Raw genomic sequence first — 243,793 nt, 5'->3', positions numbered from 1 at the left:
CGGAAGGTGTATAGAAATTTCTATTGCTCTCTTTTTATAGATGGTGAAGCTGAGGCTAAGGGAGTTTACGTAACTTGTCCCAAGTCCCCCAGCTGGGATTGGAGCCCCCCCAAGCTTTGGGTCCAAAGCCGAGGCTCCCCTCAGCCACCCATCCAGACCATCCCCTCCCTCCAGGAGCCTGGGGTACTTTGCTTCAAGGCAGGTGCCCTTGTTGGCCACACTGGTGTGCGTGCAGGGAGTGCCCTGGGGACACTGGGGTGACTGCTGGTGGGAGGCAGTGCTGTACTCATGTCCTTCCTTCTAGTTGTTGACATCCTCACTTTGCTTTGGGTTGAGTTGGGGGCTTCCAACCCCTGTGAATTTTGCTGTTCCGGGGGATCTCCTGGACTCCTGACCTGTGAATATCAAGTCTGGGCTCAAAGCAGGGCAAAGCAACCCGTGTGATAAAGAGGCAGGCTGCAGGGCCCTGCGCCGGGCCCGTGACCTCGGCAGCCCTTCCTGCCCCAGCCTCAGCTTCTGCTCCCCGAACTGGTAAATGGAGATGGGGAGGGGGTGGGGCAGCAGGCTCAGAGTCATCTGGCCCTTCTGTCCCGCTCATGCGCCGATGTTGCCTGGGATCAGATGTGTGCAGCTAGGCCTTGGCTCTGGGAGACGATGCGAGGGAAGCAGCAGGAGGAGGGATACTGGAGAGTGGCTTGGCTTTCAGGGAAGCTTCCAGGACTTGGAAGAGGAGAAAAGAATGGGTGGGGCCTGTAGCAGAACCAGGGACTGGGTGGCCCAGACGGGTTTATTCTCGGGCCCTGAGGCCAGTTCCAGAGCCATTTCCCGGAACATGGCCCTTCTCCTCTCGGCCAGGAGGCACAGCACACGGCACTCTCTGAGCACAAGCCGCCCAACTATACAACAGATTTTCTCCTTTTCAGCTTCTAAAGAGAGGCTGCAGTGAACGGGCTGCCAGCAGGCCTTCTCTCTGCACTGTATCCACCACTCCCAGGGCGCAAGGGAGCTAAGAAGTGAGCTCTCTGGCCTCCCTGCTGCGCTGCCTTTGAGATCACGGGAACGCACAGGATGGGTAGTGGGTCCTGAGGCAGGTGAGACTCCCCTTGGTTCCCCAGGCCGGGCCAGCAAGAGGAAAGCTGGTGCCGCTGGCAGGCGGGCAGCCAGCCAGGAGCCGGGGCGCTGTAGGCCTGGGAGGGGCTGATAAGGGGCCTCTCAGGGACCAGCTGGCTCCGGGGACAATGGGCTTAGTGTGGGTGGCCTGGGCAGTTGCTTTTCCTCTCTCCTCCCAATAGAGGTTTCTATGGCACCCAGACACTGACTTGGCCACAAGTGTCAGTGGAGACAGTACATGGGAGTCCTTGAGTCCCAGCTTCTCCCCTGGGCTGCAAATACCCTGCAAATACCCCTAGTGCTGTGCTATGGGACTCCCAAGTCCACTCAGCCCCCTCCTCCACTCCAGGAAAGGGTGGAGACTTGGGGTTTTTCTGGGTGGACATTGTATGAGGTCCCCACCTAGGCCTGCATTCTTCAGTTGTTCATCTGGGGGCAGGGGACAAACAGGTGACACAAATCCCTTTTGTACATTTTCCCAAACCTAAGCCAAGAAACTAACTCCCCTCCACTGACACATCTGTAGGAATGATACATTCTGGGGCTAAGTTTGGAAAAATAGGAGAGGCACTTGATAAGATACCAAGTCATGAGGACATGTAATTCTTTAACTAAAGAAGCATTGAAACTAGTTAACCGAGTTAACCCTTAACAAGAGACGGCTAATGGCAAATGTTATCATCAGTGTACAAGCAAATGCTTTTGACCTGGGGGTTCTCCGAAGGCTTTGTAGAAGAGCTGTTCTAGGAGCCGGGCCTCAGCAGCCACAGTCAGTACGGCAGAGGCGCAGAGGGAGAAGGTCTAGGGAGCCGTGGGGCGCGGGTGCCTGGTACCATGTGATGGGGGTGAGGGTCTGAAAGATCACAGACCCTGGATTAGGCTTACAGATCTAGACTGTGTTTGGCGGTGGAGACCTCTGGAGTTTTGTTTTGCGTGGGGGTGGGGAAAGGGGGGGAGGGCACTATTTAATTAAAATGGGGCTTCAGAAAGCCCACCCTCTAAAGTGCTCTAAACAACAGCAACGATCTCACACAATTTTCAATGCCCACCCCGTATGAACCCACGCCTGCTGTCTCACCCCCACAGCACTGGCGAATGCTCTGGGTGAAGTGTGGAGGGGGCATTGGAAAGACCAGCTAAGGGATGGTGGAAGTGGGGGCTATGGAGGAAGATGGAGGAGGGTGGGAAAGATACAGGAGGTGGAGTGACCTTGGCAAAGACCCATTTTACAGATGAAGAAATTAAGGCTCAGCTAGGTAATACTAGATCTGGCCTTCCCTCTCTGCAAAACTTATCTTTTTTCCTTTGGAGACGCTGAGTGCCAAGTAAGCAATTCTCCAGGAGGACAGAAGTCCAGGAATGTGGGATGTGAAGATAACAGGGCTCGGACCAGGAGGAAGGACCTGTGCCGGTCCCGCCTGATTCCATGCGTCATCTTTTCTTCCTACCCTGTGGCAGGTTGGTGCCCCCAGAAGCAGACTCTGAGGTGGAGATTAGTGAGCAGAAAGTTCATCGTGGTGGGCCCTGGGGCTAATGTCCACGGGGCTCTTTCCTTCCTTCCTTCCTCTCTTTCTTTCTTTCTTTCTTTCTTTCTTTCTTTCTTTCTTTCTTTCTTTCTCTCTCTCTCCTTCTTCCTCCTCCTCCATCTCCCCTCTGCCTCCCCTCCACCTCCCCTCCTTCTCCTTCTCCTCCTTCTTCTCCTTCTTCTTCTTCCTCTTCTATAAGCATGTGTAACTTTTGTACCCGGGGAAAAAAAAATCACATTTAAATTGTAAAAAATTATGACATTTACTTGTCCGTTGATACAGCTGTGTATTGTGAGGGAAAAGGTGAGAGATGATGATTGCATGATGCGGAAGAGGACTATGGGACCAGCAATAATAGACATGTCTGGCCATATGCAAATCCATCATTGCTACCACCCGAAAGAGCTATCCTCACTCTCAGCAACAGGGATAAATCTCACGGATGCGATATTGAGAAAGACAATAGACACAAGAGAGTACATCCTGTATGATTCCATCTATATGAGGTTCAAAAACAGGCAAGACTAATCTACGGTGACTGAAATAAGAATGGTGGTTACCTTGGAGGAGGAATTTACCTGGGAGGAGGCAAAGGGAACCTTCCGGGGTGATGGAAATCTTTCATGCACTGATCCGAGTGGTGCTAACCCGGGGGTTATTTATGTAAAAGATCATTAGGCCATACTCTTAAGATGTGTGCTCTTTGTTATACAGGCTTCACTTCTGTTATTTTTTTTTAAGGAAGAGAAAACAAGCACTTTATTCCTGAAGTTACTTGCATTTCAGTGGGGATCTAGGCTAATAAAGACATTGGCTCTAATGATAGAATTTTATGTCTTTCTAGAGGGCCAAGGGAGCCTTGAAAACACCTTGTAGGCCATGGGTTTCCATTTTTTCAGCTCTCTAAATTCTGCCTCTGATTCTCCTAGTTCCCAGACCACTAATATCCTGCCCTCATGCTAGGGACTATTTTTAGAAATTGTTCAAGAAGAACTTCCTTTTGACTCAGCCCAACTCCTATCACAGGCTTGCAGAAGGGGATCCTGGCTGAGCACAAGGTTTCTTGGGGTCCTGTGCAGCCCTGGGCCTTCTTACTTCTAAAGACTCTGGCCCCGCAGTACTTCAAAATGTTAAGCACAGCCCTCACTATACATATTTATATATACACACACATACACATACTCATGTATATGTGTGTATATATATTTTTATTGCAAAATATATTTTTTTAAGATTTTATTTTTTAAGTAAACTACACCCAGCGTGGGGCTCGAACATACAACCCCAAGATCAAGCGTTGCATGCTCTACTGACTGAGCCATCCAGGAGCCCCATTGCAAAATACTTTTCAATTGTTTTAATAATTTTGCTTTTAATCATAAATAAATTTATTTATTTAATTAATTAAATAAAAAATAAATAAATTAATTAAAAAAATAAAATTTATTATTTAAAAAAAATAATCTGTACACCCAATATGGAGCTTAAACTTACAACCCCAAGATCCTGAGTTGCATGCTTAACCAACTGAGCCAGCCAGGTGCCCCTTTAATAATTTTTTTAAAAAAGATTTTATTTATTTATTTGACAGGGAGAGAGACAGCCAGCGAGAGAGGGAACACAAGCAGGGGGAGTGGGAGAGGAAGAAGCAGGCTCATAGCAGAAGAGCCTGATGTGGGGCTCAATCCCATAACGCCGGGATCATGCCCTGAGCCGAAGGCAGACGCCCAACTGCTGTGCCACCCAGGCAACCCTACCCCTTTAATAATTTTGCTTTTAAAAATAAGGATATGAGGAATGCACGTTATTTGTCGGCAGTCTTCACACATTCCTCAAGAATTCTTGCAGATGGGCAAACATTACTTTCAATTCATTCTTCAAATGTCGGGAAATGATTATAAATAGTACATTTACCAATTAACGAAGTTGACATAATGGTTTGCTTTGCAGGCATTTAATTAAACATATAGTCATTTTGATTATGTAGTTCCTCTTCGCATATTTTTCAGTAAGTGAATTTCTTCCCTAGAACTCAGACTTTTCCTCTGAGGGTACTGTCCAGTTGATAGACTAGGTCTGCCTGGGAAATCACCCTTTGGGCCAAGTGGGTGGGCTTGGCCAGCACGGTGGGGCTCCCCAACTGCCCTGCTGTGCGGGACAGGCTGTGGGTTGTGGGTTGTGGGCGATGAGCACGGGACGGTCTCCGAGAAGAGTCAGCCATTTCCCAAGTGTGGGTGAATGTCATCCCTTCTGGCATGTGGTGGTGGGGAGAAAGTTGAGTTCAGCAGATCCTTGTAATCATGATGCCGTATTGAGTCTGACCACAAATATGTGTTTGATGAGTCCTGCGTGAGTTCTCTCACATGGTAGATCCCGGCCAACTGACATGACAAGATGTCCAAGGCAGAGTCAAGGCAAAGGAAATTTTATGCAGCATAAAAAGTAACAGCCTCTTGCTGTGTGTGTGTGTGTGTGTGTGTGTGTACACGAGCATGGACAAAATCTGGAAGCATGTACCACTGCTTATTTTTGGAAAGTGTAATTACAGGGGAACTCTCACTTTCTAAGTCCCCCATCTGTGTCATGTTTGAATTTTTACAACGAGCACGTACACCCATCCTCGATATATGTGCTGGATAAGTCCTGAAACGTGTCAGCTCGTTCAAAATGCTTACCTCGAAACTACAAAATTAAGCTTCTCATAAATAAAGAAAGAAAACACTGGTGATATGTTCTAGTAGATTGAAAGCATCATGCCAGGAAGTCCTTTTTTTGGTCATTCATGAAATAGCGACAGTAAATAACATGTATAAATGTAAGTTAATGATTATTCAAGAAACAAAAGGCCACCTGACAAACATCGGTGAAGCCGGAGGTGGTGGTTTTGGCCTATAACCCTCAAATCCGTGTTTTCCCAAAACAGAGAATCATAGGGGAAGAGAAGAAAAAATAAAACAAGATGAAACCAGAGAGGGAAACAAACTATGAGAGACTCTTTTTTTTTTTTAAGATTTTATTTATTTATGTGACAGAGAGACAGTCAGTGAGAGAGAGAACACAAGCAGGAGGAGTGGGAGAGGAAGAAGCAGGCTCATAGCGGAGGAGCCTGATGCGGGGCTCGATCCCATAACGCCGGGATCACGCCCTGAGCCGAAGGCAGATGCTTAACGATTGAGCCACCCAGGCGAACTATGAGAGTCTCTTAAGCATAGGAAACAAACTGAGGGTTGCTGGAGGGTGGGTGAGGAGATGGGGTCACTGGGTGCTAGGCATTAAGGAGGGCACGTGATGTCATGAGCACTGGGTGTTATATAAGACTGACGAATCACTGACCTCTACCTCTGAAACTAATAATACATTCTATGTTAATTAATTGAATTTAAATTTTTAAAAAATCTGTGATTCTCCTTTTCCTCCATTTTAGTGAAACTTGCTTCCAAAATGTGTGTTGTGGGTAACATGTCAATCTTTGTCCTTTTTAAAATTTTGTGGCTCTGTCATTTAAGAAGGTGAAATTTGATGGAAAGGTGACCCTGGAGACCATTTCTCTAAGGGCTGGCAACTTTTTGATGAAAAACTGGCCTCTGGTTCATCCAGGACCTCCCAAGCATATCAACTAGTCTCTCCTCGTCATGCTATCCCTACCAGGTAAGGCCTTGGGGAACTCCCTGTCACAGAGTGTCCTCTCAGACCACCGGCAGGACCCAGCCTCCAGGCTAACGGAGCCAAGGCGGGAGGAGAGGGCGCTCTACCTCCTGCTGAGTGTCGGTGGTGAGATTCTGAACGCGGGGGGGGGGGGGCAGGGAGAGGCAGGCAGTGCATTACAGAACAAGCTCTATGTATCTTAAAAGAATTGATTTCTTTAGCAGTTTTTTCTCAAATGTGTAGAAATGAATCCCAAGTAAGTTGATGAATCAGAAAAAAGTCCTACACACGGAGTTTTCAAAAGAGAGGCTCAGGCTGCCGGTGCCCAAGCTGTCGTCGGTTGATTGGCTGATCCATTCGTTCAGCATTGGCTGCCCCTAAAGGGGGGGTTCGGGGAGGCTGAGGACCAGTGGAGGGATATCTATGACTGTCTGACGTATGTGACAAGCTATTTGTGACTGAAGAACTCACCATCTAGTGTGGTGTTTCTCAAACTCTGAGGACCGTCTTCTCATTTTTGGCCATATCTGAATATCACGTATACTATCGTTTATTTAGTATTTTTCTTTAGAGCCACTGATTTTTTCCCTTCAGTAAATTTATTTCTGAGAGAGTTTATGTATCTATTATGGACTGAGTGTTTGCGTCCCTCCAAAATTCTTCTGTTGCTGTAGGAGGAGGTGGGGCCTTTGGGAGCTGATTAGGTCACGAGGGTGGACCCCTCGTGAACGGGACCAGTGCTCCCATAAAAGGGACCGCAGAGAGCTCTCTTTGTCTCTTTTCACCCCAGGGGCTATGAGGAGAAGTGGGCAGTCGGCAGCCAGGAAGAGGTCTCTCACCAAAGCCCGACCCTGCCGGCACCCTGGTCTCAGACTTCCAGGCTCCAGGACCGTGAGGAGTAAATGTCCGAGGTTGATAAGCCACCCAGTTGACGATGTCTTTTTACAGCAGCTCAAACTGACACAGCATCGCTGTGAAATTACGGATTGCGATGGTCTTGGTGTTTTCTGATACACATTACGTAAGTATAAACTATGAAACTATTAAAATGCTTGAAATGCCCGTCCACCTGTTGTCTCGAGGCAGCCTGTGTAGCAGCCCGTGGTGTGAGGAGCGCTTGGGGAAACATCCGCTTTGTAGAGGAGACTCGACGTGCATAATGTGCATGAATAACTAGCCTGAAGCGGGGCCGGACCTGTGGGTGTGAGACCAGTGCTGTCCCACAGGCCCCGTGGTCAGAGAGCTCCTGTGTTTGGGACTTCATGCGCTGTGTGCCTTGGCTTGAAGTTTTTAATTACTTTTAAAATCGAGGTATAATTGACATATAACAAGATATTAGTTTCGGGGGTACAACATAATGATTCAATCTTTGTGTAAATTTTTGTTTTTTTCTAAAGATTTTATTTATTTATTTATTTTTAAAGATTTTATTTATTTATTTGACAGAGATAGAGACAGCCAGCGAGAGAGGGAACACAAGCAGGGGGAGTGGGAGAGGAAGAAGCAGGCTCCTAGCAGAGGAGCCTGATGTGGGGCTCGATCCCATAACGCCGGGATCACGCCCTGAGCCGAAGGCAGACGCTTATCCGCTGTGCCACCCAGGCGCCCCTATTTATTTATTTATTTATTTGAGAAGAGCGGGGGCAGAGGGAGAGGGAGAAGCAGCCTCCCCACGGAGCAGGGAGCTGGCCCCGGGGCTTGGGGCTCGATCCCAGGACCTGAGCCGAAGGCAGACGCTTCACCAACTTGAGCACGCAGGCGCCCTGGTATTTGTGTATATTGAGACATGATCAGGACAGTAAGTCCAGTTAACATCTATCACCATACAGAGTTACAAAATGAAGATTACTCTCGTAGCCGCTTTCAAATACGCAGTGCAGCATCGTGAATCATCACCACCCTTTACGTTACGTCTCCATGACCTGTTTATTTTATAACTGGAAGTTTCTACCTTTGACCTCTTCTCCCCCACTTCTGGCAAGCGCCAGTCTGTTCTCTGTATCTATGAACTCAGTTTTGTGGTGGTGGTGTTTTCAGAGTCCACATGTAAGTCAGATGATAGGGTATTTGTCTTTCTCTGTCTTATTTCAGTTAGCATAGTGCCCTCCAGGCCCATCCATGTTCTCACAAATGGCAGGAATTCCTTCTTTTTTTTCTTTTTTTAATAGCTGGATAGTATTCCATTGTGTATCTGTATACCACATTTTCTTTATCCATTCATCCATTGATTGAAACTTAGCGTCTTTCCATATTTTGGCTCTTGTAAATAATGCAGCAACGGACGTGGGGGTGCATGGGGTTTTTAAGAAATGGATCTCTGAGTTGGTATCGCGCAAGTGAAGTCCAACAGGACAGTGACACCTGGGCTGGTAGCTGGTGGCCTCGGCCCAGGCACCATCCTCTCTTCCGCCACCTCCTCCAGAAGTGGTCTTCGGTGCCCATCCTCCTCACTCCTAATGCCCTCGTCTCTCCCAGTTTCCCCGCCCTGCCCTTGGCCAGCAGCCTCTGCCACCCCTGCCCTGGCTGGAGGGGCCTGGGAACGGGGAGGGGGGGGCATGCTGTGTCTCAGGACACAGCCTGGGGGCAGCTGTCTCTGCATGGGGCTGGCGGCATGGCCCGGTCAGCAGAGGCAGACCTCTTGCCCTCCCCTGATGCAAGTCCCTAGAGCAGCCGAGGGCACAGGCTGCAATCCGCTGGGGGGTCGCCCGCCCATGGGCAGGGGGATGCCTGGCTCGACATGCCAATCCAGCAGCTTCCAGTGGGAGGGGAGCCCCACAGCCGATGATGCGTGAGAACCGAGCTGTGGAGGGCAAGGGTGGCCTGGTGCTGGCGAGGGTCTGCCATCGCATCCCCTTGCCTGAGGGAATGCAACACTAAATAGGAAACGAAAAAACACCATGACAGGACAAGAGATTTGGGAAGAAAGGAAAAAGCTTTATATTTTAGTGCCTTTAATGGCAGCTTTTCTTCTTTTTTGACAAGGGGCCTTGTATTTTCATTTTGTTAAGCCCACAAATTTTGAAGCTGACCCTGACCCAAAGCTGCCGCTGGGAAGTGTCACTGGGGCCAGGCAGGTACAGTTTCTAGAAGGCACCGGAAGATGTCACCCGGTGGCCCGGTGCTCCATGTGGCCACTGCGTTGGGCCTGGGAGTCTGATGGGATTTAGATCTGCAGGCCTGGGGACAAGTGCACCTTGGGGAAAGGAGCAGAGTTGGGAACTCAGGGTCTGCCCCAGGGACTGCAAAGGCATGGAGCCCAGGTGGGGGACCAGGAACCATGGGAGATGGCCCAGGAAGTGGGCAAGTTCAGGGCAACTGACGCAGGAAACTGGACTTGGTCTGTGGCCCGCAGGGAGACCCTGATGGCTTCTGCCTCGAGGAAGCAACAGGTGTCGGGAGACGGTGGTGGTGCTGTGGGGTGAGGCCCAGGAAGGGGCAAGATCGGGCCTCTTGCGGTGATCATAGGTAAGAAGTAACACCTTCCTTTACGAACCTTGAGAGCCCAGGCACTGAACGGCTGCAAGATGTTAATTCTAGGAGGAAAGAGTGAGACTACAGGCAGGGCGGGCTGTGGGAAGAGGCCTGAGCAGGAAGGAGGCCAGACGTGTGTTATCCGGGCCAAGAAAGAAGGATCCATGGCGGTTGTCTCCAAACTGTTTGGGTCATATACCCATGAGATATTTTTGAGCACACACCCTAATATGTGTACCTTTATTTATGCATAAATCACGCACTTGCACAAGCAAAACAAAACTTTGAAAAGGACAACTAAAAATGAGGATAAAAGAAAGTTCTAACAACTTCTGCCTGCCCCTCAGTGGACTGCTGTCTTGTGCACGCCAGATGTTATGCCTAGACAGGGGCCGAGCTTCTGGGCAGGAAGCCGCTCGGAGGCAGCTGGGTGGCAAGCCGTGTAGATGAGTTGGGGGGCGAGTGTCAGGGAAGTATCTGGAAGGGGAGCCTCAGAGGATCCTCACAACAGCCCACAGGCAGGAGCTGTTACTTCTCTGTTATTATGAGGGTGCTGGGAAGTCCTGTAACTCACCGGAAGTCACGGCCTGTGCCAGGATGTGGACCCAGGTTCAGCTGACTCCAGAGCCTGTGTCTATCCCACTGGGCCACGTGGCCTCCCCTAGTTAACTCTGGGTCTGGCCTGTTTCTTCCGGAGGAGCACATTGCTGGGGTTGAGCTCCGTTGTCAGGGCAGGGCCGGTCACCATAGATGGGGTGCCGGAGCGGACTCTGACAGCAGCCTCTCCACAAGTGCCAAGGGCGTCCCCCTGCAGGCTGTGCCCTCCACCTGGGGCCTTCATCCGTGGGTGCACTGGAAGCTGAGGGGCTTTGGAGAACTGATTCTACCCCCTTGGCCTCAGGTGGTGCAACTCTGAGGTGTGTTCCCAACCCTCCCCCAGAGGTGCCCCACCTGAGCCGTGGGTGCTCTTAGAGGTGACCTACTTATTAAGATACTCTGTTTGGGCTTTCTTCCCTTCCCTTCTGTCCTTTCTCTGTCTTACTCCCCGCTCCTGGGATGGCTTCTTGACTAAGCTACCTTCCCGTGGATCCCCGTCTCTGGGGAACCTGGTCCAAGCAGGCCTACCGGGGAGAGGAGCCATGTAACTCTGTGGCTTGCGCGTCCCACTCCCTCTGCCTAGGCCTTGGCAAACATTGCCAAACAATCCTGGCATTCTTTTCTATAAACCAACAGTTCTCCCCAGGACACCTCAGGCAATTGTTAACAATCAGCTAGTGTTGACAAGTGAGTTGAAATCGATTTGACTTGAGTTCCAGAAAGTTTACTCAGGTTGCTTTATGGGGAACGGATGGCAAGGATGAGGGCAGAGGCAGAGAGACCAGTTAGGAGGCTACTGGAATAATCCAGATGAGAGATGACAGTGGCTTGGACCATATTAGCAGCAGTGGTAAGAAGCACAGGGTTCTGGATGTATCTTGAATGTAAGCCGACAGGATCTACCAACTGATTGCATGTAGGACATGAGAGGAAGAAGGAAATCAAGGGTGACCGCCAAGTCGCTGGGCCCAAGCAACTGAAGTTGTCCTTTTCTGAGGTGACAATTAGGAGGAACACAGTGGAAGGATAGGAGGTGTTACGCTTAGGACGCCCATTAGACATCCAAGTAGAGAAGTCGAGTTGTAAATTAGAGATAGAAATTTGGAGTTTAGGGTCAAGATCTAGGCTGAAGAGCTAACTTTGGAAGTCCCTCAGTCCTTGAGACTGGGTGAGGTCGGTAAAGAGTGACAGGGGAAAGGTCCAAAGCCCGAACCTTGGGGGTGTCCCAGTGATCAGGGTCAGAGGAATGTGAGAAGGAGAGGCTAGTGAGGTGAGAGGAGATCCGAAGAGAGTGCATGTCCAAACCGGAGTGCGTCAGAAGATGGCGTGATCTACTCCACCAGGGATGCTGCTGATGGTTTTTTTTTTTTTTTAAGATTTTATTTATTTATTTGACAGAGAGACAGCGAGAGAGGGAACACAAGCAGGGGGAGTGGGAGAGGAAGAAGCAGGCTCCCAGCAGAGCAGGGAGCCCGATGCGGGCCTCGATCCCAGCACCCTGGGATCACGCCCTGAGCTGAAGGCAGACGCTTAACGACTGAGCCACCCAGGCGCCCTGATGATGGGTATAATAAGATGGGTAAGGATGGAAATGAGGCAGTGAAGGGGCTAAATATTAGTGAAAACATGATTGTATCAGCAATTGCATATCTCAATTGGAAGAAGAATTATTGGAGTCTGTGTAAGAGAAGGAGTGAGCTGGAGAAACAGGGTATAGTGGCTGGAGCGTGGGGCACGGTGGAAGGCTCTCGAGTCAGTGGAAGTGATGGGTTCCAGGGTATGTCTGTGGAAGTGAGTGGTTGAGGTGGAAGTGACAAGGTCACTGGTCTCCACGCATAGGTCATAGAATTGGAGGCTGGGAGCTATAGACTAAATGTTTGTGTCCCACCCCCAATCATACCCTGATGTGATGGTGTTTGGAAGACGGGCCTTTGGGAGGTGATTCGATGAGGATGGGGCCCCCATGAATGGGATTAGTGCCCTTATAAAAGAGACTCCAGAGAGACCCTTGCCCCTCGTGCTATATGAGGACCCAGGGAGAAGGCACTGTCTGAACCAGAAAGTAGATCTTTACTAGACACCCAGTCTGCCTTGATCTTGGACTTCCCAGCCTTAAGAACTGTGAGAAATACATTTCTATTGTTTATAAGCTGCCAGTCTCTGGCAATCTGTTATAGCAGCCTGAGGGGACGAAGACACTGGGGCTTGGGGAGGATCTGTGTGGATATTGAAATCACCAAGAAATAAAGCTGGAGATAGAACAATGCTGGAGAGCATGAGAGTGACTCAAAGTCCTTAAGGAATGGAAGGAAGTGCCCTGGGGTCAGCAGGTGCCTGCAACAACGAGAGCACTAGTGGGATGGCTTGATGAGATTCCAAGGGAGAGTCAGCCAGCCCACTGGTTTTTTAAGAGGGAAGGGGGGAGAATGGTTTGGAAGTGGCAGTGAAGGGCAAATGTGATCCTGGCCCTCCCCAGGGCCTGAGTCTGAGCTAGAAAGGGGGCAGCCCCACTTCAGAGGCTGCCGGGGAAATAACCCCTCTCGTTCAGTTTCCCACATCATTTCTACTTCGCCGAAGAGGTTCGAGATACAGTACTTTCTGAACCCACATGGGATGCTGACCTTGGAAATTGTACCCCAAACCACAATTATCCATCCCCAATAATACTGGGACAATTTTTCTCCTCCGTTTGCCCAGTAGGTATATATTTGTCATCTCCAGATCTTGTATTTTAAAATGACCTTTAAAGTCCTTGTTTACAAAACCACGCGATTCTTTTCTTTGTGAGGTCATATCCCTAGGGAGACTTACTAAATCTGTGTTTAAATTTCTTTGCTTATTTTTTTCCACCAGTGTCATCGGGTGACCTTTATAAACATACAAGTTAGCACTGATTGAGGTCAATTAGGGCTAAGGCATCTTCCCCAGACAGTTGTCATTACTTGAAAAGAGGAAGGAAGGAAGGAAGGAAGGAAGGAAGGAAGGAAGGAAGGAAGGAAGGAAGGAAGGAGGAAAGGAAGGGAGAGAGGGAGGGTGGGAGGGAGGAAGAAAGAAAGAAGAGAAAGAAAGGAGGGGAACAAAGGAAGGAGCGGGGATGAAGGACGGACACAAGCAAGCATGCGAACAAGAAGGCTAGGAACTCCAATGTAAGAATACTTTGAATTAATCTTCTATGAGGGATAATTTTCAGGAACACCCCCCCCCTCCTTGCCTTATATTCCAGCATCTCTGACTCTCATCTTTATAGCCCCCGTGTCTGGAGCAGTGCCAATAAACATTGTGGGATGAATGGCCATTGTTGCCAAGCCCTAGCAAAGATTCCTCCAGGGCTCTTAGGACCCTGGGCCTCCGGTCCTAAGAGACACATCGGCCCCCACAGCCAGCCCAGGCCCTGCCTCTGCCCCCCCTCCCCCAGAGCTCCAACTTGCTTTTTTCCTCCTGCAACATGTGTGTTCAGAAGCTCTTTGGCTTTTATTAAATGCGACTCTACTGCTAATATGTTACATAACTTAATCTCATGCCAGGCACACCCTGGCACTGGACCCTGCTGGGCAGGGGGCCAGATTTGGAGCAAGGTTCTCCCTGCCAGGGATCAAGTTTGGTTAAGAGGTGAGATTTTCCCTGCCAGAGGCTCAAACTCCAGAACGGTTTTCCAGCTGCCTGTTGGACTCGGGGTAGCTTCTGCCTCTGGTGGTGGAGGTGGGAGGTCATCTGAACTGGGAATGATAAGGAGCAGGACCCGGGAAAGTGTCAATGAAACAGAGATGAGGGCGGTGAGGGGAGCTGGGTCTGGCCAGGAGGATGAGCGAATTTCCCGTGTTGTCCCTCTTTTACTCCCCTAACCCCGTCTGCCTCCAGCAATATTGTGTGGACTAGACTTGGCTTCGAGAGCTCTCCCTGCGTACATTTGATAATATGTGATGAGTTCTTAGACGACAGCATGGCGAGTTGGTGGTTGAGGAAACGCAGGGTTCATTGTGCAGCTTCCTGTGTGGCCAGGCAGTCTTACTTGGTTCCTCCAAGCACTGTCCCTGCCAGGGCGGCCCACGGCCGTGATTGAGGACCAGCCCTCACAAACCAGCCCCCTGGCTGTTGAGTCTGTGCTAGAATCCTCATTAAACGATTCAGTGCTTGTGCGCTCCAGTGAGATGAAAAGGAAAAACTCCCAGAGCGAGCTCTGCACGCACCTTGGAGGACGTGTCGGGGGAGACATCAGTCGATAGTGTGGAGGGCGAGCGTCAGCATCAAACATGTTAGCATGAGTGTTAGCATAAAAGAGATACAGCAGGAATGCCAGCATCCGATGCGGCAGACGCTCCGCCCCGAACCTGATCACTGCGAGGTCTAAGCAGATCCAAAGGGACTCCCCACCAACCCTCTCTTATCAGTTCCTCAGCACAGCACGTCTGGGCTTTGTAGATCCTTGGCCCCACCCCCAGAGATTCTGTTTTGTAGCTCGGGGTGGGGGGTGGGGGCAAAATCACCACTTAGGACAAGCCCCCAGATGATGCCTGTGATGGGGTTCAGGATGGCCCCTTGGCATAACTGAACATCTGAAGCGGAAGGAGTTTGAGAACACAACAGGTGGATGGCTGAGTGGTCATTTTGCTGAGAACTGCCAAGAGGATTATCAGAAAACAGGCTTTGTGTTTGATCCAGATCTGAAGACTTGTGGTTGGACAGGCGTATCCGTTTCCTTATTTGTAAAATGTGGAAAAAACTCCTCCCTTGGGGATTGTTGTGAGGATTACAGTCACAGCTAGCAAGGGTAGCACTAGAGCCAAGATCTGGCTTCCCAGACTCTCAGAACAGTGCTAGTAACGTGCTAGTAACGTGCTAGTAACGCCCGTGACACTGCTTCCAGGGAGTGAGCGCTTCCTGGGTCCAGGCGTTGTGCTAACTGCTCCACAGACAACGGTCCATTGAAACCACACAACACCCCAGGAGGGAGATGGTATTATTACCCCTGAGGAAAGCCGAACTAAGAGATGAAGTAACTTGCCCAAGGTTGCAGAGCTGGGAGTGGTACCCACGTCCTCTCACAGTAAGGCTGCTACTACCTCATAAATTGCAGGACTCCTCCCATCAGTGCCTCTCAGGGAACCATCAGATTGGCTGCAGCCCAAATAGGGCTGGAAGCAAGGAGACTTGGGGCGGAGTACCGGCCCTGCTATCACAGCACTGTGTGGGCGTAGGCAGCCACTGACCCTGTCTAGACCAGTTTCCTTATCTGTGAAGTGGTGTCTAAGGCCCTTCTAGTGCTAACATACCAGGACTCTACTGCTTTTCCATTTTCCAAGTGGGGTTCCAGAAGTTTCTCACACTGCCAGGGTTGCAGCCATAAACCACGTCCCAGGAGACTACTTAGACTCCTTCAATTCTCTCAGGCTTAGTAAGAAAGGGACTCTATGGAATATCAACAGGGACAGCAGGGCCTCAAAAGTAGGAAGGACCAGGTGAGCTGCTGGCTCAAACTAGGCGAGTACACTGGTCCCGCCCTGTCTTCTCCCTGGCTTTTATTTCTTTATACATGAGATAATTTAAGGCTGGGGCCAGATGTGTCTCACATGCAGCTACCCTGTATGAACACAAATGTCTTCAAGGCAGAACAGGGATTTAAATTTTAACGAGAACAGGGGCGCCTGGGTGGCACAGCGGTTAAGCGCCTGCCTTCGGCTCAGGGCGTGATCCCGGCGTTATGGGATCGAGTCCCACATCAGGCTCCTCTGCTATGAGCCTGCTTCTTCCTCTCCCACTCCCCCTGCTTGTGTTCCCTCTCTCGCTGGCTGTCTCTGTCTCTGTCAAATAAATAAATAAAATCTTAAAAAAAAAAAAAATAAATAAATAAATAAATAAATAAATTTTAACGAGAACAGTCACTACCTAGATTCTACCATTAATACTTAATTCTACTTGCTTTATCACATACTCTCCACTGAGTCATTCATTTATCCGTCTTATTTTTTATATATTTCAAAGTAGATTACAGACATCTGTATACTTCCTCCTAAATATTCAAGCATGCGTATCATTAACTAAAGTTCAATATTTGGTGCATTTTCTTTGATGTAAAATTTACATCCAATGAAAGGCGCAAGTTTCGAGCATACAAGAGCTGATTTTTGACAAATGTGTTAAATTGTGTAATATAACCCCCCATCAAAATATAGAACATTCCCCTCTCCTCAGAGAGTTCTCTCGTGCTCCTTCTCATCATAGATTTTTTTTTCCCCACCAAAGGGTAGTTTTGCCCAGAAAAGGCTTTTAAATCAGCTTTATTGAGGTAAAATGTGTACACAATAAAACAGCAATTTAACGTATACAATTGGTTGAATTCTGACACATGTATACAGTTGTATAACCACTACCACAATCATGATATAACATATTTTCATCACTCCAAAAGTTCCTTCATGCTTCTTTAGAGCCAATCACCATTCCTTTACCTTTGGCCCCTGGAAAGCCCAGATCTGCTTTCTATCACTGTAGTTTTGTCTTCTCTAGAATGTCACATATTATCATACGGTATGTAGCCTTTTGCATTTGGTTTCTTTCACTTAGCATCATGCTTTCAGATGTGTGTGTTTCAACAGTTCAGTGTTTTCTTATCACTGGGTAGCATTCCATTGTATCGATGTACCACAACTGGCTTATCTGCTCACCTACTGATGGACATTTGGGTTGTTTCTGGTTTCTAGAACCAAAATCCCAAGTGTAACATAGGGGTGGCATGGAGTAAGATTTGGAGATTCAAAGGAAGCACTAATCTCAGTATTAATCTTTACCTCGTTTGGGCGGGGGGGGGGGGAGATATCTAGACCAGAAATCAGCAAATTTATTCAGTAAAGGGCCAATTGCAGATATTTTGGGCTTTACCATTATAGGTCTAGGTGATTTGTAGGCAAAAAAAAATGTGGCTATGTTCCAATAAAACTTCACTTGTGGATGCTGAAATTTGAATTATGGAAGTTTCATGTGTCACAAAATATTCTTCCTTTGAGTTTTTTCAGCTACTTAAAAGCATAAAAATTATTCTTACCTGCAGGATGTACAAAGGTAGACGATGGATTGGATTTGGCACACAGGCCATAGTTTGCTAACTTTTGATCTAGACGAATTTAAAATGCTTTAGAAAATTATGTTTAAGTATGTCTTAAAAAGTTAATGGTAACTACCAAAAGAATAGAAATAGAATATATAATTTCCAACCCACAATAAGAAAAGCAATGGAAGAAAGAAAAATTGATCAGCTGAAGAAAAGATAGAAAAAAAAGGGAAGAAAATATGATAAAGAACATACAAACAATATAAGAATAAATCTAGTTGTATAAGTAATCAGAGTACCCACGAATAGGCTAAATTAGCCAATTGCAAGACCTAGATTGCCAGTTTAGGTTAAAAAAAAAGAAAAAAAGAAAGTTATATCCTATTTCCAAAAGGTATATCTAAAAGGAAATTATGCAGAAAGCTTGAAAATAAAGGTAGAAAGAAACAAAACAAATGAACATAGGGGGGAAAAAGAGAGAGAGAGAAGCAAACCATAAAACAGACTCTTATCTCTAGAGAACAAAATGAACGTTGGGAGGGTGAGGTGGGTGGGAGGAGGGGTGAAATGGGTGATGGGCACCGGCTGTTACATGTAAGTGATGAGTCACTAAATTCTACTCTTGAAACCAGTATTACACCATATGTTAACTAACTGGAATTTAAATAAAAACTTGAAGAAAAAAAATAAAGGCAGAAGGAAATAGATATCACCCAGACAGGTATCATATGTCACTTAACAACTATGAAACCAGAAACAATAATTTAAACATCACACCCATTAGAATAGTTACCATAAATAAAACGCAAAAAGTAGAAAACAAGTGTTGGCAAGGATGTGAAGAAACTGGACCCCTCGCGCATTGTTAGTGGGAACGTAAAACGGTGCAGCCACTATGGAGAAAAATTAAAAATAGGATTACCACATGATGCAGCCATTCCACGTCTAGGTATATGCCCCCAAAGAACTGGGAACAGGGACTCAAAGCGATGTTTGTACACCCATGTTCATAGCAGCGTTATTCACGGCAGCTAACGGGAAGGTGGCTGAAGTGTCCCTCAGCAGACGATTAGATCAACAACAAAAGGTAGTCTGTACACACCGCGGAATATGACAGCCTGGAAAGGGAAGGAAATTCTGTCACAGGCAACAACATAGATGAAACTTGAGGACATGATGTAAGCGAAACAAACCAGTCCCAAAGGCATGAATACCGTGTGATTCCACTCACAGGGGGGTCCTAGAGTAGACACGGTAGGATGGTGGCAGCTGGGACTGGGAGGAGAGAGGAGTGGGGAGCTCTTACTTACTGTGTACAGAGTTTCAGTTCTGCAAGATGAAAAGAATTCTGTGGGTGGATGGTGGTGACGGTTGCACAACAAATGTGATGGTGTACTTAATGCCACGGCCCTGTACACTTAAAAATGGTGAAAGTGGCAAATTTTATGTTATGTGTCTTTTACTACAATTTAAAAAAATAAATATTGCATGGTGCACTGGGTGTTATACGCAGATAATGAATCATGGAACACTACATCAAAAACTAAGGATGTACTGTATGGTGACTAACATAACATAATAAAAAATTATTATTAAAAAAAAATAAAATAGGGGCGCCTGGGTGGCTCAGTCGGTTAAGCATCTGCCTTTGGCTCAGGTCAGGTCATGATCCCAGAGTCCTGAGATCGAGCCCCACGTCAGGCTCCTTGCTCAACAGGGAATCTGCTTCTCCCTCTCCCTCTGCCCCTCCCCCTGCTCGTGAGGTCTCTCTCTCTCTCTCAAATACACAAATAAAATTAAAAAATAAAATAAAATAAAATAAAAATCATCCCAGCAAACATGGGTTAGTTCCTATTGATAAAAGCTACAGTCCACTAAAAAGACAGATAGTTATAGGCTTCAATGCAGGATACCACAGAGTTCTGAAATGTATCTAACACATATAAATAAAACATGGTACCCAACAAAGAGAGTACTCATTTTTTCCAGACCCCCATGGCCCTTTTACAAACTAGCCATGTATTTGACCACAAAGAGAATCCCAATAAATTCCAGAAAGCACACAAATCTCATTATTTGGTTACTACACAATAAAATTAGAAATTAAAAAGCAAAACAAAACACAAAAAGTAGCAAAATAAAAATCTTTTCACTGGAAATTTTAAAGCCTCTTTTAAAGTAACTCTTATGTTGAAAAGGAAAGTATAAACTAGAAATAAGCCAAAATGAGACTTTGTTTTCAGGGACTTATGGGACTTGATCCAAGTGGACTCAGGGGAAATTTATTAGAAACAAGAAGAATTCAGAATAAATGAAGGAAGACTTAAGATCAAAAAGCTGGAATGAAAGGTCAGCAAAAATAAACCCATAGAAATTAGGTGGATGGAAAATAAAAATTAGCAGAATTTAATGAGGTGGAATAGTCACATGGAAAATAAACTTGATTAATAAACTAAATCTTGATCTTTGAAAAGACCATATTGCTATAAACAAATCTAACTAAATCTCATAAGATATATGAATAAAAATTTAAAGAATAATTAACATTTGAAATGAAAAAGGAAACAACTATTGAGATTTTAAAGCATTCTAAAAATTACTAAAAAGAAATTAATGTTAATGAAAATTTTTTAAATCTAGGTAGAAATGCTGAGTTTTCTAGGAAGATGCAAATTATCAAAATTTGAGAGGAGACAGAAACCCTGAAAAGGCCAATAAACACAGAAGAAATTAGAACTGTTGTCAAAGTTCTTTCCCTTTAACAAAAAACCAAAACCAGGCTCAGATGGTTTCATTGGTGAATTACACCTGATTTTCAAGGACCTGACTGTCTCTATGGTACATGAATCCTTCCAGAGTGTAGGAAACGCAAGTCTACAAGTCTAGATGCCAAGCTGGAAAGATGGCGTATGTGTCTAATGGGGGTTCTGGGAAGCCAGCTAGAGTTAGGAGAGCAGTTTTTTGGGCAAAAACACTTGTGCAAGAAAAAGGGTGGCATCTGGGTTAGGCAGGGGAAGCTGTCAGACCAGGATGCAGATCTGACCAAGTCTTTGCCCACCCAATGAGAAGCTCTGGAGCAGAGACTGTCCATTAGAAGAGTCACACACTGAGCAGAAATAGCTAGGCGTGTACTTCCTCAGTCTTGCTTACTCGGTACTTGGAAACAACCAAGAAAAGTGTGACCTTGGCTCACCACAGCACATTTAAAAAAAAAAAAAAAAGGAAAGAAACCAACAAAGAAGGAAGGGAAACTATGGACTAATTGCACTAAAAAGTTAAAGGCCCAACATTCTAAATAAACTATCAGCAAATTGAATCCAATGGTGTTTTCAAAGGGTTATACGTAGAGACTACAAAGATGATTTTAAGCAGAGACTCTCTTAATTTGCTACGTTAATAGATTAAAAGGCAGAAAAGATTATTCCCACCACAATAAATGCCTTGATAAATATATTTGATAAAGTGTGTGCCTATTTCTAAATAAGAACATAAAATTCTTGGCAAGCTACAGGTAGAAGGAAACTTTCTTATCTTGATAAAGTCCAGCTACCAAAACCCGTTAGCAAACATCCTATTCAATGGTGAAAAAGCAGACATCAGGAATGAGACAAAGTTGCCCATCATCACGATTACTACTACTAACAAGTCTACTGGTGATCCTAACCAATTCAATTAGGAAGAAAAAAAAGAATTTAAAAATTGCCATTTATTGTTTTAAAATTAATTGTGATGACGGTTGAACACCTGTGAATATGCTAAAAAAAAAACCACCCAATTTTACCCTTTAAATGGGTAAGTTGTATAGTATGTGAATTGTATCTCCAAACACTGTTAAAATACCATCATTACCTTGTTCATTACAAGACTTACTACTTAAAAGATATTGTCTCCTTAGAAAATCAAAGAGAATACACTGAAAAACTCATAAAAGTGAGAGGGTTTAGAAAAGTGGCCAAATACAAAATCAACCTACAAAAATCATGTTCTAATAAACAAACAATAGTCAATGTCACAACATCAAAAAAAGGAGGGGGGATCCCATTTACTCCACGCCGAAAGATTAACCAGCCAAGGCTAGACCTAATAAGAAACGTGGAAGGCTTAAATTTTAAAGACAGAACTTGACTGATGAACAAAAGTTGAGGTATAAATTATGGCAGCCAAGCTATTCCTGCCCCTCACCTTCCCTCTGGGAATGGCCGGAGTGCAAATTCCCTTTAAAAGAGCCTGTGGACATCACAGGGACCGTGAAGAATGTGACTAATGAAGTATTTTAAATGCCTAGCACACAGTCTGGCAAAGAGTGAGCACTCAGCAAATGCTAATTATTTTTCTGGATTCCACGTACAGTCAGAACTCAGGGGCACAGAAATGGAAAATTGAACTTGATGCTGCAATGTCTGTGGATTGATTGGGATGGTAGAAATGCTCTGAAAGGAGTATGACCCTTCCTAGAACTCAATGTGCCACTTAGAGATGAAGGGATCTGACTGGACTTAAGAGCTCACGGGGAAATAAGTCATCATGATTCAGAGAAGGAATGAGTGTGTGTGTGTTTGAAGGCGGATTCCTGAAACCTGATGTTCTTGGGCATTTATCTCTCTATTCAGGGTAGCACAGACCCAACAACATGGCACCACTCGGAACTGTACAGGAAATAGGTGGATCATAGAAGGGTGTTCATTCATTTATCTTTTATTCATTCATTCAAAAAATAATTATTGGGGTCCAAACTGTTCTTAGCACCTGCAAGGAGCTAGGGGGCAAAGGACGGTGTATAAGGTAAAGACTCTTTTTCCAGTCTAGTGGAGTGAGAACAGGATACAAGGAGACCAATAAAGTTGGATGAAGGACCAGGCAAGAGATTTAGAAGCAAAGCCGGGGTAGGTAACTATAGGGACAGGCATGTGGGAACATGACCCAAAAAGAGGCTCAGGATTGGGAACAGATTTCAACAGCTGTCCTCACTTCTCAGACGGGTAAATAGTTAAAGATTGACAACACCAGCTGTGGCTGGGGTGTGCAGAACCAGCTCTCCCATCTTGCTGGGATGGTGTAACTTTGGGCCAACTTTTCTGGAGGGCAACCTCACGAAACATACCAACATTTAAAACATACATACATGTGACTCAGCAATTTCAAACCAGGCATTTATCCCATGGGAATAACTGGACAAATGAAAGCAGATGTTGGTACCCGTACAGAATATTCATTGCACCATTGCTTAAAGAGGAAAAAATTGTAATCCTTGGATCAGTCACAGGCTCATCCTTGAACCCATCGTGATGGTCCCAGGGATCGGGTCCCCTGAATAGCCAAATCTCAGTCACACATCTCTCCTCTGTTGCCAGGGGATAGAGGAGAACCATGCTGGACAGCTGAGGATTAGACTAAGGGAGGAAGTTCCCCAAAGCTGGGGGGTGGGGTGGGGGGGGAAGAACACTGTTAATCAGAAAACCGGGGATGAGAAAACCTGTTGCATAAACAAAATCTATAGCTACTTCCATCCACTAGAGTGGGAATAGCTGGTGCAGAGGGAGGCACGTTTCAGGCAGAGGGAATAGGCCCTTCTTCACAGAGCCTCAGAGAGCCTTTGTAGTCTGTGATGAAATTCCTTGTCCTGAGAGGATGAGGAGGGACGCTGGGGAAGGTCAGCCCTTAAAAGGGAGGCCCAGACTAGTGAATCCAGCCATATGAGTAGCTGAATAACTTGACAGGTGTGACTGAGGCTGTGGGGTGGCTGTGAGAGAAACGTAAACAAGACAACGGAACGCTTTGAGAGGGTTAGGAGAGTTTCTAACCCCGGATGGGTTTCGACATGTCCACACACGTCAGAGAGTAGCTGGACCTGCGGGCTCCACCTGCTGCCTGGTGACGTGGGACGAACAACTTAACCACTTGAAAACTCAATTTCCTCATCTCTGACTTTGAGAGAGGAAACCGAACTTATGGGCTGGCTGGGAGAATTTCATGAGATCGTGGAGGTGAAAACCCCCAGCACCGCGCCAGGGAGCGGGAGTTGAATTTAAGCAAGGAGAAGGGCATCCCAGAAGTGGCCCCCAAATTTAGTCAGAAGGGGAAAAAATGCAACCAGAAGAGCTTCATTACGGTGGCTTCAGGAAGTCTGAAAGCCCGAGCTTTGTTCTAGGGCAAAAGCAGCCATGGAATTTAACCTGGGGGCAGTAATGAGAGTTCTAATTGTAGTTGACCTGAAACTATGTTGAGAAACCTGAACTTGCGCCCTCGCAAGTTCTTAACCGTACAAATGGAACAGCTGTTTGCTTTCAGGTTTTTAGTCTTCATGCACACTTTCGCCGGCACCCTTCAGAACAGGAGCTAATTAAACTCCCCAAGGCAAGGGTAGCCCCCGCCCCGCTTCCCTTGCCCCCTGCCCCGTACTCCACTTTGCCCTGTGCCAACAGCACCACAGGCTCTGGTACCCGTCCTCGAGACGGAGGATGCACAACGCTTGTAATGGCTGCCTCGAAGCTCCTCGCCTCTAGCGCAAGCCCAGGGAGCCCCATGCCAGCAGGGCAGCAAACCCGTGCTGCTCTGTCCAGGAAGGAAGGAGAGAGGGACCGCGCGGGGAAGGCGCGTGCGTCCAGAGAGCATGAGACAGCCCCGCCCCTCCTGACGCCCGCGTGGTGCAGTCTGTGTGGAAAGAGCATGGAACCCGCAGCACAGAGGCTCCTCTGTGTGGCATGGGGCAAGCCCTCGGCCTCTCCAGGCCCCTCTTCTCACCCTCGAAAGGGAGGCGGTAATACCTCGGAGGGCAGTGGGGAGTGAGAGAAACCGCGCACTGACCCAGTCTCCCGAGCAGCCAGGCCTGTGCGGGCACGTGCTGTTACTACCCTCCTGCGTCCCAGGGCGCTCGGCAGAGTGTCAGGGCCGCGCTCCGTGACCCGGGCAGCAAGCGGATGGTCCGCCTGGCTCCGCACACCAGGCACAAAAGTGAAGCCAAGAGGCAGCAATCATTTCTTAGAGCTCCTCTTGGCATTTTCCGTCTGGGCTCCAGAGTGCTGCTGCTGCTGCCACCAGGATTCCCCTGCCCGTGTCCAGACGGAGAACCCGTATGTCGGCCAGGAAACCTCCCGGGTGTCTGCGGCCCAGGCCGGAAGCACTTCAGAAGCGTGTGCCCGCGGGAGTGGAGAAGGGAGGAGAACAAGGAAACAAGGAAGCAGAAGGAGCTTGCCTTCCGTTCCTTGGCTCCTCATCCCACGCCCCGGGGCTCACCCCTCACAGCGGAGCCCAGCCAGCGCCACGAGCCCCCCGCTGCCCAGCAAGGGCTCCCCCTAGAATGAAGCAGAGACACGACTGAAAAAGATGCAGGTATCCTGTGGCCCACATTTCCATCTGAATGGCATTGGTGAGACAATTCCTCTGTGCTTGGCGTTTTGGAAAGAAAAGACGTGAGAGGAAGGACCCACAGCCACAAGCCACTCCTGATAAACAGCTTGTATTTGCACAGCCAGCCTTGGAGAGGGACTTCCCTAGGTCTACCCAGTAACATAGGTGCCACCAGGCTCGCCTTCGCTGATGCCCAGTGTCCAGAGGGACGACCTGAGGGACAAGGAGGTGGGCTTCATTGGGGTGTGGACAGACGCTGGCCAAAGTGGAAGGGGCGCCCTGGAGGTGGGTTCAGGTTATCTGGCCGGAGAGAAGACACCTGATCGGGGCAGGGCAGATCCAGCGGCAGGAAGGCTGTGGCAGGAACACAGGCTAGCCAGCAAAGGGTGGCAAAGGCTCCTTCAGGGACGAGAAGGTCAGGCCCAGTGGACAGGGAGGCTCCAAGGCCGGGCGCCGGGCTGGGGGTGTGCTTAGCAGGAGGGACTGGTGCTGGCTGCTTACTTCCGGCCCCTGAGGATGAAGCTTCCTTCTTTCCCTCCTTCTTTTCCTTCCTTTCTTTGATTTGGCCACTTTTTACTAGGTTATTTCCCAAACAGCAGGCTTTCTTGGAGATGTTACTACTGTAACGTGTATGGTGAGTCTGCAAACTACCCCGACCGTTCTCGCTCTTCAGTAGAGCTCGGGTGTCAGAGCATTCCTGCCGAGGGAAAGGAGCAGGTGCGCGCCCAGGCTCCTGCTGGTCTCGTGATAGTTCATCTGCCCGAGGGGCCCGTGAAACTTGCAGAGGGCATGCACTGGCGCAATGTAGGAAACTCCCTGCTTTTATCAGCAACACGGCAGCCGTGCCTCAGCTGGACTGTTTGCGTGAGAAGTTCCGTGTTTCATTCAGCTCCCTTGAGCTGGGCTCCAAAGCTCAGGGCCAGACGATCTGATCCTTCTCTCATTTACAGCAGCCTCAGGCCTCACAAAGCTTCGAGGGTCTTGCTGGAGTATTACATCCCTCACAGGGTAAACTGAGGCAGAGGGAAGAAGCCTGAGAGCTCATGCCCAGCCGCCCAGGATGGAACCTTCCTGCTCCTCAGCACAGTCTGGCACACTCAGCCTATGAGTTCCTGAAGAACTCGTGCCCAGGCATGTTGGGATCTGCATGCAATTTTTCTCGACAGTAGATGCCTAGCCGGCCACCCATTCTTATCCTACTGACACCCTCCCACCCATGCTGGCCAGAACTATTTAAAACACCAGTCTGAGCCATCCCTGTAGTGGAAAAGCATCTCTGATCTCGGCCGTTACGCCCCCAGCCCCAAACATCCTTTCTTCCAATAAACTGCTCAGAAAGGCTCTGCCTCCCCTACCACCACGGACCCCCAGCTCCTGATGATGATGTCTCTCCTGCAAAATCATTACTCATTCTCCTAGATCCGGAGCAGACATGGTTACTCTGTGCACCTTTTCCTCCCCCGCGCAGATGGCTGTTCTCTGAAGCCCGCTGCCCCAGCTGCTATAACAGTTCTCACCACCCACAATGGGGTTACAGTATCCCAGCTGTTGACTCCGCTAGCCCCCTGCCACCCACTAAGGCAGCCTGAAAGCAGGGGCTGAGCTGAGCCTCAAAGCAGGTGCTCATTACGTATCCATTGCTGAAGGTAAGACAGAGGTTAGAGACAGCTCTAACTGGTGAAGAATGATAATAGTGCATTGATTCCCAGCTACACGGCAGACAGTGTTCAAAGCTCAGTTAATATCACAGCAACCCTATGAGACAAATATTACGACAGACTTCACTTTACAGTTAAGGAAACGAAAGCACAGAATGGTTAAGTAATTAACACAAAATCTACTAAGTAATAGAACCAGGATTTGAAGCCCATCTCTGCTCTTAGCCACAATATATATGCTTTTCCAAACTAAGTAGGAATGAGATCAAGAACTAAATTTTAGAAGCTTTGAGGCTTCAACATCAAATAGATCAGGGTATAAACTTTGGCTCTGACCTTGACCTTACTGAACCAAGCTGATTATCAATTTCCCCAGGTGTAAAATGGGCATCATAATGGTATGTTGCCTTATCAACAGTTTGGTTGATTTTTAAAATTATATGGATCTGCTATAACCTACAACAGTAATGCTGGCGTGCTGTGGCCTTGTGAGGTTTTCAGAACTGCTGCTGCCAGCCCTAGTCTTAACCCTTGAGAAATAATGTTCACAGAGGATTACCTGGAGAATATGCAGGATATCTCCTCCTTTAGATTTGACTGAGCCAGACTAACAAGGGTTATGCTCCTGGACTCCTCCTTTTGACCACTGACTTTCCCTCAAAGTAACCCACTTGCTTTCATTATCACTGCCCTTGGGTGCTGGGCCCTTGGCCGTGTATTTGAGATGATTGGGCTTATTGTGGGTGTGTGTAGTGGATGACCTGAGCCTGACTCAGTTCCCCTGATGTGAGGATCATAGGGACCCTTGTCTAACACAGGGATTGTCTTCATCATAAGCACAGTGCTAAAACGAGGGGACATATTTTGGTCTTAATTGTTGGTAGCAGAATTCTTCTTAGGTAGCGAACAGTCCTCGTTTGGGAAAATATTTTGATAAGCTGGAGGCATGGGGGTAAGAAGCCCAAGAACTGGGTGCTTTTATAGGCCAAGCGACTCAGGGCAAGGCACAGATTGAGATACAGAGGGGAATTTGACCCCTGAGAAGGAGGAGAGGAGCCAGGGGAAGAGTAGGAAGAGGTGTCTGTGAGGTGGCCAGCGAGGCGAAGGCCAGGGACGGAGGGGCTTGCTGCTTGCTGGGGCAGCCATAACAGAGCACCGCAGACCGGGGGGGGGGGGGGCTCACATACCATAAATGGATTTTCCTTCGGTTCTGGAGGCTAGAAGTCCAAAATCAAGGTGTGGGCAGGATTGGTTTCTTCTAAAGCCTCTCTTGTTGGCTTGCAGGTGGCTGCCTTCTTGCTGTGTCTTTCCACGGTCTTCCTTCGATGCCTGTGTCCTAATCCCCTCTTCGCATAAAGACATCAGTCGTGCTGGATTAGGCCACCCTAATCACCTTACTCGAACTTCACCTTTAAAGACCCTATTTGTAAATACAGTCACATTCGGAGGTACTGGGGCACTAGGACTTCAACACAGAAGTTTTGGGGGAAGCACAGTTCAGCCCATCAGAGGAGCCACAGGACATTTGAAGACCACCCTCCGTCCAAACCTGGTTTCCTGTATAAATCTTCACTAAGTACTTTGCGTGAGTGCAATCTTTTGTAGACGTCAAAGAAAAGGTAAGCCTCACATCTGGAAGCCATATGGTGTGGAACAGGTCCCCCTTGTGGGATCAAGAACCCTGAGAAAGTAAGCCTCCAGGGAAACGGAAGAAACTCGGGTCATGCTTGGGACCTCCCCTGGGTCTGGAGAGCTCGGCTGGCGTCTGGTTTGCATCACTGATCATGTTTCCCTCTTGGGTTTGATTGTAAGGAAACTCGAGGCGGATTGGAGGTCCCTTATTATATTCGTGCAGAGTTACTTTCCATGCTCTATCCCACTATTTGGCCCTCATTTTCTCTTGCCCCTCTATTGTGGACCTTCCTTGTCTTTGTCGTCCGTTCCTTTGAAGCACTTCACCCCACTCCATAGAGTCCCTACAGAACTGCCAATCATAGTACCCAGCCCCATCTTTTACCCCCATTGCAGTGATCCTGGCGCCTGGCTCAAGCTGGCCAAAATGCCCCACCCACATGATTCCAGGCCTGGTTATATAACTCAGGATCGGCCAGAAGATTGCCTCGGATTGATATGGGGAGGGAGAGCCTCTTAGTTGTTTGATAAGTTGAAAGGGTATGAATCTGAGGCTTCCAGAGGCTATCTTTCCCATCATATGGACACAACCTCATTTAGCATGAGGCCACGCAGAGGCAAGCAGAGCTGAAAAGGGAGAAGAGACAGAGGCTTGAGAGTATATTTGAGCCTCAAAATGCAGCTATACCTATAGCTGGATCCACCCCTAGACTGACCTATAATTGGAGTTAAATTCTCTTTTCCTACCAGGCACTGGGATGCAGACTGGAGGTAGGTATCAGATGAGCTCTGTTTCCCACTTCAAGTCTAGAAGGGAGCCCTCAATTTGAACACAAGACCAAAGGCAGAAACTTGGGTCATACTTGGGACCTCCCCTGGTCATGATCATGGCCTTTGACCCATGGCATGATTATCTCTGAGTCAGAAACCTCAAGGGCAAGTCCAGTTCAAGGACCATGACCAGAAATAGACTTGTAGAGTTAGTTACTAGTTAACAGAGTTTGTAAACCCAAATAGAACAGCTTCTCACTAGGATTGTGGGGATATTATATATCCAGAAAAATCTCAAGCTTGATGAACAGTGGTGTGTGACTGCTCAAACCCTAGGGCAGTCCAAGGCCCAACAATTATTCTGAAAGGAAGTGGCCATTAAAGTAGCCCCTCAATGGAAAGTCTTCCCTTCACCTTACTCAGAAGTGGCCATGGAAATCTCGAAACAAGGGTTGTCTTTTCGATTTGTAGGAAGGGGGCAGTTGGGTCATCTGACTCAGAAGACTGCCTGGGGCTGTCCTTCTTCCTACCCTGCAGAACTTGGAGTGTACTAGAACTGCTTTGCATGCTTTTTCCTTGTCCTCATCGCTGAATGGGAAACTTATGGCAGTATTTCTGCTGTCCCTTTGTCATTGGGTCTTGGGTATGCTGGGGGAGGTAGTGATGGTGGTTAAACGCATCACCAGAAATCCTGAACTTTGGACTCAGTATGGCAACTAGACATGATTTTGGTTTTTAGTTTTTGTTTATAGAGTCATTGTATTTTGCTACTCAGGAGTCTTTATAGAATTGTATTTATGGGAAGAAGGGTGATTTTGTTTGTCAAGCTTCCTTCCCAGGAGGGACCTCTTTTGTGGCCCCATGTCATCTCAGAGGATCTAAGGGTCAAAATGCTCCCACCCCTATTTCCATCTTCACAGAGCTGAAACCTAGCCCAGGATGGCCAATCACAAGATTCCATCTCTCTATCCATAGTGATGGGTTCAGTTATGGACCTGCGATAAGCAAGGCCAATCATGATTGACATATGATCATTAGCTGAGAGAGGTCCTGTTAACACAGACAATGCTGAAGAAGTAAAAACAGTTTCAATTTGCATTGGACCCTCTTTTCTTAAAGGTTCTTCAGTTATTTTACCATCAGAGATTTTTTATTAGCTGTTTCACCTCGTGGAAGTTTGGAGTCTCAGACCATTAGTTTTCCTTTGACCCATGGCATGAGTTGTTTAGATTATATGTTTTAATTTCCAAATGTATATATTTTTTGTTGTTGCCCATTACTTCATTGTTTGAGAATGTGATCTCTATGAATCTGTATGTCATCTGTATGTCCAATTCTTTGAACCTTGTGTAGATTTGCTTTTCATACCAGTATGTGGCCAATTTTTGTAAAACATATCATGGATTCTTGAAAAGAATCTTTTCCTAAATTGAGTAGTGCAGAGTTCTGTGGAAGTCAAGCATTATTTGTGTTGATCAAATCATCAGTAGTCTTACTGATTTTTATTTTTACTTTTTATCTACTTGGTTTGTAAATTACAGAAAGATGCATTAAAATGTCCTATTGTGATGGTGGATAAGTCAATTCCTCCTTGTCATTCTGATTTTTGCTCTCTATTTGTTAAAAACACCAGTTTCTTGAGAGCAGTTTTAAGTTTGCAGTTAAATTTTATTCTTTCAGATTTTCTACATAGACAATCAAGTTATTTGTGAACAAAGACAGTTTTAGCTCTTCCTTCTCCCCAGTATACCTTTTATTTCCTTTTCTTGTCTTATTGTACCAATTAGGATTTCCAGTACAATGTTGAAAAAGAGTAGTGAAAAGGGACATACTTCCTTGTTCCTGATTCTATTGGGAAACCTTCTAGTTTCTCACCATTAAGTAGGACATTAGCTGGAGGTTCCTTGGAGGATTTTTTTTTTTTAATCAAGTTGTGGATTTTTGCCTCTATTCCTAGTTTACCAAGAGTTTTTATCATGAGAGGATGTTGGATTTGTCAAATACTTTTTTACATGATTGATATGCTCATATAATTTTTCTGTTTAGCTTGTTGATGTGATGGTTTACTTTAACTGATTTTCAAATGTTGAACCAGCCTTTCATACCTGAGATAAATCCCACTTGCTTGTTATATAATTCTTTTTCTACATTGTTTAATTCAATTTGTTAATATTTTGTTGAGGATTTTTACATCTGTGTTTATGAGAGATACTGGTCTGTGGCCTTCATTTCTTATAAGGTCTTTGTCTGGTTTTGGTATTGGGGTGATGCTGGCCTCATAGAATAAGTTAAGAAAGTATTCCCTCTGCTTCTAGAATCTCTAAGAGATTTATAGAATTGATATTTCTTCCTTAAATGTCTGGTAGAATTCACCAGTGAACCCATCTGGGCCTAGTACTTTCTGTTAATTATTCTATTAATTATTGATTTAATTTATTTACTGGGTATAGACCTATTCAGATTGTCTGTTTTTATACCACACTATCCTACAACACCTGTATGGGTGTTGACAGATTGTGTCTTTCAAGGAAAGATATTTTATCTAGGTTACCAAATTTGTGGGCATAAAGTTGTTCACAGTATTCCTTTATTATCCTTTTAATGTCTGAAGGATCTGTAATGATGTCAACTCTTTCATTTCTAATGTTAGTAACTTGCATCTTTTCTCTTTTTATCCTTTGTTAGCCTGGTTAAAGGCTTATCAATTTTATTGATCTTTTCAAAAAACCAGCTTTTGGTTTCATTGATTTTCTCTATTGATCTCTTGTTTTCAATTTTATTGATTCTTTTCTCTTTTCTTCTGCTTATTTGGATGTAATTTGCTCTTTTTCTTTTTTTCTGGTTTCCTAAGGTGGAAACTTGAGCATTGATTTTAGATCTTTCTTCTTTTCTAATACATGCATTCAGTGCTATAAATTTCCCTCAGCTCCTGCTGCATCCCACAAATTTTGATAAACTATGTCTTCATTTTCATTTAGTTCAAACTAATTTTACATTTCTCTTGAGATTTCTTTTTCGACCCATGTGTTATTTAGAAGTGTGCTTAGTCTCCATGTCTTTGAGGGATTTTCCAGTTATCTTTCTGTTAATTTCTACTTTAATTCCATTATGGTCTGAGAGCAGACTTTATATAATTTCTATTATTTTTAATTTCTTGTTTGTTTGTTTATTTATTTGTTTATTTATTTAAAAGAGTGAGCAAGCCAGTGAGAGAGAGCATGAGCAGAGGGTAGGAGCAGAGGCAGAAGGAGAAACAGACTCCCCACTGAACAGGGAGCCTGATGTGGGGCTCAATTCCAGGATCCCAGGATCATGACCTGAGTCAAAGGCAGACGCTTAACTGACTGAGCCACCCAGGAGCCTCTATTCTTTTAATTTCTTCAGTTGTGTTTTATGGCCCAGAATGGTCTCTCTTAGTGAATGTTCCATATGAACTTTAAAAGAGTGTGTGTTGGGTGAAGTAGTCCATAGATGTCAGTTATATCCAGTTGATTGATGGTGTCATTGAATGCAACTATGTCCTTATTGATTTTCTGCCCACTGGTCCATTTCTGACAGATGGGTGTTGAAGTCTCCAGCTATGATAGTGGATTCATCTACCTCTCCTTGCAGTTCTATCACTCTTTGCCTCACATATTTTGACACTCTATTGTTAGGTGTATGACCATTAAGGACTGTTATGTCTTCTTGGGGATTTGACTACTTTGTCATTAGGTAATGTCCATATATCACTGGTAACTCTCTGCTCTGAAATGCACACTGAAATTAATATAGCTACTCCTGCTTGCTTTTGGTTAGTGTTAGCATGGTATATTTTTCTTTATCCATTCACTTGTAATTTATGTGTCTTTATAGTTAAAGTGGGTTTCTTGTAGATAACATTTGTTGGGTCTTTTTTTTGATACACTCTGATGTTCTCTGTCTTTTATTTGGTGCATTTTGACCATTGACATCCAAAGTGACTATTGATATAGTCAGATCAATATTTACCATATTTGGGGCACCTGGGTGGCTCAGTCGTTAAGTGTCTGCCTTTGGCTTGGGGGGTGATCCCAGAGTCCTGGGATCGAGCCCCATGTCGGGCTCCCTGCTCCTCTGGGAGCCTGCTTCTTCCTCTCCCACTCCCCTGCTTGGGTTCCCTCTCTTGCTGGCTGTCTCTCTCTCTCTCTGTCAAATAAATAAATAAAATCTTTTAAAAAATATTTACCATATTTGCTACTGTTTTCTATTTGTTGCCCTTGTTCTTTGTTTCTGTTTTTGGCTTCCACTCTTTTCCTGCCTTTTGTGACTTTCATTACACATTTTGTATGATTCCATTTTCTCTTCTCTCTTAAAATATCAGTTATACTTTTTTTTGAACTTTTGTTTTTAGTGGCTGCAATATACATTTACAACTAATCCAAGCCCACTTTCAAATAACACTATACTTCACACAAAAGGTAAGTACCTTCTAGTAAAAAAATAATACTAATTCTTCCTCACATTCTTTGTATCATTGCTGCCATTCATTTCATATATATACATACATAATCAAATACATGGTTGCTATTATTATTTTAAACAGTTATTTGTTAGATCAATTAAGAATAAAAAATGAAAGTTTTTATTATACCTTCACTTATTCCTTTTTCAATATTCTTTTTGTAGATCCAAGTTTCTGACTTATATTATTTTTCTTCTCTCTAAAGAAACTCTTTTAACGTTTCTTGCAAGATAAATCTAATGGCAAAAAAAATCCCTCAAGAAGTCTATTTTTCCTTCATTTTTGAAGGATAATTTTTCAGGGTACAGAATTCTAGATTGGTGGTTTTCTTGTCTCTCAACACTTTAAATATTGTTGACTTTTGAACAGCATGGATTTGAACCACAAAAGGCAAGGAATGGATTACCCCCTTCCTTAGATCCTCAAGAAGGAGGATGACCTCACCAATACGTTAATTTCAGACTTCTAGCCTCCAGAACTGTAAGAAGATAAATTTTGCTGTTTTAAGCCATGGAGGTTGTGGGAATTTGTTGTAGCAGTCCCAGGGAACAAATATAAGAAAATTTTCATTTATTGGCCATTTGGATATTCTCTTTTATGAAGTGCCTATACAAGTATATTGCCTGTTGTTCTATTGTGTTGTCTGCCATTTTGTTTATTAATTTTTAGTGGTTCTTTTTACATATTCCAGATATAAGATGAACGGTTCTCTGGGAAGTTCTCTGGGAAGTAGAGACTGAGGTAGAGTTAGAGGTGTGAAAGGCTTAATGTGGAGTAACACCTAAGAAAGAAAAGAAAGAAAAGGAAAGGAAGCAGGATTGGGTAGGGAAGCCATTAGACCACAGTGCAGACCTGAAGGTATCTGACAGCCCAGCAGGGAGGTCTGGAGCAAAGGCTACCCATTAGAGGAGTCTCACGGGGAGGGGGAAATATCTAGGCTCTTGTACCACTACCTTGTTTATCATTGGCTGGGGAACACTCCACAAGAAACATGCTTGGACATTATTGCCTTTCTTAATCATTGGTCAAGGACCACTGGCATGGTCCTTGGCTTGAAAGTTGGTGTGGGCCTAAAGGAGCTAACAGCAGGATGTTGTGAGTTAACCACACTCTAGACAGCTCAGCAGTGGGTACTTTCTTGAAGGAGGCTCTGAAATGTGTATCTGCTCTGTGAGTCCTATATTGTAAATATCTTCTTCCAGTTCATGCTTGCCTTTCACAATTTTAATGGTGCCTTTTCATGAACAGAAGTTTTTGATCTTAATCTAGCCCAGTTTATCATTTTCCCCTTTATGATTATTTTTGTGTCATGGTAAGAAATATTTGCCTACCCAAAGTTCTATTCTAAAAGATTTTTAGGGCACCTGGTTGGCTCAGTCAGTTAAAAGTCTGACTATTAATGTCAGCTCAGGTCATGATCTTAGGGTTATGAGATCAAGCCCACATTGGGCCCTGCCTGGGTGTGGAACCTGCTTAAGATTCTCTCTCTTCCTGTCTCTTTGTCCCTCCCCCCAAAATAATAATTAAATGATTTTTAAAAATTGTTTCCATTTAGACCTACAGTCCACCTAGAATTGATTTGTGAATGATGTGAGGTAGGGGTCAAGATTTCTTTTGTCCCTTTGGCTATTCACTTGCCCTAGAAAAGAATATCTTTCCCTTTCCCCACTGTTTGCAGGTCTCACCTTAGTCATCAATTAGGTGAACATACATGTATCGTTTTACATGTCATTGACGGCTAATGACGTGTAGTATCTTTTCATGTGCTTATTGGGCATTGTATGTATTCTTTGAAGAAATGTATATTCAGATTTGCTCATTTAAAAAAATTCGGTCACTTGTATTATTATTGAATTGTAGGAGCTCTTTATATATCCTAGATACAATCTTTTATCAAATATATTAATTGCAAAAATTTCCTCTCATTCTATCGTTGTCTTTTTACTCTCTTGATTATGTTCTTTGAGGCACAAAAATTTGAAATTTTGATGAAATATAATTTGTATATTTTTTTGTTTTGTTTTGTCACTTGTGTTTTTAATGTCATGTCTAATTCAAGGTCACAAAGATTTACACCTATGTTTTCTTCTAAGAGCCTTATAGTTTTAGCTCTGATATTTAGGTCTTCGATACATTTTGACCTATCTTTTGTATATGGTGTGCATGGTTCAACTTGATTCTTTTCCATGTGGATATCCAGTTGTCCCAACACAATTATCTGAAAAGATTATTGTTTCCCCATTAAATTACTTTGGCACCCTTGTTGAAAATCAATTGACACTAAATGTGAGAATTTATTTCTGGACTCTTAATTCTATTCCATTAATCTATGTGCCTGTCCTTGTGCCAATACCACACTGTCTTGACTACTGTATCTTTGTAGTAAGTTTTAAAATTAAGAAGTGTGAAATCTTCAACATTGTTCTTCTTTTTCAAGATGATTTTGGCTATTCTGGGTACAGTTGATTTTGGTATATTACCTTTGTATCTCTTATCCTTCATTTAATTCTGATAGTTTGTTTAAAGATTCTTTTGGATTTTCTACATACATAAGTATGTTATCTACAAATAATAACACTTTTATTGTTTCCTTTCTGCTTGGTCAATTTTGATAGATTCTAACTTCTCTGTAACACTTCCTAGTTTCTCTTTTTACTTTTTTAAACATAGTAAACATATTGGTTTTATATTATGCATCTAATCATTCTGTATCTGTTGTCTTGGGGGGTCTAATTCTGCAATTTGTTGTTTCTTCTGACTCTAACTGATGGTGACTTTTCTCTAAAATATGCTATGACTTGTGTATTTTGTCTCATATTTCTTGAAGCTTTGTCTTTGGGGATGCTTTGAGGTGTGGGGTTAATTTTTGTTCTCAGGTGGCTTTGCATTTCTTTTGTCAGGTGCCTACGGTATACTACCAAACTGGTACAAAATTTACGTTGAATTTTTAGCTTTGAGTTTGGAGTTACATAAGAAGTATAAATTTCAGCCCCTAAAATAAGTGTAAGCAGGCTTATGATTGAGAATTAGCAAAGGAGGAGTTCCTGGGTGGCACAGTTGGTTAAGCGTCCAACTCTTGGTTTTGGCTCAGGTTACGATCTCAGTGTTGTGAGATCAAGCCCCCTGTCAGGTTCCCCACTCAGCATGGAGTCTGCTTGAGATTCTGTCTCCCACTGTGCCTCCAGCTCTTGCTCGCGCATTCTCTCTCTCTCTCTCTCTCTCTCTCTCGTGTTCATAAATAAATAAATAAATAAATAAATATTTTAAAAAAGAATTAGCAAAGGAGATCTTTTTTTCTATTCCATTTAAAGCCAAGTCTTAGACAAAATGTTGAGGGTTGAACATTTTTTTCTAGTTCACCTACTGAGAATGTTACTTTTTGGAGTAAAATAGAGAGTTGCTTTTCAGAGCTTGAGAAGGGTGTTTCTAATCCTACCTCCCATCCCACATAAGACCCAGAGTCTGGCTCATGTTCCCAGTGCACAAGCCCTGTCAAACCCAGCTCCCGGCCCCCAGGGACTGACAGATATCTTTAGGGTAAATCGTGACTTCAGCATTTGCTTCTCTGTGTTCAGGTTTTCTCATCTTGGACCTCTGAAGATTTCTTCTACTTTCCACTACTTCAACCCTACATTTAAAAAGATGTTTTTTAAAAATATTATATCCGGGATTTCTGAGTATTCTGCTTTGGCAGGGTTTCTCTGGCATCTCTGCTGTGAATAATCACTTCTGGATGGCTGCCTGCTGACAAATTCAGCTCCACGCTGACCTGAAATATCCAAACCTATCAGGTGACCAGAGTTGAACAAACAGGCTTATTTCATAACAGATTTCCTCCTTTATAAGATAGTTGTGGTTGACCATAAAATGTGTTCCCCTCTGTTACAATTCATACAGAGGATTTGATACTGATTAGTTGCTCTCAATGGTAGGCGATTTTGCACCTTCCTGCCCCCCAGGGGACATCTGGCAATATCTGAAGATATTTTTAGTTGCCCTAATTGAGAAGGGGGTGCAAATGGCATGTGGTGGGTGGAGGCCAAGGATGCCGCTAAATGTCCTACAAAGGACAGCCTCCCACAACAAAGAATTATCCAGCCCAAAATGTCAAAAGTGCCAAGGTGGAGAAACTCTGGACAATAATTACTATTTCTTTCTTTAAAAAAAAGAAAAAAAGATTTATTGGGGGGAGGGGCACAGGGAGAGGGAGGGAGAGAATCTCCAGCAGACTCCCCACTGAGGGTGGATCCCACTGGAAGGCTCCATCTCACACCCCTGAGATCACGACCTGAGCCAAAACCAAGAGTTGGCCACTTAACTGACTGAGCCACCCAGGCGCCCCTGTAATTATTACTTCTTTTTAAAATCTTTCTATAGGAGTCTCGAGTGTGTTGCAGGTGTGACTGCTACGTCTAACGTTTTTGGTTTAGGTACAATAGTTGAAAATGTTTATTTGTCAAAAATTAATGAAAGAGAATGAACATTGCTACCATCTACTGAACACCTTTTCCATGTCAGGCCCAGTGCTAAATGGGTTAATGGAGACAGTGACATTCCTTTCCTCATTTTCTCCAGAACTCTAGCGCTTCCAATCAAAGGTGGACATGAAGCTTTCAGAGCAAGTGATAGGTATGTTGATAAAGTGTGCCATACACAGCAGAAACAATTTAGATAGAGAGTCTAGGCATGACAATAGGTAACATTTGAAAGCTGGGTTTTAGTCAGATCAGCATGTCCCAGTGTGATGGATAATGGCCACAGTAACATTTCCTCTGACTTTCAGAAAAGCTGGACGTGCAAACGCAAGCCTGTCCTTCACCCTCCAGCATTGTGACTCGGGCTGCTGATAAGAAGCACTCCATTACCTGTCTCAGCCCTGAGATGCCTTCCCTGCAGGGCTCCCCTTTCAGGGAAGAGGGAATAGAATAAAACAACCTGCAGATTTGCTCAGCAGCAGCAAGCCCACCTGACTAGTTTGAAAGAAAAAAAAAAAGATAATAAAAATCCTCACAAATACAGGGTCATGTGGCTTGAGTGGCCCAGTACTGTTCAGGGATCGGGGCGGGAGAAAGGAATGGGACAAACAGCTGTAAAGCAGGAATGGAATTGGGATTTTATCTGAATTAGTAAGTACAGAGTGGAATGCTGACAATGTTTCTGACGCAGTGTCCTAAGCCAATGGGAAAGAGTACAGTTATCAGTCAGTGGTAATTGCTACTTGCCATGTTTGCTATGTCTGCTCTCATGTCTTGCTTTCATTCGAGAAAGGCACGATTAATCAGGAAAAGTTCTCGGCTGTCTCAATAATGTCATTTAGATGGGGCTAGGAGAGGGGTCATCCTACCACGGAGCAGTATGGACTGTAGGAAGGGTACAAATCCAGCTGAGTGTTGGCCCATGTCATCCAGACTTCCCTGTTGTCCCAGAACCATTTGCTACTTTCTCATCTTTCCTGGTTCTCCCATCCGGTCAGTGTGGTAGGTCAGCTCCTGATTCTCTCTCTTCAAGTGCCCTCTACAGTTTTTCCAAACTCTTTGATGTGCATGCCTCAGCGCCCTGGACGTTGCCGTTTGGAAGTCACTCTGGCAGTGAGCTCCCAGTCCTGTGCTTGGGACTAATCCCACCTCGGGGCAAATCAAATGCTGGCACTTCCTGTCATCTTTTAGCAGCTGGAGAAGCTTATGTTGTATATTTTCAAGATTTCAGGCAAAAAAAATCTAGATAAGAGATGACATGATAGGCGATTTAGGAAAGGACACTCTGGGGGGCACAGTCTCCCCTGACCTTGCTGTGGCTTGAGACAGTCCTTAGGCCAGTTTCCTCCTTCAGGCTATCAGATAAAATACAAGATACCTAGTTAAGGTTTAATTTCAGATAAACTAGGAATAGTTTTTTAAAAGTACAATCCTGTCCCCTCTAAGTATATCCTATTTCTGAGTGCAGCCAACATTGGGTGCCCAAGCCAGCTCTGTGAGCAAGCCGCAGGCAGGCAGGGCTCAGCAGGTGTCAGCTTGAACCTCTCCTCTGCAACCCCCACTCCCCCCAGACCAGTTCCCCACCGCCGGGATGTGCATGCAAGCCAGCCACCTGGTCCTGGGCCGCAGCTCCACTGCAGGGGCTGCTGGGAGGAGGGGCGCTGCCTCCTATGCCGGAAGCTTCTTCAAGGCTCCTGGGCCAGAATTTCCTCAAGTCTGAACTGGTCTGCAAGTGCTGCCTGGCAGCTAGAGAGTGGCCAGTAGCCACCATGTATGCAGGCCTGGACATTACCCCAAAGGTGTGGCCAAATAAGATCTGACCCAGGACATCAGAAGCCCCCAGGTCCTGCCAGGCCCTGAACAGGACCACCCACAGTGGTCCTGGAGTCTAGAGGGAAGGAGAGGGATGCTCCCTCCTCCCCTAGCCCACTGGCCACTCAGGGCAGGGCCAGGCTGACTGTTCTTATTCTGCGAGTCTCCTTTGTTGACTGAGCCCCAGTGGGCCCTTCTCCCAGGGACAGTCCCTAACCCTGCCCACCCTTCTCTCAGGGACCCTCATTCTGCCACTGGGCTTCCTTGTCTGCCACCATGGCTGCTGACTTGACTGCACTTTACTATGTGTGCCCTTTACCTGTGCACCTAGTGCATAGACTCCTGGTTTCTAATACCAACTACCAGTGAGAGGAAGCGGGGTTCCTTGGAGGAGAGATTGATTCAAGGATTGGAGCAGGGAAGACGCAAGATGAAGCCGGAGCACCCGTGGTGCCAGAAAGTCACGAAGTGCTTTAAAAAGAAACCCACCTGTGCATAATACAGACCCACCTTGATGGGAGTATGTCGAAGGGGCTCTGGAGCCAATGCTAAGAGCTCCCAGTGGCCCAAGCCGGAGCAAAGTATTTTGAGCAACAAAAGAATTAAAGTAATATGAGATTATAACTCAAAGGACGCAATGCGTATCTAGGAGTCCATATGGATAAAACTAAACGAGTGAATAAATAAATAAATAAATGGAGGACAAGAGACAACTCCCCCGGGCAGAAGAGCGCTATAGCTATGCAGACAGTTTATCCTCAAGGAAGTGGAGCATTCGGTAAAAACTAAAGGAATCTGCATAAAGCATGGATTTTGGTTCATATAACGTATCAGGATCGGTTCATGAATCGTGACAAATGTGCCATGTGAATGTCAAATGTTAATGCTGGGGGGAAACTGGCGGCGGGATGTATGGGAACACTGTACCATCTTTTCCAGTTTCTGTAAAACTATTCTAAAATTAAGTTTATTTTTAAAAAAGACAAAACCCCTAGCTTTATCAAATTTCTGATTATGAAAACAGGTAATAATGTAGATTCAGGCACTGCAGAAAATATAGGCAAAAGCAGCAATCCCTTGAACTCTCAGCTTTCCCTGAACGTATTGGTAATTCCTTCCAGGCTGTGCCTCGTGTCCATCTATTGAATGTGAACAATTTTATATAAATCAGTTCTGACGTGAATGGCTATTTTTACCATGTGCTTCTCCCCACCCCCCAGGCCACAACACTACATCTAGGATATCTTTCCATGCCAAAACACAGCTGTGTCATTCTCTGAATTGTTTTATGATATTCTGTTATGCTATAATTTATCTAAAGAAGCCTGCGTACCATTTAACCTTTGGTTTTTCCTCCTTTTTCTCTTGTGAACCACACCACATTCACATGCAAACATTCTTGAACTCTTGTTGAATTATTTACATAAGATACATTCCTGAAGCTAGAATTGGTGGTTGTAAGAGAGAACACATTTACTCTCTTGGCAGGGATTACCCTACAGCAGGACTGGTCTACTTCTTCGCTACCATCAGCGGTAGATGTTGGTGCCTGATTCCTCGTCTCCTGCGCCAACATTGGGTGTTGTCATTCTTTTTAATATTTGTCAATCTGATAGTTGAAGATAGTGTCTGATTTTGATCCTCTCTTGTTGGCCCATCGTTTGAGCTTGTGTTCCTACGTTTCTGCCCCTAAAATTATTGTACCTACTCCATATCCTAACTTGTACTTAGCCCTTGGGCCCAATGGTTAAGCCCCTACCCCTAGAAACAGATCCTGGAGGTCAGAATTCTTATATTTCAAATTTTCTTTCCTCTTTCCAGAGCCTAACATATTCTGAAAAGGTGCAGGACAGCCCAAAAAATGCATGTTGAAATCAATGGCCCTCGGTGAATGTCTGTGTGAAAGGAGTGAGTGGATTGATGGTGCCTGTGTAGTGGGGAATGGAGTGCGTTTGGCAGCTTTGGAAGGTACAGCAGAGACCCTTCACTTGGCAAGTGCTCGGCATCCTTCCAGAAAAAGGGGCAGCCTGAGTGGCCATGTTTCTGGGGGGAACCCACCCCTTGGACACGACTGATTGGAACAGAAGGAAGAACTGATCCAAGTCGAGCCAATTCAACGCCCTCAGGCATTTAAAGTAAGAGACACAGAAACTACTGCAGAAGGACGAGCCACTGGACTTGCAAGACCCTGGAGAGCGGAAGCTGGTTTTGGTAGCATGGTAACCCAAAGCAGTGGGTTATTTCGAAGCAGGAGATATCAAAAGCCAGCAGGAAAAGCTAAGAGAAGCGAATATGAAGAAAGATGGGAGGGAGGGATTGGAAGAAGGGGGTGGAGGACGGTCTGCCTTCCTCCATCAGGTCCTGGGAGCCCTGGCTTTCACAGGTGTGTTCCCAGAGGTTACCTTATATCCTTAGGATAAGTTCTCCTTTTACTAACTCATCCTTGACCAAGACTGTGAAATAATGGCTTTTTGCTTATTTTTCACTGTTCCCAAGCAAACTTCTGATGACTAGCCAAATTCCCTTGACTCCACAATACAGGGACACATACCCATAAGTGTGTATTTACTGATTACAAATGTGTGATTAGCAAGTAGTTATTGAGTAACAACTACGTGCCTGGGACCAGGCGGGGAGCCTTGTATACACCCGAAAAATGGAAGACATAATTCACCACCCCCAAGGAGCTTAATGTGCGAGATAAAATTAACATATGAAAGAATCCCACACCCATGTATCAGTCCAGCATGTTAAGAGCTGGGCCAACACTATTGTTCCTCGAGAAGACTGCTGAGATCAGAGAGTGACATGTCCCAGACATAGGCGGGTGAGTGCTGGAAAGCTGCTGTGTCTGGGACACCCTCAAAGAGAAGATGTTGGTTGTAGTTGTCACAGCCCCACACAGCCATTTCTTGGCAACTTGGGGACTTCCCAGGTGGCTGATGAGCCCTAAGCGCCTGTGTGTGTGTGTGTGTGTGTGTGTGTGTGTGTGTGTGTGTGTGGTGGTGGTGGTGGTGAGTGCATGCCTGGGAAGCAGGGAGTGCTGTCCTACTGGGCTTGGCACAGGGGTGTGGGTGCAGGGGAAGGTGTCAGGCTTACCAGGCCATGTAGGATGGAGGAGTCAGAAGAGCTGGTCCACTCCAGGCCCCAGACTTCCCAGGCAAAAAGCCTCCCATTTCATTTTCTGTAAGAAGGTGGACGTTCTGCTTCTTTCACGGGAGAAGTATTAAGACGTCAACAAAGCAAATGTGTGGACATGACATAGCAATTTTCATTAATTTTTTAGTTTTTAAAGATTTAAAAAAAATTTTTTTTAAGTAATCTCTACACCCAACATGGGGCTTGAACTCACAGTCCCGAGATCAAGAGTCACATGCTCCGCCGACAGAGCCAGCCAGGTGCCCCATACATTGCAGTTTTTAAAATGCTATTCAAGAGAGAGCTGTGGTTATCCTGGTGATTATAATGCCAGTTTTTATTTGATATTGAGCATTTCTTTTAAGGGTAGCAGCTGGCTGACCCACTGGAAGTACAGCCGCTCCCTATTCTGGAACGGCTCCTGACTTGCTAGAGGGGTTTAGGAGCTCGGTAACGGCTGATGTGAATGAACCCATCACACGGCAGGTAGTTCTCGGCTAGTGCAATATCTGTCTCCATCCTCCTGCAGAGGTAAGTGCTACGACGACTCTACTGAGGTAGAGAAGGCCATATGTCTTTCCCAAGGTCGCACCCCTAGGAGTGGGAGAGCCAAGATTCATCCCAGGCAGCCTTCTCCCAGAGCCCGTGCTCTTGACTTACTCACTCTGCTGCCTTTAGAAACCTGCCAGCTGAGCTGCTTCCCTCACCTTCCCCCTTCTGCTCTAAGCATCCAGATATGAGACATTCCTTTTCGTGCTTTGAATGAACGAATTTCTCTCTTGCCTCTGGGTCTTGGCACATGCTGTTCCTTTTTCTAAGATACCTTCCTCTCCATCCTTCTTTACTTGAACACCTTATTGTTAGAGTCTCAGCTTAGAACACAGGCCCCTTGGGAAAGCACTTCCCTAATCCTCTGAGTCTGAATCGTTGCCCCCACTCTACACTCTCACAGCACTTTCTCTGTGGTGGGATGGATCACTCTATTGAAATTGCCCTCTGACTTCTGCGTCTGCCCGTGAGGACGGTGTTAGCAGTGAGCCCTGCGCGCTAGGTGTTAACCTTGCTCACTGCCGTACCCTGATGGTCAGCACAGTGGCTGGCACCTAGACGCTCCTTACATCCTTGTTGGAGAACGATTTAATGAACGGCTGCTCAGTACCACGTGGTTGTGTGTGTGTGGCTTTCTGAGTGCCTGGGGTATGACGGTGCTGCGCCAAGCATTCTGCACGAGACCCAGAACACAGTAACCGGGAGAAAAGAATGAAGGTGGCCCTCCCCAGCCAATCCCTTGAAGTGCATTGTGCATCACTGTCCTGGGGGCTGAGTGAACAGGGGACTGGCTGGGACCACCCAGCAACTGACAGCCCCCAGCGGTACCCCCGCTGGAGAGGGCTCCCTGCCTCTGAAGAGCGGGAAGGCAAGCACGTTCCAAAGACAGTTTGACAAAAAGGGAGAAGAGGCTCTCAGCTTTCCTTGCATTGTGTGTGTGTGTGTGTGTGTGTGTGTGTGTGTGTGTGTGTGTGTGTTTCCAGTATAGCTCTGTGTTTAAAAAGCTTGTCTAATTGAACAAGCAGGGAAAACGCATGGCCTGGTTCAGTCCCAGGCCACATCAAAGCCAGACCTTCAGCGCAAGGGAGATTTTTGCCTTTCCTGGCAGGGCCAGCAGCGTGGGGATTATAAAGGGTTATAAAGGATTTTGTTCCTATATATTTTGTTCATTATGACAAATGCTCATAAGGAACTCCTGTTCTAGGAGTCCTGAGGCCCTGGGGAGATTAGAGGAGAAGCCACAGATGCCTTGTCCAAGGTCACAGCACTGTTTCTCTCTGGTCGAAGGTTCCTGCATGCATATGCTGGCCAGGGCAGGTTATTGAAGGGCAAAGTCTCACGCCAGGCATGCTGACCCCCAGGCCAGAGCTCCTTCTACCACCCCAGCTGACAGGATTCTCCAATTCTGAGGCGTCTTCAGAAAATCATGTTTCCCCTTGGGCCGGAGAGGGGCTCTGTCTGACCCACGTGTCACAGGCTCTTCAGACCTGACGTCTGAGGGCTTGGACAAGCCCCGTTCCTCAGCAAGGGAGCATCATGGGACCTTGACATAAAAGCCACCCATCATGATGTTTGGAGTTTACTGAGTGGAATCTGAGATCCACTTGCAAAATTATTTTAAGAACCTAATTGGATGGGCTTCATACTCCATTTTCAGAAATTGTTTTTTTTTAATGAATGATTAAATGATGATACAAAGCGAAAATGTGGCCAATTGGCTGTTGACCCCATGTTACCAACCACCTTTTCAGCTCTAAAGTCACCAATATCCCCATTAATGTCTAAGACATGGATCTCCTAAGTTTTCTCTTAGAACACTTGAGGAAAAAAATATTTTTAAAAAATATTTTTTATTGAGGTATAATTTATGTATAACAAAATGCTTAGGTCTAACAATGGAGTTTGATGACTTTTAACAAATAGATATATACACAGTAGAACTACCACACCAATGAAGATATAAAACATTTCTCTCACCCACAAAGTTCCTTCTTGCCCTGTTCCAATCAATTCCACCTGTTCTGACTTCTATCATCATTGGTTGGTTTTCTCTTTTCCAGAGTGTCTATGAGGACTCAATGTTTGTGTCCCTCCAAAATTCATATGTTAAAACTTTAACCCCTGATATCAGAGTATTAGGAGGTGGGGACTTCAGGAAGTGAAGCCCTCATGAGTGAGATTAGTGCTTTTATAAAATGAATCCCAGAGAGATCCACACCCCTGTGTCCTGTGAGGACACAGCGAGAAGATGGCTGTCTCTGAATCAGGATGAAGGCTCTCACCAGACATGGAATCTGCTGGTGCTTTGATCTTGGGCTCCCCAACCTCCAGAACTGTGAGAAATAAACTCTTGCTGTTGTAAGTCACCCAGCGTATAGAATTCTGCTAGAGCAGCCCAGACGGACTGAAACAGTGTTATGACACTGGAATCATGCAGTAGACAGTCTCGCGTGTCTGGTTTCCTTCACGCGGCATAATATCTGTGAGATTCATCTGCGTTGTCACGTATTTTGGCTGTCCTTCCTTTTTATTGCAGAAGAGTTTTCCATTGTATGTATATTCCACAGTCTGTTTATCCGTTCAGCTGTTGATGCACATTCGGGTTCTCCCAGTTTTTGGTTATTAAGAATAAAGCTGCTGGGGCCTCTGGGTGGCTCAGTTGGGTAAGCATCTGACTCTTGGTTTCTGCTCAGGTCATGATCTCAGGGTCATGGGATCGAGCCTTGCATCGGGCTCAGTGCTCAGCTGGGAGTCTGCTTGAAATTCTATCTCTCCCTCTGCCCTCCCACTCTCTCTATCTCTCTCAAATAAATAAATAAGTACATCTTAAAAAAAAGAGAGAGAGAGAGACACTAAGGCTGCTATGAACATTGATGTACCAATCTTTGTGGGGGGCCGGTAGAAGTTTCATTTGTCTGGAGTAAAAATGCCCAGGAGTGGAATCACTGAGTTATTAGATAGGTGAAAGTTTAACTTGTGGCTTGTCTTCTGTGTCACCTTCTTGAAAGGATGGATGTTTAGAAATCAGCCTGCAAAGACCACAATAAAACCCCCTCCATAGGGAGAAGGTGGTGACAGAGAGGCAACAGCTCTTAGGGAAGAAAGCTGTTTAAACCAGCTCCTCAATTAACCAGCTTCTGCCTAGTTTTCATAGCTGGCACTAACTCTGGGCTCTACCCAAGGAAATGCTTATTCACATCACTAACGGAAGCAAGCTAAGCAGACTGGCAAGGTTGGAGTGTCCAGGAGGTTCTTCATGCCAAAATGTTGACCAAACCTTTCAGGATTTTGCTTTAAGCTCAATCAATTGCAATTTAGCAGGGACATTTATTGAGAATGTCAACTATGGAAAGGTCACCCTTTGAAAAGCTAATCTGAGTTCTGAATTTTCATTGCTGGAGTCTCCGTCTTACCCCAGGAAAGATAAACAGACTTTTCTGTGAATTGAGGGCCTGGCTGTGTGGGTCTTTGCTCTCTGCCAGATGTATGATCAGGCCCTATTGTACAGGAAAGCAGCATGAGAAAGTTGTCGTTGGGAGACTGAGCAGGAGAAGGGGGTCTGAAGTTGGCTGGACCCCTGGGAACAGTTTCCTGTTGCACATGGAGAAGACCTGAGCCCCTTGGAAGGCCCACTGCTCTTGGCAGAACCTCAGAGCAAGTGGCTGCAGGATAGCTGGTGAGCCAGGAACTAGGAACTGTGGTCTAGAAAACTTATGTGAGGGGTTGGACTAGCACAGTCCCCCACCTGGGAAGTGCGGCCTTCGGAGCAGGAAGCTAGAGCAGAAGCTGGTCGTCGTAAGAAAAGGAACACCGGTGGGCTCCTGGGAGGTCCTGGGGGACCAAAACTCACGCGACCTGCATTTCCAGGCATTTCTTGTCCTCCGTCATAGGATGCATCATCGTTCACCAGTCTTCAGATCCTTTCTGCAGTACACTTTTACACTCACACCCTTTGCCATGTGACTTTGCAGCCCTGCGCATTAGCTCGAGCAGCCTACCTCTCGCCACTGACGTCAGCACAGCCGTGTGACTTGCTTTGTGGTCAGCGGAGTGTGCAGGAGTGTCTCAAGAGGCCCCAAGAGGCATCATGTGTCCCTGCTCAGCTTCCTCAGCTCCTGCCATTTGACATGAAAAGAACATGCCCTTGTCGTGCTGGTCCAAGGAAAAGAGGGAGCCAGGAGGATGTGAACTATATCTCAGTAAACTGTTAAAATCAACCGCCTGTTCATTGTTTATACCATAGTGAGGCAAGTACTAGCACTGCCCGCTTCACCACCGTACGGGGAGCGAAGGCTCAGAGAGCTCGGGTGGCCCTCCCAGTTCATTCACCTCATCCGTGTTCGAGACAAGCCGGGGACTCAGGTCCTGACACCAGCACCCATGGGGTCCACACCATCCTTCCAGTGTGTTTGCCACCCTCTGCCCCTCAAGGCCCCGGGGGAACTGGATTCGAGGACTATTTAGACAACACTTAGTTATGGGTAATGGCTGCTTTCAGCTCTTCTTTCTAGCACCTTCTCTTCCGACACCCTCGTCCCTCCACTCGCCGAGGATTCAGGTTGTTCGGACTCCCTCCCTGCTCTATTTTATAAGCATTCTTGCCAAGAATATAGAAAGATATTTGACTCATGTAAACCAACATTTAACACGATTGGAAGTGGTTTTTCCCATGTTGCCAGGTACCCTGACTCTGGAATGCTCCTGCCTCCCCCCCCACTTAGGGTGACTGGAGATGTGGGGCATCTTCCTTTAGGGCTCCATCACGGTGGGGTGGGGGGGCTTTCAATTGACAGAAACAATCTATGGGATGACTACCATGAACCGGCAATTTTGATGAGTGCTTAAATGCACTCCTGCTTAGACTTCCCAGCAACCCTTAGAATACGTGTGTGCATGGGCACATTTTGCCGATACTAGACTGAAGCTCAGAGATGTCAGGGAACCAGTCCAAGTTCTGGGAGATAGTGAGCGACCACACCAGTGTTCCGTCCCAGGTCTCCTGATGCCAAGCCCTATATTCTTTTTCTTATTTACGTGTGTTTTTTTCCTCGGGATCCCTCATGGAACCTGCCACATGCCTGGCACAAAGGAGGAATTCAAGAAGGGGGTGAAAAAGAAATCAACGAAAGCCAACCCATGCCAGCTTGCCCAAAGGCCTTTTTTCCTTAAGGAAAATGTATGAGGCAGCCCTCGACCCCAGCACACTTGTGTGTGACAGAAAGACTCAGCCTGGGGTTTTCATGTGCAAGAGGAGAGGAGTACCAACTGCCCTGAATTGGCATAGTTTGAGCATAAAATGGGCAGAAGGAGGCTGGGTGGGGGTGGGGGCCGGGGGGTAGGTAGAAAAGCTAGAGAGGTGTTGCTTCGTCTTCTTAGAGGCAACCAGAGCTACCTGGACACCTGCTGAGGGGATGGAGGGCAGGCATTTTGAGAGAGGAGTCCCTTGGGAGTGATGGAAGTGGATTGTTATGATAAGGAAACTCACAATCCGCAGAAGAAAAGGGAATGTTGGAAAGGCCAGCAAAATGTAGAAACTTTCTCGCGAAACTAACGTCATATAATGTCATTTACAATACTTCTCCCCTCTTTCAAAGTGAATTGCGGGTAGCTGGGCCCTGGGCCCTCTGCTGGCGCCGTGGTCACTGCTGGCCCCGGTTCCACAGATGCCACACGCCACTGGGTGCCCCAGGGGTCAGCCCCACCAGCAGGGATTCCGATTACATTGTTCAGTCTGGATTTAAGTCTCAGGTGAGGATCCGATTGGCTATCTTTAGTTCATATGTCCATGCTCCTGCTGCCAGAGATCAAGGGGAGCTTTCCACCTTCCCCGCATCCAGGGGGGACCCTCTCCCAAGAGCAGATGCCCCACAATCAGGAAGCAGCCTCAGATGCTGCGCAATGATGACAATAACATGTCTCCTTTAACTGAGACAATGATACCAACTTTGTAGGGCTGCTGGGAGCATTGAATAAGATCATTCAATTATCCTACCATCATATATCAAGTTATCGATAGTATTCCCAGCACTGTGCTGGGTGTTGGGTAGTGTCTCTAAGTTCTGGCACATACTAAGAATTTGATAAGTGATAACTGGAGGGGGAGAGAATGGTGCTTAGGAGGGTTCTCAACTAAACACTTGATTGAGCTCTGACCTCTGAGCTTCCTGGAAGCCAAGAGAAACAGTTCTGATGACAATAACCATAAATAGCTGATTCCTTGGATACTTTCTATGTACCAAGCACCGTGCTAAACATCACACGGGTATTATCTCACACCTAATCTTCATGACGACTCTAGAAAGTAGATATTATTACTCTGATATTACAGATTATGAGAAAAGGTTCAGCATGGTTAAGTAACTTGGTCAAGATCAATCAGTTAGTTAATGGTAGCACTGGAATTTGACCCATATCCTTTTGACCCCAGAACCCAAGCTATTAATCACTATTCTATAATTCTTTCCAGCACCAAATGTCTGGGATAAACTACTGAGGGGCTGCCAGCATCCACCGCTGTGGACCAAGGCTTTGCAGAGCTCCCAAGGTCAACTCGTTAAAGCTCACATCTTTTTTCACAGTTTTGTTCCCTGGGTTGGTTTGCATTTTATGCAACTGATTTAAAATTTCCCTTTCTTTGTCCCCGCCCGGGAATAGTGGCAGAAGTAAATGAGAAGTAAGTGAGAAGGTGCTGAGGATGGATGGGGAGGGAGCGAAACCATTTACCCAGTCATGGTAGATTTGCCGTGGCAGAGAGCCTGGCAGGAGATGGGCCTTTCATCATTAGTTTCCCATTAAATCTTGGAACCAGACCCTCCCTGGCACAATGCTGAGGAAGACAAGGGTGATTTTATGTTCAAAAATGTTGAGACTGGAAGGGACCTTAGAATCTTCTAATCCAGCTGTTTTCAAACAGTTTTAAAGCAGTGGAATCATACTTTAAAGGAAATCTTCACAAAAGCTCAGATTCTAAAAATAGATCAAACAAGAGCTATTCTGGCCAAAGGGAAGCTGGGGACCCAGAGCAGTTTGAGAATCACCGAGTCCAATGCCTGTGATACAGGAGAGGAAACTGACCTGAAAGTGAGAGTGACTTGTCCAAGGTCACACAGCTGTTTAGCGCTCGACTGGCTCCTGGCTCTGGGCTCCAGCCCCCAGCCCCAGTGCTGTGCCTGCCTGTAAGAGCAGGCTCCTGGCCCCTTCCAGCTCAGCAGCTCCCACTCTCCCGACTCCTCCTTCAGCCTCACGCATCAGACGGAAGGAGCTGTTCCCCTCAAAATTCTAGAAACCACTGGGGGCACAAGAAGTACATCTCTGAGACCGTGTGGCAGAGGGACACAGAGCAGGAGAGGTGTTCCCTCCAGCTTCGCCAAAGGCAGCTGTGCAGCGCTGGCACGTGGAGGGGGGGGGGCGGCTCTGCTTTTTAATAGGACGCAGTAGGATCACTGGTGATGTCCCCGGGGGATGTGCGGGGGAGGGGGGGCGGCGGGGTGCTGAGGCTCTGTATCCAGTGGAAACAGCAGTGAGGTCTGTGTGGTCAGGGTCTCCACAGAAAGCAAGTGGCCTCTCAACGTGGCCATCTAAGGAGAGCTTGAAGAAGGACCATTTACAACGCCGCGGGCAGTGTTAAGGGAAACCCACAAGGGGTGGTGAAACCTTTACCCACCCCCACCAGGGGACTAGTGAGGGAGCCGTTAGCATATGGGCCACCTGATAAGAGCTGTAGCCTTTTTTTTTTTTTCAGATTTTATTTATTTATTTGAGAGAGAGAGAGGATGAGCACACACACCCAAGCAGAGGGGAGGGGCAGGCAGAAGGAGAAGCAGACTCCCCACTGAGCAGGGAGCCCCACGTGGGGCTTAATCCCAGGACGCTGAGATCATGACCTGAGCCAGGCAGGCTTAACCCACTGAGCCACCCAGGTGCCCCAACAGCGCCAGCTCTAGCCTTTCTTAGAAGAATCAGACAACTCCTTGCAGGGAGGGAGCAGGGAATAAATACCCTGACCTCACCCTCCTCCAGCCCCTGCCTCCAGTGCCTTCTGTGGGCTGAACCTGACCTGAAGCCAGCACCAAATAGCTTGGATGATACAATTCATCTGGACAGGCAAGCAGAATATATCCAAAATGGTGTTAGCCCGTGGAAGCAGCAGCATCCAGCAGACCTCAGGAAGAGCGGACCGTACTTGTTCATGAGCAAACCTGAGCCACCCGGGCACCCCCAGAAATTCCCATGGGCACAGGCACTTTGCAGGGCTGGATGTGGGAAGAAGTTGAGAAGTAAGGTCATGAACACAACCTCCTTTGTACCTATGAGGCCTGGGAAACTCACATGCTCCATTATCCTGAGGTTGGCCGTGGAGGGAGAAGGCCCTGGTTGCAAGGGCAGATGAAGTTCAGAAAGCTTCACTTGGCCCTCTGTGACCTCTTCAGAGTCTCTAGCACTCTGGCGGCCACGGCAGCCTGGGGGGATAGGGGGCTTCCCGCTCGCCTGCGGGGTCTGCAGTTCCGCCCTGCAGCGCTGGTGCTCACTGCCCTGAGTTAGGGCACACTGCTCTGCTGAAGGACCGGCTCCAGCCTGACTGCCCTGGCTTCACATGCCAGCCGCAAGTTCAGGGGTCCCCAGGCCACCCATGCTTTGACCAACTGGTTACAGATTTGGGGGTTCCCGCTTTCCCCCTTGAGCACGTTTACTAGCATAATGCACGGAACTCAGAAAAGTGCTAGACTTACAACTTTGGTTTTGTTTTAAGGGTTATAGACCAGGGCCAGCCAAATTAAGAGGCCCATTGGGAAAAGCCTGGGAGGGTCTCGAACTCAGGGTGCCGAGCTGGCTGTGGCAGGTCAGGTGGGTGACTAGTGGACTATTCTCTCCAGATGCGTCAACTTCTGTTAGCCCACGAATGTACATGCAGTGATGTTTCCTAGGAAAGGATTTTATGAGGACACAGCAGCACTCACATTTTGGAAGCAGGAAAGCAAACAGATGAGGAATAACGGACCAGGCAGACTTTTGAGCCCAATCCCAAGCCTGACTTGGAGAAAGCTAGCATGAACATTTCATACCACAAGCTCCTCAAAAGGAGGAAGCAGGAAGCCCAGGAGCTTAGGACCAGTCAGGCGGCAGTCAGGCTGTCAGGCGGTCAGGCGTCAGGCGGATGGGGTTAAGTGCAGAGAGCTGGGAGAAATGTGGTTTGAGGGGGAAACGTAAATATGTAAATATATGCTTATATATGTAAATTACTTTGCACACACAGCAAGCAGTTTGCAGGTGGGAGGCAGTCTACCAGTGTTTGCAGGTACTGCACTTTCTAGGTCCCTTGAGGCTGCTCCATCCTGCTGGGTGCCTGCCCCTGTTTCACCCCAGCAGAAGTCTGCAGTTTTACTCCCATGAGAGGGCAACAGAGTGGGTCTCGGGATGGGGGGCTCAGTAACAGTGGAGTGTGGGGTGCAGAATGGAAAACAGAAGGATCAAGGACTGATGTCATTGATTTTTAAACTTAAGGACTCCTGGCCCTTCATGCCACTTGGGGCTTAAACACACATAGCCTGACCCTACCCTCCAGGCAAGAGCCTGGAAGATTCCTCTCTGGGGAGTCTGAGCAGCCCAAGAGGAAAAATCTAAAGACACAGCCAGCAGATTGGGTCCCTTGGTAAACAGCCAGCCCAGATCCCCCACCATATGAGCGTGCTCCGCCCATGCGCACTTGGCTGAGGAGGAAGTGCCATTCAGACGGGCTAGGGGGCTGGGGGTGGGGGACTGTGAGGGTGGAAGGAGTGGTATCACTAGTGTACAGAGACAGGCTATGGAGAGGTTTTAAGAGAGGCGTGAGTAGGGCACTGGGCCAGGGAGCAGGGCAGGCAGGGGGAAGGGAAAAGTAGATGAGGTCCAAAAGGCTGGCTTGGCCCAGCAGGTGCCTGAGAAAGGAAGGCACCGAGGCCGGCGGGAACGACAGGCCAATATCTGGGGTCAGATGCCTCTTTCTGAGCTCTGTACCCTGAACAGGCTGTGCCAACCCGGGGAAACGGTGCGGCCGGCCCAGGTCTGTGCCAGCAGCTTCCCTGGGGACTAGGTGGAGGACAGCCTCCAAGGCCAGTCTTAGAGGATGGCAGTTAATTCAGTAGATAATAAGGAGCCTGAGGAGAGTTGGGAAACAGGAGGGTGACGTCTAGAATTGAGTTAGACTGAAGGAAGAATGAATTTATGAGCCAGACACTGGGAGAGGCAATGGGGGGCTGCACCAAAGTCAACGGGGAAAGTCTCAGATGGACCTGTGTTCGTATTCACGGGAGGAGGAGGGGACCGGGGCCCAGAGAACAGAAATTGCTGGAAAAGGAGTGGAGGCCTTTGGATGGGAAACAAGAATGCCAATGGAATGCAAGAGGAAGTGTTGAGCAAGAGAGAAAGCAGCCACCGGTCTATCCGAATGCAGACAAACACCTGCACCAGGACAGGGGCCTTCGAGTGTTACAGAACTGTTTGGCAGTCTTCTCTCCCTTCACCAGCGTCACACAGGAATTCAGGGAAGGAATTCTTTCCCTTTCCCGATGCTGTGGTGTGTTTGGCTGAGAACAGTCTCATGGACACATCAACTGGGTACCCAGCAAGTGACCCATGAAGGATGGTTGTGGAGTGGGTTCCCCAGCAAGTGTGCGTCCTTGGACATTCTTCTCCTCTCGGCCTTCTGCACAAAGACTTCCCTGACGTAGATAGCAACGTCCATCCTTTCATGAGGAGAGACGGGGGTGCCGGCAGTGTCCAGGGAAGGAAGCAGGACCTCCTGGTCGGAGGGTGCTCTTCCCCAGCAGGCCTGCGAACCTCGACTTTATCCCTACTCTTTTCTCTGCATGCAGGCATGGAACATCTCGGTTACAAGTGCAAACAGTTGTCTGGAAGGAGAAACTAAAAGTTTTACTATAAGTAAAAATTACCAACCATTCACACTTTGGTTCATTTAGCAGGGCCCCAAGGAAGGAAGAGGTTCCAGGATAAATCATAATAAATGCTAATCACACTTCAGAGTAAATGAAAGACATTCACGCTCATTATTTTGATCCTCAGAGTAACACTGAGGGCCTTATAGGATTATTATCGCCCTCTTACAGCTGAGGGAATCAAGACCCAGAGAAGTTAAGGGACTTGCCCAAGAATATACAATGGTTGTTGTTGGCAGAAGTGAGACTTGCACCCAGGGCTCCCGATGTCCGGTTTGGGGCCCTTTCCTCCATGCACATAGCTGGGAGGGGGCCGTAATGGCCCAGGTGTGGGGCAATATCCCGGAGTAAGCTACAGTGGGAAGGGTGTCCAGAGGACCTGAGAGAGAACAAGAGCCAGGGAGCTCCTTTGGGTACACCACCACTGGCTCGAGTTGCAGCCATGACCAGGCTCCCCTAAATTCTACCCATTGTCAAGGCCTCTTCCCTCAGCCCTGGGTGAGACAGAATAAAGAGAAGAGAATCGTGGGCAATAAGCCCCAGGCCACCCCTCAATCCCAAACCCAGTGCTCCTTCCTAATTCTTTGCTCCCCTGGTGGACCTCCCTGGAGAGCCAACCTCCAGATTTCCCAAGAGGTAAGATCGCCGTGTAAGAGCTTGGCCCTTTTGGAGAACCTTGTCCTGACAGCATGCGACCACCCTAGCTCACAGTCCAAGATCCCTGAGGTGCTCAGAGCTGGAAATTGACTTACCTGTGGGTGAGCCCATGGTCAGTGGAAAACATGGAGGCCCTTCTTGGTATAGTGGCTGGATGCTCTCCACAACAGACTTGCCTCCCAAGCTCAGGCCCTGGACAGATGCTCACAGGAACTATGTCTGAAAGAAAAAGGATGTGGTCATAACTCTGCACTCAAACGCCTAGATCCCAGAGAAGCTGCCTTTTGACGCCAAAGCTACCCTTCCCCAAGGAAGATCCATGCACAGAGGAAAAACCCAGGAGAAGGGACAATTTACCATTCACAGGGGCTTTAACTCGACCTCAGATGCTGGAGATCAGGAAGACCTCCTTTATGTTCAAGGTCAAAGTGCTCTTTGGAGCTGGATGCCTTCAGGAATTCCAAGAGCACTCTGAGCTCCACCCCCCTTCTGTTCCCTCTCATGCACATAGTGCATGCAAACTCACCCCGCAGTGTATGGGTCCAATGCCACTCATCTAAGGACCTCAGCTGGAGGACCATGACCCATAATGAAACTGGATGACCATTTCCTCACCCCTTTCCAGCGAGGGAAGTGTAAGAATGGGAAAGAGGCACCCCTGCCTAACTCCACCTTCAGCTCAGACCACATCTCCAACATACCATTTTAAAATAAATAATCATTAAAAACTAGCAGGATAGGAATTCATCTGTGCGCCATTAGAACATCTTTCATGCTATAATGTTCTTGATGGCCTAACAAATGCAATTTAATTCAAGATGGCACTGTGAAGAGTTTGAGTCGGGCTCGGGGGTGGGCGCTGATCATTCAGAGAAGGGATGGCAGTGTAGTCAAGGAAGCACACACACGACTCCTTACCAGTGGGCCAGTGCTGAGGTAGAGCTATGGGAGACGGGAGGCAATGATTATTTCTGGACGAGGGAAAAAGCTTACACAGCAGGCTCACAGAGGAAGAGATGTTGGGTCAGGTCTTTGGGACTTTCCTGGGAAGGATTCATGATGAAAGGAGAGAAGTGAAATACAGGTGTGTCTGAACAAAGGTATGGACTCCGGGAGGGCTGGTGCATGCCGTATGTCAGTATTAGGTCAGGGGAGGGAAGAAATAATCGAGCTGAGATCCAGTTGAATCCGGGGTGTAGTTAAAAAAAAGATGAGGACAGGGAAGAAGGTGGAAGAGAGAGAGGATTAGAAAGAGGACTTGCAAGATTGAACACTTGGACGCTGTTAGCAGAACTGACCAGTTTCTCCCTCGAAAAGCAGCATCCACCGTGAGAAACCATTGAACCAGGGAGACCATTCCCAGCTCCAGACTCACGGCGGCGGGGGGACCTTGGATTTGTGAGCTCCCCTCCAGGGTCTCAGCTAGCACCCGTACAGAGCAAGGGCTGCATGCCTACCATTGGTGGTGCTTGATATCACATCCCTCCTGGCAGGAAACACGCCCCGTGGAAGGGGAAGTTGAAGAAGGCTGAGTAAGGGATTGTTTATAAAGGGATGGGCACAAAAGAGAGCCAAGAAATGGTAAAATGCCAGGGACTTGCAACATCTGGAGAGGCAAGGAGGTAACATTATTCACTGTGAGACACAGCAGCTGGACCAGACCCGCAGCCTTTGATAGAGAATGGAACCAACCGCCAGCTGGGGTAGGGAGACATGGCGTGACCTCTAGTCCCCTTTCAGTGCCTCTCAACTGAACACACGCAAAGGCAGAGGGCAAGGGAGCTGGTGGAGGCAGTCCGTGGAGGCCAGGTCCCAGACAGAGCAGGGGAAGGAATGGACCAGAAGGAGGCAACAGAGGATATCTCACACATGTGATGAATGTATTTGAATAGTTACATGTTTGTTTTAACATGTAAGAAAAGCAATGTAGCCACCTATCAAAGCTATGAGTTCATAGCTGTTATTTCTTAGGATAAGGCAAGAGCGGATCTTTATTTTTTATTTTTTATGTTATGTATTTACTTATTTATTTGAGAGAGACAGAGAGAGAGCGTGCATGCACACAAGCAGAGGGAGGGGCAGAGGCAGAGGGAGTGGGACAAGCAGACTCTCCGATGAACTGGGGACCCTGAGATCATGACCTGAGCGGAAGTCAGATGCTTAAGCGACTGAGCCACCCCGGCACCCCAAGAATGGGTCTTTAAATGTTAAAAGTTAGACAGTTAAAAGAAAAATATGAAATGATTGTCCGGGTGGTACAAGAATACGGCAAAAATTACAAAGACGGCCTTCGTAAACCTGAAGTTTGGGAAACTCTGGGCTGGGTGATAGGATTGCTTCCCTTTCTGACTCTTTTTGAGTTTTTAAGTGTCTACATGTAGCTATACTGAGTACAAGGAAAGTGCTGGGAACTGTCACAGGGTATTTTCAGATCATTTTAGTTCAGTAAAATATTATAATCATGAGTAATTATGGTGAGATGACCCCAGGACTTCCCATCACTCCACTACTCTCTCAAGATTGCTCTTCCCCTTCTTGAAGGTTAAAAAAAACCCAAAGCCACCAACAGACATGAACAAGAACATTCACAGCAGCACTATTTGTTATAGTCTTCAACTTGAAAGAATCCAAATGTTCATCAAGGGGATTTTATAAATTGGGGTATTTCCATACTGTGCAATAATGGCAATGAACAAATCGAAGCTGCAGGCAGCAACTAGATGGAACGCCCAAGCGCAATGTGTAAAGTTTGAAAACAGGCCGAACGAATCTAAGGGCTGGCAGTCAGAAGAGTGGCTACCATCTCAGGAAGAAGGTGAGGGTGGTGACCGGAAGGAGCCATAAGGCAGGCTTTGGGAAGGTAGGCAATATTCTGTTTCTTGACCTGTTTTTCACATGGTCTGTTCATTAAGAGAGAATTCATTGAGCTTTGCATTGATGATTTTGGAACTTTCTGGTAGTCTCTTATACTTAACTAAAACAATATTATTTTAATTGTATATAAGGTGGAAAAGCAATGATTTTTTCTTGTTGACTCTAGGAAAATGATCACAAAGGATGAGTGCCCCTCTGGGATAAGCAGAGGTGGTGACATGTTTCTGGGGATCCAAGGCTTGGTCACTTCTCCCATTCCTACCAACTCCCCTCTCCCACCTTCCTCAACTTCCATTCTTGGTAGAGCTCCTGCCATCTACAAACACTTCACAGGTGCCCACAGCTTTGGCACAATAGTGCCAATTGTTTTCTAAGTTTGGTTGTGTCTGGTTGACCAGATGACTGACATTAGCCACTGTTGGGAGTTTCCCTCCTCCTCCCAGGTGATGGTAGAACTCTAGATGTTGTATGGTACCCGGAAAATAGGTCAGGGGCCTCCTCCTTCATTGTTACCATTTACTTCTATGTCTGGCTCTGGACATCTGCTGTTCCAGGGCCCACAGAGATGCCCTTACCACACACAGGCCAGCCATGGTCTCGACCACAGGACCTCCAGCTTCTTGCTCAGTTGTGGCATTTAGTGGCCAGTACTTGCCATCTTCAGGCATTCCTGTAGAAGGTTCTTTACCTCCTAGGGCATTTTAGGGGAACTGGGCACAGGTCTCAGCTTCTTTAGGAGGCCATCCACTAGAGGTTGGGCAAGGGAAACCCAAATCCCTAGGGTACAGCAACCCTGAGGGGCTGAAGGGGGGAAACAACACCTCCAATTCTTTGAGAATGAGACTTGGGGGAGGGAGAAGAAGGGATCTAATTTCTCACCAGGTTGTCTGCCTTACCCCCTGAAAGCTAGGCAATGTGCTTTATCTATGGCGTGTTCAGAGAAGATAAGGTCCCCACCCATAAGGACTTAACAGCCTATTTAGTAATATGAGAGCATCCCTGAGTAAAGAAACAAAACCAAACCCGACCAGACAAGATAATTTTTGAAGAGGCAGCAGCGGGGACCAGCCTCTTCAGCCTACGTTGCACACTCCACCAAATTAGTGTTTCCACATCATCGCTTTCATCAGTCCAGATGTCACAACCCTTCGGGCCCTCCATGTGAAAGTTTTGTTTTACCATACATGTTCATTTGTGATGCAATTTTCTCAAAAAATTGAATTTGTGGCCCTATTTTAAAAACTGAGAAAAACAGGGGCGCCTGGGTGGTGCAGTTGTTAAGCGTCTGCCTTCAGCTCAGGGCGTGATCCCAGCGTTCTGGGATCGAGCCCCACATCAGGCTCCTCTGCTGGGAGCCTGCTTCTTCCTCTCCCACTCTCCCTGCTTGTGTTCCCTCTCTCGCTGGCTGTCTCTCTGTCAAATAAATAAATAAAATCTTTAAAAAAATAAAAAAATAAAAAAATAAAAATAAAAACTGAGAAAAACAAAACTGACCAAAACCTCAGATTATAGCCTCTCTGGAAAACTAAAGATCTGGCAACACAGGGTGCTCAACTCCCACATGGCAGCAGTGGGCAAGAGCTAAGCAGAGACTGCCCCCTTTAGATAGGGCTTTCCAGTGGCAGAGTCCCCCCCTATCGTCCCCACTTCCTATTGTCTTTCACCCAGCCTCCCTCACTCAAGGGTGCCACCTGCTTGGTCCTGCTCCCAGGCATTCCCATCTTACCCTTTTTAAATAAAAAACAAAAACAAAAACTCAGTATCTTCCTCCTACCGGGAGAATAAAGTCCAAACACCTTCAACTGATAAACCTTTCAAATTCTGGTCCCAATCTAATCTCCCATTGCTCCCCTGCACATGTTTTTCTCCCAATCTTAGGGTGCTCGTAAGTGACTTTCGTGGTGTTGTGCATTCAGCTGGTTGTTTTCTCAGAATCAGGTTTCACTTTTTATCTCTTTCATTTGTGCCTTTGATTCATACTCAACTTCTGGCGTCTCGGACCTTCCACGATCAATTTCCTTCTCTCTAACGTATATCTCTTAGAAGGTCCATGACTTAGGGTATGTCCAGCAATTTTTGTTGTCAGAAAATGCTTTTATTTTGCCCTTGATCTTGCAAGATAACTTGCTTGCTTATTTATTTATTTATTTATTTATTTATTTATTTATTTATTTATTTTAGAGAGAGAGAGACAGAGAGTGTGAATGAGCACGAAGCAGGGGAAGGGGGAGGGACAGAGAGAATCCCAAGCAGATTCCCTGCTGAGTGTGGAGCCTGACTGGGGGACATGGGGCTAGATCCCAGAATCCTGAGAACCTAAGACCATTTTAAAAGGTTTTTGGTCAAAAAGGGGGTATGAGTTCTAGCCCCAAACTTGCATAAGGACAGGCTTTTGATTATAAATTCTCAGGGGAAACTTTTTCTTTTGGTTCCATTCTGAACTAAAATTGGATATCTTGGGGCGCCTGGGTAGCTCAGTCGTTTAAGCATCTGCCTTTGGCTCAGGTCATGATCTCAGGGTCCTGGGATGAAGCCCCGTGTTGGGCTCCCGGCTCAGCGGGGACCTGCCTCTTCCTCTTCCTCTGCTGCTCCCCCTGCTTGTGCTCTCTCTCAAACAAATAAATAAAAATAAAAATAAAATAAAATCGGCTATCTTAAGGCAAGTAATGGTCTATGGCATGTGTACCACTGTTTCCCTTGGGGAGCAAGATCTGACAGCATCCACTAAAATTTCTATCTTCTGAAGGTTCTGGGTATTCATAAGGATTTCCAATCTACTCTCATATCCCACTTCAGTCTAGCTCTGTCTTCTATCTTTGTAGCCCATTCGGCCAGAATTAAGAGGGGCTCCACGGCAAAGTCTGCCTCCTGGTCACTTTTCCGGGTTCACACTTTCTCATTGTTTCTGCCTCCGAGGGATTTCCTCCCATTTCTGTCAGTTCAGCTTTGTTGTAAAAACAGGCTTTTAATAGTTTCCCCAGCATCTTAGGGATTTTTGACTTGGTGGATTTCTCCAGAATCTACTCTCCCATGTTTTTGGAAACATGGCACTCATTTTTCTATCATTTTCCAGCAGTCTCCCAGAAGCCTTGCTCACCCTGTATCCTTTTCCTAGATTGATCTTCCTCATCTTCTCCATTTGCTAAATCCTACCATGGTAGGCAGAATGCTAAGATGGCGCCCCAAATCTCTAGCCTCTGGTGGATACACGCTTGCTCCCAGTTATTCAGTCGAACACTAATCTAATGTTGCTGTGAAGAGATTTTACAGGTGTAATTAATGCCCTAAACCAGTTGATCTTAAAATAAGGATATTATCTGGGTGAGTGGGTCTGACTTAATCACACGAGGTTTTTAAAAACAGAAAATTTTGTCCGATTGGTAGTAGAAGAAAAAGTCATGCAGCTGTGCTCTGGTTGGCCTGGAAGAAAGCAACCATCTGTGTTGTGAACTTTCTATGGGGCCACATGACAAGAACCCCCGGGCAGCCCCTGGGAGCCGAGGGTGGTCCTTGGCCAACAGCTTGCAGAACAATCCCGAGTACTTCAATCCTGTAACAGCAAGGAAGTAAACTCTGCCAGAACCCGGGGAGCTTGAGTGAGCACCCTGAGCCCATGTAAGAACAGCAGCCCTGGCCGACACCTTGATTTCCGTCACGTGAGACCCTGGGCAGAGAATTCGGCTACACTGGACCTGGACGTAAACTGTGAGGCAGTAAATTTGTGCTGTTTTAACCTGCTAAATTTGTGGTGATTTTTTACACAGCAATAGAAAACGAATACAGCCCCAAACTAATATACCTACTGATATACGCACCTTATCCCTCAAAGCCAGAATCAATGGTCCCTGAGCAGCTCTGAGGCCGTTCCAGCCGTGTCTCCACCCCCTGCCCAACCCCCACGCCATGCTCTTATGACTCTTTGTGAATAGTCCTTCTGTTATATCTCATTGTGTTACTGGTTTTCCTTGTTCATTTGTTTTAAAGTGCCGTTCTTTTCCGTGAGACAATTTGACCTTTCGAGAAAGGACTGTGCCTTAGTTGAACTCTGGGATCTGATGGCCTGGGTTCCAATCCTGCCTTGGCTACTTCTTAGCCATGTGACCTCTGGCAGTTTATTTCAGGTCCCTAAGTTTCTCCAAGCCTCAACTTTCCTAGATAAGATATGGGAATAAGAAGATCCTACTGCAAAGGGGGGGGGGTTGTGAAGATCAAATGAAATAGTTTCGAACAGCACTTAGCGTCATACCTGGCACAAGACAGGCCCTCGGTAAATGTTTGTGCAATGAATATATGGGTGAAGGAAGGATGGAATGAGAGGCAGATGTGCTTGAATATGGGGCCCGCAACTTCTAGAAGGATTCAGTCTGAGTGGAACTGTTTGCCCAATCCAGGCGGCCCTCTGTCACCAGACAGCCTTCCCCTGATGTTTCCATCCTTTGTTTCACTCCTGCTTTTTCCCTGTGATTGCTCACAGGAAACATTCCTAGAAAAACCTCAAGGGATTGACTTCCTTTGTGCTTTAGGGCAGCAGACGGTCTGTGTTCTTTTGGCTGCAGCTGTGCTCCAGCCCCTGGGGACTGAGGGAGGGACAGCATCTCAGGAGCATAAGGATGGGAGTCGAATAGGAGGTGAAGCTCGCCAGGAGAAAAATACAAAGACAATACCTGGGTGGGAAACCGGTTGGACAAGACGTTGGTAGAGGGTGAGGGATGGCTGACCCCCGCCCCCTGCCTCCCACACAGCCTCAGGCTTGGCTGCTACAGCTTCCTTCCCTCCTTTCCTCTGGCCACTTACAAAATAGTCACAACAGCATCACCCCTAACAGCTTCGAAGATGCCAGGCCCTAGGGAAGGCACAGCTTCTGTCTTGGTGTCAGATGAGAGCCATTTGGCAGGCGAAAAGAAACAGGCCATCTGGAAAAGCCTCTGAGACCTCAGTAATTGGAACCAATGACTCCCTTCAGCTTTATTTATTGTAAAAAACAACATTATAACAACATGAAAGGACATCTCTTACAAAGGGAAAAAAGATTACTCATGATCCTACCACCCTAACACCACAACTGTTTTCTTTTTCCAAGTTCTCTTCTCATTTTTGGCCACATAATAGAAGTTCGCTCACAATCTGTGCCCCCTTTTTTGTTTTCACTTAACGTGGTATCTCAAGCCTTTTCTAGTGTTGACCTAATCTTCACATTGGTCTCTCTCTCTCAACTGCAAATATTCCAGCCACTTTGATGGAGGCATAATTAATGATTCCCTAACCCTTGGGGATTCTTGCTCATCCCCTTGAATCTTTGAGGTTGGCTCTTGGCAAAGCTGTAAATGAAAGGAAGTTTCCGGGCCTATCTGCAGCCCTTACAGATCTCTCTTCCTGCTAGCAATTTTAGCCCAAGACTTCTCTTGCCATATCCTGATGCCAACCTGCTCTCTAAGCCTGTGTCCTTTTCAAGGGCTATTAAATAATAATACAGTTCTATTTTTTTTCCTTAAAAGAGCAATGCATGCTCATGCTGTTCAATCTGAGAAATACATCACAGCAAAAGAAAGTAAAAATCTGCTATAACTTTGCTATGCAAGATCATATGCCACTGTTCCTTATTGTTCTCATAAGTATTTTTGGCACTTTTGACCCCCGTTGTCTGTGCTAGGTCCCTTTCCTCCCAGCCCCTGCTCTGCCTTCCAGCTTCCCTCTAGAAGCTAACTTACGTTGATGATACGATGAAAAAGCTGAATGAATAAACCCTAGAAAGTATACTATCCTAAGGCCTTAGGCCCCTATTGAGGTAAAAATATTCACAAACAGGTACCCAAAACATCAAGGGGGCGCCTGAGGTTGGCTGGTTTAACCCACAGTAGACTCCACTGATTCATAAAACTGGAGTATATAGAGGTAGGATGGGCTGCAGGGCTGGTTTGATCTAGTGGCTCAAAAATGTCATAAAGGGAATGGTTTCTTTCTAACTTCTCTCTCTGCTTCCTTCAGCATTATTTTCTTCTAAGGTAAGTTCTTCTTGTAGTCTAACATGACTGCCTTAACAGCAGCTTCTGAGGCTCTTACTGCCTGACTCCTGCCTAGCTGGAGATGAGAGCATCTCTCTCCCACCATCCCATAAATCTGAGATTTCCTCTGACTGGGTCAGTCTGGTTCCTATGGCCTCCCATGAATCAATCCTAGTGGCAAAGAGGATGGGATGACTCTGGGTGGCTTAGACCAGCAGATCTCAAGCTCTAGTCTTAGGACCCTTTACACTCTTAAAAATTACTGAGGATCTCAAAGAATCTTTTTTAATGGAGGTTTCATCTATCGATATATGCCAAATTAGAAATTACATTTATTAAAATTAACAAAATAGGGGCACCTGGGTGGCTCATTTGGTTAAACGTCTGCCTTTGGCTCAGGTCATGATCTCAGAGTCCCCGGATCCCTGCTTAGTGGGGATTCTGCTTCTCCCTCTCCCTCTGCCCCTCCCCCTACTCCTTCTCTCTCTCACACACTCTTTCTCAAGTAAATAAATAAAATCTTTTTAAAAATAAAATTAATGAAATAATCATAAAAATAATAAATTTATGTTATAACAACTTAATAAATATGTTTTAAAAGGTACTAATATCCCCTCCAAAATAACTATGTTTTCCAAAATAAAAAAGATGGTGAGAAGAAAGGATTATTATTTTTTTTTTACTTTTTATTTTGCAAGTTTCTTTAAATCTGGTTTAATAGAAGACAGCTGGATTTTCATATCTGCTTCTGCATTCAATCTGTTGCAAATCGTTTTTATTCAAGTACAAGAAGAAAATCTGCTTCATATCCACATGTAATTGGAGAAGGGAGGAGTATTTTAACAGCTTTTTAAGATAATTGTGGATATTCTTCTTTGGTACTATATTAAAACTCTACAAGAGGACATTTCTTAAAGGCTTGTTGCACTGTAGAATCTGAAACCTTATCTATAAACTTTTCATACAGTTGAAGTTCACTGTCTGCCTTGCATTTAAAATTCATCTTTAGCCCATGTGTGATTTTGTAACATGATGCATTAGCCGTCTGGAAAACCTTGATTCACTGAGTAAATGCAGGTCATCCAAGGGTTGGCGCATCACACGTGATCCATTATCTCCGAATCCTATGTGTTAACATCACCTCTGTCCCATCAGAAAAGTCCTTAAATATTGAGAATCTGTCCCATGGTGATATAAACTCTTCCAAAATTCTAAATTTTTTTTGAAAGTTGGAATTTTTTCATCATTGGCAACCAACAGGCCATTGTTTTCCTGGAAGAGACAGGCTCACTTGATTGTCACAAAAATGTCTACCAAATAACAATAATTTGTCAGTTGCTTTCTCAAGTAAAAATGGTCTTCCACAACTGCCCCCTGCCCCCGCAACACCAGCTAGTTCATGCAGCCGCACAAGAACTTTCCCTTGGACAAGCACCATGCTTCAGTTCCCAGCAGAAGGGTTTTATGTGCATTTTCCAATCTATCATATAAAATATTAAAAAGATACATGCTTGACGGTTGAGATTTTAATAAGTTTAGTAATATTTACTGCTCCATCAAGAATATTCTTAAATGAAACTGCATTTTTAAATTAAAAATATATGTTTTTTACCATGACTGTGATGGTGAAGGATATGGGTACAGTTCAGTGCCACCACCTTGATTTGTGAAGGCATCAGTGTTTTGCACCATCAATGAGAAAGGTAAATTATGTCTTAGATAATTATGAAATAATTTTGACTTCAGAGATTCCCTGAAAGGTCCTCAGGGACCCCCTAGGGGTCCACGGACCATACTTTGAGAACCTTTGACCTAGGCCAATCAGAGCTCCCTCATAGTGTTAAGAGTGGGGCAGATTTACCTGAACCATATGTTGCATCACAGGGGGGAGAGGGAGTGGATGTTGGGGGCAACCACAATGCCTGCTATCAGAATGAGCAAGTAATGAACACAAGGAACTAAAGAATTGCAAAATCATGGTAGCTGTCCCGAATTTACAAATAGTTTGGCCATTTTGCTAGTCAGGATCCTGAGCTTTTCTGAGACCAGCCACTGACTTGAAGAGATTTCCAGCTAAGGCTTTATTTATTTATTTATTTTGAAAAAATTTGACACAGAGACAGCCAGCGAGAGAGAGAACACAAGCAGGGGGAGCGGGAGAGGAAGGAGCAGGCTCCCAGTGGAGCAGGGAGCCTGATTTGGGGCTCGATCCAGGACCCCAAGATCACACCCTGAGCCAAAGGCAGACCTTCAACGCCTGAGCCACCCAGGCGCCCCTCCAGCTAAGGCTTTAAGATCTAGTGGCGGACCCTAATCCATAGCTCGGGGATCTCTATCTCCGTGCAGAACAGTAGCTGAGGATGGTCTGCAGCCAGTAAAAAGGATGTTTTAGGGCAGGCGCTTGTCTTGTTGCACAAGTCAGCTTCTCTTCCCACCCAATGTGAAAGGGGTGAATGGGGTAGTGGGTGCAGGGTAAGCTTAACAGTCGTTCTGCTAGGCTGGGACAGGAGGCAGTTTCAAGCTCCCTTTCTTTCTCACACCCACCTGACACCCACTCTTCCAAGCCTGGGTGTCCTGATCTTTAGGTCAGCCATAATGCTTTCTGGGCGTTTTACCGACAAGGAGTATCTGGGAGAAAGGGGAAGAACAGCTGAGGCAAAGCGAGGTAAAGAGTATCTGATCAAGCAGGCTGGCCTTGGGCTGGTCTCCAAGAGAGAAGTGGTGAGGTGCTCAGCATTCTCCCTGCAGCTGTCACTGATTCCCCCCCTCCCCCAGCTGCTCGGTCTGGCCAGCCTTGGCCAATCCAATGGATTTAGATCTCCCAGTGATAGCTTTTCCTCCAATATCTTCAAAATGCTCCCGTCTCCTCACCTTAGAATAACCTGGAAACATTTTTTTTTTTTTTTTTGGCAAAATCCCTTTGCAAAGTATGACGGTGGAGTCTCCCCCACCCGCCACCCTTTCTTTTCCAAGATTTCCCTTCTGACCTTTGTTACCAGATACCACACTTTTTCCAGCACCCCTGCCCCCACCCGGGAAAGAGCACAGACATTTCCAAACCCTTTTGGGAGCTGTGCAAACCCTGTGCAAACTGTTGCAAAAAAGAGTGACCAAACTCTCAGTTGACGTAAATATATTTGGCTCAGTGTCTAGGAGTTTCCTTTTTAAACCGGAACTGGTATCACCGGCACATGACCGCGATGCTCTGAATCTGTTAACCTGAAAAAAAATTCTGAAGGCAATTTCACTGAGCTCACTGAGGAGTCAACAAGTCCTAAGGCACGGAAATGTTGCAGGCCCATTATACACATTCAGCTGTGTTAAAGAAATAACATATCAGTGCTTTAAACTCCTCTTGATTCTTGAATTTGGGGATTCACTAATATTTATGCCTTAAAAAAACTGTATGACATTTCCTCTCCCAGAATGAAGGGATACTCCTGAGGCATGGAAAGGGGAACTCCAAACGCAGGTTCTGATCCTTGCTCTGCCACCAAATGCCCCAATGATTTAGGGTAACTCACTTCTGCTCCCTGGGCCTCAATTGCCCATCTCTGATACTGGTGGTAATCAGCACTATCTCCTTCTTCTCGGACACGTGGAACAACATAAAGATGTTTCGCAAGTGCCCAGACACACGCCCAGGCTGCCCTCGTGCAGTTCTCAAGGGTCTCAGGGCCCCAGGAACTCTGAACCCTGGTCGGCCTCGGGGTTTGTGCTAGCAAGTGAAGCACGTGACTACGTAAAGCCCCTCCGTTCACCGGCTTCTTAAGTACCAGTCCTACGCGCAGTAAAAGCCTACAATCAAGCTGTACCTTTTGTTCCTTCACCCGCTACGGCACGCAGAGTTTAAGCGAGCGCTGGGTGCCCGACACCCTGGCTCCTCCCAACCCACCCGCCCGGCTACATCCTGCTGGGGGCGCCCGGCTTCCCTAACCGCTCCGGGTGGAGGGGTCGCGCGTCCCGGGGGCGGGGCCGCCGCGGGACCCCCCCCCTCGCGATCTCCGATTGGTCTCTCCTGTCCTCGTGACTCCCGGCCCCGCCCCACGTCCCTCCTCCGCATCCGCTCGGGGGAGCGGACGGTCCGGTGCTGAATGGGCGCGAGCGCGGCGCCGGGGACGGGCGGGGGCGCGGGGCCCGGGACTGGCGGCCGGCCGGCGCCCCCTCCCTAGCATGCGGACGAAGGCGGCGGGCGGCGCGGAGCGGCGTCCCCTGCAGCTGCTAACCGAGGCGGTGGCGGCGGCACCTGCCGGCCGAGGTAAGTGGCGCAGCCCCCTTCTCGGCGTAACGGGGCCCGCGGGCTGGGGGCGGCGGCGGCGATGACTCCCTGCCCCTGCCTAGCTGGGCCTGGCGGCTCCGCCTCAGCCCCGCAGGCAGCGCCCAGGGCACTGCGCCCCTAGACCCGCCTCGCGGGGGCGCGGGCTGAGAGTCGTGGCCTCGGGCCGCGTGGACGGAGCGGGGGGCGCTGCGCCAGTGTGGACGTGGTGGAGGCGCAGGGGTGAACCGCCAGGATGTCGGGTCCAGCCGCATTGGCCCTTTTCCCTCCCGGCTTCTCGCAGCGGCTCGGGGTTTAATTCATTGCTGGAAGCTTCCTAGCCAGCGGAGCCGAGTTAACTCATTTCCCTGGAACAGGATTGGGGGACCCTTTGCAGGGTAACTAGCGGTTCCCCAGACTGGCCATTGCATCCTTCGGAAAGCACGATGTGTGGCGTCTGCAGGTAGAAATTCGCCAGTGACCTTCCTTGCCCCCTCTCTGCAGCCAGCCCTACGGAAGAGACACGTTTTGTGACCCTTTGCTTTCCTCTGAATTGTAAGCAGTGACTTGACGTGGGCATGCATTCATTATACGCCGCTAGTGTGTAAGTAACTTAAGGTTTTCCGAGGGCATCTCTTAGAGGAGCCGGCCGCATAGGGAGAGGCAGGATCTTGTCCCTACCCAACACCAGCTGGGTGACCTTGGCCGACACTGGTCCCCATTTGGGGCTCTGTCTCCCGGTCTCTACTGGGAGGCTTGAGCTGCTGTTATCGGTGGTCTCTTCCAGGCCTCTGGTTCAGTGGTTCTGACCGAAGAATGTGTTTACCAGTGAAGAGGGTCCTGCAAATCAGTAGATGACTTGAAGAACGAATTTTATGTGCTCATGTCTTAATTCGTGTTCGTGGCCTTTGCTTAATTAGGTATCGTTCTTCTAAAAGAGAAAATAGTTTTCTGTGCTGCGTTTCATCTGGCACCCTAGGCTTGTCTGCTTGTGGTGTCAAGCAGGGAGCTGGGTGCTGGGGTTACAAAGAGGAAGGAGACTCATCTCCTGCCCTCTGGTGTTTAGCCTCGCTCTCCTCTTGGTTTATAAGTGCTAATCCTCTTCCACAGTGGGATGCGCGTCCTGAAACTGTGGAAGAGGAATCCATGTCTGTCGAGTGAAGGCGCACAGACTCAAAACCGTGGTGGGCTGTGGTTTCACTTGTGTAATCTGGAAAGCTTGACAGTTTAGAAGAATGTCTTAGATTTCTAGTCTTAGAGCTGGGATCACCTAAATTCCAACCAGTACTCGGACAGAAGCTTGCTGTGAACTGCCAGAGCCCTATAACCAGGATGGCATGAGTATTTTCTCGTGTCTGTCCATTATGTGAGTGCTGCTGTTTTTGTAAAATGAAATGAACCTTAGTTATGATCAGTAGCCATTTCTTCCTCAGGCCAGAAAAGAAACGGTGAGGTGGGAAGGCATTAGGAGGTTAATGGAAGAGGGAGAGGGCTGACAGGCATAAATTCCCAAAACTCACTACTTATTTTGAAAATACTTATGATTTTGGCATAAACTGCCAAGTTAGCCCCATGCTGTTTGGCAGCAGTGAGGGGAGGTGAACAGACAATAAAAAGAGGTTCAGAGTTCTCTGTGGGACTCCATCCAGGTGCTGGGAAGGGGGGGCATGGGGGTGTGTCTTGGAGCCAGCAGTTCCTGAGAAGGATCGAGGCTCATCTTCCACACCCTTCTAGCTCCTGAGGAATGATTTAATCTGAACTGCCTATGGAGGGTTGAGATGGTTCCCAAAGGGCATGCTCTGTGTCTTTAGTCTAGCTGGGCAGTGTGGGCAGAAATAAAATAGCTGGGAAGATACACAAGGATGGTACAAACTTCCTAACTGCTGAGAAAGGAGAAGCTAGGGCTGCATCAGCGTGAATGGCCTAAGTTAGCAAAGGCATCCAAAATGGGGGGGGGGGCACAAATCGCCAGCCTGATGTGGGAAGAAGCGGTAAATATGGGTGGTGACATGTGGGCTTCCCAAGGAGAGAGACCCAGCTTAGGCGCACGTGCAGGAGGGGAGCAAGGAAGTTGTGTAAGGGAGGGAGAGACAAATGAGGTTAGAGGGGTACAAGGACATTACTAGGCTTGTCTTACCTGGTGAGCTCGCCCTTCCTTCCTTCCTCCCTCCCTCCCTTCCTTCCTTCCTTCCCGACATACACAAAAGGTAAGTACACCTACTATATTCACAAATTCTCCAAACTGAACACAGCTATGCACTCAGATCAAGAAGCAGGAGCTCCCCAGGTGCTCCCTTCCAGTCCCTACCTCCCCGAGGATAACCCGCGCCTGACCGAGGATCTTGCAGTCTGCCACCTTTCCTCATGAGTTAGGTTTCTGATATTCGCTCATGACGCCTCTTGTAGTGTACTCACTCTCGTTGCTGATTTTGGCCATTGGGTGAATAATAAATCACTTATTTATCTGTGCACTGTTGATGGATATTCGGGCAGTTTCCAGCATTTGGCTATTGCATGTAATGCTATTGTGACTGTTCTCGTACCTATCTTTGGTATACATATGTATGCATTTCTGATGGGGGTATAGTAGGTGTGGGATAAAGGGGTCATGGGCGTGTGTATACTCAGCTTTGGGAGCTGCAGGCAAAGCTATTTTATTCCAATTTTTGATTAATTACGTTATTAGTGCAGTGATCAATATGGTTATTAAATGGTAATTAGTGGTTACTTTTCATTAGCATACTGTTAGTACATTCTTCTACTAGCTGATGAGTGCAGCATTGACTTTTCATGAAGGAGATAGGCAGGAGTCCCACCAGGAGTCATGATCAGTTTCTACCTGGCTGTGCCCCATGTCCCATACGCTCTTGGCAAGTGCAGTCACCTCCATGCCCCAGTCACCCCAGAGTCAGGCAGCAGGGGAGGCTGAGCTGTGGGAAACCCAAGAGCAATGTTGTCAGGGAAGAGTTTCTGTGGCCGAACTGCTTTACCTTATCTCAGCTCCCAGCCTTCTTGCTGCAGACTCTTCTGGGAACCTCTTCTCCCTCTGCTTTCGTAACATTGTGCTTCGTATACTTGTTCCTACTTCTCCGACCTGCCTTCTCTGTACTTTTGGATTTCTGCTAAGAATTCCTCCACATCCTAGAAGAAAAGCCCATTTCCTGGTTGGTCTTTTGAGGCCATACAAGATATTTTTGTTCTCTTCGTCTGGCATGGAAAAAATATCCAGGATTAAGTTATTGGATGGTTCTGCCAACTCCTATAACCTATGAATCCTTCTCCTCTTCAAGTTTTTAGTATGTGGAATCATAATAGTTAAGTATCATATGATATGATTTCATTAATTCAAAGAGAGAAAATTGATAAAAAATAACAAATAAAAAAGCTCTACTTTAAATAGTTCTGCCTTTTGGACAGTAAGGCTGTTTTTAATACTGAGTGTCATTTTCATAATTAAAGGCTTAAATGCATTGAGTTCAGAGCAGAAGGAGTTGTTCTATTATATGTGTAGAATTCCTTTTTTCCTGGCCGCCTTTTCTCAGCTTCTGCTTTTTTATCCTCTTCTGTCTTGTTCTTCACCTCCTTTCTGCTTTTCACAAACATCTTGGTCTCATTTCCTAGTAGCTAGACTCCAGCAGCAAGAGAGGAAGACAGAGGATGGTACTTCAACAGGGCTGCCAACACTCTCCTCTCTTTGCTTGCTATTTTCTGCAATCGTCCTTAGTCTTCCAGGACTTGGTGGTTGGTGCAGGCTGCTTGTTTATTATCTTTTCTCTAGACCAGTGCTGTCCAGTGGAAAGATAACCCAAGCCACACATAATTTAAAATTTTCTAGTAGCTACATTTAAAAAAATTACAAGATACAGGTGCATCAAAGTTTCAGTTTCTGAGTAATATAAGAACTTCTAAACTCTTATGTACCTAATAACACAGCTTCAAACTATATAAAGTAAAAAGTAACAGAAGGATAAAAAAAGTTGACAAATCTGCCACCATAGTGGGAGATTTTTAGCATACATCTTTTTTTTTTTTTAAAGATTTTATTTATTTATTTGACAGAGAAAGAGACAGCCAGCGAGAGAGGGAACACAAGCAGGGGGAGTGGGAGAGGAAGAAACAGGCTCATAGCAGAAGAGCCTGATGTGGGACTCGATCCCATAACGCCGGGATCACGCCCTGAGCCGAAGGCAGATGCTTAACCGCTGTGCCACCCAGGCGCTCCTTTAGCATACATCTTTGAGTAACTGATAGAACAAGCTGACTGAAAATGAATAAGGGATTATTTCAACAAACAATAAGCTTGATCACACTGATTATATAGAAAACATGGTCCCAGCAAGTGAAGATTATACTTTTACAAAAATTGAGTATATACCTGGTCATGAAATAAGTCCTAAGAATTAGTACCATACAGACCAAGTTCTCTGAACACAATGCAACTAAATTATATCCATTTTTAAAGATACTTTGAAAAAGTATTTTTGAAAATCTGAATTTGAAAATAATTAGATTTGAAAGGTAAGTAATAATAAACATATATGTCAAAACTTGTAGGATGAGTTGTACACTTAAAACACTTGTGAGGTGCAACTAACTTGGTATTTAGGGGGAAATGTACAGTCTTAATTGCTCATATTAACAAGAAAAATGGCAAAAAGTAATAATTTAATTAGCTAAATTAAGAAGTTAGGAACATAGCAATTAAAATAGAACAATGAAATAGAAAGAAGGAAACTTTAAAAAGACAGGTGAAATTAATTTTTTTTTAAAGTAGGCTCTGCACCTAGTGTGGAGGCCAGCTTGGAGTTTGAACTCATGACCCTGAGATCAAGACCTGAGCTGATATCAAGAGTCGGACGCTTAACCGACTGAGCCACCCAGGCACCCCATGAAGTTAATTTTAGTAATATATTTTACTTAACTCAATATGTCCAATATATTATGAAATCAAAATAAAAATTATTAATGAGGTATTTTACACCCTTCTGTTCATACTAAGTCTTCAAAGCGCAGTGTGCATCTTACTTACATAGAGCACATCTCAGTTTGGTTTGGCCACATTTGAAGTACTTAATGGGCACATGTGGCTAGTGGCACTGTACTGGACAGCACAGCTCTGCATCCTAGCCTGTAAACATTGAGCTGATTTGTCTTGATAAAGGGGACAGTCAGAGCAATTCTGGTGGTAGGGTTCAGTTGTCTGCCAAGCAAATCTAGGATCATAGGAATCTAGCAGTGTTTTTTGGTTGGCAAAGAGGGAGTGGGCTCTTTTGTGAAAATCTTGTTAAACTCACCCCCCTCCCAACAAACCCACATGCCACAACACGTAGACAAGATCAGAAAAAAGGTAAATGCTGTGCTGACTCACTTTATCCTCACCTGTTCTAGACATGTTTTATATATGTATGTTTTTTTAGATGTATGTCATTTTATATATTTATATATGTCAGCTCACTTAATTTTCACAAAAGCTATACGAGGATTTACAAACGAGGATTTTGAGGCTCAGAGAGGTTAAGAAACTGTAGGGGACAGAACCTAGGGGAAGTGTCTAGGGGGCATTCTGACTCAGGCAGTCTGACCTGGAGGTGGTGAGGAGGCAAATGTATCCCTCCCATGCCTGAGAACAGCTCCTGTCGACATTGTCGAGAAGGTCACCTGAGGTGGCTGAGATGGCTCTGTTCCCTGCCCAGGTTGGTGGGTTCCCGGACACATCATCATCACTCCCCTGGGTCTCCACAGCAGCCTCCTAAGTGGTCTCAGGGCACAAGAGGGCTTCCCCATCTCCAGTCTGACCTCTGGAGAGGTCTCTCCAAAATCCATTTTCCAGTTAACTCCCAGCCCCCCCAACCCACCCTGTTGCTCCTTTTATCTCAGGATAAAATTCTAACCCGCCGTGGCTTGGCCTGCTTCTTTTTTCCAGCTTCTCTTTGCATATTATTCCCTCCTGGGCTGGACCTTCAGACACCTCGGTGCCTGCTGTCCCCGCCCAGGTGACACCTGCCTGCCTACATCTACCAAGTCCTACTCCTTCCTTCCTGGGAGGACCTTTTCTAACCCCCTCCCAGACACACACCCCTCCCCAAATCTAAAACATCCTGTAACACAGCCCTTATGTCCCAGGTAGAATAAATTTGAAAGAAATACTATGAAAATAATGACAGTGGTGGTAGATGTACTTGTCTGATTTTTAAAATAAGATTATGAGAGTCTCTAGAGAAGACACTGTGTCCGCGTTGCTAGTGCTGTAGCCCCAGGCCTGTACTCCAAGCCTGATTAAAACTGGTTGTGTGAGTGGCAGTGTACCTCTTTAGGGACCTGCCCAAATAGTGGTTTCCCGAATATTTGGAGCAAAGAGTAAAAGGGATGTGTATGGGGTGTAAAAGGAAATTCTCTGTTTTAGCCATGCCTCTTACAGACCTAAATACGTGTTGTTGGTTTTAAGAGTTTAAACATATTTCATTTGTTCTGAGCGTAAAGTGGCCCAAACAAAACTTTCCTTTTCCTTCTATGGGATTGTTTCCACTCCTTCCATCTCAAAACTGCCAGGGCCTACCAAACGGCAGGTTCCAGTTGTGGTCCCTCCAGTTCCTTTTCTAGGGTCATTACCGCCTTCTGATTTGGGTTGTCCCTGACTAGTCTGCTTCTTCTAGGAAAATGAGGCTTATCGAATCCTGGATTACTGCGTAAACTGCCTAGCGAATCCTTCACCTTCCCTTCCCTACTCACCTGGACAGCGGCTCCCTGAGGAGTATTGCTCAGGTCTGGTTTGGTGATGTCACTTCATAATGCCAGGACTTAGGGACCCAACCCTTTTCTGTGTGTGTGTGTGTGTGTGTGTGTGTGTGTGTGTGTGTGTGTGTGGGGAGAGGATCTTGGTTCTTTTAGAGCTTGCACACACACTTTCCCTTCATCTCATGCACACACACTTTCCCTTCATCTCATACCCTGTGTTTCCCATTTTACTCAGGTTTGGGGGAAGGTCCCATGTTGGAGCCTGTTTATCCTTTTGTTAACTGTCAATTCTACTGATTTTCATTTTCTGCTATTTATTACTTATTCAGCCCAACTACTTGTATTTTCTTTAAATCAAGAGGGAAATCTGTTAAAAAGGTAGCTTCTAGGGGCGCCTGGGTGGCTCAGTTGGTTAAGCATCTGCCTTCGGCTCAGGTCATGATCCTGGTCTCCCTGCTCAGCGGGGAGTCTGCTTGTCCCTCTCTCTCTGACCCTCCCCCCCTTTTTTTTAAAGGTGGTTTCTAGGTTTTGCTCTGTTCGTAGTGTTCATGGGGTCGCCACAGACTTTCGTTCTCTGGGAGCATATTCTGTGTGTATAATTTGCTGCCACAGGGGCCCCCACTGGAGAGCTATTATGTAAGGTGTTTTCTTAGAGCTTGGAGGGACCCAAAAAGGAGGAGTTCTGTTCTGTGAGCGGTTTTCCTCAGTCTACTCCAGTGTCGTGGCTCATTACCTCTGGCCCCCTCCTCTGAGAGGTAACCCCACGTCCGCCATTAAATCATCTCCGAGAATGGTGGAATGGTGGCGCTGTGTGGTGCCTTCTTGCATGGGCTTTGCTCTTTTTCCTTCCCATTACTGGCCTGAGTTTGTTAATGCAGACCAGGTCTCCGCGGGCAGTGCGCTCAAGGAACAGCCCCTGCTGGCTCGGTCACCAGTTCCCTGTGGCATCTCCCTCCACGTCCTGTGATCAGCCTCCTTCTCACTGCACCTGCTCTGGCTCGGCTCCCCCATCACCCCCAGCTGCAGCGACCTCTATGACCCTCTCCCTTGACTACCCTCTCCCTTGGCCTCCTTCATCCCAGGGTGAGCTGGCCACCCCCGCTCCAGAACCACTTAGGGCTGCCCGGCACCTCCTCCTTTGGGGCCAGTTCAGAGGGCCTGGTTCCTTCTCAGCCGCATTTTCTGCCACTCTCACCAGGTCCCCTGTGATTGGGCCTGAGCCTGTCTCTCTGGGCATTTTGGCATGGCCTTCCTTCCATCTGGAATGCCTGTTCCTCTCTTCCGTCTGTCTCTGAAGTCTTGCCCATCCTTTAGAGACTTATTTGCATATCATCTGCTCAGGAAGCCTCCCTGCTGTCTGTGATGGACGTGATGGTTCCTGACTGCCCCTCTGTCATGGTGCTGTTGGGTGTGTGGGGTATTAAGGTATTTTCGCTTTTCCTGGCTATATTATTCATTTAAAGAAGAAAGGGGCTGTGCCATATTTATCTTTATATCCCCAGTGCCTGGTGCTTATTAAATGTTTATTTAAAGGTTTATTAGGGAAATAAAGCAAATTAGCCAACAGTATAGACCAGCCCTCCACAAATGGGCTCTGCAGGAGAATTAAGCCCTGCTACTCTAAGGCAACCACCGTAGGTAATGAATTAACTTCTCTTCTATGCTTCTGGAATGATTCTAGTTATAGACCATCCTTGGGAGAATTGAGAAAATAGGTATTCATATCCTTTTCTCTTGGGCCTAATTCCCCAGTGGAACCCAGCTTGAGGAAGGCTGGTGTAGACACTTTGATCCCAGTCCTGATAAAAGTATACACATGCCAAGAGCCAAGACTGATAGATGATAGACCAGAACGTTAACAGTGGATATCACTGGGCTGTAGTATGACAACCAGTATATGATTTCAAAATGTTCTTTCCGCTTTTAAATAATTTCTGAAGTTTCTCACTTTGTGATAATAGAGCTTTAAAAAAATACTTCTCCTAAACCTGACTGTGACTCATCTAAGGCAGTAGGGAGTTGGGGTGTTTGTTTTCAAATATGCCTCCCTGCGCCACGAGTCACCGAGCTGAGCCCCTCAGCATTGCTCCTGGAGAATTGGGCCTCGGGGTGAGGATGACTCTAGCCGTCAGCTCTCTGGACGTGGGTGTCTCTGCCACCAGACACGTGTGAATTGAGGGCTGAGTTTCCAGCAGCCGTGGCTCACCATGAGAGAAACTAGCATGCTCATGGGTACTCACATATACTCTCAAAAGTAAATCTAGCGGTGTTTTTTTTTTTTTTCTCCTTAATTGCTAGGAGTGAACGTAACCCAGGGTTATTTGAATTAAGTCTCACATGCTGATTCTTGCTCATGAGTCACTGCTTCATCCAGCCCTAGTTTTTTCCCTGAAGTTTGACCTTGTGTGTCCTCCCACAGGATTTTACCCTTACTCGGGCAGGAATGTACCAGGGGGCGCTGAAATAGGTGTTTGATGAGGAAGGGGATATTTACTTTGTCTCGCAGTATCGTCCATCAAGTTACTTATTAATTACAAAGGAAAAAGAGTAACTTGGCAGTGGAGAAACCTGCCTCCCACCACTTCAGCCAGTGGGTCAGCTTTAACATCACCAGCAGCGGGATAGATCAACGTCGTCTGCCTCCGGAGAAAATGCATCGGGAGGAGCCCAGCGTTAGTCTGCGATATTTTGGCCAAAAATGTATAACTTGAATCTAATCATGAAGAAGTAGACAAATCTCAATCGTGGGACATCCTACAAAAGAACTGGCCTGTACTTTTCAAAAAATGCCAAGGTCATGAAAGATAAAGCCACTGTTTCGGGGTAAGGGAGGTTGAAAAGATATGACAGCTGAATGCCACACGCGATCCTTTTTGCTCTAGGGTCATTATTGGAACTACTAAAGAAATTCGTGTCAGGTCTTTAGATGGGATTGAAGCAACAACAATTTCCCGATTTTTGTCTCCATGTGGTGGTTGTGTAAGGGAATATCCCTGTCTTTAGGAAATACTAAAATATTTGAGGGGGGATATGTCATGTTTTCAACTGCTTTCAAATGGTTAAAAGGTAGTGTGTGCATTCTGTTGTATCATAAAACGACAGAGCAAATGTGGTAGGTTGTTAACAATTGGGGAGTTAGGTGAAATTATACGGGAATTTTTTGTACTGTTCTTGCAATCTTTCTGTCACTTAGAGATTATGTCAGAAAACAGAGTATAAAAACTCAGAAGCCTGCAGGTCGTCGTGCTGTGTCCAGTCTAGCATCAGTAGACGTGTGGCGGCTTTTCAGGGTCTCCCCTTTCTGTGGCTGTTCATGAAGTCATTTCCCACAACACTGAGCTCGCTTTGCCATTGGCTTGGCCCCCCCTGGCATCGGTGGAAAACAGGGCCGAAGAGCCTTCATAGTGCAGCTTTGCCTGACAGGAAGGTTTCTTCCTTCCGCTGTCTGCTGCGGCTGCTGCTGTTCCAGAGACTTCACTCCTGCTGGCTGGCCTCAGGCAGCTGGTCTACCAGCTCTGAGCCACGCACTTACTTGGTTTAGACTTCACTCCTGCTCCCACCCCCACCCCACCTACAACTGTCCTGGAAAAGAGGCTTCCCAGGCAGAATGTAGCTTCAGAAGTATATTTAAACACAGTGGAGAGTGTCGATGCCTGAGAGCAGCGCACTGCACCAAGATGCTTTGGTCGAGCGCTTGCCAGCAAATAAGGCACCAGGCCCTTGGAGGGTGCGCCTTGCCCAAAGCCTTGGCATCAGCCCGTTAAAGATGGTCCTCCCTCCTGCCTTGACAGACCCTCGGGTTGTATGTTTTGGCAGAAATCCTGCATTTACTATGTTCTGCATGAGGAGGGGGTCCTTTTCCAGCCCCCACTGGATTTTATGCAGTTTAGGGCAACCTTCTATGCTGGGGCTGGGGTCTCTCCTGGGAGACGGGGGTGGCGGGGGCAGTTTTTGGATTCCAAAGGGGAGCTCTTGAGTTAGGGCCTGAGGTGGGTGTGTGGGTGGGTCTGCGTATCAGAATTTGCAGAGAGGAGTTCCTGGGAAATTGTCCAGCCCCAGGGAACAGAATATGAGAAGAACACAGAAGCTTCTATTCCTCCTTGCTGTCTGTCTTTCCCTTCCAGCTCTCCTTTTCCAGAATTTTCTGTCCCCCAGCCCCCACTCCATTTTCTCCACTCTGTGCCCCCCAACTCTCTCTTTCCCTTTTTATTATTTTTTAAAACATTTTATTTATTTGAGAGAGAGAGCACAGAGGGAGAGTGAGAGGGAGAAACAGACTCCCTGAGCAGAGACCTGAGATCATGACCTGAACCTAAGACAGACGCTTAACCGACCGAGCCATCCAGGCGCCCCTCCCCTTTTATTATTTTTTAAAATCCATTTCCCTCCACTTATTCCAACTTCCTATTTCTCTCTCCTAAACGGTCATAATGTATGAGCGTTCATTGAATCAGCTGAGTTTTATGTTTCCTGTTCTTACTTTGAAAAGTAGATGAGACTCATAAATTTTAGTGGAAGAAGAGGCAGTAGAAATGTTCTCATCCGACCCTGCTTTTTACATATTAGCAAACATCCTGAAAGAGGTGACTTGGCCATTATCAAACTGCCAAACTGTTGACTATTTTATCTCTTTCCTCTCCTCTTAAAAAACAAAACAAACAGATCCGGCTGCCCCTTTCATTTCCCATGGTGGTGGGTGGGACAGTCATTTGACTTTGTCTCCCTTCCCTCACACACACACACACACACACACACACACACACAGACACACACACACACACACACACACAGACACACACACACAGTGATTCCCATCCCTGCTCCCCGGGCATCAGGCATGCTCTGGACACTTCACAAATGCCCAGTGATTGTGATATCTGGACACAGGGAAGCATCTGGTTTTCACGTCTGCCTCTTTGTTAGGACCATGCGGACTTTGGCTTAGCTGTTCGGCAGGGACCTGGGTGCAGGCCTCTGAGGAGCGCATTCATTCCTTCAGCAAGCGTTTAGAGCCTTTTCTGTGCTGGGCACTGTTGTAGGTCCTGAGGTTATGGCAGTGAATGAACTCCCCAGAGCCCCCTTCCCAGGAAGCTTATATTTAGTGGGGAGAGCAGACAACAGGCAAGTGTGTGTGAGTAGTACTGAGTTCCCTGAAGGAAAGCGGAAGTGCCTCACAGGGCTCAGGGGTGGGGATGCTGTTTTACAAGGAAGGTGACTTTTGGACAAAGAGCAGAATAAAGAGGGTGAAGGAGAGAGCCCCGTGGAGGCGGGGCAGAGGCAAATGAAGACCCTGAGGTGGGGGGGGGGGAGCAGGAGGCCTCTAGGCTGAAGAGGAGTGAGGAGGAGGAGGGGAGTGGGAGAGAGAGGTGGGGAGGGGGAGAGGGCTCTGGACTTGACCCTGCAAAAGGCACTGCCCTGTCGACATCTTTGTCACTTCAGTAAAATCATGGAGAAATTCCATGTGTAGTTCCTGGGCATGTTCTCGTTTGGGAGAATGTTTATGTGTTGCGAGGACTCAGAATTAATTGCCTTAGCACTTTTTTTTTTTTAAGATTTTATTTATTTATTTGAGAGAGAGAGAGCACGAGCAGAGGGAAGAGGGAGAAGCAGGCTCCCCCCTGAGCAGGGAGCCCGACGCAGAACCCGATCCCAGGACCCTGAGATCATGACCTGACCGAAGGCAGCCACTTAACCGCCTGAGCCACCCAGGCGTCCCTGCCTTAGCACTTTTAAACGTGGGAAATGCCAGCAATTGAACGACAGTAACCATGCGTTCTCAACCTTAGAGGAGTACCAGTTGATTAGCAGGAGATTAAAAAGCGTACCTCGGAATCATGGAGGTGCTTGCGTTTTGGTTGGTGGTCAAAATTAGCAGAGTGTGGACTGCATTCATGGAGCAACATTTTTGTTTTTCTTTCAGAAGATAGGTCCTTGTAACTGCACAGTTTGTAGGAGGATCTGAACATCCTTAGGCTAAAGATGGAGCCTTAATCTGTTGCTAATTACAGCTATGAGGAACTTGCGCGGGGGTTTCTCACAGTGCCGCACCCACGTAACTCGTAACCCCGGGAACTTGCTTAAAATGCACATTTGGCATCCTTACTCGGTCCTCCCAGGTGGGACATTCTGGGAGTGAGGTCTGGGAACCTGCATCCTTCACAGCCCCCTCCAGTGGTTCTTGGGCCTGGTCAGCTTGCAGAACCACAGGCCAGGGCAATGGTGGAGGCGGTGATTATTTGTTTGTTTGTTTATTTATTTATTTATTGTTTACTTACACAATAGACATTCATTTCTCAGTTCCGGAGGTCGGGGAGTCCCAAATCAAGACGCTGGCAGACCCTGTGTCTGCTGAGAGCCCCTTTCTGCTTCACGGAAAACCACCTCTGTCTGTCCTCACCTGGGGGAAGGCACTGATAATTTCAGTTGAACAAATCCTAGAAGACGCGGATGATTGGGTGTGGTCTCAGCAGCAGAGCTCAAATCAGTACTTCCTTTGTGGTTTTGAAGTCACGGGTGACATTTCATATTCCTAAAAGAGAAGTAAGACACTGCCTACCTAGTAGAAACAGGAAAGGACCGTGCGGAGGGAGTTTGCCCCCTTCGGTGGAGGGAGTGGAGAGGGGTGGTTAAAGGCGCTCGGCGTGGGTCGCTTGGATCCAGGGAGTGCGCGCCTTCTGTCCCCGCGCGCTCGAGGCCTCTCCTCTGCAGGCTGGTGCTGCGCCCGGCGGCGGCTGTGTGAGCGCAGGCCTGTGCCTGTGTGTCGGCTGCCACGTTGTCCAGGTAGGAACACGACCCCTCACCTTGATGAATCAGGTTTCTTGAGGCCAAGCCACCCAAACCAAACATTAAAAATGATTAGATACCAAAACTCAAGAATCTTCAGTTTGTAGTCCACAGTCTTTGAATTTTCAGTTTCTGCAGTGAGTTTAATAACCCTCGATGCTTTAAAAATGTGGCGATGTTTGGAATGTCAATATAGACAATGACTTTATTCCAGTGGGTAAAGCTGGGAGCAGTTTGGCCCCTCAGGGGACATTCAGCAACGTGTGGAGACAGCTTTGGTTGTCACGGCTGGACGAGGGGGAGGACCAGGGTTGCTGCTCAACATCCGACACGAGACCGTCGTCTACAACAAAGAGTTACCCGGCCCCAAATATCAGTAGTGCTGAGGTGGAGAAACTTTGCAAAAGATCAATTGCATGCCTTTTTTTTTTTTTTGAAGATTTATGTATTTGAGAGAGAAAGCATGCGAGAGGGAGGGGCAGAGGGAGGGGGAGAGAGACTCGCAAGCAGACTCCCCGCTGAGCGTGGTGCCCAATGTGGGGCTCGACCCCATGACCCTAAGATCATAACCTGAGCCAAAACCAAGAGTCAGATGCCCCACCCACTGACCACCCAGGCACCCCCAGTTGCGTGCCTGTGTGTGTTATGTCTTAGGGTTCTAAGTGAGCTTTCATACAAACAAAAAGTTCCACAGCCAGAACTGGGTTTGGAATTAGCCGCCTAGGTTGTCTCCTTGCATGGACGAGGAGGACAGGTTGACCTCTGGAATCAGTAGGAGAGGAGTAACATGTCACCCAGAGCTCTGGAAGCCACAGGCAAGACCCTGGACTGGTGTAGTCTTGAGCTTTTCTGGCTAAAACACTGCTCCCCTACCCTCTGCTGCCTCTGAGAGCCTGGAGGGTTGGGGTAGGAGAAAGTTGAGTGGAGAACTTCACTCCGACCCACTGTTCCCCAGCTCCTGGGCCCCAGCCCCGGCTTGTTTGTCCTGTGCCCGTGGATGGGCTTTGGTGAGCCGGCCCAGGGAGTCCCCTCTGTGAGTAAACCGTGTCTGTGCTGGGTGGCAGAGGCCGAGCTTCTGAACAGTCTCCCTGCTCCCACTGCCCTCCCCACACCGCTGTGGATACATTCCTGTTACCACTTCCCTCAATCTTGGCTTTCTGGAAAGTGGGGACTCATTCCAGACTCAGTCTGTCAGGCCGTCTCTGCATTCTCACAGAAGCGATGAAATGAACTTTTCGAAATCACCCTTTTTGGTGTGGGCACCCGTATTACTTGCTTAGGGTAAAGCTATTTATTTATTTATTTATTTATTTATTTATTTATTTATTTATTTATTTTTTAAGATTTTATTTATTTATTCGACAGGATAGAGACAGCCAGCTAGAGAGGGAACACAAGCAGGGGGAGTGGGAGAGGAAGAAGCAGGCTCATAGCGGAGGAGCCTGATGTGGGGCTCGATCCCGTAACGCCAGGATCTCGCCCTGAGCCGAAGGCAGGCGCTTAACCGCTGTGCCACCCAGGCACCCCAGGGTAAAGCTATTTAAAATGCATTTTGCTTAGGAACTAGCATACTGCTTTCTTAACTAATTGGAATTTCAGACTTTGTTGAACCCAGGCATGGAATCGTCACATCAGAGTTACTGATTTTGCTTACGATTTCCTTTTCTAATTTCTAGCAGTCCCTCCTGTGCTTCTTCCTTCCGTCCCCGGCCCCTTGAAGGTGGGCTTCCCAGGGTTAAGACGGCCCTGCACTTTGTTCTTCCCCTTGCGGATCTTATCTCTTTAGAGCAGTCTTAACTACTGCCTTTATCCAGCTGCCCCAGGACCTTATCTCAGTCCTGGCACATCCTACTTTTGACTACTACAGATTCCCCCCTTTCCTTCTTACCAACAGAACTCTCATTTTGTTTGGGGAAGCAGCCGGCCCAGCTTGTCAAAAGTTCTTGGCTAACTCTGCAGCTGGGGGTAGCCATGTGATGTCGTTCTGGCCACAGGTACTCAAGGAAGCGTGTTCACTCCGGGGGAGTTTCCCCTCTCCTGATATAGGTGCTTCCCCTTCCTTTCCTCATCCCTCTTCTCCTTCCTGCCTGGACTGTGGGGCTGAGGTTGGCCATGTACCAAGGCTGGAGGAACAGAGGCTCGTGGGAGCTGGGGACATCTGTGGCATACCAGAGCCACCACACCAGCCCTGGCCTGCTTGTCCCTAGACTTCCTGTTTTGTGAGAAAAAGAAACCCCCACTTGGCTAAAAGCCATGATACCCAGGTTTTTGCTACCTGCAGTGAAGGGCACCCCTGACTGATATTCCCGGTGAGATCCCCCCCAAGGGCCCCAAGCCTGGGTTTAGCTCTCCAACAGGACTTAGCCACCTGAGGGCCCACAGGACTTTGGGACTCAGCAAGGCCCAACTGATCGTAATGGCTCCACAGCTTCCATCCTTATGATTGCTCTCTCTCTAGAGCACTCCACCATCTTGCCATCACTTGAACTGTCTTCCCTGCTGTGTGCTAAGCACCTCTGATCCATCCCCAGTTCTGTCAGTGCTGCAGCCTGAGCCTTCCTTTCCACCACCCACCCCCGCCGACCCCCACCGGCTTCCGCCATCTTCCTGCGGCACATGGGATCTGCGGCTCCCACCAGCCTCCCATTTCAGACTTTCCACCCCCTCTTCCACTATCCCTGCTGCTTCCCCAGTGATTCTCTTCCATGTTTCTTCAACCTCTTGAATAAAGTCCTCAAAGGATTCTTGTGATTGTCCGTGACCTTCTGTGGTCTTCCATACATTGACCTGCTGACCTAATGGTCTGTCTTAGGTCAGGTTTGGTAGAAGCAGAGCCTGAAACAGGACTAAGGGTCCCCAGGTTCATTGAGGGGGCTGCCCGGAGAAAGGGCGCGAGGTTGGGGTGGGGAAGGAAAGGAGGCAGGGAAAGGAGCTGAGCAAAGCTGTGCTCCCAGCTGATCCCAAGGAGCACTGGAGCTTAAATTGTTCTCCCAGGGTGATTCCACCTAGAGGCCAGATGGCTAGCCTTTTGTACCTCCTCAGTCAGCCGTGGGGCCACTCTGCAGAGTGGGGGCAGACATGTGTTGTTGGCAACCAGCACTCACAGCCCAGATATGGCACCGGCCATGGGACGTCCAACAGGACCACGATATTGCCTTAACTCCTGCCTGCACCCCTACCCCCATCCCATGCCATACTTTCTCAGCTATACCCAGTCATTTGCTGTTCCTCAAATTAACCAGGCCTCTGTGCTTTGCTTATTCCTTTTCTTCTGCCCACAGTGTGCCTCTTCCCTCTCCACCCAGGTCCTCTTTGCCATGCCCTCCGCTCATGCCGCGCCTTCTCCTGGGCGCCATGACATGTCCAGTGTCTGTGCACCCCAAAGCTGGCTTCTCCCTGAGCGCAGGCTTCCTGCCTTGTCTTCTGTCCTACTTTATCAAGTAGAGGTCTTCATCTAAAACACAAAAACCCAAACATGATTTGAGTAACTATTTTCTCAACTTTCCCTGGATGGTGTATAACTCGTACCAGTCCGGTTAAAGGAGAAGTTAATTTATTTCATCCTGTGGTTGACTTGGGGCTTAGCTCTCTTGGACCTGGTGGGCAGGGCTGCTGATGGCTGGATGTACTTTTGAGCCTCAAGCCATATTTCCAACTGTCTCCTGGGCATCTCTGGCCAGTTATTTATCATCTCATATTAATCACAGCGTCACAAACCTATAAAAATTGACTTCTGAACCTGTCTTTCCAGAACTGGGATTGCAGCTTTCCATTTGCACACGTCTTGTCGCTGATAATCTTCCTTCATCATTTCTCAGTAGATCTCTGTCCTGTCCCTTCCTCCTGCTCCTCACCAGGGCGGGCCTCAGTCTCCCCTTCCATCTGGTGAGCAGCGAGCCTCCAGTACCCTGCCTCGCTGTCCCTGGGTGGGCAGCCTAGCAGGCAGCAGACTGGTGTTCCTTCACTCGTGCCATGAAGTCCTCTGCTCTCAGAGATCTCCCACCTTACAAGGCATGTTCTTCCAGCTGTCATATTCACATCTGAGCTGTAGCTGTTCGCCTTCCCAGGCAGCCCGCTCCAGCCACGTTGGCTTACTCACTGCTTTCTCGAGTTCACATTTTTGTTTCTGACAATCTGTGCCTTGTCAAGCCTTCATTATTAGAAACAAAAGACCCTTCACATACATGCATATCTACCGTTCCTAAGCACCCCCAGGTGGAAGGGCATGGACTTGGAGGTGAGTAGGTGTGGGTTGGAATTCTCAGCCCCTTACTTCTCCATGCATGACCTTCAGCAGATTAAATGCATAGCAGTCCAATGAAGTAGGTGTTGTCAGGATTTAGGGATATTCTGTGTAGGCTTTGCTCCCAATAAATAGTAATGCCCTATCCACTCCTACCAGGAATTATCTGTATAGGTGATTTGGCAGTTCATTATGTCCTACTCGATGGTGCCTATTCTACTCTTGCCTTAAATGGTTAATTCTTTTTTTTTTTTTTAAGATTTTATTTATCTATTTGTCAGAGAGAGAGAGAAAGTGAGCACACAAGCAGGGGGGAGTGGCAGGCACGGGGAGAAGCAGGCTCCCTGCTAAGCAAGGAGCCCCATGCGGGACTCGATCCCAGGACCCTGGCAGATGCTTAACTGAGCCACCCAGGTGTCCCAACGGTTAAAAATGTTAGTGCCCTTTCTACAAATGGACTGAAAGCTCGGGCCTTGCCCTTAACAAGGATTATTTCTTCATCAGGCACATAAGTTTTTGAGGATATGTTATGTTTTTACGTGTGAGTAGAAATATATAATTTTGAAAGCCAAGTCTTTTCTGCGTAAAGTTGGTTATCAAAGCGGTGACATGAAGGCTTTTATCCCAGCAGTCTAAGTGAGAAGAGGGTCAAACTTATGAGCCCTGCGACCCCAACACTTAGGAGGAGATGGTAGGAGAAGAGCTACCCCTGAAGGAGATGGGGAAGGAGGACAGGAGGGTGCCGTGGGACGGAAGAAGATAGGCAAGCCATTGGTGATGGCCTGCCAACAAAAGTCCTTGGAGGAATGCCTGAAACCACCATCGCCTCTGAAACTCTCATAAGAAACTAAATATTTATTCAGTAAACATACTAGATGCCTACGATGTGCCTGTTAACATCCTAGGCACTGTGAATTCAGTGGTGAGCGAAGTGAAGACCCCTGCTTCCAGGCCATCTGTATTCTGGTTGGGGGGACAAGAGACGAATGTATATTAAAAAGAAAAGATGTTATAAAACATCTCATGATAGTAAGTGTTATAAAGACAAAATTAAGCATGCGTATAGGAATCTCCATATAGGCGGTTTTGGTAAGTGGGGACTATCTGTAGTGGTTTTATCATTCTAAACTAAGCATTCTTCACGTTAGGTGAGTGAATGGAACGGAGCGGAGGGTCCAGGTCACCAGAGTGAACAAGGTCTGTGTGTGTGTGTGCACAAGCTGGCGGGTGCGGGGGAGGCTTTAGCGTGGGGAAATGTTTGTGCCAGGCCAGAGCAGGTGAGTGCGGGCCCTCTGAAGCTCCAAGGGGGCTTCTGTCACCCTTCGTTCATCCATTGATTTCACTCAGCAGTTTTTGGAAGCCCCCTGATGCTCGGGTGGAGCTGGGCCCGAGGCTAACATTACATAGAAGGGGGCTTGGGGTCTGCTGCTCGGACAGACCGGACTTGCTGAGTGTCCACGTTGTGCATTTTGCTTCTCCGTAAATATATATATATATTTTTTCCAGCTCAGTAGACTTCCCCCAAATATAGTAAATGTAGTTTTTACTTTTTCCCTCTTAACTACTTTATTTGTGAGATATTGTTCCTAACACACTAAAGAGATGCTTCAGGGTTCCTAAGAATATTTTTTGTTTGGTTTTCAGATTTCTTTTCATCATAGGGTAAGGAGCCCCCCCCATGAAAATGTCTTTAAGCTTTCAGAAATAAAAGTAGTAATGCACAGAATTCAGGTAGTATAAGAAGAATGCAGACTTACCCACAATCGTTGATAACCTATAGGTGTGCTTCCTTCTAAATATCTTTATACCTCTATACACTGATGGATTTATAAAGTCTCCTCCTGCATTCTGGTCGTTTTGTTAGCTAAAAGTATAATTACTTTTGGGATTAATGGCACACAGTTATGCAGTTATTAACAAAACATGTCCGTGGCTTAATGTTTGTGTAACTGAACCTTTAACGCAACCCGTCCTCCACTGAATAGAACATTAAAGATGAAAGAAGTGAATGAGCAGTGTGGATGTTGCAGAGCTAAACCAGACTAGGAACTGGTAAATCCCAGGTTCTCTGAGGGAGCGTCCAAGGCCCCCTACCTAGCTGTATGTCAGCTGTGCGTTGGCGAAGATGACTCAGGTTGGCCTTCCCTTTGTGATGTTGTGGGGCATGGAATCCACATGGTCTCTTGTAAATCGGAAGGCTACCTTCCAAGCTCAAGTAGGATTTGATGAAACTCGGTGGGAAGTCAGATTCTCTTACCTTGAATGGAAACATCCTAGAACATGATTCTATGTATATCTCTATACCTTTGTTTGTTTGTTTGTTTTTAAGATTTTATTTATTTTTGTGAGAGAGAGTGCGCACGCATGTGCACATAAGTGGGGGGGAGAGGCAGAGGGAGAAGCAGACTCCCCCACTGTAGGGAGCCTGATGCGGGACTCGATCCCAGGATCCTGGGATCATGACCTGAGCCAAAGGCAGATGCTTAACTGACTGACCCACCCAGGCGCCCTCTCTATACATTTTTATAAAACTACTTTTTTCTTACAATATCTTTCTGTGTCAATAAATGTATATACCCAGGGTGCCTGGGTGGCTCAGTCGGTGAGGTATCTGCCTTTGGCTCAGGTCATGATCCTGGGGTCCTGGGATTGAGCCCTGCGTCGGTCATCCCTGCTCAGTGGGGAGACAGCTTCTCCTCTGCCTCTCCCCTCTGCTCAGGCTCTCTCTTGCTCTCTTTCAAATAAATAAATAAATAAATAAATAAATAAATAAATAAATAAATTAAAAAAATCTTTCTAAAAAATATATGTACCCAATACTTCAAGCTAGTGCTTCTCAAACTTTAGTGTTCATATGAGTCCCTCAATTTAGCAGATCTGGGGTGCCCAAGACTCTGCATTTCCCACTTGTCACCAGGTGACGCTGAGGCTGCGGTCACAGATTCCACAGATTCTGCAGTGATCATTTATCAACAGATGCCCTGTTGTTGGCCATTGTAGATGTTTCAGTAGAGCTTATACTTTCTTCTTTGCTATTATAATTTCTCTTAACTTTCAGTTTCTATCTTAGATATTTTGGGGAAATTACATTTTTGGGGGGATGCTTATCTTGTTTGATGACAGGCATGCAACGTACATTCCTTTCAATGCAAGATGTTTCCTAAGGACCTGCTGTGGGCCAAGCTCTGTCCTAGGTGTTAGGGATACGAAGAAACGCAGAGTTCTGGCCCTGTATCTCATCTTCCAGGTGCTTACAGAATGATCGAGGAGACCTAAAATACACACAGACAATGTCAGCTCATTGCAGTAAACAAAGATGGGGAAGTGTCCAGGGACGGCCATGGTATTGAAAAATGATCTTCACAGAGGAGAAGGGTTTAAGGATGAAAGTGGTTCACTAGGCAGATTGTTGGGGTTCCCACTGGAATTCCAGACTGAGGGTACGTCATGTGCAAAGGCACTGAGGTAACACTCTGGCACATCTGGACTTCTAACAGTACTTTTTTGTGGCGAGGGTGTGACAGGTTTGTCACCTGGAGTCATAAAACCTGAGATGAGCTGGAAACCATTAAGCAGCTATATATTTTAGAAAGACGGCTTTGAGGGGACAGAATCAAGACAGGGAGTCCAGGGACTTGACCGCGGGAGGAATGTCAGTGGGCATGAGAAGTTCAGGAAGGTATGACTGAGAGGACCTGGGGATTGGTCGGGGCTGGCAATGAAAGTTAGAAGCCTGAGTTGAGAGGTTTTCAGCTTGGATGGCTGAGTGGATGGTAGCTTCCAAATCATGTAAGGAATAGAGGAGAATGCCAGGTTCTGCTTCGTAATGTTGTCTCAAGTGAAGATAGCAAGCAGGTTTGGATGCATAGTCCGAGCTTAGGTGAGAGGTCCGCACAGAGAGAGGGGTTGGGGGGGGGGGTCTCTCCCTTGAGGAGGTGAGTGAAAGGCAGGTGGTGAAGCCTTGCGGCGAGTATCTGTGGGACGAGGAGATTGTGCTAGTGGTGGAGACCAGGACCCTGGAGCCATAAGATGTGCGTGTGGCAGTTTAAGGGAAGGTTCAGGAGGTTTTAAAGGAAGTGTGGTTGCAAGGTATCCCAGGCATGGTGTGCAGACGGACTGAAGGAAGGTAGACTGGCTGGGAGCGGCTCGGCTGTCACAGGGAGCAGGGCCAGTGAGGGGCCAGTGAACCCTGAGCATTTTGAGGTTCTGAAGGTTGAGAAAGGGGGTGGGAGAGAGAGAGGATGCTGGCCAGGACCTGACCCGGGGGAGTGTGTGAGGGGCTTCAGGAGGATGTGGCTTCTCCAGAGACACCTGGAAGGGAAATGGAGTGGACGGAAGAAAGGACTCCATCATAGGGCTAGAGCCAAAACTGCGTCTGGAAGTGGGGGTGACCAAAAGACACAAGAGCCTTGAAGCCCCACCAGATGAATCCTGTCAGATGAGACTGGGTGCCTGTGCGTTCGCTTCCTGTGCGACAACCAGCAGGTACACAGTGCTTGTGATGTGCACCTGCTTTCCCCATGTGAGTCCTGAGAGGTAGGTACTATGACTGCCCCCATTTTACAGATGAGGAGACCGAGCTTGCAGGAGGTATGGTCACTTGCCCAAAGCTTCCCCTCCACTGGCAGGTGGAGGAGCTGAGCCCAGGTGTCGGGCTGTAGATTCTGTGTTCTCGTACTCCCTCTATCCTCTCGGGTGCGATTAGAAAAGAACAAAACAGCTTTTTTTGTTTTTGTTTTTAAGCATTTGAATAGATTGAATTGTATGGCAGTGATAGTGAGAAAAGGAAGTTCAGGACGGTAGACTCTATCACCCCCAGAGCTCCTCCTTTCCTTGAACAATCCCACTTTCCTGAAAGTGGCAGGGGAGTATCATCTGACGTACCAGTCAGTGCCCAGCAGGAAACCAGAAACCACGGAGATGCTTCCGGCAGGGAGGGCTTTCATGCGGGGGATTGATCGCAAAGACGTCAGCAGGCCTGGAGATGCCAAAGTGGGAGGGAAGTGTTAGCCAGGGGCGCCTTCGTGGCTCAGTGGGTTCAGCGTCCGACTCTTGATTTCGGCTCAGGTCATGATCTCAGGGTTGTGAGATTGAGCCCCTCGTTGGGCTCTGTGCTCGCTTGAGATTCTGCCTCTCCCTCTGCCCCTCCACCTGCTCGCTCTCTCTCTCTTTCAAATAAATAAATAAAAATTAATCTTTAAAAAGAGGTGTAGAAGTGTTAGCCAGAGATCAGGAAGCTTCTGTCACCCTGGGCTGAGGCTTGTACTTGTCACAAAGCTGTCGGAGGTGCCATCACTTCTCTCGAGTGGAAACCGAGGATGCTGGATGCCCACCATTGCTGCTGGAGTCACATGTAGTCACCCTCTCTTGCCTCTGACTGTCACCGCCCCTGCCAGACGCTGCGCCAAATCAGGGGACCAGATGGGGCTGCTTCTTTCCTCCTGTCTTCCTGCTTCTACCAGGAATTCCCGCAGTCACAGCTCAGCCGGAGGTGGGCAGGCCCATCCGGGAAAGGAAGTTCACGGGCTTGTGGCCTGCGGGACGGCACTGTCCAGCACAACAGAGACAGAGGGGGAGACGGGCTGCTTCTGACACCACGGTCACTGTGTTTGCTGGAGGTCTGCCTCGGGGTGAATTGCGTGTATTTCTGGTTGTAAAAACACAGACATCTTAGAAATGTCTGTTTTATGTATGTACTGGTTACAGGTAGCCTTCCATGTGTTTAAGTAACCCCAAAGTTACAGTGTTTGGAATCTTCCAGGTCTCAGTTCTTCAGCAAGGGTTTACTAGTGAGGCGTTTGGCACTATTTTTTGAAACTATTCAGAAGGATGCATATCTAGGAAAATTCCTGCTACACAGTCAGAATTGGAGCGGAGGGAGAGATTGTTTCCAGTAGCAAAAACATTAACTACTTGAACATCAATTTGTTGAAAGATTTTTTTCAAAGGAAATGATACAACTCTAATGGAAATAAAGTGTATAATGATATATAACTGCCTCTTGGCTGAAAGACTATAGTAAAGATATTGTTTCTTAATATATAAATTTATCATAATAGCATAATATAATAGGTGCCTGGATTAGCTGAGCTCTGACTTCACTTTTAATTAACAATTGCTTAAGTAAGACAGAAGTTTATTTCTCTATCTTCTGACAGCCCAGAGGCAGGCAGTCCAAGGTGGAATGGTGGCTCTGTCCTGGGGGTTGTCCGGGGATCCAGGCCCCTTCTCTGCTTTTGCTCCACCATGCCTTGGTGGTATGCTCTCTGTGGTCCAGAGTGGCTCCTCATGTGTCAGTATTTCAGCCAGCAGGAAAGGGATAAAGGTGTATACATTGCATACACCCTGGAAGTTGTACGGGTTACTTTTGCTCGTATCCCATTGGCTAGAACTTAGTCATGAGGCCATATCTGGTTCCAAGGGAGGCTGGGAAGTATAGTCTTTATGCTGGGAGGCCATGCACCTAGCCAAAAATCCAGCGTTTTACCAAGTTGAGAGGAAGGGGAAACTTACACAGGGATAGACGTATTGATTTCTACTATAGTACCCCTTAGAATATTATTTAGAAATTGAAAACTTGAAAATACAGTTAATTCAAAAGAATAAATAGGCAAGTATACTCAACATATTTTTTAAAGAAAAATATCTTTTAAAATTGCCGTATTTTTTCCTTTTTTCTTAGTGTAACACTTTTGTTCTGTATTTAATGTAACACTTCCTCTTTAAACTTTCTTTTATTATAGAAGATTTCAAATGTACAAAAGCATGAGAATATTGAGAATATTGTATAATGAGCCCCATGTACCCAGGGCCCAGCTTTGACAATCCGTTTAAAGCTAGTGTTGCTATATCCATTCCCCCATGTGCACTCTTATCCCCCTCCTGACTTTTCGAAGCCAATCTCATTTCTTCTGTTTCATCTGTAAATAGTTCGTAGGCACCTCTAAAAGGTAAAGGCTCTTGAAAAACATTAGACTTTTTATTTGGTGATAACTGTAGTTTCATGCGCAGCTGTAAAAAATAATACAGAGAGATCCCATGTACCCCTTAGTCAGTTTCCTCCACTGGCAGCATCTTGTAAAACCGCAGGATAATATCACAGCTAGGATTTTGACGGGGATACAGTCAAGACACAGAATATTACATCCTTGCAAGGATCTAGCCGCACTCAGCCCCCCCACCGTAACTCCTGACAACTACTAATCTCTTCTCCATTTCTGTAATTTTGACATTTCAAGAATGTTATATACATGGAATCATACAGTAATGTAAACTTTTAGTATTGGCTCAGCATACTTGCCTTAGATTCATTCAGGTTGTTGGGTGTAAAACTAGTTCATTCTTTTTTATGGCTGAGTAGTATGTCATGCTATGGCTGTGCCCCCTAAAGGCTTTTTATCAACATCACCTGCCTGACTCTGCCTCCTTTCCCTCCCCCGGCTTCTCTCTTCACAGCAATGCCCAGTGAGTATAACTGTGTGAAACTGAGAAGCGATCGCACAAAACCCTCTCTGCAATGGTGCACCCGAGCTCAAAACAAGATGAGAAGACCCAACGTGTTGCTGAAAGACATCCTCAAGTAAGTGTGAGTCTGCGGGCCTTACGATCCATCCCCTGGCCGGGTCAGCTGTGGGGAGCTGGGAGAAGAAGGAGGGCTCTCGTACTTGGTCAGAAGATCATATAAAGGCACATTCGAGTGCGGGTTCGGCACCCAGATGTCTGGGTTGATGGATCGGGTTGTACTCCCTGAGAGGGCAGCGCCAGCCAGGGAGCGCCCAGGCTCTGTACCTGAGGCTCGGTGCCCCAGAGCGCGGCTCTTCTGTGCACGGCGCTCCCTGCCATTACGTAACGAGAGAGGGCTTTTCCCCTTAGCTGTTTTAAGTTCATCTAAAAATACAGTTAAAAGTCCTCTACAGGCTTTTGAAGAGCCTTAAATATTGAACACTAAAAAAGATGACAGGTGTTTGATCTTTTTCGCCCTTAGATCCTAATAAGCGGTAGAATTGTTAAGGGAGGGACTTGGTGGTCGCATTTGTTAGCAGCCAAACCAAGCTGAAAATCACCCCACTGGGGCACCTGGGTGGGTCAGTTGGTTAAGTGTCTGCCTTCGGCTCAGGTCATGATAGCAGGGTTCTGGGATAGAGTCCTGCCTCAGGCTCCCTGCTCGGTGGGAGCCTGCTTCTCCCTCCCCTTCTCCCTCGGCCCTTGCCCCCCCCACACCCCCTCTCGCGCTCTCTCTCTTGTTCTCTCTCTCAAATAAATAAATAAAATCTAAAAAAAAAAAAGAAACAGAAAATCACCCTTTTGAAAATACCCCTAATTTAGGAAGTCTACACCTAAAGAAGAAGGTGGAAAAAGGAAACGTACATTAATATTTTCCATTGCTTTTTGTCATCAAGCAATATTTACTGAGGCTTGACACGCCCAGCACTGTGTGGGATGCTGGCCCATGGCAGTGAACGAGGTTGACCTGGGCCCACGCTGCACACAGTGTAGGCACGACAGACGCACGACGGGCATTCCAGTACCGTGTCCTCAGTGCTGTAGGTGCCAGGCCTGCTTTTAACACACTGTTCTTCCTTCCATGTTTGTTCCTGATCAAGATAAGGGAATTATTATGTGCACCAAATGGAATACCTTTCTGGGGGGGTGGGGAAAGGGCTAGGTAATACTACATTCACAAGATTTAAAATTCAAAAGATATTAAAAGTACTCAGTAAAATATCCTCTCTTTCCTGCCCCCCACTTAAAGGTAACCAATATTACCAGACTTGTGTACGTAACAAATTGTGTGTCTGTGCGTGTGTGTGTGTGTGTGTTACTCACCCCCCCACTTTTACACAGATGGTAGTGTCCTATTCACTTAACCATGTACTCGATCCCAGGGGAAAATTGGGAGGCTCGTCCAGGTTTTCTTGGGGGAGCCTGTTGAAAGAAGAATCAAGAAGTCTTGAAAACACTTCCTAGCAATACTTTCCTGCATCATCCTCCTTAAGTATTAAGAAATATTTAGCATCTATTGCGTATAGTATATTGTGCTAGATGCTGTATTTTTTCAACTGCCTCTTTCTGTAGAAAAGAGATCATCTTCCCATTAAGGTTATTCCTTAACTCTTTTTTTTTCAGTCACACAAATTGTTTAAAACAGTGGTTCCTAAACTTCGGTTTAAACTTTTTTTTTTTTTTACTTTGTTTATCAGTATCACTTAGGGAGCTTATTAAAAATGGGGTTTCTAAAGGCACCTGGGTGGCTCAGATGGTTAAGCATCTGCCTTCCACTGAGGTCATGATCTCTAGGTCCTGGGATCGAGCCCCATGTCGGGCTCCCAGCTCAGCAGGGAGTCTTGCTTTGCCCTCTTTCTCTCTTTCTCTGTCTCTCCCCCTGCTTGTGCTCTATCTCTGTATTTCTCCCTCTCTTTCTCTCTCTCCAATGAATAAATAAAATTTTTTTTAAAAATTTAAAATAGGTTTCTTGGGGCACTTGGGTGGCTCAGTTGGTGTCTAACTCTTGGTTTTGTCTCAGGTGGTGATCTCGTGGGTTATGGGATTGAGCCCTATATAGGGCTCCACGGTCAGTGGGGAGTCTGCTTGAGATTCTCTCTCTCCTTCCCCCTCCCCCACTGCTTGCACTCCCACTCTCCAAATAAATAAATAAATAAATAATCTTTTGTTGTTGTTAATGAAATTTCTAGAACCAGGACTAGGCTCAATTCTTTTCTCCTAATCCTGTGTGTGTATGTATGTGCATGTATGTATTTTAAACCATTTAATAATACAAATTTGTCAGATCTTTAAAAGCAGTTTTTGTAGATGGTGTTAAGGGTGACTAGTGGTTCTCTTTCACCTGAGTTAGCCTCATTTCTGGGTAGAATCTTTAGAGCGATAATGAGTGGATTACTTATTTTGTTTTCTTATTTTTTTAAGGGCTTCCAGTATTTTTCCCCAATTTTTTTTTATTGTGGTAAAATAGCCATAGCATAGTATTTACCATCTTAACCATTGCTAAGTACACAGGTCAGTGATAGTAAATACATTCACATTGTTATGCAACCATCACACCATCCACCTCCAGAATTCTTTGCATCTTGTAAAACCACTCTCTACCCATTAAACACTGACTCCCTCCTTCCCCTCCCCCTGGCCCTTGGCAGCCACCATTCTACTTTTTGTCTCTGTGATTTTTGACGATGTGCTTCATATAAGTGGAATCATACAGTATTTGAAAGACTGACAGTATTTTAACGTGGTCAAAAAATTGAAGCTGAGATTCTGTAGCTCAAAACCTATTACCTCGTTTTGTAAAGTCCAGGGCCTGCATGGTGATTCATATTTTATTAGGCTGCCTTTGCAGAAAAATGTTTTCTCTGTATTCACTTATAACAAAGATAGTCATAAATGACTAATTTTTCTTGTCAGAAAAGTAAGAAATGGTGCCTTAAGTTGACCACGAAGGTCCCCTTAAAGGTTGTACTTTCATGTTACCTGGCAGGCAGTCTCAAGCTGGGGTAGGTTTTCCCTTATTTCACAAGATTTCTCTTGATTATCGCATAACTGCATCATTATACCTAATTGATTTTTTTTCCAGGTGTACATTGCTTGTGTTTGGAGTGTGGATCCTTTATATTCTCAAGTTAAATTATACTACTGAAGAATGTGACATGAAAAAAATGCATTATGTGGACCCGGACCGTGTGAAGGTTAGATATGCCATTGATGTGGTTTAAATTAAAATATTTCCAAGCTTATACTTAAACAGAAATATCATCTCCAGGGGCGCCTGGGTAGCGCAGTCGTTAAAGCGTCTGCCTTCGGCTCAGGGCGTGATCCCGGCGTTCCGGGATCGAGTCCCACATCGGGCTCCTCCGCTGGGAGCCTGCTTCTTCCTCTCCCACTCCCCTGCTGTGTTCCCGCTCTCGCTGGCTGTCTCTCTGTCACATAAATAAATAAAATCTTAAAAAAAAAAAAAAAGAAATATCATCTCCAAAGGGTTATAAAGAAGTCCTCAGAAAAGTTATAAACAGAGGGAAAACACTTCATCTCAGCACTCCAAAATCAGAGACAACCCCCGCCCCAGCAAAACAGATAACCAACCCACCCACCCCACAGTGTTCTTCCTCCATGTACTGAGGTCGCTGGGGGAGGTGAGTTGCATTTGACCCACTCTGGGCACCCACCGTGGGCTAGCATGCTGTCATGTGGCCAACGTACACGTCCTTAGAACAGGGATGTTCTATGAGTACAAGTTCTTTTAGTATCCCGTCACTCCTGGGTTTTATTTTTCATTTTAATGATTTCACACTGTATTTCAAGCTTTTTTCCCTTCAATTTGTATTTATTTTTCAAATCAATTGACCTATTATGTGCTAATTTCACAGATTACCCGAGTGGTTAGATGATCCAATAATGTTCAGTCCTGGATGAAAGATGATTTGAAGCCAGGTAGTATGGTAATATTGGTGACCAACATGTATGGGCCCTTTATCATCATCACGATGGGGAGATATCCCAGTCTTTTCTCCCTCTGACAGGTGAAGGCTGGGAGGTTAAGCTGCTTGCCCAAATTCACATCTAGTTTAGTTAACCAGTTTAGTTAATCTAGTTTAGTGTGTGCTGTGTGCTTCAGCAATATAAACACATTTAACCCTCCTACTGGGAACTGTCATTACCTCAGCTGAGGCGGTGGAAGGGCAGGGAGATTAAGTGGCCTGTTTAAGGTTACCTTCACTAGTCAGTGGTGGAGTCGGGGCTTGGACTCTGCAGCGTGGTCTCAGAGCCCGAGCTCCTGCTGACTGCTCTCTGCCCGGGTAGGGGAGGTCCACAGAACAGAGCCAGAAGTTATGGGCAGGCTGAGGCAGAGAGGGGGGACCTTAAATTTCTGACCTAGATTCAAGTCTAAGTGCCACTTAGTCAAAGATGAGACCTTGGGCAAGTTACTTAATTGTTTTGAGTCCCAGTTTTCTCAGCGCTGAAATGTAGATAACAACATCTGTGGGACAGGGCAGTCCTCAAAGCTGAATAAGGTAACGTACACGGAGCTCCTTTTCTCGGCTGGGGTTTTAGTCACATGTTTTTACTTCAATCTGTATGTCCCTCAAAGTGCCTCGCCTATCCTGTGAGACAGGCAGGTAGAAACAAGAAAACGCAAAGAGTATAATTAAGAAATGTGCAGCGTGGCCTCTGCAGGATGGTCGTGTGTCCCAGAGCCTTCCTTCCCGTGCGGGTCTGTTGCCGGAGGCTGGCTGACTGCGTTCATTCTGCCGGCATCGGCACATCTGTTAGTGGAGCAGGATGTGTCCGGTGCCTCTGCTCGGGCCTCCCGCCTCCGTCTCCGGCTGGCCTTGCAGACGTCCTGATAGCCGTGAGCGCGTCCCTTTGCTTCTTCGCTGTGCTTGTCCATGTTCTCTTTGTGGCCTCTTTCTCCTGTCCGTTGAATTGGTCACGCGAGTGACCATCTGACCGACTGCAAAGATCACTCTCCAGCCTGGGTTCATTGAGGAGAGACGGGAGCTCTGGCGTGCAGGGTCCAGCACACACGTACACAAGTACAGGGTGGAGAAGACGCGCTTTCGTAACACCTGGGGTAAAAATCAACTTCGCAGCTTGAGGGCCTGGCCAGCGCCGTCTGCGTCGGCCTGTGCCGTGGCTGCCTACAGCCGCTCCCCGCAAGCTACGTTAATAGACCAGGATGGTCTGCCCGTCCCTGCAGAGCTCAGACAAGTGCTCTGATCATTACGGCTATTACTCTGTAAGGTTCCCCAAGGAGTCCTAGTGACTTCTGAGGATGACCAGAGAAGCGACTCAAGACCACGTCCCCAAGGAACCTTTGAAGGGATGGGAACGTTTGCGTAGCTGGAAGGACAGAAGGCCTGGTTCGGGGCCTGTGGCAGCTGCGGGCCTCCGGGAGGGGCAGCTCTGCCCAGGTGGCCTTAATGGCAGATGTGCAGACTCAGGGGTGGCAGCCAAGCTGAAAGGAGAAGATTTGATGGTCCGAGGCATCCGCAGATGGGATTAATGCACCACCTTTGTGTGCATCTCTGGAGCTCTTGAAGCAGGTCCAGGGCAGCTGTTTGGTCCTAGAGATAGAATTTAGGCATCAGACAGTTGGTGGCTCACGGGCTTTTCTGATCCCTTCCAGGCCTGAGAGAGTGTGGTTCTCTGTAGTTTTATCAGTACCAGGCTGGAAAGGATAGGCTGGTTTCTTCCCTGCTCTCAGTGCTGGTCCCCAACTCAGTGCCTTTGACGCTGAACCTCAACCGCACTTTGAAATTCTTCTGAAACTTCCCAGACTCCATCTGATACAGTAATTTGTGTAAGCATTTTGTTGTCTCATCTAAAATAGAAGTTATTTGAAACAAGGATGGTATTTATAAAAATATACAGTTTCTGGGATTCTGGGAACAGGAATAATGCTCCAGTTGCCCTTCGGCATCCCCTGCTCTCACCCGTTGCCCCAGTTTCATGTCTCCTTACCCACCTTTCTGCATCCGGGCATGCCCCATTATGGTGGTAGTAGTATTTTCAGAAATTGAATCTGATATGGTGCTTCCCAGTTTCAGACTCTGATTTGTTCCCATTACCTTTAGAATATCCAGCCTCCTGAGTCTGGCCTGTAGGGCTCTTTGTGCCTCGGTTCCTGCCAGTCTCTTTAGCCTCCTTTTGCTGCCCCGTGTCCCAGCACTGCCTGTACCAGGCACTAAATTCCTTCACAACCCCTTGGTTGAGCTGCTTTCTTTCTTCCTCATTATGGTTTTGATTTGTATTTCCCTGGTAACCAATGATGAGCATCTTTTTTGTGTGCTCATTGGCCATTTGTGTATCTTCTAAGGAGAAATGTCTGTTCGAGTTCTTTGTCCAATTTTTCATTGGGTTATTCGTCTTTATATTATGGAGTTATAAGAGTTCTCTATATTATTCTGGCTACCAGTTACTTAATCAGATATATGGCTTGCGAGTATTTTCTCCCATTTTGTGAATTGTCTTTTCACTTTCTTGATGATGTCATTTTCAGCACAAAAGTTTCTTTCTTTTTTTTTTTAAACCCAAAAGTTTCTAATTTTGGTAAAGTCCAGTTTATTTATTTTTCCTTTTGTTCCTTGCGCTTTTGATGTCATATCTAAGAAATCAGTGCCGAAGCCTATGTTTTCTTCTGAGAGTTTTATAGATTTAGCTCTTAAGTATAGGTCTTTAATTTATTTTGAGTTAGTTTTTGTATGTGGTGTGAGGTTGGGGTCCAGCCTTTTTCTTTTGCATGTGAATATCCAGTTTTCCTAGCACCATTTGTTGAAAAGACTTTCCCCTCTGTTTGCTGCATTCTTTCTAACATCTCTCCCTGGAGCCCTTCCCTCCCTTTGCCTCTCTGCTCCTCATTTTTTATATCAAATCTCAGCTCACGAGTTATCTTTTTTTTTTTTTAAAGATTTTATTTATTTATTTTACAGAGGTAGACAGCCAGCGAGAGAGGGAACACAAGCAGGGGGAGTGGGAGAGGAAGAAGCAGGGTCATAGCGGAGGAGCCTGATGTGGGGCTCGATCCCATAATGCCGGGATCACGCCCTGAGCCGAAGGCAGACGCTTAATGACTGCACCACCCAGGCTCCCCAGGAGTTATCTTTTCTAAGAAGCCTTCTCTGATCATCCTTCTCTGTCTTCTAGAAGTGCCTCACACCTTAATCCTAACACTTACACCGCAGTATTTTAACTGTCTTTCCCACTTGTCCTTTAAGCAAGCCCTTGGGAGGTGGGGATTGTGTGCTAACACTTTGTGTTAATGAGTATGTACTTAGGTATATTCAACCCCAGAGGAAGGAGAGATATTACTGAACCATGGTGTGGTGTCTCATCTCTGAACTCCACCTGAATAGAAAATCCACAGTTAAATAACAGGCAATTTTTTGAGTATCTTCAGTAATGTATATTAAGATTAATATCCCTTTAAGGAATAGGTCAGGTAGTTTCTGTGCAACTCTCCTCATATCCACCAGTGGATAGTAGACAAGAAAAAAAAAAAAATCTCACCATCCCCTTTCCCCTGAACCATGAAATAAGAGTCCTCCATTTAGGCTGATGAGGCCAGTTTCAAAAGCTAAGTTCACTGTGGGACCAATAACAGCCTCTCAGGGCTGCCAGTGCCCTGCCCTGATTGGCTGCAGTTGAGGATTCCTGACCAATTCCTGACAAGGGGGATGGGAGTACCTGATGGGCAAGGTCAGCCTCCCAGGCCTCACTGCCTGACTCGAGAAGGGGTGTTAGCTTCCTGCACAAAACTATGGTTCCCTAAGAAGGAGCACGGTAATGGAGACCCAGTAGGCAGCCCACAGTGACTACCACATCAACCCAGTTCTAAAAGATCATTATTTTTTCCAATTACAAAAATAACATCAAAAATTCAAATAATATGGAAATGAATACAGTAGAAAGTCCCCCGTAGTTTGTGGAGAAGGAAGAAAGAATCAGGGGGTAGTTATATAAGTCAAATGTGTTTGTGAAAGCCTTGGTCAGTTCAGAAATTAATAAAGTGGAAAGTGAAAGCCTGCTATAATCACGGTGGAATTAGGAGTATTTTTTATTTTTTTTACTTGAGACTTTTTTAATAGCTTTTTCACATTGTTGACACTATCAGAATGCCCCACTTTTCACAGTGGTCCTGACAGGTTGTCCTGCTTCATTCCAGGCCGAGGGAACAGTGTGTGCAGAAAGCATGTGCCCCCCAGGGCTTTGCAAATTAGATGTACAGCAAGAGTTGGATATCACTGAGGATTGGGGTAGGGAACAGCAGGACAGAAGACTGAAAATGAGCCAGGAGCTAAGAGGGAAGGGCCTTGAATGCCACACTCAGCAAGTCCCAAAGTTGATATCTGGTCATGTTTCATTAAAACAAAATCAGAAACCCTCTGTCAAGTCCCCAGAGTAGAAGAGATGGCCACGGAAGCTGGCCAGTGTGCTCCTGGTGTTCTGAATGGCTATGAGGTGGTATGAGCTCTCTACAAAGAAAACCCTGTCTCCAGGCTGTTGGTGGAGACCGGTCCTTACCACCAAAAGCGTGTAGATGAATATGAACTGTTGGGGATGTAGGTTAGCAGAAGACGGTCTCAAAGCCATGAGGCCCCGTTAGCTCTGTTGAGGTTATTCGGCACCGTGTTAGTGGGACCCTGCTGACCCTGTGGGATCTGAGCGTTGTCTGGTTGTGCTGGACCCGGCCTGTGTTAATACGGCAGCAGAAGTGTGGCCAGGGTGGTTGTGGATTTTGTCTTTTCTATTTAAAGATGCCCCTTAACGTGCCGTTTCTTTAAAAAGACTAACAGTGGTCTCTGCCAGGATCTGGACACTTTGAAAGCACATTTCAGAAGTGAAATTGCACTTCAAAGAGGTTTGAGGAGAGACGGGGGCACATCTTGTCAGTTTAGGTTTGGGCCACGTGGTTGCAAGCGTTTGAACTAGGCCCTCTCTCTTCTCGGAGAGCTAAAAACCACATACCACCTGGGGGACGGCATTTTATGCTGTGAGTTAATTATGGCCAGATGTCCTCTCTCCGACTTTGCAGATCCACGCTCACGTAGCTAAGGTAAGCGGAGGGACCCAGGCTGAGTTTTTAGTCCTGGTGCCCGCACCTCTAGACCGGTTCCTCCTTCTCCTCCGCGCTGGCCCCTTGCCCCAGACCATCCTCGAATGGCAGAGATGAGGGAACCGAAGCCTTGACCTAGGGCTGGATGCTTTAGTCAAGGTTACTGTGCTGGTTAATGGATCTAGAAGTGGGTCTAGCGTCCAGATCTTCTGATCGTCTTTTTCTAACCGTTTACCGTCACAAAGTATACGCACCGTAAGATTGACTCCTCTTAAGCATACAGTTTGATGGCGTCCGTGCATTTACAGTTACGCCGTCACCCCAGTCCGTTGGTCACCCGCGTGAGTTCCCTCACCCGTTGTGGTCTGTCCCACCCTCCACCACCTGGCCCAGGCCGCCACTGACTGCTTGAATTGTTACTGTGGTGTTTTTTCTGTGACTTGGGTATTCAGATTTTGCCCCGCTGGTAGCCAGGGGAAGGTTCCAGACGGTTCCCTTGAGCATGAGTTCGGGGTGGCAGTAGCTTTGCCCGCGGTCGCTGTTCTGTGATGGAACCCCAGTCTCCACACGTCTGGGGCGCAGTGCAGGATCCAGGGCGGGGGGTGGCAGAGCGGCCCTGTGAGGAACAGAGCAGTACCGCCTTTCACAGGCGGGAACCGAAAGTTTCCTGGGGCCACTCAAGCCCTCCGTCACATGGTCTGTGGCTGAGGTGGGCTCCCAGCCCGGTTTGATTAGCTCCAGCCCCCAAACTCTGCTTCAGCCTCGGCGCTGGGCCCTGTCCTGGATTCGAAGAACGAAAAGAGAACACTGCCTTGTACGAAGAATTATGCCATTTACTTCTATTTCTGAGAAGTATTGTCTTAAAAACTGTGCAGTAGAAACGGAAGTGGAGACTTGGCCGAGGAAACCACCTCGATTTTTTGCAACACCCTGCAGTGAATGTTCACGGCGTGGTTTCCTGTGGCCCAGGGCCACCTCACTGACAATTGGAAGCACCAGCTGTCTGTTTATTCTTAGCTCTGGGCAGCCAGCAAGCTCAGCCTGGAGGACCTGCAAAAGCCGGAGCCCTCGCTTCCGGGCCTTGCTGTAGAGAAGTGGGGTTTCTGTGTCTCTGCCCCAGTCTCCGGTTCTCTGCTCCCCGTGGCCCTCAGCCTGGGTGAATGGCACCCGGACCCCTCCGCGCCCTTCCTCCCCGGCCTGCTTTGGCTGCCAGCTCTGGGGCTTCCTGCAGCTGGGGGAAGAGCAAGGTCACTGTCCTGCCTTTGTCCAGGCTTTCTCTGGCTGCGCCCCGCAGCACGGCGGAGGCCGGGAGGGGCCGGGCTGGCTTCCCGTTAGAAGAAACGGTCCCCGGGGCCTTCTCAGGGCTTGTCCCACGTCTCTAAATGAGGTGAAGCAGAAGGGGAAAAGGAATTGCCGTCGCCTAGACGTTTCCAGTGGCGTTGGAACACTCGTTCCCCCGCGAGTGAGGTCTTGCCCCCCGCTGTGAGGGGCACAAGCGGTCCCGGTCAGAGGGTGATTACTAAGCCGTGTGCTCTGCTCCCAGCCTCGAAGATGAAGTTTGAAGCCTGAAATGGAGCTCTTTGCCAGAATGGCAACGGAATGAAATTTCCCTCCTCCCAAATGAAACTTCTGAAGAGGAAATTTGGCAGCCCAGGAGAGCCGAGCCCAGGTTTCTGGCTCGATCGCCTACTTCTCTTTCCAGTCGTGGGGGGATCCCGAGGCCGCTCTGGGTGCCTCCAGGCACTTGTCAGACGTTCCTTTCTGTCCTGGGAGATCTGCACCCCCAGGTGCTTGACGTGTCGTTCTGTAGCGAACGACTCAACCTCTTGTTCTCTAAAACTTGCTGTTCATAACCCTCAGGCCGCGGTAGGGGTGGCCCCTCTCTGTGCCCCGTCCCCGCTGCCGAGTGGCCTGGGCTCGGCTGGCCTTCCGTTCTGGGGCTGCTCGGGGCCACGACTGGTCCTGGCGTGGCTTTCCCACGGAGTCCTCACGAAGATGCCAGTTCGTATTTAAACTCTTGTTCTCGGTGGTGGTGTTTGCGTGCTGCTCTGTGTAGACAGAGGCTGTGGTTGTCGGTGTTGGGGAAGTCATCAGACCCGGTTAGCTCTCCAGCTCAGCATCTTACTGGTTGTGCCACCTTGAGCCCACGAAGCGAAGAGACTAACGGCCATATTGTAAGGTGTGGGAGCCTCGGTGCCAGGGACCGAAACCGCAGCTGCGCATGGTGTCTTGGCATCATCTGTGCTCAGAGAGTATCAGTTCCCCTCTACAGAGACGGGGCCCGTCCTCAAGTTGCAGACGGTGTGCTCTTCCAGGTACTAAAACTCTTTGAAGCTGTAACTTAAAAAGGGAGGAGCGGGGCGGAGGTGGGGGGTTGCTATAATAGGATAGGTGTTTTCCTACAAAAATATTCATTATACAAAAACCAGACAATAAAAATAATAAAACTTTCAGGAAAAACCTAGTTGGGGCATACATTTAAAACAGTATGTAACAATAATTATCTTCATAATAGTATGGACACAGTTTAAAACACACGTTCCATCCTAAAAATAAATATCCCAGGAAATCTGGGACTTCATACACGCAGGCACGCATGCACGGGTACGTGCGTAGGTGTGAAGACAGCCTGGTGAGAGGAGGGGAAAGGCAAGGCCAGGGCTGATGAATGTGGAGAGAAGGACAAAAAGCACAGTGATGAGGGAGAACTTCCGGCCAAGCGGTTGTGAGGCAGCATTTGGCCAGACTGAGCCAGGAGGAGGCCTGGGCCGATGGGCCTCTGGACCGTGTACCCCCACAGGGCACCGCATTCAGCTGGGCTGCTGTACTTGGCATTCAGCGGTCGTTCCTTGTTGAGGCAAAGCATTAACGTGCAAGGAAAATCGTATATAAAACCGAGGCCACTTCTGTGTTGACATGACATCGTGCCCCGATTCCATTTAGAATAACTTGCATTCCAGATTCTAGGAAGCTCATTGCCCAACCGATAAATCAGCCTGTTTCTCATCCTGGTAGAGAAGAACCTGAAATGTGAAATTTTATTAAATTGTATGAACATACTATAAATAGTATGAACAGTAAAAAAAAAAAGGCACATAAAACTTACCATCTCAACCATTTTTAACTATACAGTTCGGCGCTGTTAAGTGTATTCACATTGCTGTGAAACAGATTTCTCGCACTTTTACATCCTGCAAAACTGAAGCTCTGAACCCATTAAATAGCATCTCCCCATTTGCCCCTGCCCCCCCCCCAGTTCCTGATAAGCACAATTCTCCTTTCTGTTTCTATGAATTTCAATGTAAGTGGCATCAGACAGCCCTTTTGTGACTGGCTTCTTTCATTCAGTACAGTGTTCTCAGGTTCATCCATGTGGTAGCATGTGATGGATTTTATAAAATGTGAGATACTTTAAGGTATGTATTTCACCCCAAATTTATGTGGGGAACAAGCTTAGGCCACGGGTAGGAGGTGGGGGTATGAGGACAGGCTTTCCCCCTGTCCTGTGATTCTCCCAGGTTATTTCTTTACGTTTCTGAGCATCAGCTGACTCTAAAAAGCAGCCGTTTTGTGCTGAAAGGCAGGAATCAGCAGGGAGCTCTGTCAGACCTCGCAGGACACAGTGTCCCCTGTAAGAGGATATTTCTAATGCCTGAGAGTTGTTCCAACTCAGATTGCTGTGATTTCATTCCAGAGAGCCCAGAAACACGCTCAGCAAGTCTTGCAAAAGGAGTGCCGACCCAAGTTTGCGAAGAGGTCGATGGCGCAGTTGTTTGAGCACAGGTACACCCTGGACTTACCGCCCTTCGTGAAGGAGGTCCCCAAAGGGAATGAAGCCGAGTACAAGTACGATCCTCCTTTTGGATTCCGGAAGTTCTCCAGCCAAGTCCAGTCCCTCTTGGAAATACTGCCTGAGCACGACGTGCCCGAGCACGTGCGAGCCAAGAGCTGTAGGCGTTGTGTGGTTATCGGAAGCGGCGGGATACTCCACGGACTCGCACTGGGCCACATCCTGAACCAGTTCGACGTTGTGATAAGGTACATGGCTTCACCTCCTGAGTTCACCTCACTGCTGCTGTTGGTTCCCCCCGCCCCAGCAACAGTGAGGGACGCAGACAGCACCGCACGTCCCCGCCTGCAGGGGGCCTCCCGTGCAACAAAAACATGAAACGCTCGGATGCCCCAAACTGGGCCACACTGACCCTCATTTGGCAGCACGTTTTCAGAGGAGGTGAGGTTTGGAAGGCTGGGTGGATTCAGGAGGAAGCCTGAGCGAGGCAGGACCAAGAGGCCCCCAGGGTGTGGGGGGTGAGTGGGTGGGATGCCCGGCTTCTGGGAGCAGGGCCGGGTGTGGGTGTGCCCCCCAGAGGCCGGCCTGGCGGGGACCTGGGAAGCGCACAGTCTGAGCTCCACTCATCCTAGATTCTTTCTGGTGTAGCTGGCTAAAACTTGTTTTCCTTATGAAAGCGAAATATGTTTATTCTTGAAGATTAAAACAATACAGAAAAATGTGAGGAAGAAAATAACCCCTCAGAGCCCAAATAACCAATCGCTATTATTGCTGTGTTTTTTCCGCTTCCGTTCTGTACAGATACTGAGTGCTGTTATATTCTTACAAAGTGTTTTGCTTTTTTAACGTAATAGTATGAACAGCTTCAGAGGTCATTAAGTATTTCTTGGAAAATTAACTCTTCCAACTGCTTAGTAGTCCTTTAAATGAGAGTATCATAAGTTACTTAGCTGTTCTCCTATTGCTGGATATTTTACATTTTTCAGTTTCTTTGTTATTGTGAAAATACCTTGCACAGCTCACACTTATGTTCTTATCTCTGATTATTTCCTTAGAAATAATTCTAAGAATTCTTAGAATTGTTGGTCTAAAGATATTCGAGTGTTTTTAAGACTCCGATGCATTGTAATAAATTCTCCCTATCTGAAGGATGTGCAGAGCCAGGAGCACAGTGCATGCTGGGTCTTCATCAGATTTGTTCAGCAGGGGTGTGTGGGTTTGACCCAAGGCAGGAGAGGCTCGGGCAGGGGACTGAGTTTCGAGGTTGTGCAAGCATGCAGTGTGTGGGCCTGGTGTGAGGCAGAGAAAGTGAAGATGGTGTGAGGTGAGGGAGTAGGAGTGGTGGGGTTGGGCTTTGAGGATTGTAAAGGTTGGGGTGAAGGAGGCTATAACCACTGCCTTTCACTGGATGCTTTCCGTGTGCCAGACACTGTGTCACGTGCTCTAGAGGTTCTCATTCCTCCGGGAAGCCATCACTGTTAGTGTCACCAGTGAAGACGTTGCACTGGAGGGCCCAGGATCCAGGCCAGACACCAGCAGTCCAGATGCAGGGTAGGAGGCTTTCAGAACCTGATCCCTGGCCCCGTGCGAGCAGCTGAACGATGTGTGCGCAGACAGGGCCCGTGCCCATCTACTGGTGCGGGACCGATACAGGACGAGGAGCGGACAGAAAGCAGGGGTGCCCACGGTGCGCACTCTGGGCCAGAGGAGAGGTGTGATGGGGAAGAAGGGCGGCCTTACAGACCAGTGCGATTGGGCTCTTGAGGGAGGAGGCAGGCAAGGAGAGCTTGGGTGTGGAGCCCAGCCCTGGCAGGAGGAGTGTCATGGGCACCCTGTGAAGGCGCACACATGAGTTGTGTCTTTCCACAGTGTCGGCTTTATTCAGTCACAAAGCAAAGTTCATCACAGTTAGAAAGCATGTTCCGGATTCCAACCTTGATGACAGTTCACCATGTGATTAACTTGGCTTCTTACACTGCACACAGAGCAGGACAGGCGACAAGCCACACAACAAACAAGACAGCAGAAGGGTGTAGGAAGTGAACGAGCCAAACCCGAGGTCAGTCTGTGTCAGTCCGGTCCGGGTCAGCTCTTGGCACTGACCGCTTCTGATGTTCCAGCGGCGAAGGCTCTCGCTTCTGCTCAGAGATCCGTCAGGCAGAGCCGTCCAGGGCACTTACTTCTGTAAGTGGTCAGACATAGAGGGGTCAGGTCTGAGGAGTCTGACGGTTTGCTGCCAAAATCTTCCCTTTTAGAGGGATTCCATCAGTTTGGGGTCTCTGCAGACCTCCTCTGGCTCTGCTTGTTATCGGTTCTGGGGAGTCAGTGGACGCTGGTCCCCACGATCTCTCCTAGCGGCAGTACCTGAACTGCTTGCGTCTTGCTTGACTCAGGCCCCTGCTTGACAGGAGAGACTCCATTTTGCTCTCTACAAGGAGAGTGGGGCTGGGAGAGCGGGGAAGGGGCTGGAAGGTGGCCTGATGCCCAGTGGTGGTCCACAGATCCCCAAACTGGGGGGCATGGACTTCATGTGTGGCACTGGGAGGCCACTGAGTGCTGGGGACAGAGAAATGGTGGCTTAGCCTGATGATGAGGGAGAATATCAGTTAAGAAGATTTTGGGGGGTAACTTTAGGCTTGAAACAATTCCAAATTTAACAGAAAAGTTGCAAGAATAGTACAGAGAAGCTCCCATTCACCCTTGCCCCAGATTCTCCAGCTGGCAACAACTTTATCACATTGCTTTATGATTTTTTTCTCTATAGATGCTATTATTATTTTCTGAACCCTTTGATAGTTGCAAATATCAAACCCCTTTACCCCTAAATAAGTCAGTGTGCATTTCCCAAGAACAAGGACATTCTGTTCTAGAACTGCAGAACCACAGAACAGTATGCAGAATCAGGAAATGAACACGGAGAAAACACAGGCCCTATCTTCATCCTTACCCGGATTTCACCAACAACCCTGATAATGTCCTTTATTTTAAAAAAGAAAAGAAAGGGGAGGGGGGAATAACTGCCTCAGGGGCATGCCTTGCATTTGGTCTTCATGCCTGATAATATCTTTTGATAATCCAGAGGTAGGTATCAGATCTAGAAGAAGTGGCAGTGGAATAGAGAAGGAAGTTGAGATACAGGTGTGATAATACAGGTGTGATAATACAAGGGAAGAACCAAACAGACTTTGAGATTACGAAACTCTTAAACTGGGTGAGCGGTAGTGCTTTCAGAAGAATTCTTAGAATCTGCCCCCAAAACAACCGCGCTGGTAAGAGCCTTTGTTGATCTCACAGTTTTAAGTGTCCCAAGTCCTTGCTTTAAGGATGCACCTAGGCCCGATGCCCTCCTGGGTCCCCACCCTGTCAGTGTAACTGTGGTTTGGGTCTGCCTCGCCCTGGTGTCTTGGTTTCGTTTCTGATTACCTTTCTGAAATTCTGGCAAGAACTCCTAATATCTGAGCACAGCAGGAAGCTTTCGAGGAATCATTACTGATGCCCAGAGAAAGCCTAAAATATAATATGTTTGAGTTGGCTTAAAATGGTAGGACTGGATGGAATTGCTAGACATTCAGAGAGGAGGTGTGGGCGTCCCCTGGGGCTTAAGGCTGCCCGGTGGGAGGCCCTACCCCCAAACCACAGCTCACTCCAAGCCCTAAAAACATGTGGGGGGCACAAGGAAGGAATCTTGCATGATGTGATAAAGTAGTTGATGGCTTGCTTTGTCACTTTATCGATAATTTGTCATTTTTATTTAAATAGGTTGAACAGTGCACCAGTTGAGGGATATTCTGAGCATGTTGGTAATAAAACTACTATCAGGATGACTTATCCAGAAGGCGCGCCACTGTCTGACCTTGAATATTACTCCAATGACTTGTTTGTTGCTGTTTTATTTAAGAGTGTTGACTTCAGCTGGCTTCAAGCAATGGTAAAAAATGAAACCCTGGTAAGCACTAGAAATTCAGCTCTCCAGTGTTCCTTCGTAAAAAGTGGAGGGGTCTCTAATTGTAATTACAGACTTTTATTTTTAAACAAACAGTGGAATGTATACAGTTGACCTCTGAACAACATGGGTTTGAACTGCATGGGTCCACTTACACACAGATTGTTTTTGATAAATACAGTGCAGCAAAGGCAGTAAAGGCATTTTCTCTTCCTTCTTAACATTTTCCTTTCTCTAGCTTGCTTTATTGTAAGAATACGATATATAATACGTATAACACAAACGTTTATATTATCGGTAAGGCTTCTGGTCAACAGTAGGCTATTAGTGGTTACGTTTTGGGGGAGTCAGAAGTTATCTATGCATTTCAGTCATGCGGGGAGGGGCCGATGGTGCCCCTATCCCCCACATCATTCCAGGGTCAATTGTACTTTTGTGTTGTCTTTCAAATAACTAACTACTGCCTTTGTAGAAACCCATCAGTACTCCTTGTTGGAAATTACTTTCAGAATTTAAGATGAAGTCACGTGGAAATTGTGATCATTACTTAATGGGAATATCAGGTTTTGGACCAAAATTGTTATTACTGACCACCTACCTCATTCACCAGACTTGAATTTACATGTCTTTTGGCTAATCCAGAAATTAGATTTCCTTGAGTAGAAACCATTATTGAGGGTTTTCAAAAGAATATATATAAAACCTCTGAGGAATATTCCCCAAGAGATTGTCTAAAAATGCTCTGCTGGCGGTCCTCTTGTTGGAGGCAATTCACAGGATTCCAGAGGGGCAGATGTTAAGGAAATGGCCCTCATGAGTTTGGTCATATTCCCTTTTGTTCGTTACAGTAATTGATTATATTACTTTGTGGCCCCACCCATTATGCTGAAATAAATTTCAGAAGTCAACTGTCCCATTTATAGACACACGTAAAAACTAGCTGTCTGCGAAATTAATAGGCTATATTGGACTTTTTACATAAGCTCCATCTGATGGAGAGCGTCTGTCTGCAAAGCCTGATTCTGTATAGGTTATCATGATCTTCTGGATTTTCCATTGGGTAGAAGTGGGTCTAGATGGAAAAGGAAGCACATAGGAAATGACTTACAGTCGGTTACCAGGAGACTTCACAGGACTAGAGACTAGATCAAGTCAGTGGAGGGAGGATACACGGGGAGGGCCTGATCTGAGTGGGGCACACACGGCACTTAATACCCTTAAGTCGGATCTGTTCACCTGGTCTTCCCAGGGTCAAATGATGCCTTTTGGTCCTAAAAAGGCTTACCATCTCAGGTCACTGCGTGGGGAACTTCTTCCCCAAACAAACCAGAGCTGGTTCTGCAGTTCTCCTTCTTGTCCAGTGCCACCTTCATAAATCAGGTCCTTTGGGGTTGCTACTGTGAGCTGGGGTATCGGATTGGCAGCGATCTCAGTGACTGCCGCCCACCAGCCCACGTGGGGTCACGCCCACAGCTCTGGGCTGCTTAGCAGGGGTGCACGCTCGCCTCCTGATGGCAGGATGACTTTATTCAGCACCCCTAATGATTGCCTGCTTTCTTCCCTTAGCCATTTTGGGTGCGGCTCTTCTTTTGGAAGCAGGTGGCGGAAAAAATCCCACTACAGCCAAAACACTTCAGGATTTTGAATCCGGTTATTATCAAAGAGACTGCCTTTGACATCCTTCAGTACTCGGAGCCCCAGTCCAGGTTCTGGGGCCGAGATAAGGTATTTTTGTTGCCATTGAAAGTTAACTGCTCTTCTCTGTGCTGGAAGGGAGACCTCTGTACAGATTTCACTTGGCTCAGCTGTACCCCCAGAAGCGTCTCCCGGGGTAGAAATGGAGTCACTGATGACAGGCTCCGCACACGTTTGCTGTTCTGCATCTTGACTTCAGGGCTCCTCAGTGTTCACTTGGCTCTTCCCCTGGTGACTCATCTCTAGTATAGTCCACATGTTAACATTTAGGTCCCTGAGATTATTCAAGGTATTCTGACTCTGGGACTCCATATAGCTAACTGCAGGACACTGAAAGGCACTTTGGTGGTCTAGACAGTGCTTTGCATTTTTAACTCTGTGGGCCGCTTAGGTCAGATTTGACATTATCATCACTTGATAGGTGATGGTAAGTAAAGTTCGCCCCCTAGAGCAGTGGTTTTCAGTTGATGCTTGGGTCCCATCCCAAACTTTCTATTTAATTTTTCTCTGCTAGGGTCTATACATTGGGATTTTCAAAGTCCCCCGCCCCCGGCAATTTTATTTTGCAGCCTAATTTGAGAACCTTTGCGCTCTCTGTCGGTTGTTCGCTGCAGTAGAAATTCTCTAACTGTCCTGTGCGGACAGCAGGAGGGTGGCAACGCCTTTATTTTCGGTTTCTTTATGAGCCGAATAGCTAAGCCTGTGTCTTTAAAAATAACTTTTTTAAAAGCAGGGGAAATCTTCCTTAAACTTTTTTTTTTTTTTTTAAATGCAGGGCTTGAACTCACAACCCTGAGATCAAGACCTGAGCTGAGGTCAAGAGTCAGATGGGAAACTGACTGAGCTACCCAGGCGTCCCCATTCTTAAACTTTTAAGCAAAATCTCCATATATAAAGGAAAACGAGGAATTTAGAAACGGGGGCGGGGGCTGCGATGTTGCCCAGCAGATACCTGGGGCTGGTCGGGGTCACAACCTGCAGACACTGAGTTAGACTCTTGGATGTGGTCAGCCAGTAACCAGTAGGCACATTGGCAGGTTCTTCTGTTTGCCCAATGAATCAAATTCTTTTTTTAAGATTTTATTTACTTATTTGAGAGAGAGTGAGAGAGCATGAGTGGTGAGGAGGAGTAGAGGGAAAAGGAGAAGCAGACTCCCCGCTGGGCAGGGAGCCCCATGCAGGACTCGATCCCCGGAACCCGGGATCACGACTTGAGCCGAAGGCAGACGCTTCACCGACTGAGCCACCCAAGCCCCCCCCAACCCCATGAATCAAATTCTAATTAAAAATGTTCTTTAAAACACCTGTGTAAATTTTAAAAGAAGAATTCTGCGTTTACTGGGAAACACAAATACCGAAGTAGGCTCCTGGAAGCAAACTTGGCTGTGGTCGGTAGCAGCTCACTCCGGCTCCGGCTCCAGCCCCAGGCTTCGGTACCCAGCTCGCTGCGAACACAGGTGCCGCTCCTCCCTTAGCAGGCCACCATTTCCTCAGGTGCTCTGCCCTCTCGGGGGCTTTCCTGCCTCTCCATCCACGGGGAGGCAGCGAGGGCCGTGTCGTGTCTGCCCACTGCAGGAGCGTGTCCAGAGCCAGTGTTTCCGGTCAGGAGGCCGTGCCCGTTTCCCTGTCGGAGGAGAGTGGCTCCGGCGCTCAGCAGCGGCTGGCAGGGTCTGTGATTGGGTTCATTATGTAATCGGTTGCTTTGCTGCTCTTCCCCACACAGGAGCACATAGGGTCCCCCAGGACATGGACTTCACACTTTTAACCTGTTAGCGTCAATCGTAACAACACGGTGTAAAAAAAAAAGACTTAAACAGACTTTGGCAAGATTCTTAAGTTATGAAGAGGTTTCACTGTCCTTAGGTTTCTATATCTTCTCAACTGCCCTGTGTCTCTGTTAAATTCCACAGTAGTTTTTAAACACAGGCAAATGCTCATTTATGGTTTGTAGGTAGATTTTTATTTAAAAAGTAACCTTTAAAAAATTAGCAGATCTAATTACATAAAATATGAAGTTACTGAACAGCAAAGGTTATCAGAAAGTTAGAACACAAAATAGGCGGGGGAAATTTTATCATATGTCTGATAGTAAATATTCCCAAAGTATAAGGAGATCTTATTAAATTAAAAAGAAAAGATGGACCAATAAAAAAATGGGGAAAAGATAGCAACAGACATTTCACAAAAGAAATTAATATAGCCAAGGAATACATGATAAAATGTTCAGCTTCACCAGTAATCAAATAAAAGTAAATTAGAGCCACAATGACATTTTTTCCTGTTTTCTTAGCAAAAATTTAAAGGCTTGAAAATGTCTTTACTTGGCAGGAATACAGGTAGAAATTGTAAGTTGGAGGGTAGTTTGGCAGTATATATCAGCTTTAAATGTGAATGTGAATAGTCTTGACCCAGCAATTTTACTCTGAAAATGTTATCATAAGAAAATTAGAGGGGCACCGGGCTGGTTCAGGTGGTGGAGTGTGTGACTCTTTTTTTTTTTTTTTTTTTTTTTTAAGATTTTATTTATTTATTTGACAGAGATAGAGACAGCCAGCGAGAGAGGGAACACAAGCAGGGGGAGTGGGAGAGGAAGAAGCAGGCTCAAAGCAGAGGAGCCTGATGTGGGGCTCGATCCCATAACGCTGGGATCACGCCCTGAGCCGAAGGCAGACGCTTAACCGCTGTGCCACCCAGGCGCCCCAAGGAGTGTGTGACTCTTGATCTTGGGGTTGTGAGTTTGAGTTTGACGCCCACATTGGGAGTAGAGATTACTTAAAAATAAAATCTTTAAAAAAAAGAAAGAGAGAAAAGAGAACTCTGCAAAGGTGGCTGTTCTAGGATGTTCACCATAATGTTAATAGCAAAGGACTAAAACAGCCTAAACATTTCTCATTAGGGGATTGTTTAAACGTGTTATGTATAGTTGATGGAGTCTTGTGTGACTGTTAAGGATGAAAGAATACGAATGGATATGAAAACACCTCCCTGAGGTATTAAACGAGAAAATCAAGTTACCGGACATGTATACCATCCCATTTGTGTTTAAAAGTAAAAATGTGTGTATAGAGACGCATAGGGAAAAGCTTGGAAATAAACAGCAAACTGGGATTGCGTTCTGGACGCAGCAACGGCCTGGTGCACATGCCCTTCCAGTGGAGAGGGAAGTCTAGTGGGTTCAGAGGTGTGGTCTTAGGGGATATGTTCTGGAAAGAGCATGCTCTGAGCGGTTTTGCATAGCTTCTGAGTCTCTCTCCATACACTGCCCCTGGGTGCAGCTGATTTCATGTAGTCCTTCTGTAAACACTGGGATGCTAGGTACGGAGCCGGCCATAGGTAAGACAGGACACTGCCTTAGGGTCCTTCGGCTAAACAGGAAGAAATCTTCCTTTGGGTTAATTTCTCTTGTTTTCAGTGACTGTTGAGTTTCTTAGTGACTTAGATGCCACTCGTCGAGGAGCAGGAGGTGATTTTGAACACATGCTGAGTTCTGTAGGGGTTCCTTAATCCACTTAAAGGATGAACTCGGACGGGTTCACTGTGGTTCTCATTGACAGAAAAGGAGAGTTGTTTCTGGAAGCCACAGACTCAGGAGGACGAGCGAAGTAGGTACATTTACCCGTGAAAACTTGTACAACAGAACGTCATTAGCAGAGCAGTGGTGGCCTTCAGGGAGTGCTCAGACCACTGTAGGGCTTTCTGTATTTCTCTCTACCCTGTGTACTGATTTTGCCTAAGACTGGGACAGAGATCCAGGAAGCACGATTCCAGATTTGCAAGTGGCAAGATAGCGGATGTGAGGGGAGGAAGTGATGATATCACCAGAATCCAGACTGGTTCAGACATTTGGCACATTAGGCCACAGTCAGTAGGATGCATTTTAGAAGGAACAAATGTGGAAACCCTTACTTTGGGCCTAAAAATTGCCCCCACAGAGGGTGGGCAGAAACTGGCTTAGCAGCAGCCGTACATGTAAAAATGGCCTGGAAACGTTTTTGCCAGAAAAGCAAATGAGGGCCTTTGGTGGGATGTGCCTTCAGGTGAGAAGTGAACACAGTCTTCGCCAGCAGGAGCGGAGGCTGCTCTCTTCTAAGGCAGAGACTGTCCATGGGAGCCAGCAAGGAAGGGCCAGCCTCCAGAAACAGGTCCCAAGAAGGGTGGTGGAAGGTCCTGTGGACCTCCTAATTCCAGAAAAGACCTTATAGATACTTGGCGTGTAAGAAAGGAAATAGACTTGCTTTGCAGTTCTGGTCGTCACGTATAGGACCAGGCGGTAGAAGTTTTACAAAGAACAACCTTGTGTTCGGTGCAAGAGGCTCTGCTCAGCTCCGTCTTGGTGGTGTGTTAAAAGGTTTTCACATCCCAGGGGCGCCTGGGTGGCACAGCGGTTAAGCGTCTGCCTTCGGCTTAGGGCTTGATCCCGGCGTTATGGGATCGAGCCCCACATCAGGCTCCTCTGCTATGAGCCTGCTTCTTCCTCTCCCACTCCCCCTGCTGTGTTCCCTCTCTCGCTGGCTGTCTCTCTCTTTGTCGAATAAATAAATAAAATCTTTAAAAAAAAAAAAAAAAGGTTTTCACATCCCAGCCCATGTTTGAGAGTCTAGATTCAGACTGTAGGATTCTGTGATCTGTGAGACTGCGCGGTGTATAAAATCGTGGCCCCCAGCAGCCTCTGTCACTTACAAGCATGTACAGTGCTTGGAAAGCAGTGAATGGTGCTAAGCCTTGTTCTGTCTTTTTCAGAACGTGCCCACCATCGGTGTCATTGCTGTTGTCTTAGCCACCCATCTGTGTGATGAAGTCAGCTTGGCAGGCTTTGGATATGACCTCAATCAACCCAAAACGCCTTTGCACTATTTCGACAATCTCTGCATGGCTGCCATGAACTTCCAGACCATGCACAATGTGACGACGGAGACCAGGTTCCTCCTGCAGCTGGTCAGAGAGGGCGTGGTGAAGGACCTCAGCGGAGGCATCCAGTGTGAATTCTGAACACAGAAACCTCATCTGACAGCGCAGCTCTGACTCTGAAGGCTGCTTTTCAAAGCCTTCTCGCTGCATCCTGCAAAGCCTTTGAAGTGCAGCTGGTGTTTTTAACTTTTAATTTAAAAAAGTGAAAAACAGTTTTGCTCTTCCCACTTTGTCGCCCTTATTTATTTGAGGTCAGTGATTTTGCACAACATTTTGTAACATAATTTTGAGAATTGAATTGGAAAGACTTTTCAAAGAGACTTGTATGTAATGATGTTTTATTGTATTTTAAGGACGTTATTTAATTTGTAAAAACTCTGTCCATGTCTACTGCACATAGAATACCAGGTAATTGAGTGGAAGGAGAATGGAGGTCACTCCTTCGATGAGAGCCCTGAATGCCAGATTCTGGTTCCTTGTCACTCTTCGGTAGGACACCTGTCGGAGGCACTTCCAGGATGACGTGCTCAGTAGCTAAACCGTGGGTACCGGGTCGGCCGTGCTGCTGCGTGAGGCCTGGGCCGGTCGGAGAAGTTCACGGCCCCTCTCTGTTGGTCTGCCTTCTGCCAGATGACTTGCAGCCATCAGCCAGGGGAGTGTCCTAGCTGTCCCTGGTCGGGGAGGGACACAGAAGACATTTTCTTTGTCCTCGGGATATATGAAGCCACCCGGGGCTGCAGAACCACTGTCTCCCCTGAAATGGTGACAACTCTTGAATTTCTTGAGAGTTTTTTTACTGCCCTTCCAAAGCACTTAAATGTTAATCGGAGGTGTTGCACTGTCTGCCGGAGGGGCTTATAAAAATAAGGCACAATCTCCGTTCTCCAGCATTGAAGAATAACCCCTTTCCAAGAAGAGTCACATTTTCTGAAACACTGAAATAAAATTCTCCCAGTGTTATAAATTGCCTATTTAAAAAAAGTTTTTTAATGCCTACCTGGCAGTGTGTACCAGGCAGCGTGCTGGTCAAAAAAAAAAAAAGAATAAAAGCGTTTGAGGAGCTCTTATAGTCTACTTAATTTAAGCGCTTAAAAAGAAGCCTGTAATGTCCCTGAAATGTCCTTGGATGCTGCTAGGTGGAGACCTAGTGGGTGGGGACTCTTGGAGAGACGTTGAGGTCCGTGGCTTCCTCCCAGAACACAGGTTGGTTCCAGCTTCTGTCTCTTAATTGCTCTAGTCTTTGTCATCAGAGGGTCGGCAGCTACTTTGCTCCCTCCCCGCCCTGTCCAGTTCTCTGTGCCGTCGGGGTCCCCTGCAGCTCTGACTCCCAGCCCGGCATCCGCCCCCTCCTCAGCCCACTCGGGGCAGGGAGCCAGTCACAGCACGCGCACAGGGGCCCTTGGATGGCCAGGCTCTGGGGTTGAGCTCAGAGTCGCCGGCATCACAAAATAGTATTTCTCTGGATTGGTGACTTCACACTTTTTATGGATTTCGCTTTTTCTTTTATAAAATACTGTTTAAGAGAAAATGCTTGGAAATGTTCACCAGCTAAATGACTTAGCGTTGAAAATTGAGACTCGGGGAGACGGTCCAGGGCTGTCCTTTGATTCAGGGAAGGCCAGCCCTGCACCACCCAGCTCCAGCCCCTCGTCCTTCAGCAGATACTCGAAACCTGAATTTTATTTTATTTTATTTTTTTTTAGCAGTTTGACCGAAGCCGGGGTTTGGAACTTCCTTAGACAACTTCCCCGTGGGCTCACGTGGACACTGCCCTGCCGGGCCGCTGGGAGGTGTGTACCTCCGTGCCCAGCACCTAGCAGCTTCCAGCCTATGTCAGGCCTGCCCCCCCCCTCCTCTCTACGGCCCTTTTTGCATCCTTACATTGCTTTTCCCAGGCCTCTCGCTTTTGAATTACTAGCAGGGAGCAAGTGCCCAGAGGGCATCAAAAGGCATGCTTTTTTTTTTCAAAGACCTTTCATGGAGTCCACCATCCGGTCGGAGTCGATCGGAGACCATCTTCGAGAACTTTTGGCACTTTGGCAGCTGTTTGTTAGAAGGGGCTCCTGGAGTTACTCCTCCTTACCCCACTCTTTGGGGAACAAACCTCTCGGTGCTTCCGGATATCGCAGGTGGATCTCCAATAACAGGCTCCACGTCGCCCCTTCGACTTCGTAGAGCTTCATAGGCACACGCACATCCCTCTTACGTGGCCGTGGTGCTTGCTTTTGAGGCAACGGAGGACACCTTCTACCTGTTCTGTATTTGAACGTACATCTTACCGGAACTTTGGGCCACAGAAAATTTCAGTGAGTTGTATGAGTTTTTTGGGGTTTTTTTTCTTTTCTTCTTTTTCTCTCCTACAGAGAGCAGATTGTTTCCAGAAACCTAGGCTGGCCTTGGGAAATGCTTGGGGACTGGATGAGTATCCCGATGACGTGGGTCACGTTTTTCGGCAAAGCTGAATTGGGATCTTCTAGACGACTTCATGTATTCTGGGTGTCCCCTTTCCCTTCCTCGTGGCTCCTTTTGTATTGCACGGGGTTTTTCATTTCCAAGAGTGTATCCAGAAGACATTGGCGATGTCTGTTTTCACATATGGGGGGGGGTGTCATCATTTGTTGGGCCCAGTTGGCTAAAACAAGTTGTCAGACCAGCTTTTTGACTCAGCTGCTTGTGTTGAACAGGGATGACCCCTTGGCCATCAACGGTCAGTGTGGTTTGCAGAGGCAGACAGACGCTCAGTTGTAAAAGAAAAAAAGTGGTCACGCCCCAGTCTCCTCAGGTTATTGAAGATTTCTAAAACCAAGGACCACTTTGTTGTAGGTGTATTTCAACCCCAGCGCTTTGGGACTTGGTTATTGGGGGGATTGTTGACTTGGCCTTGTTGCTGTCTCAAGAGACCCTTTTAGACCAGCGTCGTAGGAAGGTTAAGAAATGGTGACTTATTTTCTTCCTTGGCAGGTTTATGGCATCCAAGTGCGGGCTACCTTTTCATCTTTTCTTTGCGACACTTCAGTAAAGTCCATTGAGAAGGAAGAAAAGGACAAGTTGCTGTGAGTTAGCACAATTGCCCGTGGAATGCAGTGAGCTTTTAGTAAGCTCGCAGCGCCAGCGGGAACCCTGGGACACCCGGCCTTCCTTCCATTCACACACAGTAACAAAATGCTTCTCTCAAACAAAGGACCCTGTGTTTGCTGCCGTGGGACCAATGCCCTCTCCCCAGGCGCTGACCCTGTGGGAGGGCGCGACCAGATGACCACACACTCAGCTCTCAGACTGTATAGCACAAAGGACAAAGGGAAGCGGGTCCCAGTACACAGAGTACCGGAACTCACATCTGTCCCTGCCCTTTCTGTGGGGTCAGGACACCCTGGCCCACCCTCAGCCTGCATTCTGTCCTTCCCCACTTCCCAAGGTCATTGTAGACAGCATGGACTCGTGTGCTCGAAACATGGTATTTATCTGTATTTACCTACAACCAACACTCAATACAAGACTGAAGTAAATTGGGCAGGAGAACTATTCATTAAATACACACTCACATTTTATGGACTAGAAATTAATGCCCCCCCCAAAGGAAATTGCAGTCTCAGTCATTCAGCTTTCATTACCTAAATGATTAGATTTGACCAATTCCCAATATTAAATTTCAACCCACTGAGAGGAGAAGAAAATCATCCATCCTTAGAGGGCTGCCGGGGAAGAGAAGTAAATAACGTGCTGAGACATTTGGCTCTAACTTTTTAAAAAGCAGATCTCTCCAGTGAGCTGTGTCAATGAAATGTGTAGGAAGGGAGACAGGTTTACAAATTTCCTCTGTGGGAAGAAGTGGGCCGTCAGGTTTTGAGCTGGCGTCAGGCCGCCATCCAAGACGCAGCAGACGTAGCTGTCTCAGCCTTTGTGTGCCTGGAAATGGAGTGAAGTGAATCGTCAGGAAATGCAAACACGAAAGAAACCGAGTATTCACTAGATACCCCACAGAAGCAATGCTCCTAATGGATTATACATCAGAAATGTGTAACTTCTAAAAGCAATATATTTTCACTCTCCTGTTACTTGACTTAGTTTTTTGACTTCTTGAAAATCGGTTCCAAGAAAAATTGATATTTAAAACGACGAGTTCATTTAAAATGTCGATTAGGTCCTTGGTTGGAAAGACCACACTACACTACCAGGCAGTAACATGAATGTGACAGGTGACGGAGGACAGCATGGCAGTGAAGGCCAGGTGAGGGCGATTAGGGACAGTAACCAGATGCAAAAGTCGTTCTGTATGGGCTGTTCCCCATGACCTACCAAGATACCCTCTCGGGCTGGTTCATTTGGGGTGGGAAGAAACTATCGGCCCTAAAGCGAAGAGAATTCGAGAGGACCGCTGTAATTACGGGATGAACTCTCTAGTGATGGGATTTTGTGCTTCATTCCATCTATAGCACCCATGACAAGGCCCCGTCTACTATGGAACGCAGGTAGCAGTAAATGAACACAATCACTTTTTCTATGTGTAATTGCCTTAGCAACTTAACTGAATCTTAAAAGAACATGCCAGAAGCTGACTAGGCCTGTTTAGTGGCTGTATATATATCCAAACATTGCGGAAAAACCACCTTATGGCTGAAGCTTCCAAAATAGGTGTGTACCTTACCTTTTCAAAGACCTGCTGTGATTGTTGTGACTTATCGTAAGAAGTGTATGGAGATCTTCATCTCCGTTTCTGACACAGAGCTCCCCAGACCCTTGGAATTTCCCAAGTGTTGAGAATAATGAGGATGTTTTGTATTATGTTAATGAATGACTTCTGGAAAACACCTGAGGATGGGGTCACCAGAGGAACCAACCAAGTGATTTCAGTCCCACCCCCTGACCTCTGGGGAAGAGAGAGGGGCTGAAGGTTGGAATCATTGACCAATGGCCAAGGACTTAATCAACCATGCCTAGGTAATGAAGCTTCCACAAAACCCCAAAAGGCTGGGGTGCAGAGAGCTGCTGAGCTGACAAACACATAGAGACTTGGGGAGACTGGTGCCCCTAGAGAGGACAGGGAAGCTCCCAGCCCCGGGCCCACACCCGGCCCCATGCGACTCTTCCATCTCGCTCTTCCTGAGTTCTATCTTTTTATAATAAACCAGTCGTCTCATAAGTAAAATGTTGGAGTTCTGTGAGGCACTCTAGCAAATTAGTCAACCTGAGGAGGGGCCCTTGGGCATCTCTGATTTATTAGGCAGTTGATCAGAAGTACAGATAAGCACCAGGGCTTGGCGACTTGCATTCTAAGTTGGAGTTCACTGGAACCTCCGATTTGTAGCCAGTTAGGCGGAAGCCCAGGTAACAATCTGAGCTTGGGGCTGGTGTCAGAAGTGGGAAGGGCCCTTGTAGGACTGAACCCTCAACCTGTGGGATCCAAGGCTATCTTCTGGCGGATGGTGTCAGACTTGAGTCGACTTCTCACACACCCTGCCAGTGTCGGAGCATTGCTTGTTGGAGGTGTGGGGACCCCCCCCCCCACAACATGCATTGAATTTCGGTGCTCAGAACACAAAAGACCTGCCCAAGTGCACCAAAGTGTGGGGTAGGGGTTGGTGTTTCAGACTGTATATAACGGGGAAGGTCCTGTTTCAAGGTTCTGTGTTTTGTAGTCAAGGCAGTCATAGTGAGTTTATTGTACGGAATTTGGAAACCAAGGTAATACACGTCTGTTGTATGTATGTACATACTGGTCTGCCTTTTTTCTTTCTTTTGCTTTACATCATTTACTCGATAAAGAGTACTTCTAAAAGACATAATTACTAAAGAGCTCATCATTTTATGTGCCCTTGTCTTTAAAATAATGGTGGACAAAAGGCCTTCTGATGAGGGCTTTGTGCTGGAGTGGTTTGCTCTTCCAGTGTGATGTTTAGTATGAAGAGTGAGTGAGATCACACACACACACACACACACACACACACACACACACGTGCACGCACACACAACCAAGCATGCAAAATTAGATTCTAGGCTAAACCAAGAGTCTTGTCCTAAAATGAGAGGTTGAGTGGAATGTCACAGTAGTGGCCTTTCCCTCCCCATCTTTGCCTGTGGCTCAATGTCACTTTTCTCTACAAACTTGACCTAAATTTAACATGAGTGCACTGCGAACCCTGGGGGTGAGCTGAGGAGATGTCAGAAGGGACAGGCCCCCATCTTCTTGCTAACCTCAACTCTCCCCACCCAACCACCACTAGTTCCACAGAAGACTGACAGGGACTGAGGAACCATCCAGTACAACGCCAGGCTTCACAGACGAGCATCCCTGTGGGGTTCATGCACACTGACTGGGCACCCCTCATCTGGAAGGGGTAGCAAGTCTCAGTTCCAGCTGTCCTGTCCAATGAGCAGGCCAAATGTCCTGATTCTTACTTTGGACAATATAATCACCATACTTATTGGTTTATATACCTATTCCTAGAGACCTATTTTGTGTTTCTTACAGTGTATATCCCAAGATGTTTGGAGTCACTTTTAGAAGGGGTGACTTCTGTCCACTTCCATCTCAGCCTGCAGCTACATCAAAGTCTCTCCAGAATCTTCCCCAGGCCTCTCTCCATAAAGAGCCAGCCCTGATTTTCTTCCCTGCTCCCTTCTGTCTGTTCATCCCCACCCCCTGCTTATGTCCTGTATTGAACAATGATTTGGCTTTCCTCCAACTAGAAAGAATCTTTCCTTTTCAGGAAGATCGCAAAAATTGAGCTGACAATCAAAGAGATTCTGGCCAGGGGCAAGGAGCAGAGACCACCACCTTGTTTCTACCCGTCAGATGTCATAATTTCCTGCAGGAACAAAGGCCGGTCCAGTTTGTATTGTCTAATTTTGAATACTCCTAAAATAAGATTTTAAATATTATTTAAAATTGAAAAATGAAATAGAAGAAAAGCTTATTTAGATCATTTTTCATTTCTTTAGCCTTTTCGAAGTCTTCACGTAGTAGATTTGTGATCTCCTTTATGTCCCAAACTTGGATTTAAGTAGCCCTTTGGCCCTCCCACCTATGCCTTGGAGGAATACAAAACCTCTGTTAAGACCCACTGATACAACATGGGTACAAGAGAGCAGGAGAGGGAAATGTTTTGGAGTTCATCTTATGAACAAACAGCCCAAAGTTGGTGTATCCACAGGTATGGCGGTGGTGGGGTGCTTGTCACCACCAGCTTTGTGGGTCCCTCCACGTTGCTGTCACTGTCTGGCTCCAGGGACTTTGGGCCCCAATTTGGGGAGCGCTCAGACCAGGTTAGAACAAAGGCCATGCTGAGTCCTACCTGCTCCAGATATGCCCCCCACATTTTCCACAACTTGCAAGTGAAATAGAATCCGATGGTTGCTTTAGTTTCAAACACACTAAAATATACCAGGTCTTAGAATACGGAAGTGAAAGGAACAGTGGATGGCCCCTGTGTGGGACGCTCAGTTCTGCAGCTCTGGCTGACCGTTCTGGAAGACCATTCTGTCCTGAGCACCATTTGTTCAAACACTGGAACAGTCGCTGCTCTGCGCACCGTGCCCGACAGACACTCTCGGCTGTATCTTAGCACCCAACTGGGGTGTCCTAAAGACACTGCCCTGTGCCACCTGGCCCCAGCTCCTCGCCCGCTCTGCCACCACGGCCACCTTCGTGTCTACAGCCTTCTGAGAGCCACAGCCAGACCCTGATGGACAGGCTGCAAACCGAATGGACCTTGTCCTACAGCTCTGGAACTCCGTCTAGAGGGTAAAACTTCTTAAAGAAGTAAACATGACAAAGGCATGTGTTAAAGCAAAGGGCAAGGGCACCATGGACGGGATGAAGGGATGTCAGGGAAGTCAACCTGAGGCCAAGGCGGTGATGGGCAGAACGAGAGGAGGGGCGGGGAAGAGAGTTCCTGGCAGAGGGAACAGATTAGCCAAGATGTGGAGATGACCCAACACAACAACTTTATCAGACCAAACCCAAAAGGCAAATAGAGGCTCAGGGTGCAGCTTCTAGAGGGCAGAAAGATGAACGTCGGGGTAAAGAGCATTCTGGAGCCACTAGGCGAGGTAATGGGAGTGACTTGATCCAGCTTACACTGGAAAACATCATTGTGGCTGCAGGCGGAAAAAGGATGAAGGGTGTAGTGGGTGGGGGACTGCAGACAGAGAAAGGATGGGAAAACCAAGGGAAGTGACTTCACCGTGGGCAAGACTGAAAAGTGGGTGGTGCCGGAGCTCCAGGGTGGGCCTCATGACCCAGGATTCTGCCAGCCACTTTTCTAGATCTGTCTCTCGGGTGTGACTGGAGAGAGCCCGGGACAGGAACCAGGAGGCTGGGAGGTAAGCCTACCTCTGCTATAACACCCATATATGCCTTGGGACAAGTCACAGCCCCTCTCTGCCCTCATCTGTTAAACAGGGCATCGGCGGGCCCCAGCACACATTAATTTCTCTTTAATGAAAAGAAAACTGCCAACCCCGGAATATGCGGCCATAAGAGTGGACCACAGCGCCGCCTAGTGTCTGTGAGGTGTGTGCACAGCTCTCGGCGCTGGGTTTCCAGGCGGAGCCCAGTACTCAGAAGTCTGGCCTGGCTGGCTCCTCTGCCCCGTTGCCTGCGTGGGCGCTACCCCTCTTCCTGTTCTCTCTCGCCACTTCTCAGGCTTCCCTTCCCCCTCCCACACTTCTGCCCTCCATACTCTCTTCTGTCCCCTTCTCACTGTGATCTTTTCCTGCGAGATCATCCTTTCCATGGATCTGATGCTCCCTCTTTTTTTTTAAAAGATTTTATTTATTTATTTGACAGAGAGCGAGACAGCCAGCGAGAGAGGGAACACAAGCAGGGGGAGTGGGAGAGGAAGAAGCAGGCTCATAGCGGAGGAGCCTGATGTGGGGCTCGATCCCATAATGCTGGGACCACGCCCTGAGCCGAAGGCAGACGCTCAACCGCTATGCCACCCAGGCGCCCCAGATGCTCCCTCTTTTTATTCCATTCCCAGGTCTGCATGGGAGTTCCTATCAAGCCTCCAGAACCCCAGCCCCGTATGTCCTCCTTGTTCAGGATGTCACCGCCTCCCTGACTACCGGGCAAGCCTGGACCTCAGACTCCAAAGGCTGAAAATGCTGTGCCTCACCCCGAAGCCCGGCCACTGACCGACTTCCTTTCTGACAGGTGTGACCTCCCAGGTGCCTGACTCAGTCCTGTCCACCTGCTGGCAGGCCCGGCGAAGTGTCCCTCCCGCGGTGTCTCTTACACCCAACTTTGTTCCCTGTTAGATGGATGGTTTGGAAGAGCGGGGTTCTGGGAGGCAACGGAACTCCCACAGACCCTGCCGAGCCCACACCGCCGTGACACTTTCCTGACCTGCTGGCCTCTGCCTGCCCACAGCCCCTGGCTCCTCCGCCTGCCATCAGTAAAAACCCAACTTGGGTTTTTTCTTTATGGTACAAATAATACATGGCCACTGGAGATCCATTTCAACATACATACTCACAGAAAGACAAAAATTTAAAAATTAAAATCAACCATGTTTCCATCCAGAGGTACACGCACTGTGAAGAATTTAAGATATATTCTCCAGGGTACTTTTTTCTATGCACGTGCAACATAAATGATTATGGATAGATTAGATTGTATAGACGGAATCATATAAGCCATACTTCTCTGTAATAATCTCCCCCACCTTTAATCACGTTAATTCATATAGACCTACCTCACCCTTTATTTGGCTACGTTTGAATACACCACACTTTATTAACCCCCCCCCGAGAAAGGATAATTAAGTTGCTTTAATTTTTTTCACAAAGTTTTTGTTTAAGATTTTATTTATTTATTTGAGAAAGAGAGAGCACAAGCAGGTGGAGGGGCAGAGGGAGAGGGAGAAGCAGACTCCCCACTGAGCAGGGAGCCCAATTCCATTCGGGGCTCAATCCAGGACCCTGGGATCATGACCTGAGACACTTAGCCGACTGAGCCACCCGGGGGCCTCTTTATTTTAATATTATAAATAATACGTATTTGAATTCTTGTTAGGTAATCTCCTTGGGATAAGTTCCTAGTAATAGGATCACTAAGTCAAAGGGACAGATGTTTTTTAAAAAATCCTGGTGTGAATTGCCCAACGGCTCTCCAAAAGAGTCACACTACTTTATACTCCTCTCAACCATGTGGGAAAGTGTCTGTTTACACATGGCCTTGATAATCCTGAGTATTGCTCTTTTTTAACAATATGATAAAAAAACCAATGTGTTATTTCAAATTGAATATCTTTGACTGCTTGAGAGGCTCAATATTTTTCTGTTTCTTGGCCATTTGTACTTTTTCTAAATTAAATTGCCTAATACTCTTTGCACATTTTTCCGTGGGGCATGTTCATTTTTCTCTAATAATTTCACAAGAATTCTTTATATGTTTAAAAAAAGTTTGGTTCCACTTCCAAGCTGAAAGCATGAGGAACCGCACAGAACCCCTCCCCGGAGACACAAGCAAAGCTGCTAAAACTGTTTAAAAAACTTTAAGTGTCTGGAAATTATCCTAAGAACATATAGCAAATGAAGAAAGATTTTTTTCAAGACAATCTGCTAAAACGTGTTAAGAACAGCAAGAGTATGTGAGCCACCACCCCTCCCTCCTTCCCCACCCCCAACCATCTCCGCTAAATGGAAGCTCCGTTTCAGGTGGTGTGGCCAAGAAGACAGGCTTCTCTCCTTAGCAGCTAATTGATGAAGAGCTATTTTATCTCACCAGTAGGGACAGGCTATCAGCGTTTCTCACCCCCTTGAACTCTAAATTAGAGGTGGGTGTAGCCAAGAGGTTGGGCATTCCTTTCTTCTACCCAGCCCCTCCCCATATGATGGAGGCTGTACCCTAGACGTGACAGGCCAAGAATACTGGGGCCCCAGTCATCCTCACCCCAGCGCCCTCATTCCATGATGAGGTTTCACAGTACGCTGACAGAACTGAGGGGAGAAATTGACAATTCAAGAATAATAGACTTCAAGACTCCACTTTTGATCTTGGCTAGAACAACTGGGCAGATGACAGACAACTAGATTTCCATATGCAGAAGAAGGAAGTTGGATCCCTACCTCACACTATACACAAAACTCACTCAAAATGAATCACTGGCCTAAATATAAGAGCTAAAACAATAAAACTTGTAGGAAAAAACATGAGGGTTAATCTTTTTGACCTTGGATTTGACATTGGCTTCTTAGAGAAGGCATGAGCAACAAAAGAAAAAAATGGATAAACTGAATGTGATCACAATTAACTTGTGTTTCAAAGGACACTATTAAGAAAGTGAGAAGACAGCCCACAGGATAGGAGAACGTTTTTACAAATCATATATTCGATAATGGACTTAGAGCTAGAATATGTAAAGAATGATTACAACTCAGTAATAAAAAGACAAATAGCCCAATTTTTAAAATGGGCAAAGCGTCTGATTACACATTTCTCCAAGGAGGATATGCAAATGACCAATAAGCATATAAAGAGATGCTCGCTAGCATCAGCCATCAGAAAAATGCAAATCAAAACCACGATGAGATGCCTCTTCACACCCACTATGATGACTGTAATAATAATAATAGTAATAATAATAATATAAAATTTTAAATTATTACCAACATAATAACTAGTGTTGGCAAAGATGTAGATAAATTGGAGCCTCATACGTGGCTGGTGTAAATATAAAATGGTGCAGCCACTTTGGAAAACAGTCTGGCAGCTCCTCAAATGATTAAACAGAGAACGATGACAGGACCCAGCAATTTCATTCCAAGTGCATACCCAAGAGAAATGGAAACATAGGTCCACACAAAAACTTCTGCGTGGATGTTCATAGCAGCGTAATTTATATCAGCCAAAACATGGGCACAACCCAAATTCTATCAACTAACAGATGAATAACATGCCACATACGCACACGCTGGAATATTATTTAGCCACAAAGGGAATGAGGTATGAGGTAGTGATACAACATGGATGGACCTTGAAAACATACTAAGAGAAGCCAGCCTAAAAGGATATTTTTTATATGACTCAATTTATACAAAATGTGTCGAGCAGGCAGACCTAGAGAGACAAAAAGTAGACTGACGGTCGCCTAGAGTTGGGACGATGGGTGGGGGTTGGGAAGTGACAGCTAAGGGGCGCTAGGTTCTCTGTTTTGAGTGATGAAAATGTTCTATAATTAATTACAGTAATGAAGGAACACACGAGTCTATGAATATACTAAACACCACTGACACGTATACTGCAAATAGATTAATAATACTGCCTATGAATTAAACCTCAATAAAGCCATTAAATAGTCTTGTTCATATTTTCTTCATCCTTCTGAAGACACTAAAGCTGGTGGCCCGGGAGCCTCCTCAGAACCCAGGACATCCCTCTGTGGCCATTCAGGTCCTGCAGGTCAAGCATCAGACACCCTCGGCTCCCGGTGCTTTCAGCTGTAGCCAATCCCCCAGACTCCCACCCCGCCTCAGCTCGAGGATGAGTCCAGCTGTCCCTTCGGTTGCCTGAACCAGACTCCACTTTTTTTTAAGGGGTTGATGTTCTGTATTTATTTAAATTAGCAATGTCAGATTTGAAATGCTACAATTTAGAAATTTTACTTATTTTTATGAACCCTGGTGTAAGTCATCTGAAAGCAAGATTTTATTGCATCTCACGTTGAAAAAAAAAGTTTGTGTAAGTGTCATAAACTTACGGGGCGCCTGGGTGGCACAGCGGTTAAGCGTCTGCCTTCGGCTCAGGGCGTGATCCCGGCGTTGTGGGATCGAGCCCCACATCAGGCTCCTCCGCTATGAGCCTGCTTCTTCCTCTCCCACTCCCCCTGCTTGTGTTCCCTCTCGCTGGCTGTCTCTATCTCTGTTGAATAAATAAATAAAATCTTTAAAAAAAAAAAGTGTCATAAACTTACTATATTGTTTCGACAGGTTCGATGTCAAAGGTATTAACTCCACTGCCATGGGTCCTTCCAACATCATCTATTTAACGCCAGTCCTCAAGCCCTCCGTGTGGACTCTGCTCTCCAGAGGTGAAGAGGGTCGTCCAAACTGGCTTGTCTCATTGATAAAAACCCTCCAAATTCCACTTCTAAAAACAATTCTGGAACCTCGAATATGACATATAGCTAATGGTACAGCTGCCGGAGCACGACACAAGGGAAGACCTTGGGAACCTCGCTCACTCTGAGACTGACCTGCAAAAGGTTAGTGGAGGTTGCATCGTGTCCCCTCGCCAAGGAAGGACTCTGTGCACCTGTCCGCGTGCACCTGTCTGCATGAGGCCAGAGGAAAGAGTCTAATGTCTCTCCAGGACTATCCCATGAGCCAACTTCCACCTCTCTGTTTTCCTGGCTACAGAAATCTGTTTACCCGGCCACTGAATCCAGCAGCAGACCTGGAGGACCCTGAAGCCTGGCTCAGCGGCTTCATCAGATCCTCATAGCTACAGAATGTCCTTCACATGTCCCAGAGCATGGTCACACACACACACACACACACACACACACACACATACACACACTGAGAATGAGAGAGAGAGAGCGGGGTTTGCAAAGGACAGCCATGCACAGAGAGGCTCAACAACAGAAATCTATTTCCTCGAATTTCTGGAGACTGGAAGTCCAAGACCAACAGGGTAGGGGTCTGGTGCGGGCTCCCCCCTTGGCCCGCCCAGCTCCACTTTCTTGCCGTGTGCTGGCATGACGTCTCTTCTTATAAGGACACTAATCATATCAGATCAGGGCCTCACCATTATCATCTCCTTAACTTTAATTACTTCTTCAGAGGCCCATCTCCAAATTTAGCCACCCTGGGGATTAGGGCTTCCATATATGAATTTCGGGGAGGGGACACAAACCGTCGGGGAATGTTTGGTGTGAGAATGTACGTTCTGCTCATGTTGGATGAAATATCCTCTAAGCGTCAAAGATCCAGACAACGGATAGTGCTGTTGAGTTCAACTGTGTATTTACGGATTTTCTGCCTCTTCGATCTGTCAGTTTGTTCAGCTTTTCTTCGTGTCAGGATGGGAATGACAATTTCCAGGCTCTTTACATGTTGGAGCTGACACAGGGGTTCCCCAGATTTGCTTTTTTGAGCCAGAAGGAGTTCAATAGGTGGGAAAGTGTAGACAGCCCCTTCCCGGCTGCCCTTGGGAATGTATGTAGATGAAATGTCTTCATTTCATCAACTTTCAAGCTAAAAGGTTGTCCTTGGAGTATGGAAAATAAAGATGGGCTAGAAATGGGGACAGAGAAGAAGGAAGACGTTTCTGAGGGGACCCTGGGTCTGTGGCCCCGGTACCGGAGACAGACAACAGCCTTAGTGTTCATACACAGCATTCTGAAAAAGGGTTTACCAGTGGTACTTTGGGTTCAAATCCAGGCATTCAGAAGCCCCTTCCCCATTTCTGGTGAGTCCTGAAGTGGCTGGGGGCGTTGGCTGCTGACAAGACGGCATTCACTGGTATAACTTAGGGAGAGCGAGCCCATTCTCCAGGGAGCTCAGCGCAAATCCTAGAAACCTGGGCCCCAAAGCTCATCCAACATTGTGGCTAATGGAGTTGAAGAGACAACTCACGTCCATCTTGTATTACTTCCTAACTGCGGGGCCTTGAGCAAATTCCTGCCCTCCCAGTGTCTCCCATCTGGAATGGAAGATTAAACGAGATAATCAGTGTAAAGCACTCCATAAACGTTAGCTATTAGTATGAATAGCTGTCACAGTGAATTATTTTTTTTATGTTGGAGGGCAGTCCAGAAAGGACTACTTACAGTTACTTAGGTTTTAAATTAATGTTCCTTTCATTAAAGTAGAAATAACCTAGTTATCCTTAAGCTGTTATGTTCAGTTTATAAATCTTGTTATTCTGCTTATAAAAATAGCAAGATAAGAACAGTGACCCTCAATTTTCTTTGATTAATGATCTATTAACTCAACTTGAAGACCCTAAGCTCCCTTTAGAGATCATCTGTAAACTTAATTAAATTCCTCTAAACACTCTGAATTGCATTTATAAATTTAACATATTACATTTCCTTTGTAAGCACTGCAGTTGCCTAACAAAGCAAACTAATGACTCCAACAAGCAAGTAATAAATTCTTATATGCCCAAGACATAAAATGTATTAACATAGTGAAGAAAAGAGAGAAATATTAAAATGTATTAACATAGTGAAACACCAGTGTTCTTTAAAATCCTATTAGTATTCACAAAAACATAAAGTCAAATTTTCTTTCCCTTAAAATCACAAGTCTCTGTCTATCACACATCTGAAACTGGAAACATCAGGCTAATACGTCAGTCTTGAACATGAGAGATTCTCGGGGCTATTAGAATATTTTAAAGAAACAACTACGCACAGGTTACTCCTAAACTTGACGTGACAGTTTGATTGTAAAAACTTCATTTCTTTCCTCATCTCCATGTTTAAACCTGAACTCTGCCAGGTTAGGAAAGGGGCCCAGGAAGCAGCAGAGGCTCCATCTGCAGAAGGCCAAGGGCGCCACCCTGGGGAAATGGTGACACCGGGCTGGCAGTTTATGGCCAGGATGCGGATGTTTCTTGGTCAGAGCAAGATGGAGGATTGTGGATCCGGGCGCCGCAGGGTCCCAAGGGCGCCAGTTTGACCTGCCAGGCCCACTGCATACTTGAGACGACAACAGGGGACCCCATGTTTATTCCTTTCAGACAGAGGTGGCTTTGCAACCCAGGCTCCCTAGCCGTTCAGGCCCTTACCCGCTTTCCCATAACCTCTTTTCTAACTTCTATTGGTTTCGTTGAGGAGTCGGCAGGCTCCATTCCCCATGCCCAACCCCTTCCCGCAGGGCTCTTCAACAGGATTCAACCAACCTACTCACAGTCCGAATCGTGTCGCCTTGGCTTCAGCCGCAGCAAGAAGGTCACTCCAAGGACATAGCATTTTCCCACAGGCATGTGCTGCTACCCAGCTGATTTTAGAGAAGCAGGCGCTTGTCCTGAGAGGATCGTCTGCTATTTGTTCTTGATAGATTTTCCTCTCCCTGCTCAACCTGCCTTTCCCGCTTTTCTTTTCAGGATCTTGAGCAATTTAAGGGGATTGGGTGGGAGTTGGGGAGAGGAGAAAGAGGTGGTTTGGGAGAACCCCGTGGCCAGGACATCAGTGTGCCCCCTCCCCCACCCCATGGAGGGGACAGGACCTCAGGGGGCAGCAGGGGAGGAAGTGAGGACAGCCCGGGCTCCAGGGCTGCCAACCTTGGCAGGGAAGCGACAGAGCCTCCCTGAAGCTTCGAAGTGAAGCTTCCACAGTGGCTCTGACGCACTGAGAATTTAAACCTCCCCTCCCTTTCGCATTTCTAGGATCCGGTGATGCTCTGGCTTCTTGCACAGGCCTGGGGAGGAGCCCCGCTTCTATTTCCAAAAGCAAGGAGGAATGCATTTTTCTGCTGTCCTGGCAGTGGGGGAGTCAGATCTAATTTGATTTTAATGAAACGAATAATGAATACAGAGTGGTCTTTCCAGCGTGCCTGAGTTCTGTGACGTTCACACAAGATGAGTCTCGCTGGAGCAGGAGAAAGAGCCCTGAGGATGGGTCCTGCCTGGCCTTGCAACAGCGGGGGACTCCTGAGCACCTTACTCCACTTCCCCAACCCTCAGTTTCCTCCTTTGTAACATGGGAAGGAGCTGCCCACCTACCAGGCTTTTTCCCAGGCCTCCCCGCTGCGGGGCTTTGCAGGCCCGCCCCCGTGGGCGTTAGGTCCCCCTGGCGGGCCCAGAGAAGCCGATGGCAGCACAGCATGGCCAGCAGAGGGCACTGTCGCGCCGCGCAGACTGTGCTCCGCCGGCGGAATGGGCCTCTCCGGAAGGCCACCTGCTCTCAGGGCTGTATGGGGACAGCGTCCAGCGTCCATCCCCCTTTCAGGGGAGTGGTCCAGACGCCCGGACCCTCGGGTCTCACCAGCCTGCAGGTAGAAGGTGGAAGGCATCCAGTTTCTCCCCCCACAGCCCCTCAGCCCCTCAGCACTATGCCCTGTTTGGAAGCCCTTGGGGTGGCTCGTGTGTGGTCACAAAGCAGTCTGCACCACGGGGTACCACTGCAGCTTTGCCAGGCCTCTGGGGGGGGGTCCCCACGTGGCATCCGTGGCACCCCCAGACTTGTGGCAGCTTCCACCCGTGGGGGACACCACTCCTAAGGGTCAAAGCTGAGAGGTGCTCAGGGCAGAACCACCCCCTCCTCTCCCTGCGGGAGGAGGGAGCACTCAGCTGTGAGTCCCGCAGGGGCCACCAGTCTCCCCACGACCAACTCCTGCCTTCTTATAGCAGGGGTCGGGTCACTGGGTCATCTGGGTCACTCCATCCCCCCAGACCACCTGGGGGGTCCGGGTCACCCCAGTGCTGTGACTCCTACTTAAACAACCAACACTTCAGCTCCCACAGTGGGCCAGGCCCTCTCATAGCTCTCAGGCCGCTTAAGACCAAGGAAATGAGACAGACGCTATCGCTCCCACAGGGAAACTGGGGCTCAGGAGAGATTAAAGGACGTGCACAAGACTTCATGGAACCACCGTGCTGGGACTGAAACCCAGACTCCAGATTCCAAATGCGATCTCCACAACACCGTGGAGCCTCTTGAGTTGGGGGGGAAGCAGTGGGGGGGCACTCGCAGAAGTCTGGGAGACCCGCTATGCACGCGCAGGCCAGCTCGGCTCAAGCTGAGGACAGGCTGGAGAACAGATGCCCTTTGCAGGCTGCTTTTTTGGGGGAGCCCAGCTAGAAGGGGCTCGGACCCCTGTGGGGCATCTGTCCTTACCTGACACTGAGCAGGGCTCCTGAGAGGCCCCGATGACAGGACAGTTAAAGGGGAAGTAGAGGCAGGGGTGGGCAGGGCCCCCAAAACACCTGTGGGCAGGGGAGCCCAGACCACACTCTCACTGTCTGCGATGTTCCTTGGTCTGGTAGCTGATCCCAGGAATATGGGGCTGATGCCCACCTTGACCCTCACTTCCCCAAAGCAAGTGCGCTTGGGCCCTCCTTCTTCCCTCACATAGGACTCCAGTGTGACGTCACTCATCAGCCCAGAGCTGCCATCAGTAAAAATCCAATTTCCCGTAATGGGACACCCTGCTCTGTCCAAGAGACGGGGCCAGACCTGCAGAGATCTTAATGAGGGACCAAAACAAGGGGGAACAAACACATCCACAGACCACAGTGGCCCAAGGTCAAGGGAATGGGAGACCTGAAGGTGCGGGGGTTAGGCGTGGGGTAGTGTTGGGGCAGCTCAGAGACGGAGCGGATCTCTCTGGAGGGGGTGGTCAGGGAGGACCGAAGGCCCAGGCAGCTGACAGATCTTCACACCAGAAAGGGCTGAGCCTGATTTGCGAGCTGGGAGGGGGAGCCCTGGTTCAGAACCGGGGGTGGGGGTGGGTGGGGATGGCTGGCCAGAGGCAGGAGAGGTCCTTAAGAGCACTTGACAGGGGAGAAACTGGGAGGGTGGGCTGGGGCCCAAGTGTGCTGAGCTTCGTGCCAGGCAGAGGGCGCCATGGGCACGTAGGGCCGACCAGCGGTTCAGAGGGCAGCAAAGCACCAAGACTCTGAAACAGACCGCCTGGGTTCAATTCCGGACGCAGCCAATCACTGCCTGTGTGACCTTAGGTAAGTCATTGGATTCCTTGGAGTTCGAGTTTCTTCCCCATAAAATGTAAATTGTACATAGGACTTAGCGTTTGCCTGGATCTTAATGATGCTATTACTATTACTTTACACAAATGATAACAATGACTACCATTTAGTGAGCACCTGTGATGTGCCAGGCTCTGGGCTGTTTCCCTATCGCCGTCTTCACAGGAAACCCGGGGAAGCCTACCACTACTGTGCCCATCGTACAGATGCAGAAAGGGAGGCCCTGGCCAATCCTCCCGGAGCTGCAAAGTGGTGAGCCGCCTTCCGCCCAGGCCTGCCTGACTCCGAAGGCCAGGCTCGAAGGACCTCTAAGCAGCATGTCTCTGCTGGGCGCCAGGGGCCCGGGGCCGGGCCGCGCAGCATGGGTCACGGGGATTCGGAGCGCGCTCCGTGCGCTGGGGCCGTGGGGGTAGGAGACAAATGCAGTCCCGCAGCGGTCGGGCTGCAGCTCACCGGCTCTGCGCCCCCGCCCCGGGCCCACGCCCGGCAGCCCTGGGTTTGGGCGACACATCAGTGATCCCGTTGAAAACAGAGCGGCGAGCGGAGCGGAGCCCTCAGCAGTACAAACGCGTCCCCGCGCGCCTCGCGCGCCTCCCTCTGCTGGAGCCGGGCGCGCACAGACAGAAGTTGCGTATACAGGATTTTAGTATTTCCTCTCCGGCTCCAGCCCCAATTTGAGGGCCTGTAAAAGCTTGAATGGCGTCCAGTGCGGCGTGGTTTGCCTGAGCTCGGCTCGGGCACGGAGTCAAAGCAGCCCACACAAGGACGGGGCGCCCGCGGGGGGTGCCTGTGGGGGCAGGGGACGCCCACACCCACCGCCAGGCCGCCCTGCCTGGGCCGGCAGCGCCCACCCGCACCTCTGGGGACTGGGTGCACTAACGGGGGAGGCCAGGCCGAGACTGAGTGACCTTCCCCCCCCACCCCCCCAAGCCTGGAAGTGGGGGGGGAACCTCTCACATGTCATTGGGGTGGGGGCGCTCTCCTTGCTAGTCTAGGCGTTTTTTCTGAGGTCTGTAGCTGGGGTGGGGGGCTTGTCTAGTCCCAGCTTTGAAATACGCCCCCAGCACCTCTGAGCCTGTCTGAGTTCCCCCAGTCTCGGTTCCCTGGCCTGCTGTGTGAGTCTGCACAAGTCACTCACCCTCCCTGGGCCTGCATTCCTTCGGCTGTAAGAAGGTCCTGGCGGGGCTCCCTCTCAGCCCCCTGCCGGCTCCAGCTGCAGCCCTCCGAGGAGACTGCCAGCAGCCTGGGCAGCAGGAACGGTGGCCTCTCCTCCAGGGGCTGTGACCCGCTTGAGCAGCCTGTAAGGAGAGGGGTATGTCTTAGGGCCCCACACTGGTCGTGGACCTTCGAGGGAGGGGTCACGCACACCCTGAGCATAGCGGCCTCTGTGGACACAGTCCAGGTCACAAAGGGCCCCCCACATGGACAAGTTCCGGCAGCCACATCCTGCCACACTCCTCAGTTGCTGCTCCCTAAGCCCCAAGGCCCAGAGTTCTGGACAAATGTGCACGCCCTCTGAAGTATGTAAGGTTTGGGCCTAAATCGGACAGGAACAGGCCCGTTTGGGGACTTGAACGGACAATTTTCTGTGCGTATGCCATTTTCTGGCAATGTTCGTACAATGCATTAATGAATATTAATGTTAAGTGTGCTTGATTAAGGGAGGCCGCCCCCCCCACCCTGCTGGTGGGGAGAGAGTTACGTAATAAATGCCACAGCACCATATTACTTTTCTAACCCCTCTCGAAAAAAACCTTAAAAACTTCCTGGCCCCAGGGGTCTCCCATAAAAAGCTGTAGACCAGTGAATGCCATAAAACAAAGAGACAGGGAGAAAGAAATAATAGTAGCAATGATTCAGGTGGCTCTGTTGTGCGTTTCCAGTAAGGACACCCCCATTCCAGAAGCCGCCGTATTGGGAGCATCTTGTAGGTGAAAGAGTGGCTGTTAACTACATGGATGCTTATGGGTAATACGGCTCCGAAAACACATTTCTTTGTGAGTGGCTGCAGATTTTTTTTTAACTCTTATTTTGAAATTATAGATTCTCAGAAAGGTGCAAAGAAATGTGCGGGGAGGTGCCATGCGCCCTTCACCCAGCCTCCCCCAGGGTGAAGGTCATGCATTTCCATAGTAGGATATCGAACCCGAGAAACCTACAGTGGTACAATCTCTAGAATGTACTCAGATTTTCACGAGGTATACGTGTATCTATTTGCGTGCATGGCTCTTTGCAATTTTATCACGTGTAGCTTTGTGTAAATTGTCCTCGACACTCTCAGCGGGGTCTTCGGCAGAGCAAAAGTTTTTCATTTTAATGAGGTGCGGTTTATCAATGTTCCCTTTTATGGATCATGCCTAGGCCTAGATCCTATGTTTTTTCAAGTTTTATAGTTTGTGTTCAAGCCCAGTTAGTCTATGATCCATTTTTGAGTTAATTTGTATAAGGTGTGAGGTTAAGTTGACCTTCTTTTTTTTTTTTTTTTTTTTCGCCTATGGGTATCCAATGGCTAAAGGGATTATAAGAGCTACTTTGACCGTACCCGGTTTTTGCCTTAGAAACACTACTTTTAGATGAAATAAAGGAGACCTGGAGAAATTAGGCAACTTTCCCAAAATTACTTTAGTCACCATGAATGCTGCTTTCTAAACATTTCCTATTATCTCTTGTCCAGGCACTTGGCAGCGTCACTCCTCCGGGCCCCTCTGTGGTTGTGTGGGACCAGGGGATTGCTCCTCACCAAGGAGCTCTGAGTAGAAATTATAGGGGTCTCTCCCAACGTGGAGCATTTAAATGCTGCTGTGAGACCCTCCAGATCCTTTCTTTCCCTCTGTCCCGGAAACTATTAAGTTCAAAATGGTGGCCCCTCCATCGGCGTGCGTCCCAGAGTGGGGAGAAAAGGAACGGAGCCCCCAGGGGATTCATGCGGATATTTAGAATGAACAAGAAATATACTATGTGTTTAAGGCATTACACTTTTAAGCCTGTTGGTTACCACAGCACGACTCAGCCTCTCCTGACCAAGACAGCGACCAAATTGGACTTTAGAAGAATCCAGGTCCCCCTCACCCAGGATAAGGGCACGATGTGCTTGTTATGAGGGGAACCAGCAAGCGAGTTTATGGCTCTCTAGGAGCCCTCTCTGCTGCTAAAACACCACACTCCAGCGCCTGCACCAGCTCGGCTCGGGAAAGGGCCTCAGGAAACTCAGCAGTGGGGCTCCCGGTGACCCGTGGAGCCCTCCCCACCCTGCTTAGCACTGGGCACTCCCCCCAACACAGGGGCTGGACCTGCTTCGAAGGGCGATGAGGACAAACTGGGACCCACTGAGGTGAGGGCCTGGAATGGGAGTGGGGGACAAAGAGGACGTCATGGTACCAAGTCCAGAAGGCAGGGGTTCTGAACCTTTGCCATGTCACCTGCCAGAGGCTCCATTTCAGAAAACAAAACAAAACAAAACAGAAAAAACCAAAACAGAACAAAGAAAACACATTATTTTAGGCTATGTCTTGAAGACGTGCCTGAGTCCCTATAGCAGACTCTGCCTTTGCTTACCAACATCCATTTTTCCTTCTTCCTTGCTAACAAACTCAATTTGTTGGAGATAGAAATGCATGTAGGGGCACCTGGGTGGCTCAGTTGGTTAAGCATCCGCCTTCGGCTCAGATCATGATCCCGGGGTCCTGGGATCGAGTCCCATATAGGGCTCCCTGCTCATGGGGAGTCTGCTTCTTCCTCTCCCTCTGCCCCTTCCCCCACTTGCTCCCTCTCTTTCAAATAAATAAATAAAATCTTAAAAAAAAGAAAAAAGAAAAAAAGAAATGTACCTAGCCCCAAGCACAGAATCTATGGCTGGTCTAAGGCAGGCATGACAATCCTGTTCCTCTATTCCCAGTCCCCTGGCAACCAGGATTGGAGCAGAAGATATAGGCGGCAGTCTGCACGCATGCATGTGTGCGTGTGTGTGCACGCGTGCGTCTAGTCAAGTCAAGCTTCTGCTTTCCTGATAAAAAGAGACAGATTCAGCTGGCGTGTCCCCTCTCTGTCCATCTCTCTGTATCTATTTTCCCTTGAATGTGGGCATGATATCTAGAGTTGTACCAACCACGAGGAAAGGCCCCAAGAACCTCAGAGCTGTTAAGATAGCGATGTTACAACCAGCACCTCCTGATTCCTTGTGAGGAGGGAAAGACTCCCCTGTGCGTTCAAACCTCTAGGACCAGGTTTCTAGCTACTTGTAGCCAAATGCCTTCCTAACTTGTACAGTTTCTAGCAGCGGAGTTGGGGGAAATGACTTTTTCTGATTTTCAACCCCTGTGCTTCTCCTCTTTCCTCATCTGGGGCTGTACGGCCCCCAGATCAGTCCTGTCCCCAGGAGCTGTCCCTCAGTCAGTTCTGACCTGCAGCAGGAGGGATGGTTTAAGCAGCCCCATGTCCTGGGCTCTGCCGCAGGAAACTTTGGCACCTTCCACATCAACTCCACAGTTCTCTCCCCAAAACGCAAACCTGAACATGGCACTCTTCTCCCCAAATCCTATTAGTTTCCTAAGAATGGCATTCAGATCCTTTCCCAAGCCCTCAAGGCCTTTCCCACCTTGGGTTCAGCTTACCTTTGTAGCTTTGAATCCCCGTGCTTCTCTAGGCACCATCTGCGTCTTCTAGCCCAGCTCTGTCACACCAGGTCCACCATGGGCTGACCCGCCCGCTCCCTCCTCTGCACTCTTTCCGCACACCTTCGTTACAGAGAGTAGCACTTTGCCTTGTAATAACTTGTTACAAATATTTCCTTCCCGAGACGTGAGCTCTGAGGACAAGGGCCAGCTTCCAACATAGCTAGGACTCCAAAAACAGCCTGTTCAGTAAATAAAACCCCAGGACTTGGGTTCTGCTTTGGATATTAACCTTGAGCTTCCTCTTTGGGCTCTATTTGGAGCCAATCTTCAGGTAACTTGTGAAGTTCCTCATTATAAGGAAAAGGCTTACTCTGTTTCCTTTTAAGCACTATTTATTGAGAACCTACTATGTGCTTGTATCAGTTAGCTATGTGCTGTGTAACAAATAAGCACAAAAGCCCAATGGCATATCCTCATGAGCAAATATTTCTCACCAGTCTTCGGGTTGGTAGGGAGTATTACAAGGTGCTATTACAAGCCCCACTCTTCAGATGGGGAAACCAGAGGTATAGAGAGGTAAAGTAAGGGTCCACGTTGGCACAGTTGACAAGGAGAAGAGCCAGAACAGAAAGCAAGGGGGCCTGACTTCAGTCTGGATTCTTAACCATTATCTCGCACTACCTCTCTGCTGTAGATTGCATGTTTGCGTCCCCTCAAACTTCATATGTTGAACCCTAATCGCCGATGTGGTGGTATTCAGAGTGGTATTCGCCTTTGTAAGGCGATTCGTTCATGAGGGCGGAGCCCTCATGCATGGAATCACTGACCTTCTGAAAGAGACCCACAGAGATCTCTCGCTCCTTCTGCCACGTGAGAATGCAGGGAAAAGATGGTCCTCTGTGAACCAGTAAGCAGTCTCGCACCAGAGGGTGAATCTGCCAGCATCTCGATCTTGAAATTCCCAGCGCCTAGAACTGTGAGAAATAGATTTCTGCTGTTTATAAGCTGCCCAGTTTATGACATCCTGTTATAGCAACCCAAATGGACTAAGACACTCTCCGTCTTGGAGAATATCCCACTTCTGTGCATAAAAAGTTAGCTCGTTGTAAAAATAACTAATATTCCAATGAGTGGATGTTAACATACCATAATTATTTGGCCAGTCTCTTCTGATGTGCATTTAAGTTTTCCCCGAACTTTTGTGATCACAAAGAGTGTTACATGAGTAATTTGTGTCCAAGTCATCCAGGGTCTGTGAAGAATATCTGCAGGGAAAATTTCTAGAAGTGGAATTGCCAGTTCAAAGTTATGTACCTTTCTAATTTTGATAGCTATTGTTAAATTGCTTGCCAACAATCTATGGACTGTCAGTTTCCCCACACCCTTCCCCACATGGTGTGTTCGCAAGCTTTTTGATCTTTAACAGCACAATGGATGAAAAGCAGTATCTCAGTGTTGCTTTAATTTGCATGGTTTTTATTATGAGCAGTGTTGAAAAAATAACATTACGTCATGGGGTTGCAATGAGGATTAAATGAATTAAGACAATTAATATGTATCAAGTTCTTAGAACAGTCTTCAGTTCTTGGTAAGCACTTGATATATGCTTATTGCTCTTACTATTATAAATTAAGTGGGGGGAGCAAGGCACAGAGCAGTATGTACATATCGATATGCTACTACTCGTGGGAAAAAAGGAAGCAAGCAAGAATATGTAACTACACGCATGTGCACACATCCAGGCAGACATCGATGTGTGTGCATGCATGGATACATGTACTCGCATGGAAACATAACATTTTTCAGGAAAGATCTAGAGAAGTAGAAGACACTGATGTCTCAAAGGAAGGAAGTGGGTGCTGGTGACAGGAGAGATTTTTCACAGCATTCCCTTTGCTTCTCGTCATATTTAAACCACTGCCTGAATCATTTATCCTCACATCGGCCACAGTTACTGGCATTTCCTGTAGGAAGTCCACACAAGGAAGGAGAAGCCTCCCAGACCCGTGGTGGTAGCCCTGAGTCCCCAAGAGGTGACACAGCCCCGTTTGCCACCTTCCCACCCTTGCCTCTTGAGGGCGCCAGACTCGGCCCTAAGGGGATCGCAAAAGGAAGCTGGGCTTGCCACCAGCTGAAGAATGAATGGAAAGGGCCAGTGTTTATTCTTCCTTGTTTCTCCATGCTTTCCTAACCCTGTCACTCCGTCCAAACCCTGAAAGGCAGGAGGAGGAAGGACCATGCGAGAGAAAAGGAGGCTAAAGCCTTCCCTGCCTTCGAGATGTCCCGTGACATAACAGAATTCCTGGACTTGAGTGCCCTCATCCAGTCTCCAGGAAGCCACTGACCTCCTGAGGAGGCAAGAACCATCACCTCCCTGGGCCTTAGTCTCCTCGAAGTGAAAAGGGGTTACGGACACCTAGCCTATATCATGGGGATGGGATTAAATCAAATAAGAGTCACGGAGCCAAGTGGAACACACCAAGCATGATGCTATGCAGGCTTACAGAACATGGGTGTGGTACGTGCCGGCGAGTGTTCCCGAGCTGCCACCCAAGAGAGAGGCTTCTCGTGTGTTCTGTTGGTGCCGCGCCACAGGGCATCTGTTCCCAGCATGGACTTCCAACCTGGGAGCACCTCTTCCCACCCAAGAGAACCGAATGAAACACCTTGCCCAGACACTACCAGATGTCAGGCACCATGTACAAAATAAAGAGAACAGAGATGCAGGGAAGAGAGAAGCCAAGTCCAGGTTTAATAAATGCCTGCGGGAATTTTGCAGAATGTATTGGAAACATCAAACCTTGGTGAAAACCCGTTGATTAAAAACGTAATCCTCAGCCATGAGCAGGAATGGAACTTGGATCCGTGCTACAACATGGAAGTCATTATGCTGAGTGACATCAGCCAGACACGAAAGGACGAATGCGGTATGATTCCACTTATCTGAGGTACCTAGAATAGCCAATTCACAGAGGCAGAGAGTAGACTAGTTCCCAGGGGCTGAGGGGAAGGCGCGATGGGGAGTTAGTGTTGAATGGGTTCGGAGTTTCAATTTGAAGTGATAAAAAGTCCTGGAGCTGGAGAGTGGTGATGGCTGTACAACACTGTGAGGGGACTTCATACCCCTGAATTGTACAATTAGAAATGATTGACATGGTGAATTTTTATGTGACGTGTATTTTACCACAATAAAAAAAAAAAATCTCCCAAAAAAAGAAGGGGAAAAAAACAAACCTTTATGGCCTGAAGCCAACTGTATGCAATCACCTTGGCAGATCCTGAAACTAATTGGAAAATAAGGGCCCTGAAACAACAAAAAGACCCAGTTCCAAGAGCAGCTGTAGAGAAGGTTTGGCCGGAGAGGAGCTCCCCAGGGCCCGTCAGCCAGTGAGAACCCGCTGGGCAGTGACCCCAGAATGCCACCGGAGAATAGTCACAGTCGTGTAGATTGGAGTTTATGTTTTCGTAAGCCATACCACAACCTGTATACGTTTTCACGTCACAATGTGAGGTCATTCACGCTGAAACAAATCCTTTTGTTGACTTCCTATAGTCTTTAGTTTAAACACAGGGGAGGACCTTTTAGCGGGTTACCTGGGTTGGGTGAACCTTACCTCGCTACTAAAAGTGAGATTCTGCTGTTCTGAGTAGGTGAAATCAGGAAAGCCCCAGGCCCCTCCCTCTTAACAGAATTCTGTCCGAATTGGGGCGCCTGGGTGGCTGAGTCGGTTAAGTCTGACTCTTGTTTTCAGCTCAGGTCATGACCTCAGAGTCCTGGGGTGGAGCCCTGCATCAGGCTCCACGCTCAGTGCAGAGTCTGCTTGGGATTCTCTCTCCCCCTTTGCTTCTGTTCCCCCCCCCCGCTTGCACTCTCTCTCTCTCTCTCTAAAATAAATAAACAAAATCTTTAAGAAAAAAAAGGATTCTGTCTAAATGAGGCTAATTGTGTCTGGGTGTGTGACCCATGACCGTCATCAGGGAGAAATGACATTAAACAGGATATGAGAAAAAGGAGTACGTCCACCTCAGACCTGCCCCCACCTCTGTTCCTGAGGTGGGCAGAGCCCAGGAAGAAAAGGGATCTTGGGAATGGATGCGGTCAGGAAGAAGACAGGCCGAATCAAACGCAGCTGGAAAGTGATTCTCTGAGGCTGGCGAAGAGAGGTTGCTGCTGTTGCTGGCAGAGTTGGCCCTCTGCACAGACACGGTGAGCAACCGCCAGTGCGATGGGCCTCTTGGACTTGGCGAAAGCCTGACCACCTGCAACACCCTCCAGCCTCACCTGCCAAGATGTGACAGACCCCTTCAGGGCATGACTACCCAGGGGCCTTATCAAGGTGAATGCATGTTAAACATACTAAGTGACATCTCACTTTGCAGAGTGTCTTTGTTAGGATAAAATTTGGCCGTTGTGACAGAGATCCAAAGCTTCCCAAATTTTATTTCCATTATGGCACTGAGAAAATGATAACAATGATACAGCTCACTGGTGTAAAAGAACAAGGCTGTTTGTTGCAGAGGCCACTGGCCCAGGGATGGAGGTGTAGGTAGCTTCACACACCTTGAACCCATTTACACACACCAGGAGGCCCAACACTGGGAAGCTTTGGCTTTAATACTACAGCTACTGACTTCCCTCTCAGCTAGGCAAGTGAGTTGTTATGCTGATTCTGCTCTGCGAAGCCATTGAGGGCCCAGACCCCATCCATGTTGTTGCTCCTCCATCCCCAGCATGTTGCCCTCATTTGCAAGATCCAAGATGGTGCTCCACACACCTGCCTTCCATCGAGAGAGAGGGTAAAGAGGGAAGGGAAGACCCTCCTCTTAAGGGCATATATTGGGTGTTTACTGCTGCATAACAAATTCTCCCAAAACATAAAACAGTAAACATTTATCATCTTAGTTTCCATGAGTCGGGAATTCGAGGTTGCAGTCAAGATGTCAACCAGCACAGCAGTCATCTGAGGGCTAGACTACGGCTTCAGAATGGGCTTCCAAAATGGCTTACCCGTGCAGCTGTTGGCAGGAAGCCTCATTTCCTCACCACACGGCTTCTCCGTAGGCTCCTTGATTATCCTCCTTACCTGGGAGTTGGCCTCTCCAGAGTGGTTATTACAAGATAGAGCAAGGAGGAAGCCAACTGCCTCTTCTGTCCTAATCTTGCAGGTCACACACAATGACTGCTGCCATATGCTGTTCATTGAAGCAAGTCACCAAGTACAGCATACACTTGGAGAGGAATTAGGCTTCACCTTTAATGGAAGAAGGAGCATCAAAGAATATGTGGACATATGTAAAACCACAACAGGACACATCCGGGAAGTTGTGTGTATACTTCTTCTGCTAGGACCCCATTGGCTAGAACTCAGTCACATGGCCACCCATAGTCCAGGGGGAGCCGGGATGTATCGTCTTTATTGTAGTGGCTGTACACCCAACCCAAAACTGTTGGTCTATTACTATGGGAAAGGAATGGGACAGAAATTCAGTTTCTGCCTCAAAAGAAGCAAAAATGCAGATGTGTCAGGTGAAAAAAAGAATCTGGTGGCATATAATTTACATTCGAGGAGAGGGAAAATATGTTTTTCATCAGTGGCATGCTTTCTAATGTTCGTGACATATGGATGAGTGAAAAACACAGGTTGAATAACAGCGTGATCTCATTTAAGACGATTTATACACACATATCTCAATGGGTGTGGAGGTGGGGAGGTGACTGGGAAAGGTGTTTGCCAACTCAATGGCCATGGTTAACTCCAGGGGGTTAAATGACTGCCAACTTTTTTCATACATTTCTGTGTAGTTTTTCTTTTCTTTTTTTTTTTTTTAAGATTTTATTTATTTATTTGACAGAGATAGAGACAGCCAGCGAGAGAGGGAACACAAGCAGGGGGAGTGGGAGAGGAAGAAGCAGGCTCATAGCGGAAGAGCCTGATGTGGGGCTCGATCCCATAATGCTGGGATCACGCCCTGAGCCGAAGGCAGACGCTTAACCGCTGTGCCACCCAGGCGCCCCTGTGTAGTTTTTCTATATCATTTACTGTTTTTCCCACAACAGAAAAAGCTGTAAAAAATATTTCCTCCAATCCTTTCTAATCAACCTACCTGGTCTAGAAGAGGAGGGTCAGTGAGGAATTCTGGGGATCGTGCAGTGGGTCTTGGTGACTCTGAGGCAAGTCAAGTGCAGAGCAGGAAGGAGAGGCAGGAGGGCCAAGAGCCTGGCTGGATAGTCAGGATGTGCCAGTGGACGCAGGGCATGAAAGCACAGTGGAGACCATGGGGTGGGGCCGGGGGCAGGCCAGGAATCATGAGAACAGAAGTCAGAGGCCGGAGAGTCAGGCCAGTAATGGGAGCAGCCAGCGTGCGGTACCTGAGGGGCTGTGCCAGGGTCTCGACGAAGTCACAGTCCTAGCATCCAGGCTGAGGACAGTGTTCCCAGTTCCCACAAGTCCCAGGGTCCAGAGGAAAAGGGAATCCAGAAAGCAATGCCAGGTATCCATGATGGGAGCCAGGGCAGGTTGAAAAACCCTAGGTGTCCCTTCTGGGCGGGAGTACCCAACTGGGGAGCCTGCCGCTGCCCCAGCTTAGAGGCCTCTGCGGGGCTAGTGCTGACTGCACCGCCTCCTGCCTGGGCAAGAATGGGCGAATGGGCTTAATCTTGCCTGCCAACTCTGATCCATGATGGGTAGCTCCCTGGCCTACCGGGTTGAGAAAGAGTCTAAGACTGAGTCTGGACCTCAGTGACAACCGCAGTGATCGATAAGTGATGTCTGCCAAGGCACAGTACACAGTATTGTGGGCTGAGTGCCATCATTCCAACAGCTTAGCCTGTTCCACTAAGGATTCACCATCACCTCTTCCCTGCCTTACTCTGCTGCCTCCCATTGTAGGGAAAAATCACCCATAATCCCTCCTCCTTTTCATTTGGGCTGATTCACTGCTAGAGTTTCTGCATACAGAGAGTCTTTTCATTTACCTGTCATCAAAAAGTACATCCTAGGGGCGCCTGGGTGACTCAGTCGGTTAAGCATCGGCCTTTGGCTCAGGTCATGATCCCAGGGTCCTGGGATCGAGCCCCACGTTGGGCTCTCTGCTCAGCGGAGAGTCTGCTTCTCCCTCTCCCACTGCCGCTCCCCTTGCTTGTGCTCACGTGCACGCTCTCTCTCTCTGTCAGATAAATAAATAAATAAACTCTTTAAAAAAAAAAGTACATCCTAACTGTAGATGCCTTTTCTACTTGGCATGACAGTACAAGGGCTTTCCTGTGATTGTTTTTAGTCTTTTCTGAAGTAGCAACAGTACGTTGCAGAAAATATGGAGAACAAACAAGAAAAAACCTGTAAAACATCTTTCATTCTAAAACCCCCAGGGGACCCCTGTGGAGAACCAGGAGGACATTCACTCTACGGCAACAGCTCTAGAAGCTTCATAAGTGTCAGAATTATCTGGGATTTTTTTTTTTTTTTTTTTTTTTTAGGGAAGATGCCCTCTAAAAACTCATTAGAAAAGGTAAGCCTTTCCCCCACCCCACCCCCAACAAACACCAAAAAATGAGTGAAAGCTATGAACAAGACAACAGAAATAAGAAAAATTCAAGTAGTCAATAAATAAGAAACACAGCCTTCTCTAATTAGTCAGGAAAATGAAAATTAAAACAATGAGATGCCTTCCCCCTCACTAGCACTTTGGCAAGAATTCAAGCGTCATATGACATCCAGCACAGGCAGGGAAATGGGCATGACTTGCTACAACCCCTTGGGAAAAGAATCTAACGTTGTTTATTAAAATTAAAAGTACTCGACTCTGTACATTTGACACAACCACCTCACGTCCAGGATTTACTCTGCAGAAGTAAGAGCCCCGAACATGAAGATATATGTGCGAGGACACCTGGTAAAGCTCCCAAGTCATTCGTTCAACAAATATTTGTTGTTCCACTGCTATGTGCCAGGCACTGTTCTAGACGCCAGGGATACATTGAATAAAGCAAACAAAAATCCCTGATCCCATGGAGTTGACCTTTCAGAGGGAGAGAAAAAATCAATAAGCAAACAGATACATTTATAAGACATAGCATGTCAGTCAATGAAGACTACTGGGGAGAAATATAAAACAGGTAAGAAGACTGGGAATGCCAGGGGAAGGGCAGTGGAGGTGGGTCGCATTTTAAAATAGAGTAATCAGGGGAGGCCTCACTGAGAAGGTGGCATCTGATCAAAAGAGCCGAAGAAGGTGAGTGTGCAAGTCATGGGGATATTCTGGAGTAGAGCATTCCGGGTTGGGGAACAGCTGGTGCAAAGGCCTGGAGGCAGGCTGGGCTGGTTTGTCAAAGAACCACAGAAGGGAGAGGAGTGGGCGGTGGGGCAGGTGGTACAGGCCTTGGAGGTCGCTGTAAGAACCTGGCTTTACTCTGAAGTGGGATGTAGCCGTCTCTGGGACACAGATATGAATTTGGAAGTCAGTGAGTGGCCTGCAAAGGGTGTGCTCCCTGGAGTGAGGGAGGGGAGAGAAGGACAGGCCTGAGCACTGAGCCCCAGGGCAGCCAATAAGCAAAAGAGGCTGAGAAAGAGCAGCCAGAGAGGTAGGTGGCAGCCCCGAGGGACCGAGGGACAGGGCACCACTTCAGGGACGGCGGATGGGCTGCATCGACCGTGTGGACTGGTCCGGTCTGGTGCGGACTGAGGATCGACTCTGGACTTGGCATCATGAACACCCTGAGGGAGAATGGCTGGAAGATGTGGCCTTAGGTAAGGACTTCAGTCACTGAGGGTGGGCAGGTCCTTGCACGAGCCCCTCAGGGAGGGAAGCAAAAGGAACGCCCGAGAGCAAGAAGGAGCGAGAGGGCAGCAGCTGACAGACCCTGCCAGCAGCCAGTGGCAGCTGGACTTCGCCAGACAGCAATGGACCACACCTCTGTGCCCCTGAGGGCTGACCAGGTGCCTCTCACCCAGGGCCGGAAGAAAGCAGGTCTCTGTGTTAATGCGGCCGCGTCTAGAGCGGGCCGGTGCCTGCCAAGCCGCTCACGCCCTGCCTCTGAGGAAGTGTCCAGGCAGCAGGGACAGGCACTGGCTCCTTGGGAAAGTGCTCAGGCCCAGGGGAGGAAATGAGCCCCTGACTGAGCACTGAGGACCGGGCCAGAGGAAGGCCGCAGCCCTGGGAGGGGCCCAGAGGGCCAGCTGAGGCCAGTCCTGAGTGAGAAAAGCAGATGGATTAAAATGCCTCTTCCTTCCTACGGTGGGTGATGCCTGGGGTCAGGCAGGCTTCACATGGTGAATTTAGAAAAGAACTTAAGTAGATTTTTTTAAAAATTTAAGTAGATTTTTAACTCAGCCTGGTGTTGACTGATATCTTCTAGGGCGATAGAATTATGTAGCTAGAAGAAGCTTTAGTCATCACATCCTCCAACCACATATTTTGTGAATGGAAACCGAGGCTCAGAGAGGGGAGTGACTTGCCCTGGGTCACACAGGAGTGAGCAGCAGGGCTGAGCACCAGTGTCAGAGCCCCGGGCACCTGTGACGACCTGCCTGCCAGGAGGAACATGCCAGACCTTGGAGGCCACAGAGCCACTGCTACTTGTACTCAAGACAGGCGACTCATGGAGTTGAAGCGGCCCCCCGAAACCCATAGCTAGAGGAAACCAGGCTGGGGAGGGGCGAGGAGGAGCCGGGAGAGGCAAAATGGGCTCCCACAGAGGACAGAGAAGAGCTGAGAGAGGCAGGCCTCTCCTGGCAGGGCTGGGCTCTGTGAGCAGGGGAGCAGACATCCTGAGAACAGCCTGGCCCAGGTGGGAGAGGGAGATGGCAAGTCTGTGAGAGGCAGGTCCCAACCTGGGCAAAGAACCCCAAGGAGCCCTCCCATCCCAGAGCAGCAGTGCTTTCTGTCAAAGCTTCAGGGCTGTCCTTCCCCCGGGGGAGACACCCGGACCCGCTCCCTGCCCTCCCGGAGGCCGAGACCGAGCCAGAAAGATAGAGGGAGAGGCAAGCAACAGCGTGGTGAGGGGAAAGGAGCAACAGTGTGGTGAGGGGAAAGGAGGTGTCCTGGGAGGCCCAAGGCATACGGACTTTGGACCAAGGGTGAAGGACCTCCGGGTGAGGGGGCAGGGCTGGGGACTGGGGAGGTGAGTACCGAGATTAGAAGGATGAATGCTCATTTATTTGTAATTTCTCTAAAAATACAGTTGCTTTTTTTATCCTGTTTCACAGCTCTGGAAGGGCTTTGCTCCTTCAAATAATTCTCTGGTGTAACAGATCATCTCTCAGGAGGAGACATGCAGCTCTTCTAGCAAGAACAAGGCAGGACCTCCAGCTCCTCGCGGAGGCAGAGCCTGTGTGGGGAGCTGTCATGTGAGCGCTGACCTCCAGCACGCAGGCAGAACCCATCCAGTTTGGAACCCAGGTTGGACATCGTGTGAGGGACTCTGGAGGCCACAGGGCCACCGGCTACTTGTACTCAAGACAGGAGACTCATGGAATCGAAGCTCAGGCCAAGCTGGACTCCAGGCATCCAGGTTCCCGGAGGGGCCCATGTTCTCCCTGCCGTCCCGGGAGGCTCGACTCTGGGTGCTGCCTCGCTTGGCTTTCCCGGACCGGCTCCTGTGAAGACCCTCCGAAGCGGGGAGTGAGCCCAGCATGTCTGCCTGCTAGAGGGAGGTCTCTGTGGAAAGTGTGACAAGGAAGGGCAGGGAGGGGCCCTGGTTCAGAACAGTTCGTCCAGCTCCCGAAGGAACAGGACAGGGCGCACCTGTGAGGCTGCCAGGAGGGGGCCGGGGCCTCTGAGGCAACTGCTCCCCTCCATTGGCTCCTTTCCAGTCCTATCATCAAAGCCAGGGAAGGCAGCCCTGACAGATGTCACCAACACTGAGCTGTCAGTCATCGCAGTGGGTCCCCACAGCGCAGCAGGGCCACGTGTCCTGTGAGGGGTGGAGGGCAAGGCTCTCGCTCATTTCCCCAAGCGCTAACCACCGACCAGCCCTCCAACGTACTTCCCAGACAGCTTCACCTCTAGGGGCTTCAGCTCCGCCTTGAGTTTAGAGACCGAGCTGACCAGAGCCCCTCTGGCAGTGCCTGGGGCAGCCATGTGGGTAGAGAAAATCCTGGCCCATCCCAAATCCGAACATTCTAGATGCTCCATACACCAGCAGTCTCCAAACTGTGTTCCAGGGAACCCCCTTAGTGTCCCATGAGAGCTAGGGCTCGGAAGTAAAGGTTAAGCGCACTCCGTCAACAGAAGAATGAATAAACAAAATGGAGTATGTGAAAGCAATTGAATGTCATTCGGCCATAAAAGGGAATAAAGTTCTGGTACATGCAGCAACATGGACAGACCTTGAAAACAGTATGGCTAGTGAAATACGCCCAGTAGGGAAGGACAAATACTGCACAATTTCACTTACAGGAGGGACCTAGAATAGGCATATTCATAGAGACAGAAAGTAGAATAGAGGCTAGCAGGGGCTGGGGGGAGGTGGGAAGGGTTTTTGTTGGGGATGATGACAAAATCTGGCATATAGATAGTGGTGATGCTTCCAAAACATTGTGCATATATTTAATGCCACTAGATTGTGAACTTAAAAATGGTCAAAATGACAAATATTATGTTACATATATTTTACAGCAGTAAAAAAAAAAATTTTTTTTATAGAGTAAGTGCCGGAATACGTTGGAGAAGCACTGTTTCCAGAGTTAAATGTTTTCCTACTGCAGGACTTTTCAGAACCCTTAAGAAGGGGTTTATTATGCTGTGGCTCCCAATGGAGAGGATCATCGAACCCTTTGTTCTTAGAAGGCCCAGTCCTATTCATCGTAGAGTTGTTCCCCAAATTACAAATCTGGCTTCTGAGGCCGCCTCTCACACCTGGAAGAGGCAATAAAAGCTTTGTCAAACCTGGATTTTTATTTAGAAAACCAAGGTCAGCAAAGCAATCCCAAAGTGTGCCAAAGAAACTTGCCTTTTTGTTTTATTTTCTTCTCCAAAAATGGAGATTTCTTTCTTGGGACTTGGAAGCATTTTGAGTTCTTTATTTAAAAAAAAAAAAAAAAAGTGTGTGTTGCATGCGTGTATGTGTGTGCAAGAGGGAAATTCTCTAGAAACTTCTGCTGTGGAGCTGGGGAAATGAAACCCCAGAGGATGAACGCATGTTGTCTGTGGGCCAGATGGCTTTGAAGGAGGTTTGGGGTGTGCGCTTGGCACAGGGCTAAGTTCAGGGCTCTGTCTGCCTCTTGGGGGAGGGGGCAGCCTTTGTCCTGTCCCCTGCTCCTGATGGTGTTGTCAGTCAGCTGTCTTTGGACATGCCTTGGTTACAGGAAAGCCTGAAGAGAGAAATGTGGCTACTCCAGGACGTGCATCTCTCCTCCTGGGAAAGACCTCAGATACCTGCTCAGCTGAGGGGGAGGTGAGAGCCCAGCCAGCTGCCCTATTTGCGCGTGACCTTTCCATTAGATACCATATTTTATAGTCTCATGTTTTCTGGCCTGGGTTTGGTGGGCAACTGGGGTCTGTTAGCGGGATATTAGATTGAAGAAAAAAGGCTGGATTTCAGCCCCAGCTGTGGGACAACTTAGGGTGAGTCACGGCCCAGAAATGTAGTGTCAGGGAGTGAAGCCAGAGGGGAAAATATTTATAACTGCCGGAAACATGATGAACCTGTCAAAAATACATGAAATCAGCTAAATAAATTGGGAAGAAAAAAACTAAGGTCTTGTTTGATTTTGTGAGTGTAAACATTTTTTTAAAAAATCACCAAGAAAGAGAAAAACAATTCCTCTACATACAATGGCCTTATGTGAATGATGTTTGCGGGAAATCGAGGACCGGTGTCTGTGTTCCCTTGAGCTGAAGTAGGTTAGAGAGAAAGGACCAACCATAGGAGGCAATCGGGAGAGAGATTATGAATTCGGTGGACCCAAGAGATCAAAGCGGACATAATCACAGGACTACAACCCCCTCCCCGAGAATCCTGGGAGATTCCGGGCAATGCTGAGCTTCTGTGAATATGGGGTGGGGGTGGAGATGTTTTTATTTATATCTGAACATGCAGAGGAGCTCTTAGGATGGGAGGACAAGCACCTAGGCCACTGCTTTTGGGTAAAGCAGGGTCTCTCTGGCTGCTCAGTTTCTGGGACTGAGAGAACTCACGTTCCGGGCGGAACCTGGGAGGGAGGGAGCTGGATGGATCCAAAGCAGAGGAAAGTCAGATTGAAAAGGAACCGTTTCCACTGCAGCAAACACTAGGGTTCAGAAAAAATGTTTCATGGGCAGCCGGAGAAAAGAACCTGGGACTTGGCCAGCACCCCGGGATGCCAAGCTAGGGGTCATAGAGACTGGGGAGACGTTGGAGATTCTGGAGGAGAGGAGAGACCATTCCTGACAGGTCCGATGGGCAGCTAGGGAGCCTGGACTTCCACCTGGCCGCGGTGGGCCCAGGGGAGGGACTTCAGAAAGAGAGCAGAGGAAGGGTCAGCTGGGAACAGATCGGGGACAGAAGGCCCGCCAGGGGGCGCCGCACAGCCCCACGAGCAGTAAGGACTGCGGGCCTCCCAGCAGAGCCTCAGTCCCATCTTCCTTGCGGTGCACCAGGAGGCTGGCCTGAGGGTGTTCCCACTGAAACTCGCTCCAGGAGCGCAAAGGGAGAACGTCTCTTCAACTGATTAATAGTGACCGCCCAAAGTGCGGTCCGGAACTCCGTCCAGGGGCCCCAGGCCCTGGAGAAGAGCCACCAATGATGCGTGATGTCTGCGGTGGGGGCAGCATGGGGGTGTGGCAGCGGTCATTCATTCATCCACACAAGGTCAATAGATGTCCACCGGCTCCGTGCCAGGCCCCTGTGCTCCGAAGCGGTCCTCTGTAAGCGCTCAGTTCTCAAAGGCTCAGCTGCCGAAAGCAAAAAACCCCAAGCCCAGGCTCCACTCCACTCTAGCCCATCTCCCTTGGAGCCTCTTTAAGGTTTTGGAAAAGGCCTATGTCCCACTCTATCAAGGTCTTGAACAAATTAGCTGCTTGGTAGTTATTTGTGGAAGAAAGAAAATAAATGCGTGAATCACCGTATTTTCCACTTTTTATTCATTTAACAGAGAAACCAATATATACATATTGTAAGGCCTTTTCGAGGATTTGGAAATGAATTAGACCCAATCTCTGCCCTCTAGGAATTCGTAGCACCATCTGGAGGTTAGACATGTGCCCAAATATCTGTAAAACCAGGTCGTTATCTCTAAATCCACGTTCCTTGGAGATGTCTGGCTTCAGAAAGATAGAGCTTGTCTGGGGTCCAGGGCCTCAGAGGGGAGACGAGTACCAAGGTGAGAACCAGGCTGGGGGGTAGTGGAGGATGAAGACAGCCCTTCCCCTCGCCCCCTCCCCGTGCCCCCCAGCGAGGGCCCCCTCCATGCCTCCCTGTCCTCCCAGCCTGGAACAGACCACAGCTGAGCAGGAGGGGTGGAGGCAAGAGGTCAGAGTGAGAATGGCAGTAAAAGTCCCCTTCAAGGAAACACTTAGAGTTGCTCAAGTCTTGCTCTGTCACCTGGGCCGCTAGTGATGACTTCGTCGCTCCGGAAACAGCATGGCAAGAGGGAGGCAAGTGCAGTGCCCGCTCCGGCCCCCAGCTGGCCTGCCGTGGCTGACCACAGCCCAGCGCCGGCGTCCGCCTCATGAGCGGCACCCACATCACGCGGACCGTGGGCACGAAGGGGCCCTGTCTGTTCCTCCAGCTCCCAGCACGGGCCCCACACACAGCCACCCAGTTCCCACCCCTGGGACCTGCCCCTCCTCTTCACTGGCGGGTGAGAAAGGGGAGAGGGGCGAGGGGGGGGGGTAAAGGGAAAAGGACAACACAGGGCCTTGGAGGACTTCGGGGGGCGGAGGGAGGAGGAGGTCTCAGGCCGGAGTGGTGGGCCATGGGGACCCCAGGGAGGATGGAGTGGCGAGACAGAGTCACCCGGGGCCCTGGCCAAGCAGTAAGCCCAGAAAGGGGCCCAGGGACTCGTGGAGCGCCCTCCCCAGAACTTAAGCCTCTCTTCTGGGGTGGCGTGAGGCCGGAACCAGGAAGCCGTGCAGCCTCTGCGCTCAGAGGTTTCGAAGACTTGGGAAGCTGGAAGCTCCGAGTCCTGGAGCGGTTCTCGGTGGTGTCAGTCCTGCGGAGAGCAGGAGGCACGCGTGCTGCAGGAACCGGGCGCGCACACAGAGCTACACGCACAGACCTGCGCGTGCGCACTCACGCAGGTGCGCAGGTCCCTCTGTGGCTGGTGACTGATGAGCCATCACGGGCATGCGGGGCCGGGACCCAGAGCAAACCACACAGCGGGAGGCCGTGCCACAAACAAACCAGCAGGGGCTCCGTGGCCAGACCCCTCGGCTGGACTGGGACGTTGAAGAGGGTGGCTCTTCATCATTTTTATTTGGGCGAGGGTCTTTTTGCATGGTTGCTTCCGTAAAACCGTCTAAAAGACCGTCAGGAAAACCAGAATCTACCTTAAATGGATTTATATGCAAGTGTGTATATGGGTGTGTATGTGTGCACAGGAGGGGTGTATGTGTGCGTGCGTGCAAAAACACAAGCTGCTATGCTGGTGGGGAAGCTGGAAAAAGAAAGAAAAGCATGGACTTTGACTCATTCCTATACATACACGTGTGCGCATGTGCGCACAGAGCACACACATCCATCCACCCGCGTTTTGGGCCCAGCCTGCATCCCCTATCAGTGATTCTGAATTGCCTTTATGTCCGAGACCTGAGCCCACTTAAACCAGTAGCTCTGCACCTTGCTGGCACATTGGAATCACTCAGGGAGTTTTTAAAAATCCCAATGCCCTGGGAACACTCCAGACCAATACATCAGAATTTCTGGAGATGGGACTTTGGCATGAATACTCCAAATCAATATTTAATCATCTCCTTAGGTGATTCCAATGTCCTGCCAGGGCTAAGTGTTCCTATGCACAGAAAGCCCTTCTCCCATTCCTCAGCACAGAAAACTTCTATTCTTCCTTCAAGACCCAACTCCCATGGCCCCTCTGGAGGAAAGCTCTTCCTGACACCCGCCCAGGGAGAGTTAGTTTTTTTCTTTCCTGAAGTTCCGAACAACATCTTAGACATCTGACTGTATCATAATTATTTGCTTGTCTGTACAGAACCATGACCTCCGTGAAGACAGGTGCTGAGTGAGATCCAGCTCTCTCTTGCCAACACCTAGCTCAATGTCTGATATGCCCCTGATAACCTAGAGTGCTTCAGAATGAAGGGAAGTTCGTACTGAAGGCCAGGAACAAGAGAGGGTGGGGAGCGGAGGCCATGGTTGTTTCTGGGTGGGAAGGCCATGGGTCTGGTCCCCGGGCAGCAGGATGGGGGTACCTCCCCACCTTTTAGTAACAGAAAGGGTCCTCTTATGTCAGTAACTCTGATGCTCATTGGTCCACATTTCCTGTTTCTCTAGAAGTGCCACCAGCATTACTCAGAAATTCAGAGAGACAAGTGAATGGGGTTGTGACCTGTGCCTGGAGTCCTAGGAGACTTTTTTTTCTTTTTCTTTCTCTTCCTTTCTTCTCTTTTTTTTCTCTTTTCTTTTCTTTTCTTTCTTTCTTTTTTTTAGATTTATTTAAAGAAGAGAGAGAGTGTGTGCAAGCAGGGCAAACAGCAGGGGGAGAGGGAGAGAGAGAGAGAGAGAGAGAGAGACTCCTCAAGCAGACTCCCTGCTAAGCATGGAGCCCAACTTGGTACTCAATCCCAGGGTCCTGGGATCATGACCCCGAAATCAAGAGCTGACTGCTTCACCGACTGAGCCACTCAGGCGCCCCCAGGTGACCAACCTTTCTTCAGCGTCCCCTCATCGCCCCTATCCCAAGCCCACTCTATCTGGCTTCCAGGGCACCTTTGCTCTGAGGAGTGGTCTGAGCCATCTGGGTCCCCTGCTTCTGTTCCAGATCCAGGCCAGCCCAACAACCTGGTCCTTGGCAAAGGGCTGTGCCTGGGCAACACTTATGCAAGGGGATGAGGCTCCTGTCGGCCAGCTGGGCCTGCAGACACTCTGGCCCCAGCCCGGGAACCTGAGGAGCAGACAAGAGAGGGCGTCCCTGGGCTGAACGAAGTGAGTGAGGTCTGAAGTGGAAAGAGCTCCTCACGTTTCTGACCAGGCCTCCTGGTCACTAGCCCAGGCTGAGGTCATGGTGAGGGCCCCCTATCCCCTGACACACACAGACACACACACTCACACACTGCCCACTTCCTGAAGGATTCTCAACCTTTAGGCCGAGACCAGCCTCTCCCCTTCCCCACAACTGCCCCTCAACTGACCAGCCAAAGTCCTGGTCCCCCACAGAGTCCATTCAACATGAGCAAGTGTTTTCTTTACATGTAGGGGCTTTTACTTCAATTTGAAGCAGATGGTTGAGCACAGATGTGAACAGCTTTGGCCTTTTGAGCACAAGGAAGGAACAGGCCTTGGCTTTAAACATGCCCCCCCCCCCACTTACTGGCCCGTTCCCCTGGTCCCTTTCTCCTCTGCCCCCCTGCATAACCGGGAACAGACTACTGGCCTTCATGCAGGGCACCATCTTGTTTTCCCAGCCAGGAGGGCGGGCCACAGCAAGGAGTGGCTGGCTGGGCTGGCTGGGGAACAAAGACCCTTTAGGTGACCCCGGTGGGGCAAGTCCCTAGGGCGGGGTACAGGGTGGTCAATATTGCTTCTTCCCCCTCTCCCTCCCTTGCCATGATGCCCAAGGAGCCTGGACCCAGGGAACAATGAGAATCAGGGTCAGTGGCCTGGGCAGCCAGTGGGAGGGCAAGAAGAGGGCCAGGATCTTGTAACCCACTCCATACAAGCACCCCCCCAGCCCCCTCTCACCACCCCCAGAAGGCTTCTCTTATACCCAGCCTGCTCAGGGCCCAGTGTAGAAAGAGAGTTCCAGGTCAGAGGGTCGAGCACTTTCAATGGTCATCAGATGTCCATCCCTTCCATGAGTTTCCAGTGGGATCGCTGACTCGTCTTTGGCTTGGGATGGCTTTGGCAATAGAAGGAGCAAAAGTCATAGAGCAATGGTGTGGCTTTTCACTGTGGGGTGTTATCACCACAATTTGTTTAGTGTCTCTGTGGAATCTTTGGCAATGAATTTCTGCAGCCCTGGGCAAGGGGGGGGGGCTTTCTCTCCCCACCCCACCAGGCAGAGGGCAAAGTGCGGAGTCACCAGAGTAGCTGAGGGCGGACAGGAGGGTGAGAGGGAGGCAGGTGTGCCCCTGCCCCACCCTGAGAGGCAGTGGTCTGAGCATCTGGCGGCATCTTGGAGAAGATGAGGCTGGATCTGGAGAGCTCACCTTCTCCTCAGGCTTGACCAGAAAGAGGGCCCACGGCAGCATCCTTGGTCTAGCCTGGGGCCAGTCACTCCTGAAAGAAACAACCAACGGGTCAAAAGAAACCCTACTCTCCCGACTCCTGTTTCCTAAAGGCCAACTGGCCCCAAGTGCTAACACCCTCAGCACGTCCTCTCATTACTCCTTGCTGTCCCCAGGAGGGCCCGGTGTGGCCCAGGCAGGGGACTGCATCTTGACGGGACTCAGTGACACAGCTCACATCTGAACCCAGGACCGGCTGCTCCCTGAGCCCACGCTGCCCCCTGACTCCCCACTCTGCATTTTAGAGCCAGGACTGAATTTGTTTGGGGAAATGCGCGGGGCTGCAGGGGGCTGGAAGGAGCTCAGGGATACTGGTGCTGATCACACAATCCTCCAGGTCACACCTCTGAGGGATGTCAGGAGGGCCTGCCCCCCATGGGAATGGCCATCCGCAGCTCCTTCTCCCTCCACTGTTCAGACAAGAGCACTATATCAGGAGTCGTGGGGCCAACTCGAGGTGCTGCCCATCTACCCGCCAGCTGGGGGACCTGAGACAAGTCACCTAACTTCTCTGGGCCTCAGTGTTCTCATCTAGAAAATGACACAGCTGGACCAGGTCAATAATTGTCGAACTTTCTTTTAAGCAGCAGAAATGAAGTCTGACTGGTGGAGCCCTGACAGAAAACAGAGAAACATGGTCTGGTATATTTGGAGCAGCAGGGTGGGGGGGACACAGGGAGAGGGGGTTGCAGGGTGCATTCCCTCCAGTGTGGGGCCTGGGACATCTCTGAGAACCCAGGGTGCCGTGGAGCACAGTGTGGAAACCACTAGGTTAGACTGTCTGTAAGCGCCTCGCCGTGCTGATGTCTGGAACCTTCACTCTGGCAGCTGGCCTTCCTCTTGCTCCTGGGAACAGTCACCACAGGGTGTGGCTTGCTCCCAGGAAGGCACAGGAGATGGGGAAAGGTCACAGGGGCCGCTACGACTTTAGGTTGGGGGGGAGGCTGTGTGAGGACGCGTGCTCCCAGGACACGCCAGAGAGACGGCAGTGCCTGAACCTGGCCCAGCCTGCGCCCTACTGCAGCTGCTCCAAACGCTGCTTCTCGGTGATTCTCGCGACCACCCCGAACAAACAGCTAAGTTACTTGTTTTTGAAGCAAAACATCTGTGGGGCACCTCCACCAGGCCCGGGGGCTACTTGCATCCCCCGTCTCAGGGGGGAGCCGTTGCCCCCGAACCCGGAGGCGAGGGAAGCTGGCCACAGCAGGATCTGAATCCAGATCGACAGTGTTTATTCTACCACGGAGAAGCTGATCGATGAACTGCAGGCTTGGGGAGCCGGGCTGGAGCCAAACCACGGTTCCGGAGGGCCAGCCAACCTCAGGCCCCGGTGAGACTCGCAGGCCCGGGGCGCTGGGCTTGGCGCGCGGCCAGGGGGCAGGCTGGGGGGGGCGGGGGGGCAGGCGCGAGCTGGGCCAGGAGGAGGGGGTGTCGCCCCGCTGGGGGGGGGCGCTGAGGAGGGAGAAAGGAAGGCAGGAGGAGGGAGCATCCCGAGGTGAGGTGCGGCGTCCAGGCACTCCTCCTCTGAGCCCCGGTGTAGTGCGGGCTGGCCCGGCAGGAATCTGCTTTCTGTTACCAAGTCTGAGCAGGAGGATTAAGAGGCGGGAAGGAACCCCATGGGGATGGCACGGGGTCTGTGGTCCGGGGGTGATTTACAGCCCGCGTCAGCCGGGCGCTGGCTGCCTGGCCGGGCCCCCTCTGTCCGGCCCGCCTGCGGTCTGGGGGAAGGCGCAGAAAGCTGGCTCGGCCGCCGCCCGAGCTGTCCTCCTGGCCACTCGGGCGAGGCAAGGCGCCTGTCCCGAGCCCTCGATTGGCTCTTGGACCCTGCGGAAGCCACGACTGCCACCCAAGAGCCATGGAGCCCGTTTGTCTCGCCAAAGCCTGGCTTTCAATGCTCGAACCCACCCTTTCTCTGGTGTCTACACTGGACCCGGGTTCCCACCGCCCACCTGGGCGCAGGAATCCCAGCACATGCACCAACCATCCAAGGAAGTCTTACGTCAAACGGGGCATGGTGGGGAGAGTACTAGGAGGCCTTAGGTGCCAGGACCTCCTCTGCGATTAACCAGCATTGTGACCTTGGGAAACTCACCCTCCCTCTCTGTGCTTTAATTTCTTCACTAGTACAACAAGCACAAGCACATATACATGGACATGTACTCTCCCCAAAGGGTCCTCTGTAGAACACTAGACGGATGATGTATATTCCATGAATTTGGGAAACACCACAGACCTTGACCCCATTGTGGAGAGTCACTACATAGATGAGCATATTAAAGGCTCTGAAAAGTCCCACAGTAAAGAAATTTGCTTGGCTTTATTTACCCACTTCTTCTGAATGCATTTGATCCTGTGATCACAACTGCACCTTGAGGCAATCTGTGGCCCTGCCCTGGACTTCAAGTATCTGCTTCTTTCCTGCCTCAGTCAGATTTCTTCCACAGACCAGCCATGCTTGAGGGGTAGGAGACAAACCCACCGATGCCCCTTCAGAAGGGGCAGGGTGTGTGTGTGTCTGTGTGTGTGTGTATTAATTACAGGCAGGTAATTACAAATACAGAGGAAAGCGCTGGCAAATACTCCCCACTGTGACAACCATACCACAGACCCCTTCTCATGGAACCGGGGGCAACATCCTGTGTCACCCCATGTGAGAAGCACAGCTTGAGAGGGGCTTCTTGACTCCCATCTAGCTCTGGCCTTCTGTGGGTGGTGTTTGTTCTGTGTGCCAAGGCTCTGGGTACAGTTGGGAAAGGCTCTTGGCCCACTGCCCTAAGAAGCCCCCTAAATCCCAACCCCTAACCATAGAAGATACCCTTTAACAGGGTCTGCTGTGAAAATAAACTTTGAACATGACTAGACAAGATGGCCTCTCAGGTCCCTTTCCACGGGTCTGATGTGCTGAGTTCGACGGAGGGGATTTGGTCAGTGTGGCAAAGTGGTTGAGTTTATCACATTAGAAATCGTCTTTTGCTCTGTCCATTCACTTGTGGCCGGAACATCAGCTCCACGAGGACAGGGACATGGTCTGTTTTGTTTGCTGATGTAGCCCCGGGCCTAGAACAATCGGACAGACAGGAGCACCTCGATAAATATTTGTCGAACAAGTGAATAAATATTTCCAGTCACAGGCATTTTCTTTACTACAGCTTTCATATACCATGGAACCTGTTTCCTGTCTCAAGCGTAACTCAGCATTTTTGTAAATACGCCTATGCTTCAGGGAAACTTGGGGTAATTGTGAATCCTGGAACAATGTTGCACCTTTTTCACTTTTTTTAACTTCCCGTTCTTTTATTTCGAATCCTACCTCCTCCGCTTACCAAGTTTTTACGAGGACTGGTTTCCTCTCTCGATCACTTCTGTGCACTGGAGTGAAATTTTACCACTTTAGGGGCATTTTAAAAAATGGCTATATCTGCCTTCTAAGGTGTTTTAACTTATATATTCATTTTCAGCTTATGATTTTCATGTTCAGTTTCAGTCCACTTTACCGACTTCACCATTTTTCACTATTTTCGAAATATCCTCTTTTTATATTTTAGCAATTTGGATATAGCCTTCCAGGTGCAGAAAAAGATCCAATGGAAAGGAAATCCCAACAGGTTTGTTTGTTTATCCTAAAAAGAACAGTCAGATTTCAAATGTCATTTTAAAACAAATCTATGAAAGACAAGCAGGGAGGACATGGGAGACGTATTTTCGAGACCCACACTGTTAGGTATTGTTTTATCTTTCACTTCTCAGGACACCAACGTGGGGGCTGGGAAGGGGCTTTGTGTTTGGTTCCAAATGCAGAACAGTGGGGTCCACTGTGCTGACCAAAGTCAGCAGGCCCCGGGGCCCCAGGCAGGAAGGCTCATCACTCCATGCCTCCGTTTCTCCATGTCTGAAGTGGACACAGTAATAGTACCGGCCTTCCAGGCCAGTTGCCAAGAGTCAATGAGACAATGGAGCCATGGCGCATCGTGGAGGCACAGGAAGGTGCCGGCTCACACCCCCGCAAAGAGCTGGGGCCTCTCTTCGGCGAACGGGTGTCTGAAAACACAAAATGGCATCACAGGCTGAAAAGTCTCAGGTAATCAGAAATAGTCACATTGAACGCGCTGTCATCTTGACTGATTTGCTTTCCACGGATTGTCAAAAAAAAAAAAATAGACACAATTTCTAAAATTACGTAAGGCATGTCCGTCACCTCAGGAATGGATAACCAAAGTGTGGTGTATCCGTACGGTGGAATATTATTCGGCCGGAACGAGGATGGAGGTGCTAATCCACGCTGGAGCACGGAAAGCCCCGTGCTCAGTGAAAGAAGCCAGTCCCAAAAGGCCCCGCGTTCTAGGATTCCGTATCCACATGAAGCGTCCAGAGCAGGGGGCAGGGAGGACTGTGGGGAGGAAGGGGGGGCTAAAGCATACGGGGCGTCTTTCTCGCCTGAAAAGGAAGCTCTAAAATGCACTGTGGTTGGTGACGGTCGCACATAGCGGCGAAAATACTAGAACCCACTCAGCTGTACACTTTCAGTGGGTGAACGGGGCGTCATCGCAACCAAGCAGTTAAGTTTTAAAAAAATTACATAGGTAGTACATGTTAATTATAGAAATGTTAGAAAATACAGAAGAGTGAACAGAAGCAAAAAATGTCAGTCACCTCCATCGCCCCACTGGGAACGTGGGGTGACGACCCTTCCTTTACTTTTCTCAGGCTTAGACACAGCTATTGGGTATTTTTTGTTTGTTTGGGTCTTTATTTCTTATTCACTTATTTTTTTAAATGTTTACTATTTACGTGTCCTCAACACCGACGTAGAATTTTATGGAAGTGGACTGGGGTCAGCTGGTGTTTGCTCTAGCGCTCCAGCCTGGACGCCTGTGCCTCTGGCGCATGTGTTTTCCCATCTTCTCCGCGGGCCAGGCGCTGAGGTTATTCTGGGCAGGGAACTGGAAGCAGGTATGGACCAGCCCACCCCCAGCGCCTCCCGCCCCGCCTGGCCTGGGCGCCAGGGGTGACAGGCAGGAAATTTATGAGCAGTTGGAGTTGGCTGCTATTTTCCGAGGGCGGGAACATGGTGTGAATCAAGGATCCCACTGTGTCCGGGCTGGGAGGGCCCTCTGAGGTCTCAGCCATCTAAGAGTTGTGAAGTTAAGGCCGGAGCCCCTGGTGAGCCAGGAGAATCCTTCTGGGAACCATGAATTGGGAGAATTCATTTACTCAACAAAGATGTACTCAGTCCGTCGTGGGTGCCAGCCCTGTGACAGGCATGGGGTCAGAGTCCCTGCCCTGGGGCAGCTGATACCGTTAACCCCAGGGTGAGGCTGAAAGCCACGGCGACTGGTCCGCGCTGTCGATTTGCCGGGTCGCTGACGTGTTAGCTCCTCACCAGAGGAGCAGCTAAGACGGCCAGGGGTCCAGGTTACAGTGTGCAGACAGCTGTCTACACAGCTAAGAGGCGACCCTGCCCAGCCGGCCCCAGTCCCCCAAGCCGGGAGCATGGGTGGGTCTGGCAGTCTAAGCCCCTCGCTTCCTGAGGCCAGTGGATCCATTCAAACCTGAGTCAGTCCATGACATACAGAAGAACTTTCCTACCAGTAAGAAAGACCCACCGCATGAGACAATGCTGAGGATGGGAGCAGGGAGCCCTGGGGCCCCCTCCGGTGCAAGGCTGCTGCAGGTGGAGTGGGGTCCCAACTATGCCGGGCCAGCACTGAGAGGGCGCTGTCCACATACCTTACCTGCCTGACTGGACCCTAAGCTCCAGGAGGGCGGGGTTTGGTGACCGGCTCCCTGCTGTCTCCCCAGTCCAGGATAATCAGGGCTAACTGGAGTCCAGTCTCTTAACTCGCCAGCCCCCACCTCCACCGCAGGCTGAGTAAACCGTGCTTCTCCTCTGAGCTCCTGGAGCACCGTATATGGACCCTATGTCCCTCTGTGCCACGGATTATTGGTGGTATGATTGCCATCACCCCCTCGCTCACCCCAAGCCCTTCCACCCCGAGCTCCTGAGGGAGGAAGAGGCCATGTCGTCCTCGCCACCCCTGTCCTCCTAGGCCTAAGGACAGAAGTGAGTGCATCAGTGCTTAGGGCTACTATTTATTTACCGAGGGTGGCCTCGTGCCGGGCACCACGCTCCACTCCCTTGCGGTGCTGTCTTACACACTCCCTGGGAGCTGGCCGTCACTGCTCCCATTTTGCAGATGAGGAAATGGAGGCTGGCCCAGTTTCCTGGCTTCCCTAGGTCACCCTGCAAGGAAGCAAGGGAGCAAGGCAGACCCTTTGACCTCTGGAGAGCTCAGCTTCTTCTCTGGCAAGCGGGACTGGCAAGTCCCCAAGCCATCCACCCAGCCACCACCTTCCTGGGTTCTTAGAAAATCTCAGTCTTTGTCTCTTGAGCCTAAGGAAAGGTGGCTGGCACTGGGAGGCCTGGCACTGACAGAGCCAGAGCCAGAGCCCATAAGGAGCCCACTGAGGCTGCGAGGGACAGCCAGGGAGACCCACAGCCCCTGCCATGCTGACGCCTTCTTGGACTACAGGCCGCCCTCTCTGGCTGCCAGTCTCTCAGTTTCTCTCTCCATGCTTCGCCTGTGTGTCTCTGTGCCAACTCTCTCTTGGCCTCTCCTTTGTTTATCTCTCCCCGTCCGTCAGCCTATCTGTCTTTCTTGGCCCCCACCCCACCCCACCCAGAGCACAGGGCACCGTGAGGGTTGAGCTGGCCCGAGAGAGGGCCTGAGGCCCAGCTGCTGCAGCTTCCCATCTGCTTCCCATTCTGTGATGTGGTCCAGCCAATTCCACTTGGCTACACACTGCTCTTCCAGACCCCAGGAGCCCAAGGAGCCCATGACCTTGCCCCACAACCAGAGGAGGCACTCAGACAGGAGGGGAGTGGACAGCTGGACGGACAGGTGGCCCAGCCAGGTGAGGACAGCCCTGCTCCCTGGCAGCTCCCCAGTGGGCCCTGACCCATGACCCTCACCACCCCGCCCCGCTCCCCCACACACTACACACATACACTCACACTTAACCATTGTGTTGACAGATCCCTGTCAGGCCTGCTTCTTCCCCAGCTGGGGATCGCTCCCCGCCACTCCTCTGCATCCTCGGTGCCTTCCTCCCCAGTCCTCACCGCAACAGCTGGGGTGATGGGGCACCAAGCAGACAAGCCAATTCTTGCCCAAGTGCTGGCCAGTGAGCCTTCGCAAAGACCGCAGTGCGTCTCCAGGAGACCCCCAGGAAGGAGCCTAGCTTTGGCTATTTTAGGACCGGTGGGGGGAAATCATAGGTGGTCATGAGGCCCCCAAACAGCCCCCCAAAATCAAGTGACTTCCACAAAAACAGTGCAAATGCAGTTTTAAGGTGAGAACCTACCCTTCTCACCATCCCTAGGCCCCTCACGGCTAGACTCCGGGGGCACCATGGGATCCAGGCCACGATGGGGTGTCTCTGATCAGAGCTCCTTACCCACTGCCACCCTGTCCATCAGTGACGACCCACAAGTAGCTTCCAGCTGCACCAGGGAAAGGCCCAGCCTGGAAGAGAGCCCAGTAGTTTACCCACGTGCAGGTGCACACACACACCTACTCATAGGCGATGAGCCCACAGGAGGAGTACGGCACACAGCCTGTCTTTGAATCCTGACTTCCCCACTCTACCAGCTGTGTGACTTTGAGCAAGTTACTTTCCCTCTCTGTGCCTCAGTTCCTTCACCTATAAAATGCTGATAACAGTGACCTACTGCACGAGGTTGTAGGGAGGATTCAGGAACACAATGGTGGCATGCAAAGCACTGGGCACTGGGTCGCCACACGTCAGCGCACACGTGAGTGTGTCTGCGTGTGTCTGCGGCTCCCTGCCATTTGCCCGTTAGCTCCCCGAGGCAGGACTGTGTGTCCACCTCAGACTGCCAGGGTCCTGCTCAGTACTGGGCACAAAGGAGCTGACTGTTAGATGCTGTGGACAACAACTGGAAACCTTTCCTTTCCCTCTGCTTCCATTCCTCCATTCATTCAGCAACTATCTACTGTTTAGACCATGCCCGCTCCCTTTGAAGCACTGGGGATCCTGCAATGAGCCAAAGAGACAAGGAGCCGTGCCCTCCCCGCGCAGACATCCTAGAACTGGCCCTGCCCCAGGAGCAGAGTTCCCCAGAGAAAGGAAGCCTCGTGTTTTCTGTGCCAAACAGCTTGGACAGGTCCCTTCCCGATAACTGATGCACTTCCCTGCATTCTCAGTTAGCTGTTACTGGATGTACTTTTGCTTCCTCTTGACAACCCAAGGTCAAGCCCAGAAACATCAGGCCACAGGAGACTCCCCAGGTTCTGGAGGCTTCTGGGGTCCCCTCCCCCGACACTACAGGGCACAAGCCTCTTGGCCCTCCGGAGTGTCTGGCATTGCTTTTTGCTTTTCTGTTTCTCTCCCCACACCATCAGGCTGCTGGCGGTGACTCTCGGCACTGTCCCTGCATCTGCTCCGGGAGCTGGCCTCCCACCTCAATCCGTTATTTCTGCTCACCTGCTCTGATCTGAGAGACCAGGGAGTCAAGCTTGTAAGAACCAAGCACAGAGTAGGGTCGTGGGCTCTGGCTAAGAACCCCTGGGGCTCTCCTAGGAGCTTTTATGCGTGGGCTTTGTGTCCCGGAGCTCTGCACTCCAAGGAGTGGGGCCTTTGTTTGTTTTGTTCTCAAAGTGACCAGCCCCCAGAACAATGCCTGGTACACAGTAAACACTCTAAAGTATTTATCCTTAAATAAATGCGCGAGGCCCTCGAGCTTTCTTCATCTTTTTCTGCTTACGTAACTAAAGAGACTGAGCAAGTAAGGATCACTGTGTGTCTATGTGGAGGGGGTGGGGGTGAGCCGAAGTGGGTCAACCTTCGCAAATAACCACACTGGCTGCCCAGCCACGCCCTGTGCGTGTGGTGGTGGGGATGAGGCGGCAAGAGAATGTCATGGTCATGCAATGGGCAGGTGGTTCTCAGCCATACCTTCTACCCCCCTGGGCAGGAACTCAACCCACCATGTAGGAGGCCCCCCACGTGACCCTGACAGATGGTGCCTACAGACACACACACACACACACACACACACACACACACACACACACACGACAGCAGAGGGACAGACAGGGTGTCCTCTGCCTGGCAATGTAATCAAGTCCTGGGTGGGCAGCCCAGTCTGGTAGCCATTCTCGAAATCACTGGGTGGGGAGGGGACGCTGGGGGTGGATGGTTCCTGGATGGCCCAGGATGGCCGAGGAACCCCTTCCAGCTGACAAAGTCCTTTCACAGACATTGTCTCCTTGAAGACACCCATGGCCACTTTTATCCACATTCAGGCAGAACAGAGCTTAGAGAAGGCAAGTGCCTGAGGTCACAAAGCTCATGAGTGGCTGAGCTGCCACTCAGACCCACATCTCCTGGCCTGGGCCCTGCACTGCCAGACACCCTCTGCAGTTCACACTCCCACCCTGGGGGCAGCAGAGCACAGAGATAGTCCACATTCAGAAGTACTTGTGTCCTGGGCCTGAGGACCGGCCTCACCCCACCCGGCCTGCCCAGCTGCATGACCTGGGTGACTTCACCTCTGGGTCCCAGCCTCCCCGTCTAGCTGCCATGGGTAGAAATGTGCATCCTGGGCGGCTGCCGTCGGAGTCAAGTGAATAAGGGGCATAAGAGGTCTCTCCAAACTGTAAAGCACAGCGCAGAGAGATAAAAGGTCGCTAGTAGCCTGGCCTGGTCTCCCAGGTTCTTTTAACCTCAGTGCTGACAGCTGAAAATGGAGCTACTGGCCCTCACTTTGCACAGCCGTGGTGAAGAGTGTGTGGGTAAGGCAGTGACCCTGGTTAGCCCTACTGAGAAGAAAACTACCCTGTCACAAAACAGGGTCAATCCTCCAGGGATGAGCCATGTGGCTCCTTGCTGTACTCCCAGCTGAGAGATCCTGGTGTCTTTCCCAGTTTCAGAGGGAGCACCCTTCTTTCAGTGCAGGCAGGGGATATCTGGGCTGGGCGACTGAACTGATGAGGAGACACGCTCTATCCAACAAAGTCCCCGTCTTGCCTTTGGATGCAACATGAGGATGAAGCGTTCGGTGCTGTGGCAGCCACTATGCAGCCATGCGGCAAAGACCAAAAGAAGCTTGGAGCCCACGAAGCAGAGGCCTCCCTTCAGTTTTCCCTGAAACGGAGTACCTACTTAGTTTAAGCTATTGCTTGAGGGGGTTCTGTGATCTGCATTGCAAAGCTTTCCTCACCAACTCAAGAGAACAAAGACAAAACAAGCTCCCCAAACAGGGGCCTGAGGGAACACGGGGGCATTTTCCCAGTTGTGTCCTGAAGCCCCTAGTTTATCTTTCCTTAGAGTCTCTGCCTTTAGCATAGGAAGATTCAGCCCCCAGCTGTGTAGATTTTAGTGGAAGGAATGGTGCATCATTACTTGGGGGCCTACTTTGTGCCAGAAGCTGGGACACAATGATGAAAGGACACCCAGTCTGGTTAGAGAGGCAGGCACCATACAAACACTGTATGACGTAATGTACCTCAGGGGTTACAATATCACGTACCAGCTAAAAATATAATATTATGACATAACAGGAGCGCCAGTAGGTCACGTAATAGAACATCTTACAGCATCACTTCACGGTCTATCTTAGGACACGCTTCCCTGTGGTAAAGGCGATAGAGTGGCCACGCTATGAGGCCCTGAGGAGGAGGCTGGGTAGGGGTCAGGGAGGGCTTCCAGGAGGAACTGAGCCTTCCAGAGTGAGCAGGAGTTAGCCAGACAGACAGGGGAGAAGGGCATTCCAGGCGGAAGGGACAACATGAGCACAAAGGCCAAAAATAGCCCCTTTGGGCGAGGAGTTCCTTGTTGCTAGGGTGTAAACTGGGACACAGGGAGTGACCGGCTGGAGCCAGGTCACTTGGGGGAGGGGTGTGGCCTCACTCTTGGCCTGTGGGGAGCCCCTGAGGGTCCTGAGCAGGAGCAAGGCGGTCAGACCCAGCTTGAGGCAGAGCTGCTAGGGGGAGGTCAGGTGGGGACCAAGTGAGCTGCAGCGGCCAGGCAGCTGGGCCAGGTCCCAGGGGCTGTGAATTCTGGCCGGAGAGCAGGAGGGTCTCGAAGGAAGGAATGGCTCCCTACTTCTCCCTCCAGAAATATTTTTACTAGGAGCTCAAGGAAGGCAGGGATTGATATTTTCCCCTAGGACCAGCTTTCTGTCTGCTAGGGCAGGTAGAAAGGGGATAACCAGCTCAAGGACAGGTGAGGAATGGGGGGGGGGGCAGCTGGCGCCCCTCTGATCCAGGCCTTCCACTGTTCTGGGTACAGGGGCTCAGGGCTGAGCAGTGGACAGGGCAGGCCTCCCTTGTCCCCTGGAAGCCTCAGGGCTGGAAAGCAATTTCTGGTCACTAGGCTGACTCCACATTACAACCAGGGGCCTGGGGCCAGTGGTCACTCCTCCTTGCCCAGGCCCTCCTCACCTGTGGCCCCACGGAGACCATTTCTCAGGCAGAAGACATGGGAGGGAGCAGGGAGTTGACCAAACGATTTCACGTACTTTGTGCCTCCATCCCTGAGTAGATCCGGGAGGCAGGCTGGGCATCTTCCAGAGAGGACACTTGAGCAAGGCCACCCAGTCACAGAGCCCCAGGGCAGAGCTGAGGCGAGCTTCAGAGTCCAGACCCAGACACCTGCCCACCGAGACCAAGTGGAAAGGGTAGATCTCAGCCTGCTCTGAGCCCTTCAGACAGTGAGATTAATGGCCCTGAAATTATGATAAACATAAATATTTGGCCCTTCCGGAGCTGCCTCTCTCCCACTAAAATGGGGAGGGAATGCGAGAGGAAAGGAGGGCAAAGGAATGAAGTGCAGGGGCCTGGGTACAGTGTAGATGAGACACACAGACGCCCTCCAATGCCCAGAGTCCTTGGCTTGGAAGAAGCCAGCCCCCCACTCTGGACATCAGGCTTTCCCCACTGCTGCGGTGAGGGGTTCCGGAACTTCTGGGTCTGTTGGGGTAGCGGGGGGGGGGGGGGAGGACAGTGGAAAAGGGGTGCGGGGAACTGAGAAAGGAAAGGGGAGACCCCCAGTCCTTTGGCCTTGATGTGCCCCCCCAATGAAATCACCAGCCTCTAACACTTGGGAGGCATCCCTTTCCCCACCTCCATCCCACAGACCCCCCTGCCCACACCCCACCTGACTCTCAGCTCCTCATCTGGGCTCCGGGGGATGTGAGGAAGGCAGGCCGCGCCCTGCCATCTCCCTTCCTCCCTGATGCTGGTGTCCTAGCTGCCAGCCCTGCCCCAGCACCCCGTGGGCTCCGGACAGGCCACCCGGTGACTGCTCCCAGGAGGTGCCCAGATTCCAGGCAGACATCTCCCAGAAGCTTCTGGCAGAGACAGCCAGTTCTTAAAAAAGGCTTCATGTCATAGTGCAATCAGCCGAGGGGCCTAAGCACAAGGGTGTTCGTTAACGCCACTGTGATCCCCAAGCACCTCTGTGTTGTTCTCTGAGGAGCCGATGGGGGTCTCCGCCTTATCTCTGCCCCCGGACGCCGTTGGCGTCTTTGTGCCTCTCCAAGACCCGAACACTGATGGCCTGGGCCCTGCCCACAGCGTGCCCTCCCAGGCACCTTCCTTCCTGTCTGTCCCCTCCAGCCGAGCTTTTATGAAAACAGTCCCTTCCAACGATCCCCAATTTTAACAGTTTCGAGAAGGAAGAGAGTCTGGCAGCATCCAGGAGAACTAATTAGGTGGTCTTCAGGCACCTTCGAGGAGGAAGAAAAGTCATAAGTGGTGTAAGAGGAGGAAGAAACAACATAAAAAGAAAACGAGGGGAAACAAAATAAAAACCAGAGATAAAAGTCCAGAGAAAACAGCGGCGCCTGAGAAACAAGGATCCCAGCCGCCAACTTTTACGGCGTCCAGCCCTGTTATTCATAAGTGAGTTTCCTCTCTCACAAAGGACCTTTTGCACGGTTTTCCCTTCTGCCTCCAAACCAGCTGCTCGCGCTGCTGTATCCTGAGTGATGATGAGGCTCTGAAAGGGTTTTTTGGGAACAGATGGCCAGGGGAGAGCTGGGGAATGTGCCAGCAGCGGGCTGGGCGGGCTGCCAGGGCCTGCGGTGACTGAGTGCTTGGGCTTCCAGCTCGCGTGCTTTCCCTGCCCTCTGCCCTCCGTGGCGCCAGCAGGCCTTCCCAGCGAGCGCTCGGAACATCTGGAGTCTGGGGCTGCCAGGAGGGGGGGCCGCGGTGGCCGGGCGGGGGACCCTCTGTTCCAGCGGAGCTCCCATGGACTCGCCACCAGGCCCGCCTCGCAGAACAGCTAATCAAAACCACAGCGCCCCGAATGGGAACCAGGCGTGCTCCCAGCTGCAGCCAGAGGCCGCCAGGCGGCTTAACCCGGTGTCAGGGCTCGCCAGCGGTGCAGCGCTGGGGGTGCACGGGGCTGACGACACCCCCGGCCCACCCCACCCGGCGCCACCCCCAGCGCCACCCCCAGCGGGCTATTGGCTCCCTGCAGCTAAATGGAGCCTCCACGTGCTGCAGCCCGGCTGCGTACATAAGAGCTGCTGCTCCGGGCGAGGCGCTGCACCCGGCCGTTTGCGGGGGGCCTCCGGGTCGGGCCAACCCGCGGGGCAGCGTGCGAGCTTGAGGGCCCGGCAGGCCTCCGGAGTTGAAGAGCATGGGGTTTGGAACCAAAGAGACACAGGCTCGGAACGGCTCCACCACTTGTTAGCCATGTGCCCCCCTCTTGGCCTCCGTTTCCCCTCTGTGTGGGGAAAGGGGTCCGCACTTGCAGGGTTAGTGTCATATGAGGTACAGGTAACGTATGTGAGGCGTCTGGCCGACAATGGGCACTTAGCGCATTGTAGACACGATTGCTGGCGACAGTTTTTTAGCATTATTACTGGGCACAACCAAACATTAGGCATGTTTTGTGGTATCCACGAACTTTGAAAGCCCAGGAATTTCTGGGGTGGCTGCACGCTCATCTCCCCTTATGGGTACAGGCTTGGGGCTGAAGTGCTCGAGAGGGACAGGTCCCCCATTCAGAGATATTCATCCTTATTTGCCTTCTGGTTGATCGGTCATTCACCCACCCCAGGCACAGCCCTTTCCTGAGATACTCCTTCGTGGGGTTCCACATGAAGTTGTTACCGTACAGCTGTAAATTCCTGAGATTTCCTCTCCGGCACTCACTGAGAAAATGCCAGCCCTTTCTCAACTGGGATCTTGTGTAATCGCTCCAGCAAGGTGGCAAGGAAGGCATGTGGGTTCTCGCTTTACAGATGAGAGGATGGGGGCAGGGAATCAGAGAGGTTAAGTGACATGCCCAATGTCACACAGCTAGGAAGTGCCAGTGTCAGGACTCAAACCCAGGTCTCCGGCCCCAGTGCTCTACCCTTCTCCTACTTCACAGTCTTGCTGAGGGCTCCTTGTTATGCTTTTATATGCCTTAAAGTTAAATGCCAGCACCACAAAGAACTGAAAAGAACGGCAGGGTTCAACTTAACCCCCACCTACACAGACACCCTTTCTCCAGTGTCCTGGCCCAAGGGTCACTGAGCCTCTGCAGGGATTTCCAGAGGAGCACCCTGGCTCAAAGAGGTGCTCCAGGGGGGCAAGGGTTCTCTGAAGGGTCTCTGCATCCCCAGAGTGTGAGAGGAGAGAGGAAAGCAGCACCTCACCTCTACCCCACCCGGGGACCATCAGAGGGCCGAGTTCTGCCTTCCGGGGGAAAGCTGGCTCCGAGCTCACCTGTGAGGCTCCCCAGCCAATGATCCCTCCAACCCGGTCCCTGCCAGACTTGTGGACTAATAATGTCAAATGTGAGAGGAGAAACGGCAGCTGAGAGAACACTCTGTGTTAGAGAGCAAACAGCTGGCGACAAACGTCTATGTAATTGGAATGCCAGAAAAAATAAATTGCATCCATTTTTATGACTAGAAGGGAATTTGATGGTGGTTTCCCACCCACCCCCCTTTTCTTCCCAGCATAGATGGACTCTATGGGCTTTGAAGGCAAATGGTATTTATCTCAGTAACTTGGCCGGGAGGATTTGGAAAGAGAACATCCTCTCACACACCTACTTCCATGTGGGAGGCAGGACAGGGAAGGGCAGGGCCCCCCCGCACACCTTTCTTACTGGCTAAGGAACTTCGGTCAAGTTCCTCAGGCCTCTGAACCTCAGCTTTGTCATCTGGGCAATGGGACAGCACCAGTACCCAGCTCGCAGGCTTGGCAGGAAGAGTCACGAGGTGACCCATCACAAGACCTAAGCACCATGCCCGGCATGTAATCCAGGCTCTAAGAACCTCAGGGATTATCAGCGCTCCCGGCGGTCTCTGGGACCAACTCTCAGATCTGTGTGAAATGCCCATGCAGGGCACGGGGAAGTAAGAGTGACACGTTTCGCCATTCAGACAGAGAAAGGGGCTGAGGTGACCTCAGCTTGGAGAGCCGACCCCAAAAGGCCTTAGAAATCACTTCTGATGACAACTCCCCTTACAGGAGTGGACACGGAGGCCCCAGTGGGGGGTGACTATGTACATGCAGGTGGGGACAGAGCCAGGACAGTGCCTCTCGGTGGACACTCTGGGCCCAGACACAGGAGGCCCTGCACACAGGCGGCTGGGTGCAGCCAGAGGAGGAGCTCTCGAGACTCTGCTTCACGGGCTCGGGGGCTTGGGGCAAGGCCCACTTACACAGCAGGAGCCACCAGTCTTGTCCAAGGCCCGGGCCCCGCTGCTCAGACAGTAAGGGGTCCCTCGAAACACCCTTGGCTCCCAATGACCCCCAACCCACAACCAACGCACCACCTCAGCTTGTCCCCAACACCAAAGCTACGGAAGTCTGCACACGAGATGTTCTTCCAGAAAGGAGTCAGGTCGCCCTGGGACCTGCCAGCACCAAGAAAAGCCTCCCCTGCCTAGAGAGCAGCAGGAAGAGAGGGAAGACGCAAGTCGGACGGCACCGCACCCACTCCGCGCTTCCCCCGGCTCCGAGTGTCCGCAGGGTGAGTCGCAGCCGCTCAGCCTTGCAGGGCCGGCCGCCCCCCAGCCAGCACAGTCCCGGGGGGGCCCTAAGTGGGGGCTGCCCAAGCTTCCAGAATAGCCCTTCTCTCCGTGCATCGTGACCTTTTTTCTCTCCCCATCCCCAAATGGCCTGCAAGCAACCCGAGGGCAGGGACTTGCTGGCCATTTAGCACCCGGGTCGAAACTATGCCATCAATGTTAGTAGCCGTTGTTTTACTCTGATTATGAGTCCAGAGGTTAAAGTTGCTGGAAAGGGGTGCCCTGGATTGTGGGAAATCGGTCCATTTCTATTCTGCAGGTCTGGCAAGCGCAGCCCCCCGCCAGCCCAGGTGTGCAACAGTCCTGCTGTTCTTCCTCCCCCTTCTCCTCCGAAGCTCCCAGGAGCTGCTGCTTTAAGAACAGGAGCGCAGAAACATGGCCCAGAGCCAGGTCTTAGCGCATTATCTCCAGCTCCAGCCAGAGTCAGAACTGAGCTCTCCAAGGCGAGTCCCCTCCTCCCCCCACCACAACCCCCCCACCCCTGCCCCCATCCCTGGGCTGGGCGGCCTCTGACACAGGCCTCGCTGCCACACGACCCTGTTTTCCAAACGAGGCTCTGAGCTCTCAAAGTTGTGTCCTGTGGGGCCCAGAGACAGAGGACCCACGGGTCAAGGGATGCAGGTCTCTGGCCCTGGCAGGGAAGGGTGGAGATGGGCCAGAGGAGGCACCTGGGGCCTGACAGGGGTAAGGTGGGAACTGAATTCACTTTAAATCCCATTCTTGGGGCGCCTGGGTGGCGCAGTGGTTAAGCGTCTGCCTTCGGCTCGGGGCATGATCCCGGCGTTATGGGATCAAGCCCCACATCAGGCTCCTCCACTGGGAGCCTGCTTCTTCCTCTCCCACTCCCCCTGCCTGTGTTCCCTCTCTCGCTGGCTGTCTCTCTCTGTCAAATAAATAAATAAAATCTTTAAAAAAAATAAATAAAATAAAATAAAATAAATCCCATCCTTAACAGGTCTGGGGCGGGGGCATCAAGGCAGCTCATGAGAGCTACAAGGGATCTCAGAGGACACCGCGCACATTCTCTCAAGGAGGCATCCTGAGAAAGGGTCTCCCGGCCTCTTGGGGACACATTCACTGTGACGGCGCCATCGAGGGGGACAGCTGAAATCGCTATCAGTCGCGCTGGTGAGGGCCACCGTCACAGCTGCCATTTACAGAGGACTTCCTTGGAGCCGCACATTTACACTGACATATGTTTTCTAGTTTCTTCCCTTCTTTGCCCTCTATTTCTCTCCTTAGGATGTAAGCCTGGCTCACTCCCATTCCCAAACCCTCAGTGGCTATACGGGAGGGGGACGGAGGCTTGATCTGAGCTCCCAGTCCATCCACTCTGTCTACAGGGACTATGGAGGGTCAAGCCCCGGTGCGAACTCACTGCACATTCTCAATATACATTGAGTGAATGAACGAATCATCAAGTGAATCTCCAGGGACACCAGCCCCCTTGGTTCTGGAAAACAAAGCGGTGGCTGGCCCCAGCCACTCAGGGCCATGGGGCAGGTCACTAGAGACCCTCCCTGAGGGCACCTCAGGACTCACCTACCCACACAGTGACAGACATGCAGGAAAGCACAAACCACAGAAACGGGGTGGCCCTGTGAACCCCCAGCCTGCCAGGACAGAACACTGGGGCTGGACCAGTCCTCAAGTTGTCCTGGCACCTCCAGGACCCTGTCCATCTATGTCCTCTTGGCAATGCTGATGGTGCAGGCAGCACCTGGGGGACAGCAGCCCAGAGACAGCCACCCAGCAGGAGGGGACGCAGGATGCAAGCTACCCCATGCTCTTCCGAGGCGAGGTGAGGCAAGACCCCCGCTTGGACATGGAGGCTGGAAAGCGCCTGAGAAATCACTGGTGATGTTTCCAGCACACCCAATTATCAGCGACAGAACTGAGGCTCGAAGCTGTGAAAAAATGGGTCCAAGATGGCACAGCTGGTAGGTGACGAGGAGGGGTTTTGACGCTGGGAAACACAATCTGTCACCTCTGTCTCCCAATCAGGACAATGGGGAGTTGGACCAGGTGGTCTCTAAGGTGGCTTAGATTTGAGGGGATTTCAGGGGAAGTCAAAAGCTCATCTCTGCTGGGCATCTTCACCCGCCTCTCCCTCTGTCCTCCCCAGCCCAGGACACTATCTGCTCCAATCAAGTAACAGGGAAGGGTCAGCACTGCTGTCTCGGTGCAGGAGGGGGGACCTGAGAGCTGAGGGGGGAGGTGTGGGGATGATGGGTGGATTGGGAGCCAATGGTGCCTACCCACCCTGCCCATCCACACCTCCAGGCCGCCCGAATGCCACGGGAAGTTCACCCAGAGTTTACAAACCTCCTTTGTCACAGAGCCCTGCATGGAGCCATCAATCACGCCCTTAATTTACCCGTGTCACTTTCCAGAGGAAAGCCGCCCTGCCAGCAGCCAGTGGCGCTTCCTCTCTCACCCACTTGATGAGGATTTCATCTAATTGGTCCACGTTAAATCACTCCCAGGAATGCAACGTACAATTACCGCGGCAGCAGCAGTGGCCAGCGGCGGGGACGTGAGGGGCCCTCTCCGGCGGAGGCAGGAGAGTCCATGGGGGGCCTCCCTGGCTCAGGGCCCAGAGGCCTCTGGGAAACCTGGAGAACCCAGAGAGGAGCCTGCTGGAAAGGAGGGGCTGGGAGAGGAATGTCAGGGATGAGAGGGAGAGGCAGGCCAGGAAGGAAGGAGGAGGTGGAAGGAAGCATGGAGGATGCCAGTCACCGGGCTCCCCTACCCTCTCCATCCTGGGATGCCCAGAGGGGCCAGGCATCTCTCCCAGCATCCACCCACCTCGCAGACACACACTGGGTCCCTCTCTGTGTCTCTTCCCCTGGCCTCATAGGAACAGAGGCCCAGAGGGTTGCCATAAGCCTTGCTCAGTACTGCCTGGCACTGACGCCCAAGTGGAAAGGCTGGGAGCACAGGCATTCAGGGACCACGGCTGCACCCCCCACCCTTCCTCCTGCACATATTTCTCCGAACACATCAAGCTTGGTACACGCCGGTTCCTCTGTCTTGGATGCTGTGCCCTGCTTCACCTTCCTGGTGACCTCCTGGTTGTCCTTCTGGTCCCGGATAAAATACCACTTACCCTAAAATGCCCTTTCAAACGTTCCCTTGGCAGGAGACGTAACCTGTCCCTTCTCTGCCTGGCCTTCCGCCGCCCCTAGCCCAGACCTCCGCAACCACCTTGCCATATTGTACCACCAGATGCGCTGGCAGAAGGGTCACTCTGACCACCCTGTGAGCTTCACGGGGACTGGAACCGTGACTGTCACCTCTATATCCCTGCCCACAATGCTCGGCAGGTGGTTGGGGATCAGCAAATCTCTCCAGAGCGAATGAATGAATTACGAACACCATTCGCCTTAATGCACGGCCTCAGGTAATCCACAGGCCAAGTCATACTCCCAAACATGCCCACAGGCTCTCCTGGTCTGGGACCCTGCTCAGAGGATCTCGTTCTGGCTCCTTCTGATACAACATCTATCAGGGGCCATGTGAGCACATCAGCACCAGAGCACAAAAAACCAGAGAGAGCTTCAGAGACACCATCTTCCTCATTAAGGGAGCAAGTCCAGACCCAGAGGCCCAGGGTGACTGTGCAAGGTACCCGCCAGCCCCGTGACCAGGAGTAGGTCATGCCCATAATCTCAGGGGTGTGAGGAGCTCTGAAGCTGGAGCGACCCCCAGCAAACCTCTCGGAGGCTGATCTTGCTGGCCCCTCAGAAGCCAGGGTGAGTGGGATGCCCCGATTTCTGTCGCCACCGCTCCCGTCCCCCTCCGGAGGCTGCTGCCTGAGTGGCCGGCACATACCTTGCGCTTCTTGGCCCGTCCCTCAGCCTGCAGGGTGCGGGTGCAGCGCTGCACACACTCGGAGAAGCTGAGGTTGCTGTGGTCGGCGCTGTAGTCGAGGTCGGCCAGCCGCGCCAGGGACAGGATGTAGTTACAGGCGATCCGCAGGATGGCCAGTTTGGACAGCTTCTGCCCGTAGGAGTAACACGGCACCTGGGGGTTGAGAAGGCATCAGGAGGGGCTGCCGGGGGCTCTGTGCTGAGCGCGGCCCAGCAGGGCACCCTGGCCAGGCAGACGGGGCCACTCACAATGATGTCCCGCTGCCCGAAAGTGGACCGCCGGGCAGCAGAGGGGGCCCGTCTAATCCCTTGACCCGGATTTTATTTTCTGTTCTGAGCACCCACTGTTTTCCCGCACGCCTCTCAACTCGTCCACTCACAGACTCCAGGAGGCATCCATGCCCCCGTTGGGTAGGGGAAGAAACTGAGGTTCACCTCATGCCCACACGGCAACAGGAGTGAAGCCTGTGAGTCCCCACCGCGACAGAGCTCTGTCCCCCACGCTCCCTAAGAAGGGGTCTCTCGTATTTTTCAGCTCCGATACTCCATTTGCTCACTTATCCAGCAACCCTGGTCTTGTGGGACACGCCGGGGTCCACCTACGAATAATGACTTGATTCCTGACTTCAGAGAACTCACACTCCTCAAGGGAGATGTTACAATGTCATCACAGAGTTAGGTACACAGGACGCTGGGAACATACGAGAAGGAGAGTGCCAGGCTTAGCTGGGAGGGCTTTCTTTTTCTTCATGCCCTCGGGACCTGCAGTGCTGCTGGGCAGGCAACAGGTGCGTCACAAATATTTACAGCCCCAACCAGACTTGACAGGCTTGTCAGTGACTCAGTGCCAAGCAGACACTCACGAATTGCACAAGAGATTGTACGGGGTGAAGAGAGGAAGCGTCTAACTTTCTAACCCTGTCCACCAATGTTTGTCCCGTGCGCGTGTGCAAAAAGCAACGATGACACAGCTGAGCTCTGTGCTGCGACGTGCAAATGGGCCCACGACGTGCTAACCAGCACGGCCTACCGCCCCTCTGCTCCACAGCTCACCTAGACGGCTGCCCCGTGCTCACCCAGCCCCCAGGGCCCCGGTTCCCTCCTCTCTCTGGCATTCCAGACCCGGACACAGCCTCCACCCCTACCACCGACTCTGGTCCCCATTAACCACCCTCCCGCAGAGTGGGTCGCCCCAGCAGGTCCACTCAACAAGTATTTGGTGAGTAACCCCCATATATCAGGCCCTGTTCTGGGCCAGTGGTTCTCCACTGGGGATGATTCTGTCCCTCAGGGGACTGTCGGCAATATCTGCAGACATTCTTCACCGTCAGTACTGGGGCGCAGCGGAGGAGAGGGGGTACCGGCCCCTGCCGGGTAGATGCCAGGGACGCTGCTAAACACTGCAATGCACAGGGTCCTGTACGGCCCCCGCCATAGGGAACGGCCCGGCACAAGCCGCCGCTGGTGCAGAGACGGAGAAAGCACGAATAAGACGGTCCCCTCAGAGGGGGACCCTAAATGCATCTTCCACTTTGTTCTCACTTTGTCCAGGAGATCTCTCTGACCTTCCCCACCCAACTCTACACCGGGGCGGGAGGGCACGGGGGGCAAGGAGAGGCCAGCCAGGGCGGGCACCTGCCCTTAACAGTGCTCTAATAGCCCCCCAACTGTCCTTAACTCCCAATTGTTGTGACTTATTTAATGGCCCGTCTGCCTGTGAGCTGATGGGGGGAGGCCCACGTCTGCAGGGCCTGGCACAGGTCTTCCCCCTCACAGGCCCTCCGAAGGGTTTGTTGAATGAGAATGAATGAACAAATGAATGATCTACTTCCATGTTCATCAGGGGGCTCCAGAATGTTTAGAAAGGTGTTCAAAACCCTTTCCTCTCTCTGAGGATGAAGATTTAGCTATTCAGTGTAGAGTTTAAGCACACATGCCTTTTGGTCATCTGGGTTCAACTCCTGACTCTAGCTCTCCCTGGCTCGCAGACCCTAGGGGACTTATGTCACCTTTCTGAGGCAAGGCGGGGGGGGGGGGGGGGTTCCTCTTCACATGCTAACAGGCCTGCCCTCACCAGGACCAGCACAGAGTAAGGCCTGATACAAGTCAGCGAGTCCTTACCACTGGGGCTGCAGACCGTCTCCAAAGGGGGCTGCAGACTGTCTCCAAAGGGGGCTCCAGAGCAGGTGAGGGGCAGGAGCCCTGGAGCCAGGACACGACCTGCTCATCATCCCCCCCCCCCCCCCAACCAGCCAGGGTCCTGAAATGTCACCCACACCAGAGGCAAGGTTTGTTGTCCCCTTTTAAAATCTTCCAGCAGCCAGGAAGTTGCCCCTCAGGAGATTAGGAAACCGAAGGAGGGGCAGGTTGGTGACAGAGAGAATGCTGGACTCCTGTGTCCCCCCACTCCCCCAGCTCTGGCTGTGCCTCCAAACCCAGCCAAGAAAAGCCAAGAAAAGCCGGCAGAACAATGCACTTTGCCTGTTCCCTACCAGAGTCCAGAGAATCCTGCTTTATCAGCCTGAACAAATAAACAAGGTCTGTGGAACAGAAAGGTTCCCGGGAGTCCTGGCACAGGGGAGGGGGGTGCGTCTCAAGAGCCAGCCCAGCACCTCTGCCCCCTCTGCACCCAAGAGGGAGTGCCTACCTGCCAGAGGCCCTTGGGCGCTGGGTGCAGCTCTGTGACACTGGTCCCTACTGGGGTTTTCACCCAGGGGCCACTCTGGGAGTTACCCTGCTCGTTGAGCTCTTGGCCCCTGAACAGATGGGCTTTCCTGCCAGTGGGGACCAGGGATCTCGGGAAGGACCTACGCATGGGGACACAGGGTCACTGCAGGATTACAGGGCAACAGATGAGGCCAAGGCTAATCTAGAGGCTCCAGTCCAGGTTGTGGGCCAGTTTTGTCACTCTGTCCCATTGCTTCTATCAAAATCCAGATCTGACAAGGAAACCATCTATGGGGCTCTAGTGATATATCTAGCACATGGCAACAGACAGGTAGTCTGTCCCACTTAAAAGCTTCCCCACAATAAAGACTGTTACCCCACCTGCACAGGAAGATGCAGGGAGGTAGACATACTGGGGCGCAGTTCACTCAGCTAAGACCTGAAGCTAAGCCAGGAGCTTGTCTGTCTAGTACGCAAGAAAGGTTCATGGCCACAGAGCTCCCCAGGCTCCCGCCAGCACAGGTGGCCTTATGTAGGATGCCATGGGTGCCTTTCGGGCAGCTCACTCCTCCTCCTGCCCCTCCCCTGGGTGGGAGGGGATCCTTGGCTCATCTGTTTAATTCCAGATCCTCCTGGTGCCCAGGCCCGGGGATGCAGCCGCGTGGCCCCAGAAGCCCAGTTCAGAAGCACAACGGCCTGGCCCCCACAAAGTAAGAGTCTGGCAACAGGTCCCAGTTCCGGGAGGTGGAGGAAGGGTGGAAAGAGCTGGTCTGAGCCGCAGGCACTTACCACTGACTTTGGGAGGTGCCTTTGCTCTCTGAGCCTTTGTTCTCTCGTCTGCAGAGTAGGAACGACAATGCCTGGGTACCTTACGTGATTGTTGGGACCAGGCCACCCCTGGCTGCTTATCGTAATCTACTAAGGGGATTTTTAATACAATGCCTATATTTATCTTTAAACAGCCCAGTGAGAAAGGAATGATCTCTTCCACTCCGCAGAGAAGCATCTGATGCCTTAGCTGGGCTCTTTCCAATTAGCTGGAAACAACTGCTTGTGGATGTGGATGGGCCCTTACGGCCAAAGTTCGGGGGATAGGCAGCCCACCCTTCTGAGCTGGGGATGGAGGGTTCCGGACTGATGATCCCATGGGACTTTAGCCTGTGTACATGACCAGCCGCCCCACCACCTGCAGAGGACCGGCTCAGCAGCGGTCTGCTCCCCTAGTCAGAGGACACAGGGCAAAGGAGGCTGCACGCCTCCTTCGGTTCCTAACATTGCCTTCAATTCCTAACACTGCCCAACTTCTAGGAAAGTAAAAGGTCCTGCCTTGTGCTCACCCCATAAGGATTTTTAAGCTTCAAAGGGCCAGGTCTGGGGATTGTCACAAGGTCCCATATGCTCCCCAAACATTCCATCCCACCCATCCTAAGCCAGACTCTCTTCTGGCTCCTGGCAGGAAAAGGTGGGAAGGGCACTGGCCTGGGAGCCTGAGGACTTGGCTCTACTCCTGGCCATCCACCGTGACCTTAGACAGTCCCATGACCTTAAAGGATCTCAGCTTTCTTACCACTGGAGTCCCCGCTACCTGCGAAGGGGATGGCAGGAGGCAAATACAGGAAGTTGTGCAGAGGAACAATGCCAAGAAGCTATCAGCCCGTGCAGGAAAGTGCTCAAAGCCGTCCCCCCCTTCAGATCCTGCCCAGGATGCCCTTCTGGAAGCCCGTCGGGACCGCTAGATCCACAGAGCTCCCACAGCACTGTGTGCACAGCCCACAGCTGAGCACCTGATTCCACTGGAAATTCTTCTCTAATCTCTCATGTCAATGAGGGCTGGCTTCCTGGGGTGAAGCCACTTGGTGCAGGGCTGTTCAAGGTCCTTGTTGAGCTCTACCGATATGGGTTCTCTAACGTCCCCTCTCCACACAGCCACGAGGCTGGACCCTGAGAACCTGGGTGTTAGTAGTTACGAGCCGTGGCCCGAGGGCCAGACAGGCTGGGAAAGATGACCACAGACACGCAACAACAAGCTCAGGTCGGGCACTTCGCCCAGTGCAATGAGGCTCAGTAAAGAGCCCCTTGGTGACAGGTCACGAGGCCTCTGTCACCCCTCAACCATGTGGACGGAGTCTCCCCATTCCCTGAGGAGGTGTGCACTGGCTGCTGTGGGGTCACAGCCCCCTGGAGTGCTATGGGGTCTGTGACTGAGGGCCGCCATCCCTATGCCCCCTCGTGGTCCAGCTGAGTTCCCCCCGTGAGGATCCTCTGGGAGGCTCCAGGGGCAGCAGAGAAGGGGGCCCAGGCCCAACTTGCTTGGCACCCCCTTCCTGAAGAGACACTTCAGCAGGCCCCGAGGGCTCCTCGCTGCCACGTCGGGCCTCTGCCCTGCAAGGCTGCCATTGCTCCAAGGCTGAGCAGCTTCAAGTTTTGAGGGGAGAGAGGAAATCGGCACACACACCAGATGTCCCAGTATGCTGCCAGGAGGCCAAGGCCAGAACGCTGGCCTCTCCCCTCCCCTGCTGCCCCTCCCCCCAGCAAGGCCAGGCTTTCCTTTCGACCCCCTCCCACCTGGCCCCGGAGCAGCCCTGCACACGGCCAGGCCCAGCTGTGCACACATGGCCTTCACATGAGGCGGCAGGGAGGGCCCTATGCAGCTGGGCCGGTGGCATGTGCTGTGGCCTGACCATCTGCCCTGCACACCCCCACCCCTCACCAGACCGGAGGCCCTCTCCCCCACCTGCACTTCCTTGGCCAAGCAGCTCCCTCCTCTTCCCTCCCTGGTTAAGAGCAGAGTGGACTGGAGCAAACAGAAGGCTTCCCGTTACTGAGGGGCTGAGGGTGGACAGCTGCGGGGCATTCAAGAGGCTGAGAGGCAGAGCCCTTAAAAGCCTGGGCATCGCAGCAACTCACTGAGTCTGACTTGAATCCAGGCTCTACAGTGACAACGGCACACAGTGACAACAGCTATGCGAGCTGGGACTGCATCATGCCAAGGAGCCACAGCACACCCACATCTAGCGAATGGCACACCACGGGGCGGGCAGGACAAAAGCCACAAGGCCCCCGTGGGGTAGCAAAAGGCTGCGATACCTCACCCAACTTAGGCAAGCACTCTGAACCTCAGTTTCACTCTCTGTGAAATGGGGGGAGGATCATAATTATACCTATTCCATTAAATGAGCTAATCCCCATAACTGCCTCGCACAGCGCTCGCCGCAAAGCACCATCCGACAGAGGGTAGCTCCTATGATTGTTACTGAAATGATTAAGAATGTTTATTTCCGCACCTCTCAAGGCCTTGCCTGGCACTGAGGACACTCTAAGTGCTCAAGGAATGTTCATTCCTCCTACAGCCCCCATTCCTGTCTTCATTTGCTCCCTGTGAAGAAGCTACGTCGGGGAGCGGGGGTAAGCCTTATCGTCATTTTCCAGCTTTAGCAACTGAAGCCCAGAGAGGAAAAGGGACTTTTTATGGTTACACAGAAAGCATGCAACAGAGGCACGACTCAAACCCTGGCCTCTGGACGCCTCACCCTGTGCTCTTTTAACCATACCAGCAAGCTAGCTGCGCAGGGAAACAAAACCCCAGACCGGACCCACAATCCCAGGACTGATCTCAGTGCTGTGATGGCCAAGCCCTCATTTTAAGCAGAGCCATCCTCCTTCTTTTCCCTTCTTTGCCTAGGGCCCATTTCAAACAGTCGAACTTGAGCCTAGATCCGGAGCTGCAGGCTGTCTGGATTGGGGTGTGTGAGAGCGTATGCGTGCATGCGTGTGCACGCACGCACCTCTTACATGTGGGGGACCGAGGCCCAGAGGAGGAAGGAGCTCCTTCAGGACAGAGGATCCTCTCCGTCTGATGGGGGCTGCGGTGGGTGTGGCCTCAGCGCCTGGCTCTGAGATCACCATCGCCCTGCCTTTATGTCCTTCCCTCCCAGACAGCAGGCCAGTGCCCACTCCGACCTGGCAGCTTTCTGGGGAAGGGACAGAATGGTCTGAGCGAGGAGGGAACAAAAGGGAGCAGGCATCTCCATGGCCATGTATTTGCGTGTGCTCTCGGGCACGTGCAATGACCATGCACAGGTGTAGGGATGTCCCTGAACCTGTCCTTTTGATGTAGAACTTCCCCAGAGAAAGGGTAGAAGTGAAAGGAGACCAGGATTTCAATAATCTCGTCTCAGACTCAGTGATGGGTAAACCAGCTTCCGATCGTTAATAAACACGACAGATACAGATGGCACTGTGGGAAGCATTTGGCCAGGCAGGCATTCCAGAAACCACTGTCATCTTCCCTAACCCATTGCGTGATCTTGGACAAGTCTCCTTCCTTCTTTCTCTAGGCCTCAGTTTTCCATTCCATTAAATGGGGTAATTCAACCTGACAGGATGTTAAGATCAAACAAGATGGAATATTACTGAAAGAAGCAAAAGCCACTGGGTAAATGAGATATTCAGTGGAGCTGAGTACATAGAGACCACGAATACTTTCTCGGAAATGAAAGAGGCAGCCTGAACTGGTAGTCAAAGGACCTAGGTGCCAACCCTGCCCTGCTACTCACCAGCTGTGACACCCTGGGAATCTGAGAGTGTTTCCCTAGTTTCAAGGTAAGCAGGAGGACAGGCATCTTTCTGCCCAGTCTGTCACCCTTCCATCCTGGGGGTAGGTTGCTCTATAGGCTGCCACCCTCCCCCGGCATTCAGACACAGAGCTGCTGCCCAAGAGTAAGCCCGAATGTTCCACTGGGCCCAGTGCCCAGGGTCCCAACCGGTGTGGTTGGCCACCTCCCTGACCAAGCATCTTACCCAAACCCAAGAAAGACACTCCAGTTCAAGTCATAGAGCCTCTTTTCTCCCAGGAGCTCAATTCCCTTCCCATGGATGAACACAGGCACCTGTCCACTCTGTCCGCAGGAGAAAGAAGAGAGTGGGATCCAAAAAGAAAATCATGTTTTCTAAAACGCTTTGTTGTTGGTAACTTTCTTGGAGTCGCACAGCAAGTCAGCTGTAGAGTAAGCAAAAAAACCTGACGTCCAAACCAGTCACATTCACCCCTAATCCTCCCCCATTCCCTGTGGGGTGGGGGCAGGGAGCACTTACTACCTTCTTCTTAGATCTCCCTTTCTCTAAGAAAAGGAGGAGTCTAGAACCCCAGGGTAGTCCCAGTCTTGTTTAAAGTGTAATTGCAAAACTGCCCCTCCCCATTAGGGTCAATTCTCAGATAAATGTTCTTCTCCATCCCCCTAGAGGACGCTGTCTGGTGAGGGCAGCACCCACCAGCCCCAAACTGAGAAGCCCCTGACTCACCCCAGAACTAGGCTCTGAAGATCCTCCACTCAACCAGTCCCCTCAGTAGACCTACCTGCGTCACCATGAGGTGAAGGGCAGCAGCTGAGGGTATCCCCCAGGAAGGCTCTCACCAGCCAATTCCTGAGGCTGCCTCTGGGGAGCGGACGCGGGCTTGTAGCCCAAATCCTTAAGGATACCAGGGGATGGGGTGCAGGGCTCCGAAGCAGCCTGAGTGTAGGGGCATCCCTTCTGGGAGGCAGGGACTGAAGAGTGGCTGGCAAAACCAGGTCCGTCCCTCTGCAGCATCTTAGGCCTCCCCAGACCCAGACCACGCTAAATGCCTGAGGAGGAAGCGTACCCCCAACACACTGCTTCCTCGCTGGAGACAGATTCCCACATTCCCTCTCTCTACTCTCCACTGCGCCCAAAGGACTCGGGAAGACAAATACTTGCTGCCATAAAAGTGAACTCTGAGGGCTGAAGGTAGACGCGCGGAAGGGTCGCCCCGGGGGTGGGGGGAGAACCTGGGCGTGCCTGGGCCAGAGCTCTCGAACCTTTGCCCCCACTTTGCAAGCTAAGATCCGTACCAACGCTGTGGCAAAGGTTACTGCCCTAGGAGGGCTCAAACCTCTCTGGACCCCGGGGCCGACCCGGCGGGAACAACTTGCTCCTCACACGCACCCTCATCCTCCCTAAAATCTCCCCGCCACTCACCCACCCACACCAGCAACCGTCCCGGGGCTCAGTGAGGGTGTGCGGCTGGGAACCGGTACCTGCTTCCTGAGCGCCTCGAAGGCTGCACTGATCGTGTGCACCCGCGTCCGCTCCCTGGCGTTCGCTAGGAGCCTCCGGGTCTGCTGCAGGGCTTTGATCTCCGAGGCAGCGGTGGTCGCTTCGCCCGGCCGTTTCCTAGGCGACGCGGAGGAATCCGGGTGGTTATTGTAAATTACGTGTGAAATTGACGAGTAAGAACTTTCCCCGGGGCGCGTGGGGGGCGCAGGGCGCACGGAAGACTCCGGGGGCGCAGGGGGCGCCGACGGCGTGGGGCGTGCAGGCGGTGCGCACAGCAAGATTCGGGGACGAAGGCCGGTCTCCCGGAAAGGCTGCGCCTCGGGACCGCCGGATGGCACTTGGCCCTGGGGCGCCGGAGGCGGCGGCGGCGGCGGCGGCGGTGGCGGCGGCGTGGGGAGTCCCGGCCCCACTGTGCCCAGGGCGAAGCCGCGTTTCCGCGCGTCGGAGACCTCCGGCGCCCGGACGCCCCGGCGCTCCCCGGCCGGGTCCGCGCCCCCACCTGAGGGAACAGCCGGCGCCACCGGGGCTGACACCGGGGCCGCGACCGGCTGCAGCCTCTGGGTCCTGTCGCGCAGCCCGTTGGTGGCGGTGGAGCCGTGCTCGGGCGCTTCCAAGTCCAATCGGAAAGTTTTATAGCCGTTCGCGCGCCGCGCCGGCTCCTTGCCTTTCCGCTTGAGCTTCTTGAGGCCGTTCAGCTCCTTCACGCACACGGTCTTCCACGGCCCGTCCTCGAGAACCGGGATGTGCTTCATGGCGCGGGCAGCGCGCTAGGCAGGGGCGTGGGGCTGCCCGGGCCGCGCGCCCGCCGCGCTCGCTCTGCACGCTGCGCGCCGGCTCTGCCCGGGCGGCCGCGGCGCTCAGCGCCTGGGAGTCTCGGGCTCTCCCCCTTCTCGCGCCCGCCCTCCTCCCTCCCTTTCTCCCCCTCGCCCGGGGCAGCTGCGCCGCCGGCTCCGAGAAGCCGCCGGGCTGTCCGTTCCCGGAGCGCTCAGAGTGTCATCTGAAGTCGCGGCCGCCTTGCCAGCATTTCTGGAGAACGCCCGCTGCGCTCCATCTGTGTTTGTTTAGCCTCAGTTTACACAGAAGCCCAGTTCGCGAGATCAGTCAGCGCCGCCGCCCGGAGAGGAGGCAGCTCCCGCCGCCGCCGCCTCCCGAGCCCTGGCCGCCCGAGCCGCGAGCGCCTTTAAAGAAACAGGAAGCATTTTTCAAAACAGCTGGGCTGCCGGCCGCCTCCTTTGTCCGCGTCCTCTCCACCTCCCCCCACCCCCATCCCTTCTGTCCAGAACCTGCCTCCTCTGGCTCTCCCTCCCCGCCCCCTCCTCAAGTCTGGGGCGCTTCTCTTTTCCCCAGAGAACGGTCCGCTCCCTGCAGAACTCCGGAGCACGTGGCTTCTGGGCCCTTCGTCCCTTCCCCAGATCTGAGCTGGGCCTTCTCTACATAGCCTAGCTGACCTCTGAGCGACGCAGAAGCGACCTTCTGCACCCAGCACCTCCCCGTCCCAACTCACCAATGGGGGGGGGGAGGGGGACAAACAACCAACAAAAAACAAAAAACGGGGCGGCGACTTCTGCGAGGGGGAAGGGGAGGGGGCCCGGTGGGGGAAGGAAAGGCTCCGAGTTGCCCAGACCCTCATTTCCACAGCACCACAACCCCACCCACTCTGTCCCTTGCTGGAGCAGGGAGGCCATGAGTAGAAGGCCTAGGCTATAGGGAAACTGAGGCTCGGAAAAGGAATGTGCTTTCTCACTGTCACACAGCAAGTCAAAGAGGTTGGGGAGAGTGGACACTTCGGATTTAGGTAGGCCTGGCACCTGTGAGATTTGGAAGGCCCCTCACCCCAGACTGCCTGCTAAGCCCGGGTTTACTCATCTAGGAGCTGAGAAGTGTGCAGCACCGCCGGAGCCCGAGACCCAGGCTTGCTGTGAGGAACCGAGGCCCAGGCAACACAGGAGGTACTGGTCGAATGGTGGCTTTGCTTATGATTGTTATTAATAACAGGGACAGAGTAGCTCCTGGAAGCAGCTTTCCTGGGTTCAACCCCGGTTCTGCCACTTACACACTGAGCGATCTCGGGCAAGTCACCGGACCTCTCTGTGCCTCCCTTTCCTCATCTGTAAAAGGGAGGCAAAGATCATCCCTTCCCCTGAGGTGGCTGTGGAGAGTGAGAGCATGCGCACCAGCACTCAGAGCGGGCCTGGCACTAAGGGAGAGCTTGGCACGTGCCCACTGCTACCGGCAGGGAGTAGAGGTCGACTCCCCCGACCTTTGGTCCACAGTGCCATCCCACTGGAGATTCTGGAAAGAAGAGGTCAAACTAGGGAGCCCTTGCCCAAGGCCCATTTCCCCAAGTCTGCCCCAGAGGACCAGCACAGGGCTTCACCCCTCCCCGGTCCTTTCTCTGAGGCAGTTCCTCCTACAGACCGTGGCAGGCACTTTAAGCAGTTTGGGAGAAGAAGATGGACCCTTAACCCTGGTCTTGGGCTCTGGCTTCTGCAGCCCCTGGGATCCTCATCTTTCTGTTTCAGTCCTTCACTCCCGCCCCCAGACCCACCAGACGTGGTGGGGGTTCTCCTGGGAAAATGCAGGAGGAGGCAGGTGGCATGGTGGCCTGCGGCATGCAGGGTCCTGGGAGATAGGATGGCAGTGCAGGCGGAAGGTTGGGGCAGGAGCATAGAGCTGGGGCTAGGAGCCCATGATAGACCTTGGCTTTTCAACTATTGAGCCCCATGACTGCGGGCCAGACATTTCATCCCACTGGGGTTCTCCTCTGTCCTTGAGGATGATATTTCTGGGAAAGTAAAAAGAGATCCGGGATATAAATCGACTTTGACACAGGGCTTCAAAGATACACGCACGTGTACACATTCACACTCACGGAGGCATGCAGTTTTCTGACTATAGTAAATCCCAAACCTCCGTTTTTTCCATCGAGAGGCATCATCAGAATGCATGTGCTCCCTGAGTCATGCCCTTCCATGGACATCCAGCATCTTCCCGCACCTTCTCTCCCTAGTAAGACCAAGGGTGTGCCCCAGAGAGGAGCCCTCATTCACCTGCTGCTTCCCCAGCCAGCCCCGGGACCCTAATGGCTTGGCTTTTGCTCACAGGTCTCCCACGTCTCCCCTCTGCAGAGCACGCTCTCCCTCACCTTTTGGGACTGGCTCCAGTCTCCCCTCCTCCTGCAAACCTTGGCCGACCACCAGAGCCCCCTGTTGCTCTTGCTTGCCTCTGCACATGCTCGCTCACGAGGCTGGCTGCCGTGTATCCTCCACTGAGGCCCTGGCTGACCCCCAGGTTTGTGAGCTCCTGGAAGCCCACAGCCTCCTTCCTCCCTGTCTCCAAGAGTTGGTGCTCAGGAGTCCTTTGCTGGAGGACAGCCAGCTCTCACGTCGCTTACATCCTCCAGAACGCGGAGGCTAAGAGCGGCGCTTGCCTTCTCCTTGTGCATCTAGTCAGCGGCAGACATGGGAGCAAAGCCAGCCCCGCCCCCCTCCAGAGCTGCAGAGGTACTCTCTGAACCTCAGAGTCCTCACCTGTAAAATGGAGATCATGATATTGTCCCTCATAGGGCTGTCACGGGATTACATGAGGCTGCATGTGATGACGTAGAGCCTAGTGATGACGGAGGGTGAGTGGTGGCCTCAGGCATCCCCTGTTAGCACACTGCCTTGGCTCCTTGCATCCCAGCATCTGCCCCCAGACTTGGGGTACAGTTGCAGGCTGGCGTGTCTATGGCTAGTTGGGGTGGCTAGTGTGGAAGTCTCTGGCAGGACTGGAAATCATCCCTTAAGAGGCCAGGCTGTGCTCCAGGAAAAGCACATATGTTGGCTGAGTATCGAGGGCTCCACTTATGCTGCCTGAGCCCCCCACCAACTCCCCCGGGACTAGAAAAGGTCACTGAAATCCTTCGATGTGGAGAGAGGGGAGGGGAATGGGCAGGAATGGTCAGCTGTGCTGGGTGGAGGTACAGCAAGACTCAGAGCTGGCTCCAGTCTCCCAGGACACCCTCCTGTCGCCTTGCCATGCTGCCTTCCCCCTGTCAGATGCTGGGGCCCGGGAGGCTGGCCTCATGCAAGCCTAGGAGGGCTCTCTGCTTTGCCACTTACCTGCTGTGTGGCCTCGAGCAGCCCCTTCAGCTCTTTGAGACTTACTTCATTATCTGGGCGTTATCCCCTTAGTCATACGATGGAATGCATATACAAGGACAGGAGGCAAACTGTAAAGGGCCCAAGTGATGTGAAGGGTCCCTGTTAATACCATTCCCAGCTCACCAGGTGGCAGATCTTCAAGGTCCAGGCTAGCTGCCCATAGACCCCCAGCCTAAGGGCAAACCTGCATCCCAGGGCTCCTGATTCTGCCTTCCCTCATCCTCTTTGGGAAATGGGGGAGAGAGAGAGAGAGAGAGAGAGGGAGGGAGAGAGACACTAGCCAGACAGTGCCCCCTGGTGGTATGATGCTGCCTGTACTGCACATCTCCCTACAACCCTACAAGGAACTTGCTCATTTTGAAGCGGGCACCTTCGATGTCACCCTGCGATGACAGTAATATGGATTTTGTGAATTCACAGAGTTGCCAGGATAAAAAGGCTCTTGAGGCTCAAGGTGGTCTCACCCCCTGCTTGTGATGGTACAACACAGACACCCCAAGAACACCTATGCCCTATGTTCAAAACATCCCCCACTCAATCAACTGTGGGATGTTACCCTGGGCTGGCATGATGGTGCCGTTGGGAGGCTCTATGTCCCCTGGATGGCTGGTCCAAGGAACAAGAACGAAGCTAGAAAGGGAAAGGAAGGCAAGAGTTCGGGGGCTTAGGCCCCTGGGAACAAATACTAGATAGCCAGGCAGCAATCATTACTTCCACGCAGGGACTGATCGATTATAGACTCTGTTTCTCTAAATCCTTATAATGACCCAAAGAGGCAAACCCACTCTACAGATAAGGAAACTGTTCTTGGAGGAACAAACTTGCCAACAGAAAGGAAATAACAGAAGTGGGCTTTGAACCCAGGGCAACTGACCAAAACTCCCAAGCTTTGAATCATTGTGCTTTGCTACCTCCTGAGACCTCAGGGACCAGCATCTGGGGGTTGAGTAGCTGGGCTCCATACAGTGCTGGCCTCTTTAGCATCCTGGCTGTCCCTGCCTGTGCTGCCAGCCTGGGTGAGCTTCTTGCTGTCCACCTCTCAGCTGAAGCCCCTGGCCTCCCTTGGACTAGCCCAGGGTACCTCCAGCTCCTTCCACGTCAGAATCAGATGGCAGGACCCCACTTCTGCTATTCGAGGGTCTCAGGCATATGGATCTTAGATCCTGGCGTCCAAGCACTGGTGCTCTCCCAGCATTGCCGAGTGGAACCTGCCCAGCAATTCCTTGGTGCACATGCAACACTCATGGCTGAGGATATGGCCTCTTGGCAGGGTGACGGCCAATGATTGCCATCTTCTTAGCCGGATGGGATAGAACCTTGGACACTTGCTACATGAAATTCTGTATTCCTGAATCTGGAGTCCTCATTGCTGGCTGTCCCGACTGTTCCAAAGTGGGTGTGTCTGTCACCCATTCGAGAAAGGGGGGAAGAGTGGAAACTGGATTGGCAGAAGGAAATGGGGTGCACATGACTAACGCACCCAGAGTAGTCCTCGCAGCTGCCCTAGATAGGACCACCCAGGGGAGTGAGCAGAAAGTAGGATACAGGGGCGCCTGGGTGGCACAGCGGTTAAGCGTCTGCCTTCGGCTCAGAGCGTGATCCCGGCGTTATGGGATCGAGCCCCACGTCAGGCTCCTCCGCTATAAGCCTGCTTCTTCCTCTCCCACTCCCCCTGCTTGTGTTCCCTCTCTCGCTGTCTCTATCTCTGCCGAATAAATAAATAAAATCTTAAAAAAAAAAAAAAAAGAAAGTAGGATACAGTCAGCCTGATAGCCCCAAAGCCCCTCCCTAGCTCCCAGTCACAGGGTCCACACTGCCACCATTAATCAGCAGGACACTGATCCAGAGGACAGGGATGAGATATCCAGGCAGGAAGCTCTTCTGGACTCACTTTCTCATCTTCTTTCTACCTTCCTCTATCCAAGTGATCTTTGCCCTGGCTCTTGCCTTTGCGGTGCTCTTCCCCCAGGTATCCTCGTGGCTCATTCCCTCACCCCCTCCGGTGTTTCTATGTCACCTTAGTGAGGCTGTCCCTGAGCACCCTCCCTTTACTCCCTCTTCCCTGCTTTAATTTTTCAAGCACTTACTATGAGGGCAGGGATTTTTGCCTGCCCTGTCCACTGCTGTATCCCAGCATCTAGAACAATCCCTGGTACACAGTAGGCACTCAGAAAGTACTTACTGAATGAACAAAGGCCCGCTGCACAGTCTGGATGTCAGCTTGCTCAACTATTGCTTCACCAGCTGCTTTGACAGGAGAACCAGTGGATCCAGGGACAGAGCTGGTCATGTCACAGGAATGGCTGCTCTGACGACCGGAAACCGGTGGTCCTGCCAGATGCCATTTCTTTTCTCTGACTTTTGGCCTCTGACTGATAAACGAGTGGAGGACAATGGGTTTTAATCAACAGTCATCCACTCATTTGACAAATCTTGGGCCCGTTCAGGTCTCATGATGGGACCGGGGCAAAGAGAAGAAGTGTCCACATCAGGAGTTCAAGTGCTAATGACAGACCATGCCCATCCTGGCCTCAGTCCGCCTCTGACAAATCAGTATGCCTTTGTAGACGACCAGCTGAGGCTGGGGATACAGCAGTGAGGAGAGCAAACACCCCTGCCCTCAGGGGACGGACATTGTGGAGGGGGAGGCGTGATGTCCACCTCAAGGGGCTCCTGGTCCAGGAGAAAGGTAACTCAAGTCTGACAAGAGCGGCAAGACATGGTGCAAAGTGCTACACGCCCAGGAAAAGCTGTGGGAGTTCTGAGCATGACAGAACAGCTCTGGGAGACTGCCTGGAGGAAGGGACACTTAAACCATGCTGGAGAATAGTGGGACTTGGCCCGGCAGACCGCCTCCCTGACAAACACCCATGGCTTGCTCCCTCGCCTCCTCCAAGGCTTTGCTGTCATGTCACTTCCTCGCTGAGGCCTCCCCTCACCACCCCTTCACAACTGAGCTGCTGGCCCTTTCCTGCTGCTAACACACTATATGGTTTACTTACACAACATGTTCATGGTCTGTGTTCTCACCCAAAGGAGACAGGAAGGAGCAGGAAGGAGCAGGAGCTGCTCCCTTGCAAAGCCCACCCAGAGTTCTTCCCATTGGTAGGCAAGATGGCAGAGGAGAAGGGAGATGGTCCCATGGTACTGCCTGGACTTTGGAGAATTTGCAATAAAGCAAGGGGATTATCTGAGCCTCAAGGAGACCTGCCCAAGGAAGAAACGCTGTTAGCCAGAGGACGGGAGGGCTGCCCTGAAGGAGTTAGGTGTCCAGGCTCCCAGCTTCCTCTGAGCAGCGTCTGACTTGGCCCTGCCCTCTCCTGTCCTCCTCCCTCAGCCTGACTTCATACTGTTCCCCAGATTCCTTCATTCTAACGGCCTCTGACGGGGGAGGCCCAGAGTCTTCTGTTGTTTCTCCTTCTGCTCCTCTTCTGTGGCTTCTATTTCAGCAAAGCAACATTATCCATCGTACTAACTTAATGTCATTAATTTTTACCTTTGTAAAAAAAAACAAAAAACGACACCTTTGTCGTTTTGTTTATTAACTTATTGATTTGTTTTGGCTGATAATTTTGTCAGAATTTAAAAGTGTAAAGCATAGGAGTACAACTGTGTCCTAGGGCTCAGTGACAATGTGTTGTCTGTCCAGACAACGGCATACATTCGTCAGGTTCAAGAAGCTCTGGGCTGGACACATCAGAGTTCTGCAGCTTTGACTCGCTGGTCTGGGAGCCAAGAGATGCGTTTTCTCCCCGGGATCCGCTAGGAGCACCCTTCCCTCCCCTGCCTTCCTACCCACTGCCTCAGTCTCTTCATCTATGAAATGGGAAGAGTGAGGAGGATGGGAGGAACCTCCCATCCCTAGCATCCTAGCATTGGGCATAAGTCTCTTCCAAACCAGAGCACCAGTGGGGACAAGTAAAACATCCACTTGCCAGAAAAAAGCTCTCCTGCATGCCTAGCCTCCCCTGCAGGCAAGGAAAGCTGTCTCGTGGAGCCCTCCAGCCCCCGGGAACACCGAAGCTGGATTGGCCGGTGGGGCCAGGCGGGGAGTGAGCAAGTGGCTCATTAGGGCTCCGCTCATCAGCACCGAGATGTCAACAGTCTAACAAGACCCGGCTTAAGCCGGTGATCTCCTGGGAGCGGTTACCAATCCTTGCAGACATGCTCTGTGGCTGGATGTGAAACCAGAGTGTGATAACTCCTTTAAAAAAAAAAAAAAAAGGAAAACAACTTTAAATTCCCCAAGGAGCACATTCCTTCATTGTGAAGTATTCCCTACCCATCTCCCCCATTCCCTCAGAAAAAAAAAGGAAACAAAAAAGGCTTGGCTGCTTCTTCTGTGCAGGCTCCTTAAAAAAACTATTTTTACAGCTCTCTGAAAAAGTCCCCGCTGCTGGCGGCAGCCGGAGAACATGAGGGGGCAGAGCGGAGCTGACGCAATGCACATTTATTAGCAGTGAGGAAAATTAATAAGGCACCAGCTCAGCCATGGCCCAGCTCAAGGGCAGCTCCACAGACCTGGGAAGCCCCAGGGACAGCTGTCGATCTGGTGGTCTCCAGGCTGAGCCCTCAGATACCTAATCAGTTGCAATCCTAGATCAGTGCAGCTGGAGGGAGGCTTGGAGATCATCGAGTGCCCGAGGACAAATGCTTTTTATCATGCATGCCAAATCTAATTGATTGGTAGGGGTGCCCGAAGCCCTGTGTGGAAAAGAAGTCTGAGGCTGCATCTGGGTCCCATGGGAATGAGTGCTGTAATTGATTAGCAATGTCTGCCATGGATGAAATAGGAAGAGCGGTAGTACTCCTTTCCTGCCATGTTTGCCACTCCTGACCTAACCTTCCCATTTTGCTGTTGGAGAGACCGAGTCCCAAAGTTTATCGTTCATAGGATTCCCACCCCCCCACCCCCAGCCTTCTCAGGGGTCTGGCTGTTGTTGCTAAGTGGCGGGTAGCCTAAATATGTCTGAGGACCAAAGATATAGGATCTAAGTAAAGACTGTCTCTGAAAAGCCAGAACAATTATTGGGTTTGGTGAATTCAGTCAATTATCTGTTTCCTGGAAACAACTGGTAAAATCAGTTGTCTTGTGGAATTAATGAGTCAGTTGAACCAACGTAGGTGATCTGGCAAGCCTACGTGACCCCAAGCCAGTGTTTACTAATACTAGTGGTCAGTTAGGTCAAAAAGAATCAATGGAGGAGACTAACCAACTATTTGACCTCAGGCCAGTAAATCCCCAAGTGGCCATTGGAGTCATCCTAATCAGATAGATTCTGATCCCTACCCAATAAGCTTGGGTCTAACCATCCTGAGCGTGACTCCACCTCCCTCACTCTGTTTTCTGTCCTGCCGAGCCAGGCTTATTTCCTTCTTCCCTCCTGAGCCAGTGATGGACCCTGCTTCCTTTGCCGGGGAATCTCTCTATGGTGGGCTGGCCATCTTAGACAAGCTCCTCTCACCTCCCACCCCACACCTGCATATCAACTCTGCATTCTTAGATTCTCTCCTACGGTTGGTGGCAGCTCAGAGGCCATCCAGGCCACTCCTCCTTGTAGAACTGAGAAAACGGAGACCTGAGCAGGGGAAGGACTTGCTGGATATCTCTCGGGGGTCATGGCAGCCCTTAGTCTCCTGACTCCCAACTCTCTAGGGTCATGCTGGTTACCCTGGAGAAATCCGTTCTGTCTGGCTCACCTGAGTTTCATGCACTGTTCAGAGTAGCATACATAGCTTCTGAGGACCCCCAAAGTGGGCAGTCCCAGAATGAACACCTGCGGTAGAAAAGAACTTGGCATGTGAAGAGAGTATGCTGGGGAGTGTAGGAGGGGACGTAAGGTGAGGTGAATCAGGCTGCAGGAAAGGCCTGGATTGGGATGGAATCTGGCAGGACTGCCAAGGGGCCCAGTCGCCACCTCCTGGGAATGGTGAAGCCAGGAAGGGTCATCTGAGATCTCCAAGTACCTGTCACACCGCCTCTGGGAAACCTACGTTGGCGTCTTAGATCCTCACTTTGAATTTAATAATTTTCTTTCCAGGGATGGATGGATGGATAGATAGATGGATGGATGGATGGATGGATGGATGGATGGATGGATAGATGATAGATAGATAGATAGATAGATAGATAGATAGATAGATAGATAGATGATAGATGAAAAAAACAAAAAACAAAAAACCAAAGATAGGCCCTTACCTGGGGAACTTGGCTAAATGGAAAAGGACCCTCGGTGTGATGGGGAGAAGTGGGACTTTAGTGTGGGACAGCCCCTAGTTGAATGCTGGCTTACCACTTACAAGCTGGGAGCTTGACAAAGTTCCCTCACCTCTGGGTCTCAGTTTCCTTGTTTGCAAAGTCAGATGGAAAGATCAGTGACCCTCGTAGGGTTGCTGGGAGGACTGAAAGGGACTGTCAATGTAAAGGACTTGGCTCATGGTAGCCAGACCAGTATCTTGAATGCCTCTCCTTTCCTTTCAAAGCAATGCTTCGTGCTTCAGGGCTGGGACCCTACCACGCCTCCTCCGGGAAGCCTTCCCTGCACACCTTCAGTCAATCATGCAGCCTGCTCTGGGGAACTTCCAGGCTGGCCTGGCTGTGTTCTGTACTGGGAGACTTGTTTCCCCACCAGGAGCCTCTGAGTCACTGGGAGCCAGGGTGGTCTGTATCTCCCCTTGCTCCCGAGGGCCCCCAGCTCCGGGCTGGGAACACAATAGGTGCTAGATAAAGTGGCTGTGCAGATCCTGGCACCAGCCTCCCACCCCCACCCACCTAATCTCCCCAGTTCCCTGATTTTCCAACCCCCTGTCTAGTTTCTTCCTAATGCTTCTGTCTCCACATCTCCAGGGCTCTGTTTGCATGAGGGAAAAAGTCTACACACACACACACACACACACACACACACACACACACACACACACACAGAGCCCAGAAAGCATCCAGTTGCTCCTGGGCGGGCTGCCAGCGATTGAGTGACCTGCAGCTTCCCCCCCAAATCACATTCCACTGGCACAGATCTTGCCCCGCCTGACGCCAGCCTCCGAACTCGCCCCCAGAGCAAACATTTCCAGCTGGCAGCTCAGCCTTGTTTTTCTGAGGCCCTGATTCAAGCTCCCTTGTAGAAAACAGAAAACAAAATACATGGGACCAAAAATGAATTAAAATAAAATTCGAAAGGAGGAGGGTGAGGTGGGGAGGCGTTTGCTCTGAGGCACATGGAAATACATGAGCTTCGGATGTGCAGAGTTTCTAAGGAGCAAACGCACGGGCTCGCACCCCCTCTCCTGCTGACTCGGAGGCTGTGATCAATTCATTCAGGCCCCTGCCTCCTGCTAAAAGACTCACTCTGTTCTCATTCACAGCTGCGAGGGAGGACAGGGCTCGGGTGGGGAGGCTACAGATCTGCGAAGGGGGGGTGGTCGGTGTTACAGGACTGGTGTTTGTTCTAAAGGGGAAATTAGAGGAAGGAAAATAAACACGGCCAGCCAGATTTTCACGGCAGCGGGTGAGGTGTCAGGACGAGGAGGGGTGCGTGTGTGCGGGCGCTAGCATGTGCACGTGCCTGTGGGCGCCACGTGTTTGCCTTCTCGAATCAGAGCTGCTCAGTGGAAAGGTGTCATAACTCAGGCATGGATGGCAGGGGGACAAGGCTGACCAGGGAGGGCCGGGGCTGGTGCCCAGGCCTGCCCTAGGGTCAGGCAAAAGCCAGGTGTCCGAAAAGGAGAGCTTAAAGCTCTGAACCCCGGGGTCATTAGTCAAGGGCCGAGCATGTGGGGATGGCACTGGGAAGGTCAACCCCAAATTGGATGCTCAGTCCCTGGAGAAGAGGTGGGCTGAGGGGCATTAGTAGAAGGATGGGCTCAGGCCTGGAATACAGGTGCTCCTTTCAGCAGGGGAGGGCCATGGAGCAGGAGGGAGGGATTGGGAGAGGTCCAAGGCAGAGGAAGGGGCTGGTGAGGTGATCTGGTGGCAAAGAGGACAGTGAGAGGTGGTTAGCAGATGCCAGAACGAGGACAGATCAACCCTAAATCCTGTTGAGACACAGAGCTGATCGGCCGGGCTGTAAAGAAACTCCTGCCCAGGGACAAGGGTCCCATGAGGGACCAGGGAGGAGAGAGGAATCCCTCCGTTGAGATGCATGGTCCCAGGCCCAGGAGAGCCCAAGAAGCGGTGTCAAGCGCCAGGGGCCAGGAGTCAGTGGGCTGTCACATGAGATGCTGGGCATGTCAGGGCAGCTCAGGGAGACGCGGGAGAGGGGGCAGTAAGCAGCTCGGAGCTCACACTGGGACCCATGTGTCTGGGTCCCTTCTCCATGGTGCCAGCTTCCCCATGCAGGGAAGGGCCAGGCAGTGGTAAAGAGGTCTCAGGGAGAGGGGCCTGCGAGAGTTTGCAGAAGCTGGGAGCACTCACCTGTGACAGTCCAGCACTGCTGGAGCAGAAAGTCACACAGGCCACTAGGAAAGATCCAGGAGCCCTGGCCCGGTGTCTCCTGGAAAATGGGGACAGAACCACTTGTGTCCATATCACTGGGGACATATAATAAAATATACATTTCTGCCATTCTTTCCACCTGCTGGAACAGATGCCATCTGATGGGGCTACCATGGAGCTAAACTTTGGAGAGCCAGCTCAGGGTGTTCTCAGGCACGTTCAAGTTGAACAATTCTTGCCCTAGGTGATGGTGCCAAGTTCTTTGACCCTGCTAGCTCCTTCCCTCTAGCTGTACCCCTATCTGTCCAGACCCGGGAATCATAGGACTTTCCACTTTTCCTCTATCACAGTCTGTGAGGGAAGTAGTTACCTAACATTTCCCAAGGGTACTTTGGTTTTGATTGAAGACATCTCTTAACCTAAAGAAATGAATCTCTAATGGTAGAAATTCAGGCCTGGAGAAACTCAGAGGGAGAGTCTTGGGAGTACATGAGAAGCCTTCCAATGAGGCCTCAAATTCACTTTATTATTGGGAGGCCCCAAAGTTAGCTTTTAAACAACTTCTTTCCCTTTATTTACCAGTTCTCAGAATAGCGAGTTAGTTTCCTATAAGCATCCTCCAGATGTCTTTTTTCAAAATTATCATTTTGAATTTAGAGATTTTTAAACTATTTGATATGTTGCAATTCATTACAAGGTTTTTGTTTGTTTAGTTTTGATTTTGGTGCACAAATGATCCCCTTCTGTCTAGTAGGTTTTCCTCCAAGTTGGCACCTGTGTCCTTTTGACACAACCCCAATAGTGTTTGATAGCTTTCTTGGCTTCTGGTACAAGACATTCTGGGCTTCTCTTGTATATTTCCTGCTCCAGACCTGGAAACAGCCAATTAATTCTCCAAGAAGCCTTGGTTCCTTTGAGTGAGGAAAGATGTTTAAGGACCACAATCTGATCACTATATATGCTCAAAAAACAGCTTTTTATGTATGTATGTATGTATGTATGTATGTATGTATGTATGTATGTATTAGTTTCTTAATCTTCTCCAAGAAGGACTTGAGTCTGGGCCCAAGGGCATCTGAAGGATACCACACCCTGCCCCATTAAGTGTGCTTCTCCCAGATCCCAGATTGTCTCCTCCTTGGAGGTAAGCTCTCTACCCACCTGGGGCTACCCTTCTCCTTCCCTCCCCAAAGATCAATCTCAGCCCCCAGGGCTGGCTCATCAGCCCTGAAGCCCTCCTCACCAACTCTCTCGGGTTTGTCCTATAATGTGACGAGCACATACAAAAATCAGACCTCAAGGGAGTGGCTCACCTCTCTACGCCATAGCTTCTTCACCTGCAAAGTGAGGTTGAAAGTATTTTAAATGAAGGAATTCAGATGAAGTTCTTAGCGCAGTGCTTAGCTAACAGTAAGCACTAGAAAACTTTATGGATATGTATTATTACCTGCCAGGGAAACCTGCAAAGTCTTGGTGTGTGCAAATAGAGTTTCCAGCAGTCTTCTCTGACGTTCCCAAGGCAGCAGGCCTGGAGATCCCCACCTTGTTATAACACAGAGACACAAAGGTGGCTCGTGCCGCCTTTAGGCTTTGGAGAGACAGAGTCCGCAGTTGAGAAAGGCGCATTCAAAGGAAATTCGAAGTCCCTGGAGCGAGGTCTTAAGTTACAAGAAATAAGCAAGTGTGTGTGTGGAGGGCGGTGGGCATTGCAAGGCAGGCATGGGGCGATAAGGGCGGTGAGGCTCTTGTGTGAGTAGAAACCAGAACCACAGTACGGCAGGGCCTCGTGAGACCCGCACCTCCGGAGTTGGAAGGGGCTCTCCAGCTGCCCTTTCTCTGGACATCACTAAGCCTGGCCACGAACACTCCTGTTTCTCGTCTTTTCATGCACACGGGAGCATGGCATGACTCTTCCACCTTTAAAATTAAGCACGGTCACAAATTGTAAGCAGAAGAGTCATGTGTCACCACTGGGCAGAAGCCTTAACAGCTGATGAGCCGTTGGCTGGATTTCCTTCCCCTGCCTCTGCGACAGCGGAAGCACCAGCCAAGGTGAAGCTTCTGTAGGTCTGAGTTCTCCTGGGCCCGGAGCGCGTGGCGCCATCCTTGCGGACCCGCGATGGACCGGTAGTGTGCGGTCAAGATTAAACTCTTGCTGGGTCAGCCGCTGGCATCTGGGACTGTTCGTTTCCACGGCCGAGCCAGCCTATCCTGACGAATTGCTCTCTGCCTCCTTCTCAGCGGCGCTCTCCCTCGCCCGGGGCATCTGTGCTCTCTGTGGATCCGTCCTGCACTCTTCTCACTACCAGCCAGCTTGCTCTTGCCCCCGACCCTGGGGTAGCTCTTTCCTCTCTTCTGCTCCCGCATAACTTCCGCTTGCTTTTCATTCACCCTCCGCCCCGTCTCTGCTTTGAGGCTCTGCCTATAACTCCTTCCTTCTTCAGAACGTCTTAGTTCCGAGAGACAAAGAAAGACCAATTGCCCCAGCTCATCCCTTCGTGCTAGGCCACCCGTGGGTGGGTGTCCAGCCTCTAGACCAGCTCTCTGGGCTAGACACCAATCCCCAGCCCAAATAGCTGCAGAAGAAAGGGACAAGGGGGTCAGGCGGGTGTATCACAGGATACAAAATGGGACACCTGCCTGAGGACGCGAGTGGGACATGGCCACCTGGAAGGGACTCTGAGTGGGCAGGCACCAGACCGAGGGGTGGAGGAGGGGGAGGGAAGGAAGTTTGCTTTTAAGCATTAAATCATGTTACCCTTCCATCTACAAGATACTCAACATCTGGCTGACACAAGAACACTTTCACGGGACATCTGGATACTCGCTCGGCACCGTGCAAAACAGCTGGGTCCTTGGCAGCCCCTGTACAAGTAACTGATGCGGGGTCTCCTCTGTGTGGTTAACATCACACTTGTGCTTTCCTTTGCCTGTAACAGAAAACCAGACTCAAACTGGTTTCAATTCTGTAAACGGAAATTATTAGCTCACTGGGCTGAAAAATCCAGAGATGAGGCGGGCTTCAGATAAGCACTAAGCTCGCAGCGGAACAATGTCACCCGGGACCCAGTCCCTTTGGATCCCGCTGGGAGCTTTATCCCCAAACTGGCTCTCCTCAGAGGTCCCAAAAAGGCTGCCAGAGGCCCTCCGGCACAGTTACACTTACCTCGTTCAGTAACAAGAGTGGAATCATATCTGTCCCGGCATCCCTCGCAAAACGCTTGATCCCTCCTCTGATTGGACAGGACTGGGTCACAGGCCACAGCTGATCTAGTCACTGAGACCTAAGGGTACTGGAATGTGCTGACGGGCTTAGTCACACACTCCACCCTTGGAACCAGAGATGGAGCCAGCTTCTTCAGAACCCCCAGGGTCCCCAAGAGCAAGCTCGAGAATGTTGGGAAATGGGAAGAGGCATGGAAGGTTATGGAGCGCTAGACACGGGGCCGGGACGAGTGGGAAGTGAGAGAGGAACCGAGGGCACAAAACTTAAGGAGGTGCTCGCTCTCAGGGTTGGGCCTTGAAGTTTGTGCACTGGGTTCCTCACTGACATCACCCTAGTCCCAGCCCTGGCTGCATAACAGAGCATCCCAAAACTTGGTGGCTTCAGACAATCAACATTTATGATCTTACAGCTTCTGTGAGTCAGGAGTTTGAAAGTGGATTAGCTGGGGGGTTCTGGCTTGGGGGGCGGGGTTCCTCAGGTTGCAGTCAGGATGTCGACAGGGACTTCAGTCATATGAAGACTTGAGTGGGGCCGGAAGATCCACGTCCAAAATGACTTCCTCACACAGCTGTTGGCAGAAGGTCTCAGCTCCTTCCCACAGGGACTTCGCCATAGGGCTGCGGGAGCATCCTCGCGGCACGGTGGCTGCCTTCCCCAGAACAAGCGATCTGAGAGGGAGCAAGGCAAAAGCTACGCTGCCTTTTATAATGCCGTTCAAAATCCACACACCATCGCTTCTGCCATTCTCTGTTCACGAAAAATGAATGACTAGATCAAGACCGTATCAAAGGGACGGAATTACCTGCCACCCTTTGAAGGGAGGACTGTAAAAGTATTTTTAGACATACTTAAAGACCCCGCAGGAAGCAATGAGAAGATGACTGGGTCACTAAAGATGTCCCAAGTTATGGCTTCCTTCCTTCCCATCATCCAAGGCCGAGAGGACACATAGCCCATTTGACCGGTAATGACCGTCTACGAGAAAAGAGCTCTAGTTGATTATTGACCCTGCCCTGAGCCTAACCAGCAGCCATGGCTCCCTATTTCTCTGATAACAGAATTTGTCTTTGTTCAGGATCCAGCTGCAACGTGCTCAGCGAATGTGGGCCCCAGTTGAGGACTCGTGATTGGCCAAAACCAACCATCCCATGGGAAGGGGTGACCCTCCTCACCCTTGCCAATGGTAGGTTGAAGGATAGAGATGTAGCCTAGTCAAGCCAAGAAAGGGCTCTGATTCCAAACAATTCTGATGAAGAGGTTCTGGAAAAGGTTTCCCGCACAGATAGGATGGCCCAGTGAGGAGAATACTTCCTTCCCTTAAAAGCAGATTTAGGAGAATATGCTTGGGTCTAGCTACCATGTTACAACCAAAAGGAAGAGCCGTGAGAATTTCCAGGAAACGGAACCAGACATCATGGAGCTGTTGACTTAATCAATCCCAGAAGAGCCCTTCTCGGGACCTCTTGTTTTGAGAGATAATCAATGTTCTTATTGAACATTTGGTTGGGTTTTCTGCTACTTGTGGCCCAGAGGGATCTGACTGATATGTGAAATGATCCCAGTTTTATGTACTTTCACGTATCTTGAAAAAAACTGGTCAAGTTCCTTCCTTAACATCCTGAAAGAATATTACTCGGTATGACATCACATCCTTCCTCATGACCAAAGGGCACTCTGGAACCTCTTCTTGGCTAAGCAGGAAAGTAAAACCCTGCACGTCATCTTGTTTCCTTTTGTTAGATTCAGACCCCTCTCCAGAGACCACGGCCAAGGTACCCCCAACCCATGTCAGGTCGGGGCCCAGGTAGCAGGTTAATCCCTCTCCAGGGAAGGGCAAGAGCTCCCAGCCCCCGCAGGGCCTGCTTATGACAAAGCCCTGGGGTGGGTCCAGGTGTGCTGGGAGGTCAGGTCTGGCCATCGGTGCAAGTTGCTCCTAAGACTCTTTCCTTCCTTCTTGTTCCCTCCCCCCTCCCTCTGAGAGCTTCTCTTCCTCTTTATTTCCCTCTGTCCCAATACCCATTGTCCCCTTTCTCATGGAGCTTTCAGCTCTGGACACACAGGACACTCAGAACAGACTACGTCCTCAGCCTCTCTTGCGGCTAGTGGCAGCCCTGTGACTACATTCTGGCCGCTGACATGGTGGAGAAAGCCATGTGTGCAACTCCCACTCACGTCCAAAAGTGAGTGGTGTGCCCCTCGCCCATCACCTCCGCCACACTGCAGCTTGTATTTGGGGAAACGATGGAAGAGAAGGAGCCTGGGTTCCAGCGTGAGCCCTGGACCATCACCTACAGCTTATGTGAGAGAGACTGCCATCTTGTTTGACCACTGTTATTTTGGGGTGTCTGTTACCTGGAGCCCAACCAGCCTTTCCTTTCACCTCTCTTCTCCTTCTTCCTCCTCTCCCCTCTCACATTTTTCTCTCTTGCTTTTCTTCCCGATCTTCAAATCCCCTTCCCCTTCCCCTTCTATCTTCTCTCTAACCCACTGGCCCCTTCCAAAGTGGCAGGCGCAGAGGGCCCTCCTTTCCCCAGTCCCTGTGACGTGCCCCTGTCCCGAGGGCCCTGCCCAGTGGGGCTTTGTTCCCATCCAGAGGAGCCTCCCGCCCTGTCCCGCTCTATGCTCTGAGGATGGCCTGCTCCCAGGGAGGGGCAGAGAGCCAGCCAGGGCGCCAACCCCAGGCAGCCCATCCGTGGCCTGATGCCCAGTGCCAGCTCCTGTCTCATGATTCCACGGTGACCGCTGTGATGCCTAGAACTGGACGCCTGCCTGGGCTGGAGACCATCTGGCTGTGCCCTCTGGCTTCCCCAGAAGGGAATGCTCTTAGATGTCAGGGAAGCTGAAGCCAGCCCGAGTTGGGGACTGACCACTTCTAGCTCTTTATTCCTCAGCCCCAGGTTCAAACTTTGCACGAGTGGGTGATGGTGGCAGAAGGGGCAATGAGGTGGTCTCTCACCAGGGGACCTTCAAACCTGCAGTGCAGGACCCTGTGACTTCCCCTCCCAGCTCTGTCCCCTGAGCCTCAGTGCCAGCCTTCTGTCCCTGCTCAGCCCTGGCAGGCAACAGATGGTGCCTTGAAGACAAGTCCTGGGTCTGGGCCCAGGGTGCGGATGTCAGCTGTGGCAGGGCGCTCCCCTTTCATCCTCCAGTGTGCGGCTGGGGCAGCCCCAGCTCTTCACCTGGCTAAGCAGGGCTTAGCGGGACTGGAGGGCTGAGCCACAAGACGCCACGGGCAGCCCTCGGCCGGGCCTGTGGGAGGGGAGGCCTGGCCTGTGGGAGGAGAGCTGGTCTGGGCCCGGGGGTGGGGAAGGAGAGCCTAGAGACGCCCAGCTGGGCCTTGCCCACAGCCAGTGGCAGGAGTGCTTGGCCTTCACTGGGCTCGAGTCACAGGGCTGGGATGCAGGGCGTCCGTGTGCCTCCAGGCTGCTCTCAGCAGTGGTCTGGACACCCAGAAGGCTTCTCCCTGCCTGTGTCACCCCTTGGTTCTAGGTTACCACCCCCACGCTGAGCTCCTTGCTCTGAGCCAGCCCTTGACAAGAGGCAAAGTCAGGAACGGCTTCACCTGGCCACTCCCAGATCAGTTACTGTCCGCGCAATGTCGTGATGGTGCGGTGTCACCTCAGAATTCTCGAAACACTTTCCATCTGGAGTCAACGCCGTTCTTGCAGCTGCTCCAAGGGCCGCGCGCCACTGCCAGCCACGGGATGGGATCAAGTGTCCCTCTGGAGGCCACGCTTAGGGCAGGCTTCGGAGGAACAAAGTCCAGGCGGGGAGCTGCTGCGGGAACAGGGAAGCACTTGTGGGGCTGACGCGCGGAAGCTCTGAGCCCAGAGGGGAGTGGGGAGAGGCCCATGGAGTTCAGGGCTGGGCCAACAGTTCCGGGGGGGGGGGGTGTCCCTGGGCACCAGAGGCCAAGGAAAGACCCGTGGACACAAATAGAAGCCTGGCCCCTCTCTCTGTCTCTGTCTCTGTCTCTGTCTCTCTCTCTCTCTCTCTCTCACACACACACACACACACGCACACACGCGCGAACACACACACACACACACACACACACACACACACACACTTTCATACCCATACCATCCTCTCTGTGCTGTGGACTCCCAAAGCCTCAAGCTTTGCTCACGCTGTTCCCTTGCCAGGAATGCCCTCCACCCATCTGGTGAATCTCTTTCATCCTTCTCAGGGCAGCTCAAATGTCACCTCCTCAGGGATACAACTGCCCCCCCCAACACTGACCCCAGCCTCTGCCCCTTCGCTACTGGTAGACTCATGAGAGCCCTCCTCTGAGCTCGGCCAGCACCTTAACCACACTGAGCTCGCACAGCCATGTTAGCAGATGGCTCCACAGCCTACCTGCCCATCTCCCTCACTGGCAAGGGACAAGGAGTGCCTCCAGGGCAGGCTGAACCCTGGCAGAGCTCAGGCATGACTCAGTCCTCTGACAGACATGTGGTCACCAGGGTCTGCCCTCGCTGGCCGGGGGAAGTGGGGGGCAGCGGACAGATAGTCCTCAGGACTCACTGAGGCGGCTGAGGGCAATAGGGAGCCCACTTCGGTGACTTGTTTGTCCCATGGTGGGCACACAGTTGGGACTTAGACAGATAGTTACCAACTGAATGCATTTAAATAGGCCTTTGCCATATACCCACATACATCCCAGAGATCCCTAGCACTTCTCTCTCCCTCTCTCTCTTCAATGTCTGAGAGTTACTTGGGGGTTGGCCCTCAGTGTGGGGAAAAGATGCTTAAAAAAGCATTCTGGTTTTGTTGGAACAAACAAATGAGACAAAAGCAGCCCAGGTGTTTCCCACACCACAGAAGCCACGTGAGGAAGAAGGAGGTCTAGGAACCGAACACCAGAGAGTCCAGTAGAAGGCCTGTTCTGCCACTTACTAGCCACCTGGTGCCAGGCAAGGCGCTTCCTCAGTCAGAGACTCAAGCTCTTCCCTGGTCCTGTGAGAATATTTATGGTAATAATACTCCCGGTGTTGTTGAAAGAACCACACGAGATGACATGCGACAAAGCGTTGGCCGAAAACTATGACACACCAATGGTGTGGATTCTCATTCCTCCCCCCTCCCACTTCTTTAATTTCTGGTTCTAGAAAACCGGTGTCAGTGATGGAGGTCCTGGAGACCTCCATGAAATCATTAGCCATTGGGAGTGAGATCCATTAGTGGGATGGAGAGGACAATGGAAAGATAGAGAGTTAGTCCATATTAGGGATTCATGAAATGCTCATTGATGAGATGATATTTTAGAACTATTTCTAACTTCAGAAGTCAAAATTCTTAAATGTGTGAATATTTACAAGGAGGGTGGCCCTTATTGAACTGAACTCTAGCTCCTGAGCATTCTGGGGGACCAGAAAAAAATTCTCTCTGGAAAAACCCAGGGGCCAACTCAGAACAAGCTTGAGCTCACCCGTGCCCCTCACTGCCGCATGAGGGGGACATGAAGCCAAGGGCAAACATCACACGTCTGCCACGAGAGCCAGTTTGCACTCTGGAACTTTTTTCCTGAGGCTGAAGATTACCAACAAGAATTTCCTTAAGTCTAAGTTATGCATTTTTTTTCATATAAACATTTCTAAAAATCGGAGCGTGCTACTATGTCTGTTAATGCAGCTATGTTTCTCGCTCCTAAAAATGTTTTTTAAATGTTCTCAAATCCGTGGTGCCTCTCGCAACTGACAGCATCTTAGAACTGGAAAAATAAACCAGCCATTCAGCTCACTTTGTATGGAACTGTTAGTCGTTTAAAACATTGTTTTTATGTTAAAACTTGCCAAGACACACTAAAAAGTAGAAGGCGAAAGGCATGTGAACTTTAAAAAAAAAAAAGCATGAGAGGTCAACAAAATGTTTTGCTTGTGGTGGGGCCACTGCGTGCCGAGCCCCCAGGCCCTGGGGCTCTTCCCTCTCCCTGGCCCTCGGCTGTGCTGAGGACAGCTTGCCCAAAACCACCATCTGGGATCAGCCTGCCAAGAAGGAAGTTGCCTGGGAATAAAATTAAAGATTGGCAAATAGGGGTGTCCCATGTGACACGGTATTCCTGTGGCCGGGGGGCAGCACACCTGTGTCCATGGAGGGGGACAGGGCACACCTGAGGGCTGCTGGGCTGCAGGGGCCAAACCGAGCTGGGGCAGCGCCTCCAGTGCCCCCATCCCCCCTTGAAACCCCGCTCCCTTCCGGGACAATCTTGGGGGAGTACAGAGCTTCGGTGACCACACACAGCTAGCTTATCAACCTAGAACAAGTCCAGGTTGTCAAAGACCCAGCCAAGGCCCATTTCAAACTCTTCTGGGGGAAGGGATGTGGGCTGGATGGAGACCTAGAATCCCCCTAGATAAGCCTGAGAGCCTGCGCCATTGGCTTAGGGTAGGGGACATCTGGGCCGGTCCCAGCTTTCCTGTCATTCTTGGGGATGGAGGACCGTGGCTGCTTTGGGAAGCCAGAGCTGGTCGCAAGGCTGGGTCTCTTCCACACTGGCTTTGCTGGGTCTTGGAACCCACTGGTCTTGTCAACGGACCACATAATAACCTCCTAAACATACTCCTCTACCCTCTCTCACCATCTTCCTGAGCTCAGGTTAGCTCCTGCTTCAAGGACCCCAGCCCACACCCTGACGAAGGACTTAAGAGACACAAACGTTATGAATGGTGGAATACTTGACATTCTCTTAGCATCTAAGAGACCCAACATCCTTCTAGACCAGAGCCTTCAGCCTCTTTCTCTGCTTCGGCTCACAGGTAAGATGACTCCCGCAGGCCAGCGCACTCCCTTGGGCTCCCTCTGAGCTAAAAGGCTAAGTTATAATCCCACCCCTCTTTCCCCCACTTTGTGCTGCCACCAGATTTCACACGCATACCTATGACTGCCCTGTACACAGTGTACCCTGGTTATTTATTTATACGACAGTCTGCCTTGGGGGCAAGACCTGTTTTGACGCTTTGGGGTTTTTTCTTAATCCCAGCACACAGCCTGGCATCGAGCATGCCATCTGCAGGAAGTGTGTGTCCCTGAAGCCCTTCTCCTTACAGGCCAAGATTGGACCTGTTTGAGGAAGATGGAAAAAGTGCTCTGTGAGCAGGATTGTGAAATGATAGGGATGACGTGAGGGACTTTCGAAACCCTGGGAAGGAGTACCCATGTGAATTACAGCCCCTTGCTATTCTTGGCCTCTAGCGGTTCAGGTTTTGACTCAGGACAGCTGCCGGGAGCCTGCAGTCAGCTGGGGACATGGCGGTCCCGCCAGTGCAGGTGCAAGCCTCTGCTGCCCCCTGGTGGTCTCTCGGGGCCCAGCTGAGCAGCATCCCTACGGACCCCAGCTTCTGCTCTCTGGGAAACTTCGGGACACCCTCGCCCCCCCAACCTGAACAAAGAGTTGTTTTTTTGGTTTTTGTTTTTTCCCCACTGGAGCCACACTTTACAGCTGTCTGGGGAATGCCTCTTTGCAACATAGCACCAGGAACAGCGAAGAACGGGGCCATGGATGTTTTTCAGCTAAGAGCTTTGCAGTTTCACCTATGATACAATGTTCAGAGAACTTCACCTACCTAAGCCTCAGTTTCCTTATCTGTAAGATGAGGATAATAATATGGATCCTACCTCCTATGGGTTTTGTGCCAGTTACAAGAGATAATACATGAAAATCGCTTAGCACAGTGCCTGGCACGTGGTAACGACGCAAAGAAGTAACAGTTGCTATTACAGCAGAATCTTGGTGACCTTCCACCTCGCTCCTCCTCCTCTCTCTGCCATCCTCTTTCTCAGTGAGACCCTCTCTCCATTAGCCTGTCTCCCCCACCCCCATTCCCGGCCTGCCACCACCTCCCAGTGCTGGCAAAGAGGCTGCACCCAAGGAAATAATTATGATGCCCATGGTGGCCTCGACATCTGCAAACACCAAAATCTGATGACAAGTGAATGTCCCAAGCCCGGGCCAATAATTAAAAACGGCATTTGTATTACAAATGTCTTTCTTAATTTCATTTTTCTAGTAATTTGCTTTCATTGCATTCTCAAAAACACTGGAATATGACGTTTGGAATTTTAAAAAACCTGATCCTTCAACCACAGAGCTTGAACTCTCCTGCTCTACAAGGAAAGTCCAAGAACCCGCTGCTGTGACCGCCTTCAACCACCTGTCCTGTGAAGCCGTTGCTCTGGCTTCCCGCTGCTGCACTGAAACTCTAAAACGGCCCCAAGAATTCAGATACTTTCAGTATCGGAGAGGGATGGAGAAGCAGGAGTCCTAAATATCACTGATGAAAATGTAAACTGGCAAAAAAAAAAAAAAAAGGTTTTGAGAGGGAATGTTGACAGCCATGTGAAAATCGTAAATGCACATGGTCTGACTTTTTTTTTAAAGAATTTATCCTACATATATACTTTTTTTAAAAGAATTTATCCTACATATGTGCACAAAGGCACAGGGATCTAAAGTAATCATTACAGCATTGTTTTACCTGCACTAGACTGAAAGCAACCGATGTAACAAGGAGCGGACTGAAATAAATGATGGTACATTCATACAATAAAGTACTATGCAGTCATTAAATAGAATAAGGCGACTAGATTTGTATTGAGAGGAGCAATTGCCAAGTAATATTAAGAAGGAACAAACAAGGGACGCCTGGGTGGGTCAGTCGGTTAAGCATCTGTCTTCGGCTCAGGTCATGATCCCAGGGTCCTAGGATCGTCTGCCTCTCTCCCAGCTCATGTTTGCTCTCTCTCTCTCTTTCAAATAAACAAATAAAATCCTTTAAAAAAAAAGAAAAAGAGAAAAGAAGGCACAAACAAGGACACAAAAGTACATGCAATATGCAATCATTTCTGTAAAAAGGACACCGAGAAAGGCAGGGAACACACATACATGCTCACATTCGCCCTGACAATTTCTGAAATGACACATAAGAGACAGGTGACAAGGCTTGACTCTGGGAAGGTGACATGACAGATGGGAGTTGGGGTGGGGCTGCGATGACATTTCCCCATGTATCCTTCCTTACTTTTTGGAATTTTTTTTAAAGATTTTATTTATTTATTCAACAGAGATAGAGACAGCCAGCGAGAGAGGGAACACAAGCAGGGGGAGTGGGAGAGGAAGAAGCAGGCTCATAGCGGAAGAGCCTGATGTGGGGCTCGATCCCATAACGCCAGGATCACGCCCTGAGCCGAAGGCAGACGCTTAACCACTGTGCCACCCAGGTGCCCCTGGAATTTTTTTTTTAAACAAAATTCTGTGAGTTGTTAACTCTCTGACTTAGGCAGTGCGCCCATTCCCGGGGTCCCTGCCTCTGGGCACAGTGGTCAGAATGTATTCACTGTCCACTGAGTTGGCACCTTCTGGGCTCAGGACGCCTGCTCCCTGGGACGTGCCAGGGCTCATGGGTCTCCCAGGCTCTGGTAGGACCACAGCCCTTCCACACAGACAATGCTTCTGCACAGAAGTGCAGAGTGGCCCGAAGCAACATGCTTTTGGCAATTCCTTCCCCTGACGGCCCTTGGTTTCTATGTAAATGGTACAGCAAATACCAACTTAGACTCGGGAAATTCAGATTTAACTTGATTTAGGGAGCATCTATTACTTTCGCCACCCAGTATCAACTCATTCTTCTGGAATGTGGGCCTTAATTTTCCTCTGGGATCAACCTCCTCATGAAATGTCTGGGGTCACTGACCCCATCTTTTGCTCTAGGAGCCGTGCGCAGCACAGCCCAGGCTGGGACAATCCGAGCCCCCGAGTCCCTGGCTCCGGGATTAGTTCAGGCAAAGAAAGAGACGTGACCCAATACAAGCAATGATAATGCTGCTGAGATTCCTAGGAATCTGTCTTCCTAGCGCGCATGAGCGAAATGGGGCCGAAGCTGAAGCCGCCCTCTTGCCTCTTGGGGGAGGCCTGTCTGCTGAGAGCCAAGGAATGGGGAAGAAAACTAGCTCTAGGGACATCATTTGGGCCTAGAGCAGGCCACACTTCTCCATTCCATTGTCCACACATGCCCTATCCACTTTCAAGCCTCACCATATGCATTTCTCAACCCACAATCCTGCTCATGTCCAAGCCCAGGGTGGGGGGGGGGCAGCACTTTTCTGCCTCATCAGAAAGCACCTTTCAGCCCCCTCTCCTTCTGTTAGAAACCCTGTGCTCTCCTGCTGTGTGCGAGGCACAGTCCGCTGCTTCCCTCTGGTCTCTCCAGCTTCTCCCCTCCAGCTTCCCCCCTCCAGCTTCTCCCCTCCAGCTTCTTCCCCCCCACCCCCTCCTCTCATCCCCTCCCCAGACTCACACCGTTGGAGTTCCCGGGGCTCATCCCTGCACTCTCTTATTTGTCCACACCTTTTCCTGGGGTGTGCCCTTCCAGTCCCAAGGTGTTAGTCACTACCTATCCTGGATGACATGCAAATTTGTCTCCAGCCCAAACCTCTTTTCTGAGCTCCCAAAAATTTGCATCATTCAACTGCCACACCTGAGTGTGTCAACTCCCAACCTTCCATCCTGTCCTCCACTCAAAACTTGTTTCACACTCTGTGTCCCACTTGGCAAACGGGACCGCCAACCACCTGGATGCTTACACCACAAACCTGGGAATCATCCAGACTCTTGTCTCTGCTCCCCTGCTCTTCACATATAACTCATCAGTAAGACCTGTCACTTTCACTTCCAAAACCTGTCTTACACCCACGTACTCTCCATCTTCACTGGCACAGCCTGGATAGTGGCCCAGCTTTTCTCTTCCTGGGTACATGGTAGGATGGCACTTTCCCTGCCCCATCTGAGGTTAGGCATCCCCGTGTGACTTCCGTGGCCAATAACATGTGAGAGGAAGTGACATCTGTGACTTCTGGTGGGGAATTTTAAAATTCCCTTCCTCCTGCCATGGGGATTATAGAAATCGTGTTGAAATGGGGACCCTGTCAGCCTGAATCCCTGAGTGATTAAGACGAGCAGAACCCCTCTGCTGAGCCACAAAAAACTGAGCAGGAAGGAGAACAAAATATGTATTATATTAATATGTATTATATTATATATTATATATGTATTATATTATATATATTATATATGTATTATAATATGTATTATATTAAGCCATCGAGGTTAGGGGCTGTTTGTTACTGTGGCACAACCTAGCCCATCCTGTTTGACACTAATGTAGTCCCGTCGTCCCACCCAAACCCCTCTGGTTGCCCCCTGCTTCTACTCCTCTCTCCCTCTACTCGGTCACAGTAACCTTCTTACAAGGTAAGCCAGGCCCCGTTACTCCCTCCTTGAAATCTTCTGGCAGCTTCCCATTGTACCTGGAATAAAATCCAAACTCCTTCCTCTGGCCATAAGATCTGAGCCCTGCCTGTCTGCCTGACCTGCTCTCCCACCCTCCCTTCCTTGTTAAGGCCAGTCCCCCTGGACTCCTTGCCATCTCTCAGGCATTGAGCCTTTCCCGCCTCAGAGCTTTCACGGACACTCTTCCTTCGGCCTGGAACACGTTCCTGCCCTGGTCACAGAGCCGGCTCCTTCTCCTCCTTCAAGCCTCAGCTTGAATGACACCCCGTCCGGGGGCGCCCTGCCACTACGCCTGCTCCTTTCCTGGTTAGCTCTTACTGCAAGCTGGAACCGTATTCGCTTTTCACATTTATTGACTTGTTTCGTCACTGTAGGGACCTCAGCCCTCAATAGCTCTTTGCGGAGCGGAGGAATGGCTAAGAAGGCCGTTGCAGAGGGTAACGTATTTCGCAAAGGTAAATATCACCAACCAATTCAGACTTGCCCTGCAGGCTGGCTTCTCACAGGTGGCAGGGACTCGAACTCCTCTCAAGGTCTTTTATTCTCCTCAGAAGCTGAAGTGCCTCTGGGACTCCAGGGCTTCTCTAGAGGACCCAGCTGGGGCCCTGTGCTCCCTCTCAGCTCTGACAGCTCACCCAGCGACAGCCCAGCATGGAGCAGGTCCAGCAAGGGCCAACAAGAGGGCAGCCCGCCCCAGTGAGCGGGCAGCCAGCTGCTGCCGTCATGGAGAGCGGCCTGGCCAGCTCTAGAAATAGCCCAAGGTCAAGGTGGGGTGCTTCCGTCCCCTACAGATGCAGAACTCTGGGGAGACTCCAGTCCTGGATTTCCTCCACCCTGCCACTGGGATCCCTGATCCTGGTCTGGAACTCCCCTATATCCAGCAACCCCTCATGGACCCCTGTGTTCATCACTGAGCACAAAGAACCCCCAGGCCTCCAACCCCCTGTCCTCCCAACACACTTCGGAAGCAGAGAGGGTGGGCCTTCTCCCATCTCACAGGTAAGGATTCTGTGGCTCAGAGAAGTCAGGGGTCTCCTCCAAAGTCATATGGTGAGTTGACAGATAAACTGGAATTCAAATTCCATCTCAGAGTCCCATCTCAGACTCCATGCCGTAGCCCACCAGAACCTTCCACACAGGGGTGTGCTTAACAGGGTCCCATAGCCTCTATCCAAGGACTGATCTCACCTGTGTGTCACTTGCTCTTGAGGGCTCTTTGCCTGTGGACTCCGACCCTACTCCCTGGTCTTGGGAGAACAGTCTAGCTTCTTTGGCTCCCTGCCACACTGACTTTTCCAGGATCCAGCTCTTTTCTGCCTGAATCTCGGATGTCTACTTTCACCTCCAGTCCTGGGTATTCTGCCTGCTTGTCCAGCTCAGTCCCCAGACCTCACAGTTGGTCCGGCCACCCAAACTGCTGCCCCCCCAAACACTCCCTCCTCCTCTAACAAAGGAGGACTCCGGGGGATCCAGCCACAAGCTTCACTGCCACTTGTTCCAAGCAGGGCTCCCGGATTCCCTTCTCCTGGAGCTTCTCAGAAGCCTAGGAGGAAGGAGCAGGGATGAAAATCAGGCAGCAGGGGAGGGTGGGGAAGAGCCAACAGAGGTGAGTGGCTGTCCCTTTGAGTAGGATGGGACAGGGTGGGCACCTGTTAGCTTTCACTGATCAGTTGACAGCAGGCAGAGCAGACACAGGAATTCGTAAAGAACGAAAGGTGGAGTGATGATGATGATGATGATTTTAGAAATATGCTTTGTCTTTAAAGGACATTCAATAGGTCCAAGTAAAAGCTGGTAGAATGTCCTCAACCCCCTGAGGAACCCGAACAACCCAACCATGGAGAGCACATCAAGGTCCTACGCACACGGGTCCGCGAGCACAGCACACAACCCACGACACCCGACACAGACGCGCCAGGCCTCCACGCACTCCCACTTCAGGCCGGTTTCTCCCCTCACACGCCAGGGCTTCGGGCCAAGGTCTTCAAGATGCAGACCAGCTTCTGTTGTCTGGCCTGCCCTGACCCTGCCTTCAGGATCTCTCTGCTGTCTGGCCCTGAGCTCCAGCCTCCTCTCGCCGTATAGCCTCGTGTCCCCCGCACCCCGACTCTCTTCCCACCCCCAGCTCAGCACTGACCCACACAGAGAGCTCCGCCCCCTTCCTGGAGCCCCCCCAAGGCCAAGACAGTGCACTCCACGGGAGGCTCAGAGGTTACCAGAGGAGTTCCACGTCACCCCAACACCAAATGGGACAGAACGTCAGGCACAGTGATGCTTAAAAGTTGCTCTGTCCTTTTCCCACCGCTCCTCAGTCCCAGGCCTGCTCTGTGAGCTCTGCTGAAACAAGTCGTCTACTCTAGCTTGCAAGTCTCAACAGAACGAAGACCTGCCTGACGCCTTGAGGTTCCTGCTTTCCTCTCTCCACCGTCCACGGGCCTCTATAGACAGAAAGGATTCGTACAGAGAGTGCTTTCCCCACCACCCCGGCGTCATCGTCCCATATGCTGTATACCTTTAACTCTTTTCTCCCATTCCCGTAGAGCTGCTGCTTGAATTGGATACAACTGGCTCTGAACAGCGTTTTAGGGGGGTGTGTATTTGTTATCAATTGCTGTGTAACAGCTTATCCCAAATTTAGCTGCTTAGAACAACGAATGTTTCTTATCTCACCGTCTCCGTGGGTTGGGAATTAAGGCGTGACTTCATTGGATGATTCTGGCTCAGGGATTCCCATGAAGTTGTAGTCAAGACGTCGGCGGGGACGGTGGCCGTCCAAGGGCATGCCTGGAGCTAGGGAATCTGCTTCTGAGCTGGCACCATCAGGAAGCTGCTGGCAGGATGCCTCAGGCCTCCGTGTCACCACGTGGCCTTTCCCTAAGGCTGCCGGAGTGTCCTCACGGACGTGTCACCTGACTTGCCCCAGAGCAAGTGATCCAAGAGACAGAGCATTTATGATCTACTTTCACAAGTCCCAACTGTCAGTTCCCTCATGTTCTACTCATTAGAGACGAGTCACTGTGTCCAGCCCACACTCAAGGGGAAGGGAATTAAGCTTCCCCTTTCAGAGAGAGGGATATCAAGTAATTTGTGGGTGTATTTTTAAATCACCAAAATGTGTAAAGAGTACAGGATGAGGAATTAAATGCTTATGTTCTCAATTTACTTCTAAATGCTGAGGGACTTACGGGAGCCTGGGGGGCTCAGTGGGTTAAGCGTCTGACTCTTGGTTTCGGCTCAGGTCATGATCTCAGGGTCCTGGGACTGAGCCCCGTGACGGGCTCCATGCTCAGCTGGGAGCCTGCTTAAGATTCCCTCCCTCTCCCTCTGCCCCTCCACTCTCTCTCTCTCTTTCAAATAAATAGATAAATCTTTAAATTATGAGGGACTTAGGCACATCCCTTCACCTTCTTGCTTCTGTTTCCCCATCTGCCAAACAAGAAGAATGACCTCGATGACCACTAAGGTCTCATTTTCAGTTAGTATGTGTCTCACTGTTCCGGCAGCCAAGACCCTGGCCCTGACCCCAGACCTCAGGCAGTCTCCCCCTCCTCCCAGCAATCCTCCATGGCCCTGGGCTCAGACGCAGTTGCCATCCATCGGCTCCCAAGCCACCCCCAAGTTCACCAGCACCTGTAGGGTGGGAGCCAGGCGTCAGTAGATTTTATGGCTCCCCAGTGGTTCCACGTCTGCAACCATGGTTGGGGACCTCTGCTCTAACTCGAGGAGCCCCTCACACAGGGAATCTTTTCAACAAATAAAATAGCACTGCACATGACTAATTCATGATCTGCCCTTTCCTTCGATGTCTATGTAGTTTGAGAGTCTTGCGTGGCCCAGAGTACAGATATCTCCTTCTCAGTTACTTGTATCCGGGGTCTGATTTCTCTAAGCGACTGTTCTGCTCTGTGTCGCTCCAGAGAACCAGTTAGAGAAGTTTAGAAAATTAGAGAACTTTAGGGAAATTTTTCATGGCCAGGATAGGACTCTTTATAGAATTGTTTCCCTTGCTCAGAGTTTCTCATCATGGTATTGTTTCTGTGGGAAAATTGATCCAATTTTTATCTTTTTACTTACACCACCTTTTCCTAGAATATAACCTGCTATGAGTTTAAACAATGCCTGCTTTTTTTTTCCTTTTTTCCTTTTTTTTTTTTTTTTTTTTTTTGCTTGTGTATGTGCATGTGTGGGTGTGAGAAAAGTCAACATTCCCCAAGACAGGGCAGAGCCTGGCGCTGAGAGACAAGCAGGACTTGGAACACCCCGGTAAGAGACGCCTCTAGAAGGCTGCGGGTGTGGGGCTTGGGGAGGTGCTGGAAGCAGTCAGGGGGGCTCTTCGGGTCCTTGACTTAGTGTCATCCCCCACATGTGCTCCGTCTCAGGTAAGCTGCTGAGCAGCATGGCCACCTGTCCCAGTTTGCCCAGGACTCAGGAGTTTCCTGGGATGCGTGACTTTCAGTCCTAAAACTGGGAAAGTGCCAGAAAACCAGGACAGTTGGTCACCTTACAAGGGCTGTGCACCTATGAGCATGGCCTCCACCTTTCAATACTGCCGGAATCTTCTGGTGCTCGGGAGGCTCTGAAGGCCTCCCCCCTTGGTGAACGCTTACTGAGAACCTGAATAGCTAGTAGAAATGGCTTCAGAGCCGCCCCAAGAAGAGGCTAGGTGGGTTCACTGACAGAAATGAAGGTAGCAACAGCACCCCTCTGCCCCACGAAGCCCTTAGATGCCAGTTTGGCAGAGCCCAAGATCCAGGTAATGGAGCAATCTGTCACATTGACTTCCATCAGCCATCTTCTAATATCCGAGTGCCTGTCATGGAGGAAAGGGGGTGACCTGTTGTCTGTCCTGAGACCAGTGACTTGAAGCTCTGGATACACATGGGAATCACCTGGGGAGTTGATGTCCCACCCCCAGAGAGTCTGATTTCAGTGGTCTGGGGTTGGGCCCAGGTTCACACACACACACACACACACATTTCTTGACCTTTCCCCGCTGGTTTCTTTCTGGGCAGCAAATTCCCCTCCTGGCCAAAAAAAATGTATTGCTCTTAAACTTCTCTAATTCTGTCTCTGAGGTTATCTTGAGCAAAAATGCCTTCTAGAGAAATCAGAACTTTTTGCTATATCAACGGCAATCAGATTATAGATTCTCTTCAAGGGAAATTCTGACTTATAAAGCTCAAACCACTCTTCCCCGTGTGTGAGGAAATTGTCCAGCTCACGGGTTTGGATGCGTGGTCTGGATTCCCAGTTCTTCCCGGCTCTGTGCTGGGCTTCTACTCACCTGGAGCCCCAGTCAGGAGGTTTCCTTGACCCCTGTCCTCCACTTCCAGTCCTGCCTGACCTCCTGGCCCCCATATCTCCCTTGTTCCTATTGTTCACCACTCAGGATGCAAGCACTTTCCGTGCCACAGCTCCTCAGAAGTGGAGGACTTCCATGTCGTTCTCCTGAACCTGCCTCACCTGGCCAACCCCAGTGGACAGGGTGTGACTCTCTGGCCAGCCTTGTCCAATTACTCTCTCTCTCTCCCTAGAACCTGGGGCTTACCCACAGGGTCTCTGGGGAGCTGACTTCGTGGGCTCTCTCTGGAAGGTCATGAGTCTCGGGGTCTGTGGTTGCCATACGGGGAAAGATCATTTGAGGCTGTAAGCAGCAATGATCACAGTGGGAGGCAGGTCTGCAGACATACAACAAAGACCCAGGTGGCCAGACAGCCCAGGGGAGGACGGCTGAGGCACCAAACTGAAGCCTGACTTTGTTCCGCAAGTTTCCTGGTTTCCATTCTCATCCTCCTGCTACCCTCAGGTTCTGTGAGATCTTCCCCCTAATTTCCTCTTTAGCTAAACCAGCATTAATAGATGGCTGTCACTTGCCTCCAAACAACCCCTGGGAGAGTCATCAATGTCCACTGCCCCCCATGGGCACCTTCCTGAAACGTAAATCTGGGCCTTTCCTGCTCCAACAAGATCCCCTGAGCCCATTACTTTTCTGGCTCCCTTTCGACTCCACAGGGGGCTGCCCCCCCCCCGGGGACTTAGAGGAGCGATGGCCTCTTCACGAACCCCGGCTCTCTCACCGAGGTTTCTGCAGAGCCCCACGTCTCCAGTTCCCATAGTCCGGGCCTTGGCCCCCCCCATCGTCCTCTACCTGGACGAATTTTAGAACACGCTTCCGCGGAACACTTTTGAAAACAGAGTAAACAGTGGTTTCCTCATGTTCCTGTCAGCCTTTGTTGTCCAAGACTGAAGAGTCTTAAACTGGAGAGCTCCCCCACTTCCCCGCACTGCATTCCCAGGCTCTCAGCTCTACCTGGACCTTGGGGGGTGGGGGCTGCTGCTCAGGATTGCCGGTTCGGCTCGCAGCGTCTGCTTCTGCTGTCCCCCTCAGCCCTACTCTCACCCTGGAGGGAGAATCAAAGTTGAGCGACAAGCCAGGGCACTCAGCGTCCGGGGCAGAGCCGAGCGGCCTTGACGCCGGCCGCCCTCCTACCCGCTGCTGGGCCCTGCCTCCTCCTGCCCACGGCCCCAGTCGGACTCCCAGAGCCCAGCTCCACCACAACTTTGTCCCAACGAGGTCCTAAGGACCTGGCCTCTCCGCTTCTAGGATGTGGTGTGGGCCTCAGGGGAGAGCGAGAACAATGCAGGGCCCCTTATCAACAGCTAATCCCATCCTGGCCGGCTCCTGGACTTCCCTTCTCAGAAATGCCAACTCTTATTTTAACGCATGGCGCATGGCGTGTTCACTTCTGAGTCACCTCAGCCCTAATTGTGTGCGGCCAGGGCAGCGACAATCCCTCCCCAACACCTCAGCCAAGCTCTTCCGCGGGATGAAAAGCAAACACCTTTAAGTCCATCAGGAACAGGCCTGGCTTCCTTCTGCCCAGTCACAAGCTCCTGGCGCCACGAAGCGCAAGAGCCGGAAGAGACCCTAGAGACCACGTCCCACTCCCTTGTTCACATCGAGGTTCATCCAAAGCCCGGGGACAGAGTCCTGCTCAAGGTCACCCAGCAAGGTCGGGACTCCTGGTGAATTCCCTTACTTCCATAGCATACACTTCCCAGGAGACACGAGGAAGGAAAATCTGGGGGAGGCTGTGGCTTATTCAAGTTTGTTTCTATTTACGCTTCCGTTCAATACTTGCTCAGAAGGAAGATTTGTTCCACCTCAGGGGTCAGCGCTAGGGCCCCATCTGGCAACAGGAACAGCCTCAAGCACCCCAGGTATCAAGGATAACTTTGCCAAGAAGGGGGAACATCAGGAAGCCCCATGAGTCAGAACCTCCAAGTGTCCCAATGGTGGCACTTACCAGCAGAAAGTGCTTGTGGTTGGAAAATGGCTGATAATAATAAGAGTTGGGCTCATGGGGAAGTCCACGCCCCTTCCAACTCTATCTACAGCCCCAGAAAATGAGAGCCAGGTCCAGAATGACCTCCTAGGGGCTCTGCGGGGCTTTACCATCACTGATCTTCTGTCCTGAGACCCCGTGAGAAGGATTTATACCGAACCCAAGAGGGACTGGAGGCTAACCCCAGTTAACCCTGCAGTTAGCACCGCACAACTCAGCCCCTCACCCCTTGTGCATTCTCCTGTCATCAGGACGTGGGCTCTGCAGGCAGTCCGCCTGGGTCCGTAGCAACAGACCCTTCCTCCCGGGGCTGCTTTAAGCACCACCGGCTGGCACGTGATCACTTAGCTACATTACCATCATCATTACTCTTTCAAGCCCTCCGCAGATAGGATCTGCTTCCTTTAGCCTCTGAAGTGCAACGCCTAAGGGCCAGCATTGTGAAAGCAGGAAGTGTAAGCCCCGTGGTCCTCACGATCACGCTGCGTGCAGCTCTGGGGACATCTGTGAAATGTCGCTGCGTGCAGCTCTGGGGACGTCTGTGAAATGTCGGAGCATAGGCCAAAAGCTGTGGTCAGGATATCCCAGAGCTGGAATGGAGGGTTTGGCCCATCTGATGTGTGTTCCGTAATTTAGCTGAAACAGCTAATGAACATTCACGTGTGTGTTCCCCAGTATTTGCCCACACACTTCCCTTCTTTCTACTTCCGGGCTGTGACAAATGGAGAGGTCAAACAGAGATTTTCATCTGACAGACTGAGAGACTAGGAACCAGAGAATTTGGCCAGAATTCGGCTCTGGCCTGGGGGCTTTCAGAGTGTTGGCAAGCAAGACCTGATACACCTTGTCATACTTTTTTAAAAGCATTTTTAAAGCTAAATATATTTTATTGTCTGCTTATTTTTAATCTCTTGTTTTGAGATCATTTTAGACTTAAAAATCATTGCAAAAATAGTACAAAAATGTGTCTATACTCTTCACCTAGCTTCCCCCATAGCATCTTCTATAACCACAGTATCATGATCGAAACCGGGATACGAACACTGATACAACAGTTAACTTCCTCTCAGCCCTCGGTCCGACTTTCTCAACTGTCCCACCAATGTACCTTCTTCCGCTCCCAGACAGCCCAACCGAGGATCTCGCACTGTGCAGATATGTCTCCTTCGTCTCCTCCAATCTGGAACAGTCCCTCAGTCTTTGTCTTTCATGATCACACTTTTGGCCCATTATTTTGTAGAATGTTCCTCACGTTGGGTGCGCCTGGTGTTTTCTTTATGATGAGACTGAGCTTCTGCCTTTTGGGCACGGACACCACAGAAGGGGCGTTGTGTCCTCCCGTCCTCCGTGCAGCATGCCAGGGTCACATGCCGTTCACACATCTCATTCCCGGTGAGATGAATTTTGACCGCTTGGATGTGGGGGTGCCTATCAGATTTATCCACTGCACAGTGACCATTTTTCCTTTGGCAATGAGTAAGTGTCTTGTGGGGAGATAGCTTGACACTGTGAACATTCTTGTTCCTTGTCATACTTTTACCCACTACTTTTAGCAGTCGTCAGTTGTTTTCGCCTGCAGCAGTTATCACCGTAGTGTTAGCCAAATGGCAGTTTCCTATTTCCATCATTCCTTCTACCCTTACTAATTGGAATTCTGCTGTAAGGGAGAGCTTTCCCTCCCTCCTTATTCATATATGTATTTATTTATACGATTCCTTATTTCTACGAGCATGATCTTTGGTCATGGATAGTTGCTTCATTCTGTGACTTACAACCTACTACTATTGTATTTTGTCACTAAAGTTGTCTCAGGTTTGGCTGAGCCCCTTCAGTGTGGCTCTTACGTCCTTTCGTAATGTCCTCATCATTTCTGGGCACTTTTTCTAGCACAGCAAAGTCTTCCAAGCTCCTTTATATTTTTCCTGCTCCAGCCCTAGAATTAGCCATTTCTCCAAGGATCCCTGATTCCTGGTTTCAGAGAATGGTACTTAGAAACCCAGATCTAGGGGAACGTCCACTGACGTGGCGTCATTATTTCCAGTCCCTCTCACAGGACAAAGCGAGGACATAGACGTCGCACGCACATACACACATACACACCTGTATCTAGTTCTGTGTCTCAGCCTCTGTGTGTGTATGTAGAGCGGCGAGTGCACACCGATGCCTGTCTCCGACCCAACACAGTTGTGATGAAAGTTAATTTTCCTCCAGTAGGTGGCAGCACTTGTACCATCGCCTTTGAGCGGGGGCTTGGTGAAAAAGTCATCGCAGTAGACCCGTCTCACCCAGCCTGGTGAAGACAAAAAGCAAGCTCTGAATGGCAAACCTCACACAAAACGTGAAAAAGAATCCACAACTTTTTAAAAAGCAAATTAGGGACGCTGGGGTGGCTCAGTCGGTTAAGCGTTTGCCATCAGCTCAGGTCCTGATCCCAAGGGTCCTGGGATCAGCCCCGTGTCTGGGTCCGTGTTCAGCCACGTGTCTGCTTCTCCCTCTCCTTCTGCCCCTCCCCCCTCCCACTTGTGCCCTCTTTCTCTTTCTCTTTCACTCACTCTCTCTCTCTCAAATAAATAAAATCTTTAAAAAAAATAAAATAAAAAGCAAATTAAAAATGCCCCACATCTAAGCACACTTGTGAAGGGCCAGCAGGGAATTCAAACAAGTATGTCCAAACCCGCTACAGGCCACAGGGCACCTCCTCGCCCAGGTGGGTGCCACCCAGGTCCCCCAGGCCTCCAAATGCCATCTCTGGGGTGAAGTCAAGGGTGGCAGGCAAATTGGACAGGACTTATTGAAGGTCCTTCAGCCTGGAGAGAAGCTGGGACAGATTCTCAGGACCCTCCTACGTACCCTCACCGCCTGGGGCTAGAGAAACAAGAGTCTGGATCTGAGGCAAGAAACAGAGGCCTGCTCGACTTAGCTAAAGACTGGAGGAGGACAGTGGGGCCCCACAGTGGAATCCGGGGGCTATCCAACCACAGAAGACATTTGGACTCAGGAAATCAAAGTGGCTACAAGGAGTCACCATCTCCTGTCACTGACATGACCCATCCTGCTCCCTTAAGTGGCCAGAGAGGGCGAGACATGGCCTGGGCTCTAATTCCAGAGCTGCCAGTTCCTAGCTGTGGGCCTTGACCAAGTTGTTTACCCTCTCTGGGCCTCAGTTTCCTTATCTGGAAACCTCACAGGGCTTTCGGATTTCCATGAGGACTATATGAGAGAATACTGTAAAGTATCTAGAACGGAGCCCCGCAGATAAAGAATGCGTAACAAAAGTTAGCTTTTATTTTTACTAACACAAATATTATTGTTATTATTTACATTTTAATTAACTGTGTCATTATGGTGTCTGGTCCTCCGTAAGTCCTGCTCCCCTGTAATCATATGGCTGCCCCAGCCCCGAGACTAACTTTTGGCAGTCTCCTCCCTCTGCGTCTGTTAGGTCCAATCCTAGAGCCAGCCCTCTGATGATGGGTCCAGCACATGACTGTGCCCCAGGCCACAGGCTAGGCTCCACCCATGTGGGTAGACCCCCTCCCTGGGTCTACCCACCCCCCCCAATCAGATTTGGCTGAGGGGGATGGAAGTCACAAGGCCATTGAGGGCAACCAGCACAGTGGCAAGGGGCTCCTCCCAAAGTGTAGACCCCCGATTAACGTCTTAACCTGCACATGAAACATTTTTCCAAGATATATACATGATGTTGTGAATATAAATTCATTTAAAGGTATTATTGAATATAGTAACTTTCTTAATTATTAATATTACTAATAATATCATTTCTATTTTATACAATATTATTTTATTAACATTTTACCTAATATTTACCATTATAATAAATATGAAGTAATTAATATAACTAAAGGTGTAGAATTTACCATGTGATCTCCATAAAATGCTTTGATTGTAAAGTGTCCTCATCTTCAAAAATTTGAGATACAATCTCCCTGTAGTGCATTGGGCTACTTCAAGTCCACTTTCAAAGCACCTGACTTGAGCCTCAGATCCCTGGACCGGCAACACTCCCACCCTGCCCCTCGCCTGGGGTCCCACCCGCCTGGGCTCCACTGTTGGTTTCCTGTGTTGGACAAGGAAGCCAGAGGCAGAGCAGTAGCAGCAGAATGAAACCTATTCCTGTTGGGGCCTTGAGCTGTGCCCTGGGCCACAGGCTGGGGCTCAAGCCATTTGGATGGACCCCTCTACCGGCCAAGACTGCACCCTGAGGAAGCCTGAGAACTTCAGTGGGGCTCTGTGTCCTGGGGGGGTGTTGCCAGAGAGGAAAATGGGCCCCACAGGCAGTGTTTCTGCTTCTGGGAGAAGGTTCTCTCTGAGGCTTGGTAACTGACTACCAAGTGGGAGGAGGGAGGTGACTCTCTGGGGTGATAGAATTATTCTATGCCGGATAGGGGTGGTGGATACTTGATACAGACAGTGTCACAACTCACCTAACAGAGCACTTATGATCTGTACATTTCATTGTATGTACATTGTATTCTATTAAAAAAAAGAATATTGGGGGGAAAATTTGATTGACAGGATGCTGGACTAAGGCCCTGAGCACCTTGGCTCCCCAGGGGAGAGACCAGATGACTGGTCTCCCTGAGCCTTTCTTTTCCCAGCAGAGCATGCTTTCTTCTGGGAGTCCTTCAGGGTAGGTGGTCAATCGTGGAGAGGCGCAATCTTTATTCCCTAAAAAATGCCTTCCTTCATCAGATGAAGCTGGGACATACAGAAGAGGGCTCCACGATAGTCAGTGGGTCCAGGGCTTGAAAGTCTGTAAAATGGAAACAGTATCCATCCCACTAAGCCACACGACCGTGATGTTCAGAAGCCCAACTCATCTCTGAGGATGTTCCCAGCATTTTTGGCAGCACACTTCACCTTTCTTTTCACCCAACACATCATATCATACAGTGTCATTATTTTAGAGTTAACCTTGAAGCTCTGTTAAAAATTCAGTTTATTAATTTTTTTTATTTAGAAGATAATCTCTATGCCCAACGTGGGGCTCCAACTCACAACTCCAAGATCAAGAGTCATGTCCACCGAATAAGCCAGCCAGTCACCCCAAAGCTTTTTTTTTTTTTTCCTAGTGAATCATTCACAGATTCTGGGACCTCAGCTCTAAGCAGTAACACATCGTGTGGTCCCTCAACTTAAACTTTCACTCACATTGTGCCGTAGAGCCAAGGTTGAGAGCGCTGCCCCCAGGACAGGGACCATCTCCTGCGGGTTCACAGGCGGCACTCTGGATGTCTGTTGAGTAAACCCCAAGGTTCTCAGCCAGAGTAGAGAGGAAAGCACGTCTTACTTAAGGGCAGCCGAGCCCCCAGAACCAGGCATCTGCAGTGTTTAATTCCTGTGAATGACACATCTTTCTACAGCACCCACCTGTCAGTATAAGGTAGGCGGGACATTTGACATGGTTTGGCCATACAGCATCTACTCCTCTTTCTAACACAACTCTCATTTCCTCTGGGGAATTATCTGGCACCTACTGTGTACAGTAATCCACCCAACTTCATTAGCTGAAAAGTTCATTCAAATCTCCTGCTGCTGCTGACTTCTCTTTCATCACCTGAAAACAACCAAAGGCAGGTATCTGATCTAAGCTTGGCCAGCTGGACTCCCTTTCCTAGGAATCTGGCTTTGCATCAAAAAAACACAAGGGCAGAGGAATGGAAGTTCATTTATCCCAGTGACTGCACCTGGGCAAAATCATGGTGCTGTTCCTACTTCCAAGATCCTCTGAGTTGCCTGGTTCCTGTCTTCAAGCTCAGTTCTAGACCTTGCCTTCCGCCCTGTGGCATCCATGGTTGTCCCATCACTTCCCAGTTCTTAAATTAGCCTGAATCAGTTTCAATTGCTTACCATCAATGAACTCGGTTGATACACCCGCTTATCCTAAAGAATTCTCCATTTCTCCTCCCTAGGGAAGTCCAATGTAGGATCCAAGGCCACGTGTGACCCTTCTACCCCAGGGGAATGAACTTCCCCAGATTCTTAACAAAGAGAGAAGAGGAAGGAGGAGGAGGAGGGAGAGAAGGAGAAAGAGGAGGGGGGGAGGAGGAAGGGGAAGGGGGAAGGGGAGAAGTCATTTATATAATTAGCTAAACCTAGCCATCTGCCAGCTGGCAACTTCTAATGAGAACATGGAAAACCTGAGCTTACCTGACAAAGTTATGCCACCTGTTAAGAAAGGGATGGGAGGCGTGGAATTTCAAGTGTTTATTCAACTCACAAGAAAAGCCTAATGATTACCTACTCTCTATTGTATTATTCCTCAAATTTGTGTTGGCAACAGTGCAGGGTCAAGCTCACTGCATCAGAGGAGGGAGGAAATGATCAACTTGGTCCACTTTGTTTTCCTGTCCCTAACCATTTCCAGTTGTATGCAGAGCCTTCCAGTCTTGCTGTCCCTGAAGGACATGTGCCGTGCTTACTTATTATGATGGACATTTACCCCAAGTTATAAGGTGTTAAAAAATAAAATTCAACCAACTAAATTTGAAAGATCTTATTGGCTTTACCAAAATATAGAAAGAGCCCAGATGGCCATCAATGGATGAATGGATAAAGAGGATGTGGTATATGTAGAGAGAGGGAGAGATATATAGTGGAATATTACTCAGCCATCAAAAAGATCTTGCTATTTGCAACAACATGGATGGAACTAGAGGGTATTACGCTAAGCGAAATAAGGCCGTCAGAGAAAGACAAATACCATATGATTTCACTCATATTTGGAATTTAAGAAACAAAACAGATGAACATAGGGGAAGGGAAGGAAAAATAAAATAAGATGAAAATTGAAAGGGAAGCAAACCTTAAGAGACTCTTAACTCTAGGAAACAAACCGAGGGTTGCTGGAGGGGAGGTGGGTGGGGGATGGGGTCACTGGGTGATGGACATTAAGGAGGGCACTTGATGTCATGAGCACTGGGTGTTACAGGCAACTGATGAATCACTAAATTCTACCTCGGAAACTTTTTTTTTTTAAAGAACTTGCTGGCTTTATTCAACAATTCATGAATCAGACAGCATCCCATCTGGCAGACAGAAAGGAGCTCCAAAGAGGTGTATGAAATAAAAGACTTTTATAGGTAGAAGGGGGCAGGACAAGGAAGTTACTAGCAAAGAGTGGATTGTTCTGCGAGGTCACTTTCCTTTGGGCGATGGCAGGGCTCTATCCGGCAGATGCCCCTCAGTAGTGCTGACCAGCCAATTCCAGACTGGTTTAAGTTTCCACTCCTGGGAGAGGTTGAAGCTGGAACTAAACAAGGTAGTAAATGTTGGTTGGGTGATGTGGGCCTGCTCTTTTTTAACAATGGAACCCAAACCCCCATCCCTTGGAGAAAGGCAGGATTGTGTGGCGGTACAGACCCAATTGCCTAGGTTCAAATCCCAAATCTGTCAAGGCTCTGGGACCTTCCACATGTCCTTTCATCTCTCTGTGCCTCAGCCTCCACATTTGTAAAACTGGCTTCCAGGTCAATATGTGGGAAGCACCTAGAATTGGCACTGAGAATTGGAAATGTAGTTACCCCACATTGTGTGATCCTGACTTGCCATCCTACAGCAAAAACCAGGCTCTGTGCTGCGGAGCCGAAATGCGCGACGCCAAGACAGAGCTTGGCATAGAGGGGAACAACAGCCATATTGCTTTGCCAGGCAAAGGAGGCTGCAGCAGGCTGTGGCCTTCAAAACTGCAAGCCCACCTGGAGGAAAGGGGCTGGGGGGCGGGGAATGGGAGCTTAATAGGGAAATGCAGGATCTAGCTGGTTTTGACAGGAGTTGTGTATGTGCTGTCCACTGGGTTTGTCCTGTCTTCAGGGTGCTACCAGGTTCCTGAAACAAAAAGGCTAAGAAGGGAGGAGGGGAGCTTTGCAGAAGAGAGGAAAAAGGTGACTTAGTTTAAAATCCAGCTTCATGAAAGCATTAGTGCAGCTATCTTGATTTTTGTTCAACTTTATGCTTTTAAGTGGTTTCGATGGCATCAGGCCACTAAACACTAAGCAACCAACTGAAGCTGTATGGCCCATCTTCTCTGGTTTCTCTGCAGTTACATTTGTCAAAAGAAAACATCAAGACAGTTCCACGTCTGGCATAACCGTGTGAGATGCTCCGTGGACCCATGCTTCAGGGAAACCCATGAAAATTATTTTTAAAACAACCATCTAAATTCTCCGGAATTTGATTTAAGTACATAGAACAAATGAAGAAAGATTTTTTCAAGAAAATCTACTAAAACTCAGGAAGAACTACATGGAATCTGTGGTATTGGAACCAAGACCCACCTTCTCCCTCCCCTCGCAGCTCAGCAAGATGGAAACGCCACTGTGTCTGGTACAGGCGAGAACCCAGGGCCCTCTCTCCTCCCAGATCCCAGCCATCAGGCTCTCTTCCTGGCAGAGACAAACACAAGCACTCGTCATTCTGCCCCCAGCCACCTGGTGCTGAGACTAAGCCTCAGGTGAGGGCAGCTCACAGGTGGGGTGTCTTCTGCTCAGACCCTAAGGTGGGAGAGGCTCTGCATGGAGCGTGGCGGGGCTGAGAGTACTGGACCCACCACTGCCTCTCGGAAAGCTCGTGGGCAAGGAATTCCCACCAGGACAGGCAAGCTGAGGAGGCCTGGGGTGCTGCCTCCTGATCCACCGAGCACTCAGCTACTGGAGGGGGCTGTCACTCAGAGAGAAGCAGCGCATCCTTGTGAGACAGGGGAACGGAAAGGGCCCCATGAAAGACTCTTGCTGCCTCTATTCTTGCTAGAACCTAAACTGCCACCCTGTACACGCCTTACCACACAAGTAATGCATGTCCTCCTTGTAAAGGTCAAGGACTTCAGGATTTCTTCAGAGTCTTCCAGAACAATAGCTAACATCTAAGGAATGACCAGGGGTGTCATCAGGTTCAGGGCCTAAGAGACTTATAGAGAGCATCGAAACACTCCTCTTTGTTTTGACCACTTCCTGGATGCCTGAGAAGACAGTACACCAGACCACCCTCCTCAGTAAAAACCCCAAACCCCAAGCGAAGACAAGACTCATGCTCCTTTCCTTCCGAGTCTCCAAGATGCTCTGTCTTCAATAAACTCTGTGCTTACTTCCTCTCTGCTCGAGATTGATTTCCATCCTGCCTGAAGCCAAGGACTCTTGGCTGGTCCTGCAGGACCCTCTCTGCGTCCTCAGACCCAGCCAGGCTGCATCCGTTGTCCCCACCACCAGCACAGCGCCTTGGCTCTAAGATTTCCCCCAGGAGGGAGAAGCAGGCCACAGAGCTCTCCAAACTCCTCCCTAAAAGAACTGACTGCATTTGCGACAGATTGTAGAGAGCTGAAGGCTTCCGGGAGCTCTCAAAAACAGTGGAGGTCATGGTGAAAGACATCTGTTAGGAGATTGATAGATTCATTAAAAATATAGGCTCAACTGTAGGCAGGTAATTTGCGGGAGAGAAATGGGGGAGAGGCATCCTCGGGTCAAAACGAATCTCTAACACTGACCTCAGGCACTATCCTTACAAAGGCGCTTTGACTTGATTGAATTCCACCATCAAGACTTCATTCCCTGAGGCCTGTTGAAAACAATAGGGTAAGCCGGGAAGCCGAGGAGAAAGCTGTTAGAGGAAGAGACGGAAAGCCCTGACCGAACACCTGTCCGCACAGGGTGGCTGTGAGCAAGCTCAAGGCCGCTCCCGGGAGGGCACCCAGAGACCTCCCCTGAGAGGCAGTGATGGGCTGCCACTCAAATTAATTCCGCAGTCACTAAACAAGTAAACGGGCAAATAGCAATGGCAAGGTGGGGGTGCAGTGACCAGCAGGCAGACTTGCCACAATACTATCGAAAATATTCTCAACAAAAAAATTGCAAGATACAAATGAATAAGAAAGAATGGCCCATTAGAAGGGGAAAGAAAAAACAAAAAACAGAACTGCCTGTGAAAGAGAACAGGTGCCCCCAAAGTCTGTGTGATGACACCAGGGCACTCGCGGCCACTCCTGACAGGTGACCAGAGCTGGCTTGGCCTCTAGCTTCTACTCCTAAGTGTGAGGCCACCTCCTTATGCTCCCACCTTTAGAAGTCCCTGCTAACCCTCCATTGTGCCCTGGACCCATCCTCTCCCTTCTCAAGGCCCCCCTGAGGCTGTTCTTTGGTTCTGTCCTGCACCGTCAGCCTCTCTCCTCTGCGGGCACCATTCACATCCGCATGTACACACCGGAAACACAGAGCCCACCTCTAACTGCACACGGCCTCCGCTCTCCCCCCCTCCTCTCCAGCTCCTGACATGAACCCCTTCATAAAGCTATCCATGCCTGCTGTCACATCCTTCACTCCCACTCCACGTGGGTGTTGTCCCCTCCTAGCACTGAACATCTGACTAAGGTCACCAAGGCCCAAAGGCACCCAAAGCCAATGGCCATTCCTCTGTCCTCTGCTTCCTTGACCTCCCAGCAGCCCTGGACATGGTCAGCCATTCCCTAGTTCCTGAAATATTTTGTTCTCTTGGCTCCTTGGCCCCATGTCTGGATTCCCCTGTCCCACTGGCTCCCCCTCCCCAGTCTCCTTGCTGGCTCCCCCCCTCCGACGACCCCCACCACCCAGCCTCCACAGGTTGACTACCCCTTCTGTCCGCAGACAGGAATGTTCTCCTTCTGCACTTCTCCCTGTCCTTCACATCCACTTCAAGGACTTCAAATGTGGACTTGGCCCTGACACTCCCCCCACCATCCACCTGCCTGTTGACATCTCTAACTACCTATGGAATAGACACACTTCTTAGGGTCAAGGCAGAACCCTTCTTTATTCTCTCCAAGTCCCCCCATCCAAATGTCTTCCCTGTCTCAGTACATGTCACCACCATCCAACCATGAGCTAAGGTCAAATTACTACAAGTCATTTATTTTTATTTTTAAATTGTGTCAAATTTAGAGAAAATGTGTAAGACTAGAACAAAGAGCTCCTTTTCACCTTAACTAGATCCCCACCCCCTGTAATATTTTACTGCATGTATGTGGTGTGCGTCTCACCATAGTCTTTCTGTATGGACATATTACCATTTCTTCTAAATCATTGGGAGTCCATTGCAGACATGATGCCCCATGACCCCCTTAATGCATTAGTGTGTGTTTCCTCACAAGAAGGACACTTTCCTACATAAGCAGAAACCATCATGCACATCAGGACACTAACACTGGCACAATATTATCATCGCACACTGCCAGTGATGTCCCTTACGGATCTGGATCTGAGCCAGGGTCATCTGTAAGAATTACACCAAGTATGCCTTTTTTTTTTTTAAGAATTTATTTATTTATTTGACAGAGAGAGAGAGACAGTAAGAGAGGGAACACAAGCAGGGGGAGTGGGAGAGGGAGAAGCAGGCTTCCCGCCGAGCAGGGCTCGATCCCACAACCCTGAGATCATGACCTGAGCCGAAGGCAGATGCCTAATGACTGAGCCACCCAGGCGCCCCCAAGTATGTCTTAGGAATATACTTAGCAATATGTCTATTTGGCATTCTATTATATATTACACATATATTATACAAATATGTCTATTACTTGGCATTCTACTGTAAGGTAACATTTTCCTTTTTGCATGATGTATTAATTTATTATTTATATAAATTTGTGGATTCTAATTTACCTAATGGGTTAGAATCTGCTATTCTCATTTTCTATTTTGTATTAAAATGGCCCGAGATTTCACCACTGGACGTCCTTGACCTGCTTTTATGACTGAACGCACCATTGCTCCATGTGATGGCCAGCAACCCTTCGCCCTACTCCCAGTAACAATCTCTTAAAGATTTTCATGTCCATTCCAGCCCAAATGCTTGGGGGTGGGTGTAAACCCCTTGTCAGCCTCAGGGGTGTGTCCTGACTCACACTAATCAGTGTACCCCACGCCCTGGGAACAGAGGGATGGTTTCCAAATGGGTGTCTGATCCATTCTGGCCAGTGAGAACAGAGATGTCTGATGGGGCTTCTGGAAAAGATGCTTCCATTCTCTTCCAAGAGAGCTACTGAAAGGATAGCAAAGAACTCTCCTTCCCTCTTAATGACCTAGTGCAAAAAGTCAAGTTTGGACCTGATGCAGCCATTGCTGCTGCCCAGAAGGATGCCAGCCTGAGATCCATCTCAGTATAGAGAGGTGGGAGGAACTGAGAAAAGACAGAGAAACAGGGCTGGAGCTCTGGTGACACCACAAATTTCTGGATCTTTTTTTTTTTTTAAAGATTTTATTTATTTATTTGACAGAGAGAGAGACAGCCAGCGAGAGAGGGAACACAAGCAGGAGGAGTGGGAGAGGAAGAAGCAGCCTTCCAGCAGAGGAGCCCGATGCGGGACTCGATCCCAGGACTCTGGGATCATGCCCTGAGGCAAAGGCAGACGCTTAATGACTGAGCCACCCAGGCGCCCCAATTTCTGGATCATTTTGTGCCTGAAGCTATCTATGGATTGTTTAATGATTTCACCCAACAAATTGTCTTATTCATTTAACCAAAAGGAGCTAGGACTTCTGTTGCTTGCAAGCAAAAGAATCCCAAATAATACACTTCCCCAAACCAGTAAAAGAAGATTGCCTGCAGAGAGAAGCAAAGGATGGGTTTCTGTTCTTATGACCAATAGCCCTCTTAACTACAGCCCTGCTGCTTTCCCCGCTGGTCTGAGAGCTTCTGGGGGTATATTTGCTGTGTACCCCCACTCTTAGAGGAGTGTGTGTCTCTAGAGAGGGCTTCATAAGTATTCCATGACCATAGTGGAAGAGCTGCTAACGTTGTCCGGTTCACCACGCAATCCCTAGCCTCTAGAACAGAGCCGGCGACACACCATAAACACTTCCTGAATGAGTGCGTGAGTCCTCCAGCATGCCTCCGAGGCCCTCCCCTCAAATCCACCAAAGGAACAGAAGCTGTGGCTACAAGCTTGCATGACATTTTATTCTCCTGCCTGGGGAAGGCGCTGCAAAGAGTTCGGGGAGGGAAATGGGAGGGTCCACCCCGCATTTAGGAAGGCAGGAGTTGGCGATGGTCGCTGAAGATTCTGTGCTTCTCCCCAGGGTCGGCTAAGGCCCCAGGGGCTCCAAGACCTAGAGCGGAGAGAAGAGCCCGCTGTGGGCAGGTGTGTGGGGTCTCTGGGGAAATGGGGACTCAGAGACACCTGCCCTACTGAACACGCCCAGAGTTACATCCTGGAACCCAGTCAGGAGCCTGAGCGGGTTGTGGGGCTTTGCAGATGAAAACCAAATGACAGGAAACGGTGGGGAGCTCACTGTACAGGGTGACCCCAGACCTGCCAGCATCAGGTCCCAAAGCCTGTCTAGGGAGCTGCCAGAGCCACTCAGGGGGCCCTTCCCTGCCCCATGTCCTGCGGCCCCGGCCTGATCTACAGACACACCCTGAGCAGCCCTGGAGGAAGAGACCGCAGAGCCCTCCCTCCTGGCAGGGTTCCTGAGCCCAGCTCTCAGACCCCAAGGGTCCTGGGCAAAGATGGTGCCTGGCTCCCGGCCCCCGGAACCAGTCCTGGGCTGGGGGAAGGAGTCCCATCAGGGCTCTGATGTCTATGAGTATCCCGGGCTGAGACCGCTTCCTTGCTGTCAACCTCCTTACACATGATCATCTCATTCAATCCTTATTCGAAATAAGAAATAGCGGTTGTTATGAGCACTGGGTATTATATAAGACTGATGAATCACAGGCCTGTAACCCTGAAACAAATAATACATTCTAGGTTAATTGATTGGATTTAAATTAGAAGAAAAGAGAGAAATGATTCAAAAAAGAAAAGAAGAAGAAGAAATAGGGATTACTATCTCCTTCACAGGTAAGGACACTCAGGCTCACAGAGGTGAAGCTACTCGCTCCAGTGCCTGGCTGACCATGGATGGACATGTGCTGTCACCCCGGGATTGCCTGCGAGAAAAGCTGCACACTCGGGGACGGGACCTGGGCCCTCCAGCAGGGAGTCCCTGCTGTCCCCTCCACACTCACCTATTTTGGCTCTGCACATCCTGATCTTCACACAGATTTCCTGGGGGGATTTGTCATTCAGGATACCCTGGGTGATGGCACCGAGATATTTACCGATTACGTCATTGCATAACATCTTGGGCATAAGTGTCTTCCGGCACAACTTGGACGCAGCCTGTTTGATGGCTTCCTGCGGTAAGAGCACCACAGAAAGACACAGGAATCAGGTGACCCCTGCCCGGTCAGCCCCCTGCAGACCCCCACAGCTCCAGGCTCTGGGTGCCTCTGACCGCGGGCATGCGGGGAGTAGGACCAGGTGCCAGGTGGCCATGGAAGCAGAGGCTGGAGACGCCAAGATGGACCCGCATGCCTGGGCCCCAGCCCAAGCCTGGCCAGGAGGGGCTGTTGAGAGAAGGGCAGTTGGCCCTGGCGTGTCTCCGTCCCCTGTACGTCGTCACCCAGCCCACCGCCTTCTGTGTGGAGAACAGGGCCCTCGGCTACAAGACCCACGTTGAAGGTTCTGCCTGCCAAGCCTCCTGGGTCCCAGGCCTGGCAGGGCTCATGCTCAGGGCTGTGTCGGGAAGGTTACGATAAGAGACAGTGTGGAGATTGGCACGTTCGATGTTGACTATCCTCTCCTACCATCGCAGTGCAGAAGGAGAAAGCTGAACACCCAGGGCTGAGGGTGGGCCCGGCACCTCCAAGAAGCCCAGCAGGATCAGGGAACAAAGGAGAGGAAGGGAGGGTGGGTGACACAAGGCTTCTGGGTAGGAACACATCCCCTTGTTCAGCACCTGCTCGGGCCTGACAGGAGGCTAAGCACGTCCCAGCCCCGCAGCCCCTTTCAAAGACTTAGGCAACTTGCAAGATCGGGACTCTTACCCATCTCTTCAGGTGGGACACGGAGGCTCAGAAGGCATGAGGACTTGGCCCAGCCTTGCAGCTAGGAAGTGGCAGATCTGCGGTCCGTCGTCCTGACCCAGGCCCCCCTGCCCCGGAATCATCCTCACACACGCAGTGGGGCCACACGGGAAAGCCTCGTACCTTCTCTGGGGACGAGTTTCCTCTAACAGTGGAATGGAAACCATGCACACTCCTCTTCCTACATTCGTGCACCCAGCGCTCCACCATTTCAGGGCATTCTCTGAAGTCAGTCCCCAGACACAGGAGGGGGGCCCACAGATCCCCTGCCGAGCAGCTCTGGCCCGACCAGGGATCAGCCCCTCCCTCAGCGCTGCCCCCAAAGCCCAAATCCCCACTCATGCCCTTGACCACCCAGCAGACGGCTGCCCAAACCATAAGACCTCACCTCATCGATATCTTCTCCCAGGATTTTTCTCAGCATCTTGATCATAAACTTACAAGGCTTACAGATGAAGATCTTCGGGTCACCCTGTCAGAAAATGATGCCCCCTGAGGTGATCTCTCCGACGCTCCCGACAGCCCTTGGCAGGGCCCCAGGAAGAGGCTCTCGGGTGTGTCCTAAGCCAGCAGGCTCATCTGTGATCTTTCTGTCCTTTAGGGCCCGAAGCCCACCCCCCTGCTAGCTGTGGCGGGGCTGACACACACCCAGGTCTGACCCTGCCCCGCACCCACGGCACCTTACCCAGACCAGCACATGCCCCGCTTCTGTTCTCTGGTCAGACCCTGAAGCACGCTGCTGGACAGAGTCCAGCCAGCCCAACGTGGCCCCCACCCAGGCAGGGATACGCACAAAACCAGCATCTTCAGCCCACAGCCCTGCCTCCCCTCCTGCCAGCAGAGGTGCTGCCCTGCCTGGTGCTCCCAGGGAAGAGACAATGGCGGAAAGGCCACGGGGTGGGGGTGGGGGGTGCTATGGCAGGTGAGCAGGGAGCCAGCTGCCAACCTTGAGGGCCTCCCGGGCCAGGATCTCGAAGAACTGCTCCTCCTCAGACATGTCAGCCATGGACAGGTCATGGTCCTCAGGGCTCTGACCAGAAAAGGTCAGACCTGGGGAAGAAACAACATCAGCATCCCTCCACGGGTGGAAGGAGAGGAAAAGTCTGATCTCCTGGCTGGTGGGGAACCCAGGAGGTGGCCAGAGCCCAGGACAGGGCTGGGGCTTTGTGCGGAGTCCAGGAAGCCCGTCCTCACACTCTGCCCTGGGGCTGCTCTGACCCAGTCTCTATGCCAAAGACATGCTCTCTAGTTCTTTCTGGAAAATGGGAGGAAAAGACTATACCTCCCCCCACCATCATCCACGAACCCCTTTTCTGTCCCTGTCTGTCTCTATTCTCCCTCTCTCCCTCTTCTCTCAAAAACACACACACACACACACACACACACACACACACACACACTTGATCAAAAGGAACATTCCCTCATCTCCTCTCTGAGGTCTTTCTTTTTTCTTTCTCTCTTGCCTTCCCCAAAGAATTCAAGTCAGGTGGCCCAGCCCAACCCACTCCCCAGAACTGTCACTACACTCAGCGAAGGAGGAGCTGCCAGGGTCTACACGGGGAATGTCCTTACCTGGGGTGGCCAGGAGCGCCGAGGCGAGGAGCAGGAGGGCCCAGGAGGTCATGGTGGGGCAGCTGCTGAGACACTCTCCACACCCCCTTTATGCAGGCTGGCCACCTCACGACGTGACCTTGACGGGTCCTGCTTCTCGTGTAGGCCACCTCCCCAGGTCACTGGGTTAACCACATACACCAGTTTGTGGAGAAGTGGGGGAGGAGGGGTTCCTCTGATGTTCCACACTGTCTATCTTCCACCTTCCCCCACACACATTGCTAGAACTTTCTGAGCTGAGGGGGTGGCCAGTAACCGGAGGGCAGGAGCTGCCATGATGCCATCACCCTGCCCGGGATGCGGTAATAGAAGAGAAATCCCTGCACCTGAGGGCCCAGCTAGGGCCCCTGGCCATGGAACATCCCACCCCCCTCCCCTTCTCTCCCCCCTCTCCCAGGGGGCTATGCTGGGGCCCCTCCACCAGCCATCTCCCGTATCCCTGCTCTCCCCCAGCCATTGCAGCCCACAGAGCACTACCAGATTCCGCCAGATTTAGACACAGGTCCCGCAGTGTAGATGCTGACGGCTCCTCCCAGCCCTGCTTCCTCGGGGTGCTGAACCCCAGGCATGAGCACTGCAGACTCCCTGGGTCCCCAGCACCTCGCCAGCCTTCTGGCCATCTCCACGGAGGCGGACGTTTCCCTCAGAGCCAGGTTCAGCCCAGCCCGTCAGTGACCTGGGCCACGGGGAGAGACAGCCCGTGGGAAGGAGGGGAGCCTGGCCAGGGATCTAGTCCCAGCTCCCCGGGCTCTGACTCCTCGTCTGTGCAGGAAGGTCACGGGCCCCTCTATAACAGCCATACAGGCTGCCCAGTTAGCATCCAGTGTCAGAAACGTCATAAAGAATTGTCTCGTGTCATAGGTCCCACACATTGCACGGAATGTACTCGCACTGGAACGTGTGCACTGCTTACCTGACACATCACCCCGGGCATGGCATCTTTGTCTGGCACCCTTCACCCAGCCCCTTCACGGCTCAGAGGAGGAGACTGGGTGCTGAGAGCAGGGGGCCTCACCTCAGCCCCGCGGGCTGCTGGCGGCACTGCCGGGACTGGAACTCGCCTCCCACCTTCCGTGGGGTCATTCATCTCCAGCTGCTGAGACAGCAGAGCCACCCAGCCAGGACCAGCTGGCCCGGTCCCCTCAGCCTCTCCCAGGCCCCCTCCCCCGTCAGTGTCCGCTCTTCTACTCCACCCCCTCCCACCTGCCTGGGAATCCCTTCATGGGCTGAGGGCCAAGGGTCAGCCAGGCCTTTCTCTCTAAATTATTCTATCTTCCCTGAGCCCATTCAGAGCCTGCTCTCCACTCAGCTTCTGCTAAGAAGGAAAGAGGGTGGAGTCCTGGGCAAGCAGGCCTCTGACAAGCTGGGGGCACCTGAGCAAGATTCCCATCTCTCAGAGCCTCAGTTCCCTTATCTGTGAAATGGGCATAGTGTCGCCTGCTCACAGGGCTCCTGTGTGGCAGGTCATTGCACAGGAGGAAGCCTACAGCCTGCGTGGTGCTGGCCGAGGTAGGCTGGTGTCTGGGGTCCGCATCCCCCTGTGGGGGGCGCTGCCCCTGTGGGAAGGTAGCAGGTGCTGGGAGGGGACTGGGAGGGGCTTCCTGTCCTCAGGAGGAAATGTCAGGCTAGGAAGGGGCCACAGGCCTCCTCCCCACGGGATTCCTCGGCACCCTTGACAGGCCAGCGTCTCTGGTGGACCCCCAATTTCTCAGCCTTTCCGAACATCATTGGCCACAAACCCTTCTGGTTCAGGAGCTCTTAGCGGGATTCTGAGACACTAGCTGCCCTGGTCACCGTCTCAGGATGTGCGAGCAGGAGGACTGCCGGCCTAGCAGCCAATACGGCTGAGCGGCAGCTGTCATGCAGACTAAGAACAGACGGACAGACTGCCAGGCCCCTCCCCAGACGGTCAGACTGAGGTCCTCCTCATTCTCGCTTCCTTTCCTGCTCCAAGGTGGGCAGGGCGGAGAGGGGGCCAAGCAGGTTTGCTGCACCCCAGGATGGATCAGACTGAGCTGAGAAACATGGGGGCCCCGGAATCCTTTCTGGCTCTTCTCTCCAACCCCAGGAGGGCAGACACAGTCACACACTCACCACGCACACGCTCGCTCACATCACGTGCTTTACACCCTCACAGTGACTCACATTCACAACTCTGCAAAGTACTCACACACTAAGTGTCAGACCGCACACTCACACGCAGCGACCACACACTTGCACACGTGCACGCACACACACACACACACACACACACACACACGCCGTCTTTATTCCTGCCCATTGTGGATGCCACCGGTGCCAGACTAAGGAGCATGGAATTTCAGCATTTTAAGTACTTTTGTCTCCTATTTCTATTTTTTATTAAAAAATATTTTAGTCAGGGATGCCCGGGGGGCTCAGTCGTTAAGTGTCTGCCTTCGGCTCGGGTCATGATCCCAGGGTCCTGGGATGGAGCCCTGTGTCACTCCCTGCTCAGCAGGGACCCTGCTTCTTCCTCTCCCACTCCCCCTGCTGGTGCTCCCTCTCTCACTGGCTGTCTCTCTCTGTCCAGTAAATAAATAAAATCTTTAAAAAAAAATTTTTTTTAATATTTTAGTCAGATAAGAAAATTCAAATACAACCACCTACAAGTTCTTCAAGCAGATACAGTGAGCCTGTTGAAGATTTACAGGACTATCCATTTACACTTTTAGATGCATATATTTAAAAGTAAGTATATGTTTATATATAATTATATACCATAAAAACTATTTTTAAACACCTTTTTTTAATTCAACAAAGTATCATGAGCATCCTTCCATGTCAATCTATGTAGATTTCCTTCATCATTTCCACTGGTGGCTTGATGTACCTTAGGGATGAGCTATAACTGGAGTTCTTTGTTTCTGGGACTCATGTTCACCATGATGCTTTCACTGGCACGGCAGAAGCTGGGAAAAGCTCTCTGATGGCTCCTGCAATGGTCTATGTGAGTAATAGAAATAGGGCACCTCATGAACTCAAGATGGCTGCCGTAGCTCCTCCAAAGCTCAGAGCCTCATCCCAGGTAGAAAAATGGAAAGAGTGGGGCCTCTGGGTGGCGCAGTCGTTAAGTGTCTGCCTTTGGCTCAGGGCGTGATCCCGGAGTCCTGAGATCAAGCTCCACATCAGGCTCCTCCACTGGGAGCCTGCTTCTTCCTCTCCCACTCCCCCTGCTTGTGTTCCCTCTCTCGCTGGCTGTCTCTCTGTCAAATAAAAAAATAATTTTTTTTTAAATGGAAGAGTGAAGCAAGAAGGAGGGGCACCTATTTCAGAGAAGAAATCTTTCCCACAAGCCTTCTGCATGTGTGGGTATCAATCACACACACACACACACACACACCCTCCCGCTGCCAAGGGCTATAAGGAAGAAAGCTTTCTGCTGGACTTTTGTTGTCACTTTGAACAACACTGGGCTTCTGCCAGGAAGGATGAGAAGAATGGGAATCAGGCAGACCACAATTGTATGGGCTGCAGGAGGACTTCTTGCTGAAAGACCTTTGAAAGGAAGACTTGACAGGACTTTGTATCTAAGCAGACACAGGAAATAGAGGAGGCCAAAGTGTCACCATATTTTGAGCCTGGGAAGCCACGGGACTGGTTGTGAAGCAGGGAAAGTAGGAGAAGGAGCTTGTCTTGAGAAGTTACGTGGAGATGTTGCACTGGGTGCCACTCTATGCGGACCGGCCCAGGGCAGAGCTGCCCTGCTGAATCCGGGCTTGGCTGACGCCAAAGTCCGGGTTTCCCCCGTCTCACGCTGTCCAGTGTGCAGCTGCCACCCCTCCCCCAGCCAGCTCTGGCATTGCCTCCCCCTGCTCTCAGCAGACCCCCTGGGCTCTAACTACATGGAAAGACCTTGGTCTAATGTGTGAAGACCACAATAATGAAACAGAAAAGCCTCTGGACAGTGACTCATGTTTGTTGTGGGTATGTGGTAAGACCAGATATTCCAGTAAGTTCTTGCCTGGGGACTTGAGGGGTATAGGATGAGGTTCACGTCGTTTGTCACGAGCCTTCACGCAGGTGTCTGGGGTCCCACTGAAGAGCCCCTGGGCAGGTCCTACCTTTCTCCTACTCGTGGGGTCTCATGGATGGCAAGTCAAGCCCAGGCCCTCCAGGATTTGCTGTGTGAAGCTTACTGCTTTGTGTATCTTCTTCAAGGAATCTTGGCTTTCTCCAAGGCCATGAAGGTATCCTCTTGTTTTCTTCTAGGTTTTCTAGTTTGTAACTTTGACATTGAAGTCTATGATTCATCTCAAGTGAGCTAGGTTGAAGTTCCCCAGTTTCAGATCAAATTGTTAAGATTTTCCTTTTCCCATTGAATTGCTTTGGCACACGGTTGGGGGTGTACGAAAGCAAACACCAAATATCAGGAAGGATGCGCAGCAACTGCTGCTTCTGACATTGTTGGCAGGAGTACAAAATGGCCCATCACTTGGAAACTTGGAATGACAGCTTTCCGTGGAGTTAAGCCTCACCCGCCCTAGGAACCAGCCATGCCGCATCTGAATTTTTACCCACACTAAATGAAAACCTATGTACACACAAAGGTTACACAAGAATGCTCACACATATATGACCCAGCAATTATACTCCTAGATATATACTCAAAAGACTTGAAAACAGGGATTCAAACAGATATTTGTACGTCAATGTTCAGAGCAGCAATAGTCACAATAGACAAAAGTGGAAACAACGCATGTATCTTTCGACAGGTGAATGGATTAATGAAACGCGGTAGGTAGATACAATGGAATATTATTCAACCATAAAAAGAAACAAAGTTCTGACACATGCTACAGCATGGATGAAACTAGAAAACATTATTGTACGTGAAATAAGCCAGACACAAAAAGATAACTATTGTGCGATGCCACTTACATGAACCATCTAGAATAGACAGATTCCTAGGGACAGAAAGACCAGCATTACCAGGGGCTGGGGGAGGGGAAATTAGGGAGTTATTGCTTAATGATTACACAGTTTCTATTTGGCGTGAGGAAAAATTTTTGGAAATAAATAGTAGTAATGGTTGTACAATATTTTAAATGTGATCAACACCAATGAATTGCACATTTAAAATGGTTAAAATGATAAGAACTAGAATGATCAGTAGGGAAGAAAGGGATAAAGAAAGGGGGGGTAATCAGAAGGGGGAATGAAACATGAGAGACTATGGACTATGAGAAACAAACTGAGGGCTACAGAGGGGAGGGGGGTGGGGGAATGGGATAGACCGGTGATGGGTAGTAAGGAGGGCACATATTGCATGGTGCACTGGGTGTTATACACAACTAATGAATCATCGAGCCTTACATCGAAAACCGGGGATGTACTGTATGGTGACTAACATAATATAATAAAAAATCATTATAAAAAAAATAAAATGGTTAAAATGGCAAATTTTGTTATACATATTTACACAAAAAAATTCAAAAAAGGAGTATGTTCACAGAAATTTCATAAAGCTAAAAATTATAAGTGACCCAAACACACCTCAACAGGTAAATGGATAAAAAAATTAAGGTATAGCCATACGATATCCTACTACTTGAAAATAAAAAGGAATGAATTACTGATATATGTGAATTACTGATATATGCAAAAAACAGATCTGAAACACTGAGCAAAAGACTACATTCTGTATGACAGCACTTGTAGGAAGTTCTAGAACAGGCAAAATTCATCTGTGGCGTCAGCAAGCAGAGCAAGGGAAGGAGGCTAGAGGAGGGGGCGTGTCCCCAGGTGATGACAATGTTTATCTCTTGATCGGGCTGGGATTTGCCTGGGGGTGTGCATTTGCGAATTTCTTCCGACTCTACAGTTATGGTTTCCATAGAGGGAAATGCCTGCGTCACCACTGCCGAGTTGGTTGGAG

General features: G+C 49.8%; 3 protein-coding genes, 3 long non-coding RNA genes and 1 pseudogene across 10 annotated transcripts; 3 read left to right on the top strand and 4 right to left on the bottom strand.

The window, feature by feature from the left end:
- The first annotated feature begins 216 nt into the window (after nucleotides 1-216).
- Nucleotides 217-117,698, top strand: ST3GAL5 (ST3 beta-galactoside alpha-2,3-sialyltransferase 5). 3 transcript variants are annotated; one of them, XM_087863640.1, is made up of 8 exons: nucleotides 217-7,302; nucleotides 27,684-28,018; nucleotides 93,195-93,318; nucleotides 96,325-96,436; nucleotides 105,995-106,338; nucleotides 109,850-110,036; nucleotides 111,600-111,758; nucleotides 116,469-117,698. In XM_087863640.1, the coding sequence occupies exons 3-8, from the start codon at nucleotides 93,197-93,199 to the stop codon at nucleotides 116,715-116,717; spliced, it is 1,173 nt and encodes a 390-aa protein (XP_087719766.1). In that variant the 5' UTR covers nucleotides 217-7,302; nucleotides 27,684-28,018; nucleotides 93,195-93,196; the 3' UTR covers nucleotides 116,718-117,698. The 3 variants fall into 3 exon arrangements, with proteins under 3 accessions (XP_087719766.1, XP_045664813.1, XP_087719767.1); XM_045808857.2 differs by lacking the exons at nucleotides 217-7,302; nucleotides 27,684-28,018 and adding an exon at nucleotides 67,786-67,981; XM_087863641.1 differs by lacking the exons at nucleotides 217-7,302; nucleotides 27,684-28,018; nucleotides 93,195-93,318; nucleotides 96,325-96,436 and adding an exon at nucleotides 100,222-104,615.
- On the top strand, nucleotides 30,850-30,917 carry LOC148109682 (small nucleolar RNA SNORD36; annotated as a pseudogene).
- Nucleotides 117,699-118,313: 615 nt separating the features above from the next.
- LOC148109681 (uncharacterized) lies at nucleotides 118,314-132,945 on the bottom strand. Its single transcript, XR_015725236.1, has 2 exons — nucleotides 132,490-132,945; nucleotides 118,314-120,542 (listed from the first exon to the last, which is right to left on the bottom strand). It is a non-coding gene; the product is annotated as an uncharacterized LOC148109681 (long non-coding RNA).
- Nucleotides 132,946-148,031: 15,086 nt separating this feature from the next.
- LOC148109680 (uncharacterized) lies at nucleotides 148,032-151,168 on the top strand. The gene is made up of 2 exons (XR_015725235.1): nucleotides 148,032-148,654; nucleotides 150,113-151,168. It is a non-coding gene; the product is annotated as an uncharacterized LOC148109680 (long non-coding RNA).
- A 6,073-nt stretch (nucleotides 151,169-157,241) lies between these two features.
- On the bottom strand, nucleotides 157,242-188,224 carry ATOH8 (atonal bHLH transcription factor 8). 2 transcript variants are annotated; one of them, XM_045808856.2, is made up of 3 exons: nucleotides 186,944-188,217; nucleotides 178,183-178,374; nucleotides 157,242-158,280 (listed from the first exon to the last, which is right to left on the bottom strand). In XM_045808856.2, exons 1-3 carry the CDS (start codon nucleotides 187,712-187,714, stop codon nucleotides 158,275-158,277), a joined length of 969 nt encoding a protein of 322 aa, XP_045664812.2. In that variant the 5' UTR covers nucleotides 187,715-188,217; the 3' UTR covers nucleotides 157,242-158,274. The 2 variants fall into 2 exon arrangements, with proteins under 2 accessions (XP_045664812.2, XP_087719765.1); XM_087863639.1 differs by lacking the exon at nucleotides 157,242-158,280 and adding an exon at nucleotides 158,287-162,326 and having other exon boundaries at nucleotides 186,944-188,224.
- Nucleotides 188,225-194,641: 6,417 nt separating this feature from the next.
- On the bottom strand, nucleotides 194,642-205,415 carry LOC148109679 (uncharacterized). 2 transcript variants are annotated; one of them, XR_015725234.1, is made up of 6 exons: nucleotides 203,613-205,415; nucleotides 202,705-203,511; nucleotides 200,986-202,468; nucleotides 200,852-200,875; nucleotides 199,518-199,596; nucleotides 194,642-195,311 (listed from the first exon to the last, which is right to left on the bottom strand). It is a non-coding gene; the product is annotated as an uncharacterized LOC148109679 (long non-coding RNA). The 2 variants fall into 2 exon arrangements; XR_015725233.1 differs by having other exon boundaries at nucleotides 202,705-205,415.
- A 28,900-nt stretch (nucleotides 205,416-234,315) lies between these two features.
- GNLY (granulysin) lies at nucleotides 234,316-238,194 on the bottom strand. The gene is made up of 5 exons (XM_045808788.2): nucleotides 237,859-238,194; nucleotides 237,233-237,336; nucleotides 236,675-236,758; nucleotides 235,387-235,555; nucleotides 234,316-234,485 (listed from the first exon to the last, which is right to left on the bottom strand). Exons 1-5 carry the CDS (start codon nucleotides 237,908-237,910, stop codon nucleotides 234,403-234,405), a joined length of 492 nt encoding a protein of 163 aa, XP_045664744.2. The 5' UTR covers nucleotides 237,911-238,194; the 3' UTR covers nucleotides 234,316-234,402.
- Nucleotides 238,195-243,793: the final 5,599 nt, after the last annotated feature.

This window comes from Ursus americanus, chromosome 7, assembly GCF_024610735.1.
Source record: "Ursus americanus isolate L20-20 chromosome 7, mUrsAme1.1.p, whole genome shotgun sequence".
NCBI lineage: Eukaryota > Metazoa > Chordata > Mammalia > Carnivora > Ursidae > Ursus > Ursus americanus.
The sequence above is the reverse complement of the archived record's forward strand: the minus strand, read 5'-3'. Positions and strand labels throughout refer to the sequence as shown.

Coding starts and splice junctions, on each gene's coding strand:
- ST3GAL5 (XM_045808857.2), top strand. CDS start 67,897: ATGCGGACGAAGGCGGCGGGCGGCGCGGAGCGGCGTCCCCTGCAGCTG. Junction 67,982..93,194: donor GGCGGCACCTGCCGGCCGAG/GTAAGTGGCGCA, acceptor CTCTCTTCACAG/CAATGCCCAGTGAGTATAAC. Junction 111,759..116,468: donor GGTTCTGGGGCCGAGATAAG/GTATTTTTGTTG, acceptor TGTCTTTTTCAG/AACGTGCCCACCATCGGTGT.
- ATOH8 (XM_087863639.1), bottom strand. CDS start 187,714: ATGAAGCACATCCCGGTTCTCGAGGACGGGCCGTGGAAGACCGTGTGC. Junction 178,375..186,943: donor TCGAGGCGCTCAGGAAGCAG/GTACCGGTTCCC, acceptor CTCAACCCCCAG/GTGCCGTGTTACTCCTACGG. Junction 162,327..178,182: donor GACGGGCCAAGAAGCGCAAG/GTATGTGCCGGC, acceptor TTGTGTTTTCAG/ACACCCGTTCGCCGAAGAGA.
- GNLY (XM_045808788.2), bottom strand. CDS start 237,910: ATGACCTCCTGGGCCCTCCTGCTCCTCGCCTCGGCGCTCCTGGCCACC. Junction 237,337..237,858: donor GGCGCTCCTGGCCACCCCAG/GTAAGGACATTC, acceptor TTTCTTCCCCAG/GTCTGACCTTTTCTGGTCAG. Junction 236,759..237,232: donor TGGCCCGGGAGGCCCTCAAG/GTTGGCAGCTGG, acceptor ATTTTCTGACAG/GGTGACCCGAAGATCTTCAT.